This window comes from Cygnus atratus, chromosome 8 (assembly GCF_013377495.2).
Source record: "Cygnus atratus isolate AKBS03 ecotype Queensland, Australia chromosome 8, CAtr_DNAZoo_HiC_assembly, whole genome shotgun sequence".
NCBI classification, from domain to species: Eukaryota; Metazoa; Chordata; class Aves; order Anseriformes; family Anatidae; genus Cygnus; species Cygnus atratus.
In genome coordinates, this window is record NC_066369.1 from 716,300 (window position 1) to 923,511 (window position 207,212).

Below are 207,212 nucleotides of genomic sequence, written 5' to 3' on the forward strand. Positions count from 1 at the left end.
AGGTTACACTCATTCAAATGAGCAGCCATCAGAAATGTTCAAGTGTATGAAATGTATGCACAAGTCTTGGTAAAATCAAATTCTTTGTACACAGCCAAATTGTTTTCACCGTTATCAGTGATGATGGTTAAGAACTGTTAGTTAAGAATTGCTGATTGAGAAGCACTATCAATGCACTAAAATGACAACCAATCCAACTAATCAATCCTTTTCAGGGACAGGCTTTATTAAAGTGGATACAATTTCGTATTACTTTGTTTGAATCTTTACAGTTCTAAACTGCGTAGATATCCCAGCCTTGGTCAGCCCAAACTCAAAGATCACAGTTATAACGTACAGACGCATCCCACGTTACTCTGGATTTGCAGAAGCCTAACAGCCTTGCCATCAGCCACATTCTTGAGTGCTCAACACATTGGCTACCCAGCAAGGAGCTCAGTTTTGCAAGATGCTTCGCACATTTACCACTGATTCAGCAAATAACTTGAAGCACATAATTTTAAGCAGAAACTATTGATGATCATCGTGTTATCTATAGTAAGCCAATGCTTATTTTTTAAACTAAAGCCACGCTGTTCAACTTCCTGTGAAATCAAATTTCACATAAACTAACATTTTTTAGTACACTGGAGTTTAACAACAGAATTGGAGCTAGTTTGTTCTCAAAACGTTGCCATACAAAAAACATCATTGCCTGGGTAATCTCCACAATTCTGTGGAACTCACAATCATCTCTGGCTTCAGTAATGATGCTAGACTGGGGCTTTGGAATTAAACGTGGAGTTAGGGACTACGTGCTGTAGTTAGTACAACAGTGAATATGATTCCTGCTAATGAACATATTCTTATGATGAATCCATTGCCACAAGCAGAAGTATACTCGAAATAGTTACTGCAGTATGTAGGCATTTGATGGTCACTTGGCCTATTTATAGCACTATTTAAAACCGCTTCACCCACCAAAAGAAATAGAGGGTATACAGCTTTACAAAATATTAATTTCCATATTGACTTAGATATTCTAATTCTGAAAGCACATTATTTCCATAAATGAGCAGCTTAGTATGAAAATATTTTCCTACCAAAGTATTTCAAGATCACAGAAATGATTCTCAGACATTAGTAAGGACTACCTCTTACTTACAGGTAGTTTTATGACTTTGTCTATACAGCCTTTAATTTGAAGGTTCAATTACCAAAATTAAGCCATCAAAAGCCTCTTAGGAAATAACTCATTAATACAAATGAATGAGGTAAAATTCTGCATTCCTTACTGAATGATTCTGCATTCCTTGAACACCTGAAACTTTTGCCAAAGTTAAGTAAATGTTAGTGCTGAACTGTTAGGCCTGTCTACACTTGAAAGTTACTTTGGATTAAGACAGGGAATGAATTTCAAGTGCTGCAGCAAATCTGGAAAACTTCCAAGTATAGTCAAGTCATATACAACCCTATTCTGGAAGGTACCATAGGCTTTGAGCTCAAAATTGATGCTACATATCTAAATTTAAATAACACATTCCCAAAGATTCCAGAACAAAAAAGGGAGAAAAAAAAATCACAAGAAAACTCCAGCATGACTAACCATCCCCTTTGTGCCTCCTACTCTTACCTGCATGCCTTGCACAGACTCCCCTATACCCAGCACTCCACTTTGACCGGATCTGATATGCCCCTTACCCTCCTTCCAACATTTTTCTGATAAGATATTTATAGGCCCTCAACCTAACAAGCGCAAACACAACCGACCAGAAGAGGGAGGAAAGAAAGAAATTGTATGAGAGAAGGGAAAAATCAACAAAAGATCAAACAAGAAAAATGTGAAACTAGCATACCTTCACTGTTCAATCACTTCTTTCTGGCTGGATCCCACACTGCATGTTGTCTGTTTAGAGCCAAAACCAAAAAACTAATCAAATAGGCAGAAGTCAATAGGTGACTTTAAACTTTTTAGTTCTGGACAATTCTCTTTAGATTTGATCATAAAACACCTAGAATTTAATAGAGGTCATAAAAAAATATTAAATGACATATACACAAACTTTCACATTAAAGCCCACATATTAAATAACTCATATTCACCCCTGTGAATACTTAAACTATGAAAGCATACATACGACTAAAATTGCACATGTGGTCTGCAGTATTGGGTCCCAAATTGCTGTATTCTGTTTTCAACTTTAAAAGCATACTGCATGTTTGTGGTTTTGGGACCATATTATGGATGGAATTCTTTGCAGCCAAGATGTAAATACCACAAGCTAAAATCTTCTAATGTATACAAAGGTCTAATTACTTTATTATTTTTTATTTATATAATATCTACATGGTGCCAAAGGTTATACTGAAAAACATCAAGACAAAACTGTTGCCTAGAGAGCTAACAACTTACATTAGCTAAGGTAAGAGAAAGAAAAGAATGCACAAAATAATTGAACGCTGAAGCTTGACACATTGTATTAGTTTTGTGGCCTGGATATTTTCTTTTAGCTCTTTTGATCTTTTGTTGATTTGTTTCTCTTTTTTTCTTATCTTCCCAATCCGACTTGACTGCAAGTCATAGTCCACTGGGTCACGACATAGAAATGGAAGGAGATTCAAGTACAGACAGCCTCACAAATGAAGCAGAGAAAAATCAAGCAGGTACATATGCAGTCATGATCTTTTATAAACTAAATTTCATCCAGCACAGTAAAAATACCTGAAATAAGACTGCTTAAGCTGCAGTTCTGTCCTGAAATAAAACTGGCTAGATGTTCAGAATCTACCTATAAATCCCAATGAAATTAGAAAATATTTCCTCTGAATTTAAAAATAAAACAAGTCCTTGTTTTATTAAATAAAGCTAACACTTTGTTATCAGTCTGTTTGCAAAGGGGCTTGAGGATGAGGAGGTCATGAGATTGTTCATTTAAGATGTTTATAAGGTTATACATTAAGATATTTTGGGGACCAAAATAGGCATTGACATTTTAAAGTAGAACAAGCTAAGTATATTTTCAGTATATGATCTGCTTCCAAAACTGCTGCCCCATAATGAAAAGTCACCTAATTAAACACATTAGATAGGAACTTAAATACCAACCCATGGCAAAATTTCTGGATTTGGGAATCAGAGTAGTTTCTTATTTCTTGTTTGAACTCCAAAACTTGAAGGAAGGAATTCTGTGCTGCTGATTCCTGGTTAGTTTTAGAATTGCTCCTACAGACTACTACAAAATAAATGTGTAAAAATGCTTAATTTTATACTTTCCTATGTAGCTTTCAGTTTGAATCTAGCTAGAATTACGAATTAATGTAAAAGTTGTTCTTTCACATATACTATACTTTTTTTTTTATATACTATTTCGAAGACATATTCTTTTGTCTTTTTGTATGCATATAAGAATTATAGTCTTTTTTGCAAGTGTTGGGTCTCAATTTCTTCTTTCCAAGTGACCTATAGTACATTACATTCATTATTTTGCCTTAGACTGCTACTGATTAATGCCTTATGCTGGATATTTGTTTATTTTTTCCCCATGTGCGAGTTCATCGTCCTTGGAATAAGAATAACAAATGTGCCAGGGAATGTGACCTATCAATCTTAGCAGTCCTTCATAGAGTCTGAGAGAAGATGTAAGACAAGTGCATACATATAATATCTGAAAGGTTTATACTTAAATTTGACACATCGTTTTCTGCTGAAGACTTTCATGTCATACATTGATTCATAAAGTATCAATTATTTAGAGCAGATGTGAATGAACTGCTATCAAAATCCACTCTTCATTCCTATTCACACATTAAAAAAAAGCCAAACACAAGCTTCTTTTTCCGTCTCACGCACACAAAAGATCAAGAGAGATCTCAAGAAAGAAAAAGACAAAAAACAACCCAGCCCCCTTCCTATCTACATCTTTACCAAACCTCAAGAGGAAAGAATGGTCTTACCAGAGCATTCAGATGCTTAGCAAAGCCAGACTAAGCAGACAACAGGGCAGGTTCTGCACCTGGGAGAAAGGCTGAGTTCTGGAGAAGGGAACCCTTGTGAGAAATTGGCGATCCAGGGCAATTGCATGGGAATAAGCATCGCTTCAAGCACATCTCTTGACTGCACTAGTGACAGTGGTGCTTGTGGAGAAAGACAATCTTGCAACACAGAAGTCTGCAGAGATAAATTGAAAGCAACTGAAAACAAATTAACCAATAACACCAATCACAGAACAGATCTGAAGACAAAGACATGAAGTATCAGTTCACAAACAGTCCCAAGTATTCTCAACTAGCTGTAGTTTCATTAGTATTCCTCACTAAGGGCCCAAACACAAGCCTTGGTAATTCTCACAGCTGCTTCCTGTAACCCACCAACATCCCCTGCCCTGCACAACTTAACATTGACAACCGTGTGGTATATTTCTGAATTATCTGTTCCACTGAACTGGCAATGTCAAATATGAAGGTGATAACAAGCTGAAGGAAGCTAAATACGTCAGAGCCAGAAGCCCCTCAGGAATCTTCCCAATGTTACCACATGGACATCGCTTAAGAGCAGGGACAATCCAGGCCCAGCTCTATCACAGAGAGAGAACCTTTTGTACAAAACAGGTTGCTTACAGTCAGCATGTCTGAGCTGTGCATCTATTGAATCATACGAAGTTTATCTGAGAGACAAGAAAAAAAAAAAAAAAAGGAAATCCACACATTGCTGTTGAAAGCCATGGTCAAAAAGAAAAAAAAATGGCAATCAAAGACAAGTTATACTTTTAGCAGAGATCATGAATTTATATATCTAGTAAATTTTCTATTCAAGCCTTTTGATTTTGCTGTTGCTTAAGGATTAGATTCATTCTGAGAACTGGGAGCTCCATCTGCACCAAAATCTTTTTTCTGAGGTGGAATGGTAGGTGTCCACCACTGCAATATAGACCTGCAAGAGGCTTCTAAGCTCATACTGAAAAATTTATGTTTTTTTGAACTAATCAAAATGTATCTAAAATATTCAACATGCACAAGGTGTAAGAGACCAAGATTACTAAGCAACAACATGTGCTTGCATTTTCTTTTCAATACCTCATTTCTTTCACTTGCTATTTGCAAAAATAAACAAAAAATAATTATATGCAACATACTTTTTTAAAGCGTGGAAGGACAACATTTACCTACCCTAGAAAATATACTGATGCAGCCAAATAGACATACAGAGAATTCTAGAAACCGGTGAGGTCCTTGTTACACTATCAGCAAAGAGGACACATTTTTACATGATGTTTATATACCAGTATACCCAGATATCTATGTATGTTGATATCAAGAGTCAAAAGAAACAGAATAGTTAACTACACTAAAAGTTGTTCCTAATGAGTGAGCCACAGAACTATCACTATGAAGGTGAGAAAGGCCTCATGCTAAAGAATATTGGCTGGCCTCCATCTGTCTCATCCTGTTTCTCACATGAAATAGACCAACCACTTTGTTAATGAGCAGTAATCAATTCCAGAAGGAACACGAGATACAAGAACAAATTCCCATAATCATGTTTTTTGTTTGTTTGTTATTTTTAAAGCAAGATGTGTTAATGAACAGACTATGGGTGTATCTCTGTTAAAAACTAGTGCAATACAATAGAAAGGGCTCAACAGAACAAAATCTATGTGTTGGGATCTGATATCTACACTACACACAGTTCAGGGAGACTTATTTCCAGTCATTTCCAGTGTGGACTGCACATCTGCTAGTTGCTGGAGCATGTTATGTGTGCTCCTGGGTCACAGTTTAATTTCACCCAGGAGTCATCCCATTTGTGTACTAAGACTGGCTCCATCACATAAACCAAACCCCATGGGTGGGAATGACCAAAAAGTTCAATTCCAAAGCCTCCTCCTGGTCCAACCTGAAAATGCTGAAGTAGACATACCCCATATACCTCATAGGATGCAATTTGAGTCTAACTGTTCTACAGTCATCCAAATGCACCAGAGAAAATTTAGGTCAAGATACTGCAGGACACTGGCCCTGTCAGAAAGATGCTGCTAATACTGTTCCAAAATGTTCATGTTCAGAGTGAATTCAAACTCACAAAACATTTTAACATCTCTGCTTCATAGGGGTGAAACAACATCCACGTACTGCTCTGCCTCTCTCTGTTCCTATTTTGACTCCACGTGGTGTCTAGGCTTTGTACTGGCCTTCTGCAAGGGAGAACTTCACTGACTGTCCACCAAGAAACTGTAGGATACCTTCTCCACAGTCCTTTTTCTCCTCTTGAAAAAAACACAAGCGACTCTTTCAGTACACCTAGAGCCTTACACATCCATACGTGTATGTGTGATGCAGATATACCAGAGGAGACAACATCTTCTGTTTACATTTATTGCTAAAATGGTTTTAGTTCTTCAAGGTAAAAATATTCAGCAGCACTCATGTTTTATTGTATGAAATGGAATTTTGATCCCTGAAAACAACTGAATTCTTTGTGTCCAAAACTTCACAGTTAGAAATATAAAAGGTACCAAATTCTCTTTAATGCAGAAGGGATTACTAAGGTCATTTCTTCTAAACAGTTGCATGATAAATACCACATACATTCATGATAAAACAAACTTATTCAGCATAGCTATTAGAACACTTTTTTTTTTTTTAAGTCAAAACCAAGAGTGGTTTCTCTGATACAACATATTTTCTTTTATAAAAAAGTGTGATGGCAACAAACTAAACCATCCTTACAGCAGAAAGGTTAACATAGCATCTGTTATTCCAAGTTAACAAAAGACAGACAAAAAATATGATTGGGCTGCTCTCTTTTCTAATTACAAGAAATACAGTTAATGTTTAAGAGCAATTCCCATCCTGAGTAGTAAAACTAAAGCCTCTGTTGGTTTTTGTGTATTTGTTCTATTTCTGTGGCTAAAAAAAAAAAAAAAAAAGTCCCAACCAACATATTCAGCAGTTTAGTAGAATTACCTCTTCCACTTGTTGTTTTTGAAATACAGGTTTGTTGTACTACTCAAAACTTTGTCCTTGGTAACTATTAGCATTTTATTAACTATGTCTATATGTACATTTTTTACTGTAACCATATACATTTCTCATAGAGGCATAAGCTGGGGAGCATTCTTAGCTCATACTTGTTTTCCCTGTGCAGCCACACATGTGGTGAACAGCTGTAGAAGTTGTAAAATTGTCTTTACACATTGCACATACTATTGAATATAACATGCATATACATGTAAAAGCAAGTCCTGAAGCAAAATAATGCACTGAATATTTCATTTTGCTTTTTTTTTTTCCCTAATTTCTTTAAATAAAGACAAATGTCTTCTGCTTAACTTCTGTCAACAAAATAATAGCACTTAATTATTCAGAATTGCAGATTTACCAGTTCTTAACATGAGCAAGCCTTTCAGCCACCTCCACTATGGCAAATAATCAAATGCTGTCAAAACTGAATCTGAAGAGTAACTGTTACTACGGTATTGTGACCAGCTCCATTGCAATAAAATGTAGAAATGAAAAGGTAAATTGCTACATGTATATACATTTTTCTCCAGGGTGCTATAAGCAAAAATTGAAAACAGCTGAAATTGAGTCACCCTTCTAGAAAGTAAATATTGCTAATATGAATCTGATGTGTAAAAGGGTGGGAGAAGCTCCAGAGACTAACTCTCCCCTCGTTAATATTCTACCACCAAATTGAAAGAAAAGTGGGGTGATTTCCGCATCTCTGGTGAGAGCTTAGTTGTCTGAATGCAGCTAGGTCAATCCCCACAGAGATATCTTATCTGCAAGGCTCATGAAAAATATCTAAGAGTAAATGGTTAGCATTTGGAATGGACCACACTGCATGAAGTAACAGTTATTTCATAAGAGATTTCCCATGGTAGATATTCCCAAACCCAACTATGAGGTCTCCACTCCCACGCCCACCACAAATGATATTAGTTGAAGGCTGTGCTATACTATTAATACAGTCAGGGAAATTTTAAATAACAAAGTATATATAGCTAAGTACAGTAAAAGGATACCTTCTTTCTTGGTTATTAAAAAAAGGTCCATTTAAATGAGAAACACCTCCCTCTGCTCCCATCTTTCATCTTCCAACAAATGCAGATACTGCACATGGGGCTTATCACAGACTAGAAAGGAAAGCATTATACAAGCCCACTGATAAATTCAGCTATGTAAATTTGAGCAATGCTTTTTTTTTTCAGCTCATCTCTTTCTGCTTTCCTACAGTCCTTGTAACATTTACAAACGTTCAAAAGAATGAACACTCTTTTGAAAACACTTCAAAACTACCTGTAATTTTTAATTACATTTTCATGAATTGTGTGATGTAGAAATGTGTTATCACTTGGATTTTAATGTTAGTAGGTACAAAGAAAGACACAATCAATCACATATAGAAATTGTCTGCAAGTCTTTCACAGTCATCTACCACACATTTTCTGCATACACTAAAATTGGTCAGATTAAACTTTTCCCTTCAATTTAATAAAATTAGCAAAATTCATTTTCATCTAATTTATGGGTCTGACAAGAAAGCTTACAAAAAACTATCAGCTAATTTGAGAAATTTCACAAAACGTTTTCATTGCAATATTTTATGATTGCATTCTTCTCTCCCTTTTCTGTATACATGTCCAAAAAAAATTACAAAGTGGCTTTACTTTCCTACTTTTAGTATTAACATGTGTTTGTTCTACATGCTAGAACAGTGCATGGATTATTCTGATGCTCTGGTTTAGGGTACCACCTTACCCATCTTTGCCTGTCAAGTTTTTAGGGAACTTAATCAACAGTGCACACCTTCGTCAAGCCTCAGTTCAACAAATTACTGATGTGTTTACCAGTAAGTTTGTAAATTGTTCCACTCTGAGTTAATGAAATTGTTTGTATCGTGACTTCAGTTGTGTTGACTAAAGCCCTAATGAGGTCATCTACCTGGAGAGATGCAAGTTGGAACTGCTCACTATTTCAGTTTACATGAGCTCAAATCTCCTGTTGGTACTAGTAAACACATACTAGCCAAAGATCAACACTCAAACAAAGATGAGGATCGAGCCAAAATCAGCAAAGACAAGAAGTACATACTTTGTTGTAGGATGCTGCCTTTTGTTTCTTGTAGGACACCGCATTACTCAGCTGAGCGCCCAGCCCTGTTAGCGCTACTCATTGGGACAATTTGTACATGGACTTGAGTAAGAGTGGCTGAATCAGGCCACACCAGATTTAAAAGCCTGCGAACTTCAGCATTTAGACATATGTTCACTAGATAATTTTCTCTCACAAAAGTTGTTTTCATTTTTTTTCCGTTTTTTTTTTTTTTTTTCCTCCCCTGTTATTACGGCAGTTGTCATGTAGACAAGCCACTGTTGATAGGAGAGAGATCAGACTTCTACCACCTGAGGATTATCCCTCTTAGCTACTATAAGAGATATAGGAACATACAGGGGCTGGCTTTTTTTTTCCAGCAGAGATATGGGAGAAGGGGAGGAGGGGAAAGCTGGAGAGATCCTCAGACCAGGAATGTAACTTCTAATAATGACTTACAGATGTCAGGGTAACATTCTAGGATCATCCTATTAGTCCAAAGCTATTATTTGTAACATATACAGAATAAAAGTCCCATGCATATGGCTGTAAACAAACTTCTCAACTAAACTAGTTGTGGCTCAGCCAACTTCAGCCCTGGAGGCAGGGAGGGGTGAAGGGTGTAAAAGGGGCCAAATTTTGCAGTACCACACTCCATTTTTCTTCTGATTTTACCATTATACTTTAAAGATGTCTTTATTTAGGTTCCAAATCACCACCATACAACTATTGGAAATGCCAATGATAGAGCAAGTAAAAACACACCCAATATTATAAGAGATACTTGAATTCAGATATACAACAGTAATGTGAAAAGATAGGAGTTTTTGTTTAGAATATATAAAATCACTGCCAAAAAGAGAACGGAAATGCATCCAAGTTGGACAGCTCATATACATCTAGGAGAGTTTAAGTGCATCCAGCTTTCACAGTAAATAGCATAATACGTAAATAGTCATATTTCAGCAGTAAATATTAAGATGCTGAATGTCTTATTTACTGTAAAACACTTTCAAGGCTTCAATTGCAGATAGTCTCATTCATAGAAGCTGTTAAATATAAATTATTTGTATAAATTAAAGTTAACATTTGATCTTCATGCTTGTTCTTAATTACCAGATAACTCTTAACAGTATCTTTGATGCAAGGGTACACTAGAGGTGACATATTTCCTTTACAAATGAAAATAAATTGTTCACAATGTGTGTCACCACAGAAGAGATCTGTCACCACATGTCACCAACAGAAGATAATTTGATTGCATCAGTTAGATTTTCATTAGGATGCCAGTCAGCATTTTTACCAGCAAAAAGACAGTAGAATGTGCCCAGAAACATCAACTTTGTCTGTCATCAAGGTTTGCTGTAAGGGAGCAGATAAGCAAAGAAAAGACACACCTGGAGTCTCCCAGACACCCACAGAGGAGGCTAACAGAAGATGGTCTGCTACTCCCTTTCTCCAGTCCCAAGCAACTATGCCAAGATCTACCTAGTAGTGCTCTCCTGGTTCTTTTACAAGCCAGTGCACTGTAGACAGTTGAACTGGACTTCTGTTACCTGGTACAAGCTAGGAAAATGCCTTCTTCATGCATGTGTCCATCCACAGGTTCCTATAGTGGTGTCAAGGCACCCCAAGGACCGTGGTCAACATCATGAGGGAATCATTGCCATGGGAATGGAGGAATAACAACTGTTGTACTGGACCAGGCCTGTGGTTCAGCTGGTGCAGAGCTCTGTCCTTGGCCATAGCTGTTGCATTAAAAGTTCAAGGACCTTTGCAAGCAGTAGTTGGGTCACATCTGTCCCAGATAAAGATTTTTCTAGTCTCCAAGAGTCTGAAGCAGAAGAATTTCTATCTTTTCTAAAATGTTTGATTATTTACTTTACAGTATGGCAAATTTGATTAAGCTTGGTTTTGTTTCTTTTTCTCACTGTTAACTCTTCTCTGGATCCCACTAAACTCTAGACAAGCAGTATCCCGAAATGATGATTTGCCCAAGGAAAATATTCATTGTATCAAAAAAAAAAAAAAGCTTCCTTTCAATTTTGAATGCAAAACATTTCAGTTTCGTGATTATCTTCATCATATTCTGCAAGAAAAAGCAAATAGCTCTTCCTGCTCTGACTCATCTACATTTGTTATTATTTTGTAAAAGAATAGTTGCATCATGGCTCAGCTTATTTAGCTAATGTATGTAATTATCTCAACGAGAATTTTTCATCTCTCTCAGTTTGAAAGCTTTCCTGTACTTTTATCACTTTTTTGAGTAAACTGATTATTCTGTGGCCTGCTGTAATTAGGGGTAAGAAAGATGTTGCAGGAGGTCTTACTGCCCTATGTGACAGTTACTCTGTCTTTTCCATTCCAGTTACTTTTACAGTACAGTGATGTGACGCAAGGAAAGCCACTTGCATGGATGGACATATAGGGAATTCAGGATGTCTAGCAAACAGCAGCTCTTGGGCTTTCTATGTTTGGAGATGTCAAGTAGACAAGTAACGATATCTCTATAATTCTACTTCGGGGCAAAACATTTTGCCGAACAGTTACAGAGGACCATTTCCTTCTGTAATAACAAGAAACAGCAATGCAGAGAATTGAAATGTTTCCAGCACAGTTAATAATTTTAGGACAAGTCCAATTGCCCTTTTTGGAAACTTTGCACATGAGAGGACTGGCATTTGACAAAATTTTCAATCATAAGGGAACACTGAGAGAATTGAAAACTATTTTAAACTAATGCAAAGGGACGTGGCATGTTAAAAATTTAAAAGGATCTTTCTTCAAAAGAGCTTCAGCAACACCATTCAATTTAGGTTTCCCATGAGTCTCCACAAAAATAAAGTATTGAGTAGGCCTTTATTCATATTTCATGAAGTATTAGAATTATTTATGTTCCTACCTAATTTTTGCTGAAAACTACAGCTGAGTACCACCTGTGAAATTTACATATTCTGTGTAAAGTCATACAGACAAGACAGGATTTCTTCAGGCTGTAAAATCTGCTTAAGTCCTTAGACCATCATTACAGGACAATATTACCTGAAGATAAGCAGATTTTGCATAAGAAACCAATCTGAGACTTCTCTCAGTGTTTCATTTTTCTTGATAGCACGGCTGATAAGAAGATGCTTATTCTGCAATATTTCCTTGGTTTCAGCTTCTGTACACTGTCATAACCCTCATACTTACAAACTGCTGCAGCAACCCTAATGAAGTCCATCCCAGCTCTGTTCACTGCATCCATCAACACCTAACACTTCTCAAAATTTACAATTGATGCAGGTAGTTCTGTCGCAGAATATCTTTAGTATCCTGTGAGACTCCACTTCAACTCCTCAATCTACTCAACTGTCTATAAAGTTGTTCAGAATTATTACTGCATTTTAATAGAATTTACAGCTACGCTTTAAAATTAATGAGATGCATTATGAAAAATTAAATAAGATTTTCATTTCTTCATTTTTCCTAGACCATAATTTCTAGTAAATAGTAACACAGAGGACAAGATAGGGACCTAAGTTACAGTTTACAATACAAATACTTCTATCAAGATCAGCAATTACATGAACATTATACATAGAAATCAGTACACGTATAACATTTTTTCTTCGTTCTAAACAGTGCAATGTCTCAGTTATTTTAGGAACATGCAAACACAAAGCAAGAATACTTGCCATACTATGGAAATAACTGCTGTCTCTGTTCTGTGGACACAACAAAGGAAGAAAAATATCTGAAAATGCGAAAGATTTATTTCTATCTCCTTTTCAGCATTTTCTAAGTTGTGTTGCAAAATTTAGCAAAATATTATTCTAAAAGAGCAGTAAATTATTTATTATACTACTGTAAGTCTATTTACACTGTCAGCCTGAGATTTTAGCCCAATAATGATTGTTGCCTTCATCTCTGATTAGCTCTGCTTTCATTTTAGATAAAATGGTTTATATTCCTAAAACAACCTCTGACTCCACTTCATTACTTTTGTAAGAAGAAACAGTATAGAGGACCTGCAATAATGTAAAGTATTTGGTTGATTAAAAAAGATTTAATAAGGCAAGTTTTACCATGTTGAATCTACCCAGAAGTTATTTCTTTTTTAGTGAGTAGATATGGCTCATAATTATTCAATTTTAATTCTTGATTATTGAAGTCAAGAGCTGTGGTGTCCCATAAGTAATGCAAGAAATCTTAGGTTTGATCCAGGTCTTATTAAGAGTAGTTGAAGTGGGCTCTATTTTCCTCTTGATATCTCCACTGTACTACAAGCAGACAATTGTTTTTCATTTCTGTTCTTTTACCTTTTTCACAAATAATGTAATTGTTTATAATGAAGTTAAAAATAAAATAATTTTTTTCTGCTTAATACAGGGACATATTATCAAACACTTTTTGAGATTATTGATTCTTTTCAATAATTTTTGAACAGTTGATTAACTGGATAAATCAAATACTTGAAGAAATACTGAGCAGTCAGACCTTCCATTGAATTATGGAGTTTTACATGTATATTATGACTAAACTGTCCATACATAACATTATTCTACAATATGGCTTTCGTTTACCTACCAGTCATGCAGCACAAGAACCTACACAAATCACTGAAAATATACAAAGTACCTGAATGTATGTTTTTCCTCTGATACTGACATTGTACACATTGTATTCACAATACCTCCATAGAGTACAGCAGAATTTGTCACGCTGCATGCAGCAATTCTTACCAATAGAGAAAGCTGAAAAGTCACCCTGTTAATGAGTCTCATCATTGCTCCACATTTAGAATATTCCAGTGCTGGTTGGATACTACTGTGGATTTGTTTACAGGAATCACCTGAGAAAGGGATAGGAAGAAATGAAAATAAGTTACAGTTTTTGTTACTCAGAGGCAGAAAAGCTGTCCAGAACAATTTGTTCTTAATGGCTGTTTTAGCTCAAAAGAGGCCCTGAAGTAAAGAATAAACAAACTGTCACAGGAACAGAGAGTAAGTCTCTTACAATCAGGGTTAAGGTTCATTGGTACAATTGCTCTAAGGCAAAACATTACCACATCTTGGATTAATCTTGGCATGTAGATAAATATAAAGGTACAGCAGTAATGCACATATAGTGCCTTTTCTCTAACCATTACACAGACACAGTACATCAAAATGCATAATACAAAATATAATGTCTTGTAAAAATGAAATATTAATTCTAAATATATTGAAGCAGAGGTTCAGAAATTCAGAAAAATAGATAGGAATAAACAAAAACTAAATAAATATGCTCTGCTGTCCCAGTCTTGCACAAACAGTATTACCCTTGTTTAAGCCAAACACAGGCTCCAGCCAGCAATCCATCTCAGAAAAACTGACAGTTTTTCCATCTACAGGTCTTCAGCTTCCTTCTCCCCCACAAAGCCTCAACATTTTATTTTTTGTTTTAAAAGATTATTTTAACATATCTTGACCCTCCTGTGAAGAAAAACAGACATGCACAGTGCAATTCCATGCTGGAAGAACAACTGCAAGATTCAGAGAACAATACAGAAGCCACTGCACACTCTCTGTGGAGGAGTTAGTCCATCCATATTTGTCTAAATGTTATTATATCACATTACTGAGCAAACATCTAACTTAGCATCAGTTAAAAGTTGTACCGAAGCCCTCTTCCCTTCTCTCTGCTTGTAATTCATTGTCCAAGTACCCTGGAGTCCAGGATTTAGCCACATCTCCCCCTCTCACACCCAGAAATATGCCTCTCCATACATCCCCTGCCATTTCCAGCTACAGAAATTCCCTCTCTTAGATTGGATCAGAAATATCAGCACACAGGCTGCAGTCCCAGCCCAAGTACTCTGATCCCCTTTGCCACCTTTGAAGTTGGCACTGCCTTAGCTTCAGAGAGCAGCCAAGGACACACAGAAGTTTGGACAGCATAGGGGCAGGAACAGGACTCGCAGCAAGGACCTTTCTTCTCCTGCATGAGGTTCCTCACACCCTCACTTCTGTCTGTGGTTTCAGTTAACAGGGCACCTCACCCCATGCAGAAGTCACACATCGCCACACTGATACAGCGAAAAACATTTCTGATCAGCCAAGGAATGTTACGAAGCAGCATGGATTACGAGAACAGGGCTGTGTACAGCTCTATGTCCACGTTGCTTATCCTTCCTCATTTATTTGCAGAGCTGAGCTAAGAGGGTGAAGGGGAACAAGACATTCTGCTAGCAAGCATCTGCATCCCAGGGCAGCACTGCGTTATCATTTCTCCTCTAATAAATACTCCACTTAATAAAGCAAGAGCAGTAACAGTCTATCAGATTTCTGGAGAGGGCGATCGCACGAGGACTGCGCTGGTCACTTACTAAGCCTCTCCATTTGCTGACACGCTGCTCACTTCACAGGCTCCTTGGCGCAGGGATGCGGAACATTCCCTCTGGCCTCAGATATTAGTTCTTTTTTTCCATTATGGTATTTTAGAAACAGTTATACTGTCCAGGCCTTCTCTGGCCTGAAGCAAAGTTAGAACCAGCACTGGTAACAGGCTCTCCTAGGCCAAATTCTAACGTTATTAAACTGCTGTTAGTGTAACATGCCTGTAGACACCACTAGCAAGGGCTGCTGTTGAAATGCACAGAGGGAGGAGGGTTCAGTGAAGGAGGAAGTTCTGCCAAGCAAAAGGAAGAGCTCTTCAGATAGCCATTACTGATTCTAGATATTTTGAGCACATAAACATATAGATCATTTTAATTCATTCTGCACAGGAGTTATTTTACCTGTATATGTACATGCAGCTAGTGACTTTAAAAGGGCTTGGCTCTAACTGTTTAGTTAATTATTTGGTTTGTTTTTAAAATATATTGCTACCTGGATTCTGCACATGCAGAAAAGCCAATGAACAGATTACTAAGCTTTATCAAAGGTGCACAATACCATGATCACATAAAACCTAAAGCCATAATAAGCCTACAAGACACATGGTCACTTAACACCTGAAAATCTCACTAAGCTTATAATCCCATGAAGTCTGTAACAAATTAACTTATGGCTGTAAAGTAAAATCTAATTAAAAAATGATTAAAATTGTTCAAATCACGATAGCCTCCCTCAGAAATTCTAATCCTCTGTCACTAGTGTATGCAGGGTATCTCTTAGTTCTCCCACCTGCCTTGATCAAAGTCCCAGTAATGAAGGGAGACTTTTTGGTTACCCCTATCGGCTCTGTAATAAAGCTGACTCCTTACCATACACTGCATGAAAACACCTCTGTGCCTACAGGTGCAGGGTTCTGTCAAGCCTCAGTCTAATTGGTGATCCTGACCACACTGGTATCCAAATTGAATTGTTTAATATTTTTTCTTCTTTTTCTAGCAAATAGGCACTTGGTCTCCTAAAAACATTGGTGCTGTGTGACTTTCCTCAATATAGTGTATTGGCATTCACAAATGGACATTGAGCTAGGCCACAGTCTACAAAAATAAGGAACTCCCTTGGAAAAAATATAATGAAGCTCTTTTGGAACTGATATACTTTTCTTTTTAGAGGGCCAAGTGGGAGCAGGTATGCCATCTGTACGGTACTTACCAGTTCAGGTCTAATCTCTGAAAACAATCTTTTATTTCTTATCTTCATACTTCTTATCTTCATGTCCCACTGTTGGTTCTGCAAAGCATGTAAAACAACATGGCTTCCATCCATCTTGAATCCCCAGTCCATCCACAAACTGCACACTAACTGCAGTATTCATCACACCTGCTGAGTCTGTGACCTCATCCTCCATGTTCTGTACCTTCTACATTGCAGGAAAAAAACTATTCTGAATGCCACTGATTTCACCAAACATCTGCTCCACAGCATAAGCAACTTGCCTGCAAGCAGGAGCAATCAATCCACTTATAAAACGCAGATTTGAACAGACAAAGCTCAGGAAAACACAGAATAGGAAAAGCCTTACTTAAATGTGACAACAGGCTAAAATCACTGCCTCAAAGGGCACAGCAAGCGCTCTCCCAGTGTACCACAGACCAACTCTCAGCATAGTTCCAGTTGCTGAGGCACTAAGATCTCTGGGGTATGCTTCCAGAAATCCTCAGGAGAAATAGCTACAGCAGTATTGAAAGTGTGGGAATATACCATTGGTATGCCTCTATCCCCAAAGAAGGAATTTCTGAATTTTAAGACTGACCGTCTTGTACATGCTGGCTCGCAAAACACAGGAACACACTGAACATGTCCCAGAAGCACAGGAGTAAGGCTTTATGCCTGGGAGAGCAAATGCTATAAGGCAAGCAGAGACAGCACTACGGCACCTGTCTCCACAATACGTAGAGAAATAAAATTCTGCCTGTTCCATTTTGTAGATGCATGTACAGTGCCACACTACTCCAAAGACTGATAGTCATTTTTTTCCCTCTCAGATGATATTCCAGAGACATATACAAGCTGCAAGTAGCGCTATAATTCCAAGGGGGAAAAATCCCAACAGAGTGGTATAGAACATGCATATCACCCTTTCACATTTTCTCACATAGGTGCCCAGTTTCCTGGGGCAGAGACTACTCCTAATGCCATGGTAATTCTGTTTCTGGCAGCACAGATGCTGTCACTAATTCCTCCCTCACTCTGCCTCTCAGTGGTTCCTACTGTCCTGGCTATTAACTTCATCTAGAAGTCTGGTGATTTGGAACTAGAATCTGATTTTGAAAATCTTTCCTTAAAGTTCATTAACACACAGAGTAACTGGTTTTCTTTTTTCAATCACACATTGTCTGAACTCTCTCTCTCGTTACAAATGTCACAAAGCATTCAAACATCACACTGGTCATATGTTGAATTTCTGAATACTGACATCTTGCTTTGCATGCTGAACAAGCAATGAGATATAAGAAGTCAAGGTCCAAGCCAGTGGACCACTACTTTTAATTACCTTGAAACAAATGGAATAAACTTTCACCAGTTCCGAGCTGACATCTACTGGTAGAATATTGCAACAGCACAGGACACTGGGCACAGTAGCGAAACGCACAGTGAGCCATTTGCTAGGGGTCTCCAAGGGGTACCCGATGAAATGAGCTGGGACTGGAAAGGATAAGAGCTCAAAAATAAATATATTTATCTTCCTCCCCACCTGTACAAACCAGTGTCTCAGCTATCGGGGTAAGCGTCCTTCTGTGCAAGGAAGATGATAGAGTGGGTACACACCCCGTGCCACCCTATGGTTTTACCTACATGACCATGGAGAGGACATGAGAAAACGGAAGAATGGAAATGGTCGATGGAAAAATCGACTTCGACACTAGAGGCACGGGTATGTGAGTTGAAAGGAAAAAAAAAGGGGGGGGGAAAGGGTTCTCTGAGAAAGTTGCTGCTCAACTTCCAGTGGGCAATCATCTGTCCCAGATCTGTCCCAGCACAGGATAGCCCACAGATCCACATACAGATACACCCTCGGTGCAGATTTCTGACACTACTGACATAACAGAACCAAGCTGGCCATTGGAAGTGAGGGCCTGACCACATAGAAATGATTGAGATTGTAAGTGTAACCAGTGAGGGGAACAAGGGAAAAGGAAGAACTAGGAAGATATAAGGAGCAAGCAGACATCCCCTTACCAACCCAATGAACAGTAAAGCCAGGTGCAAAGCAAAGCAGCTGGATGGACACAATTGTTTTGGGTGAGAAGATGAAATGCCAAAAGAAATCTCAAGTCAAAAGAGGTTGCTCATCTGCAGGCTGGTAGAGAGAGACCAGCAGCAGGACTACAAGGAGCATCTCACTGGCTGAGTGTCAGAAGCAATTGACTCAACTGTAATGAAAGAGTTTAGAAATTAATTTTCAGGGAGAGAGAGTTACCAGCTCCATCAGCTCATAATAGGTAATATGGTCCAAGTCAAGATCATTCTGCAATAACTCCTTGGTCGGACACTTACTGAAGGCTGAGTTAATGAAGTGTGAGATGCCTGTAGCAAGTGAGGCCACTCTAAATGTCAAGAAAGCAGTAAGTGGGAACAGGGTTGCTTTCTAGAATGGATGAATTCTTTTTTTACAGTACTACAGCTTTCATGGTATTGGGGTTTTGGCTGGGATAGAGTTAATTTTCTTCCTAGTGGCTCACACAATGCTGTGTTTTGGATTTTTGATGAAAACAGTGGTGATAACACACCAGTGTTTTAGCTGTTGCAGAGCAGTGCTTACACAGAGCCCAGGACTTTTCTGCTCCTCTTGCTGCCCTGCCAGTGAGGAGGCTAGGGGTGCACAGGAAGCCACAAGGGGACACAGCCAGAACAGCGGATCCCAAAGGACCAAAGAGGTATTCCCTACCACATGCATCATGCTCAGCAATAACAGCTAGGGTAAAGGAGGAGGAAAGAGGGATGTTTGGGGTGATGGCCTTTGCCTTCCCAAGAAACTGTTACACATGATGAGCCCTGAATTCCTGAGGTGGCTGACACCTGCCTGCCAATGGGATGTAGTGAAGGAATTCCTGGTTTTGCTTGGCTAAGACATGTGGATTTTGCTTTACCTAGTAAACTTGTTTAATCTCAACCCGTGAGTTGTTGCACTTTTACCATTCTGCTTCTCTCCCCCATCCCACCTGGGGAGAGCAAGCAGTGACTGAGTGGTGCTGAGCTGCCTGCTGGGGTCAAACCACTGGACATGGGCATGCTGGCATAGACTCTTGGATGAGTGTAGCTTTATAAATAACTGGCAAAAGTGATTCAATGAGAGAAACGAGGAGCACAGGGGAATGATCATTACAGCAAACTCACCTTAAATATTGTGTGCAGTTCTGGGCTCCACAATACAAAAAGGATATTAAGACACTTAAATGCATCCAAAGGAGGGCAACAAAGCTGGTGAAAGGGCTGAGGGGCACAGCCTCTGAGGGGAGGCTGAGGACATTTGGCTTGCCTAGTCTGAAGAGGAGGCTGAGAGGAGACCTCGTTGCTCTCTATAGCTCCTGAGGAAGGGAAGTCCAGAGGGAGGTGCTGGCCTCTGCTCCCTGGGAACCAATGACAGGACATGTGGGAACGGCACAAAGCTGCACCAGGGGAGACACTGGAACAGGCTTCCTAGAGAGGTGGTGGATGCCCCCTGCCTCTCAGCGTTCAAGAGGCATTTGGACAGTGTTCTCAGTAGCACGCTTTAACTTTTGGTTAGCCCTGAAGCAGTCAGGCAGTCAAACTTTGGTGTTTGCATGTCCCTTCCAACTGAACTATTCTATTCTAAATCTAAGACAATTCTATTGAAGTTAGTAGAGTTATTCCAAATTTACAGTGGTATCTGAGAGCCAAATTTGACCTATAAATTAAAACACTAGTCATCAACTTCAGTGTTTATATCTTGCTACGATCCAGAGTTTACTATAATCACATTTAGCTTGTAGGGAGCTTCAGTCCCCTTTTCTCCATTTCCCATGGTTTCTGAAGTATTTGTTACTTGCATAATTATGTGTGTTGTCACAGCATTCACACTGTGAAGCGCAGTGCTTTAAATATTCACTAAGACAACAAAATTAACATGCTCTAAGTAAGTACTTTGGGGAAATACCATTTAATTGTAATAAATTAAAATAAAGTCTTCATTCACAAGGCTTCAATTTTACAGGTTACAAAGCTGATTCAACAGTCTCAGAGTAACAGCCAGAAACACAAAGTAAGCATATATCAATGCAAGTGGAGAGGAAGGGGGAGAGATAGAAGAAAGTAACAGTTAGGAATCTGATTTATAAGTGATCTTGTCTTAGTTATTCCCACAGTCCATGCAATTCTGCAAAGCACTTGCCCTTGTTCAACACTGTTCCAGAGACAATATTACTGAAATGCATTAAAACACAGCTTTTTTTTTTTTTTTGGGGGGGGGTGTATTTTAATGCTACTATAAAGAATAAGATCAAATTCTAAGAACTTAATTCTGACCCAAATGTATTACTTTCCTTATCAAAGGCTCCAATGTTTTAAATTGTTGCATTGCATTTCCACAGACTGCATAAAAACATGATAAACTCCATGACTCAAAATCAGACTAGTTCTTAAATAAAAAACTTCATCCACATACCATTACAATCACTATCCTACATCCACAAATGCTGATTTCTTGACACTTTCTTCCTATTCAACTCTTCTTCAGCCAGTGACCTTTCCTTTTCAGTCTCAGGTTGGTTGCAGATTCAGTATCAAAACCATATAATGCATACACACAATAGATGTTTTGCTTAGCCTCTTGCTGCTGGGTCTAGAAATAATAAGGAGCTGTGGCTATTTCCAAAGACAAGATTGCATTTACCTCTTCTAAGTGAGATATAGTAAAGGTGTATCAGTTACAGGTAAAGGTTTTCATAAAGGAGAGTTTCTACCAGATGACATATACCATTGCAACTTCAGAAACTATACTTGAAGTATGATTTCATATGAAAGATATGGGTTAGTCAATGAAATAATTATGTGGTTACAGATGCTAAGGAGTAGGGGCTGAAAATCCATCTATCCTTAACACGCACGTTAAACTTTTTACAAGGAAATCGGACATGGTTACTGGTGGCAAGTTGAGATTCAAGTCAGTGAGCCAAGATGTCCCTTCCAGTCACAGTTAATAAAAAAAAAAAAATCCTTGTTAGCTCAAGCTGGGTGCATAAATTTCTTTTTGGTCACATCTTCTCCCCTCATTTCTGAAACTTGTTTGTCAAAACATAATGACCTATTATGCAATGAGTATTGCTTATCACCACTAGACAATTTTTACACAGATATTTAAAATCTGGAAGAGTTCATCTTGATTAAGGGATAAACGGCTATCCATAGTAGAAGTTTCCACCAGAAGATACAGAATTTGCAAAATGTCAACTAACATGATATACAGCAATTGAAAAACATTCCCTTTAGTAAGTTGCCATGTTTGATTTAAAGATTAGAAGAAATAGATAGCTCCCTATTGCACTTGGTTAATTATCTCCAACGTTTTATCTCATCCCTTTAGCAAGGATTTAAAATTCCCTGTCTACTCATTAGAACTTCAGATGTCCTTGTTGTAGGTCAGATCCCACTCATAATAGATATTCTCCATGTTTGTAGAAGTTTATGAATAATCAGTGAGACTTGATTTGATAGTCTGAATAACTGAATCACTTCACATACAATACCCAATCTACAGTCACCAATCTATTTCCCTCATGATACACACCAGGTCTACAGAGTCTCAGGCCACTAGCTTAGACATTGTCTTGCAGTCTTCCAGACAGAAACGGTTCGAAGTCTTTGCTGAATAACACATCTTCACAAAGATGCAGTCTAACCCACTGCAGAAAAGGAAAACTGTCAAGAAGCCTGCCACTAAAATACCACTCCACCTCAGCCATTCCATCAGCCCTATAAAAATTAATTGTCTGGAACAAGTTCAGGAATGTTATTCTAATCTCCCACCTGAATGGATAACATTATGACTGTTTCAGAAATAGTACATACTGGGGAAGGACAAAGGCATGAAGGTGACCACCTCTTTCCACTCTTTTGTTGTCCTCTTCTCCTCTCTACTTTTGGAAGAATTGCTGAAAGCACTGTCAGCAGCCACCTACCAAACAGTTGCAAAAAGCCAGAATCCGAGCTTGTAGCAAGCACTAATGCTACAGAGCCAGCAAGGGATACTACAAGATTTTTTCATAGGGCTTTTTTTTTTTCCAAATATCATATTTAAAAAAAAGTTATTATAATTCACTTTTTTCAGCTTATTTTAACTTCAGATACACTTCAAAGACAGGAAGCTGAGTTTAAAAAAAAAACTGAAATTATTACAAACCAAACCAACTTGGTTTTCAAGCACAGTGTTTCCCCATTCACAGCACAGCCTAACAAAGCCAACAGGCTAAAATTTTTTTTATAGAACAGAGTCAAAGAAGATTAAGCAATGACAAGCTAAAAATTAAAGGGGAAAATTTAAGTAAGACAGCAAATAAGAACATTTAATGTGCAACAGATTCTCTCTTCTTTTACCACAACTGTGATTTTTGTCAGTATCCTCCCTATCCCACTGCCCAACTCCACCAATAGTAAGAAAGCCTCACGGTCCCCATAAAAGAATAATGTCTTCCATTCAAATAAAAAGATCACTCAGTTCAACAAACCTGGAAAACTACCTATACAGGACACCTCTTATTCCTTAGTTCCCTTCATTGAGAAATATTTCTACCAAGTCTGTGTAAAAGAAGTCTGCTTTGCTTTAAATACAGGATCATTTCCATCCCAGTAAAAATATCCCTTCCCTGTCACCTGTAAAGAATAAATTTCACATTACCTACTCCCAGCTCAGCAGAGGTGCCAGAAGAAGCAACTGTTTTCTGTTTCCCCGACAACTTCATCCATCTGCTCCTAACAGATTGGGCTGCCTGAGTCAGAACACTTAGCACTTGCTGGATCTACCTAGATATTTTAGATCCAACAGCAACACTTCAGACTTTTGCCAGAAACAAAAAGAAGTCTACCTAAGTTTAGCCCAGTCACCAGGACATCTTGCTAGGGAAAAAAAAAAAAAAAAGGAAAAGCACATTTGCAGTTGACAAACACAACTGCATGAAACAACATATCCAATATAAATCTGATTTTGCAGTGCAACTTTGTACTACAGCATGCCAGGGCTGAAGTTTTTAGGTGTAATGAGAGCAACAAAAGTTTAACAAATAGCCAAATTCGACGTGGCTAAACTGCAGGTCTTTGTAGCTTTAATGACAACAAGCTGAATTTATTAGGGAACACCCTGATCCTTATTTCTATGCTACAGCAGCATTTACTAAATGTATTTGTTTTTTAAATTAAGTAATGGAACTGAATAGCAAAGGAAGGGGTGAACACTGTAGAGTGCTTAACGAGATAAAATATTTATGCATCGCTTATACCATAACCCAGTATAATTCAGAATAACTGACATAAAACATTAGTGTTATGCATTATCTTTAAGCTTTAAACTTTAAAGCTAAGATTAGAAAATCAAACCAAAACTGGCCTAAGTAGAATCACTCATATTTTTACATCCTTCCACCTTGTTTCATTGATTAACTAGCAAGTGAGTAGGTCTGACATAAATAGCCATCTGGTGTGTCTGCGCCCTTAACAGCTGTTCCCACCTTCTACTGATAACCTCCCAATTATAACTGCTCACAGGGCAAACCTTAGGGAGGGTTGTAGGTATACAGCTGTGTTAGTGCTGAGGAGCAAAACAAGGTGAATAGGTTATAGAGGCTTCTCTGTTCATTTTTCTGAAGCTGTGTTCTTCATTTTCCTCTTAGATGGAAAGGAAATGAGGTTTGGTTTTCCTTAAAACCAAGGTAAAAAGGATGCCTGATCTCTTTTGAGGGTAGCTACTCAATTTTGAGTTATTTGAAGCTGGTAAGATGGGCTGGTTATGGTAGGAGCTGTGAATCAATGGTTTTTGTGGTTCTAATCTTTAAATGGCTTGTCTCTACAGTTAACGTTCCCTTGAAGTTTTCCAGGAGAGGTTCTAAAAGTAATGAAATAGTGCTTTATGGACAGTTGTAAGGGGATAACTCTTTCCTCTGAAAGAAGGCATTATGTTACTTAGAGTAAGTAGGCTAGGCTTGTCTCTGGGTGGCCTTAGTAAGTCAACATAGGAGGGTTTTTTCAATATTTGTTTTTAAAAAATGCAATGACTAATTATCAGTTGAACAAAAAGCTGTTAAAAAGGCTCTCAAGAATGAAATGTTCCTAGCATGTAGAACCTGATAGTATCCTTCATAAAGAACAGAGACACAGTCTAGTGCTTCTTTGAGTTGCTATTCTTGACTTTGTTGAGATATATAGGTTGAACTTCAGTAAATATAATACTGAACTTAAACAAGGGAGAATAGCCTTTTTCAACAAGCTAGCTAATACTTAGAAAGCTATCAGGAAACAAATACCCTTTTCTTAAAAAGCATAGCATAGAAGTCTTTTTTTAAAAAAAAGTTCAAATTGCAGTATTTCCTTTTCTATTTCCAATTTCTAGCCTCTGTGCTTCAGGTGGGAAGGTGAACAACTTGCACTTTATATCATAAAATGTGCTTTTAGCAGAAAGTATCTGGAGAAAATGATAGCGTGGCCTAACAGATGGATACAGTGGACAATTGACTTGGCTGGGTTGTGGGGCTCTCAAAGCTGCCTCAGAACTTTTCCCAATTCTTCCAGTATAGATTAGTTAAATGTAGATCCTGTGTGCCTGGCTTTTTATAAGCTGAGATATATACATCTGTAGAAAGGTCATTATTTAGTATAATGCGTGGGAGTACAAACTACGTGTACTCTTATCTGAGGTTCAATAAATAAATATGGAGTTCAACTTAAGCCCTTCAGCTTGTTTTAACTTCTATTGTAAGCTCTTCCTTATGTGAGAGATGACATGGCAGCAGAAATAGCTTATATTCAAAGCAGCTTTTTGGGGATGGGATGCAGCCATAAGTCTGGGGGAGTGTGTATATGTGCTTTACATGTGAAGTGTATATTGGGTTGTGAGGGGAGGACACCACTTAGTTCTTTGTGCATGTTGGTATAAAACTTCTCTGTCTATAGTGCTGGAGTAGATGAGGATGTTACTGCTGCTGCAACTCTTATTCCCTTAATCTTTGTTCTTCCCCTCTTGCTAGAGTAAGTAAGACCTTGATTAGATGAAAGAACTCAGTATTTGGAATTTAATTGGCCTTCCAGACTAATTTGCAAGTTCTTCATAAAACTGCCTATTAAGTTCTAACCCTTCCTTGTTTTGGATACCGTTACCTATTTGTATGTCTCCATCTGAAGAAGGTATACAAGTTCCAAGACTGGGTAGTTGGTAATAAAAATAAATGCAAATGTCACTCTTACCTATTACGCAGATGTTGCTATTTTCTGAGGCATGTGAACACTCAGTGTGTGTGCAGCAAACTCCAGAGAATGAATGAGTGTTGTTTGTACAGAGTGAGAATAGGACTGATGCCGTAAACTTGGAGCTGCATTTTTAGAAGGTATTATAGTGACCTTGTTACTGGTTTGTGCTTGCAGGGAGGGAGGGCTCTGCACTGACTACAGGGACAATGCCAGAAAAGCTGTTCTTGATGCTTCACCTAGCTGGGTTCTCTCTGGGTAGCTAAAAAGAATCTCCATTTGAAAGTATGCGATTACTGGTTGGACCAGGTTAGTCTATCAGCCTCTCCCTAAGAGAAAATAAGGAAGACTCTGGAGAACTGACAGCTATAAAAGACACTATGCTTTTGTGCTATATTGTTGGTGCCTCAGCACCTATAGTTAGCAGATTAAAACTGTGAACTTCTATAAGAAGGTAACTGGGACCTCAGTATTTAAAGGTGAGGTGTTGCAAGTTATGGTGTTTCTAAGTCTTCCAGGAAGAAAGGAATGAGAACAGGAAAAAAAAAAAAAGCAGGCACACCTGAATTCAAAAGACTGTTTCCCTAGTACATCATTTCCCTAGTACATCACACTCTAATATGTGCTACTGTATCAACTAGATTTGCAAAAGCAAACAGCATTGAAAAGCTTAACTTCATAGTTAATATACTATTAAGCACAAGGTGGGCCATCTTCATCTGTGGACTATAAGTTCTTTTGCATATACTTGAATATCTATTCCATAAAAATATGTTCCCCTTGGCTCTGTTGAAATCTGCTTTAGAGTTCTAGGTTTAGTCTCATCAGAACAGGCAGACTCCACAATGTGACTACTTTCGAACTTAAAACTAACATTGTTTGTGATTTATGACTTGAAACTAAAACTTCGAGCCCAAACTAGTAAAGTTCTCTCAGGTGAAATTGTTTTGAAAAGTAACAGTAGTCTTAATCTCCTGCATCGTGAACCTCAAAAAGAGGTGATCTTGTACTGAATTTATTATTGCTGTCTATGCAAGTATATCTCTCAACCCAGAACTGTTCCTAGCTTTAAAGACTGGTTTTGTATGTTCTCCTTATTTAAGGAAGTCCTGTTACTTTGATAGCAGTACTGTTTGATGAATGACATCTGTATTCTGTAATGACTAGACTGAACATGTGGGGGAGAAAGCAAAGCTCTTTAGCTTTAAGAGCTTTGAAGTAAGCTTGCTTTTGAATGCAGAAATAAGAACAAAAATGAAAATGTGTGATGTCTCATGGGATCTTACAATTGTAAGAGTGGGACATAAACACTATTCTTGTAGTGTGGTGATTACAGTAGCTATCTAGCTACTTATGACCTTTTCTAAAGTTTTCAAGAAATACTATGTACAGTGTCCAAAAGCAGGCTACTAGACTTTTTTTTAAGGAAAAAGCAGGACAACTAGAGAATAAATGTTTGATCTGGCGAATACATAAAAAGCAACTGTTACATGGGTAAAATGAGGAGCTTATCATAGAATGGTTTGGGTTGGAAGAGACCTTAAGGATTATCTTAATTCCAAACCCCCTTGCTGTGGGCAGGGACACCTCCTGCTAGACCAAAGTTGCTCAAAGCCCCATCCAACCTGGTCTTAAAAATTTCTAGGGATGGGGAAAATGTTAAAATGAGGAATGTGGCTTTTTCTCTCTTAATGGACTGAAGGAAGCGGAACTATCATCTGAGTGTTTAGAACTCGATAATGACCTAAGAAGGTGGGCCAAGACAGGAACTTCTGTAATTGTGCTTGGTGAAGGTCTTGCCTAGCTTAGTGCTGATGTTATGCATTCCAAACCACAGCCTCTCTGCCATACCAAAGTACCTATGTGTTCTACTCCAGTGCAGCAACACCATGGTGGATAAATGCAAATTACTACAGCTGTTCTTTGAAGTACTCTTTAATTGATTCAAAATGGGATGGGGGAAAATGAACATTTCATGATTGTATATAACAAAGCTGATGCACACTGGCAGTAAATGCAGTTGTGCATTTGTGCAAACCTGAAAACCACTGTTAGAAAATGCACTTCTAAGCTAAAACATAATATTGGTGGCTGTATGACTTCTGTGAGGTGACTTGGTGGAGATGCATGAGTAAGGTAGTATATAGCTGTTGCTGCTTTTTGCTAGGTGAGACACTGCAGTGTAAAGCTGTTTTTTTTCTTTAGATCAAATGTCTTCCTATAAGACTCCATCTGTGGAGGTGGGGGAGGTAGAGGATGTCTTTCTGGACTTCAGTAGATGAACCTGAATGAGGAAGCTTATTTCTAGGGAGACCTTACGTGTCTCAGCATGCTTCTTTAAGCCTCTTCAAATATAGCTTTTTATAACCTAAAGAACTGAACTTAGTAGTTCAGTGCATCTAACTGGGCACTGTAAAACAAATGTGCCTTGGTTAAACTATGAGGGCATGCCTGTGACTACAGTATTGATGCTTTGCTAAGAGAATTAGATCTAGATATCTTTACTGAATAGTATTTTTTCCCACCCACAGGTTAGATGTATAATGAAGATCTTGGAACAAGTGGATATACATCCTTGCTGAAGATGTCTCTTCCAAGCCAGCATTGTTCCAAAATTGTTAACCCTCCTCCACCAGAATATATAAACAATAAAAATAGTGGTTGTCAAACAAACCAACTTCAGTACTTACAGAGAGTGGTCATGAAAGCCATGTGGAGACACAACTTTTCCTGGCCATTTCATCAGCCTGTAGATGCAGCAGCACTGAATCTTCCTGTAAGAACCAATTTGGAAATGGAATATTAGTATGTGAAATATTACAAGACTTGTGAATTAGCTTAAGTTTTTTTCATGATACACCAGATCATGGAAGACTACTTTAACATGTGAACTGCTTTAATTACTCCAAGAACTTCCAGTAGAAAACTGCTTTCTCTCTGGTTCGTACCAGATGCTGCATCTTTGCTCCTTTTCCTTTCTGAGACTGTTGCAAATAAGTATTTCTGTAAGAAGCATGAACAGCACTTAAATAGGTCTTTTGGAGCTTCTTAATGAAGTTTTGGAGATTCTTAATGAAGCACTGGTTTAGCCATATTTCTTAATGCTGGATATAATGAGTATTTTCCTTTTCCTTCACTCACTTTATTCTTAATGGAAGTGGCCAACCTTCTTACATGGTAAATACTTTTATGATGGAACAGCAGATCTGATTGATCCTAAGATAAACAGGCAAATTTAGATTCAGTTTGATGTATAGAAGTAATTACAGTTTAACTTTAAAGTGATTTGGAGATCTTGCTCTAAAGCTTCTAAAGGAATTAAATGATTCTGCAAAAACAGGGTAGAAAAAGGAGAATACGGTATAATCATACTACAGTAGTAGAATATTCTTCTAGGAAATGTAAGGTCATGTTTAAATTCCTGTCCCTGTTCTGTATTGCCCTGTGACTTTGCCAGGTACAAAAGCATGACTTAACACATTCCTGGACAGAATAGAATGTCTTGTGACAAGCTAGATATATTTAGACTCCAATTTTGGATCACCCCAGCTTTTTCTGTCAAATGAAGACAGTGAAATGCTACTGTGTCAATTATCAAATAGCCTGGAAGGTACTGCTTTTGGTAAATGAGTAGAAAGATGTGAAATAAAACCTTGGCAAGGTTACTTCAATTCTTCATTTTCCAGCTTAATGAAATGTATTTAGTTCTCTCAAATCTCCAAGACTAATTCTACTAAATTATTGGTTCTGTTTAGGCAAAAAAAAGCCTTTACCTGCAACTGTTTCTTATGAGAAACTCATTTGGTCAGTTTGTCCAAAAGCAAAAAAAAAGTTTTCTTACCTTTTTTTCCTTCTTGGAAGGAACTGCCACTTACGGTTAAAATTAGAGGTAATTCAATCAGAATTATGGCAACAAATGCAGCTGGCCTCAGGCCTGTTCTGTCTCTCTGGATTTCTAAGCCAGATGTTTGTGTTCTGAAAGTATGTATTAGTTCACTCTCCATACAACAAGCAAAAAACTGGCTTCATGGCAAGGATGGTAAAGGCATTTGACTCATTTGCCTTTCTTCTTGTTGTTAGAATACGCAGAGTTGACGATAGTCATTAGTTGCATTATTTAAGTTTTCCTGCCATTGCTTTGGTAAACAAGTCTGTGCTATGATGTATTTAGCTTTCTAACTTCACTGGAACAAATTGTTAGGATACCTTTAGAAGCCTTGTTTAATAGTAACTTTACACAACTGCCATGTGTATGCACATTTAGTGGTGATATTTTTACCCTGATTTCTTAAATACAGTGTTAAGAGTTGGCTTCATAATCTTAATTACAGGCTTACAGCAGTGCTGCTGACACAATCACAATAGTTCACGTTCCTATTGCATTTCAGTCTTCTTTCATCCTCACTAGACTCTCCCTGAGAGGAGAGGCAATATGACCCAGTAGGTAAGTATTTGATAAGCGACAGTGAAAACTTGGCTGCTTCTCCATTTTTGTCAGCAACTAAGTCATTGTCTGTCTTTAGATTTTTTTCCCTGCTCTGTAAGTCGGAGTGCTACTTCAAGTAAATGGCCTTAAGATAGCAAGTATATACTTTCCATAAGTACTACTACAAAGAATTGTTTCCACAGGGTCCAGAGCTATATTTGGAGTTTTGAACACTCTTGATCTTATGTGAAAGAGTGAGGAGAAAATAGAAGGTGAAGAGTTCCTGAATGCTTCTATGGTACCTATGACTACAGTGCAAAATTTCAATTTAATAAAATATTCCAACATAATGAAGTTCTTCTCTTGCAGTTTACCTTTTGTAACTGTCAGATTCTTCATGTCCTAATATTTAAGAGATTTGTTATGTGACTAACTCTTTCAAAAACTACAGGATTACTACAGTATTATAAAGAAACCTATGGACCTGAGCACAATTAAAAAGCGTCTGGAACATAATTACTATGCAAAAGCAGCAGAATGCATTGAAGACTTCAAAACTATGTTCTTGAACTGCCACATATATAACAAGGTATGTGAAACACGACCTTCTCTTACTAGTAACCAATGATAGTGAATACCAGCCAATACTTACAACCTGCATGCTCCTTGTCAATGTCTTCAGGTTTTTTTGATGCTAGTTGCTTTGAAAAGGAGGAGGGCTTTGTTCCTAGGTTTAACTGAAGACATAAGTGAAGCCTAACCTGCTGTGACAACAACTGAATGCACAGTCTTTACTGCACAAGTATTCTGTTGGCAAAATTTCTAGGTTTTGTTTACACAGCTCCTGAATGGCCCAATGTAAGAGCTAAACAAGTTCAAGGCCAGCTATCCTGAGCTATGCTCCACTACTCCATTAAGTTTAGATAAGCTAACCTAACTTGAAGCGTGAGCATCTGCCTGAGCTTGGATGTTTGTTGGCTGTGCCTTAGTATCATCTTCGAGCTTCAACAGCTTCCTTCAGAACACAGGAATAAAAAAGGTGCAGCTCTGCCCCCTTTTCCCTTTGCTAAGGGAAATATGTGGACATATGGTAAGGAGGACTGTGCCCAGGGACAGTGGGGGAAAGGGTCTATTATTTCAACAGGAAAGCAACTTCTATTAGTGTTAGAGTGCAGGGATGGTAAGTACCTGTCTGGTACTGGTGGCTTGCTTCAGTTTGGTCAATATAGACTATGGTTAGTTGAAGAGGTAGCATTGTATTGCAACTTCTCCCGCACTCAGAATGTTACCAACTGTATTTTGCAGCCAGGTGATGACATTGTGTTTATGGCCCAAGAACTAGAAAAAGTGTTTATGCAGAAAATAGCACAAATGCCACCAGAAGAAAGACTGATTCCCAACAAAGGAAAGAGAAAAGGAAAGTCATCAGAAGGTAAGGGCTATATATTGAATTGTTAACATATTAAACAAGCAAAAGCTGGAAACAGGGAATCCTCTAACTCACCACATCTCAGTCCTGGAGTAGTCATGATGCTCTCCACCTTTCCCAGAACATATCAGACAAGCAATAGTGTTATGAAGCTTTAGCAGATTCAGTGCAGCCATAATATTTTCATACGTACTTTTTTTCTACTAATGAAATATATTTGAGAAGGAAAAAAGTCAGAATTGGCAACTTCACCAGTAGTGTAATAGCACAGTTTCACAGGTGAAATAGTCTTGCCCACGAGAAGGAAGATGTAGTCAAGGCATCTCAAACTTATAAGGAAATTATGTAGTAGGTGCTTCAAGCTATATTGGGAAGCTTAGTTAAGAGTCCAGGAGATAAGCTGCAACTCACTACTCATCATCGACTTTGTCTTTAATTGCTCTTGTAATTTCCTTCACTACCCTGAAAAATGTTTCACTTCTACAAAGTGCTTGCTTCAGCATCTAATTTTTAACACTTAGAAAAATATTATTACTAGAAGTAGGACTAGTAGTGTTTTGAATTGTATGTGCATCTCTATGGATCAATTTGAGGACATGAGGACGTGTAATGTAGTCTCCCAAATGGGCCTGAAGGTACTGCTGTCAGTTGCTGGATGTATGCTAGTGCTAATGGAAGGATGCTGTGCCTTAGAAGGAGCTTGTAGCACTTCTTCATTTTGATACCTCTTAATGATTATTTGACTTCTCATAGCTGTTGAGCAGTGACTTTTAGCTCACTTCTTACTGGTCCAGCTAACAGATGTTCTTACAACTTTGTGACTATGCAACTCTTCAGTGTCTCATGTTTACTTCATTGCCTTCTTCCTGCTGTTAGTGATGTTATGGTCCTTGCTGCTGCAAGTGTCTGAAACAAATATTTTTTCCAAAATAGCATTGCTGCTTGATAAATCTCTAGTTTTTGCCTCAAAGTAAACTTGAGGAGCAACACTATCTTTCATAGTGATCTGTTAGATGAGTATGGAAAATCTGTGGATAAATTGATCCCTTCATAAGAATTTCTGAATGGGATTAGGAGGAAGAAGAGAGTGCTCAGCTGCCTTCCTACTCATTAGCTTGAGGGAAATTTCAGGTAATTCATAACCTTGGCAGAATATTTTCATTGAACAGGTAGAAGTGGCTTCCAAAAAGTCTTCTGGGAAATTTGATGGAAGCTGAACTAGCTTTTTGGTTCTCAAATGACTGCAATAATTTGAGATGCATTCATAATACTGTCTTTCTGGTATTAAAGCTGTTTAATACCCTGATCTGCTTTACATGCAAATGTAACTTGAACAACTTTTGATATGTTTTAAGCACTTGATTTTCATGTGTATGTAGAAAATGACTTAGTACTTTCTTGGCAAGAACTTTTTAACAACATGGGGGGTTTACTACGATGTCTCTTTAATCTCCATTCTGAAGTTGATCCATGATTTTCTTGAAGCCAAGTATCCGTAACCTGGCACAACGATCTAGCTGATGGGGCAAGTAGATAAGGACAACAATGTTGCTATATGTAATGCTTTTGTATAGCTTGGGTGTAGTTCTATTGAAAACTGTCTAGTATGATCATGAAAGAAATTAACTGTCATATTTAAAGCATAACTTAAAACTTTGTTTTAAAATAACCAGAAACTCAGCAGCCCAACCCTAGGACTTCAACTAAAGAGAGCACAATGCAGAAACAAGCTGACAGTGGTGAGCAGCCTCCAGTGATGACTGAAGAGCTACAGCAGATTAAGCTAACTCCTTTGTCTGCAGCTCAGCTGACTGCTTCAATGCCAGCTGCAGTCCCTATAACAAAAGTAAGTTGTCTCAAATAACTTTCAGAAAGGTATTGAAATTACTGCTCCAGGTAATAACAGCAAAACCAAAGTAGCCATGCTTATAGCAGTGTCTTTTCAAAAACTTCTACTGTGATAGAAGATATCTAGAAGACTTAGATCACTTATTCCCTGATAAATAACAGGGCTAGTACTAATTTTCAGAAATATGCAGAAACTGGGATGACTGCTTGGTAAGTCTTTTAAATATGGTTTAAAGACTGTTTCTTTCAAAGAAACAAAGTAAACTAAGATGTTCATTCTTAAAGCATATTTCATCCTTCTGCAGGTTTCACCTTGATTTAAAATTGTTCTTTCCTTGTGGCCTAAATAAAGGCCTTAGTAATAAAATAAAGCTTTTTCCTAAGTTCTATTAACTTCTAATTTCTTCAGTTTAAACCAAATGCTTGAATCCCCCAAATAGCATGTTTAACTAGTTGGGAAAGGTGTTTGTAGCCCACAAAAGCAAATTCTTATATGAATTGTATGTGAACAGAGACACTTTTGATCAAATAGGCTTGTAATGGATTAGCTTTATTTATCCTCCTCCAAGGAGGAACAGGCATGTGCACCAGGCTTTCCAAGAGGATTTTTACACACTTACACTGAACAGCTTGAACATAATGGCAAAGCACATGCATCTCTTCCAAACCCAATACAACCCAGGGTAAAAAATAAATGACAAACTTGTACATAAATCCCTCTGCTAGGTTTAAAATAAAGTCACTTTCTATTCCCATGGTATTCATCTTCTGGGTATCTTATAACTTACTATCTTCTTGGAGTTTTCTTGATTGGCTAAAAGGTACCCACAACCTACCTACTTTTCTTTCCCATACATTTCAGATTGAGCTTGGCATTGGCTTGTAATGCCTTGTAGGCTCAGTATAAACTTGTGGATATAACAAGTTATTCTGGTTTCATTAGCTGTAGAAGTTTTGAGACACTCTAGATTTTCTTGTGTAGTCTCAAAGCTGACCATTCTCTCGCTGTTCTGGATGCATGTATTTTAAACTGCAAAATCTTTTTTCTAGACAAAAAAAGGTGTGAAGAGGAAGGCTGATACTACAACTCATATGACTTCAATATTCAAAGCAAGCAGTGAATCTTTGGCAATGTTTAATGAAAGTAAAGCTATTAAAGCATGTAGAGGTGACAATGAATGCATGATACCAAATAAGCTTCTGAAGAGGGACTTGCCAGATTCTCAACAGTCACATGAATTTCTTAAAAAAAATCAGTTATCAGAACAACTAAAACATTGTAATGAAATCCTTAAAGAAATGTTTTCAGAGAAACATTCAGCATATGCGTGGCCCTTCTTAAAACCTGTAGGTGTTGCATCCTTCTCACTTGGTGAGGAACAAGGGATCACCGAATGTTCTACAGACCTAGGAACCATAAAGGTAAGGGAACTGGGCAATTTGCTTAAATCCAGTGTCATTACTGTAGCTATTTTAGTCTTAGTTGAAGAGGTGCCACAAAAGCAGCTTCTGGTTTGAAAGAAATAATGGGCATAGATTCTATGTACAGTTCCCTCTTCCAGGAAGCCACAACTTAATACAGAAAGTCTGTCTCATTGTGACTATATGCATGCTGACTAATCTACCTTGAAAAAGCTAATTAAAGGTGTGGTGGGAATTACCTGTCTCCATGAAGTGTTTCCAAGCAGGCTGCTAATAAAGCATATTAAATAGCCTTTAGTCTGCCTGCACAATGCTGTTGCTCTTGCTCTATAAAACTGCAGTTTTCTAATGCCTGCTTCTGTCTGAACCTCGAAGTCCTTGGAGTGCCCTGGAACCTCAAACACTGAATATCTGTGACACCTTTTTTTACCTTTTCTGTGAAAAGGATCCCTTCTAGAAGATACTAGTGGCAGTAGCTTGCAAATACTGGGTAGATCCATTGGGGTTGAATTATTTACTGCAGATCCACTGTTGTACAGTGGTACTTCTAAAGTTAACCACTAAATGTGTTTAATTTCCTTTCCTCTAGAAAAAAATGGATAACTTTGAATATAGAGATACACAAGAATTTGCCACAGATGTTAGGTTAATGTTCATGGATTACTACAAACGTAATTCTCCAGACCATGAAGCAGTTGCTATGGCAAGAAAACTTCAGGTGAGTTATTGTTTAAGTCAGATTTGAAACAGAATAGGACTAAAGATACCCTTGGTCATCTTAAGTCCTGATGTAGCATCTACTAATGTTACTAACTACTATGTTGTGTAGTTCTAGAAAACAAGCAGCAGCTTCACAATGTTTTGAGAAGTGAGCATCTATTTGCTGTTCCTAAACCTCACTCTTTAGGATGTTTTTGAGATGCGCTTTGCCAAAATTCCTGATGAACCTGCTGCAAGTGTTTCTCTCCCACTACACGCAAGAGAAGTGAGAAAAGTTTATTCTAGTGACAGCAGTAGTGATGACTCGTCAGAAGAGAAGTCATCTGAAGACTATGAGAAGGAGAGAAGAGTGCACCTTGCAAAGCTTCAGGAGCAAGTAAGCATTAGTACTTAGTGTGTGGTTGCTGAGTGTAATCTCTCTGATAGCGCCCTTGCAATTGCCCATCCTAGAGCTTAGCATTATGAATCAGTATTTACAAGACTCTAAGGAATACAGATGACTAATACTAAACTTTACCCCTGTTTGGAAGCACTTGCAAAGATTTTTAATCTGCAAGTGAATAGTGCCTCAGCAACTACAAACTGTTTTTACTAAATTATGAGTCTAGTGTTCTTGCCTAGCGTCTTTTCAGATGAGATTTGTTTTGAACAAAAATAAGACTGTTGCCATGATACCATGGATGAGAGCATCCAGGTACTCTGTACGCAGCTTAGTGGCATGTGATTCTAAATGTCATTTGCTTCATGTGGTTGAAGAGCTCTGGTCTTATGCTCAGTGTTTCAGGGTGTGCTAGTTGCTTTAGGTAGTCATGAATATGCTTTTACACCTCTTAAAAGCAAGTCATTAAATTCTACTTGAGAAAGCTCACTATGAAATAAAACCAAGGAATTTCGTGCTGATGCCAATAGCATGGCTTTGGTTTACTGGCTAATAGTGGTCTTGCTTTTGCATGAGCATATCACTCTAAACTGCTGCTGTATCTACAATCCAGGGAGAAAATTAGCATTTGTTCTTGCTAGTTTAGTTTTCAGTATTTACCAGAGTAGTGCATATCCTATGAATCTATGAATATAGGCCTAAAGATAAATACTATTGAGAAGGCTCTCTTGTAGAATTTTAGTTGAGTGGGGTTGAATTCTAGTTCTCATTGTTCATTCATCTTTGTAATCCCTATGAGATTTAAACAGACTTTTTAGGTTTAGGTCCTTCTCTGAAGCTTAGTTCATGTTCCAGCTAGCCATTTCATATCACAAAATAGCTGAGGTTTACGGATTGAAGAAGCCCAAGCCCAACTCAAGATAGCAAATACAGGTATTTGGGAAGCACATGAATGCTTAAATTAAAGAGAAGCTGCTGCGTTACTCCTACAGTGTTTCTTTTTTTGCTCTTCATAGTATGCTGGAAGACATATGCTCTTAAAAATGCCTACATAAAATAAGTAGCCTCATCTTCTAAATGCTTAGTCTGTGGCTTTGTTTAAAGAGTAAGACGTTTGGTGAAAAAAACATTAGAAAGCAAATACTACTAGTATCTATTTGGATGCCACAAGCCTCCTGCAATTTATAGGAACAGTTCATAGCTTTCTACTATGTTACTTAAGACTCAACTTTTTGTTTTGGTAGCTTAAAGCTGTTCACCAGCAGCTACGGGCTTTGACCAGAGCATCCTTACCTAGACTGAAAAGGAAAAAAGGGAAGGCTAAAAGGGAAAAAAGGAAGAACAAGGCAAAATCTAAAATAAAAAGCCTGATTCAAAAGAAGAAAGCCCTAAAACACAAGTCAAAGAAAAAGCAGTCTTTAAACACGTAAGTGTGGGGGACTTGTGTGGGTGTTAAATTATTTTAAACTGCTGTTACTGTGGTATACTTCTTGTTGCAGTCAACCAAAGAAAACCACGCAACAGGTCTCATTGGCACATAAGTCAGAAGATGATGGTGCCAAGCCTATGAATTATGATGAAAAAAGGCAGCTGAGTTTGGACATAAATAAACTCCCTGGAGACAGGCTGGGGAAAGTAGTCCATATAATACAGTCAAGAGAACCTTCTCTGAGGAACTCTAACCCTGATGAGATAGAAATAGACTTTGAAACTTTAAAAACTTCAACACTCAGAGAACTAGAGAAATATGTGGCAACCTGTTTGAGGAAGAGACCAAGAAAGCAGCATGGTATGTAACATAAATAATGCTTTAAAAAGATCTTATTAGATCAGTTTTCTGTTTTGCTGCAATGTTAACTTCTGTTTCATGTACAGCTAAAAAATCAGTGAAGTCAAAAGAACAATGTAATTCTGAGAGGAAACAAGAGTTAGAGAAGAGACTACTGGATGTCAATGGTCAGCTGAACCCGAAGAAAGGAAACTGCAAATGTAATGTGACTTTCATTCATTTGCAAAGAGCTTAGTGTTGTGCCTGTGTACCCTTATGCTGTTGGGGATTTTCTCTTCAGAATATTTGGGTCTTAAGCTTCCCCTTGTCAGTCTGAAGATTGTTCCTAGGGTGTCACAGCAGCAAATTAGACAGGACAAGTAACTTATTGAAAACATCTGCCTTATTTCTTGTACCTAATCCTTTATTAAGGTAAAGATGGTAAATCTTGCTTCTGCAGTAGAAGACAAGACACAACAATGGGGCTGGTGAAGTTCATGTCAGGCATGCTATAGCCGATGGCCAATGGTATACCGAGAAATCCAACTAAAGACTGTTATCTCCACCCCTGATCCTATTCTTCTGGATTAGATGGCCAAAGCCTGGCCCAGTGCATTCAAGTGCCTTAAAAGGCTAGTATGGATTGAATAAATTTGGTATCAAAGCTGTTTCTTTAAAGAAATAAGCAATACCTGTCACACCAGCACTTTAATATGAATCTTACAGTTGTTTGGTTTTGATCCCTTCACAGTGTAAGAGACACTGAACACATCCCTTACGCTGACATATGAAAACAAAGGGGAGGAAAAAAGCCCTGCAGTTTACTTGTTTATAATTCACTTTGTCTCACAGAGATCCAAGAATAACAAACTAGTTATACTCATTGGCTGTAGACTCACTATTGCCATTGTGCTAGCAGAAGTTCTGTATCAGTGACAGCTGTGCTTTGTCTTTAGGCATATGGAATTGCCTTTGGAGACTCAATTCAGTTTTTCAGGCAATAATGCATTTCAATATCAAAAGCCAGAAATTCAGTACATTCTTGACCATATTGACAGTTACCAATGGATCTCATGCAAGGAATGAGAACAAATCAATGTGGCTGACGCTACTATTATAGGTCAAGTCGCTCCTCATTAAACTAGTGAGTACTACTATTGCCCTTTATTGGATAGCTATTAAGCTCCCATGTGAAAACATTTTTCTGAAGTGATAGAAGCAGTCTTGCAAGGCACAGGCTTGTGTTCAACATAAGCTCAGGCAGCAGTTTTCCTGTCTGGTAATACACAATGGCTTGAAAACATCCTAGAAAGAAACAACTGTAAGAAGCAGCTAAAATCAGTTGCTAAGACCCTTGGGGAAAGGGAGGAAGCAGGCTAGATGATCTTTAAAAGTGGCATTTGACTCCTTTGCAAGGAGGAGCTTAAGCTGGCATTTAGCAAAGACGTGTCCAAGGAAACAGGTATGTGGCTTCTTGTTAAAACTTCCATCAGAGCAACACACTTGAAAAAGCTTTTGACTATAAAATATAAACTAAGTTAAATCAACCCTGCAGATGCAAAATAATCAGATGGTGGTGAGGTGGCAAAAGATAAGATACAAGATGATAATTCTGGGGGACATATGGCTTGAGGAAAAAGGAGAGTCATCCTTTGATAAAGGCCTCAGTGTGCAACTTTGGCAGTGGCAACAAACAGAAACAGACTTAACAGCAGGAAAACTTCTGGGGAAAACTCTACTTGAACTGGCTTAGCAGAAGCTATAACCTAGTTTAGGATTACAAGTTGTGTGGTTACTGCTCCTCAACTCAATTTCATTGATACAACTAGCTTGCTGGTGGTAAATATCCCTCTTCTATAAAGATTTCCCTGTCAGCTTAGCAGTAGATTTTAAATGATAGAAGACCAGTTGGAGCACAGGCCTGCTAAGGTGGTTCCTAATCTTGTATGTGAAGATTGATTGCAGGGTGTTCTGAATTCTTCCTTTTTGTCCTTCAGTTGAAAGCAATGCTGAGTCTGGTATTGGACCAAGCCGACTGAGTGACAGCAGCAACAGTAGCAGTTCCTTGGACTCTGGCAGCAGTACTAGCAGTGATTCTAGCTCCTCAGATAGCAGCGACTCTGAATCGGGTCAGAAAGCTTCCTTTTGTGTCTGTAGGCAGAATATCTGCCTTCGGACTTAGTACTTACTGTTCCAAATGCTTACCAAGAATCTGTCATTCTTGTTCACTTGTTCCATGTTGAAGGCTTAATTCCAGTGCTATTAAATGAATGTCTTAAAACTGAGTTTAAAAAAAAATCGTGAAACTTATCAATGAAGAATTTTAGATTAAAATTTGGTAGCAAGAGGTCTGTATATCTAACCTGGGGATCTGGCTATCAGGCTATAGCTTGACTTATTTTATTCCTTTTTGAAAATTTGATTTATGTTAATTGTTCAGTATGCCACACAAAGAGCCTTACCTTGTTGGTGAAGTTTAGTCCCTAAGCCTAGGGACAAAAGTACCAATAGTACCGACTGTAGAGCCAAACTCTACCCTGCTGCTTAAGTTGTCTCAAGCTTGTTCAAAGGACATTAGCATTGCAGCATCAAGGCATTGCAGTGATGCTTCTAGGATGCTTTGTCTGTTTGGGACAGAATAGACTTCCCAAATGTGAGGTGTAGATACCTGTATGTGGTAACAGTCTAAGGCTGGATGAATCCCATGCAGGCTTCTTCAGCATGGAGAAGCAAATGCAGTGAAACCATTGTAGCAAAGATCTTGCTTAACTTTATCAAGTTCAAGTATTCAAGATAATGTTTCTTTCCATGTGAGGTTTGGCTCTCTGGGTACAATTGCAACTTATATCTTGTATGTGTGAATAATGCAACATGTGGATGACTGATTTTTTTTTCCTTCCCCCTCTTTCTGCCCACCTCACTGTATTTACAGTTACAGAAACATGCTCAAAACAGAATGAAACCAGGCAGAACTGTCCAATTTCTATGGAGCAACCTCAGGTAAACTGACTGAAATGTGTATAATGCTTTTGCTCTAAGCAGTTACTTGTTACATACAGTGTTATTGGAAATCATATTATTTCCCAAGCTATACTCATTATTTCCTGCTGAATTTGAGTATAGCTTGAATACTACTTGTTACATAGCACTGACTGAAGTAGATTTAAAACTTGTTTGTTAAAAGTAGTTTCTTTAGCTGTGCAGAAACTGAGGTACTGGGAGAACTGTTTTACCCCTTACAAACACAAACATTGTGGTAGCTCACTGTTGGATGAAGGAGAAGGGAAAACATAAGGAGAGAATGCTTCGCCCCTACTCTCCCACCCACCAAAAAAAATCCTTTCCAGTTTATTCTTTGAGTATAAAATTGACTGGTGTGCAAACCCCACTTATTTTTCCCTGCTCATTTTTTTCTATATATAAATAACCTCACTTCTACATACTTTAATTGCTTGAGTATCCTAGGTATTTTCTGCTATACCTGCTATATCTCTGTGGTATCATTTCAAGCAACAGCAAAGTTGTATGTAGAAACATTTAATGCCTCTAAGACTGAATTGCTCTATTCCTGTATATGCAGTGGGTGTTAATTCCTGTCAGGGTTGTCTCTGCCTTTCACAGCTTCCTTTAAAGCTTCCAGAGATGGAGACCTCAGATTTCAAAGCAAGGAGGATGAAAGCTTTGCAATGATCTTATGACAGGCTTGCTTTCATTTAAAGTGCTTAGTTTTGATATAGGAATCCAGCCTGTGAATTTGCAAGGATGCAGAAGCAGCAGCTGAATAACAGTCAAAGACTTGAGGGGAAGAATTATGCAACACTTTTTGTGCTATAAAGCTCAGTCTCTGCAAAAGCAAAATGATGACAAAAAACTGGAGAAAACAGGATATAGGAATTAAGTTGCAGCTTGGTCAGTTACAACAATGCCAAACTGATTTAGAGTAACAGCAGACATAATACTTCACAACAAAACACAGTGTGATCATTTGGTGGCTTTCTGTATCTATCAAACCAAGGTAGGGCAGTTTATTTCATAGGGCTTTGTCACCTAAACTTCTTAGGAACACCAAACTACAAATACAAGGGCTACTAGATCCTATAAATAGTGGAAATGGGGAAGGGGATCAAATAGTTATTAAAAAATAAGATTTGACTAATTACCTCAGTCTCCTTCCAGAGAATACCACTGGGCTTACAGAAGATGCCCTGTGATGCTGTTCTGCAAGCACAGCCCTCATCTTCTACCAGTAGCTTGCAAATTTCTGGATCGTCTGAATTGCAGCAGCAATCTCCAAATGTGCTACAGAGGCTTCAGCCTTTACAGAGTAGATCTCTTAAACCACCAGAACAAAATGCCCAGTCTCCCTCAGGTAACATCTTTATGCAAGATTCATGCTATTTGATTGAACCCTGAAGAAAGAAGGGGTGGCAGAACTGATGTTCTTACTGGCCAATAGGCTTATCTTAAGGTTTTGGAGGCATCAAGTGGGTAATAACACAAGTTCTTGCAGGGTGTGGATTATAAGGAGCATGATGTAAATAAAAGTATGATCAGATAGAACTTGAGATTACTCTGGCACTTATGCTGGGGCAGAAGAGCATTAAAGCAGGGAGAGGTGTTCCCTCCCTTAATAAAGAGAAGCAATTGGAGACAAAATGGCAAATGGTGCCTTAATGAATCTAAGGTTACAAGAAGTATTCAACATCCCAGGGCAGGAATTAAATGCTTAAACCCACCACCACCACTGAAGTTGACATCAAATTCAATACTAACTGAACTAGAGAGCCTCAGGCACTCTGAACTGATTACTGCTTGCTATCCAGATATATCAAATGGAAGTTACTTAAACTTGATTAAGGAGCTGTTCTTCCTCCCTCCATCACACTAAAAGGTCTATTAACTTAGACACTTCTGAGGGTTTGGGCAACAGACAGTTTGAGCTAGTTGCTGAAAATCTGAAAATGAATTTAAAAACTAATAGAAATAACTCTTATAGTACAACTAGGATACACATCTTCACAGCTAGTTAATCCACGGCTCTAAACAGTGACCTAATTTTGAAATGTAGGGTTGTACTTTGCAGGTTTTGGGGAATCATTCACCTCTTTCTCGGGTATGATCACAACTGCATGCTCTGCATGATGTTCCAGTCACCCAAATGTCTCAGAGTGCTCCTAGGACAAACCAGCCTTTTGTCACCCAATGTACACATCCTCTTCCAGAGGTGAATGCATCTCTCCATCACATTCACTTCAAATAGCTTTTTTTAAAGCACATGCTTACTCCTTTAAGATCTGATGTAATACTTCAGGCTTGAGCTTGATGCAATGAGGTCGCTTTAGATCTATAACAAAGCCCTTACCTAAAAGCCTACTAAAGCCTACTAGATAAATCATCTGTAAGAGCCTGAATTCATGGGCTGCAACATAAAAGGAAAGTTTGGCATTATCAACTTCAAAATGCACTATAAGGCTTCCTTTATTTCTCTTCTCCTCAGTGCTACAGGTTAAACTCAAGTAGCCCTGGTAGACATAGAGATCAAAACCCCACCCTGTAAACCTACAGTTGTGCAAAAGAAATGAGCAATTAATACTGTGTTCTCGCTCTCTAGAAATATCAATCTCTATAAGTTCAACAAAACTCTGATTTAGGAGGATAGCTCCTGTATAAATGTTGCTTTTTCTTCCTGCTCCTAAAGGCATAGGAATGGGGGCTTTCAGGGTCATAGATCAGATGGTGAAAAATTCAGTCAGTCCATTTGTCTCCATATGTCTGTCTCAATATGGACTTGGAGAATATCCTTGTTAGAAGGCCTCTGCATGTGTTGGACTCTACATAAGGAAGCTATTGTTATTGCAGCAATATGATCTCTTCAATCTTTGGGTATTAAATTCGTTTTCAATATGGTTTCAAACATAGCTGCTTTAGCCAGGTTTTAATACCTTTATTTTTCTTCAATGGGTTGAAATTAGCTCTTCTCTTGGGGCTATGAGTACAAGAATGCTTTGTCCTTTCTTGCAAGAAACAACCTACCTTTTATCATTTGCATCCACTATCTAAGGTCTCAGTAATATTGCACAAACCTGACTCTCAATATCTTCTATTGTTCAAGGGTTACTCTACTACACACTCTTGCACAGAGAAAAGGTACCACTGAACTAAAGTAATATAGCTGTTCTCTATCCTGATTTGTAGAGGAGGGGCAAATGGCTCTACAAATGTAAAAGCTGCCTTATACCACATTGTACCATGTTAAGGGTTAGGAGCTTGTATCAGTTTCTCATATTCTACTTGGTCTGTTGCTTAGAATCTGAGCAGCTCATGTTATAAATCCAAAGTGTTAATATGGGAGTCAAAGTATGTTCTTATAACATGAATGCAATGAATGCAATCTACTTCTACCCTGGTGTTTGCAGCAGCTAGAGTGGCAACAGCTTACTGCTCTGATTCCACATCCTTCATACTGTTACTGTATAGTAACCTATATGTTAAGCATTCCAGGGTATATTTTGAAGTCTAATTTCCTCTTCTAGGTATGCAATACACCTTCCCAGGTTGACAATGCTGATTGGAGTAAAGCTGAGAAAACAATTACTCTAGACAAATCAAACTTCAAAAAAAGGACAGTGAGAGAACCACTGCTCTGATATCCCTAAGTCAAGAGCAAAGTATGTATTGTCATAATAAAAACTAATTGATACCAAGGCTATCACGTTAAATGTACAGAACCTGGCTTAAAGAAATAAAATTTTGAACATCTGTACACCACTCTGTTTACAAAATAATGGGAGGCTGCACAGTTCTCCCTTCTTCTTTTGACTTACTGCTTTTTAAAAGAAAGTTAAATGGATGTTATGTTCTTCTTCTGTATTTAAAATATATAAAGCACATGACTTTGATTTAAGGACTTAACTTTCTGACTTCAGTACAAGGGATAAGTAACTCAGTATTCCAGGAAGTTTGAGAGCACTGATTCTCTTATCTCTGCAGAACTCTGGCCTTTGAATTGTGTTCTGCTGAAGTTCTGTAGAGCTCTTTGCCCCGTGCGTTTGGATCGAGAGTAACATTCTCAACTCTTCGCTGTGGGACAAACTTGCAGATATTACAAGAAAAGGGGTTCACTGAAAACTGCAAAAGAATGCACTGGGCTTTGTGTATATTTCAAACTAAAGACTGAGCTGGACACTGAATCTCTACACTGAGAACCAAGTGTTACAGATACTATTTTTGTTCCTTCTTCAGTCTTCCCTCTCCAAACAACTTGTATACCCTTGAACGGGGCAGGGAACAACCTTCTGAAAACCTGATGAAAGTAAAAGGCACAGCCTTATCACTGAGCTCTTTAACCCTGGCCAAAGAATAGTTCTTGAGTTACACCTAAAAAAATAAAAATAAAAAACTTGACAGGCCCTAGTGCTCTACACACCAATCCATATACACACTGATCTATTTTTTTAAGCACTTGTGACAGCTCAAGCAAAAAATCATTCCTTAAGTTTCTGGGCCTTCTAAGACTTGAATTCTACCATGTGACTATCAAGATCCTGGTCTTTTATTTTGTATGTTAAAAGGTTGGGAAAACAAGCAGGAATAAAGCTTGCGGGAATGGTGGGGGGGAAGTAAATACAGCCAAAATCATTGGGAAAGCTCATGACCTTCGCATACTTAACTGTTTATTGCTTAGTCTTTATTCCTCTTAATTTTTATTCCTAATCTTCACATAATTTCTCCTGTACCCCTATCTCTTTTTCTATTCCTTGCTTTTTCAATTTTGCATATGCATAGCTGTAGAGGGACTCCTTCATAATTAATAATATATGAATTACCCAGTGAGGAAACTTTGCCTTTGAGTACACATGAACTTCAGCATTTTGTTGCACAGCAGACCTCCTAACAGTGTTGGGTGAGAGTGGTTATCTGCCATCTGCCCCTTCCATAATAGTGGTGGTTTGACTGTTCCTGCAATTATACATGCCCCAGATGTTCTCACGGTTATCTAAGAAAAACCTTTCTGTTATTAACACCTCCTGACGAAGACCAGAAGCGTGGGGGGGGGACATTGAATTTTGGCTGGTATTTGTGTTTTTTTTTAAACAACAAAAGCTTTGTCAATATGGAACTGCTAATCTAATCTATTCTTCTAATCTATTGATGCAAAGTGTAGAGTGCTCAGTACTATATATGTGCATAGGTCAAATAGATTTTTAGGATGGGTTGCTTAAAACACTTACTGAATTTTGTAGATGATCCTACTGTCATGCATTTCTGTGAGACTACCTGCCTCTGAAACGAGCTCTTGAATTTAGACTTGTTATGCTTCTGGTGCCGTAGGTGCAGGCTTGGTGCTGTGTATCATTGAATTCAGTGGTGGCTTATTAGAAAGATTGACTTGTGAAACTGTTATTTATAAGCTTTCCTTAGATTAAGGGTTTGTTAGTGAGAGGTTCTGTAGAGGCTGGTATGGCGGTAAGCAGCTCCACAATGCATGCTTCAAAGTCCACGGTTGTAGACGTTTCAACGCAAAGCTTCAGATTCCTGCATTATTTCTAGAGCTTTAACAGACGTGACTGTGAACTTAAATGCATTTTAAGTTTGCTTCAGGTAGGTCTTCTTGGCAGGTATAACAGCTCAACTGAAATTTGTTAGAACCAGGAGTTAATATCCTATCTGTAGTTGAACTGAATCATTCTTTTCTCTGATCCAAACTGGAGAAAAGTGGTCCAAGCCAACTTAAAGGCTAAGAAACATACCTGTATTTGGGAGCGTTTCTGTAATTTTGAGCCAAATGGTAAGAAAAACCTGCACTGTGAATTAAGTCACTTTCTAGAATGACTAAATACATTATCGTTTAAATTTGAGTTAACATAGTTTGTAAAATCAACACAAGTAAAAAAACCTTTTTTTATTTTTTATCAGGTTATTGTAACACACCTAATGGTCAAAACGCTCAAGAGACAGAATTCCAATTTTCTGCAGAAAAGGTAGGTGCAGTCTTGTGAATTCATGTTTTCTGGAATTAAAAAGTGGAGAGTTGGGCTTAAGAGATTGGATAAGAATAGCTGTAAACGCTAATGATTTTTAAAGTATTTTGCTAAAGAATGTCAATATTGATGAGAAAATGTATTGTGTAAACATTTAGACTACAGCATTTACATAAACATTCTAGACAAGCAAGGATGTTTTGTTGCATATGGTCCCAAATAGGTCCCTCAAAACAATATTGTGCTAATGTAAGAACTAAGCAGATAATGGATGACAGAGTAAAAATAAAAAAAGCTCTAGTATCTGTATTATTGCTTCTTCCCTATCTTCCTTTTCTGTTTATCTTGGTTTTCCTTTTAAATAACTTCAGGATACAGGAATTAAGAGTATAGATTCCTGGGTAGGCTTATGTAAAACGATGATGCTTCCAGCTCCAATAAAGACATCTGCTGAGAGCTTCAAGCAATTCAGGAAAGTGGTATTAGAGAAAAAGGATGGGCAAGCCCAGGAATTAAAAAGGCCTCTGGTGCAAGCTGAGAGGGAACTGCAAAACCTGCCTCAAGAAAAAGAGAGGTTTGTAACCACATGTTTAAAAGTTATTTTTTGCTTACGTGTTATCTACGTGCAGGGTCTACCATCTGGATAGCTGAATAATTTTGTGGACTCTCTAAGAAACATAAATACAGCCTCAGGCTGCTTAGTTGATGCAATATGTGTCTCGCATCATGAATAAAGATACAAAAGTGTTGAAGAACTAAAGCTTTATAAACGGATAGTACCATTATTTAAAATTCTATAATAAATATTGTTAGAGTGGGCACTGTTACAGTTGAATAAACTGGCTAGTGACAGTAACTAGTGGAACACTGGTCCGATGCTCCACAATTGCGCTCAGAATGCCCGATAAGAAAATAAACGTACTAATGCAGTTCAGCAATTCACTAATGAGTGGTTAGAACCTTTATGGAATCTGTTATGTATCTATGTATTACTTGATTAGTCAGAGGAGAGAAAATTAGTAGCTTTTGAGTTAATAAAGGCCATAAGCACATGTAGCTTGCTGTCCAAAACTTTGATCCTGGGTGGCTTGGCTATTCAGGAGTGACTGGTTCAGATTAGGTAGCTGCCAAGTGTCAAATAACTACCTGAAGTACCGGGTGGTTGTACCACTCTGAGCACAATGGCACATCCAAAATTCACAAAGTATTTTTTTTTTCTCGAAACGTAGTCAAGAAGCTACTGTTGTAGTGTTCATCACTAATTATTGTCAGCCACTGTTTTAGTGAGTGCCACGTAAGTATCCCAGCCTGAGGTTTATTATTAAGTTCAGGGGGATAAGTGACTGCCTACTAACTACCGCATTGCAATAATACCGTAAATAGCTATGTGCTACGTTTTTGAAACTTGCTGTAGAATTTCCCTCTTTGGTACTCTTTTTTTCTTGTCTGTTTGTCCCTGTTTTAGAGTCAGGGCCTAAGTTCTCCTGCTACTGTCCATCACTGGCTGTCTTAGCATCATTTGTTTAGAGTGTGTTGGACCTTGCTTGAAGTTCTCCCCCTCCTTACATTAGCACTACTACTTTAGCAGGACTTGTTAGAGATAACAGTGCAGCCTGTACCTAACAACTACAAGAGCAACTGTTTTAGTTGGCAGTGACAATTCTTTCCCTCCTCACTGCCATGTAGCATAACCATTGTCAGTTCCAGGTAGTTGCCAGAGCTACTGAATCTTTTATTTTCTTTCTTTTTTTTTTTTTTTCCAATGACCTGACAGTTCCTCTTTGCAATTTTGTACCTTCTATAAATAATTCTTTGCAAGCCTTTAGGATGATAAAGATTCCCTGGTGTATGATACTGCTTTTTGTCCAACTACTCCATTTTTAATGCAAGGGAAGTATCTACGGAATGACATCAGAGATGCTTGCCTGAAGTTAGTGAAATCAAACTCAAATAGCTAGTTGAAAAGGAAGAAGTTGGAAGAAAAACATCACTGGCCAAGAAAGTAACAGAAAATTAAGTTTGTATGTCTTTCAAAGAATGTGACTTCAATAAAAGTTTTGTGTAGCATATATTTTTAAATCCTGTGCACATATAGATGGGAAATGTACCATGGGCAGCCTTATCACAGCATAAAAATTGTGTGTGCCATACATCTTGGGAAGAGAAATTATTATGAATTAACATGTAAAATGGAACCACACCAAATGCCATTCACTGATTTATACGCAGATTCTGTTCAGTTGCACAGGCTTGTTATGAAGAAAATAATTGACTTTTAGCCTATACTTGTCCCTTCTCCTTTCTCTAAAGGAGCCATGAAGGCACAGGATTGGATGTCATAGCAATAAAAGACTGTGAGTCCCCAAAAGAAGAGGATAAGACCAAACAACTGCCAGAAGCTCAACAACACGCTCTCGTTCAAGACCGTAACTTGGCTAGAAAAATGGAACAAGAACGCAGAAGGAGAGAAGCAGTAAGTTGCTGACTCTTTAAAAAACATAGATCAGGCCTTATTTTAAAGGACCTGGACAACTGAAACTAACAGAACTGTGCTACCTGAAGAGTTAGTCCAGAAAATGAAGCTGGAGACTCAAATAAGTCTTCAAGTGGCATTACATGAAAAGCTTGGTCTTGTTACTCCTATAAGGTTACAATAATTAATTCCACAGTAACATCAAAATGCAAAGGGAAATCCCTGCCCTGTTAATAACTTCAAACCTCAGGTCTTGCAGGTTGTCAGTCCTTGTCAACATCAAACATACAACATGTCAACAAAAGCGCTAGCCGTTCTGTTCTACTCTGAAATATCAAAATTGAGCCTTTTTTTAAACTGATTGGGTTTATTGGTATAGGTAATGAATGGTTTTTATTTGCTATGTTCAAATTTTTTCATAGTATTGTACAACTGAATTTAAAAACTACAGTGTGATGAAGATCATACTAGATTCAGAAAAGGTCTTCTGAAGCTTTCATCCTGTTCAATGCTTTTCAGAGAGGACTTCAGCAATGTGCTTATGCAAACTTGTAGTAACGGGAAGCATACACTTTTTTGGAAAGAAGTTTTGTGGGTTGTTCTTAGATCTTTATATTTGGCCTGCATAGTATTCGTTATTGTCTAACTGCTCTGAAAAATACACCACTTTGCTTTTTTGCAGATGGCTTGCACAATTGATATGAATTTGCAGAGTGACATTATGGCAAGTTTTGAAGAAAGTATTGAATGAAAGCTGCAGTTAATGTAGAACTTAACCTTGACGCTACTACCAGCCGCACAACTTTGAAAATGTACTAGTTACGAGTTTAAACATTGTCTACTTTAAAGCGCTTTTAAGCTCCCGTAAAATGCTTAATATTAAAAGCTCATTCATCGACACAAGCATCATAAGAATTTTTTTCTTATTTACAATGTATAGTCATCTAGCCCACTGTGCAATGGAACATTGTTGTTTTTTTGATTACTGTTTCATGTTTTGTGTGTATACATGAGAAAATATCAGCTTCTTGATTTTTTTTCTCTTTTGCTTTAATCCATTTTTCAGAAACGATTGAGAATGTTACACTGTGCATGGCCAAATTCTCATGCTTGTATTAAGTCAGTGTACTCGATATGCACCTATAGAAACTACTTTAAATCCCAGTCTTGTCAATTATGTGATATCCATTAGGAGAATCATTTACTATGACGCATTTGCACAGAATCTGGGCTGTGACAAAAGACACAATGAAAATTTCTACAGGATGTGTAATGCTACTCATAATCAGAAAACAGTATTTCCTGGAAATCTGTAATTTCAGCAGCAAATCTAACTCACAAATCCTGTATATTCACATGTATTGAGACATAGACATGCTGATCTTTTGTTGAACGTATTTTATGCTAACATAACGTTTGGATAAGTGTGCAAGCATGTTTGCCAGATGGTTCTGATTCTTCATGGGAAGAAATTAAAATATTCTACTTCTGGCTCCAGTTTGAAAGGCTTTCTGATTAATGCAAGATTCTAATAATGTTGCGATACTTATCTGAAGTAGGAACTAGTCTAAAAGACCTATTTTCTTCTTGGTTACATATAGCTTTCTCAGTAAACCAAGTACAGGACTAGCCTGACTTCTCTTTGAAGAATTAATACCAAAATATAATGTGTACTATAGAAAAGTTGGGGAAGAAGAGCCCCCCTCAAGATAATCTAGTTCAACAGTTTGCAAACCTTTTTGATCATCAGTAAAATAAATAAATGAAAAAATAAAGCATGCACCAACCAGTATATGTATACTTATTTATAAATTATATATGTGTACTACTCTACAAATATATTACATACATTATAACACACAAATGATGTAAAGAAAAGGATTAAATAGACATTACTTTTTTTGTTGTTTAATAATAGTACAAAATATTTTCTTCTTGTACCCCAGTGGATTGTCTTGTGCTCCACATTCATATTTGAGCTATATTGACATCAAGGCCTGGCTGAATCTCCACCTCAAATCTCCTGGGGAGAGCCCCAGGGAGACCTCTGGTCTATCACGTTCCTGGATCAAAGCTGGAAGTGAAGGTAACACTGGCAATGGTGTAGTGTGGGTCTGTCACAGACCACCCAAACAAATAACTGGACAAGAGTTTCTACAGACAATTGAATTTTCAGATACAGGAAATAAACTGCATTTAAATACATAAATGACAGTTAAGGTATGCATAAAAATGGTAGCCTTATCTTTCAGGTAGCTGGGAGAAAAGGTAGTGCTAGCTCCAAAATACATATTTCACCCTAAAAAGCTGCTCTGTATCTTCTGTTACTCTTGGAATGCTAGTAGTTGATTAATTTGTAGAAAGACTGTATATTGACAAATGCTCAGACTAGGGTATTGCTCCTTGAACTATCTAAGGATGTCCTCATACATGAGCTCCATGTGGCTGTATGCTCATGTCCACTGTTTGGGAGATCTGAGCACTTGGCTAGGAAAGGGACTCTGGGTGACAAGATGGGTTATGACACAGAGTGGTGCTCTTAAGATGTATTGTTTGCTCTCTGCATTAAAAGTGATTTAGCCCTACCTTCATTTCTTAATACATCGTTAATAACTATTTGTCCTACAATAAAATATTACAGTTCACATTCAGGACTCCCCGCCTTGCCGCTGTCTGGGTTAATGCACACTCAAAACATCCTGCTTTGGAAATAGGAGGTGATGGAAGGGGAGGTGAGAATTTATTCTTTGCATTTCGTCCACTCTATCTAGCCACATGTGCAATACTAATGGTATGAGCTGGTACTTTTGCCTGTTCAAAAAATAATTCTAGCATCTATAACAACAACTCTGGTTACAGCATCACCTGCTCACCAAGAGCTATGTATGAAATTAACCTTCTCTTATTAATTGTGATGCATGGGGGGAAAACACACTATTATTTTGTACTGCTTTAGATTGTCATGATGACTTGAAGTCATAATATCAGTAGTGCTAATACTAATCTGATAAACCTTTTATCTGCATCCTACAAGTCACTTGGAAGATAATGGGTTCCTACCTACAGGCAGACTGATTTCAGCAGAAAGAGAGATGGCTTCCAAATGTAAGCAGCAGGCCTATAATGGCTACATTTTCACAGAGCTCTCACCACTCTCGATGCCAGCAAGAATCCCACTAGTGCAGATACAGCCTGTATCCAAATACTGCTTAAACAGACATTGCTGAAGTATGCAAATTACCTAACTATTAAAATGTGAACAAAGTTCTGTTATTCCATTAAGTTACCTTGAACATTTGTGAAAATACCTGCACAAATGCACCATTTCTATATTAGCCTCTACCCTAGAAGATAGTATCCACACTTAAGTGGAAAGTAAGTTAAAAGCTTTGATGTCCTGACGCTAATCAATGGAATGTTAATTTTTTTGTACTATCAGGTGGAGGGGAGGATGAGATTAGTTGAACTGACAGAAGGTAAGAAGGCAGATGGCACATCATGAAGGGCAAAGCACACTGACAGAGCTTGTAAAACAATCTGCCCTCAGGTTTGTTTGGCTTGGAACCCATTAGAAAAACAATTTAGAGCAGAAAACAGAAAAATCAAAATACAAGGACTCCAGAGAAATAATTGTTGTGTTTCTCAATTTTGCTTATTCATCTTTGCCATTAGTTGGCATGAGATATACAGAAGATTCTGCTATTCTGGAGAATGTGTGGAAGAGATTTGATGTGCAAACAGGCTTGCCACAGGTGTGTAGGCACCATGGTCTTGGAATACAAAGGAAGCATTCCTCAGTGGAAGAGGAATTCTACTGCTTTTTGGCAGAGGACAGCTAAAGCAGCTCAGCTGGAGATCCAAGGAGACACTGAGCCCAGGGTGGGCTGAAGGCAGCAACAGCAAGAATCTCACTGTACAAAAGCTGCTTTGAATTGCCAGGTCCCCAGTGGTATCATCTTCCCAGCTCTGATACTGGATCCGTATCTGAAGATTGCATAGCCAAACTCTATAAGCTTTTGCAAAAGTCGTGTGTCATTTTAAAGTTTAACGTAAAGCTACCTAGGTAGTTAGATGTATAAGCTAGAAATAGATTTGGTTCTATCCTTGTGGGGGGAAAAAAAAAAAAAAAGCTCTGAGTTTTGTACAAGAAATATGGCTTAGTTTGGCCAAGTACCTGCTTATAAGAATGCACATCGCTATTCCATTCTTAATCCCTCTTGTATTCTAGGTGCCTAATCTATGGCTGGGCTTTCATCAACCTTTCTTTGGAAGTAGGTGGAAGCTTGTGGACAACTCCAGGATTTCCAACCTTGTTTCTCCAATTATTCTTAGGGGAGGCTTTCTGCTAATTCATTCTGGTGGCTTGTTTATTAGGGAGCTCAATGACTACTGCGACACAATGATATTGGCTGTTTTCCCCCTGCCAAACTTTCTAACTTATCTAACCGGGTCACTGGTCTACTCAGGTACACTTTGGGGAAAATCCTTAGTCTTAAAAAAAAAAAAAGGTTATCAGCACAAAGGCTGATGCATAAAAAATCAGTTATGTGCTATTCCTAGGGTTGGTGGTATGAGTAATCGGAGTATGAACGGAAGGCTCAGGCTTGGTAGGCATGATTCATATAATCCTGCTGGAGTCTGCAGAGGTTAGTTTCTTAACTGAACCATACCAGCTTCTGATGTTATTCCTTCTCTTCTTGCCTAAGACAAGGAAGGGAGCCTTAAATAGCCCTGCATTTTTTCCCCAGCAGCCTGATAAAGCGCCCGACCTCAAATCTGGGGGTCTCGCATGCAGCCAATGAGCACGGACAGTGAGCAGCATGATCCATGGCATTTTCTACATACGTAAACCAACAACTGTTGTCAGCTGCTCTGGGCTACTGAGATTTCATTTATTGATAAAAGGATGTTAGGCAGTTTTTTACCACTGCTTGAAGATCTTATCTGTATCAGTAAAAAATCAATTTCAGATACTGGTTTTGTATTTTTTAAGATTAAAAATGCATGAAAATGGACAATCATTTATAACATGCCTTTCTGCTGCTTATCTGATTTTTTTAAAAAATTGAACATGTTGAAATCAGCATTAATTCTGCCACGGCTTTCAAAGAGACAAGGTTTCAACATCAGTGTCTATATTTGTAAGTCTGAATTTAGAATGAGTAGGAGAAAGCATTTGGTATGTTACAGACAAAAATTGTCTGCAAGCTGTGTTCTATGTGCAGTTTAAAATGATATATATTCTCTCTATATGTATGTATACCCTTTTTTTTTAATGACTCATTAAATTACATGTGTTAGTTAACAGACACATTGTGTCTTTGCACCAGCTTCTACATGCACTGTTTGAAGGAGCAAAAAACATCTTTTGGAAGCTCTAATCCTCTGAACTCAGCTGGATCAAGCACAAATTCTGGTCTTGGTCAAATTCAAGTAAAATTTGGCTAAATCCCCAGAACCCTGCCAGCAGTTGTGCACAGTTCTGCCTTATTGGCAGTGACTCTCCCACATGGCCTCTACAAGCCATGGACCAGCCTGTACCCTGAGAAACAAGGGGCTTACACCATGGAGCAGAGGTGAGCAGGATCTGCGATGCGTTGGATCAGGACTTAACTCAACTTAACTTAACTTAACTCAACTTAACTTAAGCTCAATGCCGCTTTTCTTGCACTCAGCAACTACGCAGCCCATGCTTCTTCATCTTGCAGAACTAACCAACTGCAGCATGTACCTGTGTTTTGATAACCTGTAGGATCAATGGCTTAATATAGTCATGCTTTATCTTGTAATTTTGGATTACATAAATTGTTCTAATCCTGGATTACTCTTTACCTATCAGTAGGTTCACACCTGACAGATGCTGACTGGCGCCGTTCTTTGTATCTCAGTATCTGTGGCCGCGTATGTGACAGCCTCCTTGCCTGTCCCTGGAGCAATTTGCAGCTAGTGAACCGGCATCAGCTTGGCTAATGTCCGCCTTGTATGACTGAGATCTCAGTAGCACATTGATCCCTGCTGGAACTGAGCTGGTAACGATGATCCAATTTCCTCCGCTAGCAAATTTCTTGATTAGAATAAATTCTATTTTTATAAATGTTCGTGCTGGAGCTCCGAATCGGCATGTTTTTCCGAAACATGCACGCTGGCAGCATGCACTTAAGGTTGTAATGTATTACAGGCTGACCTTTCAGCGGCCAATTGCTAAGGACAGAAGGCAGTTTTACAACCACAGGGCTGCAAGCGCGCAGCCACCTCCCCGAGCTTCGCTCCCTGCGCAAAGGAGGTGAGCGCGCCCCAACCCTCCGGCGGAGCGGCGGCGCCCCGGGCCCTCGCGGGGCATGGGAGGCGAGGCTGTCCCGCGTGGCCCGGCGCCGGGGGGAGCCGCTCGGCAGCGCCGGGGCCGGGCCGGGCCGCTACGGCCGGGGCGGCGGCGGGAGGGCGGCGCGGCGCTGTGCCCGGCGGCGGCGGCGGCGGCGGCGGCGGCGGCGGCGGCGGCGGCGGCGGCGGCGGCGGCGGCGGCGGCGGCGGCGGCGGCGGCGGCGGCGGCGGCGGCGGCGGCGGCGGCGGGGCGAGGGCCGCGGGGGGCCGCGGGGCGGGCGTGCCGCTGTCGCTGCTGGTGCCTCAGCTCGGGCGGCTCCTGGCGGCGGCGGCGCTCGCAGCCCCTCCCGGGCGGCGGCGGCGGGGCCCGATGGCGAGACCCAGCGCTGCGTGCCCGCCGCCCGCCCGCCGGCTGCTGGCGGCCGCCCGGGCGCTGCTCTTCTGGGCGCTGGTGTACGGCTACTGCGGGCTGTGCGCCTGCATCGCCGGGCTGCGGCTGCTGTGGAGCATCGGCCGGCGGCCGGGCGAGACGTTCCGCCGGGCGGTGCGGGAGAACCCCCCCGCCTGCCTCAACGACCCCTCGCTGGGCACCCACTGCTACGTCCGGATCAAGGTGAAGGCTCGGGGCAGGGCGGGAAAGGCCCGAGCGCGCCCCCGCGAGCGCGCCCCCGCCCCGTGCGCGCGGCTGACCTGCGCGCTCCCCGTGCCCGCGCGTCCCTGTCCCTGTCCCTGTCCCTGTCCCTGTCCCTGTCCCTGCCTCTGTCCCCCCGGCCCGTCCCCGCGGGGTCCCCGCCGTGCGCCGGGGCCGCAGGGAGGAAGGGCCCCGGTCCGGACCCCCCCCGGGAGCAGCGCACCGCGGAGCTGGGGAGCCCCCGGGGTCGTAGAAGGCGCCGCGGATGTCCTCGAGCCGTATTTGGGGTGAAACGAGTGCCGAGCCCTTAGTTCTGTGGGGTCCGGGCAGGTGCTTTTTTTGCCAGGCAGCACTGATCTGTACTACCGAGCCTCCCCGCTGCTCGTGGTCCGCCTGCTTTCTTTTTCCAGCATCACTGGGAGGCACGCACATGCTTCTTCACTCCTGTGCTGCATTCTTCTTCCCTATAGCGCCAAACTGCAAGTAGCTGGGGTGCTGGGAAGTGGGGACTGTGGCAGGGCGGAGAGAGCTCTGGGGGCAAAGGGAACTCTGTCGATGTGACGGTCGGTCACTCTTTTCGGGCAATATGAAACCCGCTTGCCGTTGGCTTTCCTACATGTATCCTACAGACCTGGACAGATTTCAGCAAAAGAAAGAACAAAGCGTGTTTCAGATAAGATGGCAATGTCCTACGTGTGTCTTGGGGGACTGCAAGGATTGTTGCAGTAACAGAAAAAAGGGAACTGAAAGGAGCAACCGAAAAGGTAGAGGGTGGGCTTATTTTGGGGCATGTGACATTTAAACTGCTGCTGTGCAAGTGACAATCAAATCTGTATGGGTAAAGGCGATGTCCTTAAAAGCAATAAATAGATTAAAGTAAAAGCACTGAGGGTAAATCCCTAAAGGACACTAACTGAAAGAAGCAGGATGGAGGAGGGCGAACCAACTACCCATGAAATGAGAATCTCTGGAAGAGAACTGAGAAACTTCTGTTGTTTTAAAGGGGTCAAAGGCAGGGATGATACAGGGAATGGTGAAGATGATGTACTGACCCTAAAACGTAGTGAGAAGGTATCAGCAACTGCTTAGAAATGTACCGCCATCTGTACTTCTAGGGACTCCAAATTCACTGGCATCCCAGAAGAGAAATATTAGTGTAACTTTGGGCAAAACTGCGCCAAAAGTTCCTACTATATCTATAGTGAATATGAAGATAAGAAAACAATTTTTTCCATTCCAGAGCTCTTTCCAAAACCAAGATGTAAGTTCATGGCTTTTTAGCTGGTTGGTGACTTAGCAGTGCCAAGGTATTTCAGAGAATCTGAAGCATCTCAGGCAAGAAAAACCTGTGCAGTTGCGATCCTCAACATGACATGAGATCTTGATCTACAGCAAAGGCAGGGTTTTTTTCTTCCCTTTTTAAAATAGCAGCGATGGTGCAGGCTCTGACGTTTGTTCAGGAGCTGTATGACCTTTCTTCCTGCAGTTTCTTTCACATGACTTCTAAACAGCACGTTGTATTTTGTGAGCTAAGTCTTTGCTGACTTCTGTATCCACCCCTGTGCAAGAATTCAGTAGCCTGGTAGGCATAATTTCAGCTTATTTACCGGACTTGACCTTGAGTTAGTGTAAGCTTGCATTTATTCACTTCAGTGGCATTTCAGTGTTCAGGATCCGGACTGCTAACAGTAAGTTACTTGCCTGCTGGTAATTCTCGTAAGACCCATTTTCTTAAAAGGTGCATCAGAAATAGTGGCTAGGGTAGAAAGAAGATGATTACATTAAGGCTTTATTTTCTGAAGCAAGTCTGAAGCCTTGAACAGTAAAAGAAACAAGCAAAAAGTACTTGCTTTGTAGTTGCTTAACTTCGATTGCTTTATGTTTTTAAGAATGCATGCCATCCTTTATTGTGCCACACTGCAATGTGATGGTTTTAAATAGTTTTTAAATAGTTGCACAATCTTAGAAACTAAGTGAAAGTTTGAAAGTGCATTTAAAGTATACTATGTCTTAAAGTCTTTCCACAAAGCACATGCCATGTCTGTGTGAAGAAAGGTCCTAGCTCCTATGATGATCCTCACTGCCTAGTGCCCATGTGTGTGCTCTTTCAGACCCATGAGTGTGCTCATGGCTGAATCGACACACAGTCAACACAGCTTGGCACGCAGCAAGGATGCCCTGCCCAGGACTGTAGCAGCTGGGGTGTGGGATGCTCAGCATTGCCAGGGGACAGTGGTACCTGATCTCGGGAACACGTTAGACTTCAGCTTTGAGAATTGACAATTTGATTTTTTTTTCAGGGACAATACATTGTTCCTTAGAGTATTGTCTAAAGCCATTTTCATTCTCAAATCCCAGTACAGCAGTTCTATGCAGTAATAAAAACACAATGCTTCTTCTTTCGTTCTAGGATTCAGGGTTAAGATTCCACTATGTGGCTGCTGGAGAAAGGGGTAAACCACTCATGCTGCTGCTTCATGGCTTTCCGGAATTCTGGTAAAACTCCCTACAAGCTTTCCTTGTATAAATGAGGCTGCTTAAGATACCTGAGAGTGATGATCAAGCTTAAATATCCTCAAAGTGAACTTTTTTATATATCTATGAATACTAAAAGCATTAAGTTCTAGTAGGAAACAAACCATTGAAATTTTTAACTGCAGCAACCACAAAAAAAATAAAAATCCTGCAGTCTGACTTAACCCAACTGTCTTTTTTTTGTATTGTCTGTACACTTTCATTCAAATTTTGGGGAGGAACTACTCATTTTTAATGAACTTCCCACTTGGAAAACACATAACATTTATACTGACATGGCTAAACTTAGGAATTATAGTAGAGGGTGGTAAAATGAGGATCCAAGATATGTGTGCAGTATGGATGGCTTTGTTAAAAATACTACATATAAGTTTTAACTAGGGGAGGGGGAGAACTGTGAGTTCTATAGGCTACTTTGCAGCCTAATTTCAGAGTGCTACTCAGGGAAGAAGGCTCTATTTTTAGTTCATCATAAGATGAATGACGAATCACAACCAACCCAAAATGTTTGTTTGTAACAAAGAAAAGCAGTCATGTGTCCAGTGTTTGAACAGAATTGCTTGGGCTGTCACTGCCAGATTTGCCTAGTGAGGCACGGCATGCAGAACTTACACATAAAATCAATAAGTGAATAGAGGAAGTGGTGATGCCAGTAATTCAGCAAATTAAATGAGCCTTTTCCTTTCTAAACTCAGATATGAAGCTAGGCTCCAGCATTGGAATTGTGATCTTTCAAGCTGGACTCAGGTCATGCCATGATAAAGTGACCCAGGTAAAATAGAGGTCAGTTCTCTTCCCTTAGAAATTTCCTGGAGATAATAAAGGCATTGAGGATGACGGTAGAAAGTCATATTTATTACTTTACAATACATTTTCAAAGAAGGAGATTACTCTAATAATAAATTGCTAATTAAAAGTCTAAAAGCTGTAAACTTTGATTAAAAAGTCAGTTAGACAGAGGGGAGTTGCATATTCTATGCAAGCATTATGCATATCTTGCATAATGTGTATTTAACGTGTATTCTAACACAATAAGACAGCTGAGACTAGAGCTAATTTCCCCTGCAGTGGGAATAATATGCAAAATTCAGCATTTTATGTATGTATTCTACTGAGATCCAGTGTATTGTTTTCAAAATTCAGAGAGCTGTTTTCATGGTTTGCAATGATAAATGACAATTAGTCTATACATTAGTCACACTACAAATACTGATGTTGGTTTGTTAATTCAATTAGTGCAGAATTTTAATGCAAGAACAGAGATTGTTCTGAGAGCATGTGATAAAATAATCACAAGAGATTTTTAAAGCAGCATCAGCTTTGTACTGTTTGACTAGCAAAAAAAAATGGATAAAAATGGATAAGATTCACAATTCACAGTTACAATTCTCAATTGTAACAAATCCTCTGCCTTCAAATTTCTCAAGGTTATAAGTAGGGCAACTATAACCAGACAACACTGACCTTAGCGAGTGACTGAGTACATCTGAAGATGAAAGATCACTAAAGAATATAACGCACCAGCGCCATTAAGTGCTTTAGATGTGCAAGAACTTGAAAATCAATATCAATTTTGTGGAAAGACAATATTCAAATATTTGAAAACGAGCATGATGTATTGAGACAGCTGAGTACCTATAAAGATATGCATTAGCTCCTAGACTTTATACAAGCTGCCCTTCAGAAATAATGTGATCAGAAAGTCACAGAGTAGTTTCCATTATTCAGCCTTATGAAAATGAAGGCATCCACCAGCGTTTCCAAATTATACCTGCAGAACAATTGTCCAGTAGTTACATTTCAGATAGGGTTAAAGGATTTCTTTGGATATAAAGCCCAGTCAGCCAGACATTTGGTGACTGATGGACTGTTGTGAAAACAGGAGATGAGGATAGCAACTAGACATGTTTCTAAAACAAACGCAGTTTATTTATTTATTTATGGGCTTTGTTGATTATTCTTACTCAGGTATATATGATAGCTGCAACAGTTACCATGGCAAATTCAGCTTCCAAGTTATTGTATAATGCCTTTAAAAATTTAATTCCTAGAGATCTGTGCTAAGTCTTGCATTTGCATTATACAGCACTGACATGAAAAGATTCTGACTGTTCTGTTTACATGAATACAAATTTCTATAATTAATGGGTATTATTGTAATATTACTTACAGTATGTTCAAAATCCCTACTAGGCTGGAGGCAAAGCTAAAGTGGAACAGCCAATGGACTGATATAGACACTGTTTGAATTAAGGTAGAATTCTGTGCTTCTGATGATTCAAATGCTTTGTATCATTTATCTGAGACTGTTGAAACGAGAGCAGAAATAAAAGCTAGATCCTAGCAAAGAGGGATTCAGCCATTGTTACATAGAGCTAGAAGGATCGTGTTTTTCGTGTACCTTTCTATTGCAATATAAGATAAGGCCATGTCTTTCTTGGTAGTGGCTATTCTGAAATTTAATTGGTTTAAATTAACAATTGAAGGCAGGTAGTTCTTGTAGGATCAAGCCTTCCATTTTCTTACTGTTTTTGCTCTTATAACGCAGTCATCCACTCACTATGTACTAATACAGAATGAGGAATAGCCCAGGACTTACTAAGTTCTTTACCTTGTATGTCTTTAAAGTACGTAATGCTATCACTCTTTTCCATAGAAATGCAAACAATACAATACTTTATGCAGTACCAACACACTGTGAGATTGCTCTGGAACAATTCTGGTAGTATAGCAATACAGAGGTATACATAACATAAATCATATGGAATTCACCAAGTTCATTTGTTATTCATTGTATTTCTTTCTTTGGTTAATTTAGCATATGAATTATCTGACATTCCTTTTCTGAAGAGAAAAAAAAAAAATCTGTCCCTTGAAGCGTATTTCCCTAGTCTTACCAAAATTTGCATGTGAACAAGCTAGGGAGGAAAGAAAGCTTGTCAGACCTTTCTTTTTGGATGATATTATGGTTACAAAGATAAAACAGAATGCTCCTCTCTGTGCTCTGGTTGCCTGCTTCCTTAGCAACAAAGAGACCACGCCAGACTCTAGAAACTGTTGAAATATCCAGGCTCTGGCCATGCCCACTCTCTAGCAGCTGCATTTCCTTACTGGAGAATTCAAGAAGGGAGCACAAAATTGCTGTAGCCACAAACTATCAGCGTACCACAGAAAGAAAAAAGAATCTCATTGCAAACAAAGCCATGATAACTTACGTTCAGCTATCTGGGAGCAAAAGCATTGACTGCATTTTAGTATCATACTGTTTGACCTTATAACTCCAACTTTATTTTTTCCCCTTTGTTAGGTATTCTTGGCGCCATCAATTGCGGGAATTTAAAAGCGAATATCGAGTGGTGGCCCTGGATTTGAGAGGTTATGGAGAAACAGATGCTCCTTCTCACAAAGAAAATTACAAGTTAGATTGCCTGATAACAGATATAAAGGATATTTTGGAATCTCTGGGTGCGTTAAAAGAGAAACTACTCAGATCATAGACAATTTAATTTTCTGGGAAAATAAAACATTAATATTTATAATTGATTTCAAAAAAATGCATTCTGTTTAATATATACACGTTATAGATATGTATGGATATAAAGCTAAGGATACTCGTATTTTATGGACTATTATCAATACTAGTGGAAAAAAATTGTTTTCCAGTTGTGACATGTATGTCTGCCTAAACAATATGTAGAGATGATTTTTCCATCATGAGTTTAAAATGCTGTGAAATCCAGCAGGACAAACCTATGGTCTTTTCCCCTAACTAAAAAGACTTTCACTTACTCCTACCCATTGCGCTCAATGGGTACTGTTGTAGATTAGTCTAATAGCACTTGCAGACAAGAGAACTGGTATCAGGTGAAATTCTTCTAGCACAAACAAGATAGAATAAATGTTGTGGGCTTTACAAATATGATGACAGTGCATCTGCTGTATTAAGAAAAAAAAAAAATCCCAAAATACTACTCCTGCATGGTAGTCAGTGCACAAGAGCTGAATCACTGCGTGTCTTATACAACAATGAAAGCAACAGAAGGAAGAACAGGGAATACATTGCTCTCTGTGGCAAATACACGGTGTGATGATCTTGAACTAAAGCAAGTGTGCAAAATTTGCTCCTCCAGTTCAGCAGGAAGTATAGCTGTTCTGGCAATAAACTAACACCTAGTGAAGGGTATTTCTCCTCTGTACCAATAATAAGATGAGATTAGACCCATTCTCTGAACCATTTTAATTCCTTGGATACTCTAGGGATACAGTGCTAGGGATAAGTACAACTTCCTGCATTTCACATGAAGAAATAGCAGAGCAGTGATACCAGTCTTAAGGTTTGAATTTAGGATTTGCTTTGATTGTGATATTTGAATAGCGTCAAAAGATTGGGCAAGCTGTCCCCACACTGTGTTTACATTTTCCAACTTTCACTGGTTGTGTTAATCTCCATGGTAATGCCATGGTTATGCTTGTGAAGTGCTCTCATCATAGTGCAATTTCATAGGGATTTAAATATTTCTGGGGGAAAAAAAAAAGTATTTCTGAGGCTTCCTATCATAGTTTGTTCTAACCCCAAGGTAAATTCTTTTGGAGAACTTGATTATATCAAAAATGCTCCATGAGATTTCTATTCAAGAGGGGTTTTAAGATGCTTTGACAAATGTGTCCAAATTTCTGTCAGAATTCAAAACATTTGGGCTTTTATACATTTTATTTGTAGCATACATACTCAGTATTACAATCCTCAAGGAGGATTGTGATGGTATGTGAGACTGTAGTATGTATTCCAGGAAGGGTTAAAGGAGGAGTAGTTAGGCTTTCAAAAACAGTCATGATTTTCCCTCCTTTTATTGTTGCAAAAGTCCCATTTTCATCAATGGAAGAATAAGTAGATGAATGCTAAGAGCTTTTAAAATTGCCATTAAAACAGCATGTGGAAAAGTGCTACAAGCCTGCTAAATATATAAATGTGTTTAATATGTATATGTATTATATATATGGCTATTAAGTGTAATTCCCCCTTTTTGCATAATGGTGGTGTTTAGTCCTTAGATAACCTCCCATATTCAAAGCAATTCATAAAGATTAATTTTGTTCAGGAGGGGCTCAGGACATCTCAGTCTTTCTGTTTGCAGTTTCAAACTCCAAACTCCCTAAACACAGTAATCGTACATGCATTATAATGACTGCAACTTGAATCATGCATTTGACCCTGAATTAGCTGATATGTGAACAGTGTGGCTATTTGGATGCCAAATTACTTCAGCTTCACATTTACACTTCAAGTGTGATTGAAGCTAAATTAAATAATTTTAATTATGTGCTAAATTTTTAGCTATAATAATGCACTATTTTTTCTGCCTTTAGTAATGGAAGCAGTGCAGTATTACATAGTTACGTTAATACATGTGCTGGACCACCTATTTTACCCAGAAATTGCAATATTTTTTATGGATACACATTTCACTGAAATAAAAGCACAAATCTGTGTTTACGTGGTAGGATACAACAAGTGCGTGTTGATTGGCCACGACTGGGGAGGAATGATCGCTTGGTTAGTGGCTATATGTTACCCTGAAATGGTGACTAAGCTGATTGTGGTTAATTTCCCTCATCCTTCTGTGTTTACAGGTGAGTTTTATAATATAATATTACATATGTATATGTGTTAACCCAGACTATTTGCATTTTCATTAAGATTGTGTTTGCTTTGATGTTGCTTAAAGAAGAACCAACTACTTGCTCTTTTAGATGTTCAGCGGATAAGTTACCAGAACTCAGTCCTTCTCACAATCTGGACTGTATTTTATGAAGCTGTAAAGTATTAGGTATTTTACTTTGGGAAAAAATTTACTGTAGGAAGTGGGAGTGTTTGCAAGCAAATTTACTGATCTTTTTTCTTAATCCTGGAAGGTTCACAAAAACTTAATTTTCATGTACATGAACCCGGCAGGATAAAGTTCCCTGAACATGAATGTGTATTGCATTATGCCTAGGTTAAGGTCTCACTGCATTATTAAAACTACAAAACAGCCTTTGTATAAATGACGCTCAGACTTTTAGAGTTTAATCCTGATTTAGGTGACAAATGAAACTATGATCTTGTACAATATTCATTGCAACAAGATGACTTCTTCAGGCTACATACTAGAGGAATGTGCTAGCAATGAGTTCAGAAAGGGTGCACTAGTGGAATTTGTTGTGTGATAGGCTTTGAGCTTGTCTGCTACCCAGAATGACAAAATATTTCGTAGGTATTAGATCTATGTTCAGTAGTTACAATGACAGTAGTATCTCATTGATTTTAATTTCTTAAATTGCAGACTTTATACTATTTCCATTCTAAAGTCACCCCACTTGCCCAGAAATAGTTGAGAAAACTCAGTGAAGCTTTAATTTTCATCTCAGAACCATTCATACCTATTGTTCTCACAGTGTTCTTGGCCACCTTTCTATGGTATTAAAGAATATTTTGCCAGATAGTTAAGCTTCACTTACCCAACGAAATGTCTGTTCCCCACCACTGCAGCAAGCAGGAGCCTTTGCAGCATTTTCACTGAGATTGGGAGCCAGGCTGTACAGAAGCAAAATACATATTACTATAGCTTTTCTTAGTATTTGTTTGCATACATATTTTAAAAAGTACAAAACATGTTATGTACCTTGATAAAGTATCCCTGGATCAAATTTGTTTGACTGTGGATTAAATGAAAATAGCTTATAAATGGAGTATTCTCCATTGCCTTTAATATCGTAATCTTTACTATGATAAAAGTCTGGGTTTTAATTATTTTTTTATTTACACAATTAATTCTGTAATAGCCGTTAACATCCTCCCAACCACTCCTAAGGGATTATTGTATTTATGCATTTGAAATCACGATCTTTGTTTGTGCCTTACATATCACTACTGTGGGCACACCTTAATGACTTAGACTTAGTTACTTAGTGCATGCCATTTCTCATTGCTAACTGATAGCAATTATGATACCAGATTTTTTGAGAGTTTCCATCTCAGGATTTTTTGACTTACCACTACATTCACATATTCTAACATCAATGGACTGGTAACAGTGCTGTATTTGTTAGATTAAGCAATGAGGCGGGGAAGTCTCCCTATTAGAAAATGGTGATTTATCCTTTCCCAATATTGAGAAAATCTCTATAATCCTCTTAGTAAAATCATATATTTTTAAACAAAAACTTTGTATGTCAAGCAATATTGGAAATAGTTTAGTTTAATAACATATTTGGAAACATAATAGTAACATATTAGCACAGAAAAGTCAAGTAAGCATTATCGATGATGGTCCATTAATGGAAAAATGTAATGACTGATGCAGTTTAGGAGTGTGTAAGATAAGAGTGCTTAGAAGGTAGCTGAGGCTCCAATTTACTTTTTTTTTTTTTAAACCCATTTTTATTCACTACCAGAATGGGAGTGCAATTTTGCTTTTCTGAATTTGCATATCTAAAGGATAGGTTCTAGACCTCCTGGTATCTGCATACATTCTGTGCTTGCTTTGAGAAGTTAGACACTTGAATGTCAGTGTTGGCTCTTGCAATTTATCAGAGAGACAAAATTTCAGTTTCAAAAAAGAGACTGCAAATTTGGCTATATCACTCTCCTGTTATATATTCTTCAATGTCTTCAAAAGTGGCACTGTAATCTTGATTACGGTTCTTGAAATTGCCAAGAAAGAAGACTTAGAAAAATTCTGTCCTTTCATGACCAGGATTGATACTCCCTTTACAATGTAAGTGGATTATCATCTACAGATTTCTGTACATCACATCTTTGATGACAGAAATACATTAAGACAGAAGTAATACTTGCATTTATGCCTCTTATTCTGCACCTGAAAAAATGCCTTGGACTCACTACACAAATAGATCTCTAAGTGAAAATCATATCAAGCAATTAAACTCTCAAATGTCAGTGCTCTCACCTAATCTTTGACGGGTTTCAGTTTTGCTGTCTGTTTCTATTACCACTTATAAAACAAGAAGTATATTTTAATGGCCACATCATATACTTACTCCTGAAACAGTAATCATCTTATGTAACATAGCATACTCGAACGTAGTATTTTTAAAGCATTCCTTTAAGTTTAAAAAATAGTGATATTAACAGTAATTTGCTTTGAGTCATCAGTTTTCATTTTTAATTCATGGGCATTTTTGTTTCAGAATACATTCTACGACATCCATCACAATTGATTAAATCTGCTTACTACTTCTTTTTCCAAATGCCATGGTTTCCTGAATTCATGTTTACAGTAAATGATTTCAAGGTGAGCAAACTGAGTGCTCTTCTTTATATATTTAACTGTCCGTGATGGAAGAATTGCCTACCTATGTTGGTGCCTTCTGATGTAATAATTACTGGAAAAAATACAGAGCTTTCTGATTTTTCTTCAGTTGTATATATTTATACAAAGTGGAATATAAGTATATACCATCTGTGGGATTCATAATTGCTTTTGCATTTCTGGCAGACGTTCAGGTACATACATCCTTTTAACCTCCATCTCTACTGTGTGTTGCTCCACCTCAGTAGTCAGCTAACATTTTACTTCTGCCCATGCTGTGGGACACATTTGGTGCCTGGAGAACTCCTGCTGGCTTAGCCAAAGCTTCCTGTGAGTGGTGGGCCATCCTCTTGTCCCTCACTGCCTGCTTCAGGGCAGGCAGCCTGGGAGTCTGGCTAGCACATTCTTCCAGGTGATTAATCGTGCCCGAGAAACCAGTAAGGCCAACACCTTACATAACATTAAACAATCAATACAATTGTGTAGAAATGGAAAAAGCAGCTGAAGGCATGCATCCTCCCAGACGCATGCAGCCCAGTACCGTGCTCCCGGTGCTGCATGCCCGTGGGACCACGAGGTGGGGAGCTCCCATCTCCTCCCTCCCACCCTCTCAGCTGCTGGGGCCCATCCCCGAGAAAAGTGTGTGCCTGCAGCCTGCCTCTGCCTCTCACGTCGCTGTACAGAACTGAGTAACTTGGTGATACTCATGTTTGCCTATACTGTAATTATTCTGGAGTAAGTTACACCAGAAATAAGTTTAGTGTGTGCTTTACATATAGCTCTCTAATAAAAGCATTTGAACCATTCATTCTATTCCCAACAACGTATAAATAGATTTTAGAAAGATGTGTCCTCTTGAAGGAGAAAAATAACATTTCTTAGATATCTTAGGCTCTTTATTCTTCCTTCGTAGGTTCTGAAAAGTTTATTTACCAGCCAAGCCACTGGAATTGGAAGGAAAGGCTGCAGATTAACAGCAGAGGATATCGAAGCTTATCTCTACATCTTTTCACAACCTGGAGCATTAACTGGACCCATCAACCACTACAGAAATATTTTCAGGTCAGTGTAACATTCCGCAACAAGGTAAAATATTCTAGAGACCTCTAGAGGCCAAAAACGTTATTGTATCTTCTGCTACCAACATAGAAGAGAAAAAAGCCAATTGTTTTTAAAGTTTCAACAAGCGATGAATGCGTTGAGTGTCAAGCAGCCCAATGCAAAGTTAATTTTATGATGTATCCACGCAAAACAGTGAAACAACCAGAGTGCTGGTAAGGAAAATCTTTGTTCACAATCTGATAAAGTGAAGCCTCTTCCTCACGGACAGAACTCATGGCAATCACAAAAATTCATCTCTAAACAATACTTGCAAACAAATAATTGATGTTAATTTGTATTATAGCTCCAAGTAAGTTACCCTCACTTTTCCTTGTAACTTTACAAAACTGTGTCTGGCTTCAATTTTATTGTGCTTGGGCTGTTTTTTATAAAAACATTAGTTAGTTTGTTTAGTAACTAACCCCTTTTACTAACCCCTTTTTTTTGTTCTTGCATAGATTTCATATTGCTCACTGGCACCACTGAGCATGTATAGCAGGGAGCAGTCATGGAAAGCCAGCATCATAGGAAAGATTTTTGCAAGCTTAATATTTTCTCAAACAGTTTTCTGATCGTTTTAACTTTTGTGGAAGTCACTGGCTTGGCCTTAGTGGCTGACACTGTGTGGTTATCTACCACAAGCTTAACAGGGCCAGAGCATCTTTGATTCTGCTTATTCTCTGTTTGTGACTTGCAGCCTTATAGCTAGCTACAAGGAATATACCAAGAGGAGTGGGTTTGAACTCTTTAGTCCCTTCCTGCCTCCAGGCTTCAGCAGTGCTAAACCTCCTGAGTGCCTCTCTAGCTTCCCTAAACTCAGCAGAGTCTCTGCAGTAGATTAACTTTTCATTTTCCCTGGACCATGCTTAGTGTCACCCTTACTGCTCTTCCTGTGCCTTCCATGCTGTTCCTGGAACTACACAGCAGGGCCCCAGCGTAGGGCTAACAAGGAGCTAGGGAGGCAGGAGAACCCTAAGCCTTGCTCGTCACATTTGCTGCAGCACCTCGCACCTGTGAGCACACATGAACCAGCTGCTTCTCTGACAGTGACAGGGAAGGAGCTGTGACAGCTGGTAGCTGGATTGCTGTGGGATTCTGATGAGATGAGAAGAGTTGCACATTTCAACTATTGTTTCAGGCTTTCTGCAGGCTCAAGAAAGAAAGCTTAGTATCAGTTATTAATCAGAATGGATTTTCACATATATTAATTACTGTTGATCACTATTAATTACTGTTAATCACTACTAATTCCTCTGTGTGTGTATGTTTATGCACTGTTTGGTTTATTTTTTTGATGAAAGCGGGCTGGCACTGGTCACCTATATGTGAAAGGTTTCCAATCCATTGCTATTCATCTGGAGTTTTGGCTCTTCGGGGCTTATTTTTTCTAGGAAGTTATTTCCAAAGAGATGATTGAAATCACCTACTTCCATCCATCATGAGCACATTCTTGTATAAACAGCACAGCAGTCGTTCCATTCACTGTACTTTAGATACAGGCCCAGGAGAGTTTTCCTAAGGCAACAAATCTTGCAAGGCACTTAGCACAAAGGAATAATAATGAACTGTACAGTAGTGAAAGATATATATAAAAATAGTAAAGGGATCCGGAATAGTTTGAAACTTAAAGAGATTAATGTAAATGTACTGAACCAGATCATCAGATAACCAATTTAAAAAAACGATACTATGAATGAGCTATGGTTCAGTGGGTTGGGTCAATTTGGTTTGAAAAATGAGATCTAAATCCACTGCTACAAAAGTCATTTTAAGACTTTTCCAAGTTCATCCATCAAAATGAAATTAAATAATTATGTGCAATTAAATAATAATGTGACATTTCATTAATAATTATTGATGTTATATGTAAGTAGAGAGGAGGAATGTCTTCAAAGTCTCCAGTTTTGTCTTACATTAAACTAATGCATGCCATCTTTGTTCTTCGTCTTTGTCTTCTTACAGAGTATAGTTTCTTAACTAACTCCCAGGTTTCAACCTAGCACTCTATCTGTCATAACAGTTCATTCGGAATATTGTTTTTATACATTATCGGTTTAAAATTGTTGTTTGGGCATCAGCATAGTAATGATTTGTATCTGATCACAGAATCTGTTCTGAATTGTTGCAGCTTGTCTGTTCCAATATGTGGCTAAGATAAAGTAATTCAAGAGTGGATATAGATAAAATTTTCAGCATCTCTGAAATAGATGCTTTGGAATAAATTCTGATGTGCTAATATGATTTATGTTGAAATAGTCTTTCATTTGTACCTATTTGTCTTCTATCATCTAATGTCTACCGTTAACATATGGGAGCATTTGTAAAGTAATTCCATTTAAAATAATTGTACTACAAAAAAATAATGAAAAGCTTTTATGGGAAATTTAAATGGGTCATTGTGGCAGTATAATTTTTATTAACATTTTACCTTCTAAGGGCTTTTCTTCAAAATATCAACAAAATGACATATAATGTATTTATCCTTAAACCACTTTCAGTCTACCAAATCTCTGGGTTGTGATGTTTGGGTTTTAAAGAGATTATTACTCCATGAGAGGCAAATTTTTAAGGAACAGTGTTCTTTCACAGATTTAGGTATGTAAATCCAAGGCCTTCAGAAACATACTGTAACTCTTTGGACAAAGAACTCTATTCCAGTTTGAAAGTTATCATGAATTTCATAGAGAAGTGAATGTAACTGACTTCAGTTCAGTATTGCGGTCATCAGTGTTCTATAGAATATCTTTTTCTAGAAATACTTTTACTTTTAGCTATACCACACAATATTTAATTTTGATTAGGTCTGAAACACTCTAGCTGCTGTCTTCCACAGTGTCCAAAAATGGCAGCCTGCCATTTCCTTTACTTTTTGGGAAAGCAGTTGGGCTAGTCAGGATGATTTGAACACATATTCTAATTGTGATTCAAAGCATCATGTTTCATTAAAACCTACGTACAGTAAACAATACAGGTTCAGAAATTTGCTATAGCATTCATCAACCCAGGGAAATCCACTGACCGACAGCATTCTGGCCACATTATTCTATGTTCCCTTTTGCAGAGACCATGTGGCTCCTGAGCTCTGCATCTTGAGGAAGCACCATTTGTGCTCCAAAAATAAGACCTCTGTTGCAACCAGCTCCTGATATCAGACATGTAACTTTAGCATCCTTAAAAACAGTTAGAGTACTTTGAGGCACATTAATGTTTTATTGGTGTTGTAGAAGATAATACAGAACCTGGAAAGCTTGCAATAAGATTATATGTGTTGATTTCAAAAGCTAAGTTGATTGAAACCTGTCTTGGTGATTTCTATAAAACAAGACTAAACGAAGTATATTTTATTTTTAAAGCTGCCTACCTCTGCAGCACCATGAAGTCATCATGCCAACCCTGCTGTTATGGGGAGAAAGAGATGCGTTTATGGAAGTTGATATGGCAGAAATTACACGGATTTATGTTAAAAATCATTTCAGATTAACTATTTTGTCTGAAGCCAGTCATTGGCTCCAGCAGGATCAACCTGACATAGTGAACAAGTTGATATGGACCTTTTTAAAGGAAGAGACAACAAGAAAAAGAGAATGACTGTTTGTACATGTTCTAAGGGGTCTACATAAAAGCTCTTCAGATTTAAAAAGTAATTGTTATCAGGGCCATATTTCCAGCCTGCCTTCTATTTTGAGCTCTGTTAGAGAAAAGTGTTTTCAATGTACTGTACATTTGGACACCAATGTTACTGCTAAAAGAAGAAGTGAGTATGAGAGTATCTGATACCAACATTGGTTTTACCTGTATACTTGTATTTTGCACATAAAAGCACCTGCCTTAAGATATATGTATTTGTACAGAAAGAAAATCACAGAAAGTTGCTTGGTTTTGTTTTCTCCCTTGCTTTATAGTCTCAATGTGTGGTGCCTTTTACAAATTTATAATGAAACAATGGAGCGGTGCCATACAGAGGGAAGTCGTGGGTTGTCATTCTCAATTTGCCTGATTTTTTTTTTAAATTTTACCATTATTTACCCTTTTTTCACCATTAAACAGTTACTAACTCTTTTTATTATCTGTATTTGAGCATATTGAATGACTGAAAACTTTCTGGGCACATTTCTTGTCTTCAAGTGAATAATGACACATCTTGTTGTATTGTTGGATGCAGCTGCTTTGTGTGATGTGTTTTTTTCTTTTTGGACTGAAAAATGGGAACCTGTACACTCAACATACCTGAACAAGGAGAATGGAAAATTACGATCTAATGTGTATCGAGTCCACCTCTGTCCAATAAAATGCAACTGACACTACTCCCTTTATCTGGCTTCCTACGGAGCGGTTTCTTAGCGAAGCTTCCAGCTGGTCCGGGCTAGCCGAGGTGCCCGGGCACTGAGCAGCCCTGCTCATGCTCGCGGCGGGGGCGCCGGGCCTCGAGGCCGCACCGCCTCCTGCATCGCCCCGCCCTTTTGCACTGCCACGCCTCTCTGCATCGCCCCGCCCCAGCCTCAGGGGAGGGCGGGGGCAGGCGGGCCCCGTCGCCTCCCATTGGCGGCGGGCTCCCCTCGCTCGCTGTGCGGCGCTCCCTGGGCTACCCCGCGGGGCTGGCGGCGCCTTCGCGAGTAGCGCGGGGCGCGCAGCCGAGGCACCGTGCGTGATCGCCGCCCCGCCTGCGGCACATGGCGCGTTGCGGCGGCGGCTCCGCGCCGAAGGGCCCCGGCCCGGGGGCGGCGGAGCGGCAGCGGCTGCGGGAGGCGCTGGCCGAGCAGCTGCGGCGGGACGTCGGCAGGTGAGCGCGAGGCGAGGTGGGGAGGCGGCGGTAAGACGGTAACGGCGCTGCTAACGGCGCTGCTAACGGTAAGGGTGCGCTCCCGCAGGCTGCTGGCGGAGGGGACGCGCTCCGACGTGACGCTGCGGGCGGGCGGCGCGGCGCTGCGGGCACACCGGGCCGTGCTGCTGGCCAGGGCGCCGCGGCTCTTCGCCCCGCTGGGCAGCCCCCGGGAGGCGCTGCGGCTGCGCGGCGTGGGACCGGCCGAGCTCCGGCGCTTCCTGCGGTGAGTGCGCGGCCGCGGCGGGCCGGGCTCCCCGTGCTGCCTGCGGGAACGTCGGCTGGGGGCTCGCCCCTGCCCAGCAGCCTGCGGGGCGCCCTCCCGTAGCTGCCCGCTTCGGCACGGGTTTGTAAAGTGCAGGCGGGCTTGGGAATGGGACCGGGGGAAAAGTTGCAAAAACCCGGAATGTGTCACAGACACAGACACAGACACAGATTTCTAGGTTGGAAGAGACCTCAAGATCATCGAGTCCAACCTCCGACCTAACACTAAGTACTCCACTAAACCATATCACTAAGCTCTACATCTAAACGTCTTTTAAAGACCTCCAGGGATGGCGACTCCACCACCTCCCTGGGCAGCCCGTTCCAATGCTTAATAACCCTTTCGGTAAAGAAGTACTTCCTAACATCCAACCTAAAACTCCCCTGTCGCAACTTTCGCCCATTCCCCCTCGTCCTGTCACCAGGCACGTGGGAGAACAGACCAACCCCCACCTCACTACAGCTTCCTTTAAGGTAACTGTAGAGAGCGATAAGGTCGCCCCTGAGCCTCCTCTTCTCCAGGCTGAACAAGCCCAGCTCCCTCAGCCGCTCCTCGTAAGACTTGTTCTCCAGACCCCTCACCAGCTTGGTCGCCCTTCTCTGGACTCGCTCGAGCACGTCCATGTCCTTCCTGTAGCGAGGGGCCCAAAACTGAACACAGTACTCAAGGTGCGGCCTCACCAGAGCCGAGTACAGGGGGACAATCACCTCCCTAGACCTGCTGGCCACACTGCTTCTTATACAGGCCAGGATGCTGTTGGCCTTCTTGGCCACCTGAGCACACTGCTAAACTTTAAACCGGCTGCGGCTGTTGGCACCACTGAGAGTAGGGTTGCCTGGTGGAAACAGCGAAGGAAGGACTGCTGAGGGGTGCCCGGCTCAGCACAGCGCGCTGGGACGCCAGAGCCAGGAGTACCACGGCGGGGCAGCAACTGGTGCAAGGGTCGGTGTGCTGCCCCTGTGCCAGCTGTTCGCAGCGATGGGGCATCTCACGGGGCTGCTAAACCCTAGGCAGGTACCTCTGGGGTGCTGGCTGCTGCTGTACTGAGCGCAGCCGTAGGCACTGTCAGACTTTAGAAGACATCAGGATGCGCCTCGAAAACACGTGCGCTTCTAGGCTTTAGAGAGTTGGCAAGAGGAAGGGGAAGGTGTTGCAGTTGTAGAGTTTAATGCCTAAAATAACATAGGCTGACCTCTCCCTATTGGTGTCATCCATCCTTTCCTTAAAGGTGTAAAGGCAGCAGATGGCTAAAATATGTATTCAGGATATTAAAATTGCAGTAAGTATGAAAGAATACTTTTGCACTGAGAGTAGCATCTAAAACACAGTCATTGTAGTTGGGCAGGCCGATGAACAAACGTGTGTTTGTCAGCTTCCTACTACAGCCTCAAGCAGGAGCATCGGCCAAGCAATGAGAAAGAAAACAGGGGGTCTGTCTTAGATTTTTCTTAAATTCATCATTAGTTCAATTTCATTAATTTGCTTCATATTCGTGTAAGTGGCAGTACAGAAGACTTCCATGCAGAAGCATGACACTGCAAATTAAAAACATATATATTTTAATTTTTAAATTGGGAAATTATTGGGAATAATGATTTCATTACCTGCTGTTATATTATACCTTTGCTTTCTTACTGGTAAGCACTTGATATGTCTACAGTTCATAAACATTTGCTTTCAATTTTGCGTTTGCTGAAAGGCAAATAATGATCTCCAGAGTATTGCAGGTTCTCCAAAAAGTATGCTTTTAAGTCTTGAAAAGCATCTTTTGATTCAAAACAGTTCATCTAAATATAAATGTTTTTTAGTTCTTAAAAACTCTTTTTTGAAAAGAGTTCTCAAACCTTTCAAGCCTTAAAGTCAACCTCCACACATACTATGAACGACATATGAAGTGCATTTTGCAAGATGGTGGTTTTTTCTTCATCTTCAATGCTGTTTGCCACTTCAGCTTTTGAATTCTCTAACCTAGCACACTGTGGAAATGTGTGTCACAGAAAGCAGTGAAGTTGGACGGACATAAATGGCTTTAGACCAAGGAAAAGAAGCAGCACTGGTTGAAAAGAGCCTAGTTTCGTTGTTGGACTGATGACTTCTGCTTGTAGCGATGGTACTTACAGCTAAGATATAAATGACTTCAATCTCAGCAAATCCAAAATAATGCCTTGATTTACAGCTTGAGGTTGAGAGGAATCAAGCCTACTTCATCTCCATGCTGAGTTGTAACAAAGACCTTCATAAAGACCCATTGTTGTGGTTGAGCTCCTGAGAGAAAGTTGTAGTCTACAAAAGTTGTAGGTTTTATGGTTATAAATAATGTTCTTCTATCAAACAGAAGTGGAAGCCTAGTGTAGTATTGAAGCATTCATCAAAGCTGTAGAAAAAATCTCATTCCCACTTCCTGTTTGCATTTAGCTTTTCTTTTAGCTTTCCTTTGGGACTTAGGGATTTTTTTCCCACAAGCTATATTCGGCTTGCACCTCAGCGGGACTTACTTCCTTTGGGCCCCTGTCCCTCTTAATCAGGAGGGACATAAGTTACAAGTTACTTGCGTGCTGTGCAGCTCCTATTGTCAAACTTCTGAGCACTTTTGAGCAGGGAGGAGGATGTGGTGAACTTCATGGTCTTTCTGCACAGCCTCAGCATGAAGTAGGTGAGCAGCTGAGCACTGTTTTGTTTCTGTCCCTACACCTCACTGTCTGAGGACACCAGGAAGAAACTGTTGGTCACCAGAAGTACAGCATCCGTATTACAGACACTGCTCACCCCCCATTTTGTCAATATGACAGTAATGTAATATTGACTCTGCCCTCCAATAGCTTTCTGTCAAATCTTCAAAAACGCAACCAGAAAAGGTCAGCAACTGCAAACACGTCACTGTTGCGAGCTTACTGCTCCAGCAGGGGTCTGCAGTCTGCCTTGAGAGGCGAACAACTTAGCATACCTGAAGGACAGCAGTTTGTCACATGTCATTAGATCATTAATATCTTGCTGTCTAAGAGGCAAACTGCTTTTTACCCTTTGTCCCATGAAGGGTAAGAAAGTATGTGAAGTTATATAGAATCTGTATTTTGAGTTGACTACTTGCTGTGGTGAGGATGGTCTGTTGAATTAAAGGATGGTCTGTTGAACTAAAGCATGTTAGGGGAATTTGTTCCTTGAGATTGCTAAGACATGAGAAAGGAAAGTATCCTTAATAGGTTTGGAACCTACATTTTATTACTTCATACCACTTAAAAATGCAGGAAAGCACAGGTATGCAAAATATATATGCTACATGGTCAAATAGGATCTAGATGAGAGATTAAATTCTATAGATCATCAAGCAGGAGTATGCGGAACATATATAGTATGCACACACATACATGTGTGTATGCACACACAAACATCTACCTATGCACACATTAACAGAATGTTTGGTCTTGGCTATGCAGTGCTTTCTTAGCAAGTCTACAGCCTTAACTGTAAATCATCTCAATTCATTGTAATGCCACCATGCTTTTAGGTACTTTAACTAAAATACTGGTAGAATGGCTTCCAGTAGAGTTCTAGTGGGTAGTTGTTTTTTTTTCTGTTTGTTTGTTTGTTTCTATTTTACCAAGGCAAAATGAATGCTTCTAATAAATAAAGGGGTTATCAATTGTATTTATGGGCATGTGGGGGCTGGGGGCTGTTTTCTTAAATGTTTTTGTTTGTCTTAGTTTTTATTCCCCAGTAAATATTCTGATGATCTGTGCTCTGGAGTGCAGGTCTGAAACTGAGCATCAAGGTGTTATTAATGTCAGGGCCTGCTGTCATCCAGCTGAGGAAAATCTGCCCAAATTCAAAATGAGCACCTCCTCAGCTGATAGGCTAGTTAGAAGTTCAGGCTGTTCTGTGCCTGAGCTAGACGTTTTTCCCTGTAGTTGCAGTCTTGATTTGGTGTTTTAATTTTTAACTGCTGTATTTTTAAATATTCATCTGCATGCTGTTTTAGACTAGTATTAGAAATGTTATGGGTAGGAAAGGGGAGGATAATTGTATATCATAACAAATATCCCTGTTACATCATATAACCAGAGGAAAAGTTTCTTTACTGGTGTGTGTTACTTTAAAGTGTGCAATATGTATTTTTTCCTTTCATACACTTAGGTTTATTTGAGATTTTGAATAGCTTAATAATGTCACAGTGTTTCAGTACTGGTTTAAATAAATAAATAAAATAAAAATGGCAATCTGGCATTTCAGTTTGGAAAAGATAGCTTTAGAAATCAAAGTCTAGTTACTACTCTCATTATCTCCCAATATTTGTATTAAAGGGATGTGGTTTAAGGAAGGCCAGAAGAGGACCTAATGACAGGATGATGAAGTTAAAAAGCAATAAATATGGATTGAATACAAAGGAATACAGTTGTCATTGTGACGTTTACAGCCACAGGGATCAATGTGCAGCACCAGCAGTTGATTCAAAGTAGACCAGCCAAGGCTTTGACCTTGTTATGTTTGTATAGTTGCATACCAGGCAGTAGAAGGATGCTACACCTAGTGTAAGTACAGAGAAAAACATTCTCGAAGGTGAGCTACCAGACAGCGTGATGACAATAATCTTTCTGTAGACTCACCTTTCCTTTATACAATAAATTTTAGGCTGTAACAACTACCTACGATTAGTACAACAGATGCCCAATAGCATTGTTGCAGTTTCACCTGTCACTTAGTCACACCTCTTGCAATCTCCCTGTTGTCGTGTCTGTCAGAATCTTTCCTGTGTGCAGGTAACAGCAAACAAGCCAGAAGGTGGGGGTACCTGCTAAAATTACATGACTTCAAGCCAACACCACAGAAGGTGATGGTTTAGCTCTATTTTTAGATTGACCTTCTCTTGCATGTGAGGTTTCCATAAAACAGTTGTACCAAATACAACACAATTTGTTTGTGCATATTTGTTCTTTAAATACAACTAATACACAGTTAAAGTTTGTTTGCTGTGGTTATAAACAGGAGCTAAGCTAGTCACTAAGAATAATCAAACTTTGCTAAAGCAAGGAAGGTGGGAGGGAATTAAATACGTAAGATACTATGTGAAGCTTGTAGACTTTATGCTATATCCTGTTGTGTGAGTGTTGGGGGAGAAGAATGGGAAGAAAACCTTCACCATGCTGACATGCCTCTTTTACTAAAAAGAGGCTTTCAATGCATGCCAGACAGTCATAATGATAATCTTATCTCCTTTCCACCTACACAGAAACAATGAGTTTCTTTTATTATTTTTTTGATCCATGTTTACATATAATCTCAACTTCTTAGGGAAAGTTGAGAAGTTAAATTGTCAAGTAGCAGTATATTCAGTATATGTGACATTAGTATCTTGCTTTGGAAAATAAAATATTTTAATGCCATGGATCTACACGTCCCCCACAAGGGAAAAAAATCAATTTATGAGAAATGGGCAGAAACCTTTCACTGGGACAATGCTTGCTTAAAGGCCATATTCTTCTTCTGCTAAAATTATTAGTTTTAATATAGAACTGTAAAATTGAAATGGCATCTGCACTGAAGCAGCTGATGTATCTCATGAGAAGAAAGTTACTGAAATACTTGTCGCGATAAATCAATTCAATTAAAATAACCATCTCAGCTACAAAAAGCTAAGAACTGTCAAGCAGATAGTTCTTTTAGCAAATCCAAAGGGAAATGGAAGAATCTTGACGTGATTCAGGTAGGCTGAGGTTGCACATGTGACATGCCGAACTTATGATCACAAAGACTTACCGCTATAGTAGATTGCTGAAATATTTTAGCAAGCCCTCCAAGGTTAAATACAGTGCACAAAAGTGTTTGCTGGAGATTTCAATGCATTAAACTCTGAGTAGGAAACTGTTCAGAGATCTCCTATCTTCTCAGTGTTATTTTATCAACAAAAGTTAACAGATCTTGTTTATTTTGGCATTTCATTGTGATGATACATAGCTTTACTGTTTGAGTAAAACTGCATGATATAGTATTTTACACAGGTACGGAAGATATTTCGTGCTAATCTAGCTACTACTTGAAGTTCTAGTAGTATGTGCTATACCAAGTTCTACTGAAAATGGCACACAACATCTGTACAAGTTGGAATAAAAGAAAAACATCGTTTGTTTTATCTGTGTCCATTTATTGCATTATCCCCCACATTACAAGTAAGTATCCTGTTTGGGGCATCTACTTGTTTTGTCCCTTTATTCTAAAGTTACTGCAGTATTTTTTTATTTTTTTTTTCCCTCCCCCAGGACAATTAAACTGATGTGCTGCCAAACAGCAGAATTACCTCTCTTCATACAGGTCAGACTTCTGTGCTGACAGCTTCATGCTACCTTTAGTATTTCTGATCGAGAATTTTCTGATGGACTTTAGGATTAACAGTTTGTACTGCTAGCTGAACTTAAGATAAGAAAAAAAATCAAGATAGAAAAATGACCCTCTCTCGTAGCATTAATGACTTGTTCAAGCCTGCTTTGTCATCTCTTTTCTAATGCTCTACAAATCTCGGCATATATACAACATATACAAGATCCTGTCTGTCTAAACACTGATCATTTAAGAACTCAAAAAAAGCACTTATCTAGTGACATGGATGATGTGTATTCATATATAAATATGTATGTGTACATACATATGTACACATATGTATAAAAAAGGAGAATGTGGGTAAGGAGAAGAAGGCTGGTAACTGTTTTTCCGAATGGGCTTTCAGTGAAGGACTCTCTCTTAGAAAGTAGAATCTGCAGTAGGGAGGATTTAAAAGGCTGCTGCCTAACTAGTTGAGAATATGCTTTTAGATTTGGATAACACTTACATCCCGTGTTCTTTCATGCTGGTTTACAACTAGGCTCGGACAGTAAGAGTGGCTGTCCTAACAGATTTCTGTAAAGTGTGGTGGTGATAGTGTTAATTCCAGTGACTATGTATTCTTGGAAATAACAAAAATGGGTTTCTCATAATTTTAACTATTGTATTTCTTTTAAAATAAAGCCTTTTTCCCACCTCTCTGCTTTTTTGTGTTGTCTCCATGGTCACTAGTGGTTTGGAACATGTCAGTTTGGGATTTTGTTAGTTTTGCAGACAATGGGTGTGACCTACAGTAAGGAAAGGTACTTCTTAACTCAAAGGACCAAAGAAGTGGATTGCAGAATAATTTTTCAGATCTAGAAACCAGTTACTTGGTTTTGGTTTAACAGCATGTCAGTTTACTTGTTTTATTTGTAGACTTCCTTGTTGTGCTAACCGTTGCCATTTTTATCAACTTAAGCTTACTGGTAACAGAATCACATTCCTGAGGTTTCTGATGTATATTATCTGAAAATACTCTGAGCATTCCCTAGAGGTTTTTGCCTTATTGCCTAGCTTATTATATTGCCTATGACTGTTTTTCAGTTACTGGCAGAAAGAAAGCAAGAACATTACAACAATTATTGTAATGGCAAAGCAGTGTATCTATTATAACCAGTTTTCTTTCTCCCTCAAAGTCAATTTGTACCATCCTTACATGGCAAGTATGCAACAGCAACAGAAAGGTGAAAAAAATAAGTTCTGGCACAAATTTAACCTAATATGTTAAGAATGAGAAGCTGTATCATGAAGAAAAAAAAAAAAGTTCTACCTAACCCAATCCTTTAAATACAGGAATTACAGAAGAAGAAGATTTCTTGATTTCTCTTTATCTCTTCTCTGCCCCTTTACAGCAGTGTTCAAACAGCATCTTCAAATTACTGTTCCCAGTATAAACAATAAATCCTCTTTGCCATGGAATGAGTAGTTAAGAGGCAGATCTGCAAGTATATATCTACTGAATCCAAAGTAACTGTAGCCCTTCTGTTAAACTTTGCTAACTTCTAACTTCATCTGTCTGGTATGAAACCACTGATAAAACATGTTATCTGTTCACATTGACTTTTTTAAGCTCCATTAAGTTGCTGAAGAAGAGCATCTTTTCATAAATATGAGATCTCTGCAATCACAGACTGCAGGCTTTGTTAGCCGTTCTAGATCTTGAGCCAAAAATAAGCTGGTAAAACAGATGGGAAAGTGAGAAGCTGGAATTACTGTATGGGCAAAGTAAAATCCTTTGGCTAATCTTAACTGATAACATTTTCATGCTTTCAAGCACTTCCTCTGAAATTAAAACATATATCTCTAAAACTTGCTATGGTTCTGTATTTGTAGCCTTGATGTTAGAAGGTCTTTGTATTTTGATTTTTTAAATTGATTTACAAAGGACAATCAAATATCAAATGCCTTTTCTTAGTCATGCTAAGATTTATAAAATCAGTGATCTATTATTACTAACACAATTTGCTTCTGCTTTTGCCTGTAGTAGGTGATGATTATAGTAGATGAGGTATGAAGAGCAGATGAAAATTTTGTTAATTGAAAAAGTTGATGGAGATAAACCTTTGTTCCCTGTAACCTGGCAATACATTTTATTTGTAATGCTTGTTTATGCTTTTTGAAGCATTACAGAAATGCATTTGTTTTCAGAGAGAGCTGTTGTTTCAATGATTAAGTGCTGTACAGTCCAGCTTTTTTCTGTTCATGAACTTCATTAGATAAAATACATGTCATTTTAGACTTTTTGTGTTGGTCAATTAAAACATTACATGAGTAAACTCAGTGTCATCTTCTAGGCTTGTATATTCATCTGATAAAAATCTTCAAGAATCAGAGGAACTGGCTATGATGAAAAAACTGGAACCCAAATTAATACAAGAAAACAACATTGCTACTCTTCAGAACACTCAAACAGATGTAAATTGTCTTGGAGATGACAAAAGCACAGCAGCTGAACAGAATGCTCCAGGTGGAGCTGTGCAGGAAGAAGTTGCTTATGTATCTTGTATTGACGAGGAAATTTCAGAAGTAGCCATTGATGCAGAAAGCAACAAAGCCATGGCAGGTAGGTTTGGTATATTTTTCTTAGTTTTATTGTTGTTTGTTTTTTCCTTTTAAATAATTATCCAAAGATTTATACGGATGTAAAAATGAGGGAAGAGGTTAAAGCTATTGTTATAATAACCTATGTGGATATTCTTTGCTATACCTCAGTCTCTCACACTTCGAAAAAATGAATTGCTGGAGAAGTTTGGCAGGAACAGTTCCCTACCAATGTCTAGCAGAAATCTGAAAGGACATGCCAGGCATTGGGCGTGTATGTCGTCATTGCGTCCTGTCTTTTCTCTGTAATGCAGCAAACTTGAGTCCTGAGCATGTGGGACTTGCACGGAACACAATCTCTCCATTCCTTTCCTTTTCTAGCAAATTATACAAGTTCCACTGTGCTTTATTTCATGACGAATACGGAATCTTTCGGAGCCTTTCCTACTACAACTGTGAACTAAGTCTGTAACTCCAGGAAACACATGACTGTATCCACGCTAGAGGTGTTGGCTGCTGCAGCTGTGACATTAGGGTAGGATCAAGCAACTAATCTGGTAGCACTACATGATCCTACCCTTCTTCAAAGTCAACTTTTCTTGAACACTGAAGTACCAGATCTTTGCAGAAGAAATGAACTGGGTACATGATCTTACAAAACAGTCCCTGTAACACTCTTATGCTGTAGATATCAAATGTGAAGCACTGGTTATTTCCCTGAATCGCTGCTCACAATGACAAGTAAAACGCACGTTCCATTGCAGGGTCTGAAAAACCTTGCAAGGAAAAATCTACCTTGAATGTGCAATGTTAGAATCTGACACCATGTAAATTTCTTTCTCACTAATACTTCCATTTGTATCCTAACAATAGTCTAGTATACGCTGAATGAGTGAAAATAGCCACTTCTCCCCACCTCCAGGTGATTCCAAGCTAGAAGCCGCATCTGTATTAGGAGAAGACTTAATGAAGCTCTACAAGAAGCATTGTTGTCCAGATATTAACATTTGCATAGAAGGCCACAACTTTCAAGCTCACAGGTATATAAACAACTTTTCTTCTAAGATGGCCATTGTAAACTCATATAATGAGTATATTCTCTTGTATAAACATTAGGTAGGCTTTCTTTGCTAACTTCTTAAAAATCATCTGTACTCTCTGAAGAAAATGAAAAATCTATTCATAAACTTCAGCTATTTTATTCGGCTACTAGTGCTGAATAAAATTACCATACAGGTAGAAGTTTTCTGGAGTTGAAATTACTTCATTTTTTTCTGCTTTTCAGAATCTGTGCATCATAATCTGATTTTACTTTGATTACTTCAGTCATGCGGATGTAAAGACTGTTGAGCTGTCTTCAGGAAGTCATCAGTCTTTATTAGGTGTAAAGTCCAAGACCATTTAACAACTTTGGCTCATTGGACTTCTGTAGGTTGGGAAAGCAAATTATAGGGGCAGTATCACTCTTGTCTTCCCTGTACATTTGGTATCAGTCTGTTTGCATTTAATGTTTGAATTTGAAGTTGCAAACTGGAGAGCCTGTATTTTGTTTACTTTATGTATATAAATAACAGAGAAATGATCAAAAACCTCCACTATTTTTAGTATTTTCTCAACACAAAACCAGTGTGGGGTGTTGTATTACTGGCATTATAAATATCTTTACAGAAGAAGTATCTTAACAGTGGTGGTGGAGTTGTTTTATGTTTGTTTGTTTGTTTGTTTTTAAATAACAGAATTAGGATATATGTTAGACTCCGAGAATGGAGTGTAGTTAGGCATGGTTTTAATTCTGGTCTACACTATAAGAAGGCATGTTCTTAGAGCTGTAACTTTGAGAAACAAGTACTTTATTGCAAAAGAAAACTTGACAAAGTATTCCATTGTCAGAGCTTCTTTAATTTAGGCCACTTACTGCCTGGAGCAATGTATGTAGTCTAACCAGAAAAAAAATATGGCAGTAAATCATAGAGGAAACAAGGAAGTTCTAACAGGCACAAAAGTTGCTTGTTTTAACACCACAACATATGAATGGTAGGAGTGAATAACGGAAAGCTAATTTTGGGAATAATTGTGAAAGCACCAGTATGATCTATTTTGAAGTTTGTTGTTGTTTTTGTTTGGTTGGTTAGTTTTTGGTTTTTTAATCCTCACACTGGAGACAGTTTAAGCTCCCACCCTCATCCCACGCAGTCATCTCCATATTCTTTACTTTCTCGTGAAGTCTGATGACCTTCCAGTAGACTTTGCACAGTGTAAGGAGCAGTGCTCTGAGCGAGGTGCCAAGTTTTGTCTTACTGGTGCTGTGCTGTATCATTACAGTTTCGTGTAGCAACACAACTTGTTCAGTAATAAACTTGTGGCACAAACCATGACAGGAGGAAAGCGCAGATAAATTTACTTCAAGTTCATGTGATATCTTGATATATTTCATAAGTTAAATTTTTATCAATGCCATATATTTAGGTAATACGTATTTGTCAATATTTTGCTAAATAGCCATTTAATTTAAAACAAATCCTGGAAATAACCACTTAACTATGTCTTTGTAGTTGATTGAGCCCTGTTTATTACTAAAAATTATTTGGAATAGAATGACAAACATCCCTATGATACTGTGTTGTAACTTTCAAAAACAAGATAGTATGGTATGTATTTTTGAATTTCACGTACTCAGAGCTGTGAGATAATACCCGTTTAAGTGTGGCCATATTAAACCGTGATGTGAAACATTCTGTAAAATCTTCGTTATTATTATTGCTGGGTGAATCACTGGAGGAATGTGCAAGAAGTTCCTAATTTTACATACCGAGAGACTCTGGAAGAGGGAGGAGTAGAGAGATATGAGAGATTCCAGAATATAGAACAACTAGAAAAGAGAGCATAAATAGCATCCTTTTTACTTCTTCCTATGCACATATGAAAGTGCTCTGAAACATTTCAAGAGCCAACAAATACACGTGAAAGAATGTATTCTCATGCCAAACAAAATACTTTGCTTTTTCTGCCACAGGAAATACATGACAAACAGTAATTTTAGCTTAATAGGTGTCAAGAAAAGAACTGTATGTATAAGGATATCATCTACAGCTACCATAGCCCAGATTAGATGTGTAACAGCTAGCACTGTAACTGGTGTAAATCTGGAAGGCTGAAATCACAAAGCAGTTCTCATCTACTAGCTTCCTTTTTGCCCTTTCACTTCCACCTTAAGAAACTCCTGTTGCAAAGGTTTTCTCATCAGTTTTGTGAACACTCTGATACTGGTAGAAATACTACTGGTCAGGGTTTTTTTTATTGTCTTTGAAGGAAGTAGAAGGAAATTGGATGAGCCCCTTTATTATGAAGTTAGGCTTTTTGAATATAAAATACAGGACAGTAAGTCTAAACAGAACTGATAGCTCTTCTCAAATAGTGCTGGAAATGCACATCAAATTGTTGGATTATGTTGTTATTAAGTTTGTTTGACTTTTAGTATGTGCTGGTAGGTAGCCAGCCAATTCTGAGTACGAGAAGCTTTATACTTCTCTTCTCATTTTAATAAATAGACATTTTGCAGTATAAAGAGAAATTGATACGGAGGTTCAGGATATAACTATTTGGCCAAAAAGGTGCTGTGAAAACAAGGTAATTTACTGTTACTTGGTAAATAAAACAGAAGAAATACATTTGCAATTTCATGTTATATAAAAGGAAAATGCTTGTGACAATAGATTTCCTTTATGTGAATGTCAAAGTCATACTAGAAAAAAGCTGTAGCTGAGAAAAATTTGGAGTACTGCTTTTGTTTTTTCTTTAGCGTATTTTAAAATTTCAAACATACTGGAAGAAAAGGCATGCAGTATACAGATGACACCCTAATGCATAAAGGGCAAAGATTTAAGTCAATGTTATCAAAGAGTCTCATAATAAATATTTGTATCTAGTGGAATAATGTTTACTTTTTCTCTCTCAGGGCCATTTTATGTGCCAGATCTAGTTACTTTGCTGCTATGCTGAGTGGAAGTTGGGCTGAAAGCTCCCAAGAGCACATCACTCTTCAAGGGTAAGTGTTGTCTTTGCAAGTCGTGCAGGAGCAAAGGTAGGCGATTTAAAATCACTGCAAATATGCAGCAAGTGTGCTGTGTATAGAGCACTGGAGATTAATCTGCCTTGACATTTTTGTTCAGCCTGATACATTTCCTGACTACCGTTTTGACTTCAGTATGAAACAGTGTATGTAATATATTTGTTAATGCTGTCAGATGGCTCAGGGAAGAAGTCTTTATCATCAACAAAAGGGTACTAATCCTTTTTTTTTTTTTTTCTGGAGAGTATATCTTAGTATTCACAGTCTATTTAATACCTCTTCTCCTGACTCCAAGTTGTAGACGTCATGAAAAGCATCAGAAATGGATGAAGTGTAATACATTTTCATAATTATTTGTACAGTACTTTTATTGATGTAAAGACAAATAAACAATTATATTTCCTATATAGTGTTTAATAATGATAATTCAGGATCTTACACTAAGATAATTTTGACTAGTGTGCTTGTTCACAATGGCTTTCTTTGTAAGTGCTGAAAATAACAGCTGTCAGCACAGGATAAATAGTTAAGACTTTGTAGATAACCCGGGGACTGCCATGTTAGTTCTTTTTAGTATCAGAAAAAGCATTTGCAATAGTTTAAATTGCCTTTAAAAGCAAACTAATAGTGCTACTTCTACATGTTAGCTTTTTTAATTCAAGTGTGGTGTTGGCTGACTCAGCTTTCTTCAGAAAGAACTGTGTACCTTACAGTGTTACAAAGTATAATTACTTTGTGTTAATATAAAATTGCTTCACCAAGTGATGCTTTCTTGTATTTTCATCATTTTAATTTTCTGTCTGTGCAGTAATACTGCTGCAAAATCAGAGAGGTTATCTGTTCGTTTGGTTATAACTTTAATGCTCATAAAAACAATACATTTTTACTTGATTGTTTGGCTTTTATACTGTACTTAGAATGCTTTAGAGGCTGATCGTCAGCAATTGCTCTGATACTTACAATTCTCTCCCTGCAATTGATATCTTTATATGTTAATTTCTGGTTAAGAAACTTTAATCCTTATTTTTCAGTAAAGAATTTCTCCTGAGAGGTACTTAATCTTTTTATTAGTATGTTCTCATTGCCATTGTCTCATAATTTCTGGTATTAAGAATCATGTCAATTTATTTTACCTTTTCTGATTCATTTTTCTGCTAGGTACAGATTTCCATGCTGTCTTTTTAAACATTTATAAATAAAGTACACATGGCATGTTCTGAAATAATGAAAATTCTGCATAAGAAAACAGCTGTCAAGACTGAGGAAAATTTCTTACTGATTTTATGGCTATCATGTGCTAACAGAGAGATAACTGTGTTGGTTTTGCTTCTTAGTGTGCTGCAACAATTTTTTTCTTTTGTTTTTATTCATCAATGTCTGTTGCTTAAACATGTCTAATGTTTTAACTCAACTCAATCTGCATGCCTAATTTCTACTTCTGTACATAGCCCTTGTGGGCTCTAAAAATTGCACATGGAGTTGTACGTACATAAGTAGATCAATGTATTTTTCAGGAGATTGTGTACACCATTTAAAATAGACATTCCGTGCCTTTCCCCATAATGGTGCTGGGAGGATGGAAGGATGCAAATGCAACTCTGTGAAGGACTTCCAGATTTCTTTATCTGAATCTAGCCATAAAGAATTTTTCTAAATATTCTGAAACACAACATTCCCACCTAGCATTGTCATAAAACTACTAAATCTATTTTTATTGCAGGAAAAGCTTAAATAGATTTGTAAAAGTAATGAATTAAAAATATTATAAAACAATTTTGAAATACAGACTTAGTAATTGACTTACTAGTAGTAAAGGGCTTAGAGAAGATTTGTTTTTAAAATCCTTTCTCCATATTATCAGCATAAGTAATCTAGATATTTAGGTAATTACATCAAATCTTACTAGTAGATGGTAATAGTCTTCTTATGACTAATTTCAAAGATCTAAAGTACTGAAAAATGTCAGCAGGACTACTGAGTAACAAAGTTCAGCCAAAATGTTGATAATTCAGATAATTTTACATTGCAGTGATCTTTAGGATTATCAGGTCATTACCTTCCATTGGTAAGGCTGGATGATGTATTCTGATTAATGTATTTTGGCTAACAAATGTGGTAGTTGTTCTGAACTTGTCTCTATTTGTATTTTTTTCTTACTTTTTTTTTTTCAGCATAAGCCATATAGAAATGAGTGTCATCTTGCATTTTATATATGGAGCTATTCTGGACTTCCCAGATGAAGTTGATGTTGGGTATAAGTCAACTTTTATTACTTTTAATTGCAGTTTGTGCTTGTTCTATATTTTCTCAGTTAAGAGTCTAAAGGAAAAAATGTCTTGTAGAATATAAATAAGACAAAGATGTCAAATATAATGATCATTACACCTAAACATACTTGAGGAAAATCCAAAAATAGAGCTGTTGAAGAAATACTGTTTATTCAGCAGCTACTGGAAAAGATGGGCCAGATGCTTTTGGAATATTATATGAGGACAGTGAAAAACATGAGGGAGTTTTATACCATAATAATGTACATTTTGCTTGTACGTTCCTTTTAGCTTTCAGAACAACATCCACAGCATGTAAAATATGTAAGAGTTATTATTTGGAATGTATTTTGAAACAAGCATTTGATGCAAAGGCTAAGTAATTAGTCTTAGATCCATAAACGATGATATATATAACAACTAATGTAATTGTTGGCATTTTATTCTGTTAAAGTTTTTAATCCCAGTTTTATGTTGCTATTGTACAATAATCCTCTATTAGTGAAATAAGATCTAAAATGTGTGAATTGTTTTCTGAAATAATTTATATACTAGCTTTTGAACTCTGCCAAAAAAAAAAAACCCTACATCTGAAAAACTACATTGAAAAACTACAGCTTCTCAATGCTAGAAATTGTTGGTCAAAGTTTACATGTAGATTAAAAATGTGGAACTGTTTACAATGTGCTCCCCAATGTCAACTTTTATATAATGAATTTAGATAATAATCAATACCTTATTTTCTATATAAATTATTAATAGTTTGCTCACTGTGCTTTCTAGCATATGGAAGGGGCACAGTTCTCAGGCACTCTGTCATTGCTAACGTTTTATGTAACCCTTGGACAAATTACAGAACGCCAAAACTCCACTGGCACAAATATCTTTTTCACTTGTTACTCTTAAAGTAGAGGAACTGAGAGTCTTTTAAACTCAGCCAGTAGCTGAGCCTTACTTCTATATGGAAATGTGGTACCACTCTCAGTGGCTGCGAGATTATTTTTAGGTCTGTACATGCTTCTGTTTGAAGATTATTCTTTGGCAAGTTTCACATTTGGTTACCAATCTGTTTTCTGCAGTAACTTCTGACTGAATAAAGAGGTGAAAATAGTGTGTCAATTGTAAGCAAAATGTATATATCAAAATGATTTTTAATTTCTGTTGTTTCTGCTTTCTCTTTAGTCGCATGTTGGGCATTGCAGATATGTATGGGCTAGATGGGTTGAAAGAAGTAGCTATCTACATTTTGAAGAGGGATTACTGCAATTTTTTCCAAAAGGTATGTCAGTTCTCATGCTACTTTGTGAATTGTAAAGCCTAGAGAAAGAATTTTGATTCTATTACTTACAGATCATATTGATGAGATACTTAACAACCATGTGGTCCAAGGGTTACCTTAAGTCAGCAGAACCTATTCATATGTGTAAATCTGTTAAATTCAGTAGCATTGATGATGGGAGTAAGGCCTGCGGTATCATCCACCTATTTATAGAAACTTGTAAACCACAACTGATGAAAAGCAGCATTGCATCCCATGAACTAAACATATTAAATTACACTGAGTATAATTTAATACATTCCATGGCATATGTAATTGTTCTTAACAGAGGTAGGAATGTGGAAATACTATATATGTGCGTAACAGATTTCATGGGCATATAGTTCAAATCTATTTCTCTCCAATAAAAAATAGTTTAAAAACAAACAACAGCTTGGAGACAAGCATTTTTACGCATTAGGCTCATTAAGCTGAATGCTACTTTGTTGACCTGTGAGGAAACAGATGACTTCCCTATTCCATATTAAGGCAATCAAACTTAAATACTGTGGCGGCTAACAGTAGCTCTGTTTGAACTGTAGATTTTGTACTTCTGTACAGTTTCTCCATCTCAGAATGTGTAATAATTGTGGTGATTTTATAACAATTCCAGCCTATTCCTGGAAAACAGCAACCTGTACTAGAATGCATGGCTATTGCTCATTCACTGGGAGTGGAAAGCCTATATGCTGCCTGCATGAAGTAAGTAAAACAAGTTATGGTTTACGTTTTTCATTTCTCTACTTTCTGTTGAAATGATTTTCCCTTGAGAGATTGGGTTTATTTTGACATTAACAGTTCACGTTTAAAACATTTTTCCTCACAATACGTTACAGGGATCACATACACTAACAAGTGAAGATGGAACATTTTTCATCTTTCTTATTTGAGACTTTTTTTTCAACAGATGGGTGGGAAAACATTTTGCAAAATGCTTGTCAGAGAGAAGCTTTGCCAGTTTACCTCCTGAACTTCAGAACAATTGTCTTGTTATGTTGATTAAGTCTTTGGTAAGTAGTATATAGTGTATTTTATATAAAAACAGTGGCATAAATTTTTTGCTTATTTAGCTGTAGAGTGCAATTTAAGAAATAATAACAGCAGTATTTTAGATCTGTAGTACATACATACTGCATAAAAGTTCCCATTAAAATAACAATTTAAGAAACAGATTTTGATGTGCAGATGTAGTTGCTATGCTTCATGGAACACAGTCTAGTGAAAATCACATGGAAGTCCAGCATAATAATACCAAAGGAGTTTATGAAACACAGCTCTGACATCACAGCACAGCATTCATTACATATTCAAAGAGTGAGGAGCAGCAAATTGCTATATCAAATTTTATGTTAGGTAGCAGCGCGCATTGTTTGTGGTTGTCTTCTCCTCTTTGCCTATGTTTTAATTTGGAAAATAATACCTTTCTTTTTCCCAGACTTCAGGTGATCACTGGCTATCAGTGATCACAAACCATCCGTTTAAATGCCAGCTATCTTTCAAAGAGAAAGTAACAGTATAGTATACATATCTTCAACTTCACGGATGACAGTACTGAATTGGTCCCCTCACAGTTCAGAATTCATTGTTTGTAGCATGTATTTACATTGTTCCAATTTTGATCTGCCTAAATGTAAATATTTTGTAATTGTCTTTGTGTATAAAACTATCGTCAGTGCTGACTTAACAGATCTAGTTCAAATCAGTTATTTTAACAGGAATTTGGCCCAGTAATTAGCCTAGAAATAAAGTGAATTGCTGTAGAAATATAAAGAGCAGGTAAAGGAGCTAAATATAAATCTGGACAGCTGTTGTCAGGCATAACTGTATGTGTGTGTATATATAAATACAACTAATGTGGATTGGCATGCACAAAGCTTAATCTAACTAGCTCAGCTAATGTTCACAGGACAATTTTAGTTCTAGCATACACTAGACAGCTGAGTATATACGGTCTCCAGAATGCTTGTGTATCTCATGCTGAAGTTGTTCTTATCTTGTTACTCTTATCCAAGGTAACTAGCTTAGGTATGGCTGACAAACATACCCCTTAGCTCAAGAGATGTGCTGTCAAATAATTCTGTCCAAGAACTGCCCCTTGCTGAAAGTGCTGTGAAGGCTTATCGGGGCCTTTCTGGATGATTTATCAAGAGAGTACTTACCCCATCAAGTGCTGAGGCCAGTAGGTCAGCTGTAAGCAGTGGCTGCTAGTCTGTATTCAGGTGAAAGCCTGAAGAACAAAAGATTTCAGATTTATGTGGCTGTACCAGGAGAAGCTTGTGAGTATCCACAGCTATAATAACCAGTCCTTCTACCAACATGCATCAACTTTTAACAGAATATAGTAGCTATGGCTTTTAAGATAGTAGGAGTGTTTTGCCATTGTATGAAATCAGTACACTCATTTGTTCCCAGAATATGTGTGTAGCTTTGTGGTATTGATTCTGTGTTGAAATACACGAGCTATCTTGAAGCTACCAGCTTTCACAGAACCTGTGGTAGTTCGTACTGCTCCAGCTGTGTACCCAGCCTCTCCAGAACATTTTGAAGTCCAGACTGAAGTGTATTTTGGTTCCCATTTTACTGAGTTAGGATTTTTGTTGGTGGGTCTTTGCAAGACCTTTTTTAGACTGAAGCCTAGAAAACTTTTCTAATTACAATTCTAATTGCATAAGCCTTATCTGCCCACAGAACAGTTCTGATGAGTGATCATCTAATTCCAAGCTCTTACGACACCCAGTCCACTTGTGGAATTCCCACTGGAATTTTTAAAACTAAGAATCTGCAAAAATGCTTCAAGTTGCTTGAGGGAGAAAGAAGAAAAAGTCTAACATTAATTTTGCAGGAGCTGCCCTATGTTTTGCAATCCTCTAAGTTCTCTGTTGTAGAACTTTTTAACAGTTACACCGAGTTAAACAGTATGACTCTTGAGCCTGCCATTAATCAATCTTGCAAATGTCAATGCTTATAAATACAGGCAACCCTTAGAGGACAAAAAGGGACAAAGAAAAGGAGACTGCTGACTGGAAAATCTCTGGGCAGCCACAGTGACAAGCACAGCAATGTTAAAAGGGGAGTGCAGCTTAAAACACCATCCAGGTACTACCCCGGAGTCTCAATGAGATGTCAGAGATTTACACTTTTATAGGCAAGTAAAGTGGACGCCATTTTAGAATGATTAGGAGAAACATTGTAACAAGAGAAATAAAACCCAGCTAGGGCCCCTCCTGCCAAGGGCTGGTTTAATTAGATGTCAATGACAGCATTTTGTGTTTCACTGGACGTGTCTGAAGGGGGTGAATGCTTATTGCCTTACAAGCAGGGGTGAATCTTGGACAATTTCAAAAGCTTGCAATTGAGTCCAGTGGGAGCAAGATCAAACCATAAACACATGCTTAATCCTTAATTTACCTTAAATGCATATAAACAAACTTGTTTTACCCGCAGCTGAGTAAAATAATAAAACACATAGTTGAACAGTGGCTGTTCAACAGCATAACAAATGTTACGCTTTAACTGCAAAATGCATGAAGAAAATCCTCACTGCTTTTTAATTGCATGGGCCAAACATGGTTATAATTTGAATTTACAGTGTTGTTGTTTTTTTTGTGTGTGTGTGTCAAATATTTATCTGAATTGTTACTTTCTCCACTGTTACTGATCTTACCACTTCATTTATTAGTGACCTGCTAGGTTATGTTGAGTAGAGCTGTCAATCCATCCTAATGTGGATCCATCCTAATAAATTGCAAGTTCATTTTAAGCCACATATCAACCAGTAGAAGTTGCCCTTGGTTACTGGGTTGATGAGGCAATGCAAATGCTTAGACAAGTATGAAAGAAGCAAAAGAATTGACCAGGGGAGTAGATATTAGGAATTTGGTTTTCTTTTCTTTCAAATTTACCTATAAACATAACAGTCGTGCTTCTTAGAGAAATGTCAGTTAAAAAAGAAGATAAGTTCTCCATATGAGAAGACAGATATTTGATGTCTCCATTAAATAAGGCAAAAGGATTCATAGCTATAAAAATGCTTGGATATTTATGTATTCTGAATGCTGGACCATCCACAATCACCTAAAATATTCACTTACGCATTTTATTGAAGGATTTATTATATCTTGCAGTGACCTAGAATGATTTTCTCTGTTCAGTAATATCGTATCAGGTGAGATTTTGTTAAGGACTGCAGTATGTATGTAATGACAGTTGGAAAATACAATAAAAGCTACTGAAAACTTTACTGCCTAACTTCAGTAGACAAAACAGAGCAACAGATTATTTTTTTTTCTCTTTCAGTTTCGAAGGTACCTATAATGTTCAGAATTATCAAAAGCCAAATTTATTTTTAAAAGGGAGATGAATATATCATTGAATCCTTGTATAAGTACTCAGGAACTGAACAGAAGCTATTTTATAAGCAGCAATTCTTTAGGCAACAGGCTAATCTCTGCTTTTATTTTCTAAGAACCACAAGAATGCTGCTTTCCTTTTGACGGAAAGTGACCGGCTGATCAACAGTCTTCCCCAAGTGAAGTGGACGGAGGCAGCTGTGGCGGTGGCATCTAGGCTACAAGAAGAATGCATAACCTATGTTGTGGCAAACTTCCTACATGTAGTACAAAGTGAAGCCTTCCATACTTTGTTGCAGGTAAAAGTGCCCTCAAGTTACTCTGTATTTCCAAGTAAACTGAATCATATCAGGCTTTGGATAGTTCAGGCTGTTAAATAACTGCAATAGTTTCAACTTTTGCTTTAAAATACAGTAGTACAGAAAAAAAGGCAGCATTAAATTTAAATGTTATAAAGCATTATTAAGGGTTAATACTGCATTTGGGTATGTGCCTCAGCTAAGACAAGTGTTCACACAAGAATTTAGTGGGACAATTTCTATGTTGCAAAGAGATAGTATGTACATAAAATTCCAAAAAACTTTCTTATCTTCAGCCCCGTAGATTACAACAGGTATTTACAGGAATTATTACAAGTATTAGTATACTCAAACTTCCACTGATCTTTGTTGCAAGTTACTGGCTATGCTGCAAGTCCTAGTTAGAAAATACCTGTTTATAGAGGGATTTCATTTCTCCCATGAAAAGTTTTGCTTGTTTGTTTAATGTGTAGAGAATTTTAGATATGGAGATGCTAGAACATTTTGTCTTTGAATTTAGAGTTAGATGTGGCTGTAAATTCATCACAGCATGTTTATTCCTAAAATTTGGATTAGCAAGAGTTCTCAAGATTGTTTGTTAGAGGCCTGGAGTGGGATGTGTGTGAAAGGAATACACAGGAATGGATACTCAGCTTTTGGAAGGCTTCCCGCACCAGCGTGATAGCAGACCCTTTCTGTTCAGTAATGCTTTTGCATAGTGCGCACTCTTTTGTTTTAAATGGCTGCCTTTTGTTGTTTCCTCAGGCTCAGGCAATGAGCAGCAAACCTGACCTTCTCGAACTAATCTTTAATGCAATTGAAAAAAGTATTAATAACGAAAACAGCTGCTTTCTTCTTGTAGCTGTGGATACATTGCTGGACTCCGCAAATGTGAAGGAGATGGTAGGTTCTGCCATGTGCAGTGTCTGTAGGACAAACTATTCTAGTCTTTTCACTTGAGAGTTCAAATCATGTGATGTACTTTGAGCTCAAGTTGGAAGTGCCCTAGACATTGGCATTTGTTTACTGGATATTAACATTTTTCTTTTAAAGAGAAACCCTATATATGGCCATAAAAAAAAAAAAAGTATTACTGAGAATGTAAGTCCCATGGGCACCATTTGCTCTGTTGATCTTTACTATCACTTTAAATTTGTGATGAGGAAAAACTTACCAAAATATTTCATTACCTGAAACTTAAAGGGGAAGAGTTTAATTCTCTATTTCTCTATATATCTAACCCCCTTCCGCATTTTCTAAAAGTCACAGCTACATCTGGGTTTAAGACTGTCCTCTGAAGCAAGCGCTGCCTAATCTAGTGAGTGTGTGTTGGACTCGGGGGAAGTGTCAGTCTGTGTGTATGTAACATGCCATATATATGCCCACAGCCTAAATAATGAATAAAGATATTTAAGCTGTGGTTGACTGTAATGCTGGGGATAACTCATGAATAATATGACATACTGATTAAAATCTGGAATGATGTTACAAGCAAAGAATGAAAAATAAATGCAAAATGAATTAGTGCAATCTGGTGCTATTGTAGATCTTCTTGGTAAAAGCAATGAAAATTTAATCAGATACATTATTTTTCCCTAGAGTATTTGACCTTGCTGTGACACAGCTGACAGTGAAGAGCTATTAAGGGGTTCATTTAAAAAAAAAATAGGAAAAAGGAGGAGGAAAAAAAAGGAATGCAGTGTTTTCTAGTGCTTTAGTATGCCTTGGAGTGATTTGGTATCAAAGCATTATAAAAATTACCATGGTGGGCAATAATCCTTCAAAAACAGCATCCCCTTCTACCAGGCCATTATAAAATATAAGTGATGACATCATTGATCTAGCTTAGGGAGTAAGTAGATTCTGCAAGGAATAATGACTGGTTGCTATGACAATCTGCCTCTCGCCAGCTGCTGATTTGTTACTTGAACACAGGGTTTTACGTGCAAGATCCAGGCTCTGCGTGATAAGCTCTGGGTCTTCCTGGTTCAGTCTTTTTATGCTGTTCGTCACACAGAAAGCTGGAAGCTGATGAGACCAGACCATCAACAGAAAATACAAGCAGGTATGTCTGGCATCAAATGGCATTAAAATTTTTTAGCAATCTGTTTAGCAGATAAAATGTAGGTGGTATTGTGGAGCCAGATACAAATTAAAGCACAGTTTGTGATGCAGTAGGTTTCTGAAATGGTATTTTAGAATAGATGCATGCTTAGCTAGTTTCAAACATGGAAATCAGTAAGTCATTTTCTGTGAAGTCTCCCCTGCTTTTATTTTTAGGAGTACATGTAATAGAAGCCAGAGATGGGTATGCTGATTCTCCCCTTGTTTACAGCTACTCTAAGTCATTTAAAATACTGCACTAGGATTAATAGACCTTATCTGTCTCATTTTTAAGCAGATAAGCGCCGTGGAAATATTAAATTTACACAAAGCAGATTACCCATTCTATGAATTCAGTTTCTATCCTATATCATTTTCTACATAATGTATAAATATTGTCTCTTGCATAATGCTTATCTCAGGCTCCGTGAGTAAATGCGGCTAGCTTGACTTCACAGTTGATTGGTATTGTGATCCTGTGTATGCTACTGCAGAGAGCCCCTAAGGAGCTGCACTGTGCTCTAAAAATGTGGACAGGCAGCCCTTCCAACAAAAAGGAGTTTTTGTTCTGAGCCTTTCTTTGTGCTGAAGTACACAAGTATTCTGCGGGTGCGAACTGATGATGGAGTTGCGGCTGAATATTAACTGTGACAGTACAGTGTAAGACTTGTATAAAATTAAAGCATTTTGACTCAAAGAAGGTAAACGTTTCAGTGTTCTTTCTGTTAAGGACATTTAGACCATGCTAGTTATAGAGCTGTTCATGCCTGTAGGCTGATGAAAATTTTGTTCTAGAATTGCATGCTGAGGTAAAGATGCAGCGTCAGTCTTTATAAGCATGATTTAAGGGTGTAGCCCACTAACGTCTCGCTGCTAAACCTGCATGAAACAGGTTTATGATTATTTTCTGGATTATGAAGTTTTTCAGAGGCTAAGGAGCTGGCTTCAGAAACCAGACGATTTTTGTTTGTTTGTTGGGGAGGTGTTTTTAGTATGCTTGTGTCCTTATTGTACATAATGTTTAGGCTGTTTTGCACCAGTGCTTTCAATACAAAAAGAAATACTTAAGACTGAGGTGTGCCTTAGTTGTCCAAACTCCATCTTGACAGACATTGTTTTGTTTTTCTCTAAATTAACCCTAACTCAGAGCTAGCATACAGTTTATTTGTAAACAACCAATCTGAAATGTTCCTATGCATTATCTGTTTTTAATTACAGGCAAAGCAATCACACAATATTGGTAGACAAATTTTAATCTTCAGGTGAAATTTGCCTTAGATAATTTAAATCAACTTTCATCTTAAAAGATTTTTTTGGGAGGGGGGAACGACATCTTTTAGAGATTTAGCCTATCTAGAATTGGAACACTGTAACAGAAGAGGAAAAATGCCAAAAGAAGAAATGATATGGTGTGGCTTTTTGGTGTGTGTTTTTTTTTTTTTCAATCACAACATGTCATGTGTTTTCTTAGGCTCAAGTTTAAATGGCTTTTATCTTAGTATGTATTATTGTGCAGAGTCATCCCTGGAAAAAGGCATAGGTCCCTGGTGTGCCATTTTCAGTATATCTTTTCTTGTTTGATTTTTGCAGAAATATATATTAAAAAAAAATTATCTTCAATAAGAATTCAGCAGATTTTTTGTTTCATTATTATAAATGGATACGTATTTACATTTTTATATATGTACAAATACTATGTCAGAACAAGAGGAACTGAATGCTTAATTTTAACTACATTTTTTGTAAAACCTCTTTTTCAGCTGAAACATTAATTAAAAAAAAGGAAACCTTATTGATTCTGGGTCTGTATAGTGTCTATAAATATCTTTTTTATATTCTACAAGCACAATTAATTCAAAAGCTTTATTGAAAAATGCTTCTCTCCCAGAGTAGAACAGTCAAAAAAAAAAAAAAAGAGGCATTCACAGGGATAACTCTCATGATGTTAAACTGCATGCTGTCTAAAGAGGCACTGCTCAGTACATTTAGGTATTTTGACTTTACCACGTTTGAAAACTAATTTAATTTACCTTTCTGTAATCAATCGCCTGTTTAAATATTACAAATACTTAATCTATAAATTACAGTATGTCACATTAAAGTCATTAGTACTCTAAATCTGAAGGTCTGTCTTTTTTGTAAATTTTTGTATACACTTTCCAAAGTCTCAGTGTATTTCAAGCTTTAAGTAAGGTAAGCTTGGATCAACAAACGTGTCTTACTATGAAAATGGGGAAACAAGTTAAAGTAAGAGTTAAAGAACTTGCTTGTGGTCATGTGACCTCATTACAAATATCACAATTTTTGTTCCAAATATAAAGCTGTTTCTCCTCTTAACATCTGCCACATCACCAAAATTAGCCTTCTTAAAATAATTACAGGACCCAAAGAATCACTTCCTGATTTCAAAAGATGCTAATTGAGTAGGCTGAATTGTTTTCTGTCTCCCTTCTTTTCTGCTAAATATTAAAGAAAGTGCTTTTCCTCTTTACAGCTGCATTTGACAAGGGTGATGACCGAAGACTTGGCAAAAAACCTGTATTCACTAGTTCTCAGGTAAACTTTCATATCCGAGCATTAAAAGTACTCGAAAGCTTGTGAACATAACTATTTTTGTCATTCGTTTTATATTCAATGTTAATTTGTCACATTAATTAATGCAACTTCCTTTTGAAAAATTTGTATTCTCTTGAACTCTTATTTCTGCAGAATCAGTGATGTTCATTACTGGAAACATTTTAGGACTCAGCCTATGCTCTACTACATTTTCAAACAGATAAGCTCAAATAAAAGATTGGAATTTGTGTTCAGAATCTCACATTCCCCTGTTGCTACGTAATGAAACAGATCTGTTTCCCAGAGCAAATGGTTTGCTACTGAGCTAACAAATCTCTACTATTATCACAAGCCATGGCAGCAGTGAGTCTGTTACACTCCCTGCCATGAAAATTATGTTTTAATGCCCTGAACGACAACACCTCTGTTGAGACTCATGCTCAAAATTAGGTTACTATTTAGTAGAAAACTAGTGTGGGTTTCGTATGATTTGATGGTCATGGATACATTGCAATTACACAAAGATTCCATTTTATGTACTTAATTCTCCATATTTCAGAATATCTTTACCTAAGAGAGAGAGTAATTATCATCACTTATCTGATGGATATAATTTGGTAATGGTTTAAAAAAAAATAACATGTATTTCAAATTAATTTTTATGTTTCTAATAATTCATAGTCTTTACTTCTCCTTGGAAAATAGGCATATGTAGCTCAAAAAAAGTTTCCTTCCATCAGCAGACAGTAGTAATATATAACAGAAAAAATTGTCTAAAGTAAAAGTGCGACTCTGCTTAGATATTTCTATATCCTCTATATAGAGCAGCATTTTGTTAGACAAAAAAATAAACTGGGCACTCTGGATTTTTTTCTGGTACTTTTGTAAGCCAGCAATCTGAGCTGAAAATATGATTTTTAAAAATTATTATCAATGCTGAAACTTGTTTTAGATTCATGTACTACTTAATAAATAGCTGTGTTTCAGAAGTTACAGATTATGATTGTTTAGTCTTCCGTTTTCTTTTTCTGATTTTCTTTTCTAGCTAAATAAATCTGGTACTGAATCTGTTGGTGTAAGGAATACTTCTTGGACAGAACACGGCAAGAAAAATTGTGGAAGAGATTCTTCCACTAATCAGGATAAAATGAAATCTGATGGATTAGGAGCATCTGGACATGCATCAAGCACCAACAGAAACACTGCCAATAAGACTTCAAAGCATGAGGATACAAAGGGAAAAGATAGCAAAAAAACTGTTTCCAAAATTACTAAAGATTCAAAACCTGGGGAAAAAACTGCTTCACCAAAGGCTAGAGCTGTCATCAAAACAAAAATAGAAAATAATGGAAATACAAAGGCTGAAAGCATGCCTACCAAGCAAGATATTGAAAAGACATCATCTGCAAGTGGACAAAAAATTTCAGGAAGTGGCAAAGGATTAAAGAACCATGAAGGAAAAATCGCAGGTGCCAGGCCTAAAGTCCTGACTGTAACCGCAAGTGTGCAAATCAAAACAAAACCATTGAAAAAAAACACAGGGAAGGAATCTCCATCCATAGTGACTATGGCAGGAACATCCAGCAAGTTAATGAACTCGAGCATGGATATCCAGACTGCCAGCGAACAGGCAGAAGAACCCAAAGAGGATAAATCGGTAGAGGAAGGAAAAAAACATACTGGTAATTTACTTATTTATTTTTAAAAAGTCTATCATCAATTGAGAGCCATATGTTAAAAATTTTACATGTTTAGCATCTATGCAGTTTTCAATAGCTGACCGTCATGTATTAGAATTTTTCAGTACTTATATGCAATGCATTTTCCCTTATAATTAACTTTGAATTTATTTTACAACAGTAATAACAAAGTCTTCTTTGAAGACATCAAATGGAGTCACCAACAAAAAGAAAAAGACTGAGCTTGAGGCTAATGCCACAACAAGCAGGTTTGTTAATAATATGCTTTTTTAGTTTGTATGGATGCATGCTTGTGAAGTCTTTTTTTTTCAGTTAAACTATTAAATTTACTGTTAAACCAACATGTTACTTCTAACTTGAGTATGTTTCAGAATGATTGTCTATTGCATGTTATTTTTAAAAAAAATAGTTACTGGAAACACTTTGGATTTCGTGTTGGATTGTTTCATGCTAATCATTTAAACGTTGTTGTAGGTCATTCAGAACTCTGCACACTTGGAACAGTTAATGACTACACAAGGTGTTGTAAACTTAGTATTTCTGGGATTGCTTAGAGTGAGCTGCAAAAACACTGCACAGGAAGACAGTTGAAACCCTGTGAAAATACGACAATGGTCACTTGTATTTTTACATATATATATATGTGTGTGTGTGTGTGCCTATATACATACATAGGTGTATATTTTCTTTCCAAAAAAGTATAGGGTTTAGGTTGGATTTTCAATGTTTATATATATGTGTGTACATTAAAACACATATATTGCTTGTTCAAATATAATCAAATATAATCAAACATTGCTAGATCTTACGCTTGAAAATAATGCATATAATAATTTCTTTGCAGTCTAACAAAAAAGTCAACTGGAAAAGGGTGCAATGAACAAAATGCACAAGCTGTTCTAAAGAAAAAAGGGAATGTGAGTAGCAACTTTGCTACACAGCAAAAGGCTCAGAACACACCTACCAATTCCCCCAAAAATCAAGGTAAAGTTTCCAGTAGTAATGAAATAGTCTTGCATTGTTTTTACAAAAATTTGGTGGGTGGGTTTTTTTGGTTTTGTTTGTTTGGCTGGTTGTTTTTTTTTGTTTGGTTTGTAGTTGTTTTAATTTTTAGTGCAAGCATTGGCAAAATCTTCTGAACAATTTTATTTTCCATATTTCACTATTGGTGACAACACTAAACTGTAAAATGTAAATGAATGGCTATTTCAAAATATTTAGAGATGGCCTTCTCTGCCAATTGGTGTTTTCTTCTGTTTATCTGCTTTGCCGAGTCTTTTATTTGCTAATAGCTCACACTTCTGCACTTAAAACTATGACTGAGTTCAATAGAAATCCTGTAGGTCAAGCACTTACAATATGCATCAAAGATCCAGACTGCAGACTGTTTCAAGAACTGTTAGTTTATGCTTCCCTTTTTTGTTGATTGCCCCCCTAGTAGCTGTTCTGCTGATGCTGACCTACCCCCATGAACTAATATTCAATTTCAACATATGTTCAGAGGAAGTGTGGGAAATGACATAGAGCACAGAGAGGATAACCAGCTTTATGAAAATACCAAGTGTTAAGGATGGAGCTCTTTCTAATCCCATTTGGATCTAGCACTTACTGAGGGTGGGCTGGGAAAGAACGTTCCAGTCGTGTTATCTTATATGCATTATGATACAGAAACCACAGGTCCTGTCAATTTATGGTCATTAGAGATCTTGCAGTATTATCAGACAGAGCAGGGATGTTCATTCTGGTATTCTAATCACATTACAAGTAATGCAATTAGCTTGCACCTCCTATCATTTCCTCTACAATATAAACTGAGTACAGTACTCATCACTTCCTGTGCTAACTGCTGTGCGGTGTTTTTATGCACTATTACATCGCTGATGCTTTCTACCCCAGTGATGACTACTTTGGTGACAGGTCAAATTCCTTCAGGTATAGTCTACAAAGTGCTTTCGTTCCAAAGATGGCATGTAAATGCAGGATGGCATTTTCATCTTGTTTGTATTTAAGATCTCAACTCTTGATTCTTTAACAAGCCTTAAATCCCTTAGTTGCATGAAAAGTTGAGTAACCTGTTTCTCAATACAAATGCACACTAACCTAAATTCAGTGCAGATACATAGACTAAAATCTACAATCTTTGTCTGTCTGTTCACTGTTTGTTAGGACCTATGGTGGAATCACCAAACTCACTGAAATCAGGAGTGTCTCCAAAACATAACGAAGAAAAAAATGTGGTACAGTACCTGGTTCAGACAGCACTCCCAGAAAAACTTCCTTCAGCCAAGAAGAAGAGTGTTAAGCAGTCTCAAGCACCTGTAACAAAAGCCGCTGCAAAAACACTAACACCCAAAACTCAGACTCCATCAAAGCATGGTGAGATTATGAATAATAAAGACCCAAAACTGAAAACAGCTGGGCAATCTGTATTAAAATCTCAGTCCTCTGCCCCAAAACATTCAAGGAGTGAATCTCCTGTTGTCCAGAAGAATATGCACACCTCAGAGCACAGAAGTCCTGGACAGAAACTTGAAAAAAATATGGCTGATGCTGTGGCAGTTCAGCTTCATGAAAATAATGAATGCAGTTCTGCAAAGCAAAGTGAATGTCTAAAATCTATGATGGAAGGTAGCAGGGAAGATCAATCCTGCCAACCTGATAAACAAAAACTATTGGATCCTCCTGAAAATGAGGAATACAAATCACAATCTAAATCTTTGCCTCTGATTATAGAAGAAACTCTTTCTAAATTGCATGTTTCACTGCAAAACGAAATGGAAGCAAGAGAAATCTGTGAAGATCAGCCTGCAATTCAACAGAATAAAGACAGAAAGACAGATGATAATACTGCTGAATTTCACTGTCAAGCACAGTTTACCAGTGATGGATACTCAGACTTTTCCAAGAAAACCAATCAAAAGGCTACTGCTTCAGGAGAACTGGTAGAACATTCAAAAGCAACAACAGTCTGTATCAAACAAAGTGATAAATTAAGCAGTGATATGGGTCTTAACTATGGTGAAAATACTTTACCGAGCTTTTCCAAAAGGATAACCAATAAAGATGTAACATCATCTCCTCAGATTCATATGGAGGGATTTCTTTCAGCTGATGAGTTGTATGATACATCAGCCCTGACTGAATACAAATCAGTTACAGTAGCTTTAGATGATGTTTCCAAATGTTCCACAGAAGGAGTAAGGGACAAATGTGCACATCATTACACAGAAGGTATTGATCCCATGGAAATGCCAGAAAACCAAGAAAATGCAGAAATTCCCTTTGTGGACCACTGGAGTACTGGTGCACTAGATCCAAAAGAGAGTCCCGAATCAGATACTGGCAGTGCCACCACATCCTCTGATGATATAAAACCAAGATCGGAAGATTATGATGCTGGAGGCTCTCAGGATGATGAAGGATCCAATGAAAGAGGGATTTCTAAATGCAGTACTATGCTATGCCATGATTTTCTTGGAAGAAGCAGCAGTGACACTAGCACACCTGAAGAATTAAAAATTTATGACAGCAGCCTAAGAATAGAAGTAAAAATGAAGAAAGAAGGTTCTGATCTCTTCCGTGTTAATTCAACAAGTGATGATGAAATACCAAGAAAAAAAAATGAAATTTGGTCCCATCAGGGAAGCGCAAGGACCAATACTAAAGAAACTGAAAATTCTGCTTTTGGCAATGCACAGTTTACTCAGGAAGCAGACCAAGTTTCTTCTTCTGCTGATGAAACAGAAGATGACAGATCTGAAGCAGAAAATGTTGCAGAAAAGATTCCTCCATCAAATGTTCCCACTCAACAGTTCCAAGGAATTGATAATTTAGCTTTTGAAGATGCAACAGAAAACGATAGTGCAAGACAAGAGTTTTCTAAAACTAAAAATTTCAAACGATCTGTTTTACTTTCAGTAGATGAATGTGAAGAATTGGGATCTGATGATAGAGGAGAAGCTCATCCTTCACATCAGCATTCAATAGATTTTCTTACTCCTTCAGATGTATTTGACAGTGTTTCTCAAGAGCACCATGGAAAGACTTTTTATTCAAGATACTCGTTGGAAATTGAAGATGGATTCCTGGATTGCAAACAGCCTAAGGATAGAGACAACAGACTGGAAAAAAATGAAAGTTGTCTCCTACCTCTTCATGGCACTGAAATTCCAGAGAGAGGAGAAATTCCAGAGAAGGAGAATCAAGGTACGTCAATGACTGAACAAAATTGCCCAGAGAAAGTATATTCAGAGGCTAGTCCATGTCTAGGGGAAAATCAAAAAGTAAATATAAAGAATGAGGTGGCTAGTGAGTTTCAGCAGTGCAATAAATACTTAGACAATGATGCAAAATCTCAAGAAAGACCATGTCATTTGGATCTTCATCAAAGAGAAACAAATGTTGATATGCAAAAGAGCAACTCTGCAAAACCTGTAGAAGCCAGTAAGAATCAGGTACTGACTCAGGAAGGTCAAGTGAGAGACAGTCAAGCAGCACCTACTGAATTCGCTAATACTGATTTACTTCCAGGTAATGTACAGAAATAGAAACGTTCAGTCATTCAAGAGCAAATTACTAGGGAAAGCTTTGGCAATTTGCCTGGGATTGAATCCTAAACTGAAGTAATTTTGGCGGAAATTATATTAAATTTAAGTATTTTTAAGTATTTCACTAGGGTAAAGAATGATTGTCTGAAATATCCATAAATAACATGCTGTTCAATGAGAAACTTAACTACTACAGGAAAAGATTTAAATGTAATGCTAAAATAAAGATTGGATGCAGCTTTCTGTACAAAAAAGTTATTTTTGATCCAATCTAACACTGACAGCATCAACTTTTTATGGAAACTTAGTATTTGTTTTGTCTGCTTGACAACATATAGTATGTCTGAATGGGATGTGCAATAACTACAGTAATAACCTTAACTAAAGCGCACTGAACTGTTTACCTGAACAGCTATATGTATTACTGTTGTAATTTATTTATTTATATATTATACACAAACTTGGTCCTTCTCCCATTGAATATAACTGAATATTTGCCATATACATCAGTGGGAGCAGGTTTGAACTCTGATTTAGAGCTTATGAGATGTCTAAAATTCTAAATTTTACCAGTAAAAGCTTATTTCCTAAAAGAGAGATTATACTTAGAACTAATGCTTATTCACAGAAGAGTTCTAACTTGTTTGATGTGGCTAGATGAATACTTGTCTAGTTGTTTTGTGTTTTGTCTTTATACCAATAATTCAGTCTGTTTTTCCCATCAAAAATACACAATAGTGTTATCAACTATTGTGTATTCAAGAGCAATGAAATGCTGATGACGATCTACGTTCAGCCAGACCATATAACACAAAGACAACAAAAGTTGTACTATTTTATTTTTTAAGTTTGCCTGCCCTTGCCTGCAGCTGCCGTTGCATGTGCAGTGTAGAAATAAGCCTGTGGATGAAGTATTTTGTTTTTAATTCTTTTCTAAGCTGACATGGCTTAAGTCACCATACAGTAATCATTCTCTATTAATTCCCTCCATGCACCTCCTGGTCTAAATTTAATTTATGTAGTAAATGAGAAATTTCATGTGCATTAAGTGTGTATTTACATTGTCATTTTCTGTATCAGAAACTTAATTATGGAGGTTATTGTTAATTACCAGTGGTGATTGCTGCTTTAACTTGATTTATAAACCATACTTTGTTTTTTATATAGGAAATAAATGCCTAAAATTTTGTCAATTTTGTATAACCCTCCATCACTCCCTTTTTAACCTGGTTGGATTATCTTTCATGAATGAGTTAAATTTGTTCTACACAGCCCTGAGGGGAGGATCATCTGCAATTTTTACATTGTACAGTATTGTGAATTATTTCAGGAGACATAGATGATTATGACACAATGGCACAAACCTGCATGTTTGAGCACCGGCCTGCAAAAACCCTTTCTCCAATATATGAGATGGATGTTGGAGAAGCAATTGAGCAGAGGATGGATTCAGAAACAGCAGTTCTAGATGTGGATCTTGAAGATCAGCAGTTTGCAGAACAGGATTGGACTCTTCTCAGGCAACTGTTATCTGAGCAGGACTCAAATATAGGTTTCAAAAACTCTGTTCCTGAAGACCTTAACTTAGCACAATGTCTAATCAATCAGACACTGTTTCTGGCACGAGATGGTTCGAATCCTCAGGGTACATCACAAGTCGACACATTCAGTAGGTGGACTGAACTTATGTCTCCACTTGATGATTCTTCAGCAAGCATTACAGTGGCAAGCTTTTCATCTGAAGACTGTTCTTCCCCTCAAGGGGAATGGACAATTCTTGAACTGGAAACTCATCATTAAGGTGATCAAATGTTTGCAACTAACTCCAATCCATTCCCCAAATCTATTTTTGATGCGTTGTTTCCATACAATAATGAAATACTGCATCAGTCAAGAACAAGCAATTCTTGGTACTGAGGCAATCTTTCTGATATAATGAGGTAAATATGTTAATTTATAATCGAGATTTAATTGCAAGTACAGTAATTTTTCAAGACTTAAACGTATGTCTTTTCTAAAATGAATTTTGAGCATGTATTTTCTAGAATTGTTAGAAAAATTAGATGACCTGAACGGAAGATCGTGGTTTCCTCTCTCCTTTTATCTTCCTTTTTGCCATTTAATAGTCTCATTAAGCAAGAATTTAAAGATGACTGCACAATTAGTAGAGTTATTCCCTCCTTTTTTTCTCTCTCTTTCTCTATATGGTGACTCAATTTTACAACAATAAAGATTCAGAATGGTTGCGTCAAAAGGTCATGTCTGCCAATTCTGCTTTAAATAACAGAAATTTGTGTTCACAGGAAAGGTTCCAATATGAATCCTCTTTGGGCTTTATTAATATGAGCAGCTTGTTTCATCTGTTTCATCCACGTATGATTTTTTTTGTATTTTTTGTTTACAAGTTTTCAATAAATTTTTGTAATGGTCTTTCCTTTAAATATAAGTCTTAAGAGGCTCTGTGCTCTAGGAAGGGCATTGTTTCTTGAAAATGCACGTATTTAAGTAAATATTTTTAATGGCATAGTACGTTAATTCAGAAGAGTCAGGAGAATGCTGCTCCTGTTTGAAAAGAGTATGTCTGATATTTCTAAAAAGTATATCTCAGTCTGAAGTCCTGGTAGAAATAATCTAGTCACTCATATCAGAAGTCTGACGTTGTCTAGAACTAGCTTTGGGTTTCACTTCCTTACAGTTGCACCCTTCTGACACTGCCTGAGGCATAGCTAGATTCTCAGATTTGGTTTTGTTTATTCTCATAGATACTACATTTTTGGAGGGGTAATAAGATTCTTTTATCTCTCTAGTGCAGCTTCTATCCAGAGACTAAATGTCAACGTAACCATTCTTCTGTGAGCAGAATAAGATAGGACATCCTTCTCAGTACTGCTCATTCTGTTGCTTCTAGATATGAATTTGGGCATAGAGGGGACTGTTTATTGTCTCTTCTGATTTGATGGGGGAAGAGGGGAGGGAGAAATTATTCATTGTTCTTACAAAGACAGAATTCTTCCTGAAATACAGAGGGGTTTTTTCCCTGCAGGGGTTAGCCCCTCTAAAATACCTGCAGTAAGGAAATGGTAGGGCTTGTCATTCACACAGTTCAAAATCTAAAGAAGTATTCTACCTCCTCTTAGTCATTAGCAGAAGTGCCGTATGGCAGTAAAAGGCTAACTTTTTTTTTTTTTTAAACTATAAAGCACAACTTTAGCTGACTTTACCCACTGATAATACAGTCAGTTTTGCCGACTTTTGCAGAACTCTGACAGGGCACCTTAATTTTCTGTAGGAACTTCATTTATTTTTATCAATAGTCAGAAACTCTCAGTTATGTTGAAATATGAAGTTGCCCTAACACATGACTGACGTCGTCATAAAGTCATAACTTGTCTTTGGACTTGACACAATGAAGGGCTCTAAGGCAAAACATTTACTCAAGAAAGCCACTTTTTTGAACTTCTGATACAGAAGTAAAAGTGACATTTTATTTTCCCCAAAGTAAACTGAGGAGGAATTGTATTCATTTCTTTAATATCAAGAAAGGGGGGTAAAATAAAACCCTCCTTTCTCTTCATATCAATGAAGAAGGACTCAAAACCCATGCAAGAAAGATATTCAATCTCATAGTAACTTTTCCTGTAGTCGTCTTAGCTTTTATCAGCATTAATATTCTGTGATATTAAAATTCATAGTATTTTAAATATAATATGTTGTATATAGCCAAGCCTTTATTATTGGAGGAGTTAGAAGAACCTTTAGAGGTGCAAGTCATCAAGAAAACTTAGCTTTCACCTTCAAGGTCACAAGCAAGGACATTAACTTCTGAATCAATTAAAGAACTCTAGTATCAGCCATAGTAAAAGACTCTACAGTAAAAAAAACTCTAGAGAAGCTCTCACAGAATATTGAGGAAATGTTTTTTTCTCAACTTCTGTGCAAAAGACTGTCATAAAAGATGATTACAATACAGTTTAATCAACTTTAAAATCCTGGTTGATGCCTCTGGTGGACATTCAAATGTTAAATGAAATGATGGAAAGGAGAAGATAAAGGATTAGGAAAAGTGACAAAGTGAAAGAAAGATTCCCCTAGTCTATTTTTTGCTTTACCCATATTTTTAACTTCTTACCGAATTAAAAAAGTAACTGAAAACCACCACACACAGTTTCACACTTTGCATATTGAGATATAATCACATTACTGAGCTGTGTTTTTATTTACTTTTCCAGCTGTAGTATAACAATTAAATCAGATTCTCTCTTCAAGTACCCACTAATGTTATAATTCCTGTAATAGTTTTGCAGCAGACCAATGATTAGGATTTGGTGTATTGTTCAATTGATGCATATGTAGCAATAGAATTCAGCTTCCCACAGCCGCAGACTCTCTGTAGAAGTAGCAGGAACATAAAGCAGTATTGTTTTTAATTCACATTACCAGACTGCCTGAGAGTCTTAATCAGACCAGCATCCCACTGGCTAGACACTGTACAAACACAGAACAAAAACAAAGGCTTCCCAGAGTGGCTATAATCCAAGTTAAGACAAAAGATTTAAAAAAAAAAAATACAAATGGCTGTAAAAGTAAAATCAGAGTCAATATTAGTTCAGCCGATTAGCAATAGTTTCAGTGTAGCATCAGTTTAAACGGTTGTGGTTTTTTCTCTGTATGCATTATGGGAAGGGAAAATTGGAGGAAGCTGTAAGGATCTATATTCCTGCTCGTGCTCGATGTTGTTTAATAGTCCCTCCTCATTTAGGAGGTTGTGCAAGCTTTAGGCAGGTATAGATGGCTATCTGTTTAATAGCACCAATGACTTGAGTTCTCTGGAGTCCTGCTCACATCTCCTGACAATCATTCTGCCAATGTATTGGCCTCTTCTCCAAAACATGAGAGAATGGACAAAGGTTTGTTTGAAAATTTAATATGCAGGTAACCAAAGCTAGTGTCATGGGCCCCGAAAGAATAGTGCATAAGAGATCCTGAATGACCTCTGAAGTAAAGACAAGGTACGTACACCCAGTGAAACAAGATGGCATAGTCAAAGTAATGGTTAAGGATTTACCTTGGCAGTAATATTTTGAATGAGTAAAATTGTTTTTTTGTCAAAGTCTAGAAGAGAAACTTGCAATCAAAAGGTGATACTGACAGCTTCCATAAGATCCGCTTATGTGAATGGATAAAGTTTCCTGTAGCCTACAGGGAATAAAGAATCAGAAATTTAGAAGGGAGGACTTGGAAATCAGACTTTAAGATGATGACCCTGGTTTTGCTTATCCTGAATGACGTTTTATGGAAGTGAAAAACAAGGAAGGATGTTTAACAGGTATAGACGTATTAAGTTCAAAATAGGCTAGACCTCCAGAAGGTGATGTCAATAGGCATAATTAACTGTTTTTGTCTGGAAAGGAAGAGTCTGGATTGCACTGGAGAAGCGTATCTGCCAGTTTTTCACATGTGCTAACTAAAATTGTATTTGTGAAATAAATCACATATTGCAGACAAGAAAAGACAAAGAACTTGAAGCCTGAACACTTGGACCCCTACAGGAAACTGAAGAAAGAGGAGGTTCTTTCAAAGGATTTGGTTGAAAAATAATCAGGGAAGCTAAGAAAATAAACAAAGGGGAGGACAGGAGTCAATTGAGGAAGGCAGAATATAAGAAAAATTATTGAAAATGGACCACGAGATAGATGATGTGAATAAAATAGCAATTTTGAGGCTGGTTAAGAAAATGTTCTTAGGTGCAATCAAAATGAGATTCTAGCTTCCTTCGAATGAATGGCAGGCAGATACCAGCTTGGAAGTGTATGAGAGAAAGGTAGGAAGGAAACTGAAGCTAGCGATTGAGAGGCATCAGTTAACAAAACACATCAGTTAATATGTTTAATTTTGATTTTAAATGCGTAAGTTGCCATATTTATACAGCATAGCACAAGAAATCAGGAGACTAAGACCTAAAATGAAGATCAGGAGAGATGAGTAAGTATGCATGAAATAAGATCAGCATGCAGTCAGGGCTGTTACTGTAAGTGATCGGATGAGAGTGCAAGAGATGAATGTGTGCTTTTGTGGTATGGGTAGTGGAAAAGATGCATCATAAATATATCATTTTTCTCTTGGAAAAATTTGCTACAGAATCATAGAATGAATAGAAACAGAAAAATCACAGAAAAAACAGAAAAATGAAGGTCTGTAGCACGTCAAATTGGAATAAAGTCAGTAGACAGGAACACAATGCTCACTGGAAATAGTTACTTAAGATACAAATGTTCGCATTATGATAAAACTACTTCGAAAGTATTTTGAAAAAGATTAGTCAAGAAGTGTAAGAAATACGCCTTGCAATATTTTTAATTTCTGGCTAATACATGATCTGACTGTATGTATTGAATAATCTTATTCCACATTTTACTTTTTAAGGTTTTAAATCTATTTCAAAACTACACTGAATTGTCAAACCTACAAATTTTAATACTGCTTCGGAGGAGCTAGTGGGCAAGAGAACTTCCCATTTTCCTCACACAATGTTTGTCCATAATACGAATTCCCCTAACATCATCTACCTTATTTTCTTTCAGGAAATATACACACAAAAATTAATGTACCTGTTCTAATCACAGATCACAGGGGACTATTTTAAAACTCTGAATATATATTACCGCCATCTGCAAAATAATTACTAGCATGTTCATACTACTTTGTTGCAGAAAAGCTAAACCTTTGCATGAAGGAATTAAGAACTGCTCTTATGTTGATCGTCTGTTGCTCAAATCCAAGACGTTTAAGTAGACATAATTTTGCTTCCACTAATATCAAAGGCAAAACAATTCCTGTTGACCTCTGCTAAAATAGGTTCAAGGCTTAGCTATATTAAATGTATGTACTAGAAATGCTATTTTTCCAATAGCTGTATTTCTTACTATTCTAGTTTTATTCCAACCTTTAATACTGTACAATTGGAATGGTGACAAATTGCAGCTAGAAAGACTTCAATTTAGGAGTCATAATTGTATGTATTCTGTTAATATTTCATGCCTGGAGTGATTTAACATTTATACTTTGATAGATGACATTCTTGCCAGGACTACAGAGGAACTAAAGACAAAAGAGAGAATCAGAAGTAGCAGCTTTGCTACAATAGATGATTCCATGGAAAGGGGCTTTTACATTTGAAACCCAATATAATTAGAAGCTTTAATCTCTTGCAGAAAATCCATAGTGGTTTTCACCTACATCTCTTGAACACTATAGCTATAAGCTATATATGCTGTTTTTCAAAAATAAGCTTTAATGTATTCTATTTTGGAAAAATTACATCTCAAATCCATTCTTTGCTCATTTAAAACCAAGCTTCCTATCGGCAACTACTACATGTGTTTAAGGAAACTAAACATGGAAGAAAATGATTTATATAAAATGTGGATATCAGTTAAGGAAAAATACTGATTTCAGTGTGTATATATATATATACACACACATATACATATTTTTTACCTTTGATAACTAATAGGTGAATAAGCTAAACAATGCGTGCAAGCACATGCACACCTATTTATTTCTTGCATTTAACCCTTCTTTTTTACTTGCTATACAATCATCTACACTGTACAGTGAATTAGGCGACAGTTTTGCAAACGTGAGTAAATCTGCTCAAACATTTGCAGACTGGCTTTCAGGTTAACATTCAGTTCTCAGAAAGGGTAATGGAACTGGCAGTGGGGGCAGGCACTGTGAATACTCATGTTTTTAGATGGTACGCTCAACTTAATGAGATTCTAATCCTGATGAACCATCTGGATGGAGTTAAAGTATGCGATAATTAATAATGGAATTCCATTCGGTTGCTTCCCTGATCTCTTTGATTTATTACTGAAATTCACAGCTCAGAAGACTGTTCCGTTAGGGAAATCTAAATCCTGAGAAATGTAACTTTCTGCATTACGTGGAACAAACGATCTTTTGCTATTGCACTGTAAAATATGAATGCTGATCAGATCTCCAAAACCAGAAGCCTCGGTATTTGGGGGGAGGTGATTATACCTCAGTAATTAGATACAGTTAGCAAGGACATCAATGGTCAAAATATTTTTTTTCAAAATGTTAACTGAAGACAACTGAAGTGGACAGAACTGAATGCTCTGGTGAATCTGAACACTTGCATGTACAAATGTGGGGACTGACCCCATTACCCAGACAATTCATCACATTTTATAATTATGTACTGGAGTAAAAGTGACTCTGACTTTTTCTCAGCTCCCCCTGAAGTTACTGTGAGTGGTATCAGATGCATATTTATAAAACTAGGGATATTTTAAAGAGTTTGAACAGAAGGATTGGTATCCTGAATAAAAAAATTTAGCTTGTATAACCATATTAAGACTGAGCTTAGTAAGGCTGTAACAAAGGTTGGATATTAGGAAAAACTTCTTTACCAAAAGAGTTGTTAGGCATTGGAATGGGCTGCCCAGGGAAGTGGTTGAGTCACCATCCCTGGGGCTCTTTAAGAGACGTTTAGATGTTGAGCTTAGTGATATGGTTTAGTGAAGGACTTGTTAGTGTTAGGTCAGAGGTTGGACTCGGTGATCTTGGAGGTCTCTTCCAACCTAGACAATTCTGTGATTCTGTGAAAGGACTTAAATTGAAGAGCATCCTCATTTCTGCAACCCTCACTTAATCTTCTTGTACCTTGGGTTTACTCTGATCAAACAAATGTGTGATTTTTCTTAAACTTGTGTTTAGTGAGATCATTTTAGTTTCTTGCTTCTTTTTTTATAACCCTCCTTTGAATGCAGCATGGCATCCTGCCTTTCAGTAGAATTATATCAATATGCTTAAGATTAGTATAACTAGGACAAAACATACGTACATGCCAGATTCAGTGTTGGTAGCAAAAAAACTTTTAGTTACCTTCATAGAATGACGTAATTTTAATGCTCGTGAACATAAGACCCACCTCTAAGTGAAATTTTGTACCTGTAACAAGAGGTCTGCCTGTATCTTTGTGGTAGAGCAAGAAACTTAAATCCCTATTTTCTGGATTGTCGTGCTCTAGTAATTGAGATTAATCCTAAATATGCATAATGGGATGCATTTGGAGAAAAGTCCGAGTCACTAGCTGTAGTCCGTGCCTTAATGGATCCTATAATATTTTGACCATTCAGTCTTTGGGAGAGTAAGGAGCATGTTAAGCTCTCAAGCTGAATGCTTGCATGTTTTCAACCTGCTTGTTTTCCAAACGTTAATAATTAGAATCACAGCTGGGGCCTAAGTAACCATATCTCCAAATGATTCCTTGTGAACCTAGTCTTTTGCTTCCAGAATCACTGTATGGTTGCATAGTCCCACAAGCTTTTTTCCCCATGCTACATATTGAAGATTCTTAATTGATTTGTGTATGACAGATGGAAATAATAAACCCTACGTGTAACTTAAAAGCTGTGTCATTGTACTTCGTTGAATGCGTGGACTGCTGCCATCAATTTTAATTTGTGTTCTGTAAATTCAAAAAAAAGTGACTTTCTTTTTCCATTCATTTAGTGGACCTTCAGTCCATCTTTCTCTCCTCTAATACAGAAAAAAATACTTTTTCTTGGATCGTGTCATCAGAGAACAAGACAGGTGATGTGTGTGAAGATGAAAAATTAGTTTTCTCACCGGAATCCATAGAAAAGGAAGATAAGTAGCTGTGGGACTGACCTGCAAAATCAGGTATCAAAAAAGGTGCTGATTCAGAACATACAGGATATGATCGAGCAGAGCAGAGAAACATTAATTTTGTGAGCGATACTGCCTTGTCATAAATTAGTTATTAATCCAAATGCTTAAGCCATTATCTTCATCATATGAAAGTTCTAATCCCAAGATCTTTCTATTCCTGCCTAAGAGGAGTTCTTAACTCTGTGCCCAGGCCTTACTTGGTATACTGCCAGACACAGCCCTATTTCTCCTCTCTGCTGCAGCTTCACCCTGTCTTTTATCATAAAAAAAGCAGCATAAAAATCTTCTCATTTAAAGCTCTTCTGCTTTCTTCTTGATTCATTATTAGAATTCTAACAATCAGTCTCTTGATGCACTGGTCAAATCCTCAAGACTGAAAGAGTCCAAAGTTGTAGAAGAACTGAAGGTCCTTCAGTAACATCAGTTGTGCATCTATGTACTTCCTTTCAACCTAACCCTACACAATTCTTCTTACGCATTTTTTACATTCTTGCAGAACACTTGAGTAGGTCTACAAAGTTTAGTAATAATTGGATACTTAATCTCCATACATTTACAACTGAGTTTTTACTGTAGTCCCAAGTAGCCTCCTATGTTGGCCTCAATTGCCTCTTAGGTCAACATCACTGCAAATAACACAGGTTCCAGAAAGTTTGTGTGTGGCTCTGTGTGCACATCCGCAAAAGGACAAAGAACTGGGTTAACAGCTGTAAGAAGTCATAGACTTGAACCTTTGCTGCAAAATTAAATCTCAATGTTGTCAATTGTAGTCTCAAGGCTACAGCATTGATCCGAGTGGTTCAGTACGGAAGAGGAAGGACGGACACTCACATCAAGCATGGAATTAGTGCAGATATGGTAGTGAAGCAGTACTTAGCTCATAACATCAGACCGCACAGGATCCCTCAAAGTCATTTTTTGAAAGGGAGAACACTTAGGGGGAAGAATACTCTAAAGAATATGTTATTGAAAAAGTATACATCTTTTTTTAGTCCAAGCTCTATTTAAATGGCCTTCTACTTAGATGGCAGGAACCAACTATAATTATAATTCGACATTATGCAAATACCTTATTTCAAAATTAAAACCTAGTCAGTCAGTATATAAACACTACTGTTTCTCATGTAAACACAGTTTTAATAAAATATAATGACACATATCTGAGGACTAGGAGGTTTAATAAAATCATTTTTGATAGTCCTTCACTTTTTAGTATGTTGAATGAAGACTTGAACGTCTTTGCATTTCTTGAAACCAAGCCTGTTTTTATATTCAAGCAGACTGGCTGGAAGCAAGATTCTTGTCAATGTCATAAACTGCACTACTTATACTGCCCTACTGCATAAAGCAAATGAATATACTGCAGGCGCTGAGGACAGCCTTGATATTCCTAGCAATTCTCCACCTCATCAGAAAACTTTCCAGATGTGGATTGAAAATTATTTTCAGTTTCAGATTCAACATGCTTCATTTGCCCACTTGACCTCCAAACATTAACAAATACTATTTAAAAAATATATTTCAGAGATGGAGTCAGTAACAAGAAATCATCCTGCTCAAAAGTAAGAGTAGGACTGTCTAATATGTATTTTTGCTTGCCTGTTTTTGTATAGTTACTGTACTAGTCTTTAAGCTAATGATGGGTATCCTAGTGGTAAAATGTAAAAACTTCTCGAAATGGTTAATTTTCAGTATGTGCAAACCTCATACAGCCCGGGTACAGCATTAAGGTTAGAAATCCAGCTTGAAGAAAGGGACAGCTGAGACAGACATACATTGAGAACAGGCTCATAAGCTGTGAAGAGGCAACCCCTTCGTATTTAGTAAATGGCTATAGCAGAAAAAGACATCTGCTGGTATCCCAGGAGCCTAAATCCAGTATTTATATTTCTCCATATTTTTAAAATGTAGTAATTTATTCTTGTACTGTATGTTTCTAACAATATTACACAGAATGAAACAAAAATCTACTCACCTGTTAAGTATATTTATATTGTGAATTGTCATTTTATTCCAACCTACTCCTTCAGAATTGATGTAATTCACTTAATGCTCATACATATTAAATGTATTCCAAAATATTAATTCAAAGTCACTATAGTGTTATAAAATCAAGTACAACCATTTCAGCAACAGTTCCTACTCTGTACCCCAGAATTCCTCTGTACTGGAAGTACTGAAACACAAACTCATTCACACTGTGCACGAATTCAAACATCACATCAGCAGATGTCAGTTGGATCATCAACCCTCATCATAAAACTGCCTTATTATTTTATAATTGTATTTTTAAAGAATTCCTGATGTTCTCAACACTCGGATTTTTGTATGCAGTCAGAGCAGTCAAAAAAGGTAATGGCTCCACTGTGTTACAGGAAATGGCTTCACAGTTCATTGGTCATGTCACAGCCATCCAGAAAAACATTGGAGCCTGGATACCTCATGGATTTATTTTCCTTTAATGTGCTGACTCCTACATTTACACTTCATAGAAATTTAAGAATTAGGAATTAGACGTATTTGACTTATTTTCAATAGTTGTGTGACATTTCCATACTCTTGCAGTGAGGGGTAACTCTAACTCTCTGGTGCATTTGACCAACAGAAGGTAACCATCAGGTGTGAATCTGCTTCTTATTCACCTGAAACAAGAAGGTGGAAAGTCATTTTTAAATCACTAAGATGTCTAATTCTCTCTTCCTAAGCAAGCCAGACAACTTGCTATTTGTTTTTGTTTTAAATATATACTTAAGGTCACTTTTTTTCTATTTAAAAATGCTCTAAAAAGTTTTAAAAGGAAATGTTTTCACTACCATCTCAGATTTTCAGTAAAAATACAGTTTTCAATACATAACCACAAGTCTACATACAGATACAGTGCAACAGAGATGGGAATCAATGTTGTATTTTTTACTACTTTTAATGGCTCTGGGCTCCAGCTCCTCTTTGCTGTATAAAAGAAAGATTGTTTCCTCATATATAATGGAAAAACGAAGCATCAATACTCTAGAATTCCTCTTTCTCTCAAAGTGGTGCTGGGTTTACATTTTTGTATTAACTTCTATATTTAGAACACCAAATAAATGATTTGGAACATTCTTCCCTGGAAACAGCTGCATAACTAGCTGTCCGTTAAAAACATTCCCTCAAGATTTTTCCTATGCTAAAGTAAACTTATTGCCGTTATTGTTTATGGCACCTACTTGTTCTGCCTGGGATCTTCCCATGGTTTTTGTCTTTTCTGTCCTTTTTATCACGTAAATATGTCACACAATCATACTTGTATGGCAGCAGCCTCTCTCACCGACCTTCTGGATGATTTTAGTGGGACGCTGACTAGGTGTCTGGGCTCCCACCTGTACCTCAGCAGAGGTCAATGGCCCTGCAGGCTCCAGGGCAACACGGAGCCCCTGACAGGAGCCAGAGGGCAGCAACCGGCTTCGGTGTTTCCTCAGTTCCCACGAAGTTCCCTCTTTCCTAGCGGTAAATTAAGTGCTCTTCATCTGTTTGCTGGGAGATGTTGTTTGCTTTCTCTTCGTTCCTGAGAAGCCATGAGGGAAAGCTGGTTCGGCGACCGCACGTCGCCAGCATGGAGCTGCCACGGTTCCTCCCGAGGGCTGCGGGAAGGAGTTGGGGCCCCGGGAGAGGCCGGGCTACCACCGGCCCCATTTCTGCGGTGTCCCTTCATGTCAGAGGCCCCCGGTCCGAGAGAGCCCCGTTTCCTTGCCCAGCTGCGAGGCCGAGAGGCGCCGTGCACGGGAGCCACGGCTGTGAGGGAGCGGAGAGCCCTCAGGGCAGGAAGCGCGAGCCACAGCTCCCCCCGCCCCGCCTTCCCCGCGGCCTTGCCGGGCCCCGGGGGCTACATCGCTGCCAAATACCCATTTTTTTCAAGCGAGGAGAGGCTCTGTTAGACAGTAAATTGGGAACCAAGCGGCAGAAGGGGTTGTGCAAACCAGCTCTCCCGGCGCCTAAGGCGGTGGTGGCGTGCCCCGGGCGGGCACCTCAGAGGGGCCAGGCCCCACTTGGGCTGCCTCAGGCGTGTCCCCACTGCCCTGAGCACTCCTCACCCAGGTAGAAAATGGACGCCAAGCTGGGACTCGGGGAGTGCTTTCAGAAGAGTGAAACGCAGCCGTCCACGGAAAGAGCTGCTGATCCGGGCTGGGCGGGTGGCCTGGGGAAGACTGCCTAAAAATACTTTCCTGTAAAAGGAGCAGAGTAACAACTGTGCCCTTTGAAAACAGAGCAAAAGTTCCTTAGACATCAAAGAAATTCTAGAAATTTCTAGCAATGTGTTCTTGAAGTCATTTAGGGTGCTTGCTCCCTGTTAACACCTCTAGATGCAAATTCCGTGAAAAGCCATTTAGATATGTAACTGCCATTCTATATAGATCAGTTCAGTGGTGGTAAGTACCTGTAAACATCTTGGAGAACTGGGTAGTGCCCTGCTTTTTAATCATACCTTCAATGGATCCCTGTGCCTTAAATATTGTATCTTTTTAATTAAGATATTTGTTATCTCTATTTTCTTGTTTTGTTTTGTTTTGTTTTGTTTTTTCAGAGAGGCAGCTGAGATTTCATTGCAAAGCCATTAAAACCACAAAAAAATGACAGAGAGTGGTGGGCAGGAACAGTCAAGATGGATTACAACGGTTATTATGAGTATGGGTCTGCAGGTATAAGACTATTTGTCAAGAGCAGCATGTGACTCGCTAAGAAGCAGTGAAAGAAGTATTTTTTACATTATATACATGGAAAATTTTTTTTCAATATCAATTAATATACCTTTTAGATGATTAAGCAGCAACGTTATTTGAAGTTACTTTTACCTTAGCACTGGTTGTTGTCTTTTTTATTTTTATTTTTATTTTTCCCTACCTACTTCTGTACGTATTTAGTATTCTAGCCACCTCCTATTCTGAGTTGTACTGCTTTAGGCCTGTTCTCCTGACTCATCACTTCTGCACTGTGCTGATGCTGCTTTCAATTAGTAGTATAAATAATTATTTCAGGAATGTTTTTAATTGTCTGAATTTCTCCCTAAACGCTTTATTTTCTACCCTACAGTATCAACAATGATACTGATTATTACTCAGTAAGTGTGCAATTCAGTTTAAAATAGTCTTACAGATAGTGATGTATATTTATAACTGTTAATATCAATTCCCCAGTATAATGAAAGGGGCTGTCAAGGAGCTGATAATTAGTTCCTGCAGCTGAGGCCAATTTCATGCTAGCTTGAGAGAATTTAGAGGCTGAGGGCTTTGACTTACAATCAAGGATAGCTTATGTTAGTTTGGCTAACAAGGTTATTGCTCTATCTTTGCTGTGCAAATAGGTGAATGGTTTTGAATTAATTCCTGAGTTGTTTCACTTTAAAGCCTATTCTTATTTGTCTGCTTGTGTTGGGAAGATAGCTGGTAAACTGTTCCAGTTTGGTAAAAGTTTCAGGAACAACTTAATCTGTAATATGGTGAGAAGTATCAGTGTGATGATTGCATCAGCTATACTGGTTTAACTTGTTCCTTATTCATGAGTCCTATTCAAGGACTCCCAGTGAGCAAAGATATGTAAATAGCTGAAGTACAATTCTAAGATGGCTTTTCTTTTACAGAGGTATTGCTTTGTATCAGTTTTGGTTACTTCTGCATTATGAGATTCCTCCTACCTGTGCAGCTATCGTTTTCTTAAAGCTGTTGCTTATATTTGTACATTAAATATTTGACTTTCAACAGTGACTTAAAGTACAGAGTTTTTCCTCTGTACTCATAAGTAACTGTCTCTGAGCGTTCCCATTCCATACCAATTCAAAGCATGAAATTTCTGGTTGCTGTCTCCTTCAGGATACGCTTGCCATCCTGACTGTATTTTGTACTCTTTTATTAGGTCATGACACCTCCCTACATGGCAGGTTGGCTACATTTTAAAAGGGTAACCTAAAAAACATGTTAGTTAAAAAGGATTCAGTGGTCTAGGCTTGAGCAGCTTTTATATACTGCAGAAATGTTTTTTGTAGGCTGAAAACTATATCCAAACCCACTCCATTCTGCAGATGATTATGTTGGATACAGTGTTTTAGTTTGCCTGATTGGATTGCATACTGTCAAAAAGCTTTAATGAAAATCATCTCCCATACAGATTTTCTGAATTATCTTCCAAATGAAATACTGATATCCATGAAAATAATGCAGTCTAATTAACTGGAGTCTTAGAAACACACGACTGTATGTTCCTCACTTCTGCAAATCTTCCTTTAGCATATCTTACAAAAATAGGCTGTAAAATGTTTGAGCTTCTTTATGTTTTATGCAACAGTTTCCTGTGGCAAACTGAATGTATGCATACAAAATTGCCGTTCAATGATTTCATATCTTTCAATACAAATTTTTCAAAATTTAATTAACTGAAAAAGTTTAATGCTTTACTACTTTTATTGCAAGTAGAATAAAATATTTTTAAAGCAACGATGCTAAAGTTCCATCTAAAACCTTCAGTGTTTTAAAAATCTTTGTATTTAATTTGTTGGCTGAAAACATAAAAATAACATTACAATTTATTTAGAATCATGAAATCTCTACAGTTCTACAGAGGCAACAACACAGAGTTCGATATTCAGAATCAGTGGAAATTGGATCTGTGATTTTTTCTCTTTCTGGTACGGTACTTTGAAGTTTGTTTTTAAACTCCTAATCTCTAATGATGCACAGAGTCAGGCTCTGTTGTAGGCTGCAGTGAACTGAATAAAAGCTTCTGTGTTGGGGTGTCATGCAGTCATGGAAGGAGCTGTGATATGGTAGCACTTTAAGTCAGAGGATGGAATGTTTCCATTGATCTCTACATTGGATTTGGTGATCATCAGCTGGACTGTTTAGTATATTTTTGTTAAAACTGAGTAAACTTGTTGAGTGCCATTTAAACCTAAGATAGCCATCGAGATTTTTTAGTATACATGGCTGTAAATGTAAGACTGAACTGAGATCTTTGGCTTTAATTATTTCAGTTGAGTTTGCAGTCCTGGTGGTAACAAGGGAGTTAACGAGAGTATTTGTTGATTGAACAGGTTTGATTAGGAAATCACTGAAACTGCAAACATGAAACACCTATCCATCCTTTTTAGAACAGTGGATGCTTTAGACAGGTAGACAAGACCTTTAGTCTAAAGCTTCCCTGAACTATAAGTGTTAAATGCATAGACTGGTCCAGTCTTTTGTATTTTCTTGTTAAACCTCCTAAATTTACAACATAACTTTCCCTTTCAGAATAACTTAGTTGATGGGGTTATAATTTCATTTTTCATGGTAGACATTTTAGCTTAATCTTAAGATAAAGTGTATTTGAAATTATTAGAGATAAGAATTGCTAAGCTCTTCAATCTGTCTTTGCATTTGTCCTAAATACATTCCATATTAGCAATTTTTTGTTCCTGAAGCATTTGCATGCAAAGGCATTCAGATGTCTATACTTTTGAGTGGACTGAATGCTTTTTTGATGTTATGGTAGAAAATAACCTCTGAGTTTTTTGTAGTTTTATCTTTAAATTACTAGCCAAATCTCATGATTGCATTTCACCATCAAGATGTGTGAATTCATTCACACATTTTGTTCTATTGACTTTTAAACTAATACTTGATTAACAATTCTGCTTCCTGATCAGGGTATGTGTAGTGAGAAGGCTTAATCACATTATTTCCATGACATATATTTATATTAATTTCTTCAATAGGTGTTGCATTTATACTGGCAGACACTCAAGACTTGGTTATGAGAGGGGAAGAACAGTTTTTAGAAAGAATTCAGAAGTTCATAAACATACATCGGAATAGTTTTTTGGTTTTGTCAGCTGCTCTTCATGGACCACAGGAATGGAATATAATGTTTAGGATTCAGAGAAGGTATGATTTCAACATCAAACCAAGCTTTTTATTGCTAGGAAGAAATAAAATAACTGTTTACTCAGCAGTCCTAAATTCAGATGAATTTTATTTTCCCCAGGCAAGTAAAAAAAGTTTATTAGTGGAAAATGAAAAAAATGCTGAGTGAATCAATTTGACATGTCGTAGTTAACAAAAAGGGATTTTCCTCAAAACAGCAAGTAACCTTCCTTTCAATCACTTTATGGCTATGTAATCCTTTTTCAAGTTTTTCTCTCGCACTGGAAAATTAGGCAATTTTCGTAAACTTTTTTTTTTAGTTTTGTCAGCATCTTTTCATGGTCATTTTCAAAACAGAACAGGTAAGTTTTCTTCATGTGAAAAGGCTTTATTGTAAAGTACAGATTCCTTACCAGGTTTTAAAATCTGTTCACTTTGAACAGTGTCTATTATGCACAGCTAAACAATGGAAATAATGTTATTCTACGCTAGGAGTATAAAACTGGACATCAAAACTGGTGTATTTAAAATATTATCTGTGATTTCTAATGAAGCTTGAAAACTTAGATGTTTCAGTATGCACCTGCTGAGAACAGTTATCAGATTCTGTTCCATACGTTTAATCAAAACTATTTTCAGGTAGGTACAGTAGTCTTAACTGCAGTTGATTTTCGCTCTTGACATCAAAGAAGTGACTATTCTAATGGAGTCTTTGATTTTTACCTCCTTGAAACTAGTACCACGTTCATTAAATCCAGGGCACATTGCCAAAATGCTGATGAGTAGCAGAGCGTATGGGATGAAATGTAGGAAATCCATTATCCTTATATGAAAATTCCATAAATTTTCATGAGAGCTCTTAAAAGCTCTGCCACCATTCAGCAAGAACGTATTATTCAGCTGATGGCAATGCTAATTCTTAATCTACTTTTGTGCCTATATTCAGCTGATTTGGAAGTGTGTTGATCACTAACAAACGTGACATTTTGAAAATACATTCCCTTTGGCAAGTCAGTAATTTTATTAAAATAAAAAAATAGTTTTCTCATTTCAGGCCACGCCAAATTGATAGTGACAAGGCAATTATATTTTAGATATTTATATTTTTAGATTAAATTATATTTTCTACAACAGAAAATGACAGCAATGCTAACTTTAGTGTCACTGTTACAACATACTTAGGCTAAAAGTCTAAAGAGAGCAGTTCTGTGCTTGCTTAAGCTTTGATACCTCTCTTCCATGACTGCCTTGAATGACAACTGGTGCTAGTTATTTTAATCTTCAGATTCCATTCTCAAGCATGTATGCATATGAGTAACTTTATAGAGAGAGAATGAATTTCAGGTTAAATTATTGGAATAAGGTTAAATTATTGGCCCAAGTCTTTGTGAGATAATTCTAAGAATTTCACGTAATCTTAATCACATCTAATTCATGTACGGATTGCTATATTTAGATAGCATACTACAAAGATATAGTTCAAGCAGCTGAACAAATGGTATAGAAATGGGACAGATAGGTATACAAACAGCATGAATTCTCCTGTTGCCGTTAAAGATAAAAGCAATCTTCTTCATCTAAAAAATAAAAGCAATTTGTGGTGCAGACATAGAAGTTGTTTAGATTGTGTGGGAGTGATTTCTGAGTTCTATGGCATAACAATTCAAGTGCATTCAGAAAGTAACCTAAATTTATTTTGATGTGCAGATTCCTGGGCAGCAATTTACATGTAATACCAGTTCATAATACTGCTGAAACGGTTAAGTTAATGCTAACTATAGCTAAGGTAAGTCTAGTTACATATACTTAAAAGTATTAGCTCCTCAGAACTTCAAGTACTTCAGAAGTATATTAACCAGGAAAAGTAAAATAAATAAATAAACAAATTAGAAAATACTTAATTTTCCTTACTGGAACCTTGTGTCATATTGACCACAATCCATGTATAACCTTGAGGTAAAATTGTTGCTCAGTTCTTTAACCAAAGGTTTAAACTATTGTTAAAGGTAACTTTAAAAGCTTCTAATAGCATGTATGAAAACAAATGAGATACTTAAGAGCTAATTCAGCTCTTACCACAGTTACTTTAGGGTGTCTTGATTTCATCAATGAGATCTAAGTATGTAATGGCTTCTTAAAGTAAAATAGCTATCTGAAAACTCTGGTTACCTGTAGATTTTTAAATGATGCACATAATAATGTTATTCCTATAGCTTAACAAGTGTAATTTATCTGTAACAGCAACATATCCTGTACACATACACATTATTAAAGTATGTTCACTAATCTGCTTTTAAGAACATTTTTTTTCCACAAGAATTTTAACTTGCACACTAACTATAACAATACTAGCAGCCTCTCATGTACCAAAAATTAAAAAAGTAGGTTAGATAGCATGTTAGAAATCAAATAGGAATTTTTGTCCTTTCCTGAAGTTATCTAAAAATAGTAAGTATTACCCTGTTTAGAGTATTCATCATTTTAAATGTGTAACCTACATCTCATTTATTGCATGTGAAGAGTTGTTAAACACTTATTACAAGGTTGAACATTGTACTTTTCTAACTTTTTATGGACTCTATTGTGGTCTCATCTCTTAATGAAGCATTAACTTAAAAGCTTTTAAGGTTACTGTTGATTCTATAAACTTGAATGTGCTTTTCTGCTTGTTCAGAATGAATACTCCAGATTTCAACAGGACAGCCCTGTAAGAAGTGACATAGTACATACTACAAGTTGCCATTACATTATTTCTTGCTAATGCAGTACAGAGCCAATTTAATGACCTCTTGCATGAGGGTCCCTAATTGTCATAGGGCCTAAAAAATATTTTTTTGTTGTTCTAGCATAGGCCAAGGGAACAATACCATCCAACTAGTCCTGAGCTATCACACCAACTCCTCTTGAAATACTATCCAGATAATCAGAAGCAATGCTGATGGAACCAGTTACTTTAGGACTGGTCTTGCAGCTAAAGGAATACATCCAGTCACCTCTGTGTACATTATTTCTAAATATTTACTTCAGAAAACGTGATTAAAATTTCATTATGATAAATACATTTGCACTATTTGAAAAATAAGATATTGAACATTTGTTTATCTAAAAAGAATTGTTACCTACTTCTAATATTTTTCTTTCCTCTAAGATGACTTCCAAGCTGTGTGCAGATGATATTCGTTACAAAATGGCAATGACAAAAGCCCACATAATGGAAAACAGTCCAGTTTGGAAGACGCTTCAGGAATACCAGTTGCATTGTAATTAATTCACTGGTGTTTTTATTCATAAATATAGCAGCTACATTTTGAACAAAATATAGAATGTTCTTAAAATATACCATTGCATTTAAAAGACTGTATGTACAACTTATGCATTTGGAACAAAAAATTGTATTAAAACTGTATACAGTGAAAAATAACAGACATTATACCCAATGTATGTTCTAACAAAAAATTAAAAATGTGGTTTAACTGCACTAATAGAAAAACCATCCTGATATTTGATTAAGTTCTGAACTTATACATTCATCTTTTTATAACTTCCCAAAATATGTAATGTATCTTAAGGAAAACTTTCATTAGAAACAACAATGATCAAAACAATTCAAAACATTTTCCTGTGCATAAATAGTTGTGTATGAAGCCTTACAGAGTACATTTTTAAACACAAGTTATCTGTTCTGTTACTAAGTTTTAACATCTTATTTGGCTCAAGGTTGACATGTTTTTCTTTAAACCTTGTTTAGTTTGCCATAGTCTATTATCTATAGCTTCCAGTTCAGTTTGTAAATATAGAAGCTTGTTTGTCAAAAAGTGCTAATAAAAATAGCAACTGCTTAAACAGTGCTTTTTAATTCACGTCTCTCCAAGTTAATTTATAAAAATCTTCATAATTCAGAACACCAGTCAGTAACTATTACCTAAAGTATTTTGAAAATGAACAGAACAAGAAATGCACAATCATACCTCCCTTTACACAGCATAACAACAACAAAAAAAACCCTTGTAGACGTACTTTCTAAACTTTGGAAAAAGCACCAAATTCTGAAGAGGAGTACTTTAACAAATAGGCCATCTATGTGAATCACAGATAAAAATAGCTGAAGACTTTTAATAAAAAAAAAAAAGACAAAAAGCAGGATTTACAATTTTTCTAGAGGCTACTCTACACTACTCTTCTTTAAAGGTTAGTAGTCTCCTTTTCAACTAAAGTCTAATAGTCAAAATTATCTTGCAAGAAGGATGCTAATTCAAGTATTTCAGTAGACCTAAATGTTTTCATCCATTGCAGCTTTTACTTTCACTTCAATGAGTTCTTCTACTCGAGCTAGAACACTTTCTATTAAATCAAATGTGAAGAGAGCTGAGTGCAAAACCTGAAATGACAGAAGAGATTTGTTATTTTTATCAGAACAATGATTTTCTTATCTACTGTACATGTCCATTTGTCTCTAGATTGAAAACTATTCAATACTTCTGAACAGCTTGGTAAGAACTGCCAACTCACCTGAAGCTGCATTTCAGTAGTCATGGCAGGCATCTTTTCCTCACTGACAGTTAAAGAACAAACTGTGTTAGAATTATTTGCCTCTGTAGAAGAAAAGTACCAGAGATCAAGCTGCTGTTCCACATAACTTTTAGAATATTTAAAAAAACATTTAATATATTAGTATTTTTAGGCAGCAGTTGTTAAAAGCAGAAACCTAAAGACTGACAAAACACTGAGGAGAGAAGGTACTGAACTTTAAGAGGACAGGTTGAGCTGGATGCTCTCTTTGCACTTACTATATGATGTATGACTACATTACTAAACAGGTAATATCTGTAACGTGAAACAATTTTATATAGCTAAAATTCTCCTTAAAAGGAAAATATATATATATATATATGTATATATATATATATAAAGAATCTGGTCACTTTTTGGATACATTTTTAATACTTTCACATCCAGAGATAGCAGGAGATCCTTGAGCTTCAAGCAACAAACCCAGACATGAAATATTTATTTAATTAAGAAAAGGCTTCAGGTGTCTGTTTCTGACAGACTACTTACCACTGATAAAGCTACATGGATAGTTTGAAAACTAAGAGGAAAATTCTAACGTTCAAACCATGTACTTGAAATTTAATGTAATGCTTACAAAGATTATACACTGGGGAGAAAGACTAAACAATTTATTTTTTTATGAGTTAGATGTTCTCTTCTGAACTCAGATCTCTTTGCTTTGTCAAAGGCTAGAGAAATGTAAGAGACAAAAATGAATTAGGAAGCTTTTTCTTTAAAAGAAAGGTTCCCTTTAGAAAGATATCCACAGGTTACCTTCAGAAAAAAGTCCCCTCACTCTGCCTTGTACTTATATAGTTTATAACAACACGAGAGGATAAGACTAGGGGCAAAAGACTGTACTGACATTTCTGGCAGCAGAAGCAATTTCCTTGGGCTCTCTTAATTATACTGGAGACCACAAAGGAACAGAGGATGTGACATACACAGAGATGGCCTAAAGCAGCTATAGCTCTCATTCCCTGCGGGATGTATCTGCTTAACCCTGAGCAGAATCTGATTCTGTGTGTCAGATTTAAAAAAAAAAAAAAATCAGTGTAACCCTTCAGGCTTTAAGAGAGTACCTATTTGCTATGTGAATTATTTCTTCTCGTTAGCCTCCCCACATCTAGTATGAAACCTAAGGGCTATATATTCACAGAGAGACTTAGATGCTCCTGTCTAACCTTAAAATCAAAAGTATAAATGCAGAACAAGGTTTGAATGTCTTCATATGACGTTTCTGTCACGATTCCATAAGGTTTACAAATGTGATGAGAGAGAAACAAGTTCAGATTTTTCTGACTAATCATGAAAAGTATTAATATCACATATAGCAACTCCTGAATTATTATTTGAAACCTGGAATAGCATGAACAGTTAAATAAAAATGTAATCTATACATCATTCACCAATTCTTTGTTTCCAAAGGTTCTGAATGTAAACAAAGCTAAGAAGAAAACAACTAACCTCTTCTGTTTTCTCTCTTATTCTTTATTTCTGCTTCATAGTGTGCTTTTGACATATTGAGTCCTACATGCAGTGGTTTTAAAAAATTTTTCTCAATCTTAGCAAGTGTGGTCCATACACCAGTCTATTCAAAAAGAAAAGAACAGAGAAGATTGGAAATTATTTTTAATGAAGCATCACAATGCTAAGTTTTCAAGCAGAAGTTTTGACTAGTCTTTATAACATACACTGCTGTGCTGGAAAGAAAGAAAAAAAAGAACTTAAACTTAACCACTTATTCTTAAGGAAGAATAGCATGGTGACAGATATTTAAGCTCCTTTCTTTCTACTCTCCTGCATTTTCAAAGTTATTTTTTGAAAATTAGAGGATGAAGAAGTCAAGAAAAAGGGCAAATGTGGTATGTACAAGAATAACTACAGCAATGGAAATGCACATTTTCAACTCATTCTCGTAAATAAAGCTGAAAGGAGCTTGGTATGTTGGTACAGTGGCAAAATAGCACAAGTATTTGAATTAACATTTCTAAATCACCATTGTATTGAGATGACAAATGAAAGCTGTGGTAAATGTCATGCTCCTCACATAATAAGGTTCTTGTCTATATCGCAATTAGTTTAAGAAGCAATGGAGGAGTGTTACTGGATATGCTGCTAATTCAGCCTTTGTATTCTGAACTGTCATGGTAAATTACACTCTGCCAGTATGTAGGAATTATATGTACTTACTTTTAAGGTCTTTTTATCTATTGTTTTTAGAACATGTACCAAATATGCACCATGTTCCAATCTACCTTAAAATATATACAAAAAAAATTAGATATTTGCTTACTGCAGAATCAAATTTTGCTTTAAGCTGTACCAGTGTTGCTACTATACACATACAACCACACTAGTAAGAGTTCAGACTTGTTACTGATTCTGATGTGCTGATAACTCCGAATTTGCTGGCAAGTAACGCCAGCCCCCCAGGCTTTACAATCTAGTTACATAGTTTTTCCTTGTTAACTTCACTATATGCGTGTATATATATATATATATATATATATATATAAATTTTTATATGAAGTGTGTATATATATAAAACCACAAAAAGCATTCAGCGTTCTACCACTGTTAAGATTTTAATGAAATCCCTAGTGAATCACACAAAAAATAAATATTATATCGTTATGCTCTGTATTTATTTATGCCCTTAGGCACAGTAGCCGAAGTGACACACAAACCTCCTCCCCAGTTTGGGATGGGTGAAAGGAGTATATAAATGGTATTCATGAAGCAAGTGATATGACAAAAAGATGCTCAAAACCAAGGCTGTTCAAAGTTATATGCCATGAGAGGAAAACTACACTGCTTTGGCACCTTCTAAACTTGTAGTTACAAAACTTCTGTAGAAAAAAACATATAAAGCAGTCTTTGTGTCTTTAGATACAGGAGCTATTTATATGACTCCTTTCCTCAGGCAGTATCATCAAAGGGCAGGGTAAAGATGAAAAAAAATAAGAATTCTTGATGTTAAATGGCATTGTTGATTACAGGGGATAATTCACCAAATTTGAATGCTAAGTGACACAAAGGTAAGTGATCAAATAAGACCAGTAATAACTTCCACATGAATGGTGCTGAAATGAAAAAATAACAATTCAGAAAAATCTCATTTTTATACTTGATTAGTGAAAGTGCTTGTTACGCAGCAATCAAAACATCCAAACTGACATGAAAGGAAGCATTTTCTTTGCATCCCACTTGTGCTGTATGAAGGGAGACGGGGGGAAGTCAAGAAGAAGTGGCAGCACTTAGATTTATTTTAGGGAAAACTTCAGAAGCGGTGATGTTATTTTCTCCTCAAACTGTAAGGACATTCTTTATGGCAGACACTAGACATGAATGTTACAGCAATTGCGTGCTACTACATATAAATTTTTAATAATAATAAAAGGGGAACTTTTTTTTCTTACAAAGCTATGCATTTACATGAAATACAGTAGGCTATAATGAGTACTTAAATTGAAATTACACCATAAATCTGAGAAAGAGTCTATCAATGCTAACTAATTAAATAATAAATTAGAAATGCACCAATTGAAAGCTATTTTTACTATTCATTTTCATAACTGTTTTAGTAATCACTACCAATCATGATATTATTATTCTATTTAAATAACATCATTAGGCACTTAAGAAGCTGGTATTCATAGAACCCACAAGTGCTCTAAAAGTAGATCAGAATTTTTTCTGTATTTTAAAAGCAGAAAAAGAGGTGCCAAAGTCAATTACTCCAAACCATAAAGAAAGTAGAGGAACTGGGTGATAAACAACAAAATATCTTAGTATACTTATCTGCTGGTTGGAATGTTTGTCTGGCTATGATACTGCTTATTGAAGGCAGGAAAGGCTTTACTGTACTTTAAAACTGAAAAGTAATTTATCTTTACACTATCACTAATTTTAAGAAGTATTTTAACGCAAAATCAAAACGTTTAGTACTAATGAGATAGGTGATACACTGCAAGATATAGCAGATAAAAAGCTACTGAATTGCATAAGTTAGAGGAACGTTGGAACATAATGATTTGAAAGGAGTCAAGAGAAGTTGAAATTATTATTAGAATAAATAGTCATTTGGTAACAGAATGTAATCAGAAAACTAAACCACACATAATTCCACTGGCTCTTCTAAGCTGTAGTAACACAATGAAAGTCAGAGCACCTATAAATCATCCGCAGGAATATGAAGTCTGAATATCAACCCAGCTGTGAAAATTAAAACAAAATTTCTGACTACCCAGAAACACACGTCCCTCATCTGCAGATGAACAGGAGTGACTACACACACGAAAAAGACCCAGATCCATCATAATATACTACCTTGAAAAGCCACACAGCACTTGAATAACAAAGAGTTAGCACTGATTTACCACTAACAGGTATCGCTGACTGCTTCAGACAGAAAAGAGCTAAACAAAACAGAGAAGAAAGACGTAGGTATTACAAAGTAATAAAATCCCAGTAAAAAGTGAGGCAGCGTAACATTATATGGATAAAACACATAAGGGCAGTTTCATTTAAAATATACTGCGAAGTATATACAGAGTATTCCTGAAATATCTACATTCAAACATCCACACACAGGAGAAATGAAGGTAAAAAGATATAGGTATAATAAATACATAGGTAAACTGCACCGGTGGGCAGTTTAGCCTGGCAAGTTGCCTTTCTGCATAAAACAGGCTATATCTGATAAAGCAATGGAACAGAAACCTGGACAGGCCTATCAATTCCTTTCATTACTTCAGAAGATGGATCTCACAGACAAAACCTTTTTCTATGTTAATACCCAGAGAAGCTGTTAATATGTACCTATCATGCGTAAATAAAGAATACGTCTTTGCACAGTTAAAAACTATTTAAATATGATTATTAAATATTTTCTGAGAAATCTTGATGCTAATGACTTTAAGCATGTTGCACAAAAAATATTTTACCTAAAGATGAATAAATGGGATCTTCTGAATTGCAAAGGCTTGTAAAGAAATCCATTATTAAGATATTCACTTGGGGGCTTATCAGTGAATAAATAATCAAGACTAATGATTTTTTTTTCTTATGGGAATACTTGATAGGGATGTTATTTGATGGTGACATACTCTAAAATTATGGACAGTGACCAGAACTCATTAGGCAGAGTAAAAGGATTAGCTTGTTTATGGTAACAGTTAAATATGAATGCAACCAAATTTCATCAGGATAAAGTAACACATCATGCATCTCTAAATACAGCCAAGTAAAATATCACTTCTGGATTGCTGTCCATTTTGGAGAAAAATGCAAAAAACATGTTTTTGACTTGAGGAAACTCTCAGTCCTCTGCTAATCAGAAATCAATCAGTTTCAAATCAGTTACTACTTACTTGATTGTCACTTTCACAATCCTTAATGACTAAGTATCTCAGCAGATTTAGTGATGCCATAATCCTGTGAATGAGAAACACTACTGATCATTTAAAGTGCAGATATTTATTACAGGGGTGATAACTTAAATTGCCCATTACCTAGGCATCCTAAAAATATCCCTTTGTATAAAATGAAATTACTTCTCTGTTGAGTAATATAGCTTAATTGAGAGCACCAGTGTGCAGTGACTCCCCTGTTACAACAGAAGCTGACACTTCACAAGTAAGATTAAAACCAGCAGCAGATTAGACAAGGTCAGTGATTGCGAGGAAAAGAGTTTTCTGAAGAGAAAGAACTATATTACAGAATTTCTAATATATATCACCGGTGAGATCCACAGTTGATTTGAAACTAGTCTAGCAGTTTTCTTTTTTACTGTATTGATTTTTTTTACTTTTGTATGCTTTTTAAATGTGTATTTTGCTTTTGTTTTACTCTACTTTTTTTTTTTTAAGCAAAAAAATATTTATTGCTTTTTCCAGATAAACAGTAGCACTGTCTCCAAGTACGGATTTTACATCTGGGTTTTTAAGCAGTTATGTGTCCATCTGGACACCATCATCCTGTGGATTTACAAGCTCAATTTTTATTCATCACATATGAAGAGACTTGTCCTGTACAGGAGATTTCCAGAGACATTTCCAATTATTTTTATATTATTTAATGCAAGTATTGTTGAGATACCTCTGTATCAGAGCAGAAACTCATGACATACAGGGCTACCAGCAGCAATCTGTGCAAGAGCCTTGACAAGGCTGTGTGCTGTAAGTTACATCAGATCATTGTTATACCCCTGTATCATGTAAGGCAACACACCACATTTCTTCTGTTCTGCCAATTGCTGCAGTTATTCTTCTGTTTCTGCAGAAAAATGATAAACCATGCATTTCTGAAGGAATAATGCTTTACCAATTAGCTCCGTAGTCTGACATAAGGCCTTATATTCTTGAGGAATGCAGGAAGAATACATTTCTTATTGTTAACACCAATATAATAGCACTGTAACATTCTTCTATGCACAGTTAGTTGAAATGATGTTTTAAATAAATGATCATTTGCAGCTCTATTTCAAAACGAATCTAAAATACATTGATGTTGTCACTTCATTAATAATGTAGTAAGGTAGTCTGACTTTTGTTAAAGCAATTAAAAAAAAATAAAAGTGAGAAAAGCCTCTAATTGTAACTACAACTCACCTATCCGAGTTTTGGAGAAGATCTGTCTCAGCGCCTTCAGGAAGGAAAAGCACTAAATCTAGAAGGGAGATCAGGTGATGTCCTGTAAACCAGACGTTGTCATGTGCCTTCTGAAAAATGATACAGAAAGTTTATCTGAGTACAAAATTTAAATCTTAAATAAAGATAAATAAATCTTAAGTAATTTAACATAAATAATATAATGGCAGAGGGTCTAAAAGGGAAGACATATGAGGAGCAGCTGAGGTCACTCTGTTTCTTCAGCCCAGAGCAGAGGAGGCTGAGGGGAAGTCTCATGGCGGCCTGCAGCTTCTTCACAAGGGGAGAAGAGAGGCAGGCGCTGAGCTCTGCTCTCTGGGGACAGCGACAGGACCCGAGGGAATGGCATGGAGCTGGGACAGGGGAGGGTCAGGCTGGGTATTAGGGAAAGGTTCTTCACTGAGAGGGTGGTCAGACACTGCAACAGGCTCCCCAGGGAAGCACCAAGCCTGGTGGAGTTCAAGAAGTATTTGGACTTTGCCCTCAGAAATATGTTTTTTGGGTGGTCCTGTGTGGAGCCAGGAGCTGGACTCAATGATCCTTGTGGGTCCCTTCCAACTCAGGATATTCTATGATTAACAAGAATAATTTGGGGAAAACAGAAAGCTAATAAATACACAAATCAAATGCTGGAGGAAATATTTTCTAATTACTACATGTGATCAAAGTATATAAATTAGTCTCTTCATAATCCTCTCTATCTGTATACTGATATTAGATGAGACAAGAAGGGTACCTGTCAGTGTTAAGTTAGATCAGATGAGAAACCTAAAAAAAGACTACCTGGGCAGTAAAAATGTTATCCACATTGAAAAAATGTAAAAATGACATCGACATATCATGATGTCTATACCAGGATTCTTTGCAACAAACACAGAATATTCAAATTCATATGATAAAATTTTAAAATTATTAGACTTTTAGACAGCTTGCTCTACATAGAAGTTCTGTATTGACAGAATTCTGAAGCTGCATAGTCAACAAATTCAGTAGTAAAGAATTTTCAGAATGTATTTTAGCTATTCAATTTTAGTGCAAGCTTCTTTTGGGAGAATTTTCATAGTATTAATTTCTTCACCCCCTGCTGATTCCATATACAGGACAGACTATGATCTAATACATAGTAATTCACAGTTCTCTAACACAGTCGTGCCCTTGGTACTATATTATAATTGTTACACTTCATAAACGCTAGCATGAAATATGTGCAAGTTTAATATGTTGTCCTGTTTGACAAAATGAAGACCTTGGAGATGAAATCTGCTTTGAAAAAGGCCTTAAGTAAACAGGGGAGGAGACAGGAAAAGAAAAAAAAAAGAAAAGAAAAAGAGATAATCATTTATTTATTAAGTTTTCCAATTTCCTGGTATAAATTATTATAAAATATGAGATTTAAATGGCTTTGATCTGGCTCAACCCTTTCTGACGAATATAACATTTGTGAAGCACTCATAATATAATGCTGACTGTCATAATAAAACCCAAGAGAAAAATCAATAGTCTAGACTGTAGTATTTGAATTATATTCAGGAAATGCAAGAATTAAAAAAAAAAAAACAAGCAGTTCCCCCTTAAGGACTATGTTTTTCAAGCACAGAGAAGGTAGTAATAACCTGTAAAATACTGTAAAATCGTGTAATTAAAACTGCACATATGTAAAATTATAACGTAAAAATACATACACAGAAAAAAGCCAAATAAGTATTTTTAATTATTTCTCAATCTTATGTTTCTTTTCAATGTATAGTTGTTGGGGTTTTTTTTGTTTTTTGTTTTAAATGCATCACTCAAATGTTAAGTTATATGTACTTGCTCAACATTTGAGATGACAAATTTTTTTTTTTTTAAAGGCAATAGGCTTACCGTTAATGATAAGTGAATCTGATCTTTTATTTTTTGAATAATGTATCCCTCTACACCAGCATGGTTGCTTGTCTTTAGTAAACACCTTCAAACAAAAATAAAGATATTATCATTTAAAAGCTGCCTATACAGTTAGCTCAAGACTTGGATGATATTATGGCCTTATTCACTAAGTGGGACTTCCACCTCAGAAAAAGAAAATATCCAACTTTTAAACACTGGGTTACATAAGACAGATGATTTTATGAAAGGCAACTGAAATTCATTATTTATCCACAATTTAACATAGTGAAACTATTGTGGCTTACCAGATAGATAAAAATGATTTCTGACTGAGTTTCTAAGCAATTAAGTTGCAACAAGGCTTATATTACACAATCTACACTCATTTGAATGCATACCTGAATAACGTGTACTTTCCTTCTGCATCAAATTTGTCTATGAACAACTGCAACATATTTAAACTCTTCTTTCTCTAAAAATAATAATAAAAAGTTATCTGATAGTTTTCTAATTAAAAAAAAAAATCACATAATTCATTCTGTGTGTTTTATTACATACCAGGTGCTCTATGGGACAAAGGGTCATAACTTTCACCAAATCCTGCAGTTAGACAAAAAAAAAATATAAATCGTAATTACATGCAGATTATTATTATTATTTTAATTACATGAAGATTATTATTACTACCTCACACTGAATAAAATCTATTCAAGGTATTAACAAACAAACCAAACAAACGACCACAAACAACCAAAAAAAACCTCAACCCACTAACAACTGTGTCCAAATAAGAATGCGATCAAGCAACACACTTCCAAGGAAGAAGCAAAAATTAGCAAGTGCTCTCTTTCAGCTAAAATCAGTGCCCAGCTGCCTCGGTGGCCTGTACATACACTTAGTGTATTTTAGTTGTCACAGTAACTTCATGCTGCTGCACATAGAAGACAAACAATTCTGTATAGCATGACACTACAGGTTTCAATTTGACAACACAATTGTATACAGGTTCAGTAGTATATTCCCTCTCAAACACGTAGAAAACTGGTAGGTATTATTTATAATCAACTACAGAGACTTCTGTACATTGCTTCTTATTACCTGAGGCACGTTAATAAAATCTCTGAATTCTAAATACTGATGGAGAAGGCTATTATCTTCCATCCTCAATAAACAGCTCTCAAACAGATCCTGTGGGTGAGAAAAAAAAAGAGGCAAACAAATAAACAAAAAACAACTACCAACACCTTGTACATATACAAGACATTAATTTACATGTTTCACATTTCATGGCTACAACTGCCTTTACCATAAATGCTCTTTTGCATATCCAAAGCTCCTAGGAGCTACAAATTTAAGTGGTAACGGTAATTTAAAGGTATATGCATGTGTGTAATGTTCAATAAATTTAAACGTTTGTAAGACTTAAGAAAATATTATCTGAACTATTATTTGTACACCTTTCTAAGAAAGGGAAACTTAAGTTTTACTGTTTCTCAAATCAGAAAGAGTAAGCATTCTAATAATGAAAATTTGATTAAACGAAAAATAAACTTACAAGTCCTTTAGATAACATAGATTCTTCTGTTCTAGAAAGAAAAAGACATTAAAATTGTTGTAAATTAAAGAGATGCTTTCAGATGAAATTGTAGAACAGATGTCAAAAAGAAACTTGGCCCTCAACAATTTTCATTCTGCTTTCCAAATATGATACCTTCATAACGTCTCTCAAAGATTTTCAGAATATATTGACTGATAAAAAATTGCAAACTGGACTCTTCTCTTTAGGGTCAACTTCTTCCCCCTCTCAATATCTGTAAATGCTCAAAGGCAGTAGTTCATATCCCACAGGTATTAATCAACAAATAAAATGAAGCTTCACAGATGATTTCACATGCATAATTCTGCAAGCCAAAGAAAAACATGACAAATCCTAAGATTTGTTTTGGCCTTGGAAGAGGCCAAGAAATTTTGTTTAAATTTTACCACAAAATGATAAGCAGTGATAATGCTTCCCTTCTACAGCAATGCTAGAAATTGTTTGGTCAACGCTGCTTCTTATGGAAGACAAAATAAACACAATATGCAGAAAGTCTGGTTTCCTCTAGAAAGCACAACTTCTAATTAGATTGCGTATCATACCAGAATACATTCAAATAAGTACTATCATTATAGTTTCTGTTAGAATGTGTATTTATTTGTAACTCTGTAACAGTTTACTACTAAATATTCTTCATGGGTATAAATGGCCTTAATGTTGCATTTTCAGAATAAAGTTTCTAAAAACAATAAATGAATGTTTTAGGCAACTTTTTATGACTCTTAGAAAAAGAGAACGCTATCTTATCATGGAGCTTGCCATTTTAACCTTGAGCTTTAAAAACCTCCTCTGAATTTATTTGATTTTCATTTATATGAATTACTATAAAAGATCAGGAATAAACCATAGGACAAACACCTGACACACATTATCTAGAAATCCAAATATCACATAACCTACCTTTTCAGCAGCACTTCAATATGTGTCATATTGCACTGCAGAAGGTATGATGGACTAGAAGAGAAAGTTAGGTTTATATTAAACTGCATAAAGACACACATCGTTACAGTTAATATATTTGACTGGTTTAGTCTATTGAAAAATCTACAAAATCACTTTTACAAAATTTATAATTTTGAAATAGACACAGCAATAAGTCAAATTTCTGTTCATAATTTGCAGTTGACATCTGCCTATAAATTTATAATTGAAATTTTCATATATGTTCATTTTCAGAATGAGACAAATCCTATCAGTTTCTTTAAAAGGTCAGCTCATCTACAATTAAGCAGTAATAAAGTAATCTAAAAGACTGAAGTATGTTCTTAAGCTACATAAATGATAAATGTTAGCAAAAAAATAAATACTAGGGAAATCCACAGCTTTCATTAAAGCTATTCCAAATAAAACGTTTTGTTCTGCTCAGAAACAAACTTCAAAATACAAGCTTACAGTAGGTCCTCACTAAGAATAGCTCTTACCTAAATACCATTGGAAAGCAATTGATACCAAAATGCTGAACAAACATCAGATATGACAGACATGCCAAAGAACCTGCAGAATTCTTTCGCTCTATGTCCTCAAACTCCTGATTCTCCCAGTATGATCTTCTGCCTTTATGATGTAAAAATACTAGTGGCATCAATTCTCTTATATCCTGCAAAATGTCCTAAAAAGGAAAGTTGGATTTCATTCAGTTGCCTTTAGAAAACCGCATACCCAATACTTTTAAAAGCTTAAGCTGTATTTACAGTAAAATCTCTTATGTAGCATATGTATAAGTTACTAGAAATATTTTGTGAATATTTATGATACATACATAAAAAAGCCTTCCAGGAAAAATAACCACTGTCAGAAGAATGTTACCAAGATAGCAAAGTCAAGCACTCAAAAGTTAGCAAAAGACAAAATTAAAGTCACCCTGCAAAACCCAATTTGGCTCCCTTATCCACAAAAGCTATGAATGATAGCTTCATGATCACATTATGCCACAGGACCCGTGTGTTTTTCACTGAACACTCACTTAGTATTTTGCTTTTTGATCACTGGTCATATGCAATGTAATGTTTATCTACTAAAGGCAAGCCCTGTTTTAAAGTTAGAATCGTTTTGTACGGCCTTTCTTTCCAGCAATTCACAACACAATGACACCTGAGTACTTCACAAATATTAAGTACTTTTTTCCACACATTTTTGTAATTCTTATTGTATGGATTATGAAGAAGCAGAGAGATCAGGGTTAACTCATTCTTCCAGGGTTGTCCAAACCAAACATCCAGGCTCTGACATTTTGGAGAATTAGGATTATACAAAATGTCATATAGTCAAAGTATGTCATTACTGACCTTAGCTGCAGCTCTCATTACCCAATTCCACAAACATCAGAAGTGAATTTCTTGAGAAAATGAAGAAAAGGTAATTCATAATTAGTGTAATAAACATGGTTTCAGACTGTGCCCAACAGGAGAGGCAGGGATAAAAGACCGTTTTTCAGAGTAGACTTCAACTATCTTAACCATTAGATGATCTTCTGGTAATCCCTGCCTCCATCACTGCACATCTTAAAAGTTCTGCAATAAAAGAAGCAAAGATCTCACAGACGGATTCTCTTGCATTGCACAACCCTGACTGATCCACATAGCAGTTCTATCCTATGGCGACCCAGACTTGCTGTGGAAAAAAGTTGACGTGATCACAATAGAAAACCTAGTTATGGTGGAAAACAACCAGAAGTTTTGCTAACTGCTTAGTGTGCTTCACTTTACAATCTTAATAAAATTTTGCGTGCATAAATTTTTATTTTTAAAAACAAATTGGAGAAGAAACAATTGTATCACATGACAACTTCCAGACTTCCTTTGTGTGCATGCAAACACATACATGTATTTACACACGCTTTCCTCATCCCAGTTGGCTCCCAGTTTTTTGAGATTTATCACACCTTCTCATGTCATTCCCTCCCCACAAAATGACAACCTGACTTTGTCTCTTCACTTTTCCAGGACTAGTTCCTCCCCATATAAAAAGCTGCCTCTTTTCTAACTCCCTGGTTTGTAGTTCACAGCCAATTTCAGCCTTCTTCCTCAGGTAGTTGGATTTCCTCAGTTTCTCAGCCAGTTTCACCCCTCCTACTCTACCTTTTCTAAAACTTCCATTTCCCTCCATGCGTTCTTCAATTTTTTTCTCTTCTGTATTTGACTTGTGAGTTTTCCTCCTCTAACCAAAGATGACAAGGTAGAATAAATTCCGAAGCTCAAACTTAATATCAACTCCATGAAAGAATAGAGTTAAGATGAGAAACAAGTGTATTCATAGCTATTGAAACAACTTAATCTTGCTCTAATAAAACACAGATGCTATACAAAACATTCAAAACCAGAGTAACAGCATTGGTAGCATGGAGTGGGCATGTTCACACTGAATTTCCAGCTATAGCATCAGCAGCAGTCAAGAATCAACTTACGTTTCTTAACAGGCAGCTGGCACTGCACTTTAGGCATATTAGAGATGTCTCTGTGTGCAAAACTTAGATTAATACTTGGATTTTTACCTTCATCTAATACTGCAACAAAAACAATCCTTTAGATATTTCAAAAAATTAAAAATAATACATCACCAAGAAAAAGTTACAAAAAAAAAAGTTACAACAAAGTAGTAACTGCTGATTCACAGAACAGTCCAAATTGGCTTATCAAGGAGCAAAACTGTGTCTGCAAGATTTATAATTTCTAGGGATGGAACCTTTAACTATTCCAAACCTTTATCTACCTGCATTATCTTACAGGACCTGGTAAGCCATCACACACCACTAACAGAAGCAAAATGAGCTCCACAACTAATTATTGGGAATTCTGAACCATAACACTGCTTTTGCAAACACTGTAATTCATTTTGACTATACTTACTATAATTTCAGTTGCAAAATGCCTGAAGGGATGTTCTTCAATGCCTTCAAGCTGTTCGAGCTGAGCGGTCAATAATGGGTATTTCAGGCTTTTCATACAGCTGAAATAAGAAGGGGTGAAACATAAAATCACCAATAAGGTCACAAATAGAGACTATACTAATGTCATTAATGACCAACAGCAAAGTCTACACTCATATTAGCTGCTGCTATTCCCAATATTCCAAGAATGAAAATAAGAATGTCTCTCAGAGAAGCATTCCTTAGAATTAGCCTCCAAAATATGATTATCCTCAGTTATACCTTTGAGTACAAGCACAGGGCCACCAAATTAGCTCTGTATCACAGAGACTAACATTTCTTTACCATTTCCTTGTACTAAAACAATGATTTTTGCCTTTTTTCTCTCACTTCATAAAAATGTAAAGGATTTTTTTTTCATTTTTGAAATACAGCACTGGTTTATATGCTGACAGCATTATAAAAACACTAATAAGATGATTTATTTACTGCCTATGCAATAAATGCCTACTGTTCGTTACTTTATAAAATACAATAATTTGACAAAAAGTGCTCACAACTTCAATAATTCTTCTTTCAGCTCCATGTCATTGTATTCTGATGACTTTTCCATGTTTTTAACAACTTCGTTCACAAAAGGTTTAACAAAGTCCACCACTGCATTACAACATTGGCAGAGACCAAGTTTATCTTCCTGTATTTGTTGTTTTGTGTAAGGCACAGGCAAGGGAGTAAGCTGATTCATAATCATAGCCAAAGATAAGCCCACTGAGTAGGCCTTCTTGTTCTGAAGTTTCAAAAGCACTGAAACAAAGAGAAAATTTTGAGACATTAAGTTATTACTTGCAGGAAGAAAGTGTGAAGAAAAACAATGTGACTGCATAACAAAGCCTTTCATTTCTGGGGAGGAAAGAGACTAATGCCTGAACTAATATGACTAAGTACAGCAAGACTAAACAATATCACCAGCTAGTCTAAGACACTGTAGTTAACATGACCATATAGCTGAGAATGGCATAATAAAGCAGTCCCACATTTCCACACATTCTTCCTTTCTCTGTAGCACAGTCATGTTACCTATTTAGTTGGTATCGAGAACCAACGCTTTTCATCTTTTTATGCAAATCAGAAGAATGTATCTTTCAGCTCAAACATTTCAACTGCTTCAATTACAAATGTAAGTTTTATACCATGAAAATACAGAAATGTATGTTTTAAAAGTTAATTACTGAAAAATTCCCCATTTATATTTTGCAGAATATAAAAAAACTGTAAAGACTACCAGGACAGCAATATTCTGAAACTATTCTAGCAAAGGTTAAACTAATTTGATAAATAAGATTTTTTTTTTCTTCAGAAACTACATGAGCAAGTGAATGTTACCTGTCTGCAGAGGCTGAAGTAGTAGCATGACAGTTGGGCATACTTGCTCTCCCGACGTCTGCTCTATCTGCTCGAGTAAACCCAAAAAAAGTTCCTTCGGACTGCATAGCTGCAAGAGAGGAACAACATACATGTTTTAACCACTATGGTCATAAAATATTAAAAAAAAACAAAACACCACAAACAAACTGCAATACAGAAGTTCCTGAACATTAAGAAAGCAGATCAGAACACCCAAAATAATCTTTAAGGAAATAAATATGAAACAATAAGTACTTCCCTACAGTTAATGCCTTCTGTAACATGTATATGCAAGTACACTTTTATGTAAGCTGAAAACATAGCAAATCTAATGGCATAAAACTTGATTTCTACGTTCTATAAACACCTCACAGTACTGTAGCAAGAAATTCCTTAGGAGCAGAGAGAAAGGAAAAACTTCAGTGTAAATTCCGCTCAGTTTGCAAGTTGTTCTCTAAGTAGGTGAACGAAAGGGAACTGATTTCCTACAGAATAAATTTTATTTCCCTGTTACTCCCTCAGAATCAGCAGATACTCACTGTCATACTGTAACTGCTGAAGACAAGAGGCAGCATTGCTGTGGCTAAACTGACTGCAGAAGCTGGCCATTAAAAACTTTGTATCAGATGAGGTCTAGCTACTTTTTCCTGAGTAATTCTCTGTCTCTATGCTTTGTCTAGTTAATAAATTCTCCAAATTTGTTTAAAGGTTGAATACCTCTGAGAATGCTAATCTTTTGTCTACTTCAGTGAAAACTGGCCTGTGAGCTTAAAAGTTATGCAGAATGGGCAGAAGAACACAGAAGTATTCATGCCCTGTTTTTTTTGGAAATCAGAAGGAGAAAAGGACATCTCCCTTCCCCTTCCCTACAATTAATTTATTTTAACTATGTATTTCAAAGCCATACCTGTACCAACTGATCTAGTATCTTCAGGCAGTGTTCTCGCTTATCATCTTCCTGTTTATATGCTAAAATGCACCTAACAAGAGGAGAAATGAGATTCCAACCCATATTCTTGATGATAACCTACAAAACAGATTTTCAGAGAATAAACGAAAACCTGACATCTTCTAAACACAGAAAAATTGTATATACGAAGGTCAAAAAAAGACAACAGATCAATGTCCTGGTTGCAACCAACACCATAATAATGTCACTGAAAACGTAACATCTATTACTATAAAGTTTTGTACTTGACATACATCGTATTCTCTCCCCCTACCTATCAATATAGATTCATATTTTGTCTAGCTTTCTTTAGTGTAATATTTCTAACACGTATATAGTTCAGAGAATTTACATGGCAATAAATGTCAGACAGGACTAGGTAGAGGGGTTTTGCTGGATTAAGCAAAGCAGAGAAAGAAAGTTTAGAAAAAATATGTTTAAAGTGAGGGGATCAGGATTTTCAATTGTTACACCAAACTCACAGAATTCGTGACTAGATGGGGACCCCCAATAACACTGGGTAAAAATTCCATCTTTCACTTTCTTCCTGAACTTCCTATTTGTGTACAACTTAGTATGTTAGCATCAGCTTAGTCAACTCTTACAGTTTTGACCCATATTATTGTATCTGTCGGTGGTGGTTTGACCCTGGCCAGAAAATAAGCACCCACCAGTCAGCTGCTCATTCTCCACCCACATCAAGATGGGGAAGAGAAACACTGCAAAATAGAGAAAAACTCATGGGTCACGACAAAGATAATTTAAAAAGTGAAGGGAAAAAAGAGGAAAAAAAGCAAGTGATGCAAAGGCAACCACTCACTAACTCCCATCAGCAGACCAATGCCCAGCCAGTCTCTGAGCAACAGCTACCTTGGGAAGACTGTCCCCCTTTTCACTGGCAAGCATGATATTATCTGGTATGGAATCTCTCTTTGATCGAATAGGGTCAGCTGTCCCAGCTGTGTCCCCTTCCAACCTCTTGCAACCCCCCAGTCTGTTTGCCGAGGGGGCAGAGTGAAAAGTAGAAAAGGCACGCACTGCTCAGTAACAGCTGTGACACCAGTGTGTTATCAACCCTGTCTTGGCCACAAACCTAAAGCAGCACCATACAGGCCGCCATGAAGAAAATGCCATTCAGCGCCTCATCTGAAATTCTGTCCTGCAGCAGAGGGCCAAGGGCACTTTCTCTTAGTTATGTTTTCGGCATCTCTTTTCTATTTCCTTAACTCACTAGAAAGTAGTTATTAATGGTTTTCTTAAATTACCATGACTTGACTTCTGTAAACTACCTGCAGTCGCACAAGAACGTGCACTTAACAGACAGCAACTGATTAACTGTTCATATGCACACACTTGCTGCACAGTGAAAGCAGCTTTCCCTTTTTAATAGTTTTATCTATTTAAGTGTGCTTAATGTACAACTAATATATAGTGCAAACTTCAACTCACCTTATTTTTCTCATTTTGAATTACTTCTAACAACTGAGCAGCATATCCATCTTCTAAACATTTCTGACCTGCTACCTGAAACAGATTAAAATCTTCTCCTCTAAAATCAGATTCTTCCAGAATTTGCTAGAAAGAAAACATACATGCTTAATTCCATATTTATAAAAATCAAATCAAAAATAGGTAAATCCAAGTTTTCATTTCAAAATTAGATGTACTGTCACTGTAACTTATCATTTCTTACTAACATCCTTTACATATTAAATGGAGTTACTAAGAGCTACCACAGAACACAAAGCAGTATTTCAGTAGCATTTTCTAACTCTAAACTACAGCACAATATATGGATGATGTATTTTCTACACCAGTCTGCTGGCGATTTGTTCCCTTAGACAGGTACCGTTGAGAGAAATAAGAACAATTCTTTCTCTGGGAGGCAGAACTTGGGATAAGCATCATGCAGAAGTCAATGAAACATGGAGGCTGAACCTAGCTGCCCAATGAGGAGATCTGCTAATGAACGTCTTGTGTTTTGCAGTCATAAAGAAAAACTTGAACTGCTTACATTTGTCATGTTTATGAAGAGAAAAGTACTTACGCATCTTTGTATTATGGCTTGAAGTTCATCAACTGCCATTGTAGTTTGACTTTGTTCTTCTGGCATTGAAAACTATTATAAATTAAGGGGTGCAGTATTAAAACACATGAAGTAAACATAGAGACTGAAAAATAATCACATTACCAAAAAAAAAGCCCAGTAGCAAAATGAGAACAATCTATATGAACAGATCTTATGAAGATTACATGATTTAAAAAAAGGCAAAAATATATTTTTAAGAAATGTATACTGTATTATTCTACTCCCCATATTTGCTGGATTACATAGAAAATAACCTGCATTCTATGTACAGGGAAGCAATTTCTGAGTGCCATCAGGATCATCTTAGGAAGTCAGGAGGCCTTAGCTATGACACAGACACTGAAAACTGCAACTAATACAGCCTGGGGTCGCTGCATACCAACCCTGGACTCCCATGATACACTACGTTTTCTATGCATGTCTTCATTGGATAAGCTCTCTGCTCAGCTCTGACTAGAACACTCTAACCTGATGCCCTGGATGTGCACAGCTGATCCAGACGCTGTGCCAGTTTGTGTCAACAGTGTTTTAGTCCAATCAAGACTACATATGCAACATCAATTCTCTCCTCCCAGTGTCTAGGTTGGTTGTTCAGTGTCCTTTTACCTCTAGATGCAATTAAAAACTTTCTTGCTGAAAACTAAGTAAGCATTTCAATAAAGTTACCATGAGTTACACATAAAATCAAGCTCAATTATTGCATGATATATCAGAGCAGCGGTTGTAATCTTTATAGTTTTGAGTAATTCCACGTGCCTAAACCTGGTTATATAATCACTGTGGCTGTCAATTACCTCTGCACTTCAATAATTGGCAAACTATTCATCCAAGCACCCAAGATTCATATTTACACAGATATTTCAATGTAACATCCTCAATCTTTCCTCCTAAGTTTGACCTCAGCTACCTAACACAGCATCTAGATAACTAAGCTATTTGGACATTTATAAAAAACAGTCAACTCACAATAGCTTAAAAAGCACATATGCGAATTTTATTACTCACAGATCAGGTAACTTCCTATTCTCAACTGCCTAATTTAACACTTTAACTTCACTGCAATCTAGCAATGTTTCAAACCTGATCTTTCTGATTTTGTGATTATCATATACTTTATTAACGCACATTGTACCACTTGAGCTTTTAATTTTGGAGGACGTCACTAAGATGCCCAAAACAATTTACATGTACTTTTGAACGCTCATATTTCGGGGTTTTCAGCCCTCAGAAATTTTACAGTGTACTTACAGCCTTGAAATATGCCCTGGCAGGGATTTGCCAGTTAACCTCGCAGACGGTCTCAGGCCTTAATACTTAATCCAGTTTCTAATTATATCTTTTCACTGGTTCCCGCGGAAAGCGTACAGCATTTAAATAACGAGAAAAAATCCGCTTTTAACCCTCAGGAAGCTCCCTCCTCTACCAAACGCACCCCTCAGCCGCCTCCCCAGGCAGGTACCACACGCAGGCCGATCCCGAGGGCTACTAACGAGCCTCTCGCACACGGCTGGACCAAAGCCCCCAGCTCCGCTTCCTCACCCCTCGCCCCGCCGGCGGAGCCGGGTTCCCCCCGCAGCGCCTCAGCCCGCGGCCGGCCGCGCTCACCCCTCAGCCGCCGCCGCTCTGCCGCCTCCCGCCGGGCCGGGCCACACCGAGACGGCTCCGCCTCCGGTGAGAGGTCAGGGGGAGGGGGGAGGGAGCCGGCAACCGGCAGCCACCACCACCACGATGGCGGCCAGGAGGCCGCAGGGCAGCGCCAAGTGGAAGCCCGGCCGGCGGCGCGCAGGTAAGCTCCGAGTGCCGCTTCCCCCCCCCCGCCCCACGCTGTGGGCTCTCCCTTGTGCCCTCAGGCCGGCGCAGCGGGCTCGCCTAACTCGCTGTAACGGAGGGGGTGAGGAGCGGCGGGACGGCCGGCGGTGCGGGGACGCTACCGCCAGCGCAGTGGGGTTGAGGCGGGCCGGCGGCGGGTGTGGGGCCGGGCCCCGGGCGCTCCGTCCGCCCCCTCAGGCTCCGGGGGGCTGCAGTGTCAGGAGCCCGCCCCCGGCCGTTCGGCTGGTCGGGGAGCCGCGGCTCCGATATTTTCTGTTGGTGAAGGAAGAAAATAAACTCATAGATTTCCATATTCTTGATTTCTAGGAAATAAACATTCAGGTGCTCTGGAAAATGAAGACGTTACTCAGAGGTATAATTTCTGACTAACAATACGTGGTCGTCATGTTGTTTTGCTTCACTTTGCAACTGTATTCTTTGCCTGGCATGGGGTTTTTTTTGGCTTTCTTAGAGTACCGTAAGAGATAGCCAGTACCCCCTTCAGGCAGACTCGTTTGGGACAACGCTGTGTGTCTTTCAACTGCATTCCCCAGTAGTTACTATAAAGATACCTCATCCAAACATTTACAAGAAAAAATACACGTGCATTTCTGTACTCAAGGTAAAAGGGACGACAGTGGGATGCTATCACAGTAGTGAGTGGTATTGTTACTTTTTTTTTCCCCTGGAAACTCTTCGTTTATTCAGTATGTGACTGAAGCGTACCTAGAAGATACCTTTATCATGCTTTAATTTCATTGTTCAATGTGTGGCTTAATTCTTCTTTTACTTCTCAGTTCAGACCTTGTTCTGAAAACAGAATTGTTGATCTTATCCTGAAGGTTTTTGTTAATATGTTAAATGTTTACTGAATCGTTTTCACAACAGCCAGTAAAAGATGGTATGTTGAGACAGTGTATTAGCATTTATATTTTCAGATGGAAAAGTGAGGCAAAGAGATTAAGGACAAATTTTTCTACTACTTTTGAGTTAGGGCTTCCAAAATAGACTCTGCACATATATACATGGTATAATATGCCACAAGTTTATGAATCTGAACTCCACAGTTGTATTTCCTTACTCCGTAGTGCCTGATTTTTGCCAGTTTAATTTCCTTGCATACTTTCCAGTCTTCTTTATTCACTTTAAAAACCAAATCTGAAAGATTTGGCCATGGCAGATTTTTTTGCCATGGGCAGTTACCTAAAAATTCATTTGACTGCATAGAAGACTTTCAGATGAATATCGTGGACCTCTACCAGTTAAGAAAGTAGAATGATTGTACATTGACAGCCTCTGTGGGAGGTGCTGCTAGATGGAGATGAGAGACACCTATGTGGGTCCTGGTAGATGACAGGTTGACCATGAGCCAGCAGTGTGCCCTGGTGGCCAAGAAGGCCAATGGGATCGTGACGTGCATTAAAAGGAGCGTGGCCAGCAGGTCAAGGGAGGTGATCCTCCCCCTCTACTCTGCCCTGGTCAGGTCTCACCTGGAGTACTGTGTCCAGTTCTGGGCTCCCCGGTACAAAAAAGACAGGGATCTCCTGGAAAGAGTCCAGCGGAGGGCCACAAAGATGATACGGGGCCTGGAGCATCTTCCCTATGAGAGACCTGGGTCTGTTCAGCCTGGAGAAAGAAGACTGAGAGGGGATCTTATCAATGTTTATAAATACCTGAAGCGTGGGAGACAGAGGGATTTGGCCAGCCTCTTTCCAGTGGTTTGTGGGGACAGGACAAGGGGTAATGGCCACAAAACTGAGCACAGAAAGTTCTGCACCAACATGAGAAAGAACTTCTTCATGGTGAGGGTGACAGAGCACTGGAACAGGCTGCCCAGGGAGGTTGTGGAGTCTCCTTCTCTGGAGATATTCAAGGCCCGTCTGGACGCCTACCTGGGCAGCCTGCTCTAAGGAACCTGCTTTGGCAGCGGGGTTGGACCCGATGATCTTTCGAGGTCCCTTCCAACCCCTACAATTCTGTGATTCTGTGATATCATTGATATTTGATAAAGATACAGGTGGAGAACTGTTCATGGAAGCTACTCTCTGTGTCATTCAATATCCTTTATGTTACAGGAAAGCAGCTCTGGAGGCTGCTACTAGAAAGAAGATTGAATTTGAGAAAAAAGCACTGCATATTGTTGAGCAGCTCTTGGAAGAGAACATTACTGAAGAGTTCCTTCTGAATTCTGTATGTGTTGCAAATTTTTACACTATTTTGTATCTCAGCATTCAACTTTTTAAGTTCTTGGAGTGATTTGCTGAAGTTTAAAGTAAACAAGGTTATTCTCTCTCTTGTCAGCTCTGATTGCCTTATTTTCAGGGGTTTTGTAGTGAAAATATGCTGTAGTTTTGTATGTATTTATGAATCCTCACTTTAATACCTTTGTTTATATCCACAGGTTTTGGACTCAGAGGTGAAGTATAAAAAGTTAGGTCCATATCATGTCCTCTGTGAATTTAGACAACGGTACTCTTTACCCCACAGTTCATACTGGCAGCACAATTTTTATAATACCACTGGGATGCTATGAGGATTATTCCTGTTAAAGTTGTAAATACATTGGTAGATAGGTGTATATAACATATAAAGAGAGGAAAATTGTGAGAATAGGTACCACACTAGAGGCAAAATGATGAGGCTTTTGTATATATAAGAATATATAAGTATATATAAGAAGTATCCATGTCTTTCTTTCCCTCCGAGTATTTACCTTGTTACCAATTTTACTTCGGAGGTTCTGAATGCTGTTTATGAAACTTACTTGATACTACTATAAAATAAAATCTATTTACTTGCTTATGAGAAGTTTTGAGTGTGAAAAATGACCTTCCAGTATCTATTGTTGAACTGTTTTCTTGTCATTTCAGGGAAAAAGTATTACTCCATCTCACTATAAAGATATTGTTGATGAACGGTCTATCATCAAATTATGTGGTTATCCTATATGTCAAAATAAACTGGAAAATGTAAGTTGCTTTTTATTAATGCTGTTAACATAAGAACCTCTTAGTGGTTTTTATATTCTTGCATTTTCTTTTTCATTTTAAAGTTAAAATATTAAACATAGATAAAAAATACTGTTAAGTAATGGGCCAGATATCCTGTCATTCCATTTCAGCTTAAGACTTCTGAAGTAAAAAGTTAAATCTGACCTGTTGACAATCATTGCTGTATGACAGAATCAGTTAGCATATTAAAATATGTGCATTAAGAATCAAGTTTTATGTAAAGTCATGACAGAGGTGACAGTCTTGCTGATGAAAGTATATCATTTTAGGTGCCAAAACAGAAGTACAGAATTTCAACAAAAACTAACAGAGTTTATGATATTACTGAAAGAAAGGTATGGTAACAAGCTATTTCTATACTGTATTTAATATTGTTTCTACATTAGAAATGCATTTTGTAAAAGTATTCATATAGTGGCTTGATTCAGAACCAACATGTTTGGATCTGCTCTTTGAACTTTTTTGATTATGTAGAATCCAACACAGGCTCGTTTCTGATAATGAAAGTGCAAAAAGGAGCAGGGGGGTGGGGAGAAAAAGAAAAAACTAAGAGTGATTTGTGGGGAATGAGGATAGACCTGTTTGGTAGGTTTGGTTTCTCACATAAATTAAAAAATTGATTGTAAGCTGAAAAAGAAATATGAATTGGTACTTAAATTTCACAGGTATGAAAAACAATTGATTTTGTCCCTTTCGTTGAGTATTAAAGATGTCTTTAGTCATACTTTACATACTGCTTTGTTTCCAGTGCTTCTGCAGCAACTTCTGCTACAGAGCATCTAAATATTTTGAAGCTCAAATTTCCAAAAGTCCAGTATGGATGCGAGAAGAAGAAATGTAAGTATAACCTTATATATTTGTAGTTCATTTTGAGGATGCTATTTTCTCTATCCAAACTGTGATGGTAATTAATTAGTTGCAATACATCCAAATGGTTAGGCTGAAGCAAATGTAACTGGTGTTAACATGTTAGCTGAGTATAGTGTCAATTTCAGAAGTGTTGTTGCAGTATGGATTACTGTAATTGACATGGCTCAGTTCTGCTCATGACTACTCAACAGACATGACTGTGTTAGTTTAGAGGGCAGGCTAGTCATAAATAATAATGACGTCCTGGTAACTTTAAAATTTCTTGTGATTGGATTCTTAAAAGCCACATAACATAATGCAAAGAATTAATTAATCTTATCTTGGTACAAAAGATTTTCTAATTATAGCAGAGCACTTGCATTGGGCTTAAAGTTAGACTGTGAAGGCTTACACCTGAAAGCAGACTATAAATGAAGAGGTTCTTTATCCTGCATAACACTAATTTCAGATTGCCCATTTCCTACTGTTACTGCAATACACACTTTGGAAGAGTGTAATATGGTTCACGTTTTAATATGCTGACTAGTTCAAGAAACATAGGCTTGCAAATAATGAATTGAGCCACTGGGTGTCACTGTTCAACAATAAATACTTACCTAGAGAACATTCAGGTAAATTTTTCATTCTCCAAAATACTACTTTTCATAGTACCCTGGTTTTCAACAGAATAACCAAGCTGAAATTATATATCTGAGCTCAGTTTCACAGATCCGATCAATCATGTGAAATACCTGATCAATAAGAGTAGTGGTTTAGAACACCCTGATACGGTAGGTAAAACTGTTTTCTTTGTGAAATATTTAAATAAACTTACCAGTATTATTGTGGTATTGTTACTTGCTCTCTCTAAAGAAAGTGTTTATTGTTAACATTAAAAGCATACAGTTCTGATATGCCTGATGTACTTAATTATGTATGCTGGGGTGGGTATATTTTCCAAAACAAGCAAAACAAAAATGCAAAAAAAAAAAAACAGGTAGTGCATGGCTAGTTATGTCTGTTTGCATAATCACATACATTTGCACACATTGTACGTTTACACATGAGAATATCTGAAATTCTTTTGAAAGAAAAAGCTAAAAACCTCAATTTTAATCTCTAAAGAGTAAGTATTTGGAATTAATAATTTAAATCATTTTATGTTATCACCTTTAGTTTCCAGACTCAATTCACTCATATGACTGGTGCAGCTTTCATCTTTTTTAAACCTATTGTTTTTTATATATATACTGACTGAGTTTAAGGTTTTATAGCATTGACTTGTATTCAGTGCATGTTTAAAAGGTTTTCTTTCACTCATAAGGCAGGTGAGGATTTCAACATTCAGTGTTGGGTAAGATAAATAGCATTATGATGTTACCTTATAACTGAATCCAAGCAGATGAACTGCAGGTAGAATTTTGGAAAGAAACCCATCAGAATCTGTTTCGTAACAGTTCTTCGAGCTTCTGGAAATTTTTTGAACTCAATTTTCCTAAAGCAGCATAACTGTAATAGTCTGATTTTGACCAAATAAAAATTCAAATTAGAAAAAAAAAAGATATCCTGAATATTCATATTTCTTGCATGAATTTGGAGCATTTTCTTACAAACTGCACAGAACCCTTTTTACTATAGGGACTCTTGTGACCAGATGAGGATATGAGTATGTTTAGCTTCATGAAGAAACCAAGGGGTGATCTGAAAGCAGTCTATAGCTACTTGGGAGGGGAAAAAATGCAAAGATGACAGACCCAAACTGTTCTTGGTTGGTTACAGAAATCTTAACAAGGGGTGACTGTTAAGCGTACTGTGCTTTGAACAGAGGATGTTGGACTAGGAGATCATTAGAGGTCCCTTCCAGCCTTAACTGTATCTTCTGTGTGTATGTGTATTTCAAGAGCATTGATTTAGCAGAAAACTTTTCATTCTTTGTCTTCTTTTTGCAGACCACCAGACATAGAGCTGCTGCAGGAGGGGCAGAGGTACACTGAACAATACTTTTTTATGTGCATTTATAGTTACAAGTATTAGCATCATATAAAATAAAAGGAGAATCTTTGATTTTATGTGTTACAGAAAAGACCTTATTAGAGCCTACACAAAGGATTATTTGTCTCTCTCTCTTTTTTTTTTTATCTTTGTGATTCTAAGCAGGCATGTTTGACCTGTATGATTTAGTGTACAGCTGTTCTTGGCCTGTATGTTGTAATTGAGTCTGTTGAAATCTGAAACAAATACACTGTTTGTACTTTGCATATTTTATACCATCTATTCTTTAAAAAAAAATGGTACCAATTATATGTGATGAAAGCTTCTGTACTTCCTATTCTGAAACATCAGTATCTGCTAGATTAAAATCATGCTACTCTGTCATCTCTCTGTACCTTGCTGTGTGTATTATGGCTTTGTTTGTTTTCTCTTGCAATACACGGCCATTAGATGGCAAACTTACATATGCTAAAAGAGCTCTGCTGGCCTGCTGATTTTAGAGTACTGTGTTCATAGCTATGTTGAGATGCTGATCTTAATTTTGAATTGCAATTTATTAAAAATTCATTATGCTAAGTTTAACCTCATTTTGTTGTCTTTAATAATAACTTACTATTCTAATTGCCAATGAGCAACTGGGAATTTATTTCTCTAAATGATGTCTGTACTTGCTATCTTGATTGCACAACAGTAAAACTCCTTGCATTTAAAGACTTTTGGAAGATAAATGATTTATAGAGCAAAAAAGTACACTTCTACTATAAGGGAAAATGTTTTGTTTATCTTACATGAGAAAGAAAAGCTATTATAGGTAACACCCATTTCTTATTTCATTGATGGCTTGTGTTTTCTGTTACAGCGGCGAGTCTGGAGAAGAGGTGAAACTACGTGATGAAGCAATTAAAGCTTCTGACATTGAAAATCCTAGGCTATCTTCAAATCCATGTGAATCTACTTCTCATGACACAGCCAGTGACAGCAGTAGTGATACCGAACAAGAATTTGTTTCTTCTGTTCTACCAGGAAGTCAGTCAAGTTCAGCTAATCTTGCACAGCAATTGCACAGAAACAGCATCCTCAAAAAGAAACATATTCAGAAAGCCTATTCCAGCCCTAAAGCTGAAGACTTGGATGTGGTAGAAGCCACGGAACAACTATGTAATTGTAAATTTGATGTTCAGGATGAAATGCATGCTTGCTCTGTTCGAAATAACGTAACTGCAACACCTTCAAAAAATACTACTTCAGGAACATCAAATGCTTCAGAAAACTATGAAAACACCTATAGCGGATCACAGATAGTTTTTCTAGGTGTGAGCAAAAAAGGGGCAGAACGTCTTACAAGAATACTAGCTAACTCAAAACAATATAAAAAAACTGAACTGCAGGATCCAGTTAATTCCTTGGCTGCCAAAGGCAGTTTATTAGAAGTCCTTAATCAAACACTTACTGAATGGAGAACTGAGGAAACTTTAAAATTTCTCTATGGTCCAAACTACACTTCTTTATGCTCATCAGAATGCAAATCATCCGCCAACCAAGAAAGTGAAGAACTTGATGAGGATGACTTAGATGCAGCTGATGATCTTGACACTGTTGCAGCAGGGGAGTCTGAAAACAGTTTGAACTATTCCTTACCTTATACAGGCTCAGGTGGAGTAGCTAAGCCTGTGCCTAGTTACGAAAAGTTAAAAGAAGAAACAGAATTCCTAGAACTCCGAGTAAAAGAGTTCTATAAAGGGAAGTGCATCTTGGCTGAAGAGGCAGTGACACATGCACAAACAGAGGAACTTCCAAGCAAAGACAAAGTAAGTGTCCATGAGATAGTGTCCAGGCTATTTAAAGCCTGCTTTCAAGCAGTTATTACAAGCTTTTTGTCTCTGTAAGTGGATATGGCCAAGGTACCATCAAGCTATTAATGTGAACTAGTAAAAGGAAGGTTGACTAGATTCAAAACAATCCCATCAGGTTGAGGAAACATATTTTAGGTTGAAAAAGAATGACTGTTTGGAATACATTCAGTTCTGACAGCAGCCTTTCAGTTTTGTGAAGCCTGAAAGATTATTCCATTTGCTCAAGCACAGTTTGATCATGGACTGAGGCAAGCAGAGGAGGTACTGGTAAGTTGGAATGGGAGAGGAGTTGAGAACTATCTGAGCCCTGTGTAGTTTTTACAAGAGAATGGGTCAAGGAGCTATAGCTGTTGTAATCTCAGCAGAAAGGTCAACTACAACTGCTGTCATCACTTCCGAGGCCTGTCCTTTCCAGCACCTCTACATCTTATAAAGACTCTACAATTGTTGCGTTGCATAATTGCAGTGAGGAGAAGCTGTTAAAGAATCAATGTAAGAACAGTTTATTGGCAAGAAAAACTGGTGATTAAAGAGAAGGAAGGACTAGGGCTTCTAAGAGTCTTTATAGCGAAGGCTTTCTCTAAAACTGATGCCTTGGAGGGCGGGTAAGGAAGATTTATGTAGAAGAAACAAATCTGTCATAAGACAGAGTAGGCCTTGGCTGAAGGAAAAACATGATATTTTTCTCTTCCCCTTTAATTCATTAGATAAAATTTATATCTACATTTTTGCCTTTAATTCATGACAAGGATTGGATTTCTTTCTTTTTAGTAAGACTAGATCTCTGAGATTATCTATTGTTAAAATTCTTTGAGTTGGAGCCTGCTGATTTGTTTACATATGTTGCTGTAACCTATACAATTTTTTTTGGGGGGGGGGGGCGGGGGGGGGGGGGGTGGAAGTCTGGAGGGTTGTAGACTTAAAGAAGTATAGAGTGCTCTGAGGTTTCTCTCTGATCCTTCCAGGTCAGGCAGGCCAGCTGTTAGCAATAAGGTGGTCTTGTCAGTACTGTAGAACAGTGCGCTAACTGTGCTAGGTAGGTTGTACAGTTTGTAATGGCATCTGAAATTGCTTTTACTTCTAAATATTTGCATCAGAGGGTATAACTTTCACAGTGCTGCTTCCGGTAAAATAAAACTATTACATTGCTTCCTGCAAAAAGTTTAGACATAATTTTGAAGGAATTTACCATTGAATTAAAGTATCTAGCATACTGCTTTGCAAGAAAAGAGGAAAAGTAGGTTAGCTGCAAACTGTATATGGGGTCAAATCAACCAGCATTCTGTCTATTAAAAATTACTAATTGTTTTTTTCTCTTTCTTCGTTCAGAGATGAGTTTTCCTATGTTTAAACATTTATTGATAATCTGTAACTATTTTGATGCATAGCCTGCAATTAAGTATTAGGTTATAATTGTTAAAGGTTTTAATGTTGTAATACAGGATGATGAACAGCAAGATCTCACGTTCCCACTTGTTGATTCAAATGCACAAATGCAGATTAGAAAGCGAATCGTCCTTGAAAAACTGAGAAAAGCGTAAGTATTCTTTACTTCAGTAAATATCAAATTGAAGTTGGTGCTCATTCATCATCATTTTAAGTAATAAACACACTGTGCAAGGACATTCTTGCCTTTTTCTGAGTGGCATTACTCATAATTTCTAATCATTGCCCTAAAGAACTTATTTCTAAGACATTTCTAAGTCATCTGTGATAAAGCAGCAGATGTCAGTTTGCACAGCCTGCTGAGGTGGATGTCAGAATCTCACTGCTAAAGTGTTCTCTAACAGAAATTTCTCCCTTCCTGCATGCACCAGAACTTGTAGTTGACAGCATTCACGGCGGGCAGGACAGCATGGTCCCACTCTTTAGCACTTGGCTGAAGGCATGTTGCTGTGCTGTTACACGGAAAACTTCTGTGTTTTCTCAATCAAAATGTTGGTGCAACACATGAAGCTTAAAATAAGAATGTGCTTCAAAAAAAAAATAATCCACAGCACCCTTTATTTATCAGACTCTTTCTTCTCACATATCTGGAAACAACTAAACTATCTAATTTCTTGCAAGTTGTTTAGAAACAGATTCTGATGGACCTAAAATAGGAACTGTAAATCAACAGTATCTGAACATATAAATATAGAATATGTATATATAAAATAATAAATTATTTTAAAATAGCTGTGTATACTGTATGTAACTTATGTATGTACTACATGTAATTTTCATTGTGGTAAAGCACTTATTTCCTGGTATGTTCAGGTGAAGCCAGTGGGAATATGAATGTGCACAGCAGAGTTCTTGTAAAACATGCAGTGATATAGAGGCAAATAGAAATCGTAATTCTTCCAGCAATATCAACACACTACATGCACATATAAATGTAAATATTCAAATGCAAGAGGATATTAACTATTAAACAAGTAAATAGAGGCAAAAGTTTCATCTTAAATCAACCTCTGAAATGTGAAGAGTACATGTTATTTCCAGCACTTGTGGATATGGAGACCTAGTTAAACAGTGTGTGTGTTTTGTGGTGTGCTGTATCAAGTTTTACATGCAGTCAGGTAGAGAGGCAATCTGTGTTTGAAATTTTCTGATTGCCTGCTACCATCATGGTTCTAGTTATCAGGCTTACAATGGAGTGCTGTATCCTCTTTATGTAGTATAAGAGTTAGCAGATAGATTCTCTGTGGGAACCTCATTTAGGCATGCAGTTTTTCCTTTTGTACCGTTATTTTTCAACCACGTAAATATAAACATTGAAAGCATTTATGAGGCCTGGAATTGCAATCCTCATAATGTAAAACTTTTTTTTTTTTTTTTACAAGAATGTCATATCAGAACTGATATGGAAGTTAACAGAGTATGCATGTAAAATACAGTTAATTTCTACTTAACTTTCACACTAAACTTGTTACAAGCAAGCTGTTTTAAAGTGAAGGTATTGCCCAAACACCACTGAGAGAAATATGAAATATAAACATCATGCTAGATCTATTGCACAAAAATAACACTATTCTTTTTCTATTTACTTTAATGAGCTCTGGTAGAGAAGAAGTTAAAAACTTGAGAAAAAAATAAAAACAGAGGAAAACATATATTAACCAGTGTCTTTTGCCTTCTAGATTACCTGCAGTTTTGGGCCCTCTTCAGATTACTCTAGGGGACGTTTACACAGAGCTAAAAAATCTTGTGAAAACTTTCCAGTAAGTATTGGTCTTTAATTAGAGATTCTTCTTGATTGATTAATTAAACATCCTGTTGAATGATTTGTGATTTGGGCACAGAGAGGATCCCCCTGCAGATTTTTCCCTTTTCTGGCTGTGTGTTCATGTAGGTAATGCCACGTTCCCTGTGGACTAACGAGCCCTTCCTTGCTCCTGACAGTGGCTGGGTCACCAGGAGTATTTGCATATTTTAAAAAACTAGGCCAGTGGTCTCTGGAGGATGGTGGTGAGTCTTTTAAAGGTTCTGCTACCTCATCACCTCCTATTAAGCGTGAGTTTCTGAGATCTGTCACTTTCTTTTGCTCTGGCTCCCTGTAGCTGGGCTAACTGGTTTTAATGTGATTAATAATTGTTACCACTAACTTCTACAGCTGGGAAGAAGGCCCAGCTTGAGCCGTCTTGCCCATTTCAAGGGGAAGTAGACCTAGGGTACGCTCCGTCACCACAATTAGAAGCACTGAAGAGGGTATTTGGAAACACTGGGACTAAAGAAAAGAGGGAAATCAGAATTGTGGTAACTTCTTTGAATATTTTTAGGTTTTGTTTGGGCCACAACTCCTATATCTTAGACCTAGATCATGTCCTGCATCTTGAAGCATTGTCAGAAAAAGGAGCAACAAGAGTTATTAACTCTGTGTATGCTATCACTCTTGGAACTCTTTCCCCCTGCCCCCCACCCTGTCCCCCAGTAAACTGCATGATGTTTACATGTGAAATTACCAAAGCCCATTCTTGCGGTATTTGCAACAAGACATCTAGGCTTTGGTGAACAGAAACCCAACTCCACCTAATTCCTCATGATTTATCTGATATCTGGAAGAACACCACAAAAACACAGATTTCTATATATGTTGGATTTTTTTTACTATGGAAGATAATCATTTCCTTTCTGGTGATTCTGTGCACGATCTCGTATTTAAGAGTTCCTAGTGTTTGAACTTGATTTTGCAATTGCAGTCATTTAATTGTGATTTTATTTTAACAACATTGAAACTGGGAAAGATATTTTTGGTTATACTGGAGCGGCATCTATATACTGTATATATACTGGTTCTTTGAATAAGGTCTTTGTATCTTAAAACTGTGCATTTTTCTTGCTCTGCAGTCTAAATGCTTAGTAGTGATAGAACTGGAAAAAACTGTTCGGTCTTTTTCAGTCTACTTTTTGTATGCTTACATTAAAAGGAGGAAGGTTACCTGGAGGTTCTCAAAAGCAGAACTTACATTTCAAATTATTTTTGCTATTCAAAGATAATGTGGCCTGAATATTTTAAAAGCAGTTTATAGCGAAGGAGCCTTGAAGCCAAAATAGCCTTCTAAAAACGTAGATATACACTTAAAAACACATGTGGATTTACAGGATGGAACCAAATCTAATTAATTTGGGTTTTGATCCAAAAATGTTATTGTTAATATCTCTTAGTGGAAGTGTGAGACCTGGCTAACGTAGCAATAATTTGCTATTTTTTAATTCTCCACAGATCTCTTTCTGATCCTTCAGATAACACTGAATGAGTTGATTTTTCAGTCTCTTTTGTTAAGGAGTAAGTTGAAGGGAATGGTAGCAAGTTCTTGGGGTTCTTTTGCTGTGAAGATTCCAGACAAATTGCTTAGAAATTCTGCTTTTTGGGAGGAGGGTGGCTGACAACAATTGTGAGCACTACACGAGAATTTGTATGTGCCTTTATGTACATCTCACAATAATTGGAGTGTTATTGTTGCTGACAGTAAAATAATATGAAAACACAGGAAATAAGTAATAAAAACCTTTCAGCCCTTTCTCATTATTGCATTTGTGATACAGAAGAGTCTGCTGACAAAACAGGAAAAAAAAAACTAGCTGTCTAGAAGAAGGCATAGGTTTGAATCCCTATTTCTATACTTAAATATAAATTTACTTAATGAGTGATCTCTCTGATTTTAAGTTGAATGTGTTAGCAGGGAATCTGAGATTTTTTTTGACTGATATTTGTTTGTAGGGTTTAGAAATTTAAAAGTTACTTTCTTTGTTAATATGGTTAAAATGCTTAATGACTATGGAGGCAGCCCTGACAAATGCTGGTGCTGTTCCTTGCTTTTCGTATTCAAAATGTTTCAGGCTGAAGAACTTGCTGAAGAGGGAAGGAGATAAAACACGTGGCAGTAGTAGAGCTTAGCTGAACAAGGGTAAAAGAGCATGTGGTGAACTAAGCAACAACAATTTTCAGCTCCATTGGTTTTTAAAGGAACACTTGCAGTTCAGCCTCCTTTGGGCAACATTTTATTCAATCACCACTGCTGGGAAACGCACTAGAGGGATCTCGGGAGACATTTTAGAATGGTTAGAGCTCTTCCCAAACAGAGTCCCTCAGTGCCTGTAAGCTTTTGTTACGAAAACTGAGATGTCAAATAATTCTCCAGAGGGTGTAAGGGCACTTTGTTAAAAGATCAAGACAAAAATAGCTATTTATATAGAAATTGAGGCTAACTTACAATGTTTGTGAATGTGTGATTTATTTTATTTTTTTAAAGCTTAATGTTGTATATTAAAAATAGAATTTCTGCTGTATCTTATGGTTGTAAATATTTTAATTAATTTTATGGAGCTTGTTATTGACAATGAATTCTCACACTGCTAGTGACATAGCTGTTTCTTAAAGATGTGTTCAAGATTTTCTATTACAGGCTTTGTCTTGTTTACAAGACAGTATTTTAGCTTTTAAAATACGTATAATGAGTGTATGTTATCTAGTCTATATTCACTAATAGGCTTTTGCTTATTACCCTTTATTAAGTGGAATTTTAGATTCTGAGTTTCAACTCAGTAATACTTCATTGTAGTCAGGGTTTCCTGTGGAAATGTGGAAGTACCAGACGGTGGATGACCTTTTCTCTTCAGCACAGCAGATTATGGGTTTCCATGGCTGAAGTGCCAGTGCAGCACACCATTACAGCCAGATAGGATGGGATGTAACAGTGTTTGTTAACACATCTAGAGTATTTATTCTGTGTTAAGCTTGAGCGAACTTGTGTTAAATCTTGATCAGTCAGAGTAATTAGTGCAGAGCTGTTTCTAAAGCAGCAGATAAAAATTAAATGGGCTTCTTTTAAAGAAAATTTAAACTTAAAATAGCAGGCCATTTTTGCTCATGATCATCAAACTGAATTATACTTCAGCATGGAAATATGCTGCTCTTTTTAAGAGGGTAGAGGAGAGCTGGGTTTTAGGTTTAAATTTTTCTAGCTGAAGCTTGAAGCATAGATTATGTTTGTTTCATATTTGCCTGTGCTAACCTGGGTTAGTTAAATTACAACTTTGCCCATATTAGTGCAAGCTTTTGAAAAATTATAGGTAGCTGAGCTTCTCTAAAGTTACAACTTGAACATCCTCATCCATGAAGTCTGTCTTACAGAACAGGCAAATGGCCAAACTAGGAGGTCAGATTCTTGAACTGACATTAATAACATATCCCTACATCGAGGAATATAGATGTGTGAGTGAAAAGGCTGCTTTGTTTGCAAAGATGCTGACAACTTTACCTTGCAACAAAGTTCGATTGTATAAACAAATGCTTAGAAAAGGAAAGAATACTCAGGATTAGTTTATAAATGGTTATAAAGAAAATACATTTAGCAAAGATTATTTTATGTTAACCAGTTGCTTTTTTTTTTTTTTTTGCATCTTTTTCGTAATATGTGATGCTGTGGACCTGATCAGGGGGAGGAGGGGAGGTGTTAATTACTCTGCACAATAATCTTTTTGTCTATCTGCCATTTCTTGTTGGACTGTGTTCCTGTTATCAAATTGTTTCCTAGAAGTCTCAGAAAATGTAATCCTGCTGAGGTGTTGAGCACCTGCATTGCTGAGAGTTTCCTTCCTATAAATTCAAGTTTCCTGAAGTACCTGTCCAAATTCTAGCATAGGGCTTTTATGGATGTGCTTAAATTTGCTGCCACAGCAAGTACTGGTTACAGATCAGGCCATCATTGCTAATGGAGTTCTGCTAGCAAAATCAGCAGCTGACAGAAATTGAATGGGAAGCCAACCAAAGGAAAAGTACGACCAACTTGTGTGCTCTTTTTGTGTCATTTTTGGGTTTACTTTTTCATTTACTGCTTACTTCAACCTTGGACTCCCCTGTACTCCCAAAGCTTCCGTATCAGAGTTGACTTTCTTTGCAGGCTGGGCTCCATTCAGGTACTGGGAGGAGATTCAAAAGGGAATTTGTCTGCATCTTACTTTTTAGTGCTTTATTTGTCAATTTGTGCCACTTTGATTCATCTGCTCAGTCTGAGCTTCTTCATACAGCATTAGAACTGCTTTGTGGGTCCTATTGCCTAATGGATGAGGGAAGCAGTTAAGTCCAGCTATAGTGCATCTTCTTCCCACAAGCTGTGCAGGGGCGAAATACAACACCCATAAACTACCAGTTAAGCAACCCACACAGCTATTTGGGAGCATCCAGGACTCTTGGCTTACCTATCCATTACTACAAAGCCTAAGAAAGTGGAGACATTCTCTTCTGAAAAGTTGTATATTGTTTTCTTTCTTTGGGTAGGTGTGGGAAAATTTAGCCAAACTCTTAACAGAAAATATTTCACTGCAAAACCCAAATCATGTAACCAAACTTTTGTAATGTTTTAACATTTCCATAGTATGTGTATGACATAAATCTAGTGACCTTTTTCTCCCATCTTTCAAGGATTGTTCTGAAGTAACAGTGTTGGACAGAAGCAAGACAAAGAATTAATGAACCATTTTTACAGAGGACTTGCACTTTCCTGTTTTCTGAAAGCTTTACTCTTCAGAGGCCTTGGTGTTGACACACAGCTTGTTCTTGAAAGTGACTGCCCTTCCTCTGCTCTGTATTATTTAAGGGTTCACACCTGTAGGTTGCCAGCTTTAGTCTGATCTGCCTAAAATGTGTGTGGGTTTTTTTTGTTTTTTGCTTTTTTTTTCCAGTTGCACAAGAGCTTTAGGACAGGTGTTGTACTGAAAGGTTGTGGAAGCCTCACTTCATCCAGTCCAGTGACAGATACATCAGCAGATCCGTACTGCCACATGCTGCTGGTTATCTGTGTCTTAGGACTACCTCCTTCATAAATAGCATATTGATGGCAGTGACTAGTGTTGAGACCTTGCCAATCAATACTAACATTGAATAAGAGTTAATTGACACAACTATATCTCTCAGTTTGTGTACAAGAATGACACCTTCCTGTGCTCTAATCAATAATAACTCCTTGTAGAGCATTGAAATAAAGCTGCTTTCTCTATTTGACAGAGTTTTCCCTGGGGATTTGGATCTGTCTCTTCCATTGTGTCTTATCATAGCAGATTAACTGGAATGTTACATATGAATTGCCTGTCGAGATGATTCCATCAGGCATTTCTTGGTAGTGTTTATCACTGTCATCAATATTGAGTCAAGACCTTCAGCCTTTGTTTTGTTTCTTTTTCTATAACCAGAAAAATGAAACAGCTTTGTTGCCAGCTACTGCCATTCGCTATTTCAAATAGTAATTGGTAAACATGCATCTTTTAATAGCAAAAATCATCTATATTTACCAAAATTATTGGTTCTAGTTTGACATGATAATTCCTATACATGTAGTATAATACACTGCTTTTCCTTTCATCATTTAACAAAACTAGGGCAGTTAAGGTACTATTTGAGTAATCATTGCTTCAAAATCTTACTTTGGTTGGAAGACTTGGAGATTTGAGGAGGAAAACAGGATAATATTGCTTTGTTCATTACTATTCTTAAAAATATTTTTGAATATATTTCTGAAAAAATGGAAATGATCCTTTAAAACACCTTCATAACTATTTTTAATGATTATTTTGAATATAACTGGGTAGAATTTTTCAAAAAATAGAAAATAAAAGTTGAATTTTAACAATGGCAAGTATGAGCACGTCTGTTTTTCCACCTTTGAAGGTGCTTTTTTTTTTTTTTTTGGCAACTGCATATTTTCCCAAAGAGTTTAAAAATAATTTAAAAAATCTTACTGAGGGAAGAATACCCTGGAACTGAATTTGTTGTGAGGTATTTCATTTTATAACTTGTGTTTGGAGTAAGAAGGAAAAAAAAAAAGACAAGTTCCTACTCTAGAAACCTAAATGTCTAAATGATCTTCATGGTCATTGATGTGCTTTGGGATCCCTTTAGCACAGTAGCATTCTGGTCTGCTCCTGAAGCTGAATTTATCGTATACCACCAGGAGAAGGGATGTGTCTACACTCTGAATGCAGCCGTGTCCTAGTAAGGAACTACAGGCACAGTTAACGTTTGATTTTTTTTTTTTTATTATTATTATTATTATTATTATTTTTGGAGCTAACATAAGCTGTGTCGTGAGCATCTGTCTTGCTACCATAATGATGTTTAGTTGGTAATATTGTGATAAAATTGTCAGAGCTTGTAAGGGATCTGGTGATAAAGTCCCTATGGCTAGGCTGCCAACTTTTACAGCTAATGCTGCCACATAGTTTTCCATATGTGACTTCTAAAGCATGTATTTCTGCCAGCTGCCACAGTTTATTTAAAACTTCAAGGAATCATGTCTTCCTTTGAAATGTCTAAAACAATGTCTCTTCTCCTAAACTGAACCTTGAACATGTTATAGAAACCTGTTCTCCTACCTCTGCAGTGGGTGATGTTCTCAACCCTCACTGTGTCCCCTCTCGTAATGAACACTGGTAAACAGCCCCTGATGGAGCAGGTGAAATACCAATTTTTAGGAAAGTGGTTTACTCCCAGACCTTTTAACTGTCTCCCAGCTTCACCAGTGCCTGTAGACCTGTGTTAATAACAGGGTAGCTTCTTCCTGTGTCTGAATTTATGCAAGTCTACAGAGAGGGGAAGCGGAGAGCAAGAAGGAAGCAGACATATTGAGGCACTTACCCATCAGTATTTCTGCTATATGGCAGCACCTGTCTGAATAAAATTAATGCTGCTAGCTTTTTTTGGATGCCTACATAGCCACAGCTTCTTTTTGAGCTGTGACTTTTCCATAAATTGCTCATCCTAAACACATGCCTAAATTCAGCCGTAACAATTGACACATTAATTGTTTTAAGTCAAATTAACATTTGAGTTAAAGAAAATGTCTTACTATGGAATTATACCATGTGAGTCAGTGGGTATAAAATGTAGTGGTCTTGTTGTTGAGCATCTGTGTGGTTCTTGATTCACACCTTTTCTTGCTCTTTTATCTGCCCTGGCTCCCATTGCATAAGTTAGAATTCTAGATTTTCATTTTAATAACAAGGATCATCAGAGTACTGTCCCCCAGTATCTTAAAATCCAGTCTATTTCCGCAACGCTAGCTTTTACAGCAAATCTGGATCTGAAACTAACAGGGGAAACAGTGTAGGAAGGCCCATCTTTGCAGAAAGTGTATGTGTGGTTCCTGAGAACGTCCCTTTGGGTGTCAGGGACAGTTGAGCCCTCACAGCAGCCAAGATTGTGAATTCAAAGAATTAGCTTCTGTTCAGTCTTCCCCATCCAGCTTTCATGTGGAACAAAGACAGATATTGGGACTTTTACAAATCCTTTGTTACAGGATATGAAGAAACAGATCCCTGAAAGTTGGTGACTTGCTCAGGTAGAGCTGTAATTTCCACATCGTAACTGCATACTAAGTCTTTTAATGGTAGACTTCTAATTCAGCAATTAAAATCTGTTTACTTTCACTTTGAAATGTGCTGATTTTTTTTTTTTAATTATTACAGGTTAACAAACAGAAACATTATTCACAAAATGCCTGAATGGACTCTAATTGCTATCGTTCTGTTATCTGTGTAAGTACCCTTTAATGTCAAATATTCTTATACACAGCTGTCTTAACTGGCCTATTAAGATGAGATTTAATTTTCAGATAAAAGAGAGAAAATATTTCTTGTAATTGACTGGGGGAATCAACAGAAATATTCTTTTATGCAAATGAAATGAATTATCTGGAACAACAAGTTAACAGTGGACAAGCTTAATGTTATTTAAATATATATATGTGTATGTGTGTGTGTGTATATATATATATGTATGTATGTATTTTTAAAGAAGAATGGTGGGAGGAAGGAAGAGGGTACTTCACTTTCTTCTGTTCAATAATGCCGGACTTTCTTCCCTTGTCTGACAGTAGGATATAATGACACGCATTATTTGGGTGCAGCATAATTGTTATACTTTCCCATTTTACTTCTAATTTCTTAAAAGATTTTACTTTCACAATTAAAGTCAAATTACTTCCATAAAGATATGGCATGCTTCTACTTGTGTTTATTTAAATAATCTAGCAAATTTGTTTGGCAGGGGAAAGCTTTTTAAGCAGCTCTGACTTCCTGAAAGCAATGTTGGGACACAGTATTTTATTTTATGTGGATTAGTTTTATTGCTTAAGATTATGATACTGAAGTGCCTAAAGTCCTCCTCAGCTTTGTTCTACTTGCTTTCCAACGGTTAAATGTTTTCCAAGGGTTTTACTAACTGGAAGTTTGTTTTTGTTATAGTGTATTTCAGTAAACTTGTATGCTCAGGCATGAATTATAAAAGCTGTAGTCATATGCTTCAAATACATTCCTTAATTTCTATTTTCCAAATTAATGTACCTTTCTGAGATTAAAGATATAAACTCTGCAGTGTATAAAACAGTTATCTCAGAAATTCACATTAAACATTTAACATTAGCTCACCTTTTAAGAAATCACTGGTGGTTTCACATAGTGTCAGGCCCTGCCTTTCAGTAGGGTTAAACCATCAAGCAAGCCTTGTATGTCTTTCAGCTTGAATTACAAGAGTGCAGAAATTTTATTTCAGAGACTGTTTATTACCATGCTGCTGCTGCTGCTGTTGCTTCTGGGTTTCCTGGGTCACTGGAGCCAGTAGGATGCAGAAGTACTTACAGACATTCAGAGGTCAAGAAGTGTTGTGGGCCAACCTCACAGCGTCCCCAGTACTGCACTTACTTTCTTTGATATTACTGCAGTCTGACACATTGTTCTGGCTTTACTGTCCCAAGGAAGGCTGTACCAGTAGGCATTAGAGTAGGCTTCAGCGAGCCTTATATCTGTGTCACCCAGCCAGATACTGCTCAAATGATTCATTAAATCAGAACACAGAAAGTAACTTTACTTGAATGCCTTGGCATAAATATTTTATGAACTATAAGAACAAATCTTTTGTCATTTTTACTATATATTCTTATGGTTGAATTGGTAATTTGTGAAACAGATCTTATGAATTTTTCAAGTAGTTTCTGTACATTTAAGGAAATTGTGATTCTTTTGCTAAGAAGTTAAAATATGTTGCTGGTCTCTGCTGCAGATGATGAGCTCTAAATGTTTACATACCTAATGATTGTTTTACAATTGTTTTAAAATGTTCTACAAGTAGCAGGCGGTCCTGGTGGTAGAAGCAGAGAACCAAGTCTTGTTTTACCTTGGCTTTCTAAGGGCCCACCCCTAAACAAATAGGTTGTATTTGATCCCAAAGTAGAGTGGATTTTACCTCTAATATTATTCTAGTTAAATTTCTAATACTATTCTAGTTAAATCACAAATAAAACTGCATTTGATTTCAACTCACTGTAAGGTTCTTGCAAGGTCATATAATCTTCAGACTTCGAACAACTTCTCCTGGCCTCCTCTTAGGAGAGACTGTGGGGAAAAATGTAGATGGGGTAGAATGAGTGTTAGGTTTCTCTAAGAAAATTAAATGTCCAGTTTTGACCTTTCCGGAAAGGATGCAACATGCTTCATGACCTGGAAATGATAATCAAACTTGAGGATATAGTGGAAGATAGAAGTGTTAGGAGAAAAGCTACTGAGTACTTTTTCCAGAAACCTGGCCAAGCTCCTCACAAACAGATCTTCAGATGGTGGCCCTATGTCACCTCCTATAGTCTGCTAGGGAATCAACCCTATCTTACTGATGGTGCTCATAAAAAGGCTTATAATCTGTTAAATCCTCTGCAGCCTCCCTGTCACTACACAATGATGATGCATGTTGCAGCAGATGTAATGTCACTTAGATTGAGGAGTTATATGGGGCCTTAGTCAGAATGCCTCTTTACTAGCTTCTGTAGCTGATGAGGAGAACCTTTGCAGGACATGTGTTCACAGAACCTTTGCAGGACATGTGTTCTAGTCCCAGACACAGGATGGCCATTTTACTCCTAACACTAAACAGTGGAGTAAATAAGCAAGACCCTGAGGTAATACTTCCTCTTTCCATCAGGACAAAAGACCATATTACACGTACCCTGTGGTGCAGGATGTTTGAGAACACAGACCAAAAAAGGCAGAGTGAGCATGGGATTTCAGGGTATACATCAAGAGAAACTACGAAGACCTCAAGTATTTTTGCTTGTTTGGAAGGGGGCAGAGTTGTTTTGTTTCAAGTAGCAACTGTTGGACTTGCACCCCGTTTTGTGCATTGATATTGTGGCTCACCACTTCCTTCTCATATATAGCTGAGGACTCATACAGCGTACTCCACTTCACGGTGCAATTTCAGAGTGCCCTGACACTTTTTGAGGTATGCTAATGGGCAGAATCACTATTATCATTACAATGGTATCGACTTAAAGTGTCATCACTGCTTAATACTTCGTATTATGTTATGATAGTGCTATCCTCTTTTCATTAAGTGCGTGTGGATTAAATCTTGTAGGATACCATGTGTAGGATAGTAACAACACCTAATTTTGGTGCTTAAATAAGACCTGGGCTCCCTTTAGAGTCTGCTGGCCTTCAAAAGTTATTCTAAGTATTTACACACCCTTGAGTCTATTGACTTAAAAAAAATCTGGGCATCCAATTAATTGTTCTAAAGGAAAGTACCTGAAACTAGACAGTGTGACTATATAAAATTATAAAATGATGGAGATCCCAACAGTGGTGCATTTCTTCTTTCTAGTGAACAGCTGGATTTATTCAATCAAACTATGGTATAAAATATGAACAGCCAGTCTGAGCCTCTGTTGAAAATCTAGCTTGAGGCACTACTGTCTTTGTGACCAGCACATTCAGCAATGCTGTATCGACTTTTCTAGAGTATACTTCAAGAGCTGGAGAGTTACATTCAAGTAATTGCATTCATACCTACCATGGAGTGGGTAACTCTTTAAAAATGATCCGTAGAACAAATTTCTTATTTATTTGCCAGTTGGCAGTAGTAGATTCCTGTGTCTTCCTGTTGTAATATTTAGTATTTTAAGCAGAATTTTATGTTATAGTAACAACTTTGAAATGTGAACTAGAATACAGAAATTATATCTTTTTTCCCCCAAAGAACTTTGCAAGATAACAAATTGAAGCAGATAATAGGTACACATACAGTAGTCAAGAAAGAATGGAGAAAGCAGTGGGAAGATTGGTTGCTATACAAGCATGGGGACTTGCTGTTTTTAGTGTATACCCCTGGTACAGTCTAATGGAAAGCTTTCAAGATATTTTCAGGAAATGTCTGCTTTCATCTTACTTATCTGAGCTGGCTGGTTCCAGTGAACTGTGGTCAGCTTCATCTACAAAGCCTATGCAAGAGGTTCCTCCTGCTAAAAGCTTTGAAACATTTCAGAATGTTCTGGGATTAGTGTATATGCATTGGGCTGTAGTATTTAAACAAACTCAAAATGAACATGATCACAAAACAAAAGCCATCGTTATATGTGTGCAGCCACTTTAGATAAATGCGTCATGTGGAGATGTACTCTAGAGGTTTACTCTCTTGGAGATAACGGTTCAGGAACTGGAGAATCTTGGGTTCAAGTACGCGTTTTTATTTCTTTGCACACCAAGAGTATGTCTATTGCTCAACACTGACATTTCTGCATTATTTTAAGAGGAATTCAGATGTTTGTGATATCTCTACTGTGTTCTCATCTGAATGTCTGAAATGTACTAACACATATCGGATATGAATCAGATTTGCAGAGTGACTGTAAAAAGTGCACTTATAGATAGGCTTTTTCCTACAGAAACCACATACAGATCAGCTGGATGATGCTTTATTTGGCAAGTCTGATGATAGAAAATAGGTTCCAGTTGAGAAAAATCATTCTTCATTGAGCTAGAAATATAATTATTTCCCATTCTGAAACAGAGTTTGCAGGATCAAAAATCCAATAAGCCTTTCTTTTTATAAAAGCATCTGAATTTTGTCCCAGTCTTTGTCCCTACTCTTGGTCACAATCTGTAGAGTTATATTTCTGTATGAAATAGAGAAAAGGCAAGTTTTTTGAACATGGTAAAAATAAATAAATAAATGGCATTCTTCCCTTTTATTCTCTTTATAATTTTAGATTGTCATTTGGGTACGTGTGAACTCAAATAGGTTTTCTGTTAAGCAGTTCTTACTTATCAGCACTTCCTAAGCAAACTCAATCTGCTTATTTGGCATGTTGTGCAGGAGATCAGTATTACTTTACTTCCTCCTAGCATGTTGCAGTATTACTTGGGAAATATATATATAGAATGGTATTTTGAGGGATTTGCAGTGTTGCTCATTGGGATGTTAATAGTGCCAACTTGAAAATTAATGAAATATCTTCATTTGTAAGGGAGAAAAGAGAAGAAGAAGAAACCTAAACAATTTGAACGAGGTGTTTCTCCCCATACAAAAAAGCGCTGTGTTGCTAGCGCTGGTGTACAAGAAAGTGACCGTCTGTATTTCAGTGCAACATACATAACAGCTGCAGTCTTTTTCCACTCTAGTATTTCTTGTGGATAGCCTCTTGAATGGGATATTTGGAAGTACTATAACCAGTGCAAACTGTCTGGGGTGATTCCAGGGTAATTAGTTCCCCTTTACGGTTCTGGTCCTTGGTCTCATCAGCAGGAGTGGAGCCTTAGCACACACTGTGTCCTGGACCTTTGCGTGTCACTAGTGGGTTTTGGAGCTTCTTCTTCAGTTGCCCTTGGGAACTTTATATTCCAAATGTACTTGTGGTTTATGAATTAAAAGAAGGGTAGTAGGGAAAGTACTTTCCTCTGCCACTTCATTTTTGCCTTTTGTATGAGTAAACAAAAGATTTCTGTTGCAGCTTCTTTTTCATCCCTCTGAAAGATAGCATGCCTGATTTTGGAAGACATCTTTATCGTGCTGACTCTTTGGGGAGCTTACTCAGTCAGTGGAGTTCATGTCCTATTGAACTTCGTGCCACAACTATGTGCTGATCAAGCAGATCAGAAAAAGTACCCAGCCCTATTAGAGACAGAACTGTCTCAAATTTATGTTTCTTGAAAAGATATATATTCAGCAGATTTCTTTTTAATGTCATATTTTCCCTCCTTCTATAATTGCTGCATACAGCTTTGCTTATTGGAAGTAATGTCATAGTAAATTGTACAGTTACTCTGTAATATAGGCAGTTCTGAACGGATAATGCAAGTATGGCATTGTGAGTAATACAACACCGTTATCAGCTGCCCTAAACTTAGTTTTAAACATATTTTAACTTCAACCACTGTGCAAACTGAGCTGTTAATTTTGCAACTGAGTCCTGAAGCTCTAGCCTTATGAAAATATACTTGCTTCCTTATTAATAATTAATCTTAATACATTCAATGCAAACATATTTTTTTATTATGAAACATTACCCATCTGTTAGAAGAAAAACATGACTGACACATAAACACATCTTTTATTTTCAGAGTTTTAACTTTATCTTGGTAAAATTTCCGAAGTTACATTTGCTGGGGACATAATATACAGATGATGTTTTTGACTTACAGGAAACTTTGCATCATAAGATGCAAATCAATGTTTATTTGGCTTGTTTTTTCTGAACAACAAAGAAATAAATTCAGAGGTATACATCATTGAACGGTTACTACCGCTTCTTAGAATGTGATCTCCTGTTATTCTGTACCAGCATAATTTCTAGCATGGGTTCTAGATTAATTTGTTTTGTGCTACACAGAGAGTCATAACAATACCACTGTTAGCCTAAGAGATGTGTCCTGTTGTTCTTTCAGGTCTGAAATAAACTGTGCCCAAAGTAGATGTTGCATTACTTAACTCTTCTGGAACCACTATAACAGAAAAACTTTGATTATAGAAAATCCCCAAACGAACAGTATCTTTCAAAGATCTTACCAGTTTTCTCCTTATGGTGCTTGATGCAGATTATGAAATGTAAAACATTATAATGCAAGACAAAAAGATAGACTATATAAAAAGACAGTACTTCATTTTGGGGATGCTGGTTTCTTTTGTTGTATTGCTGTTCAAAGTGTCAGACCTGACATGGCACACAGTGTTTTTGTTACGAAGTAAATAACGTTTTTTTAAGGAGAAGGAATCCTGCAAATTATGGAAAAGCATGAAGAAGAAAAGTGGCTTTATGAATGAATTATGTCTTGCAAAACAAAATTAGTTGAATAACTGAGCAAAGTTATAATTTGCTTGGATCAGAGCAGTAGTCCAAGTAACTACTCAAAGACCCATGCATCAAAGATCTATGTCAGTTGGGGAAAATGAACAGCGATGCATTTCATTAGCTTTTATATGGATAATGTTATGTTGTAGAGTGTTGGTGTTTCTATAATACTCTATAGTAACCAAAGAGAAACTGAAAATTACTTAGAGGCATGAAAAATTTGGAGGGAGGAAGAGGTTACAACTAATTAATTCAGAAAGGAAAGAAATGCGTTTTGATACGATAAATGATAGTGAGTAGTACACTGATGAACTGAAGACTTGTTTTCATTCCCTACTAATGCAGGAAATGAGTACAAAGAAAATTTGTACTTCTCCTTAGTTTGTTACTTCTTGAGACATAAAAGCATTTTGACACCAAGTGTCCTGATCCACTCTGGCAATAAAGTTCTGGCCCTGATATAGAATGTAAAGACAGAAAGTGAAAAATGCACAGTATTTTCTGAAACGTGTTCCTTTCATATTTATGAAAACAAGCAGAAAATACAATCTTTTTGAGGAGTTCATATGTTTAACTTCTGAAAGAAAAAAAAAATTGAACACAGTTTAAGCAAATCTATTCCTAGCATGTCTCTTTACTCAGCTGCATTATTCCAGGTGTTTGATTTGTATGTTGGACTGAAAGGCAGATAATCAAGTTACAGTGTAAGAAAGTTCTGAAACTAAACTATGGTCAATTTTATGATCATTGTTTCCGTGGTAACTGAGTACAGGTGAGTACATTTTATAAAGTCAAGTATTGGCAAATTATTTACCTAAGCACATTACATTGTAGCTGTTCCAACTGTATGACAGCATATTTCTGATTTAATCTTTATTGAAGTGTTGTTTTTTTGGTGTGTTTTTTTTTTTTCATAACATTGAGATAACGACTTGATGGGAATAGACTGCCAGTGTGTGGCAGCAACAAAAACCCAGCAACTGCAAAAATGGATGTATATGAAATAATACTGAATTCATAAAATGCGCCAGGTTGATACATAAATGCATCTTTTAGATATTAAATTGTCTCACTGTATGTGCCCAATAATTTATACAATAGTGTGTATTTTACAAAGCACTTAAAAGGTTCAGGCTCTCTAAAGCTTAGATCTTAGTATTTGTTAATTTCACTGTGACTTATACCTGTGCTTAATTTCATGTAGCTAAGTAACCCAAGGACTTCAATGGCATAGATTGCAGTATGTGGGAGGTGTCAAAGGAAAACTTTGTGGAACATAAAATGTAAGGAATAGAAGACTGAAAAGGATGAAAGGATCAATTTTAAAATAAATTTTAAATGTATTACGTTTAAATTTTTGGCCAAGTTGAAAAAGAGGGAAAAATGGGAGCAAACACTAGGACTGAGAAGTACCTTTGATCTGTCAGCTGGTTAGCAGGAAACAGACTTCACATAAATGGAGCTTTTTAAACAAGGCCTGTCCTTGAAATGTGTACCTAAGAAACTTAGATTTGTTAGAGGGAAACAGCTGATAGTGATTTTTCTTCTGGGCTTATATTGTGAACATTTTATTGCCTTGGATTTATGCAGCTAAGTAAGCTAAATTGAAACCTTTTGGAACAATTCCTTGTATGAATGGGCTTTAAACGGCACACGGTATTACTAAGTTCTGATTCTTTGTTTCTGTGAACTAGCATTGTAGTAATAACTTGGAATGTGGTGATGCAAAGGTGGGTACAATACTGGATTAGGTATTTAAATAATCATTCTGCACTCATATCTGCTAACACAAAATGGTGAAGCAGTCATTGATCCAGCTAAACTGAAAAGTACTTAGGATAAGAAACCACAGAGGTTTTTCTAATCCACTGTTAAAGAAATTTTCTGGAAGGTCTGTCTTATACAAGGCTGCCCAAATAATTGTTGTGGTGTGGTTTTTTTTTGGTTTGTTTGTTTGTTTTCTGAACCTGTATGATATTTTGTGGTGGTAGTCACTTTAAAATAAGCAAATATGTGAAAATAGAGTTCCTAAAGTCCTTAACACAGGATGCAAATAGAACCATTCCATATTATTGTTATAGCTTTAAGGGAGTCCTGTCCTTGAATTTTTGTCACTGGCATTGTATCATCAAAGTATTTCCAGGGTGTTGGTCATCTTCTTTCCTATTAGACAGGCTAAGCCTGGGTGTGAAAACCAGTGATCCCCAAGTACTTAATGAAGTCAACTACTTAATGTTCCAGGAACAGCATATATCTGGCAAATGCTGGCAGAGAACATGACATCATTTTCCATCCGCTGAATATTCTGAAAAGTGTAGTTCCTTTCCAGGACACTTATCAAGGGAACTCAATTTGTTTTATGTGTGTATACATAAGGTCAGGAAACTTGTTCAGAAGGAACATTATAGGAGTGGATTCTGTGTCAATGCTTGCATTCCAAAGGTTAAAATAATTGTCCAGTGAGAAGACTTGTAAATTTACTTTCATCTGCATAGAAGTTGTTGTGATCATGCTTATGTACTGCTGGTCACTCACACGGAGTTGAAATATGAGAAGAGTGAGAAATTCCACTTTCAAGTTGCTTTTGGAGATGAACCATATTACACCATTACGTTGTGGCAGAATTGAATGTCCAAGCCAACCTGGACAAGCCCCCTGCTCAAGCTGGGCCACCCAGAGCAGGCTGCCCAGGACCATGTCCAAGCGGCTTCTGAATGTTTCCCAGGGGAGAGACCCCCCAGCCTCTCTGGGCAGCCCCTGCCAGTGCTCCATCACCCGCACAGTAAAGGAGAGCTTCCTGCCTTCCAGTTTTTACCCATTGCCTCTTGTAGAAACTCTCATTACTGCAGGTATGCTTTCTGTTTTTTGTTAGTTGTATTCATTCTGCTGCAACAGAAGTGACGTTTTGGTCCCACTCAAAGGGAATGGAAGTTGACTTCTATTTGGTTACCAACTAAATGAAAAGTGTGCGGAAGGTGAACTTTGAAAGAAGAAAAATATAATTATTGTAAGTATATACATAAATATGGTTCAAAAAACAGTTTTGTAGAAGCTGCGTATGAAAAAGTGAAGGTAGTGGAAACAGTGAACAAAGCTACCTCTTGAATGAACCCTAAGTTTTGCAGTATGTTTGAATTAAGTAGGAATTCCAGTCATTGATTTTGAGTCCATGTTTGTAGCATTGATTTAAGCGTAGTGGACAAAAAAATAAAATATGAATAATTTAGTTTCTGTTGCCATCAGAGGATTAAACTGTCTGTGCATGGATGCTGTGGACAAGTCAGTACACAATAATGAAAGGAAAGTTAAATAATAAATAAAATATAAACTGCACTTTAGCTACAAAATTCTTGTCTTTATGATGAGAATAGGATCTTTAGGCTATATTTAAAACTAGACCAGAAGTAGCTTTTTTCCCTCAGTAAGAAAATTATCTATTTCTGTCAGTTGCTATCATTCAACATCATGTGTTTTATCTTTCTTTGAAGAAAACAGAAAACACAAATAATAAATTTGTGGAGATGAAAGAAAAATGCCTCTGAATACTGACTTTCCTCTTTGGCCAATAGGAGATACTAACAAAGGGTCCCAAAGTAGGAGTTGCTTTTATTTCAGAGTTGCAAATGATACTAACTATAATCATATTTTTTCCCCACTAGTATAATTATTTAATTAAAAGGAAGACAACATAAGAGATATTTTTAAATACCACTGCATCATGTTTGTAAGTTAGATTCTTCCAGTTCAAGATTGTCTGTCAAATACTAATGTGTTGTAATGGAAAATTCACTTTAGGACAGTCTTTTGCTTTTAACAAGTTTTGGTGTTTTTTTTTTTTTTTTGAAATGTTGAGCTTTTTAAATCATGCTCAAACTAAAGTTGTAAGAAATCAGTGTGGTTTTTTAATGAAACTGAGCATAATGGCTAAATTAAATAATGGGGATGTAACGTTTATAATTTCTGCACAGTATGGTTGTGTAACTATTTAAATATACCGAAGATTATAATTTTTCTAAGTTCCATAGTATTGCAACTTTAACCTACAACTACACACACACTGTGCTTCAGATCAATTTTCTGGCTAATACTAACTTGCCTGATGGACATGTTTTGCTTCAACGTCTGTGGAAATCCCTGCTGTGATTTAAGATACTTCACTAACAAAACTGCTGTCCCTAGACAAGTATATTGTGTGTAGTGATACACTGGTGAATGAAGGACTCTATCTCAAATTGAGCAAGTAGACACTATGTTGGGTAGAACATCCAGAATGACAGTGATTTATTGACTTACTCTGTCAAAATGCCCGAGCACCTTTCAGTAGGGATTTATGCAGTGGATAAATGCAGAAAGTTTTTCAGTTCATCCCATCAACAGAAGCACTAATATTAAGGGATTGATACATTGGCCACAGTCCAGTTACATGTAGAGGCAGATGGTCTACAGGCCGCAATGCCTATCTATTTCAATGAGTTTTACTGCTGATCTGTAACACTTGTTGTATTGACTCAGTCAACAACAAAACAGTGACTTCTGTTTAATCAGTTGCATTAGAGGCTTCCGCCATAGGAATATAATTGAAATGGAATCTAAGAGTGTATTCCGGAAAACTCTGCTATATTAAAAGAATGTCATTTCTGATTAGTAACATTTTTATTGCATTGCTAAGCCCATCAAATCTGTAACACAAGTAGTACAAATATATAGTATTTGTTAAGGCAAAAAAAAAAGTTCCTTGTGTGTTGGTGGAGTAGAACAGATTATAATGGAATGGTTGCACCAATTTAACATGGCTTTGTGTATTTCCAGAGGATTTTTAACACTTTATAAGATGAACTATTACTGAGAATGACTTGCAGCATGACACTGCTATTCAGGTTTTATAAATCTGTTCAAAAGCTTATTTACATCTACGGACAAGGTTTTGTGCTATCTCTTTTGGTTCAGTGCAAGGAGTGGGAAATTTACCGTAGATTGGTGCTGAAGGAGTCTTGGGCTGTTGATGAAATTAAAGTGCCTTGTATTACTGAAACAACTTTAGGGGTGCCTGTCAAAGTGACGGCAGCCTCCTTGGCACTGTCCTATGACTCACCGTTGATCCCAGAAGTGGTTCGACATGCTCAGCTTGGCCATCAGCCTACCTTCTACCTTCTTGCCCTGGGCTCCCCAGTGGCTCCCGCTTTGACCAGCCTTCCACGGGGTCAGTTTGAAGTCAACACCCTCTCCTAGCACTTGCCAGCCAGCCCTGCTGCGTATGGCACACTTTGAGCCGCTCAGCACTGTGCCGATCCTCTACACCCTACAGAAGCAATCCAAGCAGAGATGACTTCACCTCGGAATGGTAGATACTGAGGTGGAAAAAGGTACTCTTTTTCTTAATGCTCCTTGTAACTCCCCAAAACAGAAGATATTTAGGTAATACTGTCCCAAACTGTATTTTTTACAAAAAGAATATGCAGGAAGAGAAAAGTGGGAAATACTGTGTCCTTGTAACTTAGTTTCTCTAAATATTGATTAATTATTCATAAAGATGATAACTGCTGTCCTACATTCATGAATTCATTTTTCCAGATACATAAGTGACTTGTAAGAGTCTTGCAAGTGTGAGTTTTGAGTGGAAATTAGTCAGACTTCCAAATTAACTTCCGTTATCTGTGACTCACTCGCAGGATGGTAGTAATCCCTGCTTTTGATTTAAAGACTTATGTCCACATGACAACAAAAGTGGTTCACAGGCATGCAACTATTAAGGCATTAAACTATATCTGATGCAGTAAGAAAACCAACCAGTATCCAATTGTTGAGAACAAGTTTGTTTTTTTGCAATAGTGTAAACTCTCAAATGTACTCATATGTCTGCATAGCAAGGGTGACTCAGCCCAGTGTGGAAGAGTAAAGATGATTATGGCCAGGAAAACATGAAGTGCAGAAAAGACAAAATGGTGTATTTAGCTTTTAGCAGCCTGCTCAGTGAGGGAGTCCTCAGCTAAGAATTTACATCAGCTGCTCTGCTTTCACAGCCATTTGATCACAGGCACAAAAAGAGCCATGATCCTTCACCAGTCTATGCCAAACCCCAGCAACATGCTTCGATGTAGAATTGTCACTGAAATATTTGTCATTTGTGTCCAAATATTGGTGATAACCTTGAAAACTTTTAGTATTCAAGGTTTTCCTGTTCAGGCAGAGATCTGTTTAATGCTTTGTTGTAGCTGATAGGTAATGATAAATGGCACTCCGCAGTGTGGCACCTGCGCAGTTACATTGCTTCATGTTTTTTAGCATCGTGTCTCCTTAATCAGTCCTCGTTGACAATGTGACATAACTTTGTCATAGCGGTGGAGCAAATATGCTTTGGCTTTTTTAAGTGCTAACAGTATGTTGCTGGAATGGCTGCTTGATCTTTCAGGCACTTTACTAGCTATGTTAAATCACCTGAAGTGATGCTTGAGGCTTGCAAACATTTTTATTCTTTGTCAGGTGTAAACAGTGTGTGATTCCAGACCTTCAGCTAAAATGCTTGTGGGATAAAAGCTAGCCATGGTCCAATTGGCGACTATCCGAAGACAGCAGAAAAATGCTTTGGACTTCCTCGCAGGTGGGGACCCTTTGAGAGTCTGCTGAAGGCACCTTGGTCAGAAGCTTGCTGGCACCTTCCCTGAAGCACATATGCGGCAGTCTGTGACTGTTTGCTGGGGAAAGAAAAAAATGTGCTGCCGCTATTTGCCACCAGTTCTTGCTTCATTTCCATGTTCTGAAATGAGTGTTCAAGAAACTTTTGTGATCATTGTTGCAACTCTGTCATTCTGGTAGAAAAATAGGTATCAGTCATCCTGGTTATGAGGAGCTTAAAAAATATTAAGTGCCTGAAGCTAGACGAAAACTGAGAAAATTAAAAGGAAAAGAACTTCTATGTTGTGATGAATATGTTAGGCATTCATAGTGCTCAAACACCTATAGTTGGCAAAAATGTTTATATCCTACTTTCTAAAGCTTTCTGCAGAAAGACAGGTGGCACTTGCCTGTTCCTTCATTCTGCTTTAGAATTCTGTTCTTGCTCCACTTCCAAGCATGGCAAACAAGGTAAAGCTTTTCTTCATGAGTATACAACTGCTTTGCATGATACCGAGTACACTTCCGTGCACCCCTATTCTCTGCACTTTTTCTGTAAGTTTAAGTGACCAATTTTAGAGACTGGAAAGGAAAACAACTCGTAGGTGGTTGTGTTCTGACCGTTGTTTTCAGGTGCATGTCCAGAGGTCTCCAACTTGGTGATATCATACCGGTGGCTTTGAAATTTTAGCTTTTTCAAAGGGGATTGCAGAGTTATTTTAAACAAGAAGTCCAGAAAGTTTTTCTTGAAGTCCAGTGTGTGTAGGGGGGATGGTTTTGTAAGTATTGTAAAGTTTATTTAGACAGACTTTTTGCATCTTTGTTTAGGAAGTGCCAACTAGTGATTTATCACCATACAAAAATTGCCACTCTGCCATCGTCTTTTCTGAATGTATTCTGTTGTATTGGTTAAGGTAGGTGTAGAGCTGTGAACAAATCATTCACACAACACTATCAATTTATTACGTTTAGTCCATGAAATGTGACTGACTTCTAGAAATGTTCTAATTTAGGTCAAACTTCTAAATGTACTTGTCAAATGTTTTTGTAAGGCAACTAATTCATAGAAAGCTTAGGGCTTGAGTAGAAGCACTGAAGCTATGTAAACATTCTGTAGTAGCCAGATGTCACTTAATGGCTTTATAGTAATACCTGGGTCTTCACATGATTTTTTTTTTGAACATGTAGCGTATGTGGAATAGCCAGCAAATACAAATTTTATCACTCAGATATCATTTGACATTCTTAACACTTTTTAAACTTTACAAAGACCTGTTTACCATATGGTGTAAGTGGGTGTGCAGGAAACGACACTGTTTCATGAAGCCTGATCTATACCGTACTACTTTTCCATGAAGTGAGCATGAAAGTTTCCTCTTAACAGTGTGCTGAGGGCACTCCTTTGAAGCACAGGCATACAACTTTGGACAGTAACATTTGTGTGTGCTTCTGCAGATGATGGTTGTTTGTTTTTAATCGCTTAATCCTTTATACTCTCTTATTTGACTTTTTCACAACAGTTTGTTCCACGTTAACGTTAAAACATGTGAAAGAACTAACAGAAAGGCACAATTTATATTTTTCTTTTCACTGTTGCAGTAACCAGTCATTATTATTGTCCTAGTATCTCCTGTCCTGTTTATATTCTGCCTTTTTTGAAGATGCTGAGAGTTTCAAGGCAATTCCACGATGCTTAAGGTTGAAATCCTGTATATCATTACATTAAATTAATCATGATAGTTTTTTCAGAGCTATGGTCATTGTAGCTGGCAAGATAATGACTCCAAAGACTGTTCTGGTTTATTTGCATACAATTATGGTTTAATTCAGTTAGCATGCAAAGATGAGAGCACAGCCTTCAATGCTCTATTGTGCAGTACCTTGAATATACGTTGGACCAGTGTTACTAAGACCATGAAACTTATTACTCAGTGCAAACTGGCAAGTTGTGCTTGCTCAAAAGACAAAAGATTCTGCTTCTGTTCAAACAGCCATTTAAAAGCAGAAAAGTACCTGAGACCAACTGCTTTTCAAATGACAAGTCAGTTTTCCAAGACTAAAGTGTTTGTATACGTATTCATAAATGTTTAATCCATTGCTTCATCTAGATGCCTTTTTTTTTAAATAATTGCTAGAAACTTCTGTATGTCTCTGAACTTTTCAATTTTGTCTCCTGCTTATCAGATGATTAATAGCTTAATGACTTTTTAAACAAAGGTCATGTAAGAAAAAAAATCAACAGCTAAAACTTATTTTCATTTTTTAAGTTTGTTCCTCAGTATTGAATGCCCGGCAGTTTCTCTGACAATAGGAATACTTTTTTCTTCCTTATCGTGGGCTATAATAGCTGCTCTGTATACAGGATGTCTTAAACAGGGTGCAGTAGTTAGGAAATATTTGTAATTTATGAAACTATGTAATTTCACAAACTGCAGTTCCAAAAATACATACATACAAATGCGCACACACACGTGTATATATATGTGGGGAGAGAGAGAGACTGTTTAGCTTGTAAGCTTCGTGGCATAAAGGTTTTGGTACGTTAGTATATTGCTTAAAACTGCGTAAGATTTCTGCTCTTTTAGAGAAATAATATTTTTATTACTCTCTTAACCACAAGGTAGGAGAAAGAAAATTCTGTTAAAATGTATGTAGATCTACAGTAGTGCAGTGTGTTTTGCAGCCTCCTGGCACCAGCACTCAGGAAGTCATGACACCAGTTTATGTCACCAGTCTCTTCTCGTATACAGCCTCTTTAATCTGGAGGAGTGACTTGAAGAGGAGGAACAATGCATCTCCAGGTCTTTGACCCACTCACCTCATCTCCAGACCAACAACCTGAAATGGCCACTCTGATCTTCTATCAGCAATTTCTGTTTCCCTGCTGATAAAGCATCATGATGCAAAAATCAACCTACAGATTGTCAGCCCTGGTCGGAGGCACTCTGTTTTACCAGATGAAACAGTAACTACTGTAATTCTCACCAGGAAGGAGACAACTCAGTCTTGTCTGTCAAATTACAGAAAAAAAAAGTGGCCTCAGTCCAAACATCACAAATCCCACGGTGAATATTTCGCTTTTGTGGGAGGATTCGTATAGCAGGGTTAGTGCATCAGTCTGTTTTGTGCCACACCATGTCATTACTTTGAGTATCCCTTAAAATCCTACTCACCACGTGTCAGTGCTAGGTAGTTATTTAGCATATACATATTGAAATAGAATCAAATGAAAAATTAATTCTTAAAGTCATATTAATGAAAAAATTTTGGAAACTTATTTTTTTTGTGTTAAGGAACTGTTTTATTTAATTTAAGTCTTTTATATGCAGCTTTTTTCAAGGAAAGATTGTCTTAATACCAATGACTGCACGGAGATTCTCAGTTGTTACTTGCAGGCTCTCTGAGCTGTGAAGTTTATAATAAGCTGTAGACTACCTTGAGCAACTTCTTAAAAGCACATCATTTCACAAACATTCTGAAATATTCCTGTATGGTGTCTATTTATCTATGGCACTACTTATCTGAATATAGTATTTGTGACCAAGTGACTGCATTTTGTGCCGTACTGCGTGGGGCAGTCCCCCAAGTAAGCAGACGGGACCCTCATGTATCTTACAAATGTAATGGTACGAAGCCTGCCAGTGTGTGACTCTACAGTTATATACAACGTCTGCCAAGGAGCCCTGCTAAGAATTTGTGGTTAAAATATTCTTAGTTACTTTAAGGTGAATTTTATACCTCTTTTATATTTCATTCATACAAGGAACCATAAAATTTCTACGAGATTAATATTTAGGAGCTTTTTGGTAAAGATAAAAATATTGACATTGATATTTTTTTCTTTTTATATGTAAATTTGCATTTTGTTCTGAAATTTGCCTACGGTAGGTAGCATCAGTATACAACTGATTAGAGGCATACAAACTACTAGCCCATTTTTTTTCTATTTAAACTTTTTTAGTTTCGCTATATCTTAATAAGATTAAATATTTCAGTACAGCTCATACATATTGTATATAATGTATATAGTCTTATGTATTGTACTGTAACAAACCAAGTGTGACATTATAAACCACCTTTCTTCAGCACAGTGGTTTGAACTTTTACAAGCCTTGCTTTTTTACATCTAATACTGCAAGGTCTCTTTTCTATATCAAAAAAAGAGTGTTTTTTTTTTCCCCAGATTGTCACAAATTAGTCCAGTTTTCAAGAACACTCAGACAAGCCCAATGTACACACAGTTCCTGACCACGTTGCTAGAAGAACTGCATTTCAAAAATGAAGATCTGGAAAGTTTAACAAGAATATTTAGGAAGGACAGCCTACCTGAATGGTCAGTCACTTTTAAGCTATTCTGCATTTCATAAATCTAAGCAAATTGATTATTTTAATTTCCAGCATTTTGTAAGTATGCATAGTAACTATAGATCATATCAACCTTAGTAGAGAATGTGTAAAGTACATTTTAAAGTATAGAAATATATATGGTATGGAAATGAGTGTCATGATTCTGTCACTTACAGTAAATGCCAGCTGCTTATTACTTATCACTTTAATCTTTTGAGAATATATAGTTGTTTTATATGTAGTTGGCTTACTGCAATTTTGGGAAGAATTTTTACTCAAGTTCTATTAGGATTTACGACCAAAAAAAAAAAAAAACACAAGTGGCTACAATGGCTAAGTCTCACCAAAATGTAATTGTTATATTTAGTCTGTGTGATAAAAAGTTAAGCTAAAAGCTACACATTTTTTGCAATAAGGCTGAGACCACATTTTGCATTCTAGATAGGTGGGGAAAAAATAAGAGCACATACCTTATGTATGCTGACATTCAACTGATTCAATAAATCTAGCATTATAGTATTTAATTAAATAATTTGTGTATTAATATTACTGATCTCAGTCCTATGTTCCCCACAGAACAAAACAATCATCTTTACATCTCCCACTATCTGAAATAAGGGCATGGAGAACAAAAAAGAACCTTCAATTGTTGGATATTTTAAAATGAAAATAAAATAAAGAATTCATTGTACTTCTTGCACTTTTGCTTTCTCATGAAGAAGAACTTTGAAGTCTTTTGCAGAAGCTGACTCAGTGACAGCAGTTCTTCAAGGTATGCATAAAAACTAGTTAAAATGTGGACGGTCTGAAGACTGTATTTAAAAGCAGTAGAAAGGAACCCGGATTTTTTTGGTTTGGATTTTTGTTTGGGAAATTTTGACTCAAATTTGCCTACAGGAATTGGGGAAAGAAAGAAAAAAATCTTGGGGGTTAAGAACACCGCTGCCTTTTTTCCAGTTGACTGAGTGCAGGGAGCAGTATTCTTTAAGAATGATGAAGATGATACACAAAGATGTTTGATCTATTGCTGGTTTATCTTGCTACTTCTAAAAAAAGGTGTGGTCTTTGAACTTGTGTAAAAGATTTCTAAACATTCTCTATTCGTTACTAATTTGGACTTCAAAATAGGTTTATTTAAAATTTATTTTTTAAGACTAATTTTTGGCTTTCTGTAGTAATTTCATTTAAAATAGCTGTGTTGTTTAGATTGTGTTCAAACTTGCTCCTATTACTAAGTGATTATGAAATGCAGCTTAAGACTAATCCACTGGTAATTCTTAATGATGCAATATACCATCTAAAGGCATAGTGCTCAGTTCATAGGACACTGTTTTTTGAGAGACTTGAAAATGAAGTTGTAACTGACTATTTAGTCTGCAGCAAATGCCAGCAGTAGTTAAGACTGAAGCAAGACTTACCAGGACTACTGTATAGCAACTCTATTTAAAAAACAAAGTTTATTCCTTTGTCTTTCTTCCATAATTGGACACTGAAAGTAAACTCTGCACCTCCTTTATTGCTTGGTAGTTCCTTCACAATAATTGAGATAAATATGTTGATTCCCCCTGACACACAGAAGCCCATGCAGCTTTTTTCAGTGGCAGCTCAATTATACAGTAGAGTTTATTTAGGTGATGCCTGAGTTTTCCTAACATACCTTGTAATGGGAAGTCATGTTCAGTTTAGCTTAGAAAAATGCATAGCTTTAACTCTGCATTAAGGTTTTCTTTGTTCTTAATCAGTGCTTTTACAAGTATGCAATAGGAGGAAAAAAATACCCATCATGATCAGAGCATCTGATGTCAAATTCATAAGAATGCATGCTGTAATTTAGTTAGAAAGTTTGTGTTTTTTTTTTTGTACCGTGATGGAAAACTTTTTACTAGATACATATGCAAAGAAGGGACAAGACCTCATCAAAAGATAAGCTTTTAGAAGACTGAGTAATAGGTAAGATACACTGAGCAAAACTTTAATCTTTAATTTAATTCTATTTAGTTCTGATTTAGAAAGGTATTTATTTATAGGTATTATCTCCCTGTAGATTCTGAGCCAGCCACTGTTCTGGTCTGTGGTTTACCTTGGGACGTAGAGATTATAACTGCCCCATGACAATGCTGCTATTTGGTGTTTAAAATGCCCATCAAACTGGGAATATAAACGTGTTTCATCAGGTTTGCTGTCTCACATTTGAAAAGTTTTTACATTTCCTGTCAGTTTAGTGGTTTGTTTTTTTTTGTTTGGTGTTTTTTTTTGCTATTTTTAGGCCTGGTCTTCAGCACTTACTGCGTTGGAAACACAAGTTTGTAATAAGACTGAACAGGTCACACGTCCAAAGATCTCTTTGTCAGAGTTCACTGTAACTGCTTTTACTTTCTGCGTTAGCAGCTCAAAAAAAGTAGGCTACCAGGATTTTTGCATCTCCTTCCAGGCAGCTGGACAGTAAGCTCACTCATTCTTTTCCTTGTCTTAAGTGAACAGAATAACCTTTCTCCTTCCATGACCTTCTTACCCAGTCCAGAGGAAATACTTCTATGATAAGCTGGAAATGCCCTGAAGGGATATTCTTCACTTACCTATAATGATCTTATCTCCCTTTAGTAAAACTTGTGTAAATAAATGCAGAAAGTGTACATACACCCATTACTTTCAGTAGTGGGAAGGCTGTAGACTCATTTCAAGAGGATCTTTCATACTACCAGCCTTAACCAGTTGTACAAAGAGCACAAACTCGAGCACCAAAAATTAAGTTCATTTATGTAGTTTTCTTATGAGCATGTTTTGTAACAGCTTAACTGCTTAGAAATGTTCAAATCTAGACCTTGTGAGCTTAAAGCTAGTTTCTGCTACAACTATCTGTCATTTAGCTGATCTGACTTTTTCAGCTCACTTTTTTTTTTCCTTCTCATTTTGGTTCTGTTTTTAGGCAGATGGTCTCTTTGTGGCCTGGTTGCTATGCTTAATGTTTTTCTTCCTATGTTTGTTGAACAGGTGAGAACAAGTGACACTAGGCAAAAAGGTGGGTTTGAACCTCATCTCAGATATACTAAATTTAGTGGCTCACTTGTAAAAGCCTCCATTTCTGAATGAGCTAGGCAAAGCCATCAGTTACTTAGATCATAAGGATCATGAAGTCCTGGTAGTTCATTACAATAGCTATGTAAATTATCCAATTCTGTGTGCTGTGGGACCTGTGGCAAGACAAATACAGTGTGATGGGTTTTTTTTGTTTGTTTTTAAGGGGGGGAGGTGTTTTACATCTCACTATATGACAAGTAATTTCAGAAAGAAAACAGTGTTAATAAAGCCACAAATACAAGGAAAATCAATGCTTGTTCAAGGTTCTGCAACAGTCTTTGTGTTGATAAAAGAGGATGGAGGAAAAGCTTTTGTCACACAGCTCAGGCCACAGCCTTGTAAATGCTGTCACTGTAACTATTGCACTCCATAACACTGCATTTCCTAGCACAGAGATCAATCCCTTCACTGCTACAGTTCAGTTCTTTGAGCCTGTTGACCGAACCTGATGATTCTTCATGGGAAAGAAGGGGACTCCGTGGTTATATAGATAGTCTCTATTTCAGGGAAGTGAACAGGTCATAATGTAAATTATCAGGTATTTGAATTACAGGTTAAGTTGCATCTCGATGGAGTTTGCAAATCATGTGCTTACATAAGGTAATCACAAATTCTGCATTAAAACAAGCAGAAGAGAGCTTGATTTATTTCACTGAAGACTATCAAAACAAAAAAGTGCCATAGTAAATCTAAAGCAACAGAACTGACATAACTCTGCTGCCATCTAAACCCAGGACTGGAAAATTTTATCTGCCCGGTTTTTAAAGAGTGATGCAGGGAGCAACAGAGAGCATGGTGCCTGCATGAGATACATCTGGGGCCTCAAGGCTGCATCACACAGCGCCTAGATGGTCACCTGGATTTTCACTCTTCACTCTCAGTGAGTAGTGTGATGCAGCTGTTGTAGGTGTGTGGGGTTTGTTCAGTGGTGGTGGTGAATCCTGTGTATCTTAGTGCTGAACCTGCCTGCCCTACCCACTTCTCCTTGGGTTGAAGGAATCTGAACTCCACAAAACACAAGAAGGGCTGAGCAAATGAGCTTGACGGTGAGTCTTAGCTGACCCTTAACCGCTGGAGAGAAAAGAACTGACATGCATCAGGGAGAAGAAGAAAGAGATAAGCAGAAAGTGGTATTCACACCTTCTATATTTAGTTATCCACCCATAGCTACCTGCCAGTCTACTTCAGAGAGAACTGATGCTCTTAATGTACGTTCTCTAAGTCATACCTTACTGCGCTGTATGAAACAGGTGCCTCCCCCCGTTTCCTGGTGGCAGAAAGAAAGCAGATAGAAGTCAGCAGAGAGTTTTGACCATAGCTGACTCTCACTGGAGCCATTTATTTAGTAATTAAAGGCCTGCCACTGCCAAGCAGGGTTTCTGAGCAGCCTGATCCTGTTCAGTTATTGTGATGGCTACCATTTCACACAGAATTGTTTTTCTTGTCCTGTAAGAGTTAAAACAAAAAGAATTGAAGAAGTGAATGACAGTCTTTTGGAAAAAAATTGATGTCACTGTGTTGAAAGTACGTCCAGGAGGTAACAGTCTCGTTCTACAGCTTGCCTCTACACTTTGCACACTTTCTGTTTATTTCTGCAATTGCGTACAAACATCTACTACTGTGGGTGGCGTTTAGCTTGATCTCACTGGGGTAATGGGTAACAACACTGCTGTCATTTCCAACGAGCATTAAATATTGAAAACCCAGAACCAGCCTCTCTTTGGCAAGTCTTAAGTTTCCATAAGTGGCAGATGGTATATAAGGCAGGGCTAGGCACTTGTAAAGCTCTGTTTCTCAACTGCATTGCTACCACCTGACAGCCAGTCCTCCTCTGGTTAGAGTCAGAGGAAGTAGGTGTGCCTGCCATTAGCAAAGACAAAGTAATAGTACTAGCGACATTGCCTCCTGTGATCCTTCTTTTTGTGACTCTTCATCTTAGAACCACTTCTCCACACAGACTGCAGGCAGCTTCAGCAAGTGGGCTGCCTGGAGGGTGCTCTAGGATGAACTGGGGCATGTGTGGTGCTAAACAGGATTTGGTTAGGTGGGGGGAGAGATCTGGAAACCTCAGCCTTTAAGCAGTCGTCATTTAAGCACTCTGGCTTGAAAAAGCAAGTAAAAGCCTACATTGCCGCAGTGACCGATCTGGATGTATGTGATTCATGTTAGTCATTCCCCCTTGGTTGCTAGAAACTACAGGGCAAGGCACAACAAAACAGAGCAGACTAGCAAAAATGAGTAGCAATTAGCAAGAAGAAAGTTGTGTAAGAAGCACGAGCCTTATCAATCAGGAATGCAATAACCATGGTCCTCGCAACCCTTGAGATGTTCACTAACTGTTTTTTTACCATGCTATCCTGCAGCCCACCCAAGAGAAGGGCTCCCTAACCAGACGCCTTTCCAAGCGCGGACTTGAGCTGACACCTTCGTGCTCATAAGGCAGCCACATCCCACCACTCCAAAACCTCCTCCCTCCAAAGTCAGTCCCTGGGATGCTTTGGTTGCCTTTGCTTTATAGCCAAAGTCTTCAGGACATTTTGCAAGCTGAGATTACCTGTAGGAGCTGCATGCAAAGATCAGAGAACAATGCCAGTGCATTGGTACATCCTGCATCACTGCAAACCACATCAAATCAGTGCCATTTCTGGTGCTTCTTAGCCTCTTAAGATTCCTGGTATGTGTAACTGAATTGAACAGGGAGTGGGACAGCAGCAGCTTCCTGAGAAGTCCGATGATTTGGTTAGAATTAGTCATCGCCACGGCGAGGCTGATTGACTTTGGATACAGCTTTAATCAGCTACAAACACAACAGGATTTACATCATAAATCTTGCCTTTCTGTTTTACTCAAATGGGAGTGTCTACAAATCAGGTTAGTATTATTTAACAGTAAAGTAGTTAAGTAACAAACAACAAAAAAGATGGTAAGTGGTAGTATTATCTAAGAAGCCAGAACAACCTTGCCTACAGCTGCCAGCTAAGATCTGACTCATCTAAGCTATTTTATAGCAACCATATGTTAGGCATGTGTATCTCACCTATTATGGAAAAAAAAAAAAAAAAAAAAAAACTATAACGTTTCCTAATCAGGCTTTGCCACTGAGCAGGATTTTCCGTGAACTTCTCGGTATTGCAAGCACTATCCACAGCCTGTTGCAGACACTCCTGATTTGTTAATTTAACAAATCGAATAAATGGCTATAAATCTGTGGCTAGTACTGACTCAGCAGGGTCATTTTAAAACATCATTCCATGTTAAAAGGTAACTTCAGAATACATGCACTTCTTGTACAGAAAACCTGGGTGTTTCAAGTTGGTCTGGAAGCAGGAGCTACCGCATGATATGTTAAAAAAACCTATCTGAGGCAACGCAAGCAGTCATACAGTACAGTCACTTGCATAGCCAGAAAAGAGAGGGTGAAGAATAATCATGGCGTTTTAACAAAGGCAGACAACATTATAAACGCCCTTGTCTGTTATTTTTTAGCCAGGTTTACATACAGGTCACTTCTACACAGAAAGCTGCCTCAGCCTACGCAGCTCTGCAATTCGAACTTTCTCCGTCTTGGCTGAATGTCTACATGCACTGGTCAAACTTCCGTCTGTCCAAACTATTCCTAGGCTCTTGCTGCAGTACCCAGGTACTCTGAAGCACGGTGGGATGAAGCCATGGTCCCAACGCTCCCTCCTGTTCTCTGAAGGGCAGTAATTTTACCGCTCAACACCCTGACAGCAAAGCTCCCATTGACACAACTGAGAACGAGCTGTTGTCCTGGCAATTGTATCTGTTGTTTAGAAATCATGATTTATTTATTTATTTTATTAAGAGAAGCCCTTCACTTAATAGCTTTTTTGAATGCATTCTTTTTTTCTAAACTGTGGGCGGCTGCTAAATAAAAAATAAAATAAAAAACAAAGTGAATATTCTTGATGCTTAAGATCCTTGGCTTATTATAAAATGTCACAACTATAACTGTAGTTAAACTGTTTCTTTCTTATTATGATAATTTTCCAGAGGGCATTTGAAAGCTTGACAAATAAGTAATTTTACAGATAGCATGTTAGCCCTCAACAGCTCTGGGTCAAATGAATGTCATCTCTGCTAACTGTTTCTAAGATCCTCCCAAGCTCTGCTTCTTTGTGCACTGAACATTTGATGCTTCTTGTTTTTCTTCTATAACCACAGATGTGCCCTCTTCAAAAAAACTCACAATCTCAAAAAGCTAAACTGACAAGCTGAGTGTCAAACCACACACCCCAAGCAGCAAGCAGTGCTGAAGAAAAACAGAATCACGCTTGAAGAAAAACAGAAGAAATCACACAAATTGTTTCCAAAGAATGAATCTCAAACATTTTTGACTTGGCACAAGCCCTGTTTTTTATGTACATGAGGATTTCGAGCTTTTACGCCCATTTACTGTATAAGCAGAGGCTGCTCTCTAAAAGAGGTGAAGCTGAACAACACTTTGCACTTTCCTGTTAGACTTAATTCTCTCTGAGCCAAACCGGGACTGAGAGGGGGCTCCTGGTTTGCCAGTGAGCAGCCCAGGCACCTGCAAGAGGCACGGGGCAAGTGAGGCCACGAATGCAAGGTCCCTGCACGCTGCGGAGCCTCTCTGCTTTGCTAGCACTAAGGTGACAAATATTTACAAGCTAGCTTGGCAGCAATGCCTTCAGTCACCAAGCAGGAGTCACAATGCTGCCACACAAAGGAGGACATGGAGGAGCAGTAGGGAGGTCATTTTCACACTGAAAAAATGCATAAGATCAGCTAGCTAGTTTCTTAATTATTCTGTCAAACAGACCTTGCAGCGTGCTGGCACCTTGTCTCTGCAGTTCGGAACTTGTCACAGCATTAAACACAATTTAAAAGCACAGCTACACGTGTGTACTTGGCTGCCTTGAAGTCTGTTAGTGTGCAACGGTAAGATGGCACTGCTGTGCAGGTTTCACTGAAAGAAGCACTTTTTTTTTTTTTTTTAAATCTGGTGATTCAAAGGTAAGACATCAATCTGCAGTTTTGGTATTTGACTGCTGATCTTCTGTAAGATCTGTAAAGTAAGAGCAATGCTGGATCCTGGGTTCCATCAGTTATATTTTAAGGGTCCGAGTCAAAAGCGCAGAATTTTTCCTAGTTCATCTCTATCTGATAACCTTGACTACAGAAGAGGAGATGCCTGAAGCAAAGCTGATAAAGTCACCAGTACTAAGAAGTACGAGTGCGGGGGGGCACAACAGCACAGATACATATCTTCACATTCCTGTTTCCTTTGCAAACAGGAGGAAGGAAGTTCCCTGCAGGTTAGCTCAAGAGTATACTGTCTTACAGCCTGAGAGCTAGCAAAATGCAGTTTCCAAGAGCCACGGGCTGTCAGAAGTACCAATTTCAGTATTTCACGGATGATGCACTCACTTCATCAGGCTTTTCTAGACCCAGCGCTACTGAAAGCCTTTTGCTAAAAGTTCACAACTACGTATTGCAGCGTTCAGAGCTGCACTCACCCCACCCCATTTCCTCTCTCAGCTTTGCTCATCTCGTCCCTCCTCTTCCAAGCCTTCGGGGGTCTTCTCACCCCTGTGCCTTGCCAGCCCTCTCCCCGTCCCGTTGGCTGTATCAGCCTCCTGGACAGCTCGCGCCCAGCACCTCGCCTCCCAGCTCCCTGTCCTCGGGGCACAGCCATGTGGGCTCAGCCCCTCTGCCCCTGAGCACCTGCAGGGAACCCACCATGGTGCTCACTATGCCAAAAAAGGGACAACTGCCTCCTCTCTGCCTTTGGCCCTTACAGAAGACTTTCACGGGCCACGTGCTGCATGCCCATCACACCCGTGGCCTCCAGCACCAGGAGGGCACTGCCACGCTGCGGGTCACCTCCCCTCGGGCGTACAAGGGCTGCTGGACATGCAAAGAGGACTTTTGTAATGATTCTTACAGCAGCATCTATAGATTATTATGAAACTTGTTTATAAAACAGATATGAATCACCCAACAGCTAAAGCAGTGCTCCTGTGCAGGGCTGATTAAGATTTTTTTATGCAACTTCTTTAATCAGAAGAGGCCTACTTGGTTGAAAATGAAACTTCAGCAGGAAAAGGTTGGTTTTGATTAATTTCTCAACTTGAAAAAGTGTCCAAGTTGACAGTATGTTTCAGTTCAACATTTCTAAACACACAAAAAAGGGAAAAAAAGAAAATCAAGTTTAATGTCATCTTAAAATGAAAAGTCACTTTAATTTCACTATGATCAACTGGTTTCCAGCCATTTTAACACATTTCACAGTATTTTTCCCCAAAATTTATATTTCCATTTCTCTAACCAAATTGTCAGGAAAAAAAATTGTAAATACTTTTTGTAGGTTAGCTTCTATAAAGAAAATTACCTTTGAATATTTGTATAAGTACAGTTGTTTTTTTTTGAAACTAACATCATCACGTTAGAAGCAGTAATACCTTTGTTCAGAATTTCATTCCTATACCAGACTCCCCAAATAACACAGCCTTTATCCCTACAGGCTGCTACCTACCAAAAGCCATTCTCTATCATAATGCAACCTCAGGGAAGATGTTATTGCTCAAAGAAGAGATGCATTCCTACTTCTAACTAATTGCTGTAAGAAGTTGTCAAGATGGATCTAATTGCAGGATTATGCTTATTTTTCATTGCTAATTTTTTGGACAAAGTCAATTGTCTTCTTATGGCACATTTTTGTGCATTGGGGTGAGCTCTTTACCATCTGAGGCCTCACTTATAAGGATTATCAATTAGCAGTTTCATCATCAATGTCAAGGCGCCTTCCAAAGATAGGTAACCCCTTTTCACAGAAAAGGAAAGTGAAAGGGGAGAGGAGTGACTCACCCAGGCACGTGGACTGCCAGACACAGAGCCAGAAATAGACTCGGGGCTCCTGGTACCCGCACGCATGGCCTGGGGACTAAGATGGGCTTTCACCGAAATCGATAGCGGGCATCCCACCGTTTTGCAAAGGAAAATCCCCTTCACACATATGAACATGCATCTGAAGTTCAAAATATATTTGCTTTTTTCTTGGTGATGTGTGCTGTACTATTTCCCTTATGCTTCCGTCTAACCCTACCCAGAGCTGAAAGAAAAATAAAGCTTCATTGAACACTTCTCTGTTACCTTGTCTTGATGTTGCTGATGCTATAAACTTGGCTCCACATCGAATAAAAATTTTACAGCTGGATGGGGTCAAATTTTCATAAGTATTCACCACCAGATGCGGGTCATATTTGTAGATATATCCACTGCAACCTTTAGATGCGATTTTCAACATGGTTAAATATGTTGAGGCCAGGCATGTCAAAATAAAAAGAGACTAAAAACAGGCCATTTGCTCTGGCCTCAATTGTGAATGCCGAGGTCTTTGACAAATCTGGGCCACCTTGTCTGCCTTTTTGTCTATTTATAACCTTCCTGTCCATTGAAGAAGAAAGATGAGGCTACAGACGCAGGGGAGCAGAGGGCTGGGACAGACCTGCATGGGAGGCGCTTGGGCTCTGCAGAGTGCAGGACAGGAGCGCGCTGGGGATGGAGAGCTTGAGATCCTCTGCTCAGTAACGCTCAGCACACTCAGTGGCCTAGCCCAGGGGCTTTAAACTGACCTCAGGGAGAAGGTAGCACAGCCACTGCAGTACAGTGGGCTATTCTGGTCTATATGAGAAAGAAACCAGGATGACGGCGTCCTTTCCTGTCACCCGGTGTATGCACTAGGCCAACTAATGTTAGGTTTTAAGAGTCTTGCAAAACTGGAGCAAGTTTGAAAGCAACACTGAATTTCAGTATGTTTCCAGTAGTAAAAGATGAAAGGGGATATGAGAGAGGCAGTCCAAGGAAGCCTCAGCCAGGTGGTGCAACCCCAGTTCTGGGCTGATCTGGGACTCCAGCAAAGGAACAGATGCATGGGGACTGGGCAAGGGGGGAGCTGCTCACGAGAGCACGTAGTTATGACAAAATAACCCTGACTTTTTCCCATCCCAGTAAGAATGCAAATCTTGAGTTACTTCTACCAGACAATAAACCTTTCCATTAGGGAGAAAAAATAAGAATGGCACACATTAAATGCACTGATAAGGAAGGGCCAGCACTGCTGTGTGGGAGCCTCAGCACTACAAGGGTAAGAGGACAGATAGCATCAGCAGAGGTTTGGACAGAGAAAAAGGGCAACAACAGGGGCTTGGTAGACAAGGGAGCAGCAGATCAGCTCCAGGTGAGGAAGAGAAAGGGCTGGAAGAAGCAGCAATAATGCCAGAATGTCCAAAAGGGGAGCTGGCAGAGGACATCAGAGCACGCAGAGCAGTAAAGCAATGAGGGGGTAGGTCAGTGCCCCTGAGCAACCTGAATCGCATGGTCACAAAGGGTTTTTAATACAACCAGATGCAAGGGGACCCACACAGGAGAAAAGAAAGCAAGTGCATGCGGTAGGATGAGAATCTGCCTCTGAAAGCGATGGTGGAAACTGGGGTACAGAGTCACTCTGAATAAACAGTTCCACTCAGCCCCCAGCACGAGGGCGTAAATATATTTTAGCATCTGCATCTATGTACCAGTGCTACATACCTCCTATCTCTGTACAGATGTTTCTTTCAGTACAGCTGTAATAATAATAGGAGAATCACCAGGAAATCAGCGCAAGCATCGCAGCTCTGTGAAACCGTTGCGGATCCAAGCCACACTGCAGATGATGAAATACAGCGTTGCGTGGGAGTTACCTATTTCCACATTAACGTTATTCAATCACGGTGGCCCATTTTCACACAGCTCACTGAACTTCAGAAAGTTTGCACAAAGGTTAAGGTTTGACATTTTGAGACATAATAGCTTAGACCTCTATCCTCTAGCGAGAGCTACAATAAATAATCAATAATACATGAGAAACATAGAACCTTACTTCATCCCTTTCCAGAGTGGAAGCACTGAAAACATGCTTTTTTTTTTTTTTTTTTTTTTGACACAAATGCTTATTCTGAGGTCTTCATTACCGGGATTTCCAGTAAAATAGCCATAGGCAAAAAAGCACTTAATCCACCTGTTACATTAGGCTTCCTGAAACCACACGTAGGTGCAGGCATAAGAACACGTCCTCACACTTCTCACGGCCTAACAGAACAATATTTCTATCAATATGTAAGGTTGCGATGAGGTCCTGCATGAACGGTGGTCATTTCATGTGTTAGGCTTTATTTTAACTGCTATGGCTTCCCATGTTAGCTTATGCAAAGCGTGCCTCTAAGAATGAAACAGGTTGGGACAGGGCCTTGTTCACAGCATCATAATTCATGACTGCACTCAGAAATCACTTCTCTATCTAGATTTAGGTATTGCTTCAGGGATGCTTACTTCTAGAAACACTTGGTTCGACGGATCCCTAGTTCTATGTTTTGCTGATTTACTGCTGCGGTACACCTTATTTCTGCAGTGCAGGATACATCTTCACGAGTGTGCAGTACACGTCTCAACACCTGCAGCATTATTACCATCTTGGAAACACCACTGGTGCTGCTTGTTTGCAGCACGGCTGCTCTTCAAGCTTTTCCTCATCGGTGCAGTGGTACCCCGCAGTTTCCTGCCTTTCCCAATTGAACACCTCTCAACCTTTGTAGCCAACAGGTCAGGGTTCACACAGAAAGCCGCCTTGGTTGATTACCCAGTTGCGAGTTCTCCCTAAGCAGGTCAGCCCAGCCTATCCTCTGGATAAAGAGCAGCCTGTGGTCCTGGAGCCAGAGCTCACACAGCGACAGATGTGCAAAGCAGCAGCGAAAACACTGGCATTTCCACAAGACACCTGCCTTTACAACCAAGCATATCCATTTACCAAGTTTTGCCTGAGTTTTGGCTGGGGAGAAACCCCAAAACCCATTAGTAGAAAAGCTGTTGTGTTGCAGCGAAGCTCCTTTTACAGCCTGAATTCCAGGCTCCAGCCCTCAGCCATGCACATGTGGTGTCCCTGCACACATCTATTTCCAGGGCCCTTGTCCAAATTCCAAAGTCTCCTCAATTTAACCTGCCCTTGCTCCCTCTGCTCCAGGACCCCTCCACCTGTGTTGGGTGGTTTGTCTCCCCCTGAAGCAGTGTGTCCTCATGCCCTGGGAGGAGATGGGGGACCCCGGAGACAGCCTGCCCTCTGCCTCCTGGCTGCAGGGAGCACTCCTCAGGGAATTCAGCTGCAAAGAACTTAAGAGTCTCCACCAAGCCTGTATGAATTGTGGGGTCACAGCCTCTAGGAAGTCTTGCAGGTCAGACAGAGCTAGAATCCTGGTACTAAACCCAGCTGCGGCCTTGATCCCCACGTCCTGGAGCAACACAAGAGCAGCGGAGGTACCAAACCGGGACTCGCCACCAGCACAGCAGGGGTCAGAGCCCTCTGGGCTGTGCCCTAGCCCTTCATCCAGACACCACTCCTGGGCCTGCAGGCAGTCATGGACAGGGGCACTGAGGAAAAATGGAAATGGGACCATGCAGACAAGGGATGGGCACGCATCCCACCCAGCGTGCCATGAGAGGGAACTGCAGCTTCATACAGAGATGGGCACGGAGCCAGAGTGACATTTCCCCAAGACCTCGTTCTGAGAGCGCTGAACCACAGTGACTGACTGTAACCCAGGCAGAGAGCAACGCGAAAGTTCAGGCAGCAACCTAACAGAGTGCAGCCTACTTTGTTAGTCTGACAGTTACAGGCGAATGAGAACAGGGACCATAACATCAACTGCTAGGCATCTTTTAAATACACGGCGTTTCCTATAGTCACAACATACAGCAACCACAAGGAATAACTTCTCTTGGCATGCAATGACTGCTAAGTCACCCACAAGAAAAAAAAAAACCTGCACTGAGCAATTCTGTTTTTTAAATGCAACAAAGAGATCCAAGCAAGGTGTTTGAAGTAACACCTGCTACAAAGCAGGAGAGGATCATCAAATGCTGCCATGTGCGTTGTGCTAATTGGACCAACCTGCTCCACAAAGCACCGAGGCACGGCGTGACCCCACAGCAGGCAGGCTCCCATCACAGTCACCTCCCCACTCTGCTGAGGTCAACTCCTGATTAGGAACCGGTTAACCCTTCGCCCTGGTTTCTGAGGACCAAGTGTTTTGTGATAGCATTGGGTACAGAATCATAGAATCAGTAGGGTTGGAAAAAGACCTCCAGGATCATCTCGTCCAACCACCCCCCACCAACGATACCACCCACTAAACCTGTAATGTTACGTTATGTTAGGCTAGGTTAGTTCCCAGCCTGGAGGCAGAGCAGGGTGAAAAACAGACGCTGCCACAAGCGCAAACCCCAAATGTGCTGAGCCATGCCAAACTGCAGTGGAAGTACTGTAGATAAGAGCAACGCTTACTGACCTGGCATTTCCAATAGTCAGCAGTGACCAGGAAACAACCGTTTTTCCCCTGGTGGACTGATCTTTGCTGAGTTTTGCCTGCAGAAACACTCTGCCAGCATGAGGGAGATGCTCGCTATGGCAGTTAGATGTAGTCCACGTATTATTGACCAGGCTACAGAGCTACGAGTAGGTTCAGTTCAGTTTAGAGCACAATCCACTTAGGTTTACCCTAAATGTGACAGGTTAGATGTAGGTCATCCTACAGTCAAGCTCTTGCTGTTTGATTTCAGTTAGAGTAAGAAAAATTTGTTATAAGTGAGTCAGCTCCTGAACGCTCCTGAGGCAATGGAAGTTCGCCTAGATGCAGAGCTATGTAAATACCAAAAAAGAAACTAAAGATTTGACCTTTATTTACCCAAGCGATTCTCTATTGACCAAAAGGCAAGTCAGATTTTAATGTAATTTCTAGGGCTGATTCAACCCCGAATTAGGCCAACTTCCACAACTCAACTGCAAGCACAGCAAGTGTGTCGGCAGGAAGCCTACAGTGAGGCTGCAATAGCACCAGGAACCCGAAAGTCGCACGCAGTAAGAAGTTTGGTACAAAAAGCTGGAAGAGGAGCACAACCAGGAGGGTCAAATACAGTGATTTACCCACTGCCTCCATCACGCACAGCTCTGCCACATCCCATCTACCCAGGGGAACAGCTGGAAAAGGAGCAGGAGCAGCAGCAGTGGCAAAGAGCCAACCTTGCCCTCACCAGCATGTGGCCACAAGGGGTGACCTGAAACTGTCACCAGCGGCAGCAGATGAGCCTGGTGGCATCAGAGATGCCCCATCAGAAAGCACTGGGTCCCCTCGCCCACATGTTGGTCCAAGAGCAGCCTTCAGCCAGGGCATTCTTCCCTTTAGTCAGAATTTGATGACCATCTTTGTAATACCTTGGGCAAATATTGACTCTAGGATCCAACAGACTGAAAGTATTTGGTTTGTACCAGATGCGTTGCGTATATACCTTTGAAACATTAGCTAAAGGAGTGATTTGGGAAAATAAAAGTTCTAGGTGGATGTGTTTACTTTGCAAGGTTGTTCGCATTGTGCTCTGATCCCGAGAAGCATGCCTGAAGCTCTTAACCACAGGAAGAAAGCCAAACGTAAGCGCAGCAGCGCTCAGCGCAACTGTGCGCACACACGTGCAGCCTGCCTGCAAGAGTGGACGGGCTGGGGATGGCTGGCGAGCAGCAAACCCATCCCACACAACCCCACGCTCCTGGAGGAGCCCGTCAGGCCAAGAGCTCACCAGCCAGCACCAGTCCTGCACAGAGCTCAGCACCCCGTGCCGGGCCTGCTTTCTGCAAGGACTTGAGCACCGGCTCCCCAGCTCCCAGCTGACAGCAGCCGTGTGGGAACAGCTTTTGGGATTGCTGGCACTGCTCCTGCAGGAAGGCGAGGTGGCTGCCCACTCCTCTCCCATTTATCTTAACCCAGGTAATTAGAAGAGGTTATACAAAAAGCATGTATGCAGGCAGAGAAACAGCTCGTGTCAGGAGGCTGAAGGTTAGGGGTGGTTTGAGTGGTTTAAGTTGCTTCGCTTTTCAATTTTTAGGTTCACCACCACCACCCCAAGCATCAGTTCCCCAGGTGTCTACTCTCACCTGCTAAAAATCATCGTTCAGGTGTGGTTTTGGCAGTTACAGAGCTTATAGGACTTGGGGGAGGGAGAGAAAACAACATGGGAACTAAAGCAAACACTGCAGCAGCATTCAGTCACCTTTGGGTATTCTTTTTGTCTAATGGTTTCACCGGGGAGTAGAGGGCTGATCATCTGGGGACCTTTTAGAGGATCAGGGGCATCAGAAAAAGATCTTTTGCATATTTACCAAATCCACACACAAGCGGGAAAGGGAAAGAATTGTGTTCAGTGTATTTTCTGAAGAATTCTTCTTGTGAAAACTCAGAAATTGAGTTATCTGGACAACCTGGGGCCATGCTCAATAGCTAGATGTTTGTGCAGAACAGAGTTGTTTGGGACTGTAAATGCATAGCAGTGCTTTTTGACCACTTCTAAAATAATCCTATTTGAGTATGCAATGCAACTGGGACAGCACTTGAGACATACAAGAGTAAGATTTTGCTGTCTTTTTTCCCAAGTGCATCTCTGCATCAGATGTACAACAACGCACTGGCAACTGGGGCTCTCCTGCCCTCTGAACAATCATCAGAAGTTGCCCAGAGCAGCAAAAATGGGCAAGCCACACACCAATCCCCTCAAACACCTACCTCGGATGAACTCCCTCCCAATCCCACTGGAAGTTCAGGGGTTTTGGAGCCTTCCTGGTCACAAAACCCCACTGCACAGGGTCACAGCAGCCAACCTGTCCCTCCAGACATGATACCTAAAGGCTCGCTGTGAATCCGTGCAGGAAACCAACCCCAAAAACTTCACTCAGACACTAAGCTTGCACTAAAATCAGTCTGATAACCTTTGGGAGCTGTAGGAACATCACACCCCTCAAAAAGGCAGTTACAGATTGGTTTCATTATGGTGAAAAAAAAAAGCACTGAAAAAAAAGAAGAGATTCACACTTCGGCTATATGTTACCTTGAAAATATTCCCTTGTGCTACAGGGCTCACTGCTGGAAGCCTGTCTTCGAGTACTGCAGCTCCCAGCCATATCCGGGTCATATTTCCCTTCCAAGGCACCTGATGCCTTCCCGAGGAGGAATCAAATCCCTCCAGCACCACTTCGTGCAACCTAGCCCGAGCCCTCAGGCTACCACACACAGACAAACACACACACGCATGCGCGCATGCCTTCTCTCAAGTACTCTTGTGGAGTTTCCTCCACCTCTTTGTCAATCCCTGTTACAACACACAACCGAGAGCTACAGTTAGCGAGATGTGCAATTACTCCCCTTGAAATGTCTCTTTCGGGTCTATAGGGCTGCAGATGCACACGGATTCCCGGCCCGGGGTCCTTGTGGGTCTCCTCACACCAAGGACGTGGGAGCCAAACACGATCTCGTGTGGCCACAGCTTTTTGGCCTTCTCCCCATCCCCAAGCCCTGACTGGCCTTTACACAAAGGGTCATTTTTAGCTTGTTTTCGCTTTACAGAAGTGAATTTCAGTCCTCAGGGCAACAAATGAAGCTGTTAAGTCAGATTCTCAGTCATAGGAAGGCTGCTTTGTACTGAGCTAACAATACCCAGGGTCTTTGAAAAGCCCTTTGCTGCTGCTGGGCCAGGAGGTAGGCCCCTTTCACACCTGTTGGAGCTGACAAAACACTTCCTTATGCTGTTAACAACAAGAAACCTCCCAGAAGCATGGCTGGGGCAGCTGTGGTGTCAATGCCATCGGAGATCATGCCACATCCCCTGGACGCTAGCGTCATGCCAAAGGGGTGCCTTAGCTCCCTCCCTCAGCCTTCAGCCCGCTCTCTCAGTTTCAGCCAGCACCCTTCACCCACAGCCAGCACAGGAACACCCTTTGGGGCAAAGAGACTGAACCGACAGGGACAGGAGCACCCGGGACATGGCCACCCGCCCTCACACCAGCACAGCCCCATCGCGCAGCACAGGGGGCCTCACCCAGCTCCCACCTCTCAGAGGGGCAGCGAAGCTGCAGGAGCGCTGACCTGGGGGGCGTCACTGCCAGCTATGACAGACGCTTGCACTGCAGGTCGTGCTGCGTGTCCAGCCACGCTGAGCAATGGCAGCACCTGCCCTGCTTCAGAGGGACCGCACCAGCAGCCAGCCCACCAGCGCTGTTGTGCTTTTGTGTCTCTCTTCACTGTACAACATCCCTAGGACCCAACAAACTTTCTGGGTGGAGAACCACATCTCCTTATGTCTGCATTTTGCAGAGAGCTCCTTGGGTCTCCAGCCACTGCTGAGATCTAAAGCACCAGCAAAGAGAACAAGGCCATTCAACTTGCCCGAGCATCAGCACGAAGGCTGCAGCAGCCTTCTCCATCCTGCGCAGAGCCACAAAAAATTGCTCAAACATGAGATTTCAGCAACTGAACATGCAGAGGAACAAAACGGACATCCAAATGGCAAGTGGAAAGAGCCACAGTTAAAACCAAACCACAGCATTCTCAAAAGAGAGAAGTTAGAGTCGAGCATCTCCCCCTGCACAGCCACTCACTGCCCAGCAGCGAGGCACTTCACACTTCAGCAGGCACGTGCTGCCCTGTGCCCCATGCCCCACTGAGTCCCGCTCGGAGCTGCATGGCAGGTTTCAGGCCAAGGTATTCAGAGCACAGTGACGAATACAGAGGATGGAGCTCACTGCACTTGCATAAACCCCTTCCTCCCATAAATGCAACCGTTCTTTTCCATCCCCTGCAAGGGTCGGTGACGCAACCTTGGCTGGGGAAACTGGGAAGGAAGCGCAGGCGGGAACATCGCCCCCCCTGCCCGGGATCATGGAGAGGTGGCAAACGGCCTCACTGCCTCAACTGGCCACAAAAATCAGTCCAGAGATTGCCAAACCCCCGTCGGAAACAGCATCAGGGAGCACACCAGAGCTGGGCCCGTCTTGAAAAACAGGCAGGGAGTGAGGCTGGGTGGCTCCTGGGGTACATGAACTCTCAAGGAAAGTAACTCAGGGGAAAAAAATAAAAATCACGCAGGAGGAGTCTTCTCAATTAATGATAATTTAAACTAATGAAAACACATAATTCCAAGATCAGCTGAACATAGACATGGCAGAGCACAGAACAGGTCAGGCCCTTGTACTGCAAAGCCTTGCATATGCACACAGAAAACCCAGCTCCTCACACCCAGAGCACGAGGCTGGCAACATGACTCACCCCTGCTGCTATTCCCTGCCCGCAGGAGCATCCTGCTCCAGCAGGTCTGAGCTCCTGACTGCCGAGTGTGCAATACATGGGATGTCCACACCAACTGCTAACACGGCAGCTCAAAGCTGGAACCGCTGTGTAAAGCGGATCGTGAGCAGTTCTCACCTATTCCCTTTTCCTTTCCGGAAGCTGGTGGTCCTCCTGCACATATCTCCATGTTGCCACGTTTCAGAGAGGTGAAGGCAAAAGCACAGGCAGAGCTGACAGTTTGCGAAGCTGGGAATTTAGCCAGTTCAGCACGTAACTTCAGGTCCCTTGGCTTAAATCAGAGTTAACTAGAACCGGCTACTGCAAGCAATTTAGACTAAGTGAACATCTAATCTGTTCTAGCTAATCACTTAATGAAATACAACTAATTTGTTGTGGCTCTTCACTGCAATACTTAACATTTCCGATATGTAACACTCAAAACATCTATTTTGGCAGCCCTCTTGTCAGATGAGCGTACTCTCCAACAACCCCAGGCATTCAGCTTCCTGTCTCTTGCACCAATACCTCTTTTTGCCCTTTGAACTCGCCTGCTGAGTCTATCAGCAATGTTTGGGAATACAGTACTCACAAGGGGGAAAAAAAAGTGTAAATCATAAGCAGATACATCATACTGAAATGTCCATCACCTCCAAGGATTTTATTTTCTCTTCACTGCCAGGTGGCTACGTTACAGTAACCAAATCAGTGGAACCTATCGGCCACCCTAAACACAGGTGGTGCTGCCCTCCTGCCAGTGCTCTCTGCTAACCAGAGACCTCCAGACCGCCTGCTGAGGAGGGGGCTGGCAGGAGGAGCCGGGGGCCAGGAGCCCCCTGGCTGTGCCGCAATGACTGCTGCCAGTGCCTTGGCCAGTGGGGCTAAAGAGGAGCCTGGGCGCACCCCATGTGTGGTGGCATCCAGCTACCTGGGAGCTTGCACATGTCAGGAAGTTGGCGGGATGGTGTTTAAGAGAAGGAAAACAATCCTTTCATTAGCCATCAGATTATTTTCTATGTTTTTCTTATTCAGCATTGTTTTATCTAAAAAGAATTGTATAGAGTAAGAAAGTTTAGAGTAAGTTTCTCTACAAAAAATGAAATCAAGATATGAGAAGAAAATCTTCTTTGGAACAAGCACACAAAAGTGATTCACTTTCATCTTATTTGAGAGATTTATCATGCTCCTGTTTAATCTGTTAGGCAATATTATGCTAACAAGGTGTGGCCAGCATTTTTATAATGTATGAAGCATTTTCTTCCAGATTTATATTCTCACTCTATGTGTAGTCCATATATTGTATATATTACAAATTGTGGTGATAAAGACTCGAGATATTTTCTGACTTTTTTTTTTAAATCTTTCTCCACTCCCCCCCCAACTAAATAGACAGTCAAAGCCATGACTAGATACCCACACCCAATGCATATTCAGATGTGTCTGCAGATTTAAATGCATAAACATTTTCAAATCTGTTGCCATCACTTTAAATGCTTTATAATGCATTATAGACATGTATATGCCTTAAATCCATTTTGACTGCTTTATTACGCAGAGCGGAAAGCACTGGAAATAACCATTATCCTACTGACAATTTTAAAAAGGTTGCCCTTGGTATTCTCACAAGTCAACTCCACTGCAAGTGCAAACAAGCCAGCCAGCCAGCCAGGATGTGGCTTTGCACTGGACTGAGATCTAGGATTCAGCTGGAAAAATCTCTAGAATTTTTACTCCAAGCAGGCATCTCATAAGCAAGGCCCCTACTAGAGAAGCACTTCATCGACTTACATGCATATTTCAGTGCTTTTCTAAATCAGAATTCCCTCAAAGTGCTTCGCTATTAAGTTTAGAGTAAGACACGAATCATAAATAACAGCAAAATCCACTCCTGATGTGAACTGGGGTTACGCTGGAGATGAATTTGACACAACTGACCTGTTTGTTTTTTCTCTCTCAAGGAAAAAAAAATACAGAGAACTGAGAACCAACATGCAACAGCAGCACAGCTTGCAAATACAGTTGCACGAGTCTCGCAATCTTTCACCCTAAGCTTATTCTAGAAACCTCTTCCTCCTCCCCCTATCATCAACTGCAACAAAAGTTTTGCTTGAGGAAGGTGCAAGACCCAGAAGAGCTGGTCTCTCCCTTCTGTTGCAATATCCAATCTGAGTGTTACTACCTGCTTTTGGAAACTGTGTATAGAAAGTACAGATGATGCTTGCATATTTTAATTTTAAACATCTCTGCTCACTATAAGGATGGAACCTAGTAAGTTGCTTTGTTTCTGCCTCATGAATTAATTCAGCCTGCTAACTCATTTGGATAAAGCACTTTGATTCCAACTGATAAACTTGTTTTCTGGACAGGCAAAACAATTTTTGGAGGATTAGTAACAAGTTCATTAGCTTGCCAGAAGTACTTTTATAGTATCTATAAGGAATAGACTTTTTTTTAACTCACTTGTTCCACCCATGTCTTTTAAATCAATCAGATAAATTCACCTTGTTTTTCAATGCCCTGAATCCTGATAGCTCTGCACACTTGATAGGTAATTTAATCATCATTGGCGTGGATGAACACAAGCTCAAATTAGCTTCTGAAAGGCTTAGTCGCCCTGTAGATAGCTCTGCCTTTCTACTTTTATGCAGGAACTGAGCTTCACCAACTGGTTAGCTAGAGGTGTTATTAAAATTTACAGAAAGAAACAAAGGTGTGCTCCAGTGTCTCTCCTTACCCTTTCTACTGTTACTCCGACAGACAAAAGGTATGGAACCTGCTTCATGAATAATGAGTCATGTAATATGCACAATGTATTTTTAATGGCACGCAGTAATAACACTGAGAGAGATATTTCCAATCTTCAGACTTGCACTTCGGCCTCTTAGTAGCCCATTCTGATTCTCCCCAGATAGATGTTTTTTTCCACACCCGTTTGTTTCTAAGAGCCCACCTCCAGCCGCGGCTGCAGCCCAGGCCCACTGCCTTTCGCCCCCCTCAGCAACCGCCTCAGCCCCGTGCCGCACCACAGGCACAACAACGCGTCTCAGGTTTGGGCCTGAGGCACAGCTCAGTGCTGGGGCCTGAGGTTCACCACGAAGTTGCAAGACTCTCCAAAGGAAGACATGCTTAAACCATTAAAAATACCCTCTGAGATTTCTTTCCTTGAAAGACAACCTGGGCACGCTGGCCATGTCAGCAACACCACGCCCTGCTTCCCTAACAGACCAACCCACGCATTTGCAATAGGCTCAAACACCACAAGCTGTCCCATTTGAAAATGAGACACTTCTGGGGAACAACGACATCTTGGTATCATATTTTTAAGGGTAAATGCTGGCAACTGAGGCTCCTCAGGCCTGCTAGATTTACACCTGCCTGCAGGTAGGGCCCAGGCTGGAAAACATGGTCCCGAGGGCAGAGGCTGGGGCACTGCCCCGTGCCTGGCACCACAGGGCCAGCACTCCCTCCTTCCACAGCAGCAGCTTTCCCATAAAATTAAATATAAAACATTCCTCAGGGCAGCCCCGAGCCTACCTGTGCCACCAATTGAGCCGCTCCACAAATCCTCCTGCAACGTCCGCTGCTCCTGAGGCACCACCAAGCCTTTCCAGGCAGCCACTTAGTCTCTACGCTGATCTCCTGTGTTAATTAACCCAACGTAATGGGCCTAATGCGGTGCCGAGAGCACCTGGCAGCCGCGGCGGAGCCTGCACCACAGCCCCTCACGGTGGCCGCTGCGATGGCGAGGGACGGCCCTGTGGGGCCGGGACTGCGTCCTCAGAGGCGGCGGGAAGGAAAGCAGCTCCCGGAGGCACACGGACCTCCGGATCGTCACCCCCACAGCACGGCCCTGGGACCAAGAAGGGACCAGTGAGCTCAGGATTGAACCTCAGGAAACGCCA

At 38.2% G+C, this 207,212-nt stretch overlaps 6 protein-coding genes across 12 annotated transcripts; 5 read left to right on the forward strand and 1 right to left on the reverse strand.

The window, feature by feature from the left end:
- Positions 1-28,482: 28,482 nt before the first annotated feature.
- Positions 28,483-40,899, forward strand: BRDT (bromodomain testis associated). Its single transcript, XM_050712297.1, has 12 exons — positions 28,483-28,674; positions 30,776-30,913; positions 31,630-31,756; positions 33,427-33,599; positions 34,652-35,023; positions 35,613-35,741; positions 35,931-36,119; positions 37,367-37,548; positions 37,622-37,911; positions 37,998-38,111; positions 39,888-40,019; positions 40,823-40,899. Exons 1-12 carry the CDS (start codon positions 28,483-28,485, stop codon positions 40,897-40,899), a joined length of 2,115 nt encoding a protein of 704 aa, XP_050568254.1.
- Positions 40,900-55,973: 15,074 nt separating this feature from the next.
- EPHX4 (epoxide hydrolase 4) lies at positions 55,974-72,554 on the forward strand. The gene is made up of 7 exons (XM_035537790.2): positions 55,974-56,275; positions 58,704-58,789; positions 62,136-62,293; positions 64,331-64,459; positions 67,019-67,122; positions 68,054-68,202; positions 71,595-72,554. The coding sequence occupies exons 1-7, from the start codon at positions 56,033-56,035 to the stop codon at positions 71,827-71,829; spliced, it is 1,104 nt and encodes a 367-aa protein (XP_035393683.1). The 5' UTR covers positions 55,974-56,032; the 3' UTR covers positions 71,830-72,554.
- Positions 72,555-73,170: 616 nt separating this feature from the next.
- On the forward strand, positions 73,171-107,822 carry BTBD8 (BTB domain containing 8). Its single transcript, XM_050712376.1, has 17 exons — positions 73,171-73,286; positions 81,971-82,239; positions 83,140-83,257; positions 86,173-86,262; positions 88,458-88,538; positions 89,736-89,832; positions 90,485-90,573; positions 90,779-90,881; positions 94,337-94,519; positions 95,285-95,422; positions 96,455-96,584; positions 99,117-99,178; positions 100,224-100,860; positions 101,039-101,126; positions 101,723-101,862; positions 103,045-105,084; positions 106,756-107,822. The coding sequence occupies exons 2-17, from the start codon at positions 82,020-82,022 to the stop codon at positions 107,223-107,225; spliced, it is 4,686 nt and encodes a 1,561-aa protein (XP_050568333.1). The 5' UTR covers positions 73,171-73,286; positions 81,971-82,019; the 3' UTR covers positions 107,226-107,822.
- An 11,304-nt stretch (positions 107,823-119,126) lies between these two features.
- On the forward strand, positions 119,127-126,281 carry C8H1orf146 (chromosome 8 C1orf146 homolog). The gene is made up of 6 exons (XM_035537696.1): positions 119,127-119,216; positions 119,704-119,818; positions 121,704-121,797; positions 122,866-123,034; positions 124,721-124,799; positions 126,162-126,281. Exons 2-6 carry the CDS (start codon positions 119,750-119,752, stop codon positions 126,279-126,281), a joined length of 531 nt encoding a protein of 176 aa, XP_035393589.1. The 5' UTR covers positions 119,127-119,216; positions 119,704-119,749.
- GLMN (glomulin, FKBP associated protein) lies at positions 126,279-147,722 on the reverse strand. 7 transcript variants are annotated; one of them, XM_035537694.2, is made up of 19 exons: positions 147,593-147,722; positions 145,946-146,017; positions 145,348-145,473; positions 143,857-143,976; positions 142,929-143,037; positions 142,103-142,349; positions 141,526-141,625; positions 139,102-139,289; positions 138,581-138,634; positions 137,639-137,669; positions 137,182-137,271; positions 136,642-136,683; positions 136,482-136,555; positions 136,081-136,165; positions 134,179-134,288; positions 132,940-133,003; positions 129,032-129,155; positions 127,523-127,565; positions 126,279-127,391 (listed from the first exon to the last, which is right to left on the reverse strand). In XM_035537694.2, exons 2-18 carry the CDS (start codon positions 146,009-146,011, stop codon positions 127,543-127,545), a joined length of 1,653 nt encoding a protein of 550 aa, XP_035393587.1. In that variant the 5' UTR covers positions 146,012-146,017; positions 147,593-147,722; the 3' UTR covers positions 126,279-127,391; positions 127,523-127,542. The 7 variants fall into 7 exon arrangements, 6 of the variants coding, with proteins under 6 accessions (XP_035393587.1, XP_035393585.1, XP_050568216.1 ...); XM_035537692.2 differs by having other exon boundaries at positions 127,523-127,605; XM_050712259.1 differs by having other exon boundaries at positions 127,523-127,605; positions 147,527-147,614.
- Positions 147,642-184,745, forward strand: RPAP2 (RNA polymerase II associated protein 2). Its single transcript, XM_035537689.2, has 13 exons — positions 147,642-147,773; positions 148,124-148,169; positions 149,872-149,986; positions 150,667-150,765; positions 151,077-151,142; positions 151,556-151,644; positions 153,606-153,641; positions 154,508-155,456; positions 156,944-157,038; positions 158,627-158,707; positions 166,449-166,517; positions 183,891-184,040; positions 184,631-184,745. Coding segments are annotated over exons 1-13 (1,854 nt in total). The 5' UTR covers positions 147,642-147,715; the 3' UTR covers positions 184,632-184,745.
- The last annotated feature ends 22,467 nt before the right edge of the window (positions 184,746-207,212 follow it).

Coding starts and splice junctions, on each gene's coding strand:
- RPAP2 (XM_035537689.2), top strand. CDS start 147,716: ATGGCGGCCAGGAGGCCGCAGGGCAGCGCCAAGTGGAAGCCCGGCCGG. Junction 157,039..158,626: donor CTTGAAAAACTGAGAAAAGC/GTAAGTATTCTT, acceptor TTTGCCTTCTAG/ATTACCTGCAGTTTTGGGCC. Junction 166,518..183,890: donor GCTATCGTTCTGTTATCTGT/GTAAGTACCCTT, acceptor TTTTTTCCCCAG/ATTGTCACAAATTAGTCCAG.
- EPHX4 (XM_035537790.2), top strand. CDS start 56,033: ATGGCGAGACCCAGCGCTGCGTGCCCGCCGCCCGCCCGCCGGCTGCTG. Junction 67,123..68,053: donor TTACAGTAAATGATTTCAAG/GTGAGCAAACTG, acceptor CTTCCTTCGTAG/GTTCTGAAAAGTTTATTTAC. Junction 68,203..71,594: donor CACTACAGAAATATTTTCAG/GTCAGTGTAACA, acceptor TTATTTTTAAAG/CTGCCTACCTCTGCAGCACC.
- BTBD8 (XM_050712376.1), top strand. CDS start 82,020: ATGATGAAAAAACTGGAACCCAAATTAATACAAGAAAACAACATTGCT. Junction 88,539..89,735: donor CCAGATGAAGTTGATGTTGG/GTATAAGTCAAC, acceptor CTTTCTCTTTAG/TCGCATGTTGGGCATTGCAG. Junction 100,861..101,038: donor GGAAGGAAAAAAACATACTG/GTAATTTACTTA, acceptor ATTTTACAACAG/TAATAACAAAGTCTTCTTTG.
- BRDT (XM_050712297.1), top strand. CDS start 28,483: ATGTCTCTTCCAAGCCAGCATTGTTCCAAAATTGTTAACCCTCCTCCA. Junction 31,757..33,426: donor AAAAGGAAAGTCATCAGAAG/GTAAGGGCTATA, acceptor TAAAATAACCAG/AAACTCAGCAGCCCAACCCT. Junction 35,024..35,612: donor CAGACCTAGGAACCATAAAG/GTAAGGGAACTG, acceptor CCTTTCCTCTAG/AAAAAAATGGATAACTTTGA.
- GLMN (XM_035537692.2), bottom strand. CDS start 146,011: ATGCCAGAAGAACAAAGTCAAACTACAATGGCAGTTGATGAACTTCAA. Junction 139,290..141,525: donor ATTTTGCAACTGAAATTATA/GTAAGTATAGTC, acceptor TTTCCTTTTTAG/GACATTTTGCAGGATATAAG. Junction 127,392..127,522: donor CTACTGAAATGCAGCTTCAG/GTGAGTTGGCAG, acceptor CTGTCATTTCAG/GTTTTGCACTCAGCTCTCTT.
- C8H1orf146 (XM_035537696.1), top strand. CDS start 119,750: ATGACAGAGAGTGGTGGGCAGGAACAGTCAAGATGGATTACAACGGTT. Junction 119,819..121,703: donor TTATGAGTATGGGTCTGCAG/GTATAAGACTAT, acceptor CAATTTATTTAG/AATCATGAAATCTCTACAGT. Junction 123,035..124,720: donor ATGTTTAGGATTCAGAGAAG/GTATGATTTCAA, acceptor TTTGATGTGCAG/ATTCCTGGGCAGCAATTTAC.